Genomic DNA, 288358 nt, shown 5'->3' on the forward strand with positions numbered 1-288358 from the left:
AAGCTCTCCCCATGCTCACACAGGGTCCCACGGGAATGAGTGGAAGGAACATGCGGGGGATGTGGAGAACCCTGCTTCCGTCTTGGGCCTGCTGTTTGGTTTCCTTTAGTCTGGGGCATGTGGACCTCAGCTTATTTTCCTGGCTGTTCTCACACGACTGATTACGGCTTAAGCTGTTGCCTCAACACTGACCAAAGTAAAAAGATGAAGGCTTATGTTACCCATGCTGAAAAGAGATTTTGTGCATAGAGAGCCAAAAATATATTTTCTTTGGGAGCCATGTCTTCATGCAGGGCTCCGGTTCTCTCTGACTGAAGAGAGGGATGAGAAGAAGACCAATAGGAAGTGTTGAAAAGTATAGGGCAGAGGGTGGTGGCTTCCAGAGGGAGAGAGGGTTTGGAGTGTTTGGTTCAGTGCTAGGAAACTTTTATGTGGTCAGTAACAGAACAGCTCTGATAAACTATGCCAGGTCACAGGCAGGCATGGAATATACGTTTGTATAATATCAAATGTAAGCTTTTCAGTATTTATTTGTAATTTATGTGTATGTGTATGTACGCGAGCAGTGCCAAAAGGCCAGAAGAGGGCACTAAACCTTCTAGAACTAGAGTTCTAGACACTGTGAGCTGCCATGTGGGTGCTGGGAATCAACCCAGGTCCTCTGGAAGAGCTGCCAATGCTCTTAACAACTGAGCCATCTCTCCAGCCCCTGATGCAAGGTTTGTACAGGCAAGAAAACTTGCAAATACTTGTTGAATTGCATGAAATATATATGAATATCTTCCTGTGAATAATTAGAAAATTCCATTCCTATGTGTGTGCCTAAACTAGAAGGATGGACCCAGGAATGGGAAGGGGGAGGCTTAGCTAAGAATTGCAGCAGAGCTGGGGGAGGGGAGGAGACAGTCTGTCAAGGTGAGGCATGAGACAAGAAATTCAAGGGGCTTATGAAGACTCAACGGATGGTTGGTTATCCATCAGTCTCAATAATCTCACCTTGGACAAGGATTATCCTTGGGGTCATGAGGAAATGATGGCCCCAACCAGAGACTCTGGGGTAAAGGGCAAGTCGACAATTCATTCCAGAACTGAGGGGAAAGGAGGCCCTGATGCTGCCCTAGACAAATTCACTGGAGAGTAGGGAGGCTGAGTTCTCAAAGAGCCATGGACTGGAGCCGAGGAGCCGAGGAGCCGAGGAGAAGGTGTGCTGTGCGTGAGCCTCCACATGAGAAAAATGTGCCTGTGAGCAAGGAGACCTGCGTTTGGATCTCTAGCCCCTACATAAAAGCCAGGAGCTTGAGAGATAGGGACAGGCAGGTCCCTGAACTTCACTGGTCAGCTAGCCGAGCCAAATTTGTGAGCTCCAGGTTCAGTGAGAGACCCCGTCTCAAGCTAAAGTGGGCAGTGACTGAGGAAGGCCCTCCATACTGATCTCTGACCTTACATACTTGCATATAGATGTGAACATGTACACACACACACACACACACACACGCGCGCGCGCGCGCGCGCGGACAATCTCTGAGGAAGATCAGAGGGCCACATGAGGCACTAGCTCATCTCCCTCCCCACCACAGGAGGGTTAGGGATGCTTTGGAGGCACTTGAAGGGCAGCGGGAGCAAACCTTCAGGCTCAGGCTGCAGCTTCCCTTCCTCACACCCTTGGAAGCGCTGCGAACCACCCACAGCATTCTCTGCCAGGGAAACTAATTACAGCCTTGGCCTTTTTGGCAAGCTCTTTGGGCAGACTCTGCTTTAAAAGTGCTTCCTTCAAGAGGCAGTTTCCAGATTATGAGCCAGTTAAATGACAAGTGGCATTTAATAAGTTTCCCCGTCTGCCTTCATCATCTCTGTGCCTTTTGTTTTGTCATTTCAGGAGGTGGCATGTGGCTCATCCCTGCCATACCCCTGCCTCCCTCTCAGAGCTCTGCTTGCCTCTGAACTCTCCAATCATTGAGAAGACTGAGTAGAAAATGAGGAGTCCTTTCTCTACATTTTCTGCCACCAGGGCGATGGAGGTCACCATAGAAAGTAGTGTCATTTGCCATGACTCTGTTCCCCTGAAAGGGCCATGACTAGCCCAGCTACAATTTAAGGGGTTGCTGGGTGGGTCCAGTGGGTTATGGAATCTGAGGATGAGCGGAGGAAAAAGAAAAAAAAAAAAAAACAACAACAACAAAAAAAAAAACCACTCAGCCACGGCCAAAGTGCCTGCAGATGTCAGGGACACAAAGCAGATCTTCGGCAAGGTCACAGATGATACTCCTTTACTGACTTCCTGCTTTTGACTGATAATTTCTGCACTAGGCCGGTGGCCCACGGCTTGGGAATGGAAGGTCTGCATTTAGCCATGCATTTAACCATTGCTATCACCTGGCTAAAGTTCTCAAATGAGGACCTTCTTGGCGTTTCCTGGGTTGCCACATGAATGATGACAGAGGACAGCCTGCAATTAGAAGATCCTCAGCGCTGGCTTGGACCAGGCCAAAGCACAGTAAGTAGGCTTGGCAAGGGCTCCAGGGAGGAGAGCAAAAGGAAAATGTCAAGTGGAAAGCCACGTAAACCTTAGGAGACCCACCCAATGGTGGCACCACATTTAAATAAATCAAATGGGTTCCCGACTCCTAGTGCCAGAAGTCGCACATGCCATGGGCATTCTCCACGGACCCAGAAGTAGAGTGGACAGGCTGGCTGGGACTGAGGGGGCATCATGCTCAAGGCCAGTTGTATTTTCCTTTTGCCTTAGTAACCGTGTCTGAGTCATCCCCCTGCTCCTGTGGCTCAGTCTCCAACTTTCCCCACAGTGGGCAAAGAAAGCATCGGCATGGTAAGCAAGTGGCCACTGAGCTGCAGCAAGAAGGGAAGCTTCTAGAAGACATCATGAAGACCCCTCAACAGTGATCCTGAAGGCCAACCACAGAAAATACTCATTTTCTCAGCTGAGCCCCTCTAGGGGATTTATGTTAGGAATATTCTCATCCAAGATGGAGTCGACAGTGGACAGATGCGGGCACTGAGCCTGGAAAGCAGTCTGGGTCCTGCTGCCATTTCTGGGTTTTGAAACTAAATTGGCAATCTGGAGGAGGCTGCTGGGGCTTCCACTGCCAGGCTGGGCCTGGAGCTCTCAAGTGCTTCTGGCCACCTCTAGTCCAACCATGCAGAGGATCCAAAAGGGCCAGTGTCTACTTCTCTGTCCAGGATTGGGGTGGCAGGACCTGTGTGCCCCAGCCCTGTAGGTGAAGGGACAGGTAGCTGATAGACCCTCTAAATAGAAAGCCTTCCTTTTCAGCTTCTGTATCACTGAACCCTCGGGACTCTGCCCTGAGTTACGTCCATAGGACAGTGAGCACAGGTAGCTGATAGACCCTCTAAATAGAAAGCCTTCCTTTTCAGCTTCTGTATCACTGAACCCTCGGGACTCTGCCCTGAGTTACGTCCATAGGACAGTGAGCAGGGTCCCAGTGTCACATGGGAAGCAGAGATCTTTCATCACCCTGTTCTAGAGGCAGTGGCCTAGGTATCATAGACATGGCTTGTCAATCTGTTAAACGAGGTCATGTCCCTGTCGCCTAAAACAAAAATGCGTTACATTCTGGTCTTTACGTATGCTTGGAAAGGAAAATGAAAGATTTGTCTTGTCTCAGTAGCAAAAAACAAAACAAAAAAATCAAACCAAACAAACAGACAAACAAAAAACCAATCCTCTTCCCAATGCCATCGCAGCATCCCCTAAATGCATATGGAGTCAATATAAAATTGCTGCCTCCCTAGCTCAGAAGATGTGGTAAACCAATTAAAGTTCACTATGTCTGTTCTCATCATTTAGAGGGAAAGGTGGGGGAATTATTAGTGGTGTGTGTATGTGCGTGCGTGCGTGCGTATTTGCGCGTGCGTGTGTATGTGTGTGCATGCGTGTGCGTGTGCGTATGTGTGTGTGCGTGCGTGCATGTGTGCATGTGTGTGTGCACGTGCGTGCATGTGTGCCCTCTGTGTGACGACTCTGCTGGTGTGAACTAGGCTTTCTACAACACCCTGTATTTTAGAGGCATCACCTCAGCTGTGCCAGTTAATTTTCCCGGTGGCCCTGTTACCCACTGACTATTGGCCCATTTTAGAGGTTAGGTGGTAAAAGTTGAAGGAGATTGAAAGCAAGTCAACTGTGGCCGAGAGGTAAATCTATGTGTGCTCCTGGATCTGGCTCTACAACGCTCCTTCATTTCTTTACAGAAAGGGACGTCACAGGGTACGTACATGGGAGGTGTACAACTTGAGTTGCTGCCCAGGCGTGCTGTGAGATGGCATAATCAGGAGTTCCACAGCACTGTCTGCCTGTGTATGGTAGCACTTTAGTAACTGGCCAGTGTTCCAACGATAGGTGCACAGTGCCGTACATTAGGGGCCCAGGGTTTCACTGTCCTGTGCCCAGCGTCTTCTCATTCCCTGCAGAGCAAATCCGGTCTCTTTGCTCCTGGCTGCCTTCTGGGGGATGCATTTCCACAACCGCTCATCTCCCAGCCTCCCTCAGAGCATAAGCTCCAAGTTCACTGCCTGGAACCCTGTAGACACTGCAGACAAGCTCTGTCGATGGGGACAGGACCCGAGATGGCGCTGCGAAACTGCATGGGCCACTCTCATGCACTTTTTCCCACACACAATTTTTACAATACACCATCGGCTGTGAATCATTTGTTTAAAAGTCTGACAGGCTGGATGGATACATGTGGGAACACTTCAAGAGTGAAAGTATAAGAAAGAGTTATAATTATCATCGTTGGTGACAGCGAGTCATTTGAAAGCTCGCCCGCTGCAAGCTGTTTAGGGTACAGGAGCCATTTTAACGCAGTAGGAGGACTCGGAAGAGAGTCGGAATTGCGGGCTGTATGGGGAGAGGGAGTACTTTTAACACCCAGGCTGGCTCCATAGCCAATGTGTTCTCAGCTTTCATCCCACAGCAGGTACCCTCCTCTACTTTCCCCCACAGCTCCTGCCTGTGGGCTCATACGGATACTCAGCACTCACTCAGGCTTTCCTTTGGGTAACAATGAAACCCATCATTTTATCAAAGGCCAACCCTTCCTTTGCCCAGGCTGTGGTACCTAGGCCTCCTTAGGCCACTTCCTTCCAGTATTCCCCCTCTCTGGCCTAAGGACACCCTCTACTTTTTGGATTGTTCTCATCTACATATTTTAAAAGCCCCTGATGAATGGGTGACATACAGATAGATGCTGATATATATATATACATATATACATATATACATATATACATATATACATATATACATATATACATATATACATATATACATATATACATATATACATATATACATATATACATATATACATATATACATATATACATATATACATATATTTGTAGGTACAAAAGTGGAAGGTTAGAGCATCCTTGTTCATAAGTCTTGACTCCACCACCTAAGTACCTGGAAAGATCGCTATTCACAGTGTGACAGACAGACTGCTCATTGCACACAGTGTGACGGGCAGACTGCTCACTGCACACAGTGTGATGGGCAGACTGCTCACTGCACGGAGGGACTGGCAGAGAGGGGTAATGCTATCTTCAGTTACCATACTTCCCCGATTTCTCTCTTCACACCATTTATCAGCCAGCTCTCTTTCTACTTCTCTGATTCTTTCCACACACCAGAAAAGACTCACATCCACTATCTCAACAGCCTTCCATCTCTTTCTTTCAGTGGAGTTGCAAACTGTCCATGTAATCCACCAAAACTCGCCTTTCCAGATCCATAAGAACCTTACCATGCCAAAGCCAGCGGTCTGCTTTCTGCTCTTATTTCAGCTGAGCTCTGAGTATGCGGTGTACAGTGTGGTCCAGAAGGGTATGGGATGCCCCTCTGTCAGCCATGAATGGTGGTAACAGATGTTACTTCCTGCTTAGGCACTGTGATAGTTAGCTTTTACTTATCAACTTGTGACAGCCTAGAATCTTCTGATAAGACAGCTTTAGTTGGGAAATTGTCTATATCCGGTTGGCCTGTGTGAAGTCTCTGGGGATTGGCTTGAGCTTTAATGAGCCCAGCCCACTGAGGGTGGCACCATTCCCTAGACTGAGCCCTGAACAGTGTAACCCTGTATGAATCTTCGTGTTCTCTTCTCTTCAATGGGATGAAGTAACAGTAGTGATCCGTGTATAGTCTCCAGCTAGCTGTGTGCCTGGAATCATGGCAGTTTTCCTGCCTGCCCATTCCTATACTGTTCGCCCAATGTGAGTGAAGCTACACCTCATGTATCGCATTATTAGTCACTGAGATGTGGTCTTGCCCTACAGTGAGAGAACAATCTAGTTTATCTGGTCTACCAGTTGACCCATGTGACCAGCTCCCGCTCACCTGAAGCACCTCTTTCCCTGATCCATGGTGGCACAACCTTTCTGATGTTCCCTCACCAGCTTCTCTTTCAAATGCCAGTGAGTGTAGGTCTCTGCCATGGACAAACTTCACTGTCAACAGAAGACGATTCCTTTTGGTCACATAGTTTACAACTTTGGTCCTATCCTCCCCTTTGAGGGGCAAACTGGTATGTGTCCCGTGCCCTGGAATATGTACATGGCATCTGTGCCTCCTCAACAGACAGAGGAAGTTACCATGCCTTGCATTCCTTCCAGGTCTTCTGGAAGGTGCATGAGGAGTTGGTCTCACTCCACTAGCCTACAGAGATCAGAAAGGGCTATGGTGCATGCGACATGCAGGAGCTGAGCAGTCAGATCCCAGAGGATTTGGTTTCCTATAGAGATAAAAACATGCCAAAGGCACTGACTAATTTTTTTTGTTAAATATTAAGCTATAGATGGCCTATTGCAGAAAAGTTAGAGAATACAGAATGGCATAAAGAAACTAGGAAAAAAACCCCCAACAAAACCAAAACCACTTAGTTCCTGCATGTTTCCCTCCCTGTTCATGCTGTACTCTGTTTTATTACACAGTTAAGATGATAACAGACACACAACTCCTTAGCTTGTTTATTTTATTTATCATTATCTCATAACCCCTTTTATGGTGAATTAAGGTCTTCAGGAATATTACTTTTTATAGCTACATAATATATCTTCCTTACAGTCTATTCCCTGACGTCAGACATTAGTATTGTTTTATGTACATGGTTTGTAAGTATCTGCAAGGATTATCTTGCAACATGACCACTCTTCCACAGCTAATCAATTGTTTCAACACGTGCTTACGGTGCTACTGTCCAGTACTTCCTGTTTGTGAAGCTGGGAGTATGGCGGTGAGTGAAGGCTCCTCTCCTTCCGAGACTGAACACTCCAGAAGGACAACAGCCTGCAGGAGCGCTTGTCAACAAAGAGGCATCGAAAACGGATAGACCAGGAAGAGAAAAACAGTGAGGGAGGCTGTGTCACTCAGGGCAGGTTTCTCCAAGGTGGCTTCTCTGCAGAGCCATTCTGGGTACTTCAGCAAGCCAGCTTTCTGGAGAGAGTATGGAATTGCATTTCTTGCTTTCTAGGAAGCTAGTTGATCTTGAAGGCACTGATGTAGGAAGAATCCTACGAAAGTGTGTCCTAGAAATCATCTTGGGCTTGATTCCTCTAGTGTTTGACTTTCATATGGGAAGCAGAAGTGAGTGGGCCTGTACTTGTGTCGGTGAGAGACTGTGTGCATGTGTGCGTATACACGCATGTGTGTGATTGTGTAAGTGTGTGCACACGTCTATGGTCTGTGTGCATGTGTGTGGTGTGAACCCTTTCTGTGTCTGACATTTGCCGTAGGCATGGAACAGAACTCAGAGGCTCTGTGTGAATGGTGTGGTGTGAAGACTTTTTGTGTCTGACCTTTACAGGTGGTTGAAAGCAAGCACCTGTGCAGACGGGTAGAGATGGGGGGAGGAGCAAGGGCCTGGGGTGACTGTTCATAGGGGTTCGGGGTCTGTCAACCAGACACCATGGAGAAAGCTCTGCAGTTCTGGATCGGGTAGGCTCCACAGGCTTCTTCACTCACTTGTGTATAAAAATTAACGTCTGAATTAAGGAAGCAAGCCCAAGGCCAAGGAATGAAGGAAGAGAGTGGATTTTTCCAGGCTTAAAGGAAAACAAAGTTGTATCATTTGCAGGAAAATGGACACAACTGGAGATGATCACAGTGAGTTCAGGCAGACTCACATAGGGTTCCTGGAGTTTATACGGGTATATAAACTTATGTTTGTATACGTCATGGACGTCAGAGCAAGGGGATGCAGGTGGCTAAGTGGGAGGAGTTTGGAGAAAGGAGAAGCTTGGTGAATATGCCTGGGCAATGCAGACTTGTTTATCAACGTCCCTATAGGACACAGACCAAGTACCATGAATATACACAGTGAAAATAAACACACAGTCATGCAGAATAAAAAGAAGAGAAGGAAGGGGGGATGGAGGAAGAGAGGGGGGAAGGGGCATTCCTCTTTTCTTCAAGCCAGAAGCAGAACTGGATTGTGGAAGAGAAGATGATGCTGAGCACCCGAGGCCCTCATCTCCCTGGTGTGCCATGTGGCAGGAAGAGGAAGAAAAGATGCTAGCTGTTGCATAGCACAACGAAGACGCATAGCCAGACCGGCGATTTCTGTAGTAGAAAAGGTTCACTGGCTTGTGTCCAGGGATGGAGTAGCTGGTGGCTGGTGTGCCTGGTCCGGAAGCTGCCTCTCACTTCACTGGGCTCTCTAATGAGCTCTGCGGGGACACTGGGCAATAATTGGCTCTCAGGGTATAAAGAACTCAGAGGGAGCAGGCAGAAAGCCCCTCGGCTGGACTTCCTTCTATTAACAACAACTAGTCTTTGAACTTACAATTACGAGTCACGGGGCTCCTAGCCTGGTTGCAAAAGTGACTCATTTTAACTAAATTATTAGTGTTTGCCCTGTTCCAAATGCTGTGATCAACTATTTTGTGTTGGGGGGGGGGGAGGAACATTTTTATTAAAAAGAGCAGGGTGTGTAGAAAGAGCAGTCTGTGCTCTGTTTTCCAGACATGTGGAGCACAGTCAAAGCTTAGCCCTTGGCAGCCAAGCAACAAAATAAACAGAAAAAAAAATGGCCAGGAAGGCACAGGACCAGGAAAAGTCATCTCAGAAAGGAGGGAAGTTCATTCTTTGAGCTAAAGGCTGAAGATCACTGCAATGCTTGATTCCTGGATGCCCTCCCCTCTCCTCCCCTCCTTCCCTTCCTCTCCCCTCCCCTGCCCTCTTCCAGTGCACTTGGAGCCACTGAAATTGAGGGCAAACAAGGGATCATTTTCTTTGGGCTGGTTTGACTCACAGCTTTGTCAAAGAGTCAGTGATAGCAGATGCCCCTGAGTTTGCCCAGGGCTGATTACTCAGACAGATGGAGTGCCAGACACAGCAATTGTGAGAATTAGTGTGATCTGGTGGCAGGGTCTACGCAGGAAGGACAACGAGAAAGCCTGCTCCGGGGGCACATGCTACATCAATAGTCTTTGGGATTAAAGGAAACAATCATGCAATCACTATGCCCTGTCAGTTGTAAATTATCTGAAAAAGAGGATGCTGAGGGCCTGGTGCCTCCCTCTGTATAATTAACCCTGTCCAGGACCATGGGAGGAGAAGCAGTCCCAAGCATTCCAGGCCACACAGTGGATGTCTCATAAAGAATGGTATGAGGTTTCCAACTGTCTATCTGCACCACTGAAGAGGTTCCCCAAGCTACAGGGAACCTTGGCTCTGCGTGAAATGGTCTGATTTCCACACCCGAGATCCTTTCAAATTACTTTCCACTGAAAACCATTAGACATTAGGTACCTCCCTCAATTGAGCTCCAATTTATGTCTTGAGACAAGGTGTCTCACTGAGCCTATAACTGACTAGGGCTGACCACGAGCCCCAGACACCCTCCTGCCTGCCTTCTCAGTACCGGCATCTTAGGCGTGCGCAGTGCCTCGCTGGGATCAGGCGGCTGCTTCTGGTTGCTTCCTAAGTTCCTTCCTGCTCATCAATCTCCTCTGCCTTGCACTGATCCCTATAGTTGATACATAATAAATATAAGCAAGTGATACAAGGCCAGAATACAACAGTCGCTGATGGCCCCAACAGGCAGGCCATCTACAGTTTTGTAGTTCTTGGCTGCTCTGTATGTAGCTTCTGGGTATTCTTTTATTAGAAACATGCTCTTCTCTGGTATTCTGGTATATTTCAGCCTGTATCCTTCTGCATGTCTTTCTCAAATGTGAGCCTCCTACTGACTCCTACCCCACAGGCCCATCTTAAGGGAGTCAATTCACAAATGAGGAGAGTGGGAACAGGAAGAAAGGGTCACATGGCACAGGACAGACAGTACAGACACAGTATGGTGTTCAGCTCCTTGCTGGAGGAGATATGCAAACTCTGTGTGGTTCCAATAATAGAGATTAAACTTTAAGCTCCTGTTAAAAAGGGAATGCATTAGTTCAACTAGTATAACCAAAAAGGACAAAACTATCTGCCTTCAGATGTTCTAAATATAAAGACTCTTACAGAAGAAAGAAGAAGAAGAAGAAGAAGAGGAAGAGGAAGAGGAAGAAGAAGAAAAGAAGAAGAAGAAGAAGAAGAAGAAGAAGAAGAAGAAGAAGAAGAAGAAGAAGGGTGTGTTGGTTCATGCCTTTAATCTTAGCATGTGAGAGAGGCAAAGGTGGAAATATCTCTGTAAATTCAAGACCAGTCAACCAGGGCTACACACACACACACACACACACACACACACACACACACACACACACACCAAAGAAAAAAGAAAGAGAAAAAAGATCGATCTGAAAAAAATTATTCAAAATATGTCTAGACTTCTATAAAGGAAATATAAAGGAAAAATAGACACAAAAGAGAGGAGAAATGGACACAAAAGAGGAGAGGAGAGAGAGAGAGAGAGAGAGAGAGAGAGAGAGAGAGAGCACAACTCAACACATGTGCACATGTGTAATAGAAGTTTGCAAAAACTAAAAATAAATTTAGGGAATGGGGAGAGGAAATACTAGAGGAAATCTCAGCTATGCATCTTCTACAAATAATAGGTATGTGACTCAACATCCAAACACACAATAAATCTTGGTTATGAAACCATAAACTAAGCTCACCCTCTAGACCTTAAGGACACCAGAAAAACAAGATCTTAAAGGAGTCAGGAGACATGCCTGTTGTTCACCAGGGGTGACAGCTATGATGCTGGTATTTGTTCCCAAACAACAATGGAAGGAGGGACTACAGAACAGCAGCATTGGGCATTACAGCAAAGATCAATCAACCTAGGATTCTATACCCAGCTCAGGAGTCACTCAAATGTAGACAGAGACACTTCTCTCCTGCACCTTTAGGAAATGTCTAATTCCTCCGATCAATTTCAAACAATTTTTACTCCAACTACACAAATTTCGTAGGACCCAATGCACCCTGGCTTCCCATGCCTCAGTACACTGCCTTCTGAGCTCTGACAAACCCTTTTCAAGGGCAAGTTCCAATTCGTTCCTACAATGTCATGCCTCATACTGTCTCTGCCGGGAAATGCTTCAGGGCACCTGCTTAAAATTATGAACTTCACTCTTGCATCCTCACACATTTTTTCAAAAATTTCAGACGCTTGCTCTCTGAAAACCAGGGGGCACATATGCATAACCATGTTAAATGTCTCTCATCAGAATTTTAGAAGAGATCAAACTCTAGTTATGATTTGCTTGAAGCCCAGCTAGACCATGTTTGATGTCCAATTTAGTAGCAAGAGAGTCTGCTTAGCAGAAAACCACAGTGGGGGTTTAATGAGCGCCGTTCTACAGCAGCTAATAAGAGAGGAGAGAGGACATGTGTTCCTCACCAGCAGATGACAAAGGCCACAAGGGTGAGACAGAGCAATTGACTGGCGCACCTGCAATTCACTCCCAACTCTCTTCCCGTTGCCTACTGCTCACTCTACACTAGTTTGTGCAATGAAAATATAATTTATGCACAAATCTTAGGTCTCCTAGTACATAGGTGAAGGCTGTTGAGATGGCCCTGCAGTTACAAACATACACTGCTGTTGTGGAAAACACGACTTTGGTTCCCAGCACTCAGCACCCACAGCTCACAGCTGCCTGTAATTCAGTTCCAGGAGATCTAGAACCTTCTTCTGGTCACTACAGGAACCTACACTCACATGCACATACCTCCACTTACATAACAAATAAAATAAAGATAAGGATTAAAAAACCCATAGGGAGATTAGGATTGACAACATACTTTATATAATCCAGTTATATTACATAGTAGCATGCTAATAGGTAATCAATATTGAGAAGATTATTTAGATGTTTTACTGATGTTTACATATTAAGTCTTTGAAGTCCTTTACATCGTTCAAACTTACAGCAGATCTCAGTTTGGAATCCAAACTCATGGGAACATTTGGTATATATTTGTGTTTCATAAAATTTATAGTTATAAAGTATAAATATATGTTCAGGATTTTCAATAACCAAATTAAGAAAAATTTACTGTCCTGTAATATTTGTATCCACATAGACAAAACTGGCTAACCTTATGTTCATGTCAGATGAGAAATGAAAATTGTCTGACAGTAACATGTCATGGCATGCTTAAAGTTATGTTTGTTGTCTTATATAAAATAGCGATGTATTTAGTGGGTCTAGTTTTATGTTTTAAACAATTTAATTAAAATTAGATAACATAAGGAACTTGGAACCTGCCTTAGTCAGGGTTAAGATCGCTGTGGTGAAACACCATGACCAAAAGCCAAGGGGAATAAAGGGTTCACTTGGCTTATACTTCCCATGTTATTGTTCATCATCAAAGGGTCAGGCCAGAGACTCACACAGGGCAGAAATAAGGCAGGAGCTGATGCAGAGGCCACGGAAGGATGCTGCTTACTGGCTTACTCCTCGTGTCTTGCTCAGCCTCTGTCTTATAGAAACCAGGACTACCTGCTGATGATGGCACTGCCCCAATGGAGAGTCCTCCCCTGGCAAACACTAATTAAGAAAATGCCATAAATGGGATCTTATGGCTGCATCTTCTCAATTGAGCTTCCCTCTTTCCAGTTGACTCTAGCTTGTGTCAAGTTGACACAGAGCTAGCCAGCACAGAGCCTCGGTTTCCTTGGCCACACTGTAAGTCCTTAATGGTAAACAGACTGTCATTTGGATGGATGGCTGTAAAGGCTGGAGATGCCCCGTGTACATGTCTTTATCTTTCTCAGACACGTAGATTGCTTTGCACATTTCCAGAAAAAGAAAGTGTGCAAGAAAGGTTAGGTGTGGAGAGCAGTGTGTTTCAAAAAGATTTTTGTTTTGTTAAAAATTATATTTACTAGCCAGGTGTGATGGTGCACATCTTTAATCCTAGCCCTCAGTAGGCAGAGGCAGGTGGATCTCTGTGAGTTCAAGACCAGCCTGGTCTACAGAGTGAGTTCCAGGATAGGCAGATACTAAGAAACCCTGTTGTGAAAAAAATCCAGAAAAAAGATTATATTTATCATCATTATTATCTTGTGTATGTGTGTGTGGGTGTGTAGGTGTTCACGGAGGTCAGAGGACAACCTTCAGGAATTGGTTCTCTCCTTCCACTGTAGAGTCTAGGGGATCAAAGCCGTGTCTTTGACACTTAGTGGCATGTCCCCTACCCACCGAGACCTGTTCTCACCCACACTGTTTTGACAAAAGGGCAAACTCAAGAGGAAGACTTACTAGCAGCGTCCTTTACTCTCCTTGTTTTGACTTGGAACATTAGCTATATATATAAAACAACAGACATATCACCACCAGGAGTCCACTCATAGTGAGGAGAAAGGTCAACATTCCATGACCTGAAATCCCAGTGACAGCTGTTGGACCGGCTCGGATAAGAACGCAATGGCTGTCCTTACCATCTGAGTCAGCAATACCCAGTTATTATTTGTTACTGAAAGTGTTCTTCCATGACACAATGAGCAGGGCGGGGGTGAGATTACAGCCAATGGGCAGCGTAACTGTCATAGACATGTGTAAGTTTAGAGAGAGAGAGAGACGGGGTACAGGCAGGACGTGACGGGGCTACAACTATGCCAGCTGAGATTCCCAGAGCAATGCAATGCCACCCTTGCCGTGTAGGCCTCACACACTGGGGATTTTCTATAGTAGTTGCTAAAGGGATGTTTCTCCCACTAGGGTTTAAGGGCTGACAAATTGTCTAGCCAGTGACTATTTAGTAGTTGGTGATTAATACAGAGCTGGAGGTGTCAAGCCAAGACTGAGTATTTAATGTGGCTCGATTGTTTACCATGAAAGAAAATACAGCCAACTAAATCCTACAAGAGAAAGTCCGCCAGCGGTTCCTCCTTGATCTAACTTTGTACCTGTGGATATCTCAGGGAGAAAGGACCAGTGAGTTAGAGTCTGCCCCACTGCCTTTTTTACAACAAAACTGCAAAGAGCACTTTCATTACCGCTATGATATTTGATTCCCCCTTTCGTGTGATCTCATTGCATCTCTCTTCATGTTAATTCCTCTGAACCATGTCTCCATTTTCTCCGTTTTAAAATCTCGCTTCCACAACACCTTTCACAGCTCCAATCCTTGAAGTCCTCCATGTGCCTGGAGTCTCATCACCGCCACTACTATCTATGTTCTTAGTCAGATGTATGTCTCAGTTGTTAGAGCTTAGTATTTTCTGTAGATTCTGTTTCAACTTAGACGAAGGGAAGGAGGGTTGACAAGATGGCTGAGCAGGTAAAGGCCCCTGCCATGGAGCTTGGTGTCCCGAGTCCCACAGCTGTGAGCCGTATGATGGAATTAGAAAACCAACCAGGAAAACTGTCCTCTCATCGGCACACAGGCACTATGGCGCGTGTGTGCATGCACTGCGGGGTGTATGCGCGCGCGCGTGTGTGTGTGTGTGTGTGTGTGTGTGTACGTGCGTGCGCGTGCACGAATACGCACTGCCAGACAACACACATACAGATATTACAAAATTATGAAAAGAAATGAAAAAAAATCCCATGCATCCACAGAGATACAACTCTCTTCATGTTTTGGCATATTTTCTCCAAGGCATTTAGATCCATGAAAAACAAGTAAAACCACAGACCAAATCTCACACCCACTCTTTCTGCTTTTCATTTTTCATCCCATGAAACACTTTTGTATAACTAAAAATCCTTTAGAATCATTAAAACAATAACAATTTTCTATTAAAGGCTTTTTTTTTTTTTTTTTTTTTTTTTTTTTAAATTGGGCTCCTTCCACATTCCTTACTTTGGTTACAAGTTGTCTATTGTGTTAAACAGAAACTCCCCCCTTGGGCCCCATCAGGCACTACAGCCTGCACCTGCCTCAAGCCTCTGCTGGCGTTTTCTGTTATAGTCAAATAACTGGCTCACTGGTTTCAGAGTAGGACTTTTTCTCAGCCTCCAGTTATCAATCTACTCCACACCCTTTGTTAGGTCATTGCTGCCCTTCAGGTGACTTCTGAACTTTCCACAGCAGCTTTTCTCTGGTGTCTCTTGTCTTGTCTATCTGGTATTTACATTTACGGCCTTGGCAGCAAGCTTCTACCACACATACCGTATGTTAGAGCATGTAAGTGGCCCGTGTGCAGGCACCTAGAGGCAGAGGGACAGCACCCGCAGATGGAATCCCTTCCTCTAATTCCATCTCACTTTAGGAGGTGTGACTCCCTCACACTCTGGAAGTGAGGCAGGGCTGTTCTGCCCAGCAGAGGGTTTGCATTAAAGAGATAGACTTGGAGACCATCAGCATTTTGGCACTAAATGAAAACATGTTTATTTTGGCTGCTGAGGATCTTCATGGCCAGGGAGCCTCATGCACGTGATAGGCTTTCCCTGAAAGCCTTTTGGGAAAAGGGATCTCAAACCAATGGATGCTTTCAATTAGCCAATGCACTAGGAGTAGACATGTGCACTGACTCAAGCGTCCCAGTGAAACACCCTTGCTTCACATCAAATGTTCCTTTATCTCATGCAGCCTGGGAAAGTCACCAGCATCCGCTTAAGTGTGATAGCATGGTCCACAGTACCATGCTCCTCTCCTTGGCCTCTTTGGGTCGGTGCTTGCCCATTCCTCAGCACAGCCTGGATGCTAATGGTGGGGGCAGCCAGTGGGGATGCTGACAAACACAACTAGGTTCATCTGAACAAGATTCCCCAGCAACCATCAGTCACCAGTCTTAGTCAGGGTTTCTACTGCTATGAAAAGACACCATGACCATGGCAACTCTTATAAAGAATAGCACTTAACTGGGGGTAGCTTACAGTTCAGAGGTTTAGTTCACTATCATCATGGTGGGACATGGCAGCTCATAGGCAGACATGATGCTGGAGAAGGAGCTATGTGTCACACTGAGCATAGCTTTAGCGTAGGACACTTCACAGCCCAACCCTTCAATGACACACTTCCTCCAACAAGGGCCACACCTACTCCAACAAGGCCACGCCTACTCCAACAAGGCCATACCACTTAATAGTACCACTCACTCTCTATGGGAACCATTTTATTTCAAACCACACCACCTGATCATTGCAACTTGCTGAATTCTTTTGATGGATCTCAGGTCTTTTAAGTTTAGCTCTTTTGTTTTCAGTTAATGAAAAAGAACCTCATTTGCACATTGCTCCACTGAACACACAATGTTATGCATGCTGGGAAAACGCTCTGCCTCTGTGCTTTGCCCTCAGCCGCCATTTGATCATTTTATCTCTGTGAATATACAACTGGGAGCTACTGTAAGCTATAATAAAGAAGGCTCACGTGTAAGTCAGGCTTTCCTGGTAGCCACTTTTGCAAGTATTTACAGCTGCTCACCGGATGTCAGACCACTTTCAGCACCAGACACCGGTGTGCTTTGCTGGAGGGCATAAGTGCCGTACTGTAGATATGCATAACCCTTAGAAAAGACACCTCCATTTTCTGGTGGCTCTAACCGCTGGTTATGAAGTTATCAGCGGGAGGTCAAGGAAGGACACAGGTGTGTGTCACACTACAGAATATTAGGACTCTTTGGACAACTGTCATCTCAAAAACCTCGAAGCAATGATGCCACCACCTCAGGCAACACAGGTAACAGAGAGGCAGTTGCTGGGTGTGGGACTTTCATGTCACTCCAGAGGTCATCGTCCTTACTTCACACTGAGGCAGCAAGGGCTCATTAAGGGAAAAAATAGTTCCTTCTTGTCAGTAGGAAGAGCTCTTTAATCTGGGGGAAGAAAGAGTGAAAGAGTGTCTCACCCCACCCCCACCCCAACTGTGCTCACAGCCTCAGAACACACAGGACGACCAGACTTCCCGGAACACTGACTCTTGCCAAAATAGCCCAGCATCAAAGCAGCATCCTAACCGTGGCACTAACCCGCAGCCAAACATCCCCCCTCTGAAAACCCTGTATAACCTTACGGCAAACTGCCTAGGCACATAATCTCCATGCTCACAGAGACGGCTGCACCTCACTACGCTAATCAAAAGCGCATCTGCTTCTGCTGAGGTCGGTCTCCTCTTTCTTTTGATCCCAATGTAAGGATGGAAACCTAATCTTCCAAGAATTCAAACATAAAGGAGTTGATTGGTTGAGGAGGGCAGTTATCTGGCCAAGGGACTGCTCCCAGGAAGGCAGGCTCACTTCCGGTGTGCTAAAGAGCTAGGTGGAATAATTATCCCTTCAGTAGATCCTGGACTTTTCCTCTGCCCCATTACACTATCTTATAGAGTGCGGTGACCCTGCCCAACAATCTGGGGTCTGCTCTCTGACATGTGGCTGACCATTACCACGTGGCTTACCTTCATGCTGGCTTGCCTCAAGCTGGGAGCCTTCTCTCCCCCACCCCCCACCCCCGTTCTCTTCCTCCAGGCAGTTCCTAAGATTACAGCTGGCCCACCCTGGGTTTTTTCTTTTAAACTCCAATAAATACCCCTCTCGGAATAAATTTAGGCTTTGCTTGAATTTCAAACGTTTCCCATTTTTTAATTCTTTAAGAGAGAAAATATACTAGCATGTCCAAATCTTATGCCATTAGCCCTTCCCTAAATCTCTACACACCCATGGGCATGTGAACATGCCTACACACACACACACACACACACACACACACACACACACACACACACACACAGAGAGAGAGAGAGAGAGTAAAACGACACAGTTCTCAAAGCAAAAGCAGCCAACATCCTTAAGACAGCTGTGAGTGTAAGAGACCCTCATGATGTGGCTTTCATTATTAAGAGGGGATGATGAGGGTTATTGGATCCTCACCTGACACCCCAGCTACTCCTCCTAGCCATTTGCATGCAATTCTGCCCTAACTGTAAGTGGCTTTGGGATTGGGGTCACACTTGAGTTTATAGGCTAGAGAAGGTTAACAGAGATGGGGCTCCACTTATGAAGCTATGGGGAGGCCATAATCCATACTGGGTCAAGCCATTCCAATTTGGCTGCTCTGAGGGTCACACACTGCTGTCAGTAACTTTGGGGCGGTGCTCTGTAAATAACCCAATAAACTCAATGGTTCCCCATGGTGAACTTTGGTTGTCCTTGGGAATCTTACCAGGAGCGGGATAGGTTTGTTCATGTCTCCCCAGGGAAGGTGTGCACCAAAAATTTACAAGGATGCCAACTGGCAGGAAGTAAAACAATGGAAAAGATACACTAGGCAATTAGTAACTTCAAGAAAGCTAAAAGGAACAATCTAACCTGAAACAAAATAGACTTGAAAACAATAGCAAAAGGGAGAAAAAAAAAAACCCATGGGGGCTGGAGAGCTGACTCAGTAGTTAAGAGGGCTTGTTCTGAGCTCTTTCAGCATCCACATGGGGTGGCTTATAACCACCTTTATTCCAGCTTCAGGGGACCCAATGCTGTCCTCTTTCTTTTGTAGGCACCATGTAGGTGTATACATGTTTATGTATACACACACACACACACACACACACACACACACACACCTATAAATAAAAGCAATAAAAATAAGTATTAAAATGCCACTAGAGATAATGAGGATACTTCATAATGACAAAAGGGTTAATCAGCATAAGGATGTAGTGATTGGACACAAATTAACAGCTGTGAGAAGGATGAAGGAAGCCCTTGGAATCATGTAGGGAAATAGACCATTGAACAATAGTATCTGGGTATTTTCATGTCCATCTTTAGTGGAACTAACAGGGTGAAGACAACAGGAACAGACTTGATGCTACGTATCTACTAGACCACCAGACAGCTGGAGAATATGCTATCCACCTAGCAACAACAGCAGGACACATTTTCCTCAAGTTTACGGGAAACATACTCCAGGATAGACCATATGTTAGACCGTAAAACGGGGCTTAACTCATGTAGAGGATTGAAGTCATACCAAGTGTGGTCTCTGATCACAGATGGAAGCAGGCAAGGTCACAGCAGGCCATGGAGCAGAACTCAGGGGAGGACAAAGTACAGGAAAGGCCCAATGAGGAGCCAGCAGGGCGCAAAGGAGGGATGTCAGGGCAGAGAGCCATGGGGCAGAGATCCAAATGCAGCCCTGTGTGGCTGTAACTCCAATGCACTTTCAGCAGCTCCTGGTCCTGCGCGTGACTGTGCTGAGGATCTGGCTGGTCTCATCTCAACGCCTGGCCAGAGGTTTCTGTCTAAAACACAGGAGGGCAAAGATCCTCTGCAGGCAGGGGCGTGATGGACTGGCCACAGCACATCCTACGCGACAGTTGTTTCTTCATAGTCAACATCATGGGGTTAGGAAACACTTGGGTCATTTGTGATCAGGGACACTGCATGCTCTGCAGGACATGGGGAAGACTAGGAGCACTCAAAGCCCAGGTCTAGAAAACATCATGTTTTAGGGATGGGTCAGAGGTGGAATACGTCATTTGCCTGGCAATTGCCAGGTCTTGCTGATCCCTATAAGACAAACACTGGAGGTGAAACATTAGCACTATCCATTCCCCTGCAAGTGTGAATGTGAACACTACACTAGGTGTAGTGATGCACACATGTGACCCCAGCATTTGGGGAGTTGAGGCTGGGGAGTGTGTGTCTGAGTGTGTGTGTGTGTGTGTGTGTGTGTGTGTGTGTGTGTGTGTGTGTGTGTGTGTGTGAGACAGAGAGAGACAGCAAAGGAACTTTTCCCAGCATGCAAATGTGTGTCTGAGGGAATACAGTGGCCCTCTGTCTCTATTTCCTTTATCTACAGCTCCTCTTAACACTGGCTTCCTTAAGAGCATACTGCTTCAAGATGATGAGATTTCCCTTTAACAGAATGCCACAGATCCTTTTTGGCTCCCCACGACCTTTTTATGCAAGCTGAATAGTAAAACTTAATGCGAAGCTGTGATTCTGTGTTATGAGGCTAGGATGATGAAGTAAAGAGCCCGAGTTTGCCAGAAGTCTGTGATCCCTGGGTCAGGCATAAACGGTCAGGGTGCAATCTGGAAGTGTTTTAAAGGCCAAGTGCCATGTGACACCCTGTGTTTGGCTCTCATTTCCTCCTCTTCTGCTCTTCCCCCGCTGGGGTCTTTATAGCCCCCCCCCCCAGCTGCAGTCACATTTGCTGCCCGCCTGTGCTGGCTCATCACTGACTCCAGACCTTTCTTCCCATCTTCCCATCACCTCTGTGGGCCACTCCCAGCTTTCCTAACGCCCTCTGCTCTGACCTCGCGCTCTCTGAACTCTCCCTATGGATCTGACATATTCCTGTAGGGGTGAGGACATTGGTCACTTGGCTGGGACCAGACCCTCTTCCTCTTGGGCTCTAGTGACCTGTGGTCATCCCCTAGACCCTTTCCTCATGAATCCACACGTACTCAGAAAATGTGTGTCCATGACAGTTGCCGGAGATTCAAAAGGCCCCTCAATGTTATCCGGGGTAAGAAGTAGCTAATTCTCCTAGTGCAGTGCAAGGTAGAGAAGGAAATGACTCAAGCTCTGTGTTACTCCCCATGCAACTACTTTAGCTCTGGGGAAAGGAAGGGAGCTGCTCACTGAGTGTGTGAATTGAGGTGGGGGGGGGGCTCAAGTGGTCCTTGCAGAGGGTGAACAGATGCCAAGGAAAGCACAGGGAAGGAGGTCGGAGGTTCCTCCATGCCATCCATCTGAAAATGAAACAGTATTCCGCCTGGCCCCTGAAATGCTCGTGAGGGTTTCCCTGGAGCCCAGGTTTCCAGCCCTCCGTGATCTTGCCTCTTCATCCTTGTCCCAAACTGTCCCTTGGCACTGCTTCCTCAAGCAGCCCTCAATCCTCATCCACTGAAGCGGTTTCTGACTTCAGCCACTCACTGGCTCACCTTAATCCACACTAGCAGCCAAGCTCTGTTCCTCCTGTCTGTTCCACCCAATCCGGTGCAAGCCTTAGCCTGGGGTGTCACACACAGAAGAGTACGGGGTGAAGATAAGCTACACAATCAGCTTAGGGAGAGAAAGAGGTGTCTGCCAGCTTTGAGGAACGTGCGCACGAAACACAGAGGTCCATATTTTCCTACACATTTATCATTTAATGGATGATCCAAGAAGTCACGGTGGTTTTCATTCGTGTTTGTGACACGTGGGAGCAGAGGAAGAGCAGACGGTTGGTGTGTTCTCTCAGGGTTCTGTTTTTATTGCCTGGGACGACCCAGTTCCTTCACTGGGCTCCGTGCTTGCTGGTTCTGTTAGGCTGACAGACCAGGTAGCCAGCAGGATCCACTTGTCGCCACCTTCCAATGCTGGGGTTCAGGCACCCACAGCCACACCTGGATTTTTTTATAGGAGTGCCAGGGGTTTCAAACTCAGGTCCTTGATTGTGTATAGGAAGCCATCTTTCCTGTGGAGCCATTTCCTCAGACTCCACAATTCCATGCTTGTGCCGTTTCTCAGAATTCTCCCAATTCCCTGCTCCTCATGGCTCATCAGGAAGAGACTATAAACACTGTATAACATTAGCTCTCCTTGCCACGATGGGACAGTATGCAATAGGTTTCCAGAATGATGTTTATCAAAACTTGTTAAAATAGAAAGGGAAGAGCTAAACTCCAGGTGTTTTCTTTCCCAGAAAACGTCCTTTATCTTGAAAAGCTTCATTTCCCACCAGACCAGCATGAATGACTGCACTTATGTATGGGTCAGATGAAATGGGATCTGACACCAGGTATATTCATTTCTAACCCGACTTCTACCTTTATTCCCCTCTCGTGAGGAGCTTCACTGATTAATTTGGTCCTCTGACTATGGTAGAACCTTGGGCCACACACTTTTCAATGAATAATTTTCTTTGTGGAAAATTCATTTGAGTTTTGATCCGAGACCATGATTGTGGCCATGGCAATACCTCCCACTTCTGCTCTTTATTTGGTCTCTGGAAAAACCAATCTTTAGAAATAAAAAAATAGATGTGGAGTCCTTTGGGGGCTTCTGATTATTTCTATGTGACTCTGTAGGAAAGCTATTAGCTGGATGTGGACAAGATGGGGAGTGGGTATTCCACAACAGGCTGTTTAAAGAGCATGTTATCTTTATGGATGTGAAACATGCAAAGATCATTAGTTATAGACCAGGTGTGTAGGCACACGGTCGCGCGCGTGTACACACACACACACACACACACACACACACACACACAATAGAGAAAATAAGTAATTGTAATTGTGTCTGGAGTTAACATGTTTATCCTTAAAGCTATTTTCCTTCTTAGTGAAGGGTCTAACTAATTGAGGCATCTGGTAACCAGGGGAGACAGAACAATAAAATCCCTAAATCCTTCTCTCTCTCTTTCCTCCCTCCCTCGTTTTTCCCTTTCTCTCTCTCTTCAATCTCTCTATCCCCCCCCCCCCCCCGCCCCTGCCCGCTGAACCAGAGCTCTGTACAAGCTAGGAAAACACTCTAAGTAGCAACCCCACTTCCTGATTTTCGTTTTGTTTTGTTTTATTTTTTGCTTTTTGACAGAGTGTCTCACTATGTGGCCCAGGCTGGCCTTGACATCTCTTACAAGTCTAGCAGATCTTGTTAACTTGCAGAGCATCTTAGAAAGCTTGTGTTTCATGCCAGAAAGCTGATCACAAGAACGCACAGGCTGGAGTGTCTGTCAGCTTCTCCTGTGAGGGGCAATGGACTTACATTTCTCTACTAATTTCAGAGAGCACATGGCAGGGCAATCCACTCAGTGAGAACCGTGCGCTGTCATCTGTATATGGTGGCTTAAAGCACCGACCTTCCATAGTAGCCCCAGTCTGGGACAGAATCAGCTGGGTACTCAACCATCCCACTAACAACCTCGCAGATGTCAGGGTTTCTGCTCTTAAGAATGAGGACAAGTTTCTTGCTTCACTCTTGCCAAAATGCATTCAATTCAGCTAATTTCACAGTTGAGAAAGCAAATATTGGGAACTCAGAATGTCTCAGGCAAGGCCCAGGTTCCCTTTTGAGAACCTCATGACCTCAGGCAAGCCACTCAGCCTGCCTAAGCCTTTCTTCCCTGTTCACACAGTGGATGGGTTCTGAATACACATTTCTGCATCTGCATGAGACTCAGAAGCAAAGAGACTCAGGGTTGAGATGCCAACCATGGCCCTCCGACGATTGGATGCCGAGAAGCACAACCCAAAGGAGCCCGACCCCACCTGCCTCCCGAGTCACCATTTCAGGGACTGCTGGGTTCCAGCAGTTCCTGAACGTTCTCAGATGAGGACAGGACCACCGACGAGAGCTTTCTCCACTCCTTGTTTTTCTGGGCAAGACCAACATGTTTCACATAAGCTTTTCCATGTTTCCCAATGAAGGCCAATATTGATTCATGCTTGGAGTGCGGTATGTCCCTGCCCTATGCGCATGTACACACCCGTTTTACAAGGGCTGTGAGCTTCCTGTTTTCATACTCCCTGAGGGAGGGCTCACAGTAAGATTTACAATTCCAATCACATGGGCATTTATTCAGTCATTTATCTACTTACTCACACAAACAGTTACTGGGTTTACGAATCTAAAGTGAAAATCGGCTTTGTAGCGAGGCATTTGGGAAGGTTCTGGGACGGATACAGAGCTGGTGAAGTCAGCTTCCCAAACCAAGGGGACTGAAACTCACCGGGCTCATAAACATATGAAAAAATGTACAACCTCACTTATAATAGGAGAAATGCACATTAAGGCTGCAAAAAGATTTTACCTAATAGACTAGAAAGGCCATCAAACTGATAAGCCAATGTGTCAGCAGGGCTACGGGGAAGCAAGCAGCCCTAGCTACTGCTGTTGGGAAAGCAAATAAACAGCAAAAGAGCCCCAAAGAGGACAATTCCAAATCTCCATAAAATTATAAATGCATCTAGACTGTGAATGAGTGTCTATGAATATACATCAAAATGCAAAATGCTATTCAATATATACAGAATAACATAAAGGCAAGATTATTTTTCCAGCACTAGCAGCACTGTCTATAATAGAAAAAAAAAAAGTTAAAGCCACGTTAGGAGCTGGCTCTCCACATAATAGAATATTTTACATTTGACAATGAACGTTTAGTACCCTGGGCTAGAGAGAGAGCTCTCTGGCTAAGAGGGCTTCCAGATCTTCCATAGGGCCCTGTTCTGGTTCCCAGCACCCATGTTGGTCTGAAGAAAAGTACAAGTAACTCCAGCTCCAGAGGATTGGACGACCCTTCTGGCCCCCAGCAGCACTACAAACATGTGGTTTACTTAAAAACACCCAGGCACACAAAAATATCCATAAAGTAAATACATCTTTAAAAAGAATGCGAGAAATACATAATGCCTATCTGTGAGTGTGTATGTGTGCAGATGTGAGCACATGTGTGTGGATGCCTGTCCAGGGCCGTGTGCAGAGTCTGCAGGAGGAAGTTGGGTGTCTACTGTGCTACTCCTAGCCTTATTTCTGCAACCAGAGCTAGACTAGTGACCAGAAAACCCTACTAACCCTCCTGTGCCCGCTTTCTCCCGCTGCACTGGGGTCACAGGCCTGCCTGGCATTTAACATGGATGCTGGGATCTGAACACAGGTCTTCATTCATGCTTTCACAGCTCTGGCCTCCTGAGCCCCATCTCTCTGACTCCTCCAACACACCCAACCCGCTGTTTTTCTTTTTTTCCTTATAGACAACCAAAATCCTAAGAACTTTAAATCATATACATTAATATTTATTTCAGTTTTGTCATGGTAGGTTTCAATGTCAACTTGTCACACATTAGAATCCCCTGAGCAAAGAGCCACACCTGAAGTGTCCAGTGGCCTTGACGGATATGAGGGGGCCCACAGGGGTGCAGGCAGCACCTTCTGCTGGCAGCCCTGATGGGAGATGCGATTCTGTAAATATGTTTCTCATGCTGGTTTAATGCATAAAGTACTGTTGGCCAATAGGAAAGCAAGATAGGCAGGACTAGGAGACAAGGAGGAAAGAGGAAGTAGTAAGGAGGAGTCAGCATGTAGAGTCTGGAGAGAACAGAATCGCCATTCCTCTGCTCTTGGTAAGACCACGTGGAAATACATAGAAATGGGTTAAGACAGAGCTAGCCGATAAGAAACTAGTACCTGGCCAACAGCATAATATCAAATACAGAGTCTCAGTGTATTATTTGGGACAAAAGATCACCCGCCTTCTGTGCACCTGGCTCCCTCCCGCCCTGGATCATTTGCTCTGTGAGACCCTTTCACTGACCTCAGACCAGAGTTCCCAAACTCCCTGTGGACCAGGGACCAGCGGCTCTCCAGGAAGGCACTGGGCTTCGGGCTTCTGGCTCCATACTGGGATGGCTGAGCCCCCCCTCCCACCAAGAACTGAGAAACTACTTGCTGTTAGCCTCCTGGGTGAGACACCTTGTGGGAATGTTCAGACTGATGAGTTGCTCAGCCTGGAGAACGGAGGAGCACCCAGTTCTCAGATCTCAGGTCCAAGTTTGCTGTTGTTACTATTTTAAAAGTGACTTAAGGAATCCCTTCATGTATACATGTACACACACACACACACACACACACACACACACACACACACACACACACGTTCATTCCACTGCTTCTGTTCCTCTAGAGAACCCGACTAATACGGTCAGACGGCAGTGCTTAGTTGTGGCAGTAGCATTGGTAGGAAAAGCACAGTCCTAAACCGGGGAAAATGGAACAGACCCTTTCTTTCTTGAACACCTTCTGCTATCATATGATTTAAGAACCATGTGGCTGCACCACCTCTTCAGAATATAAGAGAAAACTATTGTTTTAAATGTAGGGAGGAATGTGCGTGACCCATGGTTGGAACAGAGCACACGCTTCCTTGTTCCCTAGTTAAGCTGACACTCCTCAAGGGACAGATGAACGGCGCTGTCCCTTTCCAGTTTCTCTTATAAATCCTGGCCAAATTACTCTTCCCTCAGTCTGCTCTGGACAGATTGCCAGAAATGATTCCTTATGTCGCTGCATCAGATTCAAACAGCTCTGTTTTGGTTTTAAGGCTCTCCGCAGATCCATCTCCCCCACCTGATAGAATTTAACGTCGGCCATCGGAGGTCTGCAACAAGCATGCCTGGCTCCCCTCTGGCTAAGTTCATCATGGCTGCTCTTGTATGAGTTACTTTTGCTTGTTGCTTGGACAAAATAGCTGATAATTTAGTTTAGAGGAGGAGGGACTTTCTTGGGCCCATGGTCTGAAGGAGACTCAGTGATCATGGGACAGTATGCTATGAGTGTAAGGTTCTGATCATGCTGTGTCCACAGGGAGGATGCAGAGGGACAAGAATGTTGGTGCTTTCCTAGGTGTCACCTTTTCATTCAGATGACCCTAGCCCACATAATAGTGTGACCCACATGCAGGGTGGGTCTTCTCACATCAATTAAACATCTCAGGAAAAACGGTCACAGGCAAGCTCAGAGGGCTATGTGATTGTAACTAAAGCCTACAATGAAGATATCCCATCACTGTCCAGCCTTCAAGTCACTGGCTGAGCCCTGTGGAGGACAGGCTGAAGGCTGCTATCACATGACATACTTCCGTGAGGAAGTTCAGGGACCACAACATAGAACTCAGGGTTTGGGAGAGAGCTGGCTGCTCAGCCAGTGTGGAGCACAGCATGGCTACAGGATGGTGAGCAGGGAACACGCAGGGGTAACTAGAAGAGATGTGAGTGTTGTAGCTTTGAGGAGCAGAGAGGCTAAAGTCCTGGGGGGGGGGGGATGAGCAGGACAAAGGGCCTGGGTATTGATGTCTAATAAGGATCAAGAGAAACACATAGGCCGAATAGATGTTTATTCAGGGAGAAATAACTCACAACATAGACAGATGAACACCAGCAGGTTCCTGGTCCCAAGGATGCCTCCGGAAGTGCTCCTGTCCCTGTGTTGCAAGCAAGAGAGCTCTCCGGGCCCCCTCCTCAGCCTTAGTTCCCTCAGGTCACGTCCAGCCCTGTCTCCACCCCCCCCATGGGTGTGGTCTATGCCACAGATGCAGACAAGTTGAATATCTCACTACACCTGTGAAGGGTAGGTGAGTATTAGATTTCAAGAAAAGCTGCTCCTTTCAGGACACCTGCTGGGTGTCAGGCTTTAGGAGGGGTAGAGGGGTGGAAGAGTGTGTAGGTCATGGCTTCAAGAGCCAGGGGACCGTGGCTTCTTCCCCTTGGTGTGAAGTTTTGAGGAACCCTGGCTAGTGATGGTCTCTGGGGCTCCTGATGTCATTGATAACACAGCAGGAGTGATCTAACTGCAAAGGGAGTGTGAGGAATGACCAGGGTTCCCACCTGAGGGCTGACTCCCTCCCATTCATTGGTGGTGTCTGCCTGGAGTCCCATTGAGAAAGAGTATGCAGCTGGGTGCAGCTCGCTCATAGGAGAGAGTGCTGGTCCATCACAGGTGTCCTGTGGCTTAGAGCAGGAGGCTGGCAGTCTGCACTCTGTAAAACAAGCCCTAGGCCAGGGCTGGAAGTGCCTCGTGGTCTCCTTACAAAGGACCAGAACGGGAACCCCTCCTTTCTCCATCCAGGTTTTCCATTCCCTTGTCATGATGTTTGGTTTTATAGATAAACGGGGAAGTAAGAAACTACAGATAGCGAGAGCGAGCCATGCCAAGCTGGGATGGTTAATGCAGACGTCCATTTCCTGGGGTTGAGAATTTCCGTGGAAACAGATCTCTGGGTTTATCTTTAAGGGATTAGGTACCTGTGGTAGAGAAGACACTCTAACCAAGGGGCGGAGCTCCAGAAGAACGGAAAGGGGCGGGGTTCCAGAAGAACCAAAAGGAGGAAGGCAGCTGAGTACCAGCATTCACCTCTCCTGCTTCCTGAAGTGGACACAAGATGACAGCTGCCTTGAGAGAGATCCCACTGCCAGGATGGACCACACCCTCCAAAGATAAGACAAAATAACTGCTTCCCCCTGTAAGCTGCACTGGTCAAATATTCTGTCACAGCCTCGAGATAAGTAAATGGCAGTGTTGACTCCGGTCGGGGCTTTTTGTCTCCCTCCTTTTTGCATAAGAAAATGGGATCTTTATAAAGTGGTGAACAGACTTGAGGTGTTTCCTCCTTTCTCTAACTCTTTCTGGATGCTTTTGTGGAAGGGACTAAGAAAGACCCAATGGATAGCACAAACACGAAGGAGAAAAGATCAAAAAATCATCTGGCTGGTACTTAAAGTCGGTAATCCTGGCTTTGGTTGCCCATACACCTTTTGGTACATCCCTCGCCCCCAACTCTGATGCTCCATCCCCTGCAACCATGTCTTCTGTCTCTGGGAAGAGAGGGTGCCCAACCCCCATACAGCCAAACAGCTCCCCCTCTGCTTTCTGTATACGGCTTTATAAGGCAATGGGGGTTTTAAAGATTTGCCACTTGACACATTAGACGTGAATGCACAGGGTGGACCTTCTCCTGACATGCCAACTTCTTTCCGTGAACGGATGTTGTGAACGGCCTCCCTCACCCCCATGCTGGCATGGGAAATCCACTGGTGGGAGCTCATTGCTCGTATTTGAAAGAGATCTGAAGCTGGACCTTAACCCAGAGGGAGGGAGCAGGCACTAAACATCCTGCTGTTGTTCTCGGCCTCTAGCCAGGATTCAGAGGTGAAAGTGAAGGCCCATCACTGTGAAACCCAGGGTAATATTAGCCCTGAGCAGAAAGGGGAGTGGAGAAAGCCTGCCACTGTTTCAGGATCAGCAAATGAAGTGAGGGACAGGCCCTGGCAAAAGACAAAGTATCTGAAGGTGACATTTCTCAACACCTCTGCTTTGTTCATTCAAAAAACCAGTGACTGAATTCTGAGCACTAGGAGCCAAGGCTGTAAAAGAAACAGAACTAATCGCGTTCCCTGTTCTTCAGTTCACGGAGGATGAGGTGCAGGCTGGGGGGGAATGTGTTGCTGTAGAAGATGACTTCAGCACGGTGATGAAGATGATGGCGGCTGGCTAGAGTGATGCCCAGGGCCTTAACTGCTACTCTCACTAGTGTGTTTAACCTGCACTGCCCGATCCAGTGTACTGGACCTTCCTGCATCAGCTCCCTATTGTGTTTCAGGGACCACATTTTCATCTTGTCTCCTTTATAAAGCTGGTATGACAACAGACGCCCCACAGATAGAAGAGCCACAAATATTTGCTGAGCAGGTTATATGTTGTGTAAGACCAGTAGGAGAGAGGAGGTTTCCCCTGTAAAGAAATCCATCTCCACGTTCTGGGAGGCTTCAGCAAGGCAAAAGCGAACTGGAAATGAATAAAGGACCACAGAAGCAACATGAACCCCAGTGCTGTCAGGTGCAGGGTCACAGACCATGCATCCTGTCTGCACCAATGTAGAAGGCGGGGACGCAGAGAAAAGAGCACACGTAAGGAATGGTAGGACATGGGCTGCCAGAGAAAGGTTGGACATGTAAATGTCAGTACCACATTAGAACCTTGAGTTTCATTGTCCAGAGAAAGAAAACTAAATTGATGGGGATGACTGATGGCTCCCAGGTGAGTGCGAAGCCCACACTGAGCAGTCTGGACTGCAGCTTGGTCCAGCTGCATCCTTTAGCCAGAAGGATGGGTTTGCATGCACAGAGACATCCCCTAGCCCTTCAAATACAGGAGCCAATCAGACAGAGCCTGCACCACGTCTTTCTTCATCTCTGCTTCTCCTCACTCTGGGGCTCTCCTCGTCCACGGATGCCACTCTTGCCAAATCTACCCAGCATGCCCTCCAGGCCTCTTCTCTGCACCTCCCCTACAGGGCATCTTCTAACATCACCTCTGGTCTCCTATGCAAGGCCACCCCTGTATGTTGGCCATTCTTTATCTCCTTGTGCCTTTACAAAAAGATTTGTTTTACTTTTTAGTGTATGTGTGTGTGTGTGTCTTTGTGTCTGTGTTAGTGTATGCACCATGTGCATGCAGATCCTACACAGGCCAGAAGAATATGTTGGATCTCTGAAGCTGGCGTTCTAGTGATCGTGAGCATCAGTGTGACACACTTTTAACCACTGAGACACCTCTCCAGCACACTGTCACTATGCTTTGATTCCTTCTCAGTCCATAAAGTGTCTTTATGTCATGGGTCTTAGATCCATGTGCACCAGATAAACAGAAAATAATGGATTGATTTAAACAGGGTCTGAGGGCTGGGAAGGTAGTTCAGTCCCTAAAATGCTTGCCTTACATGCAAGAAAACCAGAGTTCCATCCCCAGAAACCATTAAAAAAAATGTTGGGTGTGGTAGTTCATGCTTGTGGGGGAGAGTGGCAGGGGCAGGCAATATAGGTAGGCAGAGTCCTAGGGCTTAAAAATAAAAAGGTAGATGGCATCTAAGGTTGTCTTCTGGCTTTCCTATGTGTGTACACACAAGTGCGTTCCCTACTCTATCCTCTGATCTCCCTCACCGACGACCAGTACAGTATACATAGAGGCACAGTCATCCAAGCTGTTTGACATGTTGGAGAGAAACACAGAGGCAAGGCACAGACCCAGCCTGGCAAGGCACAGACCCAGCCTGATGCGGGTTATCAGCACACCTTGGGAAGATGATAGAAGAGAGACTGGATATCCACATAGCATGTCCTGTATGGTCCAAGGGCTGCATATTATTCAAATCTTCCAACCTCCACAATGACCCTGTGAGGAAGGCTGTATATATTATGTCCATCTTGTGGATACAGAAATTGAGGCAACCAGAAATTAAGCAACTTACTAAAGACTGGACAGCTAGGATGTGAGAGTTCAATCTGGATAGACAGGTTCCAGGGTTCACACCAGGTACCTGGAAGCACACCCCTGGAAAACAGTTATGGATTGAGTGCAATCTGAGGGCACAGCACCCACCATCAATGCCGAAAGACTTGGTTCCCAGGGCACTGATGTTGAAATGCGCTGTGAACCTTTAAGAAGTGGGACCTTGTCAGGCTTTAGTTTCAGCACTACAGAGACAGAGGCAGTGAGTTCTAGGGCAGCCAGACTACATAGTAAGATCCTATATCAAAAAATGTTATTACATGATTTATATTTTATTTTTCTTCAAGTCATAATTTTTTTATATATTATATGACCTTGACTTTTCTTTGTTTTATTTTTTTGTACTTTTAGTATTTTTTGGTTGAGGTATATTACCTGTAAGTGTCAACAGCAACACTGTGTGTGTGTGTGTGTGTGTGTGTGTGTGTGTGTGTGTGTGTATGTGCATGAGTACCAGGAGGCCACAGGTCAATCTCGCATGTCTTGGAGACATTCACCTTCTCTCTCATTAAATAATAATAATAATAATAATAATAATAATAATAATTCCGTATGTATGTGTGTGGGTTTGCACATGTGAGTGCATTGATCTTAGAGGCCAGAAGAGGGCATCAGACTTCCCAAAGCTGGAGTTGTAAGTGGTTGTGAGCTTCCTGGTGTGGGTGCTAGGGACTGACACAGGTCCCCTGGAAGAGCAGCAAGGGAAAGTGTAAACAATCCATGGAAGCTACACTGTTCCTGCTTCTGTTCCCTCCTGATGGCATAGGAGTCCCTTAAGGTGTACAGACTAGGAGTCTGGTTAACTTCCATGTGATTTTTTTTTTATTTGAATTTTTATAATAACCTAGCAGCATTGATAAGAAAGCAAATACTTTCACTTGGATTTCTTGTTAATATCTGAATATTTGCTTTGAGATACAGGCAAAGCATTCAAAAGGAATAGGAATTCTGAGAGAAAACATCACATCACATGATTTATGTCTGTATTTATTACCAGGAAGATGAACTACAAATGCCCATTTATTACTGCACGTCCACAGTGGATCATTGGTGATGGTAAAGTGTGAAGCAATGAAAGGGTTAAATAATTTACTTCAAACAGAGTGACTTCTTTAAGAAGAGCATTATAGCATTTCTAAGCCAATGACTTTTATAAGTTTCAAAATCCCAACAAACTATGATAGATATGTGATCACACTGCAATTCTCTTTAAGGACTAACCTTATTTCCTTAGGTCAATTGAGCCTGTCAGTAACGAGCATTCATTTACATCTTACCAGGATGAATTCAAAGCTGAACATCAATTGTGCCATTTCAACATTTCTTGAGAAAGGAGATTCTGAAGTCTGGGTCCACAGTAGAGCACTGTTATGGATGATGCTGTCCTGACATCACCCACCTCCTGCTCCAACCGAAGAGCAAGGCCTTAACCTCTAACAATGCGGCTGGCCACAGGCAGCAGAGGGCGGGTGGTGCGTTCTGGGCACTGACATTTGGACAGCACTCAACAGCAGGCTTCTTCCCTAATGACAGCCAGCACCCAAAGACTAGCCAAGGGACCACAGGACGGTCCTGGAGGCCACCCTGAAGTTTCTCAGCACCCTGTGAGGACCCACTGGGACCTTTCTGACACCACTTTCTCCTTCACAACACAGGGTTGATGCCACAAGCCCTTCCTGCAGCAATCACCTTTGACCCAGGCATGAGGAGGACTAGAAGTCATATTGAGAACAAGAGTTAGAGAAAGTGGCATCCGAAAGCATCTCAAGCCCCTGCTGAGCGCAGGCATGCTTGGAGATGCGCAGTGGGAGCGTAATGGCTGAACATCTGAGCAGTCACCCTACTGACAGTCTGAGATGAACTCGCTTTACCTTATAATGTCAGAGTCTTAAAGCAGAAGCCGTAACTTTTAAGGAAGAAATCATCATAATATTAATTTTCATAAGGTTTCTGATTCATTTCTACATCCCTGGAACTTAGTGCATTGTGGCTTATGTGATCTTGGGTTCAGCTTTTGATTGACTACCAACCTTTAACGATTGGCCTAGCCCTATCTATCTATCTATCTATCTATCTATCTATCTATCTATCTATCTATCCATCTATCTATCTGTCTATAATTTACCTATCTGTCATCAGTCTAATCTCACCTTCAATTACCCACCCACTGGCCTGTCTTTCTATCTATCCTTCCATCTGTCCACACAAGCATTCATCGATTCACCCATGCATTCGTGCATCTACATCTGCGCATCCATCTATCCATCCATCCACCCTTTTCCAACTAAACCTTACAAAATTGCAATTCCCACTGTCCCCAATACATACTAATGATTTTTTTAATTTATTATTCTATTTATTTTAAATTTCCCATGATGAATTAATTTTTTTTTCTTGGTATGCCAGTGAGTCAATACAGCTGAGAAAAGACATCCTCCGAGGAACAGCTTCTCCAGAAATAATGCTGGAACCCAGCCAGCCCTGGAATTCAGCTGAGTTGGCAGAGGCTAGCTTGTTGCCACCAGTATGAAGGTGCCCCCACCCCATGGTCTCATCCACATTCCATTATCAACTAAAATAAAGTAATTATCTGTGTATGTGGCTTTCCCCATTGCCCTATGCCACTGCTGCTATTTGATGCTGTGACTGGCCCTTTAGAATACAGAAATAGCTCTTTCTTCCATACTTTTTCGACTCTACATGACTGGATTAGGCCTCCATCTATGTATTTGGCATGAACCGTATCGCCTTTCTCTATTTCCCAGGTAGCTTAGGGGGGCTGTACCTTGCCTATCTTTGAGTTCCTAGGATGTGGCATATTGGTTTGACTTGGTAGCCACTTGGTAATTGTCTGCTGAATAAGCAAGTATTCATTTAGCCATGTACATATTCCTGTGAGAGAGAGAGGCTTTCATGGCAGAATGTTGGCTTGTTTATCAAACATACAATTTCATCAAATTTTGTGATTTATATCGCCATGGGTTTAGTTTGCATGAGCCAGAGCCAATCAATTTCTGCTGAAGTAGGGAGTGGCCTGCCTCTGCCTCTCAAATGCCTGAATTAAAAGTGTGGCAGGAGTTTCACCAAGTTAAATGTTATCTCCTAAAGCCTTGACGGAAGCCTTCTGATGTCTGATTCTGATGTCCTTACCTTGCTAAGGACAGGGACACTACTTGAACCCTAAGGCTCGTTAGCATATAGCTACCCTCCCCACCAACATCTGAACAAAAGTAACAACAGGTATAGAAATAGTTTTTAAGTAGTTCCTATTTTTATGATATTTGATATAAAAACTCTATTTCCTAAATTGCCTTAGATCGCCTGGATTTCCATTGTGGGGTTTACTGTTCCCTTTTTGAGGCTATTAGTTATGTTCAAGGGTGGTTGTGGGGTCTCCCTTTCCTCTTGGCCTGTTGGCCACCAGGCCACAAGGGCAAAGAGAGCAGAGAGGTGAGTAGGCTGTGAGCAGGAAGGAAAGAACCTGGAGTCGGCTTCAGTGAGACAGCTCAATTTTATTCTAGGGAGAGACAGGGATATGCAGGACGGATGGGGACAGCATCTGGGGCATCACCCAGTAAGTGCTCACAGTATACTTTATTTGCACTTGGCAGCACAGTCCCATCATACAGATGGAGCACAATACCTAATTATCCATGGGCAGCAGGGGGAGAGCATGTGCAGGGGACTGTGTCAAAGGTCACACTTAAAATAAGTCAGACATCCAGGCTCAGGGGCAGCTTCCAAATAAGGTCAGGCAGAGAGTGAGAAGTGCCGCTTGGGGAAGGAAGTCTGCCACTGCTGGTTGGACTTGGTGGACTGCAACCATAAACATAAACAGCAGGGCCTACCAACAGATGGGCGTGGCTGTGGACTTGCGAGCTATCCCTGCTGGGACCGAAGCCTACCTAGACCTCTGTAACTAATGTACTAGTAAATGACCTTGGGCTGCCAATAGACAGCAAGCAATGCTCCAAGCGTCTCACCAGGACAGAAAACAAAGAACCCTGGCACCTGAGCAAAAGCCAGAACAGGAAGGACGTGATGGGACAGCAGCGGTTGCAGACTGGAAGTGTTGCCACATTGCACCTGACTTCAGGACAGACCTCAGCAGCTGCTCTGATCAAACCAAGAGAGAAGCTGCTAGGGAGAGCCATGGGAGACAGGACAGGAGGGTAAGGGTTGACAAATGAGAAAACCCAATCTTACAAAACTGTTTACGGCGAACCTCCAGGCCTGTGACTTTGTTATCAGTTATGTCAAACAGAAGGGTGAAGGTCTTCGGAGCCACACAGATTCGGGATGGGGTGGGGGAGAGCTGGTGGCAGAAAGTGCCTTCAGAGACAAGGAGCTGTTGGTGGGTTTAATATCTTTGCTCTTTTCCTATGGCCATGCTTCACCCTTGGATGCATGTAGTGCTTTGTGAAACTGAATACGAGTTAAGTGTGTGTGCCTAGAGGACAGGTGTGGTCCTTAGTATCCTCCCAAGAACACCAATATTAAATGTATATAAGTCAAGATGATTGCAGGCCAGAAATGCAAAGAGAGCCAGGCAGGGGTGATGACAGGGCAAGAATATAGCCGAGCATCATATTACGTTCACTTTTGCAGAACACCAGGATGTTTTTACTGACACGGGAATGTGTCCACATCAGGGTACCACATTCCCCATGGTGTCCTACGCTTAGGGACAGAAGGCTCCAAGTCAAAGGAAAGCAGAATGGACTGAGAACACTTATGTATTTCTTACTTACCCTACACTTTGGCCATAAAGCAACTTACAGAAGGAAGAGTTCTTTCGGATGTATGGCTCTAGAGGGTCTGATATGATGGCAAATCCATGGGATACAGGCAGCTGATATGATGGCAGAATTGGGAAATTGAGAGACCACATCTTCAACAGCAGACAGGAAGTTGAGAAAGTGAACTGGAAGTAGAGGGAGGTCATGAACTCTCACCCCTCCAGCAAGGCCACACCTCCCACAGCCTTACCAAATAGTGCCATTCACCTGGGACCAAGTGATCGAATACTTCGGCCTATGGGGGACATTCTCACTCAAAGCACAGTGACACCCGCAAGGGCAATGAGAAATCTTTAGACACAAACAAAACCAGTTCTCTTATCCCTGCGGAGGAAAGGAGGGCTTGCTACTGAGAGAGCAGACATGTTGTAAACAAGTGACTTTTGTCTCAGGGCATGCTGCCAACCCAGTATGTGACTTTAAGCATGTGCTATATGACCCTGCTCCACCAAGCCAGCCTTGGATTGGCGGCATACAAAATACAGTGGTTGGTTTAAAGGCTCAGTATGATATTAATGTGCTAGGATTTTATGTGATATAAAATCATGAAAGTGCAATAATAACGATAAGCCATAAAAGAGAAAGAGAGAATAATATTTAATCTAAGAAGACTGACATGCCAAGAAAAAAAATGTAAACAAAACCCCACAGATGGCCAGGAACCAGGACACTGAGGGTAACCATAACAGCGACTGGCTTAGCAGCTACTACACGTGTCAGGGCGGGGCCAGGGACTCACACACTCTTCTATCTTAGGTGTACTTTCCAAAGATGGCCACTACAATATTGTCCGTCCTGTAGATCCCTCTAGAACTCAGTCCCATTACCATAGAGGGGCGGAATGAAATTTCCCTACCGTTGAGACTGGGTGGATCAGTGTGTCACCTGCCATCAACAGAATGTGGCAGAAAGGGTTCCTCAGACTAGGTTCTAAAAGGCAACGACAATTACTGCGGATTCACCTGGGACATCTGCTAGCTGTCTGGTAAGCAACCCCAGTGCTCTGGTGCTGAGGCAGCCGCGCTGGGAGGAAACCACAGAGAAACCATGGAGAGGCAGGAAACAACCTGAGGCAGCGATCAAACCCCAGTCTCTACAGGAAGCCAGAACCACCCAGCTGAGTGTCCCTTAGACTCCCCCTCACAGAAGCCTGAAGAGTGAAAAAGTGAGCCTTGGTGTGGTTACTCTAACACCATTAGATTTGGTGTTATTAAGAACAAATCCACGATGTTTGGAGCCCTGGCTCCCAGCACTCAGGGAACCCCTGTAAATATACCTCTAACATGGTGTCACTGGCTTTAGGAGCAGGCAGTGGCAGGAAGCCAGAAGGACTGGCAGGGTCTGTTAGTCAGACTTGGCGTGCTGAAGTGACTATTGGCAGGGCCAATAGGGAGTTCTTGGGGAAAGGCTTAAGAGAGTGTGAGGGAAACACTATCCGAGCTGAGGAAATGAGAGCTGTTATTTAGTAGGGAGAAGGCCAGCAAGACTGTCCCCAGCAACCCTGAAGAGACTGGGTTAATGGGCTCGAGGGACCCCCAGCTTCCTAGCTAGACAGGCTTATCGAGGCCTCCAGTCACTGCCTGCGTTAGACTGAGTAAGGAGAAAGATGACTTAGTGAACAAATGGCTCAGCCTCCCACGAGAGACTGGAAGAAGCTGGAAGTCTCCAGAACATTCTGTTGAGCCAGCATAAGGTCCCTGAGTCTTAGGCTATGGCTTACCTAAAGATGGCCTCCAGGATAGTCCTGTGAGATCCCCGGTGAGACCTCAGGAAGACTGTCAGTGGTGTGTGATCATTTCAGACAGACAAAAGTTCTCCAAAGGATCAGGGGTGGGGGACACTCGCAAAGATACAGTTACACAACAGAACTTCCGATGGTGTTATGTGTACACCCCAAACAGCTAACAAGAGGCCAAGAAGGGAAGATTAACTTCTTTGAGTTTTGTCTAATGGGGGAGATCACAAATGGATACACAGGCATTCCATATATTATGAGTGTGTGTGTGAGTGTGTGTGTGTGTGTTTGTGTGTGTGAGTGAGTGTGTCTGTGCATGTGTAAGTGTGTTTGTGTGTGTGAGTGTGTGTTTGTGTGTGTCAGTGTGCATGTGTGTGAGTGTGTGTTTGAGGGTGTCTATGCATGTGTAAGTATGAATGTGTGAGTGTGTGTTTGAGTGTGTGTCTTTGAGTGTGTAAGTGTGAGTATGTATGTGCGTGTGTTTGTGTATGTGTGTGAGTGTGTCAGTGTGTGTGCGAGAGTGTTTGTGTGTGTTTTTGAGTGTGTGTTTGTGTGTGTGTGTGTGTGTATTGTATGCCTTAATATGCATATCATGTGTGCGATGTGGATGTGGAGGTTTAGTGTCCATGTTGCCATCTTCTTGAGTTACTTTACAAATTCTCTTGTTTTAGACAGGCTCTCCCTGGGTCTTGGGGTTCCAGATTCACTGGGGTGGCTGGTGAGCTCCCCTCTCCCTCAGCACCCCATTCATGCCCCACTGTGCATGGAGTTTGATGTGGTGCTGAGGAATCGCAACTTTGGTGCTCCTATTTGCAGGGCACGTACTTTATTGAGCAACACATATTTTAAGCCCACCGAAACACATTTGGAACAAACAAAACAAAAAAACCCAGGCTCTCACAATGTAGCCATGGCTTTCCTGGATGGCTTCAAATTCAAGAGTTCTGCCTGCCTCTGCCAATCATGTCCAGAACATACATACATACATACATACATACATACATACATACATACATACATATTAAATTATATTGTATTAGTGTTGGTTGAAGGAACAGAGATAGGGAGGCATGTAACCAGGATTTGGGATCCTAACCTTGTACAGATGTTTATGGGCTGAGACAGATGCTCAGATGCAAATGTGAGCTGTCTCTTATGGAACAAGAAGGATATCCCCCAACACTGGAGCTGAGGATAGAGAGAGAGAGCAGAGCTGAGGACCACAGAAAACACCTCTCAGAAGGCAGAACCAAAGTCTTCTGAAGGACTCAAGAGACAGGGGCCTGGTAGATTGTTCTAAGTGTGCTGACCCAAATGTCCATTGAGTACCTCCCATTGCCCCCTCTGGCATGGGAGGGTCTATTGCAGCCACTAAGCTTGGTACTGGTTGAGAAGACCTACTGAAGAGGGACTGGGGTAGAAACCTGTCCTCACTGATGTCCAGTGAAGTACGGCATTCCAGGTGAAGCACCCATGGAACCCCACCCGGACCAAACTTAGACCCTGGGCCCTGGGACTGATGCTTTCTGCAGGGCCCAGATTCTTACAGAAAAAATGATAGCCCAGAGCAGAGAATCTGTTATATTTAATATGATTTTCTTTTCATTTTGACATCTAGCCCATTAACTCAGGTCTCAATTCCTCTCTGAAGCTGACTGTTTCATGGCTGAAAATTGAGCTCACTCAGAGCAGGGAGAAAGCCTCCATTTGCCCAGCATGTAGCCAGGGTCTTCCGTATACCAGGCCTACATTACATGCTTGATGGAGTCACAGTGGTGTTGAAAGCTCGGGGCCCAGTCTCTTCCTCCTTGCTGTGGAAGTCTTCTAACACTGTCAATCTGGAATGACTCAGAAACTATTTACTCAAAATAAATCATGTCTATGCTGGAATGCGGGACCTGGAAGGGACAGCAGAGGTCCAGTAGTTCAACCTTCTCACTTTTCAGATGAGGACTCTGGGGGTTTATTGGTCAGAGGGATGATGGTAAAGTGGTTATGTGACCTGCCAAGTCTGTATGATTAACAGCAGAGCCAAGAGGAGACATTCCTCCTGACATCCTGCTCCTCCGCTCAACAAACTCTCCTTGGAGCCTGCTGTTTGTAAGGCACACGTTACTCTTTCCTGCTCTGCTTTCCCTGGACGCTCACTATGTCACGTTCGAGGGAATCAGGACTTAAGCATTGGTATTTGTCTGCTGACATCTTGATGGATGGAGATGCTGAAGCTATCGCCTTTGGCAAAGCACTGTCTCTAAGTTTGGAGTCTTTAGGTCAGGTAATTTGTACATCACCTTATCACAGATAGATAATCAAGAACTTAGTCATGCTCCAAGTACAAAGATGTTCTTGCTTACATGGTTTCTTAACCTATTTTCTATTGTTAGTAGTTTTGAATAATTACCACTGACTGGGTAATTTGTGCAGAGTGAAGGCTTATTAAGCTTATGGTTATGGAGGTGGGATGTATTCTCAAGGTCAGAGGTCATATCTGATGCTTGCTTTCTTGCCAGTGGGGTTTTCTGTGAGATCTCAAGGCAGCACATGGTATCACATATTCAGAGGAGCATGTACCAAAGGCATCACTAAACTGGCTTGTATAAAAGACCAACTCTCAATATGAATCCTTCAACCCATTCATCAGTGCCTGGAGTGATTTAGTCACAAGGGCAGAGAACCTCAAGAACTAAGCTCTCCTTGACCTTACCTTTCAACAAAAATGTTGTTTAAAGAAAAAGTTAAAATTCCCAATTACATTTATCTTGTGTGTGTTTGTGGTGTGTGTGTGTGTGTGTGTGTGTGTGTGTGTGTGTGTGTGTGTGAAGCCACTTTGCTGTAGGTAGTTCTCTCCTTCTACCAGGTGGATCGGGGGTGTGTGTGTCAAACTTAGGTTGTTTGTCATACTTGGTGGCAAGTACCTTTTCTTCTGAGTCATCTTGAGAGCATTTGATCTCACCTGCCTTTGATCTCACCTCTAAATATTTGACAGTGGGGATTAGATGGCAACATGAGTTTTGGTGGGGTCATTTCAGTGACAAGACGCGATCACTGTCAAATCTTGCACACTATGTTCATCTGAGGTTTCTTGTCTAATGTCCCTCTGTATATATGCTTCTCTTATTGGGTGATGAATAAAACACTGATTGTCCAGTAGCCAGGCAGGAAGTATAGGCAGGGCTACCAGGGGAGGAGAATTCTGGGAACAGAACAGGAAGTAGCTGCTAGAGAGACACCATGTAGTTATTATGGAAGATAGGATGTCAGGCATTCTCCGGCAGGATAAGGCCATGAAATACATAGAAATACACAGATTAATAGTTATGGGTTAATAAATAAGAGAGAGCTAGCCAGTAAGAAGCCTAAGCCATCAGCCAAACAGTTTATAATTAATATAAGCCTATATGTGTTCATTACAGAAACTACGTCCATACTTGTCTGCTGTTTTGGTCTGTCCAGGACTTTCCATAATCTTCCCCAGTGCTCAGGAAGGCAGAACTCAAGTCTAACCTCTAGCTAGCTTGCAGAGCCATCTTTTGTCTCTCTGCATACAGTGTGGTGAGGGGTTGGCATATTCCTCCACACTTGGCATGATAGCAGGGATCATGGCATCCGGTACAGTACAGGCTATGGCCATCCATGTGGTCTCCTTGTCAACACAGGCCATGGGCATTAACTTGGCTTGTGGCTGCAACTTGGACCGCAGATACCAGCATGACCCGTGCTGCAGCACAGACCATGGACACTGGCATGGTCTCTGGCGGCAGCATGGATGGGGAAGGTCTCAATCCAGGGGCTTATTCCAGAAAATGAACCAGGCTTCATCTTGGATATCTTGTTGCTGCTCAGAGCCAGGGTGATCATGTGAACATGGAGCTGTGGGCAGAGCCTGTGTGAGCTCCAGCCCCACTTCACAATGGCCGGCTCCTCCACCCACTGCAGCCTCGCTGCCACACTTGTCCCTGCCACGCCTCTTCCCACCAGATGCACGCTCTACACCCTGCCGTTTCTCACCTCTCTATTGCACACTCATCCATTAAAGGGGCATTGCAAACTGCCGTGTGTCACACAGTACATTTTATAAGTGTAGTTTTATTTGAACGGCTTTACATGAGTCTTTTGCTATGAAGAGACAGCATAACCACGCCAACTTTCTTTTTTTTTTCAAGACAGGGTTTCTGTGTGTAGTCCTGGCCGTCCTGGAACTCACTGGGTAGACCAGGATAGCCTCAAACTCATGAGGTCCTGCCTGCCTTTGCCTGGTGAGTGCTGGGATTAAAGGCATGCACTATAACCGCCCATCTGACTAGGACCACTCTTATAAGGGAAAACATTTCACTAGTGTTGGCTTATAGTTTCAGAGGTTTAGTCTGCTATCATTGTGTGGGACATGGTGGCCCCCAGGCAGACATGGTGCTGGAGAAGGAGCTGAGAGCTCTACCAGCTCTACATCTCGATCCCCAGGCAACAGGAAGTGAACTGTGTGTCACACTGGGTATAGCTTGAGCACATGAGACCTCAAAGCCCACTCCTACAGTGACACACTTGCTCCAACAATGTCAAACCTAATAGTGCCATTCCCTGTATGCCAAGCATTCAAACACAACAGAATATGGGGGCCGTACCTATTCAAGCCGCCACAAAATGCCTATTGCAATGAGTCATTGGTCTGGTTCAGTATTTCTGGTGTCTGAAGCACCATAAATACTGGACTATTGCGAGTCCCATGTCAGATGGCCTGCTTTTGCCCAGAATTAGGAGACCTTGTGGCTGGGCAGCAGCACATCTGGGGCAGGATCCAAGCGAGCCCCAGGTACCTTCACCTATCCCTGCCCTTGGCACCCGCCGCCCCACTAGTTCAGCATGCACAACCATCCTGCTTGCAGCCCAAGGGCAGCACTCGGGCCTGTGTTCTTCGCACCCACACAGGGCCAGCAGAGAGCTGCAGCAGTGTCTGCCCTCAGGCTGAAGGCAGGGCCCGCTGTCGAGCCTCCCAGGGCCAAGTACCAGGCTCCACCATCTGTCCTTTTCCCAATTCCATGAGACCCCTTTTAAAAAGCATCAGTTGTTTGGGAGGCACTGAGTGCTCTGCAGACTCATTCTCCACCCTGTCTCTCCCTCTGAGACCTGGGGTCTCTCAGGCTCCTTGGAGCCACTCCATGGTCCCGTAAGTGGCAGGGGCTGCAGCCATCCTGAATATCTAAGAATGCCACTTCCTTCCTTCCTTCCTTCCTTCCTTCTTTCCTTCCTTCCTTCCTTCCTTTCTTTCTTTATCTCTTTTTTTTTTTTAAATCTCAAATTTATGGACTTGCTGCATAGCTTAGGATGACTTATATGTAGCAAATGAGTTAGCTCACCCCTGTGAACACAAACTCAATCCCTCAGTCATGTAACTCCCAGGACACCAGCCACTAGACTATTGATATATTAAGAAGATGCAGTGTCCTCCCACAACAAGGAAAGCTTACATAGCCAAGTAAGTGACGAGTTGAGAGGAGTCAATGCTCAGTAAGACAGTACTGTGTTTTGTAAATGTATCAGTCAGCTTTCTGATACTGTAACGAAATCTATGAAATGACTTATAAGGAGAAAAGGCTTACTTTGCCTGATGGGGGAATGGTGGGTTTGGGCATCTGGTGAGGGATCTGCATGGCAGTGCTGGCAAGTGTAGGGTAGAACAAACTGTCACCTTGCAAACAGACAGCAACAGGGTGTGAGGACAAGGTCCTGTGGCCCCACAGCCTCCTGATAGTCATCCTGGGGGCCAATACCCTGGGAAACACTGAACTTCAAACTCCAGCAAAACATCAAGCACTCATGGGCACTTCAGGTACGCCAGAGGAGAAGTAGTACTGTAAATTCTCTATGTTTTACACATAAGCACTGAGAAACACATCCTTTGAGCAAGCTCATGCTAAATCTTACAACAAACAAAAGGATGCTTTAAGAGCACACAGAATTTTTTTTAATAGAAACTGTGATGCTCGGGCATAAAAGAAGAAACGGCCTTATTCTTTTCATGACCAAATAAAAGCACTGTGGTGTTTTTGTATTCTCCATCTCTGATCCTCTTTTAGGAAGTAAAACAAATCGAGATGAATGAATGTGTAGTACTCCCAGTGGGAAACAGTTAATGTTCAAGAAGGTTCTTCTGACCTTGGCGATAAAGAAGCTAAGGTGGGGGATGACAGTGGCATGGGGAACCCTCCGAAAGTTTCCAAGGGGTGATAGGCACTCACCAGGCTCCTACTAAGCCTGAATCCAAACATGCTTTTCACATCAAGGGACTTTCACAGGGAACGGGAAGTGGAGATGGGGATACCAGAGGGTGCAGAATGGCCATGTTTATTTAGGGAAAGGAAATAAAGGTGAAAAAAAAAACCCTGCATCACAAAATGCTGCACTCTGTGTGGGTAATCACCCCAGAATTAACCAGTCATCAACACTTTCCGCAGATGAGATGCTGCATCCCCCAAGGAGCCTCAAAGCACACGGGTGACTTCCGGTGGCAGCGGAGGGACAACAGAGCAGGGCCCGTGTGCTCTGTCCCTGTGTCTGGGGTCTGAAGTAAGTCTGTGATGAGACAGACACACAAGGCTGGTGAGGCGTGACAGCAAGAAAGGGCAGCATCTGGCCGTGCGTCTCATGGGTACCGAGGGGATGCAGGAGTGGCCTCACTGTGTCCTACACACCATCCCTCAGTATTCTGTTCTCCTAGCCCAGCCAGAATCCAACATGGTGGGCTCCAGAGGCAAAGGGGTGGTAGCCATATTTACACCCTGCACGCTTTCCTCAGTGGCCATCTTTCTGTTTTCCTCCAGCCTCCTACCTAGGCTGGGAGGCACGGAGGATTCTCTGGCAGGTTAAAGGCTTCGATAGTAAAGGGGCGGATGATGCTGGGCATCCGATAAGTCTAAGACTCAATGAAGCTAGTGGTTGTCTGTGTGGATTTGAGGTTTCTAGTCAATTAATTGAAGGGAGAAGGGCTATTATTTAACACCTTTCAAATCCCATCGCATGGATTTTCTTTAGCCTTATATTTCATGAAGAGGAAAACAGCCAACCTGTTATCTATGGGTGTGGAGTGGATGGGGCCAGAGAACCCCCAAGGTCATATGCACATGTGGACCACTCTGGAATAATGCTAAAGACTAATGCAGGAGACAGCCACGGGGCCCAGGGACTCCAGAATAAGCAGCAGCTTGGAGATGCAGACAGTGCTGCCCTATTGACCAGGGCTGCTGTGGTCGGGGGTGGGAAACTAAGCTTCACCAGCAAACTGTCTCCCTGTCCTAATGACTTCATCATTCTATCTTTCCTTCAAGCTGTCAGCTCATTTTTCTTCTTTTTCTTAATAGGAAACCCCTAAGCAGTCGACCCTGTCTCCGAAAATCCCACATAATCCATATCCTGTTACAGTTTGGCCCCAGTGGCCACCATTGACGGAAAGGGATCTACCTAAGCTCCTGGGGGCTACGCTGTTACTCTGTGAAGCCTCACTTCATTTGACTGACCGCGGGGCAGATGGGAGTCGGCAGGGGAGAGAGAGCCTACCACATCTCGACCTTGGGCTTCAGGCAGTTGAGCTAGCCCTTCAGGACCAGTGATTCTCAGAGTATTGCTAAAACTTCTTGACTACATTCTCTGCTCAGTCGGTATTTTTAAAATTTACTTTTTACTAGCTTATAAAGAATCAATTTCATCGTGGCATTTCCCTTCCCCCATTACACTTCCCCCACCCAGTGTCCCCCTTTCCACTTAATGTCGCCAGTCTTCTTACCTCCACCCCACCCCCACCCCTGCTTCCTCAACACCTCCTGCTCCTCTCATACTCTCCCATCTACTTTCAGGGTCAATACCCACGCTCACATCCCTTCATTACATGCACACAACCATTAAAAGTTCCGTCTGCATCCCCGTAGAAGATGCAACTTTGAATTTCTGAGTCTGGGCCACCTTGTTTAATACAACACTTCCCAGATCCACGCAGATTTCTGAAAGTCTCCTAGTTTCCCTTCCTTACAGGCTCACCACGATTTTAAAGAACTTCCTGTTAACACACAGGAGAGACCCCAGAAACCCTGAATTCCTTCCTGCTCTTCTTTGGAATGGCAGCTCTAGACCCTGAGGAGTGACGTTAGAAAATGATGGTAGGAGATAATCTTTAGGGAGCAGTTACCCAACTGTGTTCAATGTGTAATGTCACCAGAAGCCACTTAGCAACGACAAGTTGTTAGCACTTTTGTTTTGAACTCAGGATGACAGCTGTACATGGACTGTGTTGATCACACATCTGAAGTGAGTCAAGGCCTGAAGAAACACCGGGTTGGTTTAGTTTTGCTTCAAGAGCTGACCTGTAAAGCGTTGAGATGCCCCAGAAACGTAGAGATTCCTTGTGCTTAGTTGCACTACTTAAAAAAAAGTCCTCCACACTTGTACCAGACTTACTAGACAGTGGCGTGATGGATGGATCGCTGGGGGGGGGGGGGTCACTAAATCAAGATTCTAGCGTTGTGTTTTTACAACTGTAGGTGTCTTGGCTTCTTCTGCAGTGACTACTCCTGGTTCCTCCAGTGGGACTGCACTAAAAATGGAAAGCTTTCCATTTTGTATCACCTCTCTGTTGCAATTTCCGTACGCTTCTCAGTGACAGGCACTGGTCTGCAGGCCCTAGCCCAACATAAACACCTGACACTGCCCACTAGCCCACTGAATTAGAGTTACCCCACTACCCACCCTCCTGCTTAGGCCCTTTACTTCCAAGAAAAGCAGGTCTGTCAGCTACATGATTGGTATAGCTGTCATGCCGAGAAGTCAGTGCTCTGAAAGTCCCTTGTCATTAGCTGAGGCTGAGGACTACCCCAGGAATGGCAGGCTTCTGACAGCCCCTGGCCTGGATTTAAAGATCTCATTTTTACCTTCCCAGCATCCCCAGCAAAAGGTCTGAGTGCCAAGAGGAGAGAGGGCGGGGGCCGGGCTCAGCCTTCAGGGTTCTTAACCACTAATCAAAACCTGCTAGGAACCCAAACTCATCCCAGACTTTAGGAGGGAGAACTGTCTCCCTTAGTGACAGTTGCTTTGGATCAGTCCTCTGCTCTTATGACCTTATCCCTTCTTCCTCCTGCTACCAGGCAGGCTGGCTTCCTCACTTTTCCACAATGTTCTTTTTCTAGACCTCATCTCCCGTTCCCACTTACTCTGCAGCCCACCCCCATCCCATCCCTCCTCACATTTCTGCAAATGACCATCTAAGAAACACTCGATGACATCTGTGACCAGAAAGTCAAGCTAGTTACCTGACAAGCATATTCTTGGCTGTTATCTTTAAAGATTTATCCTATAAACCAAGACTATGGGAAGTCTCACAGGGGAACAAGCCCATATTTTCAAGGGTATGTGAGAGCCTGTGAGGAGTTACTAAGAAGCTCATGTTTACTATGCCTGGCAGAGCTCAGATCAGGGCACTCTGAGACTCGCTTGCCACCATGGATGCTAAGACTCCCTCTCACTTCAAGATTCTGCCTGTCGGTCTCCTTTGCAAAGGCTTCTCTGCAGTGGTTCTGTGACAGCTGTGCCAGGCGTCCCGCTATGAGGGCTAGCCTCCAGTTCCTCCAGGCACCCCGCTATGAGGGCTAGCCTCTAGCTCCTCCAGGCATCCTGCTATGAGGGCTAGCCTCCAGTTCTTCCAGGCGTCCTGCTATGAGGGCTAGCCTCTAGCTCCTCCAGGTGTCCTGCAATGAGGGCTAGCCTCCAGTTCCTCCAGGTGTCCCGCTATGAGGGCTAGCCTCCAGTTCCTCCAGGCATCCTGCTATGAGGGCTAGCCTCCAGTTCCTCCAGGTGTCCTGCAATGTGGGGTAGCCTCTAGCTCCTCCAGGCATCCCGCTATGAGGGCTAGCCTCCAGTTTCTCCAGGCATCCTGCTATGAGGGCTAGCCTCTAGCTTCTCCAGGCATCCTGCTTACGAATACTAGCCTCTAGCTCCTCCAGGTGTCCTGCTATGAGGGCTAGCCTCCAGTTCCTCCAGGCATCCCGCTATGAGGGCTAGCCTCCAGCTCCTCCAGGCATCCTGCTATGAGGGCTAGCCTCCAGCTCCTCCAGGCGTCCTGCTATGAGGGCTAGCCTCCAGTTCTTCCAGGCGTCCTGCTATGAGGGCTAGCCTCTAGCTCCTCCAGGTGTCCTGCAATGAGGGCTAGCCTCCAGTTCCTCTCTGTAGAGCACCTACTGGGTAGGGATTCTTTTCCTTAGTGGCACAGGGGGAGAGATAGGGGGAACTTGCCATTTAGAGGGTAAGGGCAGAGCAGACAAGACACACTCCAACAACAGAGGCTGTAAGAGTAAAGAGGCCACGTGGCCTCGGACAACCTCACACACTTTAAAGTCTCTCCTAGGACCCAGTTTAGAAAACTGTCGCCAAGGACCAGGGAGTGTTTCCTCTTGTCACCAGTCTCTGTGCATCTACCCTCTCTGTTGCTGTAGCTGCGAAAACAGCCGTAGACCATACACAGGCGAATAAGTACGGCTGCATTCGGCCGTACTTACATACATACATATAAAGGGCTGCGGCCCAGGCTGTGGGCTGTAGCTTACCATTGCTGTTGCGTTCACTATAGCAAAAGTATTCAAACAGGAGTATGTAGGAAGAGCTGATGGCAGAGTGTTGGGTGCCAAGGGAACATGAAAAGATTGTTTGGGAATCAAGTTGCCTAAGGGCTAGTGCCTGGCACCGTTTCTGAAGGTGGGACTTCCCCTTTTGGATAAGCAATACAAGCATATTCGAGCCTTGTGGCCTTCTCTATGGGGCTACAGAAGGAGAGACAAAAAGAAAAGAACGAGGAAAGGAAATGTTGATTGAGAACAGCAGCTGCTAAGCACCCTGAAAACTAAGTCCTGACCCATCTCTATCAACAGAGAGAGAGCGTGACACGGCAGACTCTGTGGGGAGACCCAAAGATATGCTTTCTGTAATTCTCCTGCAGTGATCATCACCAGTGATGAGCTGGTACAAGGCTGGAGAGTGCAAATAGAGAGACCTGGGCTCCGAGGCCATGGGCTATAATGGTCCTTGTTGGATGATCAGAACTGCGTGCGTGCGTGTGTGTGTGTGTGTATCTATGTGTATGTGTGTGTGTGTGTGTCTGTGTGTGTGAGTATGTGTGTCTCTGTGTATGTGTGTGTGAGTGTGTGTGTATGTGTCTGTGTGTGTGTGTCTGTGTGTACGTGTATGTGTGTGTGAGTATGTATGTGTGTGTGAGTGTGTATGTGTATGTCAGTGTGTGTGTCTCTGTGTGTGAGTATGTGTCTATGTGTGTATGTGTGTGTGAGTGTGTATGTATGTGTGAGTGTGTGTGTGAGTGTGTGTATGTGTGTGAGTGTGTGTGTATGTGTGTGAGTGTGTATGTGTGTGTGAGTGTGTGTGTGTGTGTTTAAGGAGGTGGAGAAAGAACATTACAAGAAGATGCAACAGCATGAGCAAAGCATGATGGGAAATGGTTAGGTGCAATGAGATGGGGGGATAGGTTCTTGTCAGGAGGGACCAAATGTCTCAATGTGAGAGCATAGCGATCCAGCTACTGCCAAGGAGGATTTGGTACCCAACTGCCACAGCTGGTTCTCTATAAATAGATCATTTTCCCTTAAGACAAAACAGGAAGATTCAAATCCCACTGCGCGTGCCATCTGTCAGTTTTCTCTGATGAAACATCTGAACTGAGACCATGGCCAGTTCTGCCTCTCTGAGTTGGGACACTAATAAGAAAGTTGCAGGTAACATGGAGAACAGAGAAGAATGTCCCTTGGCTTTCTAGACTGGAGGGTTCACGGCTGCGGCCAGAGCAGCAAGCAGAAATGAAAGGTCCTCATGTTTCTATAGCGGGACTGAAACATGGTGGGAGACAGAAGCAGTGTTATTATTTGGAGCAAAATTCTTTTCTTTGTCCTCTGACAACTCCCTTTTGTTGTCTGAATAGGTTCTGCATATGGTTTGTGTGTATGTGATCATGTGTGTGCAGCTACTTATACATAAGTGTGTATGCTGACGTGTACATGGAGGGAAGGGATCGAACTTGGGCATCATTCCCCAGGTGTGATTGTGTGCGTGTGCGTGTGTGTGTGTGTGCGTGTGTGTGTGCGTGTGTGTGCGTGTATGTGTGAGCACGCATGTGTGCACAGGTGCTGACTCTCCCTGGAGCTGGCGTAACTGTGATCTACCAGTCGTGACGGAGGGGAACCAATTTCAGACTTACGAGGCATCGCTCCATCCTCCTGCCTTTTGTGAAACGAGGTGTCCTCCTGGGACCAGGGGTCACCCGGGAAGCCAGGCTCACTGGTCAGTGATCTCTAGGGATCCATCTGCCAATAAAGGGTTACAAATGCCCACCATCTCACATCTGGTTATTCACAGATGCTGGGGCATCAAACTCAGGTCCTTATGCTCTTGATGCTTGTATATTCCTAGTCACCTCCTTAGCCTTACAGGGAATGTTTTTATACATACAGATGATATAGTATGCATTTATGATTAAATATTTATGTATCTTCAAGTAATATCTAATCAGTAGGCATAACCACTGATTACTTACAAATATATTACAATTATAAGTATTAGTTTTTTGTATATGTATATAAATTATATATTCACATAAGACCATATAATTACATGTACACTTATATAAATTAACAAATACATTTAAAATGACTATTTATGTATAATAATGTATGGATTTATACATTTATGTTATGTACCAATTTAAAAGGTACGTTTTAAAAATAGTAATTAAGAGTAAGTGATAAATGGGAAGATTAAGGCAAATTTTCAGGAAAGTGTTAATTGCAATTTTTAATTTTAAAAGGCAAATATTTCCAGTGTCACTTGCATATTTAAAGATGAAACTTCCTGTGACACCCTTTTGCTAAGTTACACAGGCAGTCAGCACATGAACAGCCAACTCCCACAGCCCTGAACAGGTGCCAGGGTCCTTTTCTGGGACATTCGGTCCTTTGGAGTCCTTTGTGGGGGAGGGCGGGGAGACAGTGGACTGTGGCTGCCCTTTCCTTCCCTCTCCAGTCCCGGACTTAATGATGAATGCGGAGGGCGTGTAGAGCACCCTGGCAGTCTCCCCAGGAAGGTAAGGCTAGCTACAATCCAAAGAGAGATTCCTGCTCCTCCCATTCCTCCTCCTTTCCCACAGTGCCGTCCTCTCCCCAGATGTCACTCTGCTTGCCGTGTGACTAGAAAACACCCTGCTATAGAAATCCACCCCACCCACATGTCCTCCCGTGACTTCCACTTGTAGTTGAGAGTGGGCCTGGCCAGAGGAAACACTCTGAGGAATGTGGTGGTTGCTTCCACTAAGTTGTTTGTTTGCTTGTTCTCTTTTTTCTTGGAGACAGGTTCTCAGAATGTAGCCCAGGCTGGTCTGGAACTCACTCTGTAACCCAGGCTGACCTGGTAATATCACTGCCTTAGCTTCCCAAGTGCTGGAATTACAAAAGTGAGACCCAACGCCCAGCTTTTGTTTATTCTTTAAAGGTGTTGACCTCATTTACCCAGAAGGAAACAACACCAGGTCAGTTTCAGATTTAGGGAAGAAGATGCCTGTATGAGGCAAGAGAATCTGTAGCGTTTGCAATGGGGTTTGGCTCGGGGCAGGGGGCTGGGAAAATATGGGAGGGAGAGGGCAATGGTGAGGCTGGTGGGAAGTCTGACATGCCGTGGCAGGGATCCAGTGACTGTTGCAGGGATAGAAACACCATGTGCAAAGCAACTTACAGAAGGAAGAGTCTATTTGGGCTTATGGTTTCAGAGTAATGAGTCCATTCTGGGGAAAAGCCGCGGTAGGCGGGTGGGCAGGCAGGTGGGCACAGTGGCCAGAACAGAAGCTGAGAGTCTGCACTTTCAACTACAAGTGAGAAACAGAGAAGGCACCTAGAAGCAGGGCAGGGCTACGAAATCTCAGACCGCCCCCCCCCCCCAGAAAGACTGCCTCCAGCAGGGATGCATTTCCTAACCCTAATCCCGAAGAGTACCACCAACTGGCGACCGTGTGTTCAAATATGTGAGCCTATGGGGTCGTTTCTCATGTAAACAACAACAGCTATCGGCACTTTAAACTTTTGATGCCTGTGGGGAGCACAGGCTGATGGGAATGTCTCCCCTTGAACAAATCACACAACATGAAGGCAAGATCAGCTGCTTCTGCTTGGTGGAAAACAAGGTCTCAGACCTAGTGTCAATCTTCTGCAAAACAAAGCTATCCCACAGAAATGGCAAATTGAGCATCGATGCCATGAACACAGGGATAATGAGCTCCTGTGGGTTCCATTTGCTAATGGCAAGAATTGATCACTTCATGCTGAATGGGTAATTAAAGTGGGAAGAAGTAATGAACAGTGAAGTTATGAAACAGATTCGATATTTACCTCTGCTTATAAAGATTGAGAAAGAGTCTGTCCACTGTCTATCCAAGCTGATACAACAAGTCTAACAGCACTTGATGAATTCAGAGAGCAATAGACTGCTAAATTACATTTCTTGCTCTGTAGGATGTTATCAGAAAGCTATCCCAAGCCTGGGTGAGGAGAATCACAAAGAATTCACAGTAGATAAGGCGTTACCTTCCCATCATCTCATGCTTTCCAATGGCCATGTTAGTTCTTATGTTGTTGAACCAGTGGCTAAGAGACATCATGGAGACCATGGGAGACAAGAGAAATGTGGGTACAGCCAAGGGCTGCTAACCTTGAAGGAGTTGAAAGACTTGGAACTGAACTTATAAACTAGTAACACATCTTTCATATAGTTCTGTATGTGACACAGCAGGACACAGTTAATTTAGTGCCCAGCAGGAAGGACAGAGCTGGACAGGATGCAGGAGAAAGACACAGCGAATTGGAAGAGCTGCACAGTTAAGTGGCCATGAAGGGTCAGGTAAACTGTTGAGGGCATGTTTCCAAATGGTGCTCTGGGTGGCAGCCACTATCAGCTGGTTGGTTGAATTTGGGGGTGAGGCCACTCTAGTCTCACAAAATATTTCCAACTTTGTTCAAATGGTAAATATTTGGCATTTGTGAAAATGAAACTCCTGGAGCTGGAGAGAGGGCTCAGCACACACAGCTCTGCAGAAGGCATGAGTTTGGTACCCAGCATAGGCATTGGGTAGTCCAGAACTGCCTGTAACTCCAGCTCCAGAGCATCCAACAACCTCCTCAGACATTTGTACTCATATGAATATATCCACACACAGGCATGCACTAACCCACATGATTTTTAAAATTCTTTTAAAAAATATAGGAAACTCCTAAAAAGAGATATGCAAATGTGTGGATGGCAAAAATACAGAAAGGAACCTCATGCCCCAAAGACTCAGGATAGCTTTGTTTTTGATCAGGAGTGAAAAATGGGCAAACCACTGTGTGTGTGAGATATATATATATATATATATATATATGTATGTATGTATGTATGTATGTATATGTATATGTATATGTAGAGAGAGAGATAGATAGAGAGAGAGAGACCTGCTTTTATTGCATCTGTTAACTTTTCTAAGGCATTTGACTTCATGCCCAGAACTTGGCTCTGAGAGCTACTCAGTCTGCCTACCTCAGGAAGTTCTTAAGTACTCCTTGTCTATCCCAATTGCATGCTTGGTTATCAGCACAGAGGGCATTTCATGGAATACAGTATGCAAGTAATACTTACATTTCACTTGTCAGCTTTGGAAACTTGGAGTGTTTCTAGGCACCCGAAAAAGTTCTACTGGAGTGGGATGCATTATCAGTCATAATATCAGCAATAGCCTCAGTTGCTAAATATACTTACAAAAATATTAATAGCAAAAAGGTCAAGCTCTAAAATACCCTCACATGATAGGGGGCCCTCCATGCCTAGATAAAGCCAGTACTAGGGTCAGGTACTGGTTCCTTTGGGTCCAGCAGAGACTGAATGTTGACCCTCAGGTTATGAATTTGCACAAACAGGTGCATAGAGGAAAGTTTTGTATTTAGCAATGACACCCACAGTAAATAGCATATCACATGCTTTCTCCATGTGCCACAGAGCATAGTATCCCGTAGCCCGTGGGAAGTCGACAAATACTTAAAGAGAAAACTTTGAGAAGTGTTTCTTGCTAGAATCTGCCTGGTTTTTGTTTGTTTGTTTGTTTTTTTTCTTTCTGTTTTGGAACATTAAAACTGTGCTTAGCTAAACATGGAGTTAATAAGGAAGATTAGAAGTTGCAGCGTGAGGGTCAATCCCCAAAAGAAACCCACAGAGACCTGCACTCCAATCCCCATTCCTCCTCTGGAACAGGTCCTTTTATTTGGTTCTAGGAGTTGAACCCAGTGCATTGTACATGCTAGGAAACATGGTCATTGGGCCCCAAGCAGTGATCCATGACAGATGGCCTGTGCATTCCTGACATGAGGCAACATCGCAAAGATTGGAGCCAGGAGTAGAAAGGATTCTGGGAAGAAGTTAGGCTGCTTTAGAAATTTAGAACATCAATGATTAGGTATTTTAAGCAGAAGTATAACCCAAATATTGCAATATTGCATGGGGCTCACTAAAAACTGATCAGAAGAAGTTCAAATCTTGTTGAATGTTTTCTATGTCCATTTTATGAACATGTGAGGCATCTCCATTCAGAAAACTATATAAAATAAACACAAGCAAAGAATGTCTCAGACACAGACTATAAATTCCCCAAGTCCCATTGTTGACTATTAGGAACCCCGAAAGTACAAAGGCAGTGTGACAGACAGAAACAGAGGGCTTCCTGGACAGTGACACTCAACACACAGACTGGAGACAGGCCAGTAGCATAACTCTAAGAGTGAAAGCTAGCTGGGCCAGACTGTCATAGGAGCAGGGTGACAAATTTTGGTTGTGCTGTTAGAGCATCGAAGAGATGCGTTTTGTTTTCCTTGTGGTTTTTTGAAACAGTTTCATTAGGTACCCTTGGCTGGCCTAGAACTCACCATGTAGACCAGGCTGGCCTCCACCTCAAAGAGATCCACCTGCCTCTGTTTCCAGGGTGCTTGGATTAAAGGTGTGCACCCATGAATGGCACAGTTGAGAGATGCTTTTATAAACTGCATGCCTCATGCTGGAAACTAAGTTAGGTTCTCTCTCTTGGTTTCCAAAATACAGAGCACACCAACAAAAGCTTTTGCATGTTTGCTGGTGTAAATCCCAGAGAATCCAATTTGATAAAGGGGATGGATTCCTCAAACTCCAGGGCAAGCCAGGTGCTGATGTTTGGTGTAATTATTGTACCTGATCAGGGGATGGGTTTTAGGACCTCAGAAAAAAAGGATGGAGCAAATGTTGGTTAGGAAGTCTAAGGACTCACTAGTTCCATGCCTGAACATGCACTCACTAGTTCCATGCTTTAGTGTCTGTGTGTCACCTCCAGGGGGCCCGGTGGAGGCCTCTCAGCAGGAGACCTTGAAATTTAGGGGACACAATACCAGCTTTGTAAAGTTATAGCTGAGGAATGACACACATCTATGAAGCTACAGAGCTATTGCCATCACTGCAGAAATGAGACCAGGCGAGTAGCCCATCCCTCAGATAGCTGCTGGATCCCAGCTCCTGTCTCTGCTTCCCCAGCCCTGGGATCACAGGTGGGCACTGCAATGCTTGACTTCTTTAAAATGAGGGATCTTGGGATTGAACTCAGGTCCCTGTGTCAAGCAATTTACCAAAAAAGCCATCTCCCCAAACCTGCACTACTCTATGGGGAATGATGCAGAGACTTTTTCTTGAGAAATGACAGCTCTATCCACTCATGTGCATGGATGGATAGGTAGACAGATATATAGACAGACAGAGAAGATAGGCCAATAGAAGTAGGGAGACACAGATGTAGAAAGATAAACAGAGATATAGACAGACAGACAGGCAGGCAGGCAGGCAGACAGACAGATAGGGCTTGTCTTAAGTTGCTTTCTATTGCTTTCTTTGGTAAAGACTGACCAAAAGCAACTCTAAGAGGAAAGATGTTATTTGTCTCATGTGTCCCAATCAGAGTCCATCACTGAGGGCAGTCAGGACAGGAACTCAAACAGGCAGGAACTTGGAGGCATGAGCTGGTATAGAACGCGGAGGTACTGCTTACTGGCTTGTTCCCCATGGCTTGCTCGGCCTGCTTTCTTCCAGAACTCAGCACCACCACGTATCTAGGTGCTGGGCCCACCCACAGTGGCTGAGCCCTCCCCCATCAATCATTAATCAATACAACATCCCACAGGTCAATGTGATGGGTGGCAGGTTCCTCTTCCCAGATGACTCTAGTTCATGTCAAGTTGGCCAGAGCTAACTAGGACATGGTATATTCATGCTGTCCACTGCAGCTATGCAAACATCAGAAATTCATTCCCAACAAAGGTCTGAGTGCTTCTTTCAGAAAAAAACAAAACAAAACAAAACCAAAAAGCCATAAACAAAACTTCTCAGTTCATAAGTCTGGGAACCTCACGGGGATCACAAAGACTACTAGACCAAAGTTTGGGAGCGGACATCTGTGCGCTGGCATATTTCCACATCTTTTCTTTCTCCCCCCGGCTCTCATTTTCAGGTCTCGTTTACTCATCTTCTCTACATGCCTTTCAAATGAGGGTCTGAAAGATGCATTTTCCCCAAGGAAGTGTGCAGAGTAATCCTGGACCAAGCAGCCCTGTGCTCTGCAAAAATGAGTTTTCTATGGTAAGCGGCAAGATAGGTTTCAATCCCACTGGCCTCCTGGATCTTTTCTTCCTCACTTAGTGGGGGACTAGGTGGCACCAGATGATAAAACAGCTTTGATCTCAAGAGAGCAATTCGGTGTGTGTGTGTGTGTGTGTGTGTGTGTGTGTGTGTGTGGTTCCACGGCCAGAAGAGGGTATTGAGTCACTGAAACTGGATTATGAGCCACCTAACATGGGTGCTGTGAACCAAACGTGGGTCCTCTGCAAGAATACTACATGCTCTTAACTACTGAGCCATCCTGCCAGCCCCTCTACTTTATTGTTATTATTGACATTGGTGATTATTACTGTTATGACTTGAGACAGGGTTTTTCACTGAACCTGCAGCTCATTCATTTAGCTAGGCTGCCTATCCAGAGAACTTCTGGGATTCCCTGCCTCTGCCCCACCTGTCTGGGGTCACAGATGCCGGCTGCTGTGACTGGATTTCTGCTGGAGTTACAGGAATGTAAACTGCTATGTGAGTGGTGGGAATCGAACCTGGGTCCTCTGGATGAGCAGTACAAGTTCTTAGCCGCTGAGCCATCTCTTTAGCCCTTGCCCTACGCCATTGATTTTAGGAAGGGCCACACCCCGGCCCCGCAAAGGAACAGCGTGCCTTCCCAGACCCAGTCTGAACAACCCCTCTCCCCTTTCCACAGAAACCACAACAGACATTTAGTCTCCATATCAGCAACTGGAGGCCCCAAGCCTCACTTCCACCTGGCCAGCTGCTTGGACAAGGACTCCAGAGCTTCCAGCGAACCGTAAATTCAGCCCCACTTTCCAATTCAGTGGTGCTCATGTACAGCACAGTCAGAGGGAAGAGGAAGAAAGGGACACGCTTTTACCACGGTCTCAGACGGTCAGTGTGACCTACACTGCATTAGAAACAGTGCTGGCATGGTCAAAAGAAACAAAAACACCTTCCCGAGACAGAAGGGCTTCCAAACAGCAAGTTTATTGACTTTTTTTTTTGAATTTGCTTTAGTTTACATAAGCTTTTCATATATAAGCCGCTGTGGTCGTAAATGTCTAATCGGCTCCCAGGATCTGAAACATAATCAAGGATCCCATTACCTGGCACTCCATGACTGATTTCTCCACAATTTTCATTCCTATTTGTAGTCTCCGCCAGACAATAAAGTCGATTCCCCTCCAAACCCTTACCCCGAATGGTTAGATCATTATCAGTCCATTTGCCGGCTGACTCCCATTTACAATTCTCCTGGAACTCCAGCCAATGGCAGTTAAGACAACTCAAAGCACTTCCAGATGGGAGGGCCTTCTCCAACGCTTTGACTTCGTTCGTTCCTGGACCTTGAAAACAAGCAACGCGCAACGCGAGGGTTTCTTTTTTTTCCTGGCAATTTTCAATCCAAATAAACTTGATTTGTTCCCCAAGCAAGACTGTGGTCCATCTCAGCAACAAGATCAAGGGAGGGAGGGGCCCTGGACAGGATGACTATAATTACAAGGGAAGGGGGAAGCGTCCGTGGATGGTGCAGAAAGAAGAAATAGACATCCAAAGAGTCTGCTTCACAGCTAGGGTTGGATGGTGAGCCTGAGGTCAGTTCTGCAGACATGCGGCAGTTGTAAATCAGAACTCCATCCTCTATGAGCCAAGGTGTACCCCCCCACACACACTGAAAATAACCTCTAGTTTGAGCAGTATAGGATAGGTGGGGGAGGGGGGACATCTTTCCTCAATTGTCATACTATAACAAAAGAGAGATTAGAGCATGCGAGAGAGAAGCATAGCAGATTTATTTAAGCCAACTTTCAGGTGTCAAGAAGTCTCCCTACGGAAGACCTAGGAAATTGGTTACTTTATGGAAATGTGACTGGGCCAAAGAAATGACCTGACATGATTGGCTGACTCCAAGTGTGTGCCTGCATTCATCTTGGCCTCTCTCTGTGGCAATTCTTTCCACCCAGTGAGGCCAGACCCCTCCTGCAGAAAAGGTCTTATGATCTAGGCAGTCAAGGTAAACCAGATAAGTTTTTGTTTTGTTTTGTTTTGTTTTTTGAGTCTTGGTTTCTCTGTAGCTTTGGAGACTGTCTTGGAACTAGCTCTGTAGACCAGGCTGGCCTTGAACTCACAGAGATCTGCCTGCCTCTGCCTTTGCCTCCCAAGTGCTGGGATTAAAGGTGTGTGCCACCTAGACCTGGCTAAACCAGAGAATTCTTTAGGGCCATCTCTTCCATGGGTGACTGGGAGACTACTTCTAAATTTCATGAGTGGTATTTGGAGAGAGGGGTTCTGGATTCTACGGCCTGCCTTGGAGGAGAGAGGGAAATAGGAGAAGGGAAAGAATAGGATAAAGTTAGAAAGAGAAAAAAATTTTTTTTTCTCCTAATGTCCTGTGGCTCAAACTACGCAGCAAGCAAGCAACAGTGGCACGCTTTGGAAATTATTTCTGGGTTCCAGCAGTAGAGGTGCTGAGAGGTATTCACAGTGGTCCAAGCTCCCATCCCTGTGGGCAGGGGAGGCCTTTCTCAATTATCACATCTGGAGAGATCCCCACCAGCCACTCAGAGACCTGGGGTTCAGCTCACCCTGAGAAGCCCTGTGGGCACTACCTCCTTAACACCCAGTTTCCTAGCATCTCTAGACTCAGGAGCCACACAATGGGTCCCCTCTCCCTGGACTGTCCTCCCCACCTACACCCGACCCTTGCAGGCCCTCTGGACCTTTCTGATTCCCTTTGACATAGACTTAGTATGTGTTCCCTCACTGTTCTGTTCTGGCTGTCTGTAATTATTCGAAGGTCAAAGCTGCGTTTGTCTATACATGTCCTCATCTGCAACTTGGTGAAAAACCAAAACCTAAGCCACAGGATAACGATTAGATGCATTATTATTCAAGGTGAGGCTTCAGCCTAGTAACTGGTATAGTCAAGGGTGGCACAAACCTTTTTAATAGCAAATAGTGTTGTGCTTACAACAAAGTGTGTCCTTGGATGACCTAGCTCAATCCCAGGTGCTGAATGGTTCAAGGAGAGGCCCTGGACTCTGACCCCCACAGCAGGCTGTGACACACACACATGCCCATATCTATAATCACACACAATACATTAAAATGCAATAATTTCATAAAGTGTGTGCTACGCAAATACAGGCAGGATGGATTAGTCAACGAAAGACCTCACCAATCCAGGTCCTGCCCCCCTCAATCTCAGCCAGCTGCAGGCTGGAATAGAATGGAGCAGGACTGTGTGGAAATCAGTGCCAGAGAGGAATCAGCAGCCCTTCCTGTTCTCCTGTCCCCGCCATGAACAGAGCTAATGCATCATCTTTGCTTCTGCGGGTTGGGATTCACGCTACTGAGTTGTGGAAGCACTAACTGGGGCAAGGTGATGTGGGGTTAGAAGAGCAGGCTGAGGTGTCACAAAATCTATCTCCACATTACGGTGCTGTCTTTGGTCACTAACGTGCGTGTGCTGCTTAGGAGGCCAGCCTGCTTCCATTTCTGTGGTAACAAAATATCCGGGCCACAGCAAGGCAGGGAAGGGAGAGTTTATTTGTCAGGCAGTCAAGGCAGGAAGGTGGTAAAGCTCCACACCTACTGGCCGGAGCATTGAGAACGAATGCATGGATGCTTGCCCACTCAGGTGGCTTTTGCCACTCTTACACAGTCCAGAACTCGGAGCAAGAACCAATGCTCGCCAGGTTCAGGGCCAGTCCCCTACTTCAAAACCACATCTCTTTATCACTGAGGGGGCACATGCTAGACACCGTGCTGGAGAAATCAAGACAAGTCCTTACAGCCATTTCTATAGGCCCATAGGAATACGGTATGGGCCTACAGTATAGGCCAGCCTAGTGTAGACAATTTCCTAACCGAGGACTTCTTCCCAAGCCGCTCTAGGTTGTAGCAAGCTGACAAATAGCACTAGCTGACATGGCACCAGGCTTGTAAATGATTCCCAGGCTAGGTGCCTTAGAAAGCTTCATATGCCAGGTGGTCCACCCTAGCAGACATGGACACAGGAAATGCTACCTTACATGGCGTTACCCCTTGCCGGGGTCAGTCATGGGAATCCACAACAGGCTGGTCTACAAACGGCCAAGGTGCACAAAGGACTCTGGGCTTTTAATGAGTTCTTTAGAAACCGAACCAACAGCTCCATCAAAAGCTGTGGAAAATGTGCCTGTGATGAGCCCAACCCTGTGGAACCCTATTTGTCATCTTTGATGAAGGCATTTGGCTTTGGACAGCTGACTGTCATCACACTGGTGTAGCAGCATGGCCCTCATTCTTTTATCCCTGTCGTAGGGACGGCTTCTTCCCCTGCTCTGAAGCTGACACCTTTACCCAACTCACCCAACACCCAACGCTGCCACAACACGCTTGACTAATTCTCCCCCCCCCCCCCCGTTCGTGCATGAATTTGGGAAACAAGGATTTCACGTAAATCAAAGCAAAACCAAACCAAACCGAACCTCTCGCAACTACATCGCCAGAAACGTCCTCTAAGCAGTTCAGACAGGATGGGATGCGGGGATCCATCCCAGGTGACAAAGAGCGCTGGGAAGGTAGTCAACCCACCTGTTTTCTTGTGGAGCAGACTGGATCTGTGCCTGCAGATGCTGAGGTCCTGGGCCTGGCTCAGGGCTGAGGAGACTGAGGTGCTCTGACCTGCTGGGCTCCTGGGAGCGAAGGGTGAGCTCTGGGGTGGCCTGGCTTCGCTCTTCTCCATGCTTGACAAGTGCAGGGCACCCTGGGTTTTCTTCTTTTCCTTTTTTAACATGTTCACCAGGATATCTGAAATCTGACTTAAGGATTTAGTGACTCGTGACAGATGACAGTGATCAGACAAAAATTCAAAAAGAAGTAATTATCCCCCAACCAAATAATTGCAGCTAGTGCAGTTTGGGGCAGACTGGCCACAGCTACAGCATCTCCTCAAATTTGCATGTGCAGCTGTGCGCAGCTTAGGAGGGAATCGGCCTTTCATGGCGGCACAATGAAAAGTAAGAAACTGAAAGATCTTTAAAGTGATGGGTAATGTCTGTGTGAAAAAAGAGAAATGGGAGCTGGGGGAGGGGCGCAGGCCTTGGTGTCTGAGGTGCAGGCCAGGGAGCCTGGGGGTGCAGGCATATTGGCGGAGGGTTTGCTCGGCATGCACAAGCCTGAGTTCATCTGAGCACCATATTAAGGCAGGCGGCATACCTAGAACCCCAACACTGGGGCAGAAGGAGGATCAGAAATTCAAGGCCATCTTTGTCAACTTAATGACTTTGGGGGCATCCTGGCTACGTGAGCCCTTGTCTTCGTTTCAGGACCCATGCTAAAGGCTGGGCACAGAGGGTGGAGATGCTTGCCACCAGAGCTGGGGATGGAGATAGGCCTACACCTGGTCACAGTGACAGGGCGAATTGGCGATCTCCAAGTTCAGTAAGAGACTGTGTCTCAAAATCCAAGGCGGGGAGTGACTGAGGAAGGCACCCAGCATCAACCCTTGGCACGCAGGAGAGCATGTGTGCACATGCTCACTCACACACATGAGTCTCAGAAAACACAGGAACAGTACTGGGAGAAGACTGCTACTCAGAGTGGAGGGGGTGAGTCTGGCTTACATGTTTTTGAGAATGTAACATAGAAACAATCTGCTTTCCATATTTCTTCTCAGATTTAACTTCAACTTGCTGATTTCTGGATGGCCAACCAGGTTTCCCCTTAGAATGCCATCCAGTGTGGCTTCTAACCCTTCTTGCCTCATTGCAATGTCCTGCCCGGGGCGGCGACAGCGTCTCACCGCATCTCTGGTCTCCCTTCCCATTTTGTGGGTTCCAGGTGTTGAACTCACGTTGTCAGGCTTGGCAGTAAGTGGTTTTACCCACTGAGTCCTCTCACTAGCCCCGCCCCCTTCATATCGCCATTTTGAATGGGGGCGGGGTGGGCAGGCGCACGCACACACGTCTCTTGTTCGCTCTTACTCTTCTATAAACACATGCGAGCCGGCCTGGACTGGTCCCCGTCTGTCACATCCCATTTCATTCCTCCTCAGTGCGTAGATGTTCACAAGGCATGGCGAGTATTGAGAGGTTGGTAGGAGTATTTATGGGGGAGATCCCAGTCTAGGATCAAGGCCAAGAGAAGAAACAGAACACAGACGGGGGCCAAGGCCAGGCCCGAGGCCATCCCTGGAGATGGATGGGGTAAGAAAGAGGGAAGGAATGCAGGGTGACAACACTGTGGGCGGCACGGGGAGACAAGGGTATGATTCACAGTTGGACTCACCGTTGCTGGCTGGATAATAAAGTAGCTAGAACTGACTGGACTCTGACACGGGATCTGCTAAGACTCAACTAAAATTAGACACTGAAGCTAATGAGGCAGCTCGTCTAGGTCTGCTCTGTTTGAATTGGTTTTCCTCTTTTCTATTGGTTTTCCTTTGTGTGGATTATTTGTGTATATGTAAGCCTCCCGCTCGGTGTGTATGTGTACTATTGTGTGTGTGTGCATGTGTGTGTCGTGTGTGCTGTGTATGTGTTGTGTGTGCATGTGTATGTCATGTGTGCATGTGTGTGTTCTGTGTGGTGTGTGTGTGTGTTTGTGTTATAAGCCTCCCGTTCTGTGTGTATGTGTACTATTGTGTGTGTGTGCATGTGTGTGTTCTGTGGTATGTGTGTGTGTGTGTGTGTGTGTGTGTGTGTGTTATAACCCTCCCTCTTGGTATGTCTGTGTACTATTGTGTGTGTGCGCATGTGTATGTTCTGTGTGCATGTATATGTGTTGTACATGTGTGGTGTGTGCATGCACATGTGTGCACTCATGGTGTCTGCAAAGCCCTCAAGAGGGTGTCAGATCCTCTAGAGTCAGAGCTACAAGTACCACCTGATGTGTGGGAGCTTGGGCATGAGCTGGGAAATAAACTGGGATCCCCCTAGAAGAGCAGCAAGTGCTCATAACTGCTGAGCCTTTTTTCTAGCTCCTCTACACATTTAAAAAAAAATACAAAACATGACCATACAGTATGAAATGTTTGTTCCTGGGTCCCTAACCCCATGTTGGAGACTGAACCCAGGCCTGTGTTTCCAGTGCCTGCAAGATCAGTATGCACCTCTAACTGCTGAGCCATCTCCTCACGACTGGGTAAATAACACATTTTTTTCCTTATGTACTTTGCACAACAGCTGCACTTAAAGTGTCTTAGTAATTTTTTAAATGACTAGAATATGTTTATAAAAATTTGGCAAAAATTATTTCTTGAGTGTTTAAAGGCTATAGGTGTCATGAAAATGTCAAATCATTTACAAGAAGATTGAAAAGTAGAAATAAGGAACAGACTGAAGGACTGTCTCAGAGCCCCGAGGTCTAGTCTCCCCAGTTGGACCTCTTTAGAAGCAATCACTTCTGTCTGCTCCTGGAGGCAGAGCCTGGGCCCACCGCAGCTACTGCCTTGAGCTCACAGAAGACTGCCTCTGGGAGCCAACAAGAATTCTGTCTTGAACACTCAATCTCTGCTCGCTGCCTAATTTGGGAACATCTGTATGTGGGACTCAGGACAAGAGATCTGGCTTTTAAATAAAACGTTACATCTAAGCCAGTTCTCTGCTTTTCATAAACTAAATACCATGCACCATTTTTTCTTTCCAGTCATCTTTGGAGTTTCACCCACACACCGGCCACAAATTCTGGGTCATGATGAGGCTGTGGTCAGCATGGTGTCTGGTCAGCTAGCTAAAGATAACCAGCTAACTTATTGGCTCTGGGCTCAAAACACAAAGCCCACCACAGAGCAACCAAAATATATTTGAAAGGGAGTTAGTGTTAAGAGACGGTAGCAAGAGCTGAAAGGGTCTTTGGGAGAATAACTTCATCAAGGGCTTGAGAGATGGTTTGGTGACCTAAGCTCCATTCCAGATTCCATGTAGTGGAAGGAGAAAACTGACTGTCCTTTGACCTCCACATGTGTGTGTGTGCACGTGCACACATACACACACACACACACACACACACACACACACACACACCAAAAACAAAGAGAAAACAAACCAAGCTAGATGTTGGCTTGAGCCTTGTGGGAGTGACCCTTCTCAGTGTGAAGGAGGCTGGGGCCCGCAGGGACACTGAGGAATTGTGGGATTGCCATGGGGCCAGGACTGGGAAATGTACATGCCACCCCCTTCCAGGCCAGGCCGGTGAGAGCCTCCCACATTCCCCACCCCTGCAGAAAGGATACTAATTTCATTATCCCTCTGCCTGAGGAGGTCTCGGAGCTTTGCGTGTCCTTCATCTTCCAAGGGGTCGTGGTACTCTTGGTGTGTGGTTTCAGAGGAGACGCCACCCTTCATGGTGTTCTTGTCACTCAACAGCTTCTGCGAGTTGGGGTAAGAGCTGACTGAGAATGGCCACATTCTAAGTTCCTTTGCTGCTATGCTCTCCATAGTACTATCCATAGTACACACTGGGCATGCATGTCTACCCTTGTTTCTTCCAGGCTGTTACTGTATTATCTAGGTATGTTTTCCTCCTCCTACCTGCCTTTCCAGTGCCTTCTCCCTTACCTTCTCTCTCTTCTAAACTGGTAAAATCCTCCTTAAATAGTAAAGTGAGGAGGGAGGCTCTATGACTCAGGAGTTAGAGCAAGAACCAAATAAAACTTCCAAGGCACAGGGAGTTCCTGAAACTTACATGGCTCACAGGGACCTTCCCCCAAGATTAGCAAGCCGTACATAATCACTGATGGACTCTTGTAGTGTGGCCTGCAAGTTGCAAGGGAGCTTAGCCTATGCAATTGTTCTGCGTCAATGCCACTGCAGGGGCGAGACTTTTTAATGACGCGTGTGCCCAGGTGTCACCAATGCTCTGTAACCTCAGTAAACTCGTTGGTTCATTCAAATAGACTTAGCAGAATCATTTCTTTGGTCTGTTAGTGCTTTATCCGAGGTAAATAGATGTTTGTTTATATTTCCTCAGAACAGGTACAAAATACTCCCTCATCTCACAGTATCTTCTCAAAGTGTGCAAAATTGTAAGTGAAAACTGTTGGGATTCCCACACCCTTGTCACAAAAGCAAAGCTTTGAAGGCTGAGGAAAATTAGTAAGTTATTCAGATAAACCAAAATACTGGAGAAATAAAACCTGGACACAATCATCTTGAAACTGAATATGTGCGCATGTTTTTATGTTCTTGTGTGTGTGCATGCACATTTGTGTGTTTTGGCATAGACACATTCTGGGCACAAGTCAGAGACACTTCTGGAAAAGGAATTAGAACTCCTTAGCCAAAGTTTATTTGTGGAATAAACAATCCCTGCAGCTGCCCAGCGACAGTCACAGCCTGCTTGGACACCCAGACTGCAGCTGCCCAGCCACAGTCACAGCCTGCTTGGACACCCAGACTGTAGTTACCCAGCGACAGTCACAGCCTGCTTGGACACCCAGACTGCAGCTGCCCAGCCACAATCACAGCCTGCTTGGACACCCAGACTGTAGTTACCCAGCGACAGTCACAGCCTGCTTGGACACCCAGACTGCAGCTGCCCAGCCACAGTCACAGCCTGCTTGGATACCCAGGCTGTTTCTGCATGTGTGAAGCTGAGTCCTGGTGATCCTACAGCTAGCCAACAGGAAGTGTTTTTACTGCAGCTGGAGCATGGCAGGACATGGCTACGACTGGAGGAAGCATTGACATTTACCTTAAAATGATGGAAACAGTGATGGATTTTACGCATATCGGCGCCAACTTCCAGTCTACTCTCTGGATCTTGGTCTTCCAAGAAGGATGCTATTAGTTTTTCCAGCCTAAAAATACATAATGCATGAGAAGCAAGAATGAGCTAGAAACAAAGGCTTCTCTTTCATGCAGAACACTTGAAGCACAGGATATTTTCTTAGAATTTGTGAAGGGAAAAGCACATTGATAAAGTAGAATCTGCAATTATGCATTTACTGATCACATGCAGGTCTCCATGTAAAAGCTATGTGAGGGGCTGGAGAGATGGCTCAGTGGTTAAGATCACGGGCTGCCTTTACAGAGGATCTGGGTTAGGTTCCCAGTACGCATGTTTAGTGGCTCATGCTCACCTATAATTCCAGCTTCAGGGTATCTGAAGCCCTCTTCTGACCTCTGAGGGCACTACATGCATGGGTATGTGTACACACGTATGTGTGCACACATGGATATATATGTATGTATGTATATGTAATATGCATATATGTATACACATATATATTTAAAAATAAAAAATTAAAGTCATTTGACTTCTATAACATACCCATTCTAGCTACACTGAACCTCTTTGGCTCTGTACCAAGCTGCCACATTGTTAAAGACAGCAATAAAAATAAACAAAGCCTATATTAGTTTCATTAAAAATGCATGATACTCAGCCAGCTGCCCCTAGGCAATTTCCTTTGGGGACCTGTGGTCTCCACAGTGGTTCTTCCCAATTGTTCCATGGTCCCCAAGTCTGCCGCTGAACTTGCCCTGTGGACCAGTGAGGGGCCTTCTCTCCAGACTGCACACTCCTCCCTCCTGCTGACAGCAGCCCTGCTCCCCATCCGGGCTCTCTCCATCTTTATCCCTAATTCAATAACACTCTTCCTTCTTCTCCAGTTAGCCTCTCCCTCTAGGCTTTCCTTGGTATCTTCATCACTATTCTGCACAGACGTTCCTTTCTCTACTTTCAATAATGTTCATGTTCTCCCTATTCTTAAAAGCAAAATTGAAAAATCCCTGCCTTTGGGGAGGAACCGTCAACCACTGCACCCTGCTGCTCCCAATCTCCTTTGTAGTGTCCCTGTCACAGTCTAGAATCTGTGAACGTGCCCGATCCACCCCATTCTCCAACTGACAGTACCTCGTAAGAATGGCAACAGGTATGGGAAAGTGTCTCAGCCGGTAGCCAGCTTACTGTGCGACCAGGGAGCCTAAATTCAGAACCCCGGCACCCATATGACAGGTTGGAAGTGTGGGTGTTTGCCTGTAAATCCCCGAGCTGGGGACGTGAGGGGGGGGGGTCCCCGGCCTTGCTGACTATTCATTCGGTCTAGCTGATTGGGCAAGCTCCAGGTTCAGCGAGAGACCCCATCTCAAAATATAAGGTGGAGAGGGAAAGAGGAAGATGACAAACATCGACCTCTGGCCTCCATATGCACGCGCACGCATGTGTGGGCACCCATCCTACATATGTGCATACACACGAACACACACACAATGACAAAGGTGATGAAATAATTCTTGGTGCTTTGGGTCGTCCCACTCCAACTTTAGGTGCTCAATGCAGATAGACGGGTTAGTAAATGGATTCATTTCATGGGATCCATTCGTTTGTGCTGAACTGGGACCTTACAAAGGACGGCAGAAGGCCCTAGGCAACCAGGCCTGCAAGCGGCCTTCCCACACCTTCCTAGCGTGGTGAAGACACGTGCATACTTCTAATGGCTTCGGAACGGCACACACTTCCCTCTCCCTGTTGTTATCAGTGTCCCCGCACAGCATATGAGAATTTCTGCCTTGGCGCACACTTGGGTTTTGTCTGTATTTCTTCCTGAAGCTGTAACACAGGTGTTACACATCCTGAAGCTGTAACACATTGTGACGTATCAGACAATGCACATTGTGATTCTATTCCCTGATTTTATTGCGTTTCCTTGAGAAAGAACCTTTTATCACAACTCAGGATATCATAATATTCACTAGGCAGCCTAAAGTGGCCTCAAACTTACGACTGTCCTCCTGCCTCGGCCTTCTGGGACTATCGGCCTGAGCCGTCCTACCTCCCATTATCATACAATCGCTAAGGATTTTCTTCAGATGTAGGGCCGTTCCCAAGTTCACGCTCCGTTCTTGTTTATATGTGTGACATATGAAGTTGCTGTGACAAAGCAACTTGAGGGAGAAAGGGGTTATTTTTAGAAGCTCAAGGTCAAGAAGGTGGGAACTGGAAGCATCTGGACACCATGTCCACCTTCTGGAGATAGAAAGAGATGCTGTTGCTTGGTTCCATCCCCCCATTCCAGATCATCAGGGAAGAGTGGGTCTTCCCGCGTCTGTGAATGCAGTCAAACTAGCTCCTCAGGCATGCTCAGGGGCCCATCCCTAGGTGGCTGTGGAGTCTGCCAGCTTGACAACCCTAACCATCACCCTATTTATTTGACTTCTGTTGTTGTTGGACAGAGCTTCAAGTGCCAGATACCCAGACAGGTGTATGGCTGACAGTTACTGTTCTGTGTGTGTGTCTGACACAGTTACTCTTCTGGAGCTGTGATAAGATAGTCTGGCAGAATGCAAGCTCACCGTTTCAGAGGGGCACAGTGCATTATGGTAGTGAAGGCGTGGCAACAGGAAGCTCAGGCCTGCTGGCCTGGTGATCAGGAAGCTGGCCAACCGCTGCACATACACACAGGAAGCCCCTGTTCCTGTTCTTTGGTGGAATTCAGGATGAAGGTCTCGGCAAAGCCCATATGTTTGGCCCTCCTTTCCAGGCATCTTTCCTAGTTCCCCCTTGGTCTTCCTTGAGCCCAAACATATGTGACAAATGGTGACAATGAAGAGGGATCTGACACCCCCATGCCCCTCAGGACAGACTGCCCAGCCCTGCTGCCTGCCCCTCCCCCCCCCATGCCCAGCCCATGGAGAGAGGCAGACTAGAATTGGATACAGGCTGGCATTTCTCCAGGCTCCTCCCTGCTCTCCTCCCTGCTCACAGTGCTACAGGTCTCCCTGGAGTCTCATGTACACCCCTTACTGGTCTTTAGCTCTGATCCTTTTAGTAATTTTAAAATAGTCATTTGTTAAATGCATACAGTGTCTAAGTAAATAAAGGCTGCCTATGGCCAGAATAAGAGATAAAGAGAATATAAAATAATTAGTCATTTGTAGTGGTAACTCCTTCTGTGAAGCCTACATGCAGTGTTTGAATTCCTTGTTTGCTACAGGCAAAGACTATGTAAGCACCGGCTCTTATTTACATAATCCGTGATAGCAGGGATTAACTCAGAGGAAAGTTGATGATGGCATTGTGGGTTAGGGAGCAGAGAAGCTAGACAGGAAGGGGACAGGTGGCAGGGGAAGGAAAAGGCAAGTCACAATTGTGCAGGAGCAAGGCAGAATAGGGCGGGATGGTGTGGCAGAGGCCGAAACTGGGCAAACAGCCGGCTTATAGAAGAATTCCACAGAGACAGCCGCCCGACCGGGTAAAGGGCTGGGAACCAGAGAGCCCTTCAGGCCAGAGTCCTAGGGCCAGTGCAGAGGCGGAGGCGGAGCAGGGGAAGAGGGCCAGAGGCCTGAGAAGGCAAGGCCAAGCAACAGGGACAGAGGTGGCGAACAGAATGGCAGGGTAGAGAAAGGCCTTAGGCAGATAGAACCTGAGCACATGTCCAGGAAGAACTTGATTGGAAATTCAAGAGAGTGAAAGGCCAGTTGGAGAGGTCTGACTCTCGCAATATACACACGCCCACAGCTAACGTCCCTCATGGCCCCACACTGGCCAAGCCCTCCTTAGCTACACCTAACTTTGCTCTGCGCCTTACTCTTTTCCATAGCCCTGTCGTGTACAACACTGAATCTGCTGACAACACTAACGTTGTGAATATACAATTCCCAGCACATTTCTTTAGCAAAAACTTTAAATCACAGCCTTGTTTTAGAGTTTTTAAAGGCACTATACAAATGCATCTGTACTCAATTAGACAGAAAAACTTGTAAAAAGTTTTGAAAGACAGACTGAAAGGAATTTATGATGTGAAACATGGAGTAAATCTACAGTGGTTTAAATGGGAATGGGCCCCATGTGTTTAAAAATTTGCTGTTGGAACTGTTCGGGAGGGACTAGGAGGTGTGGCCTTTTGAAATCTTAAATGCGTTCTAACGTTTCTAAAATCCATGCCATTCCCAATTAGTTCTCCCCCCTCTGCTTTGAGGTTGCTCTTAGCTGTCTGGGGTGCAATGCCTGCCTGCTGCCATGACAGATGGACGAGTCATGGATTTACCCTCTTGAACTCTGCAATCCCGAATACACTATTCTACAAGTTGCCTTGGTCACAGTGTCTTATCGCAGCAATAGGAAGGTCACTCAGACAAAATCCTTGTGGTTACCTTTCCATTTGACAATAGTCCATAACTGCTTAATAACATGTTGACACAATATTGAATCCAAAGCAAATTTCTATAACTCAAATTATATTATCATTAAATTCTAGTGATTGGATTAAATCTGGGTTTACGAGGGATCTACACTCGCTGATGCAATATAATAACAACAAAGAATATAACAACTTAATAGTTAGAAGCTAAACAAACAAATAGAATTCTGTCCCTGTGGTCGGAATGCTCACTCCACAGTGCTGCTTTTGCTCACTGATGGCTGGCCCTGCCTTTGCTCAGTCACCATTTGCATAGATTATCGGAAACCATGTTCACAATTGCTCTTTCACAACACAGGCCTGCTTTAAGCTCCAGGAGATCTGCTTTTCTTTTTGGAACTTCATGGGAATTACACTCATGTACACACACACACACACACACACACACACACACACGCACTCAGACACTGAGCTGCTTAATTTTGTCAACTTAACACATGACTAGAGTTCCCTGGGAAGGCAGGACCTTGGCTGAGGAGTCACCTCTATCATGTTGGCCTGTAGGCAAGTCTGTGGGGACATTTTCTTGATCAATGATTGATGACCTAGCTCTCTGTGAGTGGTGCCACCCCTGGGCTGGGGGGGGCATGGAGGATAATATAAGAAAGCAGGCTGAGATGGCCAGGGGAAGCAGCGCCCTCCACAGGTCCCAATTCAGTTCCTGCCTCACTCCCCCAGTAATGAACTGTACCTTGTAAACCTAGTTAACCCTTTCCCCTGGTGGTTTCAGTCACTGTTTCTTTGCAGTTCAGAAAGCAAACTAGATTAGAAATGTATTAAAGACAAACATAAGTCCTTAAACCGGGCAGCAGTGGCACAGACCTTTAAACCCAGCACTCGGGAGGCAGAGGCAGGTGGATCTCTCTCAGTTCAAGGCCAACCTGGTCTACAGAGCAAGAAGTTTCAGGACAGCCAATGCTATACAGAGAAACCCTGTCTTGAAAAACAAACAAGAAACACCTCCTTAAAAAGATAAATATCAAACAAAACCTTAGAGTTCACAAAGCCCAAGGAGCACTGGGCACAGGTTCCGAGACCGTGAAAAACCTGAAGGCAGGAGACTGCCTGCTTCTGCAGACATGCATTGCTTCAGAACCCAGAAGCAAGCATTTAACATCTGATGAAAGAGCTGGCTACACCCAAAGAACCCACCGTGTCAACTGTAATCCGTAAATTAATCCGTAAACGAGATTACTGCCCACGCCTCCTCCTTCTTCCCTTTATTTCCTCCTGTGTTCATCCCTTGGGCTGATTAGAACCCCAAAGAGCTGACTTTAGGAGAATAAAGGAATCACCCATGTGGAGAGACAGAGCCTTGATGGAGGCAGGCCTATTTAATCCTATTAGATAGCGATTTCTTCAGTATCCAAATGCTTCCACAGCTCCCCAACGATAATTAACACAAGCTGTGGGCCACACTTTTCCTTTGGGCTTAATATCTTCAAAATGCGGTGTCAGGGCCCAAATCACTACGTTGGAGTGCGGAGACTTCATCTGTTGTGAATTATGTCCCCTGAACGGCTTCGGAGATCTGATTTCTTAGGATGTGAGAGAGATGCACATTGGCCACTAATGACCTTTGGGAGGAATAGCCCACCGAGTTCAGGGTTACTGCATATAGCCAGCCATTTTATCAGAAGTCAGGAAGAAGGATGCCTGGGAGGCAAGAGACACAAATTCAGGGCCAAGTTAGCAGGTAATCCATTGCCCTCCCCGCATTAATGAATGCCTGATTACTTGTGCTTTTTCTCACCCAAGTGGTGTGAATTAGCTGTTAGATAAAATATTGACATTAGTTAAACAAGATATTTCTCAATCTTCTATCACTGAGACGGCTCCAACAGGAACTAAATTCAGCAAATGGATTAAGTTGGCCACTGCGTTAATGGAATGACAATTAAGGCCATGCTGTGTTTTTCACTGGGCACTTTGGACCGCTCATCATTAGCCAGGTGCTGGGTTCAGAAGACATACAGGTGTGCTTAGAGGTCAGTGTCCATGACCGAAGAAAATTCGGTCAAGTTGACAACCTATCTTAACCATCACAATGATGCGTTAAAAAAAATACCAGGGGCTGGAGAGATGGCTCGGTGGTTAAGATCACTAGCTGCTCTTCTAGAGGGCCGGGCTCAATTCCCAGCACCCACATGGCAGCTCACAACTGTCTGTAACTCAAGTCCAGGGGCTCTGATACCGTCTTCTGACCTCATCGGATACCAGGCATGCTGTGGCACACAGAGATGATTTCAGGAACACCACCCATATACATAATATGATAATGATGACTTTAAAGTTAAAATGATGACTTTTAAGCTAAAGAAAAAAACAAAACAAAACCCCATACAACTACAAATCTTAACATTTTTAAGGTCATATATATAATGCTGAAATAGTCTTGCAAAGGTTGTACTGGACATGCACAAAAACCATTTATGACTTATACAAAATTCAAACTTAACTGGGCATCTCATATTTTTATATGCTCAACCTGGCCACCCTCATCAGAAAGCCTGCAGACCTCCCAGTTCTGAGCTGACCTGTGGTTGCTTGGGTGTGGCTCCCTGCTTCACCCACAGAGTGCCAAGTGTGGATCCCTCCCCCATATATTCCCCTCCCAAAACATACAACTGACAACTGTTGCTCATTAGTGACCTCTGCCCTAGTAATACATTTGCAAGAAGACAGATGCTACTGTCCTTTTCTGAGGGGATAAAAAGTGTAGGGAGCTTTGCCTGTGGCATCAGAATGTCTCCATGTGAAGAATACACTGGTTTTTTTTTTTTTTTTTTTTTTTTTTTTTAATCAACTCTGATGCGAATAACTCAGAGAGCTAGAAAGCCGGCCAGAGCTCTGGGGTTTGTGGAGACTAATTTTCTCAGGCAAGCAACCATCTTGGTAGGAATTTTTGCAAGTTCCCTCACTTCTCTGAGGCTGTTTATGTCCCTTTAAAAGAAGGAAACCGGACATGCAGTCCTTCTGTCTGCAAGGCTCTTCGAGCCAAGTTCACTTCTCTAAATCTTTCTTACTTCTCCTAATCTGCTAAAAGTTGCCCATGTTTCCCCCAGTCAAAAGCAACCTGCCCTTCTAATTGCCGCAGAACTTGAATTTAGGTAGAATCCAATTTTCCTTATGTGCTTACATGTTTCAAAAACCTTTTGTATGTGAGCATATGTTCCTGTGTAGGTTAGAGGCTGATATCTGGTGACTTCCTTAGTGGCTCTCCACATTCTATTTTGACACAAGGTCTCCCGTTTAGTTTGGAGCTCACTGATTTGACTACGGTGACTTTGCTAATGAGCTCCAACAATCTGTCTCCTGTAGTGCTGGGATTACAACTATGTTGAGGACACACTCCTCCTCCCACACCCTGGGCTCTAACCCAGGGCCTCGTGCTTGTGTCAAGTAGAGAGCGGTCTTCCCAGCTCCTAAAGTTAGGCACACTTTTGGCCCCTCTGTGGCCAGAAGCCAACAGAGCTTCCCTCTGTAGCCCAATGCTCCTCACTGCTTAATGGCCATGAAGTAACCCAAGGAAGTAGCCTTGTTAGTATCCTGTTTGCAATGGCATGGGCAGAGCATTTTGCCATTTGGGTCAGGATCAGACACTGCCTTGTGTGGATCTAAGCATCAGCACACAGGGACAGAAGGACAGAAGGACAAAAGCAACGACAGTACCATGGATATGTTTGCCCTGGGTGGCAAATTACAGCCTGAGCTGTGAACCATCACAGTCAAAGCAAAGACCAGCATTCTAACTAGAAAGCACAGCCATCGAGGGACACAGCATCCACCTGAGTTAGAGGGTAAGACAGGAACCAGCTATAAGATAAAAGTCCACCTGTGGGATTGGAGAGTTGGCTCAGCAGTTAAGAATGCCTACTGCTCTGCCAGGGACCCAAGTGTAGTTCCCAGCACCCACGTTGGGTTCTCACAACCATCTGGAACCACAGTCCCAGGGGTTCAGAATCCTCGTCTGGACTCCAAACCCCATTCACATGTGCATGTGTATACCCACATGCTTGTACACATCACACGCATATATTCACATGCATGTACATATCACACATGTACCCACACTCATGTAATTATGACACACATATACCCACGTGCATATACACATCACACACATACACCCACTCTCATGTGCACATCACACACATATATCCATTCATGTACACATCACACACATATACCCACACTCATATGCGCATCACACACATGTACTCACACTCATGTACACACATAAGTGAAAAGAGAAAAAGATTCATAGGCAGCCCCTCCCTAGTCATTCACATGCTTATTACAGGTCAATACACTATTACAAGGAGCTGCTAAGCAAATGGGTGTCAGCCATGCCATGTTATGTAAGAAAGGGGCACTGAGTATGCCAAATATGACCTGCAGAAACCAACCTTATGTCACCTTCTCTTTCCTAATCCAGGGGAGAATCACGATGCTTTGGAGGCTCGAGCTTAGCTGAGGAAGAAATTTCTACTCCACTCCTAGCGAAAGCCTGAGGCGGCCACAGGCAGGGTAGAACAGCCAGGAAGCTGCCCCATGGTAACTTATGTCTTGTATTTACAGGGGACAGCCTGGAGTCATCCAGGGGCTTCTCCCCAGATGTCTGCACATGTGGCTGCAGGACATGTGTGACAGAAGTCACATGAGGACATGACTTCAAGGTAAGTGTGCCTCACTGGTTAAAATCTTTGGTTCTTACAAATCAAAGCTGAGTCAGAGGCAGTGTGTGCGATTTACTTTTTAGTCCCGTTCTCTGTCTTGCTTCAGAAGCCTCTTGCATACGAAGAGTCACCCTTTCCCACCTAGCCTGCTTCAGGAGTCAATCTACTGTGTCTAAGAGGTTTCCTTTCCCACCTGGGGGATAATTCAAGTCCTATCCTGCTCCATCAGACATCTCTGGAAGGACTGTCTTGTAAATGTGCCAGTTAATTAATAAGTCTAGATAAGCCTCTGTGTCTGAATGTATACTGTATAGGGAATGGATGTTTGTGAGCGTGGGTGCACACATGGCAGGCTGCATGTGTGGCGCTCAGAGGACCTTTTCCTTCTACGGCATGGGTTCCAGGGATGAAGCTCAGGTTGTCAGGCTTGGCAGCAAGCACCTTTATCTGCTGAGCCCTCTCACAGGCCCATCATTCTCCAAAAGCACAAAATCAGTCTCCCAGGCTGGGAACTAAGAGAGGAGGGTACCTGGGGAGGGGAGGAACCATGCGACCGAGAATATCAGTAAGGAGTTTCTGATCAGCTGGAAAAGCACATGGAGCCACATCCTGTGCAGCTCATGCCAGGAGACCAATCTGAAAGGACACTAAGAAAAGCAGTGGGCATTTATGACAGTCACAGGGGGACACATGTAAAAGAAGGGAAAATCTGATCGCTCCAGAAATTTGTAGAAATGTGATGCCAAGCAGTAATGGCTACTGTGGATGAGGACAGAGTTTGAGGAAGTGGCAGAAGAATGTTGGTTAATGACAAACACAGAGGGAGCAACTGGGAAATGTGAGGTGGAAGATGAGGAGAATGAGGAACACCCTGGAACAAAGTGCAAGCAACCCAGGCTCCAAGCCTCACGCCTTAGCACGGCATCTCGGCTACCCTGAGATAACAGGGCAGATGACAGGGCTGGCTGAGCACTTACTTTTGGTTTGTCTTGGGACATATTTCTCTCTCCTTAGAAGACGTAGAGTTGGGACAAAAAGAAACCGTACTTTCTACCAAGAGTGCATGGAAGCTGGGTGGGAAGTGCTTGGACTGGGGTTGGTGTGGAGGACAAATCAGAGACACTTCCTCAGGGTGTGATACATCTTTTGGTATGTATACACCTCGTGTTGGTGTATACCATGAACTCAGACTTACACAAAACCTTGATGCATTCATTAATTAACTTTTGCCATTATTTATTTATTTGTATGTATGTGTGCATACTACAACATGCATACGGAGGTCAGAAGACAACTAGCAGGAGTAAGTTTTCTCCTTCCACCCTTTGGGTCATGGGAATCAAACTCAGGTCATCAGTTTTGGCAACAAGCCCCCTTACTTACTGAGCCAACTTGCCTGCTCCTGCTCCAATGTCATTTGGAGACAATTCTCTGCTAGGATGTGCTTAAGTAGAATAGCCCACCCAAATGCATTTGTTTATTTGTTGTAAAGTTAAAAAGAATTTATCCCAGTGGAGATGGTGACAAGGCTCGGGGGAGTCTTCAGGGTACCAAGTCTGTTGATCCCTCTCAACAGCCTCAGGGAGTGGGACTAAAACAAACTGTTCCCTCTAAACTCTAGTTAGCCTGTGGATTTGTAAGCAAATGAGATAAATTAGAAGATACTCTCAAAGGTTAGGTTTAAAATGCACAGAGAGCTAGCACTTCCCACCTTTCAAAACCCAAGCACACAAATAGAATCCTTTGCTGCATGAACAACAAACCTCAACTCAATTCACCTCACTCTGTATAAGATTTCATTATGTCCCCTCACAATTTTTAATATGTCTGAGTACTTTTAGGGCAGCATTACTCAGATGTTGAAACATGAAATTCAGAAAATGGGAAGCAGAAGGCTTTTGTTGATGTGTCCAGGGTTTGGAAGGGAAGAACAGGGAATTCAGAAAAATAACTTGGGGCAGTACCTGAAGAATGTATCACACTGGTAAAACTAAAGCATCCATGCACAATTCCATGGGTGCAGGGAGCTCCAGCTGGCAGGGACCCCACAGGAGGGGGTGAGGAGAGAGGCAGCTTTGGTCTGTCAATGTCTCAGGATTGGACAGAACAGTTACAAGCCCCCTACAAAGACTGACTTCCTTTCAGCGTGGAGCATCTCCTTTTCAAACCCTGTCTTGCTTCTCACTGACTCACATACAGACATGGGCATACACAGGCTTTCTTGTCTAGTTTTAGGTTTCCCACAAGCAGAATACTCTGGGACCGGAGACAAGGCTCACCAGTTAGAAGACTGTACTACTTTTACAGAGGACTCCAGTTCTGGTTCCTAGCATCCATTTCTGATGACTCTTAACCTGCTTGTAAATCCAGCTCTGGGGGATCCAGTGCCCTCTTCTGGCCTCCACAGGCAACTGCGTTCACATGAACACACACACACACACACACACACACACACACACAAACCAGTGTTTTATAAAAACATAAAAGTCAACACATTTATCTACTTATGCATACTATAGCATACATACATGTACATACTTGCAAAGATTCAGACAAATTTCCATGTCAGTTTAAATAATAATATAAAGTGTATGCATCAGTTGGCTTTATGATTCAGGCTACTGCTACATTTTTGATTTTCCAAGTAACTTGCGGGTTTTAGGAAATATTCTTCCTCAGGGAATATTAGAGCCCTGTTATGGTTAAAGAGGCGGACAGTGAGACACAACAAAACTGAATTTGGAAGCATTTTACTGACATTCCATTTTGGCAACTTACAGATTTTGTTTTGTGTCTTTCAGATATGCAGTGTGTGTGTGTGTGTGTGTGTGTGTGTGTGTGTGTGTGTGTGTGTGTGTTGTAGGTGCATGTGTGTCTCACACCCATGAGAGCATGCCAAGGCCAGAGAAGATTAGATGTTCTTCTCTACTGGTCTTTGCCTGCTGCCCTTGAAGCACGGTCTATCAGTAAAACTTGAGCTGGGCTGGTGGCCAGAAAGCTGCAGCAACGCCCCTGTCTCTGCCACATTTAGTGTTAGAGTTACAGGCATGCATAGCCACACACAGCTTTTGATGTGGGTGCTGGGAATTTGCACTCAGCTTGCACAGCAAGTGCTCACAACCACCGAGCCATCCCCCAGTCCCTGAATTTGCTGCCTTATAGCAATTGTAAAAGAAAAGTGCCAGCCTGAAGTCACAGATTAAGAATATGTACTATTATATCCTGCTATAAAACACAGCTATTAGCTATGAGCATAATTTAATGCTAAGACTGCAGAACAAGATGCAATTTCAATCTAGGAATTAACTATGTGTTTTGTGCACAATTTTTCTATGTGCCAAGAAGCAACATTGGGTTTGAATTCAGCTATGAAGTCTAGAGTACAGTTAGTGGGGGGAGGTTATTAATTAAATGTCAGCATGTCACATTAATTCTCTTTATAGATAATCTTTAGTTTTCAATAGAAACTTTAGGAAATATTGCTGGGTAAAGGACTAGGAGAAAAATACTTATATTCCCAGTACTATTTTCTTTTTCTTAAAAAATGAACCGGTATTTCATTTTATATATCCATGCTTGGCCATGGGTATATTCTAAAGAGAATGATAATAGTATGAACAGAGGGAGTGTTGGGGCAAACAGCTTGGGCCATTGCCACCAAGACTGATGACCTGAGCTCAATCTTCAGGACCAAAGAAATGGAAGGAGAGAACCAACTCCTTCAAATTCTCCTTGCCCTCAACACGCATGTACACATGTGAAACAACAACGACAAAAAGATGGAATGGTGAAGGGGTGTGTCCTAGGGCTATCGGGGAAGAGGGGGCCTCAGTTATGAAAATGCCCCCAGAACACAGGTTGGTGGTGCATTTTCTTGATTAATGATTGATGTGGGAGGGTCCAGCTCCCTGTGGGAGATGCTACCCCTGTGCTCATAGTACATGCATGCATGCATGCATGCATACATACATACATACAGGCTGAGCAAGCCTAGAGGAGCAAGTCAGTTAGTAGCAGCCTCCACGGTCTCTGCTTCAGTTCCTGCCGCAAGTTTCTGCCCTGACTTCCTTCAGTGACGGGCTATGATATGTACATATTAAGCAAACTAAACCCTTTCCTCCCCTCACAGTGTTCATTGGTTTGCTATATAGAGGCTTGACAAAACAGCAGTAAATGAAGCCTTTTCCTCAGCAAAAAATTCTATCAAAGAACGACAGGGAGCCGATAATAATAGTAACCGTTCATGGAATTCCTCTGTGATCAGTGTAGACATAACACATCAGGACTTTTCTCCTGTCAGCGCTGTGACGTGGGGGACAGGGCCAGACAATCCATTCTGAAGATATGTGTTGTGTCCAGTTTCAGGTCATGGGGACACTGGGAGAATGACTCAGAAAGTCTTTGAACTGCCCTGCCATTTCTCCAGACACTACACTGATTTTCTTTTCAAGTGCGATTTATTTGGTAGAATGAAATGCACGTTAGAATTAGCACTAGAGAAACAATAAGCTTTATACCCTTTGTCATAACGCATGGCCATTAAGTGCACTCGTTTTTGTTGGTGCATAACCACATAAAAATAAGAGTGAAAGTGTGAAACCTAGCGTGAAGTGTATGAAGTGCCTGTTCTAAATGGTTCTCTGGCAGGAGAGGTCATTGAGCTACGCAGTCTTTAGGTCTGGTTAATTTTGGTGTTTGCTTTTTAATTTGCAACATATTTTATAATGAAGTTTGAAACAGACCCCACTTTCAGTACAGATGAATGCTTGACCGGAAACAGAAGACGTCAGTGGAGTTGTATTGGTGCAGCGGAATTCTTTTAGAGCACACCCTCTCCTTCCCCGTGCTGTCACAGTACACTGCTCTTCAGTTTTGTGAAGCCATTTTTAGGGGCTTGGGACATAGATGAACTGGCAAAAACGTACCAGCTCACCTTGTCACCTGTCACCTTACTGTAGGAACTGAGTTCAGGCTCCAGGACTCAGATTAAAAAAAAAAAAAAAAAAAAAAAAGCCAGATGTGGCAGTTGTGTTTGTCATCCCAGGGGCCAGCCAGCAGTGGGGGTGGGGACCCCTGGGGTTTACCAGGCAGCCTAGCCTCTTGGGTAAGCTCCAGGCCAGTGAGTAATCCTACTCCAGTAAGCAAGGTGGACTTGGAGAAAGACAGCAAAGGTCGCTCTCTGGCTTTTTCACATGCACACGCACGCACGCACAGGCACACACACACACACACGCACAGGCACGCACACGCACGTACGCACACACACAGAGTCACACGCGCACACACACAGGCACACACACACTCACAGGCATGCACGCGCGCACACATGCGCACGCACTCACAGGCACGCACGTGCACGCATGCACACACAGAGGCACACATGCACGCATGCACACACACGAGCGCACGCACGCACAGGCACACATGCACTCACAGGCACACACGCGCGCGCACACACGCACGCACTCACAGGCACGCACGTGCACGCATGCACACACACAGGCACACATGCACGCATGCACACACATGCACACACATGCACGCATGCACGCACAGGCACACATGCACTCACAGGCACGCACACGCGCGTGCGTGCACACACACACAGAGGCACACACACACGCACAGGCACACACACACTCACAGGCACGCACGCGTGCGCACACACGCACGCACTCACAGGCACGCACGTGCACGCATGCACACACAGAGGCACACATGCACGCATGCACACACACACACACGCGTGCACTCACAGGCACACATGCACTCACAGGCACACACGCGCGCGCACCCACCCATCCACCCACACACACACACACACACACACACACTTCCCCAGTGCTCAAAGCACAAGTGCAAGCACCTCAGAATTCAGTTCTACCCATGACCACTCTCTGGCAAGCAATGGTCTCATTTCTATTCCTACACCGCTCACTTTTTCAGAGCATCACGTGGATGGAGTCATGCAGCGGGTAGCTGGTTTCTGGCTGTTGCCAGTTAGCACCATGCTTTTGACATTCGTTCATGTTGTCTCCTGTTTCAGTAGCTCCTTCCTTGTCAACTGATAGGTAGACTCACCGTTATTATACCATCCTCTAAAGAACTCAGCAGCTGAGAGCCATTTCCAGTTTGGGAAAATCATGTCTAAAATTAATTAATAAAAGCATTCACGTAGAGGCCTTTGTGTGGCCTGTTTCCTCACTTTATGGAAGGTTACCTTAGAAAGTGGCTATAACCAGGTCTATAGTGTTTGCATATTTAGTGTTGTATGGGTGTGACGTACAAGAAGGAAACTCGCAGGAATCAGTTCTCTCCTCCTATGTGAGTCCCGGGGACCGAATGCCTGTTGGGTCATCAGGCTTGGCTGTGTACACCTTCATCCATGACAGTGTTGTTTCTCATTGGGGTATCCTAAATTTTAATGTTACTGTCAAGGGTGGCTAATATATACATGCATACATACATACATACATACCTACATACATATATCCTTCTGTTTTGGGACCTTGACAAACTCCTTTTGATATTTCTAGTAACTTTTTCCAGGTTGTTTGATAGTTTCTACATAGAAATAATGTCATGTGTGTAATGACAGTTTTAGTACTTCTTCTCCAAATACTTATTTGTCCTTTATTTATTTTTCTGACCATAATACTCTAGCTACAGCTTTCAGCGTGGTGTTGAACAGAAGTAGTGAGTACTTTTACTTCTAGCTTTAAGAAAGCATGCTTTCTCTTTCTTATTCTTTTTGAGGTAGAAATAGATGACAGATAGAGGGATGGGTGATAACTGGGTGACAGACACATACATACAAAGGTCAGAGACACATGGATGATAGAAGGGTGGATAACAGGCAGATAGATAGACGACAGTTAGCCATACAATGTATACACAGATGATAGAGGGGTGGCTGATAGGTAGATGATAGATAGGCGCACACATATTCATACATACATTCACACACATACTAAGGTGACAGACACATAGACACAAGATAGAGAGGTGTGTAATAGGCAGACAGGTAGATGATAGATGCATAGATATATAGGTGACAGACATAAATAGAAGATATTTGCATACATAGACAATAAATAATGGATAGATGATAGACAGATACATACGCACACAGATGGTAGAGAGATAGCTTTTGTAAAATTTTGGAGGCTTTCTCCTATTCCTGTTTTGCTGAGGTTTGATCATGAATAAATGAGAATCTTAGCAAATTCTTTGCCTCCATCTATTGGAACGACTGAATGTTTTGTCTTAACTAGTTTCTCGTCGAGGGGAATTACACACATTGGCATGTGCATCTCTGCCATGAGATCCACATGCCTGCCTTTTAACCACCTTTCTGGATGTGATTTGGGTGTTAAGGATTTAACTCATGGAGGAGGATGGACTGCAGCTTCCTTTTTTCATGTCTTCACTCTCAACATCAGAGCAGTAAAAGGCACGGGGATTCTTGCAGGCACTGTTGTGCGGGAAGCTTGTGGAAGGCTACTGTTACTTCTGAAGCATCCTAGGGGAGTTTTCAGGGCTGTCTGTGAGCCTGGAGTTTCCCCATTGGAGAGACTTTACTGTGAATTTGGCTTCTTCTATGAACACAGGGCTTCTATTTTTGTCCCGGGAACTTTGGAAATCTGGGTCTTTTATGAATTTGTCAGTTTTACCCAAGCAAGTATATTATACTAAGTTACTAACTTACTTAAGCTTACCACTGCTGTGATGAAACACCACTACCAAAAAAGCAGCTTGGGGAGGCAAGGGCTGATTTCACTCCCAGTTCATCATCAAAAGCCCGAGGGCAGGAATTCACACAAGGCAGAAACTGGATGACAGGAGCTGATGCAGAGGCCATGGGGTGTGTGTGTGTGAGTGCTGCTTACTGCCTTGTTCCTTACGGCTTGCTCAGGCTGCTTCTTATAGAACCCAGGACCACCAGCCACCATGGGCTGGGCCCTCCCACATCAAGCGCTAATTACGAAAATGCCCTACAACCCACTCTTATGGAGGCATTTTCTCCCTCCTCTTTGATGACTGTTAGCGTGTGTCAAGTTGACATAAAACTAGCCAGTATACCTGCTGATATTATTTCATTGTTACCCTTAAAGATATTTATTTTTATGTATGTACATACATCACACATGTATAGGTGCCTGCAGAGGCCAGAAGGGAGCAGTAGATCCCCTAGAGCTTGGGTGTCCGTGTGTGGGTGTTGGGAACTGAACCAGGGCCTCTGGAAGAGCAGCAAGCATGCCTAACCACCAAGCAGCTCTCAACTGCTGTTTACTGTGTCATCTTTTTATAACGCTTACTACACGTACCCTGAAACATAGAGAAGGGTAGGTTATTTGCCAGTGTTAAGAAGCCAACAAATGGAACATTTGATTAAATGTGAAAAAATATCAGAAGAAGGAAAGAACTGTGTAATCAAATAAAGGTGTGCCAATGCACCCGGGGGAGCTTGGATCTAGAATGTGATCTGTGGCTTCTGACTCCTCACTTCCAAGTGAATCTGAGGGTCTGTGTGCTGATCCTTAGTCCTGCCTCAATGTTACATCAGCCTGACATTCATCACTCTTACAAAACTGAACCTTCCATACTCAGCCTACATCTCATTAATAGAGCTCAGCCTGCTCTATACATCTTCATTGTATTGAAAGTTCGTTACCTCTTGTTTTTCCCATATTTCCACTTTGTGTGAGGTGTGTGTGTGTGTGTGTGTGGTATATATGTGTGAGGAATGTGCGTGTATATGTGGTGTGTGTGTGTGTGTGTGTGTGTGTGTGTGTGTGTGTGTGTGTACTTTCTTTCTTGAGACAATTTCACGTAGCCAAGATCGCCTGGAATTTACCACATAACCTTGAATGACCTTGAACTTCTGCTCCTCCTGGCTTCCCTTTCCTGGTTCTGGGATTATCAGAGGGTACCGCCATGCCCGTACGGATAACTGCCCTCCCCATCTTCCTGTGTCTTGGCAGTTTTAGCAGTCACTACTACTGACTCCTCCCCCACAAGGTCTCTCTGGTTTGTCTCTTCTCCATCCTCTCTGCCATCACTCAAGTCTCTCCATCATGACAGCTAAATCTGCTCTTTCCTACTAAGGAGTGGTTCCAAAATAACATAAACCTACTATTAAATTCTTTCCAGGAACCCTGCTAAAATGGCAACTCTTGTTTATATCTTTGCTTCCCATTTCTTTTTTTGGACTTGAAGTTTCTACACGTCAAGTATTTTATGTCTCTTTTCTGAGTTCAGTTCCCAGCACCCAGCTGCAAGTGTCAGATAGAAAGAGGAATGGGGGAAAAGTTATCTGGGTGCGGTCTACCTGCTGATACCCCTGCGCTTGGGAAGGCAGGAGGATCAGAAGGTCAAGGCCTATCCTTGGTACACGGCGAACAAGCTGACCAGACAAGAGCTATTCCAGCTGAGCTGTGGGGCTCGTCTTGTCTCCTGCATCATGATTCCCACCTCCATTTGGAGGAGTGTGGGCGCTAGCAGAGAAATAAAAGGAATTCCCATTTCTGAGTAAATATCTTGGGGCCTGAAAAACAAAAACCAGGTGGACGGTGTTACATAGCAGAGCCACAGTAAGGGCAAATTCTAATGCACTATGATCATATGGTAGAAAAAAGGAGATCAGACTTGCACGCATTGTCCTCTGGCCACCACATGGAAACTGGGATGTGTGCATGCCTCACCCAACAGATACATGGAAAACTAATTTTTATAAGTCTCAGTGCACATTGGCTCTATCCAAGATTACCTTGTTTCATGTTGTATATGCACATTGCTATGTCTATGTGTATATATGCATATGTATGTATACAACCATGTGTAACGTTGCCCCAATAAAATTATTTTCCTCACAATTATCCTCTGTATCATATATTACTAGTCCCTTGATGTGCCCATTAAAATGATTAACATCTAAGATGTTCTCAATAAACTTAGGCAGAACTATTAATTGATTTGCATTTTTTTTCCTGTTAGGGAAAGATCCAGATGTTGGGAGATACCCAAACATTTTAGGCAAACTTGAGCTAGTAAGATCCAATTCTGTTTCATTCCAGGAGTAAATGCTGCTCAAACTCACTTGGATTTAGGCTGGGATGTAACATCCCCAACAGTGCCAAAGATTTCTAGGTCATTCTCCTACTAAAGGTATGTGATCATCAGCTCCATCCCATCTAAATCTTCACCCACAGAGCTGTGTCTAAACATCGACTCAGCTATATAGCCTTCATCCAGCTGTCTCTGTTCAAATTTAGCAAGAACAAAAAAATAAGATGCAAAATAAAAATATCACAATAACTGGAGGCTGATGTTTAAAACCTTCATCAATCAAAGCATCCAAGTCAAATCAACAAATATTTACATTAACCAAGGAATTGTTGGGCAATAATTCAAAAAACATTTGGGAGTGGATGTGAGTGGAGCATCCTATGTGCCCACTGACACTACAGAGAAAAGGAGATCTGGACAGTATCTGAGAATCCCCGAGAGGAAGGCCATGCCGATCTCCATGTGCCTGAAGACCTGAAGGACAGAGACTCTAACTGGACAAGAGCTGGGCTCTCCCAGCAGAGCTGTAGGGCTCATCTGGTCTCCTGCACCAAGACTCCCATCCCCATCCCCATTTGGAGAATGTGGGGGCTAGCGGGAATTGAGAGGATTTCCATTTCTGAGTAAATATCTAGGGTCCTGAAAGACAAAAACCAGGCAGGTGGTGTCAAAAACTAGGGCTGCACTGAGGGCTGATTCTAATCTATTTATCTCCCTTGAATGTGAGCAAGGATTCCTAATTGGTTAAAATTTAATCTGTGCAATATCCACTCTAGTGAATTGTGTCAAACACAAAGAACAAAGCACCCACGGGAGCCATTCTTACAAACGTTTTGGACAAGTACCGTGCACTGGATACACTGGTGCTTCTCGAGCTCTTTGCTTTGGCGTGTAGATGGGGGTTGCAGCCCATGTTGTCCCTAGCTGCCGGCCTGAGATCACCAAGGAGACACTCTGTCTGATGGCACAGCAGCCACCCCTCTGGGAACTGCCCAAGTTTACGCTCAGTAGCACTTGACCGAGTTCCATGGGGTCCCTGAGCTCTTGAACAACTGTTGCTGTCGCCACATTCTCATCCTGTCCTGTTGACACTGTCTCATGGTGCTTAGACACTGTGTGCTCATGTCTGTTCACCACCCCCGAGCTGTGGGCCCCGTGAGAGCCAGTTCCAGGCTTTGTATTTCTGCATTCTTTTCAGAGCCCACGGTAGTGCTTTTGTGATCACAAGATAAATAACAAATGTTAGATGAATGAAAATACTAATTATGCACCAAAAGAGAATGCTAGCCCTGCACACCCTCTATGCTGGATCTGTCTAGACTGACATCTGCATATCTGTTATTGATGGTTTTGTAGAAGCCAGCATGAGATTTTCAGTATTTTAATTTTTTTTTTTTTGTCACAATATCACTTCCCTTCCCTGTCTCCCCTCAACTCCTGGCAATGGACATTTCATTGTGATTTCCAGAACTTAAAAAAATTGTGTGTGTGTGTGTGTGTGTGTGTGTGTGTGTGTGTGTGCACGCGCACATGCATGAATATGCATGTGCGCACATATGCATTTGCAGATACCCATGGAGGCCAGCAGGGGCTTCAGATACCTTGTAGCTGAACCACAGCTAGCCAGTGTGGGTGCTGGGATCTAAACTCATCCTCTAATTGGGCACCACAGCTCATAACCACTGCACCATCTCTCCAGCCCTTTGGTGATTTTTAAACGGACAGATTCATATACGGGAGAATAGGAGAGCTAATAAATGGCAATGATAGAAATATTATAGAGCACTAAGTGCCACAGAGGTGCTGTAAACACATTTGCTCATCTCTTCTGCTCCCTACCCTTCATTATATGTGTCTTTTGCTAGCGTACAGACCATGGCAGTTCTGGGAGGAAGACTCTAGTTTCTGTCTGAAAGTTTGCATGTCTGTAACATCCTTTATTTCATCTTTACTTTTAGTATTAATTTTGCTAGACCTAGGAAATATATGTGAAGTGATTTTGTTTTTATATTTTTTGTAAATCACTACTATTTCTTATAATTTTGGTTGTGATCCCAGACTTTAATGGCTGAGCCATCTCTCCAGCCCAAAATCACTATTTCTTATTTCCAGGGTTGCTAATGAAAAATCTGTTATAAATCAGACCTGGACTTGAGTTTCCTCTGGCAACTTTTAAATCCTTTTCTATACTTTTAAGGCTTCATGAATGTTTTCTACACCAAGACTGTGTGTAGAACCTGTCCTTTTAAAGTGCTTATTTCAACTAATTACAGCTTCTATTATTGCTATTATTATTAGTGGTGTGTGTGTGTGTGTGTGTGTGTGTGTGTGCGCACGCGCACACATGTATGGTGGGGGAGAGCAATGGTAAGCAGATAACAACCCTCCTCCTCCCTTACAGCAGCTCCCGGGTTGAACTCAGGTGGTCAGACTTTGAGGCAAGCCCCTTTACACAGCTACAATGCTGTTGACTGCTCCAAGCCACCTCAGCGTCCCAGCAACCCCACCCCTGGGATTCTCATGGTGCTGTCCTGTGCTCCCCATTCATTCCCTTCCATTCGCCCATCCAAGACTTGAGTCCAACACAGCCAAACCATCACATGGAAATGCTCACCGAGAGCTGAGCCTCCTATGCAACACCCAGGGCACAGAAATTCAGGAGAGCACGGCTATTCGTTTTGTGTGTTGTTCTAAGATCCAGTTTTTCTATTCTTGTCCCCCGGACTCAGAATCAGAGGCAGCCATACTCCCTGACTTGCTGAGGAGCTGGCTTCTGCTGGGTAAGTTGAGCCAACTTGGGCGCTGATGGGAGTCGGGAGCTGGGATGAGAGGGAGCGGGGCTGCCCCCCCCCCCGTGTTCTAGCTACTGCAGGGCAGCACTAGCTCTCGGTTCTTGATGATACCACCACTCTGCTCTGAATATAGTGTTCCTTACCGGCTCCTTCATCCAAGGCTTGGTCTCTAGCTGACAATGCTATTTCCGGAAATGTAAGGCACTTTAGGAAGTAGGGTGACCACCGGGAGAAGGTCCTTGGGGATTTTATCGTGCCCTGCCCTGTGCTCTCTCTCTCTCTCTCTCTCTCTCTCTCTCTCTCTCTCTCTCTCTCTCTCTCCCTCTCCCTCTCCCTCCCTCCCTCTGTCTCTCTCTCTCTCTCTCTCTCTCTCTCTCTCTGGTTGCTAGGCACCATCATGAGTTAAGCAGCCATGCTCTCTTGTGTCTATCTACCATGATGCTCTGCGTCACACCAAGCACAGAAACACAAACACAAGCTAACAATACATTCTCCTCCCCAAAGTTGACTTCTAGGCATTTATTGCAGTAAAGGAGATTCCACTAAATGTCGCTGTCACATTGTCCCCAATCCCTGGCACCTACTGTTACTGATCTCCAGGATACCCTACTAATAGCTGGCATCTTAGATGGCTCCTTTGTGCACTCATTTCCTGTCAGACTCCTTCTGCACAGCCTACAGGGGTTTGTTTTCCTGGCTGGATCAAATGCTGGTGATACTTCACAAGATGTCCTTTCTTTGAGGAGAGGCATACAATGACTGGGTTCCCCTCTGAGTCCCCTTGGATCAAGGACATCTTCAGTCATTTCAAAGGGTAACATTACTAGTTTTTATTTGTTTGTTTTTGCTTTATGTGTGTTTGTGTGCACACATGCATGCCATATGTGTGCAGTGCTCTTGGAGGCCAGAAGAGGGAACCAGAGCCCCTTGATCTGGAGTCACAGTGGTTGTGAGCTGATGTGGGTGCTGGGAACTGAACTAGGAACCTCTTTACTGCTGATCCGGCTCTCCAGTACTGACATGAAATCCTTAATAACTCAATTGGTACAGTGTACTTAACTCTAATCTTATATCTGCTGTGCAGCAATGCTGTCAGGGAGGCTGTGGAGCTATTGCATTGTTAAACTCAAGACTTAGGAAGCAGGATCCCAGAGGAAGGAGCTTCGATTATAGCAATAACCTGGATGAAGACTTTCCAAGCTTCAGTCAGACCTCATTTAAACATGTGTGTGTATGTACATGTATATATGTAGTGTATGTGTATGTGTGTGTGTGTGTGTGTGTGTGTGTAGTAAGTATTGTGGTATGTGGTGTTTGTGTGGTATATGAGTGGATGTGGTATGTGGTATTGTATGTAGTGTGTGTGTGTGTATCTGTGTAGTATGTATTGTGGTATGTGGTGTTTGTGTGGTATATGAGTGTATGTAGTGTGTATGTGTGTCGTATGTATGGTATGTATAGTGTATGTGGCGTGTGTGTATTGTATATGTGTGTTATATGTGTTACGGTGTGTGTGTATGTGTGTGTGTGTAGTATGTATTGTGGTATGTGGTGTGTGTGTGGTATGTGAGTGTATGTGGTGTGTGTTATGGTGTGTGTTACGGTGTGTGTGTGTGTGTGTGTGTGTGTGTAGACGGAAGTCAAGGAACAACTTGCAAGGGTCACTCCCTTCTGCCCTGTGAGTCCAGGGTTAAACTCAGGCCATCGGACTGGGCAGTTTAAAGAGCCACTTTCTCCTGTTTCCCACTTCCCCTCTGAGAAAGAGTTGGTGACTTGGCCATGTCTTTAGAAAAATCTCATAGAACTTTTTTAAAGACATGGGCTCTGAAAAGTAGAAATAAAGCAAAAGCAAACAAACCTGAACAGGAGGCTGTTTGTTTTCTACTGAGGGAGAAAGAAAGGGCACAGACTTGGTGGGTGTGGAGGTCAGGGGCTTGGGAAGAGCTGAGGGCAGGGGAAATTGTCATCGTTTGAAAATAAAATCAATTTTTAATAAAAAGTAAAAAGCACTTGGTTTTATGCATCCCTAGGTTTTATGCATCCCTAGGCTGTCTTTAGTTCCCTGTGTAGCCAAGGGTGGTCTTGTATTTCTCATCTTCCTGTCTCCACTTCCCAGTGTGGATATTACAGGTGTGCAGCTCCGTGCTTGGGTTGTGGAACGCAGGGTTTCATGCATGCTCAACAAGCTCTACGCCTGAGCCCCAGCCCCAGCCCCAGCCCAGCTCCACTTGCTATTGAAAACGGAGCCCACCTCTGCCTGCTAAGCCTTGTCTACCCACCGTCTGCATCACAGAAACAGAGCTCACTTCACAGCTCACAATCAGAGAGTGAATGAGAACGCACCACAGGGCTGCAAATCTCACTGGCTTGAGAACACCGGGCTTGTACGAAGTCCTGAATGCTGGCTTTCATACCAAGTGTGGTTTTGAACTGTAATATGTGGGCCGTGTACTTACAAAGGAAGACTTCACTCCGGCATGGCAGACACTGGTGACCAAGCAAGGGGAGTGTAATACAAGGGATGCTTCTCGAATGCCTTTCAGATCTGAGACCCACAGCTGGGAGCATCAGGTGAGTGGAGTGTGAGATGGCCTGACCCGTCTTCAGCCCCTTCTCAGCTGGCCTGGGACGGGCATTCCCGGCCTTTACTTCCTCAAAGCCCAGTCAGCAGAAATGCTGCCAGCCTCGTCCCACTTCCCGTGGAGAAGGCCTCTCTTTACTGGTACCCTCACGCGGTTCCTGACCGCCCAGGGGAAGCGAGTTTGTGCTTACTGGTAGAGCTCTGCTTCCGTGAGCTCCTCTGTCCTCCACTCCCCGGTGGCCATGGCCAGCTCCGTCTTCAGGTCTGTAATCTCCTTTTGCAAGCGGATAATCATCTGTGCAGGGAAAAGAGGGAGAGCACATGTCCACTTCTGCTCAGCACAATCTTGGTGGCGGCAAATGCATAGTGTGGAAGGTTAGGAGGCATTGGGTGTGCAAGACCGCTCAATGGCTAGGGAACAAGCCTGACACACTCGTTCAACCCCTGGGACCCGGACCCACATGGTGATAGAAGAGAACTGATTCCCACAAATTTTCCTCTGAACATGTCCACCACACATGTGCGTTAAATGTGCACACATGGGTGACTAATTAAAACTATTTTAGGATACAAAACTGGAAAGAGAACCACCTAAAAGGTATTAGTGTTCCCAAACGTTTGATCTAAATAACCCTAGAACTATTTTGTAAACAAAAAAATCATTACACATACATCTTGAGACATCTCTCTGTGCTCCCCGTCTGTCCTTCCTGCAGTGTGCTAGAGAAGTTACCAGTTGTCAAAACACTTCCCTTACACTGTCTCACTTCTAGTCCATATGCATGTTCCAATGCAAGCTCCCTTGGATAATGCAATATCGTCTTGCATGTCTTAAACTACGTGAATATTCTATTACTGCATCTTTTTTTCCCTTTCACACAATTTGAGCTCATTTATATTGGTTTATGCAGCCTTTCACGAATTTTCAAGTGCATATAATGTTCCAATGAAATATGTCAAAATTGATTGCAGTTGCAGAGATGGCTCAGTCAGTAAACTATCTGCCTTTGCAAAGGGCCTGTGTGATCCCCAGAACTCACGAGGAAAACTTAGACAAGCTCGTGCATACATGTAACCTAATGCTGGGGAGGTGGGTCCTTGCAGTTTGGTGGCCAGTCAGCTGGCTGGTGAGCTCCAGGCCAGTAAGAGACTGTGTCCCCCAAAGAAAGGTGTGTGTGTAGGGGGGTATGTGTGGGGAGGTGTGTATGTGTGTGTGTGTGTGTAATGTGTGTGTAGTGCATGTGTGTGTGTTGTGTGGTATATGTGTGTATGTATATGTGGGGTGTGTGTGTATGTGTGTGGTGGCTCAGCATGTTTACTACACAAACATGAGTACCTGAGATCCAGTTTCATCACCCACTTAGAACCCAGGTCATTGAAGTGGATGCCGCTACATCAGAAATGAGTGGAGGGGTAGCTGGTGGGGATTATCCCTGCTTCCAGTCCTTATCAGGGAAGTGGGAGATGCTATCTCAAAGGCATGCAGCAGATCGTGACAGAAAATGACCTCTAGGAATGGATGCACAGGAGTACACACACCACACATACCACACACACACACACACACACATACACACACACCACACATACCACACACACACATACACACACACCACACATATCACACACACACACACACCACATATTACACACACACACCACATACCACATACACACACATACACACCTTTTTCTAAAACTGTATAGTATCAAGAATCCATCAATACATTGTAAAGACAGACAGTCAAGATGAAGATAAGTGAACATATTTAAGTCAGAGAGTATCAACCAAAAAGTTACAGTAATCCTTTATTTTAGCAATGAGTGGTAGAAACAGTAAGATAAGAATGTCTTTAAAATACTACTGGAATTTTTGGCTAGGCTGATGAGACACTGACAAGAAGTATGAGCTTGCAGATCATGTTATTGTCCATACATAACACCCAAGAGTATTTGAAGATAAGTGTAACCAAAAGTTGATAAGAATTTTATTTGGTTCGTAATCCATTTATTAGTTTCTTGCCAATACACCAGAAGCCAAGAATGATAAAATCTAGTTTTTCTAACTTCTATGCTTAGAGCATCCACACATCCTTTGCCCCTCCTGCTATGTGATCTAAAGACACCTGTCCTAGTTAGGGATGCTATTTCTGTGAGGAAACACCATAACCAAAGCAGCTTAGGGAGGAAAGGGTTTCCTTCGCTCCTGGTTCCATATAACAGTTCATCATCAGAAGCAGTGAGGGCAGGAACTCACTCAGGGCAGGCACTGGATGGCAGGCCATGGGGCGTGTGTGTGCTGCTTACTGGCTTGCTCCTCGTGACTCGCTCACACTCTTTTGTTACAGAACCCGGGACCACCAGCCCAGACATGGTACCACCCACGAAGGACTGCACCTCCCTCCGTTAATCACTAACTAAGAAAATGCCCCACAGGCTTGGCTACAGCCCAATCTTAAGATTTGCTTATATAAAACTACCCAGCACAAAGCCCAGTGTTAGTAAAAAGGAGGGGCATCTCTTTGTACCCAAGCTTGAGAATTGGAGTCCCTAACCCAGCTAAGGTGACATCAACTCTTCTCCCCCTTTCTAAGACCGTTTGTTTAGTCTCTCACTTCTTTACTTGGGGGTTGTTTCTCAGGAGGCAGAGGCAGGTAGATGATCTCTGTGAGTTCCAGGCCAGCAAGGGCTACAGAGTGAAAACAAAACCAACCAAACAAACAACCTTTTAGACCAAGGGGGTTTGTGCATGGGAAATTCAAACCTGGATGAAGGATGGATAAGACTTTCAAATTCTCAAGAAAACAGTACTTGTGGTCTGGAGGGCTGGTTCAGTGGAATGAGTACCACTCTTTCAAAGGACCCGAGTTCAGGTCCCTGCACCCAAGTCAGGTGGCTCACAACTGCCTAACATTCTAGCTCCAAGAGATCTGATGTCTTTTTCTGGCTTCCACAGGTACCTGTGCTTATTTGCATGTACCTACTACTTTTGCGCGCGCACACACACACACACACACACACACACACACAAATAAAACAAAAAGTTGAAGAAAGCACCACATGTCCAACTGAAGTGTGGGATATGGCAGATGGCCTCCCTGATGTCTCCATATTGGAAAATAGATCCATTTTCTAGCTCCCTCTTAGCTGCTTTTATGTTAGGGAGAAAGCAGACATCCCATTCTCTGGGGATGCAGGACTGAGACTTCCATCCCTGGGTTAACACTGTTTGTCCACACTCAAGGACACCTCAGCCTTGGGCTCCCGCCCCTCAAGTAACAGGTTCTAAAGATGCTTACAGAACTCTATAGGAGTGAGATTCAGGTTCTGTTGGCCACATCAACAGGACCAACAGTCCCTCCAAATCACACAGCATTTAGACACAGTCTCCAGGGACTTAATTAAAATGCACAGGGTGTCATGTTTTACTTGTCGGTCGCCTTTCAAAACTATCAGAGACCTTGGAGCCGCACAGAACAGATCTCTTTGGACAAGAACTCGTCATTCACTTTAGCGCCTCTCCTAAACTGAGACTGATGCTTTAGTTTCCTGTTACCGCCTGTGGACATGTGTGGGAGCACATGCTGTCCTACCGCTGCCTCCCAGCACTGGGATTACAGGGGTTCGTATCACACCAGCTGTCTTATGTGAGTTGTGGGCATCAAACTCAGAACCTCATGCTTGCATTGTAAGCATTCAGCCAATTGAGCCATCTCCTGGGTCTATATTTTCTAAGGATTGATAACCCCAAATTACCATTACCATGGCCATGCCCCCCCCCACAGATTTCCTTTGGACTTAGAGGCATCAGGGGGATCCTGACCTATGTCCAGTCATCTCAGAATCTGCCCAGCTCATGTCCCTTGCATCACCATGTTGCTTTGAAGTACTGGTGTGTGGTGATTCTGGTCACACAGGGTGGCACCACACTTGGCATTAAAATCTGAGAGTAAAACACAGGAAATCCCAGCCAAGTTATAACTTGGGAGGTTTTTGAACGCTTCTTTAAAACAGATTGGTTTTACTATTTTAGAAATTATGTCTGTGTGTGAGCATGTGCACACGAGTGCAGAGGATGCTTGCCTGGGACATCAGTCTCTGGAGCTGCAGTTACAGGCTTGTGAGTCACCTGACAAGGGTGTGAGGAACTGAACTCGGGTCTTCTGCAACGTCAGTGCACTCTCCTAAGTTCTGAGCCATCCCATCTGCCCCCATGACACAGTTTTTATTGTATTCCAGGCACGTTTCACACTGGAAAATAATAAGCACCAAAGTGTGCTTTTAGGTGCCATTACTGCAGAGACTAGCAAGCCACACTTGGCAGTTACCATGCCAGTCAGCACTAGGAGGAACCACGGCAGTTACTTCAATTATCAGCTATTAGCTTTTTGCTCCTGATCTCTTTATATCTGCCACAGACCAACATCAAACGCATGCTGGTCCTCTGTCTTCAGATCCTTCAAAGAAAAGTCTCTTTGGCCAAATTTATAAAGAAAAGCTTCCAATGTCTTACATGTTTATTTTCCACAAATTATGAACTGATATTTGTCTTCTACATAATAGGACCTTTCTCATTCTGTGCAACAATGCTCTTAGGAGATAGAGGAGAAGGGACAGCCAGAATGATGCTTTTGGGATGCAGGAGGGACAGGGGCAGTCACAGTGATGCTCTTGGGATGCAGGAGGGACAGGGGCAGTCAGTGTGATAAGATACTCTTAAGATGTGGGAGGGACAGGGATAACAGACTACATCCCCTAGGGGTGCAATTCCTCTTTACTCTGCTTTTGCATTCTGTCCCCTTCCCTAGGACTCTGTGTGTTGCTGGGATCTGACCAAGGTGGGTACAGGAAGCTCCTGCCTCGCCCACCGACTCTCCATCAGGGAAAGCAAGACTCCTTGAAGTTGGTGGGACAAGACAGATAGCTCCATTATTCTTTTCCTCCCTTCCCCTTCCTTCAGTGGAGTGATAGCAGTCAGGAGAGGTAGGTGATGAAGTAGGCACAGAGATCAGAGCACAACAGTGATCAGCGATCATATTTTGATTTTGAGAAATTTGAAAATGAAGTTGGTGAGATTTCACATTTTTAAACTCTGCAAGGCTCACATCAGCTTCTTTTCTACAGAAATGAGAAAGGCTAAGTGACTTAAAAATATGCATACACCCTTCATCATGGAATTTGATAAATCTGGGAGATTTAGTTAGAGCTTTAGCTGGTAGCCTGTGTTGATCCAATATAGCCTTTTCCTTTGCAGAGAACTTACAAACACAAAGAAAAAAAAAACATATTCAAAGTGAGTAATTGAATCATGTATCTGTGATTTCCTTGCATAAAAAGTTGCTTTGATGAGGCAGGAGTTATTTTTGAAACCAAGAAAAGTGTTAATTTTCCACAAATCAAACTATGGCTAACCTTTAGGAAACTCTAGAATATGTAACAGTATGCTTGCGCATAATATCTCTACTTAATAGCTCTCTCTCTTCATGAGACATGTGGAAGATGACTTGATACTCTGTCTAAAGAAAGGAAAACTAGTGTTTTGTGAAAGGTTAGGGCCAGTGTATAAATATAATTGTACTTTCCCATTGTAGTTCTGGGGAATCACATCCAGGGCTGAGAAAATGCTGTCCTGCTGAGCCATTGCATGTAAACCTGATGGATGTGTTCAGCCATGCTGGCCCATGAAGCAGATTTCTTAACCCTGACTATTGAGCTCTGCTACCCATTCTCACTAAGACTATGAGCAAGTTATTTCTCACCCTTGTGCTCAACTTCACTATCCATGGAGACAGCCAGAGGAGCTCATCCCAAGGATGCTGAGAATTGCATCAGTAGATGCATGCAGTGTCTTAGACACTGCTTAACAGAGAGCCACTGCCCCTCACCAGGGCCAGATGGTCACACATATCCTTGTTAAGCATATGTATTTCTTGGAGTCTAATATAAAGATTAAGTTTCTTCCTGGGGCAGAGGATGCAACTCAGTGCATACAGCCCTTGTCCAGAATGCACAAAACCCCACGTCTGCCTTAGCATCACAGAAAACAGATGTGGTGGTGATGCCTGTCATGCCAGCACTCAGTTATCTTCACCTGTACATGAAGCTGCATGCCAGCCCGAGTGACATCAAGCATTTGCTTACCAGTCTGGGGTCAATTTCTTCATTGAGGACAGCTTCGTTTTTGATGAGGGCCACTCGCTGAGCAAATCTGCAGGTAGAAATGGACTCCTGAGGAAAACCACAAAACAGCTGCTTAAAATATGATGGCATAGAAAGGCATTTCTCTCTAGATAAAACTTAATTTTCATTAACAGAAAAAGATACCAAAAGGGTAAGATGTCTGGAAACACATACAGTAAATAACTATGCCTCGCAAGGAGGGGTTTTGGCCCTGGGACACTGTATTTTTTAGGATGGGTGTGGCTTGGTAAAATGTCAAAAATATAGGCAAATTGACAAAACTATAGGCAATCCTGGGCCCCAAGATGCAACTGGCATGTACGTGACCAGAATGTATTAAACCAGAATGTCACATGAAAGGCATAAGCATAGCAGGCACTATGATCCACAAGCATGCAATACCACAGAATAAATGTTTGTAATAAACCAAAGGTTTTCACACCATTCGCCGTGAATGACTTGGCGAAGTCCTGGGGTGCACCCAGGAATGTCTACATCCAAAATGTTAATCTGACTCTTACGAGAGCCCAGCTGGCTCCTTGGCTACCCAGGCAAGGCCTTCTGCATATCCCCTGGCTGAGCATCCAGGGGCCACCATCTGAGAGCGTCTAGGATCAAATCTCAGGATGACTCCAAGGTACCCAGACCTCACCAGTCAGAGGAACTGAGCAAGGGCAGGTGAAGATTGCCTTCTCTCATTCTATCATCAGGCCTTCTGAGATTGGCAAACATGGCTTCTTCAAGCCATTCATCTGAGACCAGCTCTCGCAGGGGTTCCTTATAACACTGGTAGAGAGCCCAAAGCTATGAGCCCTGTGGTGTATTTACCTCTGAGGGTGTATATAACCCTGCTCAAAAGACGCAGACTCCCACAGGCCCCTCAACGCCACCTGTCCACCCCGTCAGAACCCAGACTAAGAGTTGCAGGGAGGAGTGTGGCCTACATCAATGTTCCTCTTCTCTAAAGAGAGGGTGGCGATCATAGTGGTCATGCAGTTTCCTCCCAGACTGTCTCTGAGCACGCTGGTCATCATGGAGTTCCTGTAAGGGATGTGTGTGCGGTGCTTTTCCGAAAGCGCAATGATGACCTGTGGGAAGGCACACAGGTGATGGCGTTAGCCCGGCAGGAAAGGCATACCTGACAATGAACTTTCAATAATGCGAGTACAAAATATAGTATTAAAATAAAATATAATAGCCGGGCCCGGGCACTGGTGGCACACGCCTTTAATGCCAGCACTCAGGAGGCAAGCGCAGGCAGATCTCTGTTCAAGGCCAGCCTGGGCTACCGAATGAGTGCCAGGACAGGCTTGAAAAGAATACAGAGAAACCCTGTCTCAAAAAAACCAAAAAATAAAATATAATAATAAGTAAGTAAAATGAATATAATAAACACAGGTGACACCAAAGACTTAGGCACAAAACAGTCATTTCAACAAGAGCTTTCAATGTAAAAATGACAAAAACTTGGGCTGGAGAAGTCTGAGTGGTTAAGAGCACACGTTGCTCTTCCCGGGGACCCGAGTTCCTTTCCTCACATCCACCACAGTGGCTCACAACTCCCTGTGACTCCTGCATCAGGGAATCCAACAGACTCTCCTGGCCTCGAGGGTACCCGCAGGAAGAGTGAGAGCTTCAAAATCCTCAAATAAGCATCTCCCTGTCCTCCCCACTGTGAATGTCTTTCATAAGATATGTTATATCCATTAATGTTCTTGGGAACATTGACGTGGGTAACACACAGAATATGCTTGTAATATTTGTGAAGTCACTTTTGGTGGCAAGTTACAGAACATGTAACCCATGCTGGTCTCGGTCAGGAGGCTGGAAACAGGAAAGCTATAGGTTACAAATAACACCCTGATGTTATATACACTTCTTCATTCATAAGTCAGATGAGAACAGATTTCTTTTACCCTGAGCTTCCCTGCAGAGCAACTTGGTCCCTAGAAGACCCCTGGGTTCTTAACTGCAGCCCGGGGAAGGCTCCGGTTTGCTTTGGCCAATAAGGATCTCTAATCCCTAGATGTGGGATGGGTTGTGGATGCTCCCCACTGGAATGGACACCCCACATCCTTTCTGTGAAGGGATCTAAAATTGCTAGAGAAAATATTAAACATAAGCTGGGAGCGTGGTCCTAAAATGGAGGTAACGAGAAGAAAGAAGCCAGAATGTGGAGGCAGAATCCAGCTTCCCTGCTTGTGTGACCACACCCTCCTTTTTTTTTTTTACATGGACTCAGGATTAAACTTGGATGCCCCAGCAGCACACACCGACTAAGCTATTGCCCCAGTTCTGTAGTATTTTTGATTTTTAATCCTCTGTGTGTGTGTGTGTGAGCGTGTTCTGTGTGTATGTCTGTGTACCTCCATGTGTGTCAGGAAGGGGCACATACACATCGGAGTGCAGATACCCATGGCGGCCAGAGGCATTGGACCCTTCACATAGAGTTAGAGGAGGTTGTGAGTTGCCTGACATGTGTGCTGGGAACTGAACTCAGGTCTTTGGAGGAACAGTGTGTGTTCCTAACTACTGAGCAAACGTTCAGCCCCCTTGGGTCTTTGTTATTGTTGTATGTTTGTTTTGTAATGTTTGCTCCTATTCTGAATTTCACCTATAATTACAATGGCAAAATGTTCCTTACAGCAGTTTGCTTTCTTTTGTTTGAAAGATTTTATTTTACTTTTATGTATTTGTGTGTATGTGTGTGTGTGTGTGAATTCACACAAGCTTGCAGGTACCCATGAAGTCAGAAGAAGGCATCACCCACCCCCTGAGCTGTACTTATAAACAGTTGCCAGCCACCTGATATGGGCTCTGGAAACTGAACTCTACAAGAACAGCAAGCGTTCTTAGCCACTGGGCTGTCTGCATAGCCTCCAAGGGGGATTTCTCTTAAAGAGTGCACAAGAGTACACAAACCGACCAAGAGGAGAAGCAGCTTATGACCTTCACTGCCGGGCATGGTGTGAGTGAAGCTCTCTTGGGAGCCACGTGTGCTGTGGGACTGGCTGATGGCTGGGAGCAACCCCATTTGATTTCTGAAGTGGCGGGGAGGAGGGGGGGAGCAAACACTGGCTCCCAGCATTTCTCACTTGCTGTTTGGGCTGATGGAGACCTCAGGTCACCCCCAGGACATTTGTTGAGGTTCACAGTTAACACAAGTACACACTCTCTTTCCTTCTCCTCATACGAACTTGGGCCCTGGGACTACGAGGTGCCCTGTTATTGTGGCTTGAAGTGTTTTTGAGGAAACGCGTTGGAAAAAAAAGTGCTGCATAAATAAAGAGAATTCCAAAACCAACAATATTCTGGCAAACCGAATATTAATCACTTAAACCTGTAGAGTCAGCAAACTTAGGCTGGCTGAGTTCTAGCAGGCCTTGAAAGTATGACCAGCAGAACAAGTAGAATTCTGTGAGAAATTTCAAAACCAATGCAAGCTAATTAATGCAACACACCCGAGCAGACTAGCCCCTCTTCTACCCGTCTGTTACACTGAAACTAGGAGAGAGAAAGGGGGTGATTAAATATCAGCACTTACATGGAGTCTATGACGTGTTTACCTGACTATATGTCGGTATTAGTTCTGTCCTAGTTAGCTTCAGCTGACAACCTTACGCTGCCTAGAGTCCCCTGAGGAGAGAGTCTCCATTCAGGCTTTCCCCAGAGCCCACTGGCCTGTGCAAATATCTGGGAGCAGGGACTGTCTTGTTTTCTAATTGATGGAGGAGGGCTCCGCCCACTGTGGGCAGCACCATACCCTGGCCAGAGTCCCCTGGGCTGTATGAGAAGCCAGCTGAGTGTGAGTCTGTGAGCGAGCCAGCAAGCACAGATCCTCTGTGGTTTCTGCTTCCTTCCTCAGTGACAAGCGGTCACCTGGAAGCTGAAGCAGACCCTTCCTTCCCTAAGCTGCTTTTGATCATGGCACTTGTCACGGCACCATAACAGGCTCTTATGCTTGGCCGGTTCGCTGGTTCCACGACCATAGCTTGTTCTCAGGCAGGAATCTACCCCACTGTCCAACATCGCCTACAGAGACTCGACCACTGTCTACCTAGTGGGTGGATGAGCTGGTTACACTTCGTTGTTTTACACTCCCAGGCTCTTTGGCCACACAGTAAAATACACATAGAGACGATTTGGCCGTAAGCGCCCGTGAGCCACGCGGTCCTCGCCCACTCTTCATTGCTCCCTGCTGAGTGCTCTGGCTCTCTCTCTTTCTCTCGGGAAGGAGTTCTCTTCTGACCCCCAGCCGCTCGCCAGCAGCTCTCTCAAGGCCATGTCCGCAGCTTCCCATACCTGTTTGTTTCCCTCCCTTCTCCTGCCAGCGTCTTTTCTCCACGTGACCTTAGCAAGCCTGCTCCCCTGCCTGCGAGGACACTTGGGTCTCAGAGAAAATAGCTAACAGCTGTCTGTCGTGATGTGGTGGGTGGAAAGGAAACAGAATTGCTGAGGGCCAATGACACATGAGTGGCATTTAGCCTTGGGAATGGCCCTCTGGGCCGGGGAGCTGTAGAGCTGCTCATAGCTCCCGGGACCTGACCTGCTCTGACCCACCCTTGCCTTGCTCCCGCCCACTCGTTCTTCCTTTCAGAGGCATCACTAATTCGCGCTTCCTCTGCCTCAGTCAATCTTTCTGCACACGTTCCTTGCCTGTCACAGCTCCCACTTGAGCTGCAGCTGATGTTCTTACGGTGGCCGCTGCTTCAGACCTCTCGGGTAAGGCTGTGTCTATGACCCTCAGCACATTATAGATCTACCTTACTCTCATTTCAGCTGCTGTGACAAAATATCCTGAAATAAATCAACTGGGGGAGGGGAAGGGGGTATTATTTTAGTTTGACATTCCAGATTACACCGGGGGAGGTCAAGGCAGAAACTTCAAACAAATGAGTGCTCGGTCACGAGTTTGCTTGTGTTCAGCTTCATTTCTCCATTGGCATACAGTTCAAGACCCTTGCCTAGGGAATGGTGCCACTCATAATGGGCTATGCCATCCCAGATCAATGAAACAAACAAGATAATCCCCCATGACATATTCACAGGACAAGCCCACACAAACAATCCTCCATTGAGCCTTTCTTCCCAGGCGGCTCTAGGCTTTGTCAAGCTGACAGAGGCGGCCTGTATAAGATCACCCTTAATATTTGCTAGATAAGTAATTAAAGAAACAACAGGGGCCACACTGGCATTAGGAATGTTCACAAGGACTGTGAAGTGGAGTGAGGACTGGAGTAATTCTACTGACAGCCAGGAATTTGAGGAGATTGCGTGGACAGAAGGACGACTTGGATGTGGAAGAACTGTTTCTCCTGAGTGATTACAATTGGTAGAAAGTTTGATTCAGCTAAAGAGTGTAATTTTGTATGAACAGATGGACACAATGGGAATTAAAAACCATGGTGCCATCTGAACACATAGACACATTTCTTTGAAATAAGGCAATTTGAATACAGCCTGTTATAGGCATATATCACTGTTTCAGTAAATGTCCTATTAAGCGAAAAGCTCCATCAGTATAACTGCTTGGAATATTTGAGCAAGAAAGAACTTAGAACTGATGATTCTTGTCAAAAGCACCGAAATGGCCGATGCCTGCAGGCCCTCATCTCAGGGGCTGCTTTCCAGGGTTCTCAGGGATGGAGTTAACCATAGCCTCTCATTCAGGCAGGTTCCCCTGGCATGCCTCTTTGGCCACATGAGTGCTCTGAAGCATCAAGACGCTAGTCCCAAAGGTTTCCCTAGGCATTAAAGAAATGACACTTTCAATTGTCATTGTTGCCCTCAAAGCCTTTAGGCTAAACATTCAGAGACAAGAGAGTAACACCAGAAGTTCTCCATCCAACTCATTCATTTTACGGACGGTATAGAAAAGTTATCTACCTAAATTTGGGTGATTTTCCTTTGCTCTTGGAGTCAGATTCAAAAGTTACAAATAGAGCAGCTAGTGGATTGGATGGTAATCAGGAGGGAGTGTGGGAGGCTCAAGACAAGCCAGGGCTAAGAGATCACCATAGCAGGAAAATTACTGATCAGATGAAGTTACCAGAAGCTGTCAAAATATTGTTCATATCTGAGCTACATTCTCAGGGGTAATCTCTGAGCTGGAGAAACAAACAAACCAACAAAACAGGAAGCAGCAGGCCACGTGGATCCTGGATTTATGTCCAGCACTAATTTTACAATGCAGAGAATAAAGCTTTCTTTAAAAGTAATAAAAAAGATTGTGTGCTGGGCCAGGTGAAAGCTCAGATCAAATCTTCACCCTGTTACTAGGTGGATGACCATGGGAGGGTAAACACTTACAATCTGTAAAATAGGGAAGTTACTGCTTCCAGAAGAAGGGTGCTGGTTTAAGTGGAATGGTGTCTACACAGCTCTAAACATGGATGTTCACAGGAGGGTCACTCACGGCAGCCGAGGGACAGATGCAGCCCCAATGGACCAGTGGCTAAGCAAATTGAGGGGCATGTATGTGCTCAAGCCCCAAGAGGGGACAGAAGTGTGATAGATGCTACTGTGTGGAGGGATCATAAATCTTTATGCATCTACCAAGATGCTGTGAAAGGGCACACATGGAGTGACTCCACCTGAAGTAGGCAAAGTCCGAAGGACAGAGAGGACAAGCCACCAGAGGTCAGAGAGAAAAGGTACAAGGGTCCATAACCCATAGGTCCGGAGCTTCTGGCTGGGATTATGAAAAGTCCTAGGACTGGATAATGGCTGATTGCACATTACTTGGGAATATACTTCATACCATTCAACTCTTCACTTTAAAAAACGATTAAAAGTGGGAGCTGGAGAGATGGCCCAGCTGTTCAGAGCATGTACAGCTCTTGCAGAGGACCAGAGTTCGGTTCCAAACACCCATATTGGGCAGTTCACAACCACCTGTAACTCCAGCTTCAGGGGATCCAATTCCCTCTTTTGGACTCTGTGTGCACATGTACACACATGCGTGCGTGCACACACACACACACAGATGCATGCATGCCCATGTACACACACACAGACATGCATGCATACTCATGTACACACACACACACACACAGAGATGCATGCATGCTCATGTACACACACACAGAGACATGCATGAATACTCATGTACACACACACATACACAATCTTTTTTTAACTATGAGAAAGATAAATGCCATTATTCATATTTCACCATGATTATAAAACAAATGAACAAAAGCAGACTAGAATGTCTGTCACAAAGTCCACGCAGTGTACGGAGGTGCAACTGATCTCGCTCCCCCAATTCACCTGCTCCAGGTAGTGTAGTGACAAGTTGATATACTTGGCCTCTGTCAGAAGCAGGCCCCCGACGCCAGTCTTCGCAACACGCTCCGACCCTGCCAGATCAACCAAGTGGAGCTTAGCATGCCGGACGGTGGCAGATCCCGGCTCCTTGTTGGTCAAGTGAACAGTGAAAATACAGTGTGAGCGGGTTGAAGCTTGGTTCATAGGAGTCTAGAAAAAAGAAATTGCAAAATGTATAATAATTTGACAGGAGACCCTTCAGAGAATATCAAAGGCAATTCCCCACGAGGCCAGCGCTCACAAGTGAACCCCCAATGCCTGCTTTTCAGTGTGGTGTTACCTGCTGGGTGACTAGTGACAAATGTGCATGGGTTTTTCAGATGGTGACAACAGCATCCTGCTGGAATGATTATGGAGTATTTGGTAGATAGGGAGGTGGCTCAATTGGTAAAGACCAACAGCGAGAGACCTGAGCTCGGATTGCCAGAACCTTTGTGAAAAAGCCTGGTGAGGTTGTGTATGTCTGTTACTTTAGCACAGGGCGCGGGGGGGGGGGGGGGGGGTGGAACAGAGACAGGTTGATTTCCAGGGACTCACTGGCGATAGAGTTTAACCCATTAGTGAGAGACCCTGTCTCAAAAGATCAGGGGGAGGATTGAGAAAGAGAACCAGTGTCTATCTCTGGCCTCCAAATGCACAAGCACAGGACAGCCTCCCCCCCCAACATACACACACACACACACACACAGAGAGAGAGAGAGAGAGAGAGACTCAGACAGACAGACAGAGAGACAGATACACATAGAGAGACACAAAGAAATACACAGAGAGACTCAGACAGACAGACAGACAGAGACAGATGCACACAGACACACACACACACACACACACATATCACATACATACACACACACAAGAGGAAAAAGATCTTAAAAGTTTATTGGGTTTGCAAGATCAAAATGTGAAAATCAACTAAGTTCTAATAGCCTAACAAGAATTTATCAGGGAACATAATTATTTAGAAGGGTAACAAAGACAATGAAATTATAAGAAATTATTACATAAGAATAAAGACAGAGGAAGACACCTAACAGCGACCTCTGATTCCCACATATGCACACACAGGTGAGCACACTTGCACATATGAATGCATACATACAAACACATTTGCTCACTCAGGTGAGCACACCTGCACATATGAATACATACATACACACATGCATTCACCACATAAATACAGTGCTTGTGCATAGAAACACAAACACACACCAAAATAAAATAAAGAGTATGATTTTCATACTGTGCATACAAATAAATATCATAATGGACAAACAACACAACTTTGACACCAAGACAGGAAAGACAGTACATGAGCAGACCGAAATCCCTCCCAAATGGTAGCTGATACTTTAAAATATCAACAAGAAAACAAAAACTTGGAAGAAACGAGAAAGGGGAATGACTATATAACTCAAAGAAATTGGAAATGTACTTAATGAGCATTAGAAAAACTGGTCTAAGTTACAAAAATGACTGTAGATATTAGAACTATAAAGATAAATTATTCCATGCCCATCAGGCTGCAGCAATTACAAAATGATAGCTAAGAAAATAAGTGCTGGTGGAGACATAAGGATATGGCAATTTTCACAAACTGTTGATGGAAATACAAATTAAGAGCATTTTTAAAGAAATTTAGCAATATGTTGTAATACTGCAAATGCAAAATCTTCATGAATTTGTGTATTTCCCAGAGAGAAGCCATGAGAAGGTATACCAGAAGATACATAAATTAGAACAGCAGGTGTGATGTCTTGGGACAAGAAATTGGGCTGGTTCTGCCTCCACCCACAGGAGGAGCCCACCCTCCAATGCCCAACTCAGAGCCTCCTTGGGAATGCGGTCTGCATCTCGGCAGGCCAGTCCATCCAGAGTCTCCCTGCATCCTAGTCCCACCTCCACCCACTAGAGTAGGAGAGCCATTGAAGTATTGATTGGACCTGCTTGTACCCACCAGAAGAGAACCTTGGCCCCATTCCCACCAGGAGAGGGAGAGATCCCACCACACACATAGTAAGAGATGGGTAGACAACCAGTATAACAGTACAGTCAACAACAGAAAGATCAATATGACGCCACCAGAGTCAAGGGACTCCACACCAGCAAGACCTGATCTTCCCAACACAGATGAAGCAGAAGAGAACGACCCTAAAACAACTTCATGAAGATGATAGAGACCTTCAAAGAGGTAATGGGAAAATCCCTCAAAGATAGATGTTACCTCAGAGTTAAGGGTGGAAAAAAGATTTTCTAATCAAATGGACCCAAGAAACAAGCAGATGTAACAATCATAATATCTGACAAATTAGACTTTAAACTAAAAATCAATCAAAAGAGATAAAGAAGGTCCTTTCTTATTCAAGATGAAGTTCAAATCTGAACATCTATGCCCCAAATACAAAGGCACCCACATTCGTAAAAGAAACATTACTAAAACTCAAATCTCACATAAATCCTCACATATTTGGAGTGGGAGATTTCAACACCTCTCTCTCAACACTAGACAGGACCACCAGATAGAAACTTAACAAAAAACAAAGAAACTAAAAGATAGTGTGACCCAATTGGGTTTAATAGACATATATAGAACATTCTATACAAACACAAAAGAATATATCTTCTTCTCAGCGCCACGTGGAACCATCTCTAAAATCTAACACATACACCCCAATGTAGCAAACCTCAATAGGTACAAAGAAATTGGAATAACCTCCTGTATCTTATCAGAACATCGTTCTTCAACAACAAATGCAAATTTCAGAAAACCTACAAACTCATTAGACTTTAGACACTAGAGAAATACCAGCACAACTGAAAGCTCTAGAACAAAAAGAAGCAAACTCATTCCAGAGTATTAGATGCCAGGAAATAATCATTTGAGGGCTGAAATCAATAAAGTAGAAACTAGGAAAACAATACAAAGAATCAATGTAACAAATAGTTGGTTCTTTGAGAAAATAAACAAGACAGACAAACCTTTATCCAAACTAACCAAAAGGCAAAGAGAACATGCAAATTAACAAAATCAGAAATGAAAAGGGGGACATAACAACAAACACTGAGCAAATCCAGAGAATCTTCAGGTCATACTTTGAAAACCTGAACACCACAAAATTAAAAAAAAAAAAAATAATGGAAATGGACGATTTTCTGGATAGATATCACTTACCAAAATTAAATCAAGAACAGATAAGCAATTTAAGTAGACCTATAGTCCCTAATGAAATAGAAGCAGTCAAAAGTCTCCCAACCAAAAAAAATCATGGGGCCAGATGGTTTCAGTGCAGAATTCTACCAGAAATTCAAAGAACAGCTAATACTAATACTACTCAAAGTGTTCCACACAATAGAAGCAGAAGGAGCATTGCAAACAGGTTTTTTTTTTTTTGAGGCTACAATTACCTTGGTACCCAAGCCACACAAAGACACAACTAAAAAAGAAAACTACAGACCCTCATGAACGTTGATGCAAAAATACTCAATAAAATGCTGGCAAATCGAATTCAAGAACACATCAGAAAAATCATCCACCATGACCAAGTAGACTTCATCCCAAAGATGCAGGGATGATTCAATATACGAAAAACTCATCAACGTAATCCACCATATAAACAAACTGAAAAAGGAAATCCACATGATCATCTCACTAGATGCTGAAAAAACCTTTGACAAAATCCAACACCCCTTCATTATAAAGGTCTTGGAGAGATCAGTGATAACAGGAACGTACTTAAAAATAATAAAAACAAAATACAGCAAACCAACAGCCAACATCAAACTGAATGGAGAAAAACTCATGTGATTCCTCTAAACTCAGGAACAAGACAAGGGTGTCCACTCTCCATATCTCTTCAATATTGTACTTGAAGTTCTAGCTAGAGCAATAAGAAAACAAAAGGAGAGCAAGGGGATACAAATTGGAAAAGAAGAAGTCAAATTGTCTCTATTTGCAGATGATATGATAGTTTACATTAATGACCCAAAAAACTCTACCAGGGAACTCCTACAGCTGATAAACACCATCAGCAAAGTGGTAAGATACAAGATTAACTCAAAAAAACCAGTAGTCCTACTATATACAGATAATAAAGGGGCTGAGAAAGAAATCAGAGAAACATCACGCTTTACAATAGCCACAAACAACATAAAATATCTTGGGGAAATGCCAACTAAACAAGTGAAAGATCTATATAATAAGAACTTTGAGTCTTTAAAAAAAGAAATTAAAGATGATACCAGAAAATGGAAAGAACCTCCCATGCTTTTAGATTGGTAGAATAAACATAGTAAAACCGGCAATCTTACCAAAAGCAATCTACAGATTCAATGCAGTTCCCCATCAAAATCACAGCATAATTCTTTGCAGACCTTCAAAGAACAATACTCAACTTTATATGGAAAAACAAAAGACCCAGGATAGCCAAAACAATCCTGTACAATAAAGGAACTTCTGGAGGCGTCACCATCCTTGATTTCAAGTTCTACTATAGCACTATAGTCTCAACAACAGTGGAATCAAATTGAAAACCCTGACATTAACTCACACACCTACGAATACCTGATTGTTGACAAAGAAGCTAAAATTATACAATTAATAAAGAAAGCATCTTCAACAAATGGTACTGGCATAACGGGATGCTGGTATGTAGAAGACTGCAGATAGATCCATATCTATCTCCATGCACAAAACTTAAATCCAAATGAATCAAAGACCTCAATATAAATCCAGCCACACTGACTCTCTTAGAACAGAAAGTGGGAGGTGCTCTTGAACAAATTGGCACAGGAGAATGCTTACTGAACATAATTCCAATAGCACAGCACTGAGATGGACAATTAATAAATGGGACCTGCTGAAACTGAGAAGCTTCTGTCAGGTAAAGGACACAATCAACAAGACAAAATGGCAGCCCACAGACTGGGAAAAGATCTTCACCTTTCACATCTGACAGGGCTAGTCTCCAAAATATACAAAAAACTCAAGAAGCTAGTCACCAAAACACGAAATAATCCAATTAAAAAGTGGGGCATTGAACTAAATAGAGAATTCTCAATAGAGGAATCTAAAATGGCTGAAAGACACTTAAGAAAGTGCTCAATATCCTTAGTCATCTGGGAAATGCAAATCAAAACAACTCTTACTCCTTTCAGAATGGCTAAAATAAAAAAAAAAAAAAAAAAAAAAAAAAAAAAAAAGCACCAAAGACAGTTTATGCTGAAGAGGACGTGGAGAGAGGGTAACACTGCTCTTTTGCTGGTGGGAGTGCAAACTTGTACAGCCACTTTGGAAATCAGTATGGTGGCTCCTCAGCAAAATTGGAATCAGTCTACCACAAGATCCAGCAATTCTACTCTTAGGCATATACCCAAAAGATGCACTTTCATACAAGGACATCTGTTCAACTAAGTTCACAGCAGTAATAAATAGCCAGAACCCGGAAGCAACCTAAACGCCCCTCAACTGAAGAATGGATGGAGGAAATGTGGTACATTTACACAATGGAGTACTACTCAACAGAAAAACAAAAACAAAAACAAACAAACAGACCAAAAAACAAAACAATGGAATCTTGAAATTCACAGGCAAGTGGATGGCACTAGAAGAAACCATCCTGAATGATGTAATCCAGTCACAAAAAGCGGAACATGGTATGTACTCACTCATGTATAGATTTTAGACATAGAGCAAAGGATCACCAGTCTACAATCTACACTGCCAGAAAAGTCAGGAAACAAGGAGGACCCTTGTTTCTTAAGAGAGACATACATGATCCCCCAGAGAAGGAGAAAGGGACAAAATCTCCTGAGAAAATTTGACCATGCGGGCGAGAGGAGAGGAAGTTAGGAGAAAGAGAAGGGGAGAAGATGAGGGGAGGGGAGAGGAGGACATGAGGGATCAGGAAGATTGAGTCGGGGGAAGAATAGAGGTGAGCAAGAAAAAGAGATGCCATGATAGAAGGAGACATTATAGGTTTAAAGAGATATCTGGCACTAGGGAAATGTCCAGAGACCTACAAGGATGACCCCAACTAACAATCTAAGCAATAGTAGAGAGGCTACCTTATGTGCCCTTCCCCAATAATAAGATTAATGACTACCTTATATGCCATCCTAGAGCCTTCATCCAGTAGCTGATGGAAGTAGAAGCAGACACCCACAGCTAAACACTGAGCCAAACTCCTGGAATCCAATTGTAGAGAGGGAGGAGAGATGAGCAAAGATGTCAAGACCAGACTGGAGAAACCCACAGAAACTGCTCATCTGAACAAGGGGGAGCTCATGGACCCCAGACTGATAGTTGTGAAACCAGCACAGAACCGACCCAGACCCTGAACATGGGTGTCAGTTAGAAGGACTGCTAATGAATCAGTATGTATCCCTAGTATATGAATGGGAGCCCATTCCACATAGAGGGACACTCTCTCAGCCTAGACACATGGGTCCTGCTTCAAATGATACAACAGACATTGAAGATCCCTCGTGGAAGGCCTCACTCTCCCTGCGGAGCAGAAAGGGAATGGGATGGGGGTCGGGAGGTGTGCAGGGGGGTAGGGGAGGGAGAGGCAACTGGGAGTGACATGTAAAGCAAGCTTCTTTCAAATTTAAATAAAAAATATTATATAAAAAAACAACAAGAAATTGGTGCTGATGTACAGCCTAAATGGAGACAATAGAGTAGGAGAAGTTAAAGCCTAGTGGCCTTCAGACAAGATTGTCATCAATGATGATACACTTCTAAAATAAAAGTGAAGGAAAAAACAAAAAGTGAAGAAGGATACGAATGCTGTGATGGGGCTTTCCTTGCCGTAATACTGGCACTCTCAACTCTTTATACAACTATAACTTACGTCATTAAAACAGGGAATCATGGGTCAGGAGGCTTCAGAGAATTAAGGTGGTGGCCTTCTACAAGGATGGAAGAGAAAGGCCAATGAAGGGACTCATGCATTACCTGCAATATACTTGTGATGGCATTGCTTGTCAACTTGACTGAGTCTAGAATCACCTGGACATAGCTGTGGGGAATCATTGTGATGACATTGACAGATGAGAGAAAAGTCATCCTAGCTGTGGGCAGAATCACTTCCTGGGCAGGGGACCCTGGACTGTGTAAGACACTCAGGCACACGCGTGCATTCAACCCGCTCCTGTATTTCCTGACCTAGGGTGCAAAGTGAGCAGCTGCCCCAAGCTCTCACTCCCATGATCCCCTGCCAAGACCTATCAACTAGAGCAAGCTCTTTCTCCTGAGTTGCTTTTGTTGAGTATTTTATCACAGGAACAGATAGAAAATTGGTCCTGAGAAGTGAGGGCATTGGTACATAAATCTGACTGTGGTCCTTTCAACGTGTTTTGTGGCAGGAATGTGGAAGAGTTGCAAACTTTGGACTAGAAATGCCTTGAATGCTGATGCTGTAAGAATAGCTTAAAGGGTCATTACAAGGGGAGCTCAGGAGACAAGAATGGAGACAGATGCAGACAGCAGAGACCTGGCTCTCGGTTTCAGAGGATGCAAGGACTCTATCAGGGACCCAGTTAATGCTGTTACTTTTATTTACAGATCACCAGAAGCAACTTGGGAGTGGTGAGATCATCAGGAGCTGGTCTGTCATTCTCTATTCATTTGGGGGGTTGATATTTTCTCTGAGAAAGGAATTAACAATGTAAGAATACACACAACGAGTCGGCAGCATTGTGATGTCATTAAAATACAGAATGTTCCAGACAGATACTCAGGTGAATGAATTCAGAGCCATTCAGATTGGAATCAAAGAAATTTCAGTATGGATACATGTGCACACAGATGTAGGAACATACATTGACATGTTTCCAATCAGAAATTCTTTCTGTCTATATAAATTCTTGATACACTTCATGGTTGATTTACATGAACTAGCAAAATACACAGATGTCAAAATGCTGGCAATAGTTTGGAGCTTACAATGCAGTGAGCGAGTTAAATAGGCTGAAGAGTTGGCCCATCACTTGTTTCCACAATAACTATATCCAAATCTAGTTGGCCTGTGATCACCCTCCCCCCTTCCTGCTGAGGTGGGTCAGCAAATAACTGTGCATGTAAAACCACAAACTCAAATATAGAACCTGACTTGAGGTGTTCTGGAAGAGGCTGGAAGTTATTTGCAGAACTTAAACACAGTTTTTCCTTTACTATTGTGTTCATGTGACAATAAATTCTATGGACTGAACTGAAAGTCAATTAACAGGTGATGTGTAAAAAATCGCACAAAGGAACCTCAACAGCTGTTTCTGCCACCAGCTGCTGATGCTGACCCAGCATCTGAGCTGAGGCCTTGAATGGACATTGGGAGTGGGTGCCCATTTCGAAGGACTAAGAGAATCACATACACAAAGTGCATTTCTGGAGCCTGCAATTAAGCACAGTAATACGTGGTAAGAATCCATGCCTTGAGTCCTGTAATGTCTCATAAATACTTTCTACATGAAGTAGCTGTTGGTTGCCTCTTAGATAAAATGTCCTTAGACCTCAGATAATGCTCTCCAACGTGCTGTGTCACTGGATGTGCCCATGTCTGCTCATCTTCAGTCAGTGAAGTCTCTATGCCTTGTGGGCATGCCCATTCCCTGGTCCTTTTAAAGGTAAAAACCATATGTGAATGTTTCCGAAATTGCCTGAGAACAGATGGCACTATTTAGGCAGATTCAATTCAAAATTGAGCACATGTTTGAAGCAAATGTGTTCTTGGCACTCTCCTGTGCCTTTGGAAAAATTCTCAGGATGATTAATCATCGGCATGAGGAGAGCTTTTGCATTTTGTTTCGGTCTTTGTAGATTGCTGTGCTAGGTGGTAAAGAGAATAAAGGAAAATAAGACCCGGCCCCAGACCTCTAGGAACTTGGAACCTAATCAGAAATCAGAGCCCAGGGGTGTAAAATGGGCGCACACTTGAGGTAAGGAAGATGCAGGGTCTAGCATAGGAAGTGGTCTGAGCAGGGGTGGCTTAGTAGGGAAAGCATAGGTCATGTGTTCCAGTTTCTTTTCTATTGCTGTGACAAACACGCTGGACAAAAAGCAACAGAACAGAGGGAGGAAAGGGGTTCTTTGGCTAATTCCATATGTGAGAGATGCCACGGCTTTAGAAACTTGGTGCAGCTCATCATGTCCAGTCAAGAACAGAGAGAGATTAAGGCATGCACACTCAATCATTGGCTTGCTTGCTTGCTCTTAGCTAGCTTTCTCCTCTCCTACACTGTTCAGGATCCTAGAAAACGGGCTGGGTCTTCCTATATCAATTAACTATGAGGACACCACACACACACACAGAGAGAGAGAGAGAGAGAGAGAGAGAGAGAGAGAGAGAGGGAGGAAGAGGGGAGAGAGAGAGAGACAGGGAGAGAGAGATGCCCACAGGCCAATCTGATTTAGATAATTCCTCACTAAGATTCTCTTCCCTCATAATTCTAGGTTGTGTCAAATCAACAATTAAATTAAAATTAAATGGTTCACCATGTAAGCAAGAAGACCTGAATGTTATCCCCAGCATCCACATCAAAAGCAAGACATGGTAACACCCTTACAATTCCTGCACTCTGGCGGGAAAGCTAGGGAAATCCTGGGGCTTACTGGCCAGCCAGCCTAAGCACCCCACAAGCTCTAGTTCAATGGGAGACTCTGTCTCCGACAAAACAATAAAACAGAGCCAGATGGATGGTTTCCAAGAAATGGCACCGAGGTTGATCTTTATGTATTGGGGTCAACCTTGAATACTGTTCCTTAATTGCTCTCTGTGGCAGTTTTAATGAGAACAGTACCCATAGGCTCATACACCTGAATATTTGGAGTGCAGTTGGTGCAGCTGCTTGGGAAGGGTTAGGAGGTATGGCCTCGTTCAAGGAGGCATGTCACGGGGGGCAGGTGTCAAGGTTTCAAAAGACTTGAGTCTTCCCCAGTGTCTTCCTTCTGCTTACAGATCGTGATGTGAACTCTCAGCTCCTAACTCCATGCTCTGACATCATGGACCCCAGTCCTCAGGAACTAGAAATCCGTTTGAATGCTTTCGTTCATAAGTTGTCTTGGTCGAGGTGTTTCGTCACCTAGATACTTTCTGCACTATGTTTTGGGGCAGGGTCCCTCACTGAACCTGGAGTTCACTGAGTAGGCAAGACTTGCTGAGCTGTGCATCCCAGGGTCCCTCCCACCGCCTCCCCAGCACTGGGATCACAGTCACATGCCTACCTGCCTTTTTATACAAGTTCTGAGGGTCAACTCAGATCTCTGTAATTGTGCAGCAAGCATGTCACTGCCAAGCCAGATCCTCCGTCCATGCTCACCAGTATTTACAACATAGTGTTTCCCCAAACCATCACATTTCTTTCCCTTCTTCTGTTTCTCATGGATGGGCAGACAATCCACTTTACTTCTCTAGAGCTTAACCTCTTTTCTCCTCTTTCCTGAGGTGTACATTCTCTCCTGGTCTCCTCATACACACTCCCATCTTACCAGATATTGTCCACAGAATAGTATTTTCCTATGTTTGATTGCATCTACCCTACCCACATTCCTGAATTAAAGCAGGACACTTTCTAAGACCAAATCTCCTTCTCCTTCAAGGATCCCTTAAGTAACAACTTATTAAAACCTTTGCAAACGCAGCACTCTGAATCCTTGAGCTGTGGTGGAGCCATGACCCATGTAGGAATCTCCCTGGAGGCCATGAAGGGCCAGCATCTGTGACACCCTGGGGGATGTATAGTCTAGCCTCGGCAGAGGACACTGGGTATTAGGTCCTGAAATCAGGCACACCTAGATCTAGTATTACCAAAGGAATAGCACATGAAGTATTGCTAAGCTACATCCCTTGCCCATGCTTTAGAAACACACAAACATACATGCACATCCACACAATTACACACATATGTACCAATACACATAAGCACACACACACAAATACACACATGCTCAAAAACATACACATACACACAAATACACAAACACACGTGCATTAACACATACAGTTTGTTTGGTGAATGAATAGGACCCAACATTATAATCTACAGGTTCACTTTTTTCTTTCAACTTTGAGCTTTCTACAAATGAAAACATGTGTTTTCATTCAAACAATTAGTAGGATTTGGGATCAGGACAGCCACCATATTTGATAAAGACCTCTGCTCTCTCAGCTCCATTAGCTGTGGATATATTAGGTGTGGATATTTTCCAACTGGCTTTAGATCAAGTGATGCTATCGATATACCTTCCATTCCTCTTTATATCCCTGTGTAAATAAGATAAACAAGACCTGAGTTTTATTTTCGGTGTGTGTGTGTGTGTGTGTGTGTGTGTGTGTGTGTAAAAGAGAGAGAGAGATAGAGACAGAGACACAGACAGACAGAGACAGTGTAACAGAGAGATACAGACACTTGACAAACTAATTTAAATGGAAGAATCATGATCTGTGCTGATGGCTTCAGAAGTTTTAGTTCAGGGTCAGCTGGATCCACCATTTTGGGTCTCTCCCTGTCTGCTACCCAGGCCCTATAAGTTAAACCCCACCATTAACTATATTACCTAATCATGACCCCTCTGATTAAACGATGCCTTGTTTAGTTCTTCACATATGAAGAGGACTGGGCTAGGAGGTTCCTAATGCTCTTTGTTTGTTTGCTTGCTTGTTTGTTTTTCAAGACAGGGTTTCTCAGGGTCCTGGAACTCGATCTGTAGACTAGGCTGGCCTTGAACTCACAGAGCCCCTGCCTCTCCAGTTCTGGGATTGAAGGTGTGTGCCTCCACTGCCTGGCTCCTAATGCATTAAAGTACCAGAGACACCAGGCCAACCAACTTAGCCCCTGACTCTATCAGCACCTACCACGCTGTTTAGTGGGGTTGTTCCAGTGCACAGCTCTATCAGTTACTTTTCTCTTGCTGTGATAACACCCCATGACCAATTCCATGACCGACATCAGTGCAACAGGCACAATGGCAGGGCCAGGAAGCTGAGAGCTCATATTCTGACCCACAAGCATGAAATGCACACACACACACACACACACACACACACACAGAGACACACATATACACACATGCACACACAGACACATACACAAACACACACAGACACACACAGACACATACATACACACACAGACACACATACATACATGGACACACAGACACACACACAGACTCACATACAAACACACACACACACAGACACATACATATATACACATGCACACACAGACACATACACAAACACACACAGACATACATACACACACACACACATACACATACATACACACACAGACACACATACATACATGGACACACAGACACACACACACACATACACACACAAACACACACACAGACACACATACAAACACACACACACACACACACACACAGAACAGACCAGAAGGGTGGCAGGTGGACTTACTTCCTCCAGTAAGGCCCCGCCTCCTAAACTTCCTCAAATGGTTACAACAAACTGGGTGCCCGAGTACTCAAATACCTGAGCCTATGGTGGGGGACGAGGGCAGGCATTTCCACCCCAACCACACTGTAGGAAAACATTTCCAACTGGATAACTCTCTACTGGAACGAAACAGTGTAAACTTTTTATTTTCTGTTCTGACTTTCCTCTTTATAATACACCTGACTTTCAGAAGAAGTAGTAAGAAGTAGTTCTCCAGTTGCAGGACCCTGGGCTTTTTTTCTTATCTAGCATATTTTTCCAAGTAGCTTTGTAAAAAAAAAAAAGAAAAATAGAATAGGCACAGAGTTTTTATTTAAAAGCAAAATAAAAAGCTCCAGCACGATCTTCAGCGTAAGAGGAGGCTTTAGCAATCAGATTCCCCTTGTGGTAAGAATGGCCTGATGCTTTTATTATAGGCTCTCCTGCCAAGTCTGGCATCAGTGTGACATGAATAGGCATTTCACATCCTCCACAATCTACTGGGTGACTTAATAATTTTAAGAAACCTGAATGTTTGAATTGGTGATGGATCTGTGGAAATCTCCCCTGTGGGAGGTCAGAAGACTGGTTACCTCTGGGTCGTTTTTTCTGTATCTGACATGTCAAAGCCAAATGCAGTATGTCAAAATCAAAGTTGAGAAATACAGGTAAAAAGGACTGGGGACGGGGGTGGGTATCAAACAGTACCTTTAAAAACAAAGTGTGTGTGTGTGTGTCTGTGTGTGTGTGTGTGTGTTACACATGCATATTCAAGTTTGCATGCTCAGATGAGTACCTGCCTGTGGAGGCCAGAAGCTGATCCTTGACTAAGCTCCACAGTATCTCTTGAGGCAGAGTCTCTCTCTGATTAGATCATACTAATCTGGCCATCTTTACTAGCTTACTGGCCAGCACCGAGCCCCAGGGTTACTTCCATTTCTGCATCCCCAGAGATGAGAGGACAGGTACAATGAAGCCGGATTTTCTGTGAGTGCTGAGAATTTGAACTTGGATCCTTGTGCTTGCCTAGCAAGCGCTTTCCTGACTGAGCTGTCTCCCCGACTCCAGCACTGTAGTTATAAAAGGAGTCATGGCCAGTTATCAACCCTGCTTATTAACCCGAGTGATCATCATACTGTCTACCAGCAAGGTTTGCCCTCTGTATAATGACAGACATAGACACTCAAAAGTCCCCTTATGCTTTTTTTTTCTTCTTAAATAAATGACCACAGAAGAATCACCGCTAGCCATAGCTTGCAAAGACTGGGAGTAACTTATCTTGGTTTTCTGCTATAACCATTTTTATTGTTTAAATTCAGTTATTTTTTCCTCTTCCCTTTAAAAGTCAGTCTGTCTTAAACAGATCCAAGACTGACTATCTACATATCTGAAATAATAATAATGGTAATAATAACAACAACAATATCAAGCTAAGAGGGTTAATAGATTTCTCAAGAATGTAGAACACTTTATTCAATCCTTTGGCATAAACATTTTCAGACAACCTATCTTCCTAAAGATGGCAGGTAAGCTCGAACCATCTTTTCCTTTTCTGTGTGCAGACAACTAGGACCCAGGTGGCACTAACATACCAAGCAGAATTCTGAGGGATGCTCACATACTCTTGTTCTTGCTAAAGTAAGTCTGTCAAACGTGAATGTGAGTCTGGACATTGAGGCCATAGAAAGTCATGAATTGGAGGACAGTGTCACTCCAGGGGGAAAGCTAAAGCGAGCACCCGGAAAGTGCAGATGGCTGAGTCCCCGGATTCCATTTTGTCACCCAATAATAGTCTCTCCCATTGGAAACACAGTCCACATCTTTCTGACCACAGAGATCTGTTGCTGTTATAAATAACAAAGCACCAAACACCTATCAGAAACACAATCAAATCAGTCTCTGAGATTTATATGTGGTGGCACATAAACCCCCCAAGAAGGCGCTCAGCTCAGACACAGTGTGAGGAACAGACCCAAGTCCATCCTTATGACAATGAATGCACCTGTGTGCTAAGAGCCCACGCTGACCAGTTTTCCTGAATTCCCGATGGCCCATACGCAAGGTATCAAGGCTAAATCTCACGAGGCAAAAGTTAGACTTCTTCCTCTCATTTCTTTCTTTCTCCTCATCACTGAGACCTGAGGCTCAAAAGGCAGCCGTTTGTAAGTGCCCTTAGACCCGGTGTCCAGCAGGGAAGGCGGACGGAGAAATGCCCTGATATTCCCCCTCTCCCAACCAAAATTCTTCTGCCAGTGTCTCCCTCCAGTGCTGGCCCCTGCTGCAGGGGCTTGCAGTGGCTGGCCATTGCTGGGTTGCACCGCTATCCCATCAGACTTCCCAGAGTTCCCATCTTTGCAAACAAACAACCCTCCCTTGAAGGCCCTGTTCTGATCCTCGGAAGGTTGGGTCCTCCTGGCTGATTCACACACAACTTAGGTTAATAAGCTCTCAGACACTACAACAGGAATGACGAGTCGAAATAATGGTTCTGTGTCATTTTCAAAGTTACAGGCACGACATGACCCTTCTTGCCACACACACTTCAAAACAGTCTCCACACATTCTACTTACAATTTACTGCCCTGGTAATCATGTTCTCTGAACAAAAATATATATAACCCCACATGTCCAAATATGCCCCTTGCTTTTGATAGCCTGCCTGAAGAAGCAAATCTTCAATGGCGATATTACTCAGCCCGATGACCTACCAAATCATCTTTCTTCTTCTGAGTTGTGTTTTCTCTCTGAAAAGCACTTTTTATGTGATTATTGTTCAGAAGGATTTGTGTTTTAAAGTTGTAAACTATCTCGAGTGCTCTCAGGAACACTGATGACATTTACAACAGTAATAAGCATTGTTTTCTTACTAAAAGGCTATGCTATGTTTGAATTTTACGAGAAGATAATGAGTTATTATTTTAAGATGATGCATGCTTATTCTGTCTACACACATACACCACATTGTGTTGTTGGGGGCAAGTTAATAAATAATGCCATAATTTCAGACCTTCAAGTCGAAAGGCTTCATCCTCATGCTGACAGACCAATCTCACTGGCTGGGCTGTGTTCCTGGCACTAAAGTACAAAGCTCGGTGGTGTTCAAGCACCTCCCCCCTCCCCCTCCCCCTCCCCCTCCTCTTCTTCTCCCTTCTCCTCTCCCTCCTCCTCTCCCTCCTCCTCTTCTCTACCACATACATCTGTTTAATGTTATTTATTTTCTTTCACTTTCCCAAGTTGCAGTTTTCTTGACTAGGTCTTGCAATTATTTTCTTTCAACTCAATAAATTTGAGCTACTTTTTAAAAATAAAGAATGAAATCAGGGGGTGTCTTTGAGATGACAAAACCCAGCCTGAGCTCCTTCAGGGAACCAGCTTTTCAATGAAGGTACCACCTCTATTCCACAACACAGGCATAGGTCTTAGGTTGTTTCTCTTCTGATTATCCACGGGTGAATAAGGAAATATCCACTCCAGACTGTGTGCTGAATACATTAAACCATGCTGTACTGTTACATCCTTGACCTTTCTAGCATAAACTTGCCAGCAGTCTGCAGTGATGAATCTGGAATAACTCATTCGAAGTCTCTTAAATCACTGTTTTCCTGAACCCCACTCTCCAAAGACTTCTATTTTGGCATGACCTAGACCACTGACCTTCAGATGGCCTGTGTTTAGGTTTTCTGCTTGGCCCCACCTCCCATCAGGCCATGTGGATATCTATATTATATGCCCAAGCTCTCCTTCCCTCTCAGACCTCATCACCCTAACCAGAAGATCATCAGATTTGTGTTTGAGAATTGTGGCCCTTTCTTTAGGAGAAACTCTATCCTGCCTGAGGTTGAAAGATGCATGTGTTGGCACTTAGCACCCACGCTCACCATAATTCAAGTTTCATGGGATTTGGCAGGGTCTCTCAGAGCTTGAGGGTGTAGCTGCTTCCTGGTTCACGGAAAATGGCTTCCCCCCTTTCTCTTTTTCCCTTTCTGTGACTGTTGTTAGCAAGTTTCAATGACATGGGGAGAGGGCAAAAGTGACCTCCTTCTGCTAGGCGTAATCAGCGAGGAGAGTTTTAAAGAGCAGGGCAAACTCTGGGACTTGACCTTTATGTCTCGGGGACTGTGTCCTGCAACAGTGAGTGTGGCTATGTTAGCTCTCTGAGGGTTCCCTGTGCGGGGCCACTCAGCTTATGTAAATGGACACTGCAGACCTCTGTGTATACCTCATGTAATACCACTAGGCCAGGCTAGATGAGAGCAGAAGTCTAATTACACTATCAGTCAAACCATGCTTTTCATGGGGTAGAGACACTGCTCAGCAATGAAGAGCGCTTAATAGCTTTGCAGACAATCACGTGATTCCCAGTGTCCACATGGGGCAGCTCACAACTGCCTGTAACTCCAGCTCAGGGGACCCAACACCTTATGCTGGCCTCCGTGGACACTTGGACTTGCATTCAGAGACTCACACAATACACAATTTTAAAAATACAATAAATATTTGAAAAACACTATTCAATTGCACTGTATATTTTGAATACAGGTCACATATAAAATCTGAGAAGGAAACGTCTGGCATACACTGAGCACACAAAACTGAAGTTTTCTTCGGCTTCTATTTAGTATGTGTACATAGCAGATTAGATAAGCGGAAAATCACTACCACATCTTTTGCTAAGACTTGCAGCTGTCTCCTGGGAACCAAGAGTCACAGGACACTGTTCTGATTGGAGTAAGAGCAGGGTTGGAGTACATCTCTCCTGCTGGGTATTTGCTCTGTCTGGGCTCTCAAACATTGAAGGGAGTTTGTTCATTCCATGCAGCTAGCATGTCTTTCCTGTGGGATCTTGTGAGGCCATGATACTAGCCCTCTAATGGCCCAGTTGTAACTAAAGTCCTCTTATTTGAATCGAATGCCACACTAGGAGTTCTGGGCTTCAGCAGGGTGTTAATGAGCATAGACACACAGTAAATTCACCCTGTTCTTGCTGCAGCAGTGGACGCCAGGTCCAGAGCTGGCCTCCCCCATTGCTTTGGCTTAAGCCCACTCAGCCCACCCCGTACATGCTCTCAACCACCTCTGCACCTCCCTGGGCCACAGAACTCACTCTTAGAGGCCTGGGAGCCTCCAAAGCACAGCCACACACTCGCATAAATCTGGAGTTTTATTTCAAGCAAAGAGTCAGGAATAAAGACTTGAGTGGCTCTTGGGAAAATAATTTACACAGCCCCATAAACTTTGCTGGTAGACTAGATATTTGGAAAGAAGCCTCTTCCAAATGTCTGGAGTGCACCGATTTAAAAAGTGTGGAAATCTACATGTGTCCACCACCAGGCACAGCCGCTTCTGAATCCAGCTCATTTGTTGTCTATGCAACAATGCCAACCCCTAAAGCGTTAAGCGATTGCAAGAGAAGGGGGCTTACTCATGAGGCCAACCAGCATGAAGGTACAGCAGTGAGTCCCAAATGTCCTGAGGACAAGCTGTGGGTAGGATCTTGCCCTGGGGTCACCATACCCTTTATTCCACTTCTTAAACTGTTTATCTCCTTGAACACAGGACTCAGCTCTATTCCATTCCCTAGCGCTCATTTTCTCCTCAAATTTAGTTTTTCTAATTCACCCTGCACACCTTGCTCCTTTTCAATTTAAATCTTCATTAGGGTTAGCACTAACATCCACATGACAGAGTCTATACTGGGCTGTTCTGAGATTTCTTCTGCCAACTGAATTAATCAAAACGTCTTCACATTAGCTTCAGACAGGCAAGGCAAAAGGCAGCCACTTTCTTCATCAAAATACAACAAGGAAGATCCCTAGGCAACGTACTAACATCCTCTCCCGAATCCTCGTGAGTGAGTCCCCAACAGTTCAAAGAACTTTTAGCGCTTCTGTCTTCTACGATCCCACTTGTGTGGCCAATTAAGCAGTGCTTAAAGCAATCCACTGCTTTCCTAACCCAAAGTACCAAAGCCCAAATTCTTCCAAACAAACAAATGGGCAGGCCTATCACAGCAATACCCCAGTCCTGGTACCAACTTCTGCTACCAAAATCTGTACTAGTCAGGATCGATCTCTCTCTCTCTCTCTCTCTCTCTCTCTCTCTCTCTCTCTCTCTCTCTCTCTCTCTCTCTCTCTCTCATTAGAGGAAGGGAGGAGAGAGAGCATATATTCCCATATATATGGGAATTTGTTGAAATGACTTACAGTCTAACAACGGCAATGTCTAGCTGTGAATGAAAAGTCCTATAAGGATCCCATGTGTGCCCTCCATTTCTGGATTATAGTTCATTCCAGATATAGTCAAGTTGACAACCAAGAATTGCCATCCCCTCATCTCACACAAGGCACCTGACCTCTTTAGAATGGCCCACATGCTGCCCACCTTAGTGAAGTTCATTTCAAATCCACAAACCTGAAACTGTCACTCATGAGACGTTTTGGTCCAGGTTGACACTCTACAGTGTGTGTGTGTGTGTGTGTGTGTGTGTGTGTGTGTGTGTGTGTGTAGAGCGTGCTGGAGACCACGCTGGTCCAGGAAAATGGACCGAGAGGGAAGTAGGAGGCCTGACAAGCAGGTGTAGCATGCCTTCTTCAGTTAATTGACTAATTGATGGGCACAGCTCAAGTATGAGACTGGAGATACGTCAAGTCATACCAGCTACTGCTTTTACAGTACTCACACTCTTTGGCCCAGCCACTCAACTGGAAAATCCTCAGGACATAATCAAGTAGTATTCAAAACAGGGGTAAGATTGCAGGAGTTAAGGCTTCTGGATAAACACTAAGTAGTTTTAATAACTTTTCTGTAAGAGGCTGCCTATGAAAGGAAAGCATGCTCCACCTTGTGTCCTACATATTGGGACTTTGTTTTGCAAATGTTTTCTGGTTTCCACAGCAACCCCTAGAGATGTCTGTGTAAAAGGAAACTGGAAACTTTTTTTTTTTTTTTTTAAAGAAATGATTACTGTTTTCTTTTTATCATGGGAAGCTCGTTGTGTGCTGACAAATTACATTCTGACAGCTAGCCTGAGATTCAGACAGGCTTTGCCAGGGCCTGAATAACAAGGAATTTTCAGGAGCCAACAGTCTTCATTTATAGTTTTATGTGTAAGTGGTCCCTTTCATTGAATTCAAGAGATAAACAGAAATGCTAAATATTTGGAATAATTTTCAGATACTTCAGAAATACATCCATACTTGAAATAGCTGACAGATGTTGATATCATGCTTGTGACATGAAGGGATGTAAGTTTCTAAACCAGAGGGATGGGGACAGAGCCTCACCACCATTCACTGAGCTTTGGCAAGACCAAAACCTCAGTTTCCCCAATAAATTAAGATCAGGAAACAATGCATAGAGGGCAAGGCAGACAACTAAGTGGATAAAGGAGGTTGCTGCCAACACCAAAGACCAGGGTTTGATTCCCAGGACCCACATGGGGTCCTCTGGCATGCATGTGTGTTTTGGTGTGTATATGCAAATGTACAAATACACACACAAAATTGAGTAAGTAATAAAATTTTTAAATGTGTGTAAAGTATTTTACACAACAAGTCTACTAAATGGCATGACTATGACCACTTATTTATCAAATGAAAAAAATAAAGGCAAACAGAAAAATTAGCACATTAAACAAATATTAATGTATTAACACTAGAACTGGACCACTTTGGGTTTCAGGCCTCTATAAGGTTATTAGTAGATAAATTTCCCAGCAGGCTACAGGAAAGACTCATGACTCTGTGAGGTAGGAAACCTGGCAGGTATATTTCACAAAGAGCATTTCTTAAAACTTTTCAAAATGGTCTAAAGTTCTATATAGAGTCAACTAAAAAAAATGTGTGTGTGTGTGTGTGTATAGTATGTGTATATGGTGTGTATGTATGTAGTGTGTGTGTATAGTATATGTATATGGTGTGTATATATGAGTGTGTGTGTGTGTGTATAGTATGTGTATATGGTGTATATGTATGTAGTGTGTGTGTGTATAGTACGTGTATATGATGTGTATGTATGTAGTGTGTGTGTAGTATGTGTATATGGTATGTATGTATGTAGTGTGTGTATATAGTATGTGTATATGGTGTGTATGTATGTAGTGTGTGTGTATAGTATGTGTATATGGTATGTATGTATGTAGTGTGTGTATATAGTATGTGTATATGGTGTGTATGTATGAGTGTGTGTGTATAGTATGTGTATATGGTGTGTATGTATGAGTGTGTGTGTATATAGTATGTGTATATGGTGTGTATGTATGAGTGTGTGTGTGTATAGTATGTGTATATGGTGTATATGTATGTAGTGTGTGTGCGTCTGTGTATAATATGTGTATATGGTGTATATGTATGTAGTGTGTGTATAGTATGTGTATATGGTGTATATGTATGTAGTGTGTGTGCGTCTGTGTATAATATGTGTATATGGTGTATATGTATGTAGTGTGTGTATAGTATGTGTATATGGTGTATATGTATGTAGTGTGTGTGTGTATAGTACGTGTATATGATGTGTATGTATGTAGTGTGTGTGTGTATAGTATGTGTATATGGTATGTATGTATGTAGTGTGTGTATATAGTATGTGTATATGGTGTGTATGTATGAGTGTGTGTGTATATAGTATGTGTATATGGTGTGTATGTATGAGTGTGTGTGTATATAGTATGTGTATATGGTGTGTATGTATGTAGTGTGTGTGTATAGTATGTGTATATGGTATATATGTATGTAGTGTGTATATAGTATGTGTATATGGTGTATATGTATGTAGTGTGTGTGTATAGTACGTGTATATGGTGTGTATGTATGTAGTGTGTGTGTGTATAGTATGTGTATATGGTATGTATGTATGAGTGTGTGTGTGTGTGTGTTGAAGCCCAAAGCTGATGCCACTCTCCTCTTTATGTACCATGGCGGTATTTCTTACTAAACCCCTGCTCACAGATTCCCCCAATTCCAGCTACTGAAGCTAGACATCTTGCTCTGGTGATCCTGCCTCCCCTTCTGAGTTCTGGGATTACAGGTGGCCTTCATGCCTGTCTGGCTTTCACCTAGGTTCTAGCGATCTGAATTCTTGTCCTCTTGCTTGCCTGGCATGTCTTTTATTTATGAGCCACCTCCTAGACCAATAGGGAAGATAAATGTAATACATAACTCAGAAGTAACAAATGCCTAAGCTTTCAAGCTCCCAGAAGCTATGGTGAAAGATGGTCAGAGCTCCTCCAAAAGTTGCTGAAGACAGGGCAATGTCACAGGCAGAGTCACCCTTGAGGAAGGCTAGCACTGAGGCTGGGCAGCTTCTCTGCTCGTCTCAACGTTTACAACTGCGTCTCCTTCCCACAGCCTTTGTGCATTCTGCATCTCCCGGCTTGCTGTTACTAAACCCGTGCAGAGAAATGGCCAGGTTCCTCCTAAGCATTTCCTCATTTACATACACCCACTTTTAATCTTCCTTCAGTCCATAATCTTCGATTATTGGAAACAGTAAGACCTCATGGGAAAAACGCTAAAGCGCTGAACACAAACATGAAACAGAGTAAGACACTCTGAGATGAAAACCTATGTGTCCATTCCCATGGCCCATAAGATGCTCAGTGTATTTAAAGAATCCAGTTAGTAAGATAATGACTGGGGTGGGGGGGCTCAGAGTGTGAGGCTGTTTGAAAGAAAACAGCTCCTATATTTGAATACTTCGTCACCTGCTGGTAGAACTGTTTGTGAAGGATTTAGAAGTGTGGACTTATTGGAGGAGATTTGTCCCTGGGGTTGGGCTCTGAGGTTTAAAAAAAAAACCCATGTCATCCCCAATTACCTCCCTCTCTCCCCGCTCTCAGGATGTGAGCTCTCGGCTAACTGCTCCAGAGCCACGCCTACTTGTCTGCTACCATGCTCCCCATCATGAAAGTCATAAACGCCAACCCTCTGAACCCTTGAACCCCAAATGAAATGCTTTCTTCTATAAGTTGCTTTGGTGCTTTGCCATCACAATGGAAGAGTAACTAAGACAACGGGTAGATTGTCTTAGAAGTGTGAAGGGCAGGCATGCTCAAACCCCACAAAAATGTTGGGCCAAGCACTCAGCAGGCAGAACTAGGGACTGCTGAACCAAGCTAGCTATTCAGACTGGTCAAATCAGTGAGCTCTGGCTTCAGTGAGGGCTTCTGCCCCAATCATAAGGTGGAAAAGACCTCCACCTGCATGCATGTGTAGACATACATGGGAACACATACACATGCATTACACACACACACAATTAGTAGGAAAATGTCAACAAAAGGAAATGTTACTAAGGGTAATAAGATGTCAACAGCATGCTTTCAGGGTCTGACCGGGGTCTATCACTTTCATGCCTAAGGAAAGGGTGCCTCAGGGTAGACACCCAGCAAAAAACACATATTCAGAAGAGTCCCATTTGCCATCAGACTTCCATTGTGGAAGTCTGAAAAATGATTTCAAAGAAAGTCCCAGGGCTGGAGAGATGGTTCAGGGATTAAGAGCACTGGCTGCTCCTCCAGATTTCTAGCACCCACGGGGCAGCTCACAGCCATCTGGAACCCCAGTCCCGGGGGGTTGGCTTCCCTAGGCACCAGACATGCACAAGGTGCACAGACATACCAGCAGGCAAAAGAACCATACACATAGAAGAAGTTTTTATAGAAATTAAAAGGGAAGTCACTATGATAGCTGTAAGTATCCGTAAGAGACTGGCTCCCATTGCCACCACCACCAGCACAACCATTCTTCCTGCCAATGTCACCGTGTACACTACATTCACTCCTTCCCGCTAGGTGTGACAGAACAGAGCCTCATGACCCTCCAACTATGGTCAATAACTGGTTAAGACTTGGGTCGCTCCTGGCTGTTGCTTAGGGTCTCAGACAAAACAAAGAAACCCAGTTAGATCTGCACATTAGATAAGCAAAGGATGCTTTTTAGTGTAAAGGTGTTCGAATATGGCCCCGGGACATACCACACACAGCTTCCTGGGTTCCATGGGATTTTCTGCATGTTCTACAAATATTAACTCACCAACTAACTTAAAATACACAGGGACATAAACTCATGCCACTAGACCGACGATCTGAGATCAGAAAGAATAAACCGCTCCTTAAGGCTTTCGATTTCAAACATTATGCATGCTATAATTAAGATGTTTTATGGGTTGTCACTGATTCAGTGCAAACAGAAATGCAGAAAGACAGACAAAGTGGCAAAGTAGAATGCAATGGGAGCACCAAGGTCTAGGTGTCTGTCCTTGCTCACTGAACGTGACCATGAACAGATTGCTGTTCTTGCGCGGAGGAGGGAATGTCCACAATGTGAAGGAGAAACGAGAAATCTTTAAATGAAGCTTCCCATCTTTACAGCAAAATAAAGAGCACGCATTTGAAGAATGGGAGTGGGGTGGGGGTGGGACCATTACAAAAAGCAACTAGGCAGGAGGGGTTTGTTCTAGCTCACAATCACTGGTCACATTCATCACCGTGGCAAAGTCACGGCGGCGGCGGCAGGAACTTGGAGGGCTAGTCACATAACACTCATAGTCACGAGCGAGGAGAAGCAATTGCACATTTGTCCCTGCTTGTGCTCATCCTAGGGAATGGCACCATCCACAGTGGGCTGGGTCTTCCCCTAATGGCGCCATGGGCAAACCCAATGCAGACAAACCCTCGCTAAGACTCTTCCCAGGTGACTCTTGGTTATGTCAAATTAACAATTAAGGATAACCACCACAGTAGATGACCCAGGGCAGACCTCATTTCTACTGGACCAGGTTTCCTAGTTTGCAATAGGAGATATGGACAAGATCCTTTGGGAGGACTTTGCAGCCTCCAGATCCTATTGTGCCTCATAGTCTTGGAAAAGTCACTTGATGAGAGATGCCTGTTACCTCTGCAATCATCCTGTTGGTGTCCCCCAAGAAGAGCAAGTTCAAAGCTTCCTCCTCAGTTGTTGCCTGATGAAGAGACAGGTTTTTCAGGTGAATGTTCTGCTCAGGGTCCTCCAATATCGTCACCTTCCTGGGGGAAAAGGAAGCAAGAACAGGTATTGCAAGGACAACCGGGAAATGTCGCAGTAGTCGTTCTGAAACCATCTAGTAAGAACAGACCACGCCAGATAGCTACTGCTGAATTAGCACTCAACACTGACTCCTAGAAAGTGCCCACCACTGCACTCTCCAGGTCATTAGATCAAACAGCAAGCTGTTAACTTTCTACCTCTGTGTGTGTGGGGGGGGGGGGCAACACACTGATCTTTGCATTCAGTTTCATCATGCCCAATGTGCATGAGATCCTAAAGTACAGTTAGCTTACAGAGGATTGAAGCCAGGGTAACCCTCTTGGAGGGGTTCTCTTGGAGGGTGGTACACTGAGGAAGAGATGGAAGAGCTGGGCTAAAGAAACCCAGGATGTAGTTTTATGTGGTGGTTTCTTGCTTTACAAATAAAGGAGGTGAGGTGTGGCTGTGGCTTGCTCCTTCTCTCTGATCTTCAGACAGGCTTTATTTGTACAGTTTTATTCTGTAGACATATGAAATTTTTAAGGATAAAGAAAAGTTAAAATTTAAATAAGGAAAAACCTTATTTAGGATAATGTTAACTTTCAAATGACGATTTTTCAAATACCATAATTAATTTTTTTCCCTTCTTGCAAGGAAGTTTCTGGCCTTTTCGTGTGTAATTTGTGGACACTTAAAATACTAAGGGTGGTAAGAGAGGGTAACTTGCCCATCACATCTGCAGACAGTGTGTCCCTGAGGGGTCCTTTCCTGCAGACAGGTCCTTGTCACCCACTTCAATAACACCCACAAGATGGAAAACTCCTCTCTCTTAGTGAAAACAAATGCAGTTTATTTTTTAAACAAGACTTATAAGTGAGCTTGTTTAAAATGCTTAGAAGGTCTGAAGGCTCTTATAATTGATATAGATGGTCTGTGTTATAATTGACACAGATGAGCTGTGTTATAATTCACATAGATAAGCTGTGTTCTATTTTGAGCAGACTCCTTGGCCTTGGATTTTGCCTGTGACCAGCTCAATACACTTTGGCTAAATTCAACTTCTTGGGACATAGAAGACAGGATTCTTTCTTAACTCCAGATTTCACCAGGAAGATGAGAGATATTGAGTAAGAATTGAAGATGAAGTCAGATAATAAGGGATGGGATGGTAGAAATTTAAAGTGAAAGGGGAGAGAATCCACGCACTTGGTGTGAGTAAAAGAATTGCCCATCCCCAAGGTGCTTGCCTATAATGAAGGAAGATAAATATGGAGACCGGATTCCACTCCTTCCTGCCAGACCCCAGAAGGAGGGTCTCAGAGAAAGGAAGGCGGTAAAAGCTCTCCTTAACTCCTTACTCCTACCACAGCCCTAACAGTAGCCTTTCCTAACCAAGGCATTCATCCTAATCCTAGCCCTAGACTGAACGCTAATCCTGGCCCTAGCCCTAACCCTAGTACTCACTAAAGCCCTGACCCCGAGTCTAACTCCAGTCCTAAACCTACTCCTGTGCATGGCCACCAGGGGTCCCACCCACTACACCACACTGTCTCACCGACATTTCTCACAAGGCTTTCTTATTTGATTGCTCCTGTGCTATCTGCATATCAGAGATTCTCAAAGCTCTGGGTGACTGGGTAGAACTACTGCTCCCTTAAAGGTGGGTACATACCGAGGCCTATTTTCAGTCTTTACTTTCCAGCCAGTTCCCTCTGCAGAGAGACCTACGGGGACATGGGCAAGGCAAGTGAACTGCTAAGTGTCTGACCATCGGAGGCAGGCAGGATAATTTCTATGGGGCCCCCACTTAGCGCAAGGAAGAAAGCATTAGCTCCTCGTTGTGGTCACTGGTGTTTGATTTGCTCTGTTTTCCTTCTGGATTATTTACAGCCTTTGGTCCTGATGTGGCTGCTCTTAATGGGCTTTTTAATACTACTTTTTAAATTCAGTGGACCAATTAAATACAAGTATGACTGACAGGCGTTAGCCTGGCTTGGCCACTTTGCTCAGAACCCAGTTTGCATGCTCTCAGGGTTTTCCCTCAGGTTGGTTTCAGCTGTGTATTGTGACTTTTTTTTTTTTTTTTGGATGTTCTGATTTCATGTCTATGGAGTTTTTGAAAGGCAGATGCAGATGCTGGCTAATGTCGAAATTCACTGATCGCTCTCAGCCTGCTAAACTCTCATCTGTGGGCACCCCAGAAGAAGATCCACCTCTGACATCCCGGAACGGTCTGTCTGTTTCCGAGAAAGAGCCTTACTGTGTAGCCCTTGCTCAGTGGAATTTGCTGTGCAGACCAGGCTGATCTTGAACTTATGGAGATTAATCTGTGCACTCCTCCCGAGTGCTGGAATTAAAAGATTAGACGTGTGTGCCACTGTAACGAGTACGGTTTTTCTGCCTGCCGCCGCCCGGTCTTGTCCTGCTGCCGCGCCAGCCCCAAATAACACTCAGAGACTCTGTATTTGATACAATGCTGTTGGCCCGGTTACTTGTTTCTTATCGGCTAGCTCTGCCTTAATTATTAACCCATTTCTGCTGATCTATGTATTTTCACATGGCCTTCTCTTACCAGGGAGCCGGCGGCATACTGCTTTCTCCAGACTCTCCATCTTGACTCCTCCTTCCTACTTCCTATTTCCTCCTTGTCTCCTAGTCCCTCCAATCTTCCTTTCCTATTGGCCAACAGTGCTTTATTATTAACCAGTATGAGAAACATATACAAAATGACATCTCCCATCATGCCACCATACCCAGCTTCTTATGCACGTTGAGTCTCTCTCTCTCTCTCCTCTCTTTCTCCCCCTCTTCTCTCTCTCTCTCCTCCTCTCCCCTGTCTCCTTTCCCTTTCACCCCCCCTCTCTCACCCCTCTCCCCTCCTCACTCCAGTTAGGGTCTCTTTTGCCATTTCTTCATGATTTTTCTCCTGGCTTCTGCCCCATGCCTTGGCTGTGTTGCTCACTGCCTGGCCTGCTCTTGCTGGCTCACAGTATCACTGGGGTACTCACTGCCAGCCTGTCAGCCGCCCCCTGCCCCCCCCAGCCTCTGGAAACCCTGCGCTGGCCACTCCCTCTTGCCATGATGCTTACTGGGAAATGAGAATGTCCTCCACTCTTAACTACTGTGGGCATCGTTTTGAAGGGGCAATGAACATCAGTAGTAGACGTTTTCCACCAAGCTGATTCCTTCCCTAACAACCCTCCCACGCCCCCTCCTCACACCGCAGCCATTATTTCCTCAGACTTCCATCCAGTCCTTGCTCCTGACTACAGTTTCTACAGGCTTGCAAGAGGACTGTATTAGTGTTTCTTAAATAAACATTTCCCTTCCAGGATGGAAACCCACCAGACTATTTATTTGGTTGCTTGGAGTGGGCCTGTGAATAGTTTCCCTACAAAATGCTTCTAAAATGTTTAGATTTGAAGCAAAAGTCACTGATCATCCTGAGTTGGACACCTAAGTGGAAAAGTTCTGCTAAGTGTACCCAGCTTGCTTAATGAGGGGGGAGCAACCAGCTTTGTGTTTTCTCTATAAATGGAATCATTTCCATTTGGCGACTCAGTAGGAATTTGTAGGCTCGCCGTGAGTTACTGGAAGGCATATGAAGAGCAATAGCCAAGTTCTTGCTTTCAATAATGGAAGCCATCAATGAGAGAGCTGTCCCCTCTCCACACCCTCCCCGCCTCCATAGCATTCCAGCACTATCCACGTGCCTGACAGGAACTTCCAGAAGTTACTGCCATGAATATAGATCCTCATTTTCATGTTATAGACAAGGGCACGCATGCAATTTCTTCTTCTTTTTAAATGTCAACTTGCAAATGTCCCTCACGGCCATGCAGGCTGTGCATTGCCCAGTGACCTTTGTCCAAGGGACGCATTCCCACATGATTTTGCACATTGTTTTAAGGAAAGTGTCTAGGAGAGAGCTGTGCAGAGTCATTTAGCTAAGATTTCAATAGTGGATGCTGGAGCCTACTGTTTCGTTTTGTTGGTTTTTAAAGGTTTATTTTATGCGCTGTGCTTGTGTCCACAGAGGCCACAAGGGGGCATTGGATCCCCTGGAGCGGAAGGTAGAGACATTTGGGAGTCACCCAACCAACATGGGTGCTTGGATCTGAATTCCGGTCCTCTGGTGGAGCAGTATGAGCTCAGCCACTGAACTATATCTCCAGCCTGCGATTCTTTTACAGTAACAGCCACGGAAATCATCACCGTCTTGAATGGTATGCTTTCTATTTAGGAAGACTAAGATTAACACATGTCTGCACAGCTAAGACCAACACTTAAATTAATGATGCTCCCACTATAGCATGTGACACGAGGTGCTTTCAAAGGCGATCTCCATTTTCATTTTAAATTACTTAATGTAGAAGTAGACTGAAGACATACATGCATATTTGTGTGCATATCTATATATATAAGCATATGGATAATTTAAAATCCAAACCTTTTAAGATAATTGTACATTCATATCAGCTGCAGGGGATAATTTAAAAACCACAATCTGGTGCCCAATTTTTTCTATGAGAGCATCTTTTTTTTTTTTTTTTTAAAGACTTCAACTTTTATTTTTGTGTATGTATGTGTCCCTGCGCATCTATGCTAAGTGTGTGCAGGCACCTGTGAACGCCAGAGGGCAGTGGATTCAGTGGGACTGGAGCGACAGGTGGTTGTGAGTGGCCATGAGCAGTCAGTGCACTGAGCTATCCACTCCAGCCCCTCCAATGAGAATGTCTATGGAACTCTTAACGCATCACAGGCGGGACAACGGTGTAGAGAGTGCCCGTCATGCTGTGCTCAGGTGGGAATATATAGCTTTGTACTGCCTGAGAACCTTGGTGTGCGCCAGCAGAACCGTCTTCCGTCACAGCAGCCATTTGTGCTGTTCTTATACAACCATCCGCACCTTCTAGCTGACAGCTCCTGCTTTCTGCTGGCCTCTTCTATTGTTCTGTCGCCCCAAGAATGGTGTAGAAATGGGATTAGGCAGCGTAAGTGAGGTTTCCTGGGAACTATTCCCACTTGCTGGCTATGTCTCTTCCTGTTGCTGGTGAATGTTTTCTGCCCTGTGCACATCAGGGGTCCCTCTCTGAGTTGTGAATTCTCTGGGTTTTGGGCCTGCATGTATCCCTTGTGACCACATCAGATAATATATAGACGACTCCACATTCATGATTCCTCTGTTGATTTCCCTCAAGCTCTGACAAACATGGTCATGTTATTGCCTACAAGTGTGCCTCTACCAGAATGCCAGCTAGGTGGATGTGCAGGCTTTCTTGGTGACTTTTTTGCTGGCAATATGCGTTAAACTTCTTCAGTGACTTAGTAGTTTCCTTTGTGTCCACACTGTATGGACGCACTACAGTTTACCCCCATCCTGGTGAAGAACATCACGGTGACAGCTTGGGGCAAGGATGAATGAGGCTGCTCTTCATACGTGTGAACGGGTTTTTGTGTGAATCTGAGTTTTCAGCGCACTTGGGTAAATATCTGGGCATGCGATTGCTATGTTGTATAATGGATGTTTGGACGCTTGCAGTTGGTCTCACAGATGTAGCCACATCGTTCTGCATTACCACCAGCGGTGAGCGTTTCCACTGCTCTACCACCTTGCCAGCCGTTGGTTGGTATTGTCAGACGTGGGGATTTCAGCCATTCTCACAGGTACACAGGTCCCTCACTGCTGCTTTCTTTAATTACAGATGGCGCTGAGCTTGTTTGCATCTGCTAACTTGTCATCTGTGCATTCAGTTGTTAAGAGACGTGGCTGGTGAGATCTGTCCCACTTGAAATCATCCGTTGCTTTATCCTTTCTGGCTTTTAAGAGTTATTGTATAGCCTGCACAAAAATCTACTTTATAGCTTACTATTTTATGTGTATCTGTGTTTTGCCTGCACATATGTATTGTAACACATGCATGCCGTACCCGTGGAAGACAGAAGATGCCAAATCCTTTTGGGTTACAGGTGGTGTGAGCAGACACATGGCAGTTGAGAATTGAACTCGGGTCCTCTGGAAGAGCAGCCAGTGCTCTCCAGCTCTGGATGTAAACTGTATAAAAGAGGCTCTTACAGAACAACAAAAAAATTAATTTAATAAAGTTCCACTTCCCAGTATTTTTTTTTTTCATGGATCATGTTTTTGGTGTTATATCTAAATACTCACTGCCTAAACCTGGTTTCCCGATTTTTTTCACATTATCTTCCAGAGTTTTATTTTTGAACTGCATATTTAGGTCTAGGACAGATTTAATTTTTGTAGTGGCAATATGTGCATTTGTTTACATTTTTATTTTATTATTGATCTATATACATGCATGCCTTAGTTTGTCAGTGTGCAACGTGTCCTGAGTTTTCCTCTAACCTCTAACTGAATCAGCAGTATCACACTGAAATGAAAGACAAGTCACTGAAGGACAACTCAAGCCCGTGACATTTCTAGCAACAGCCTGATCAGCACTGACAGTCACTAGTAAATGCTAAGCATGCTCAGGGACGCAGAGTCATAGGGAGAATGGAATAATTGTCCTTGCTCTTTTCCAAATGGGAACATTTAAAAACATCCATTCTTGGGTAAAGTAGGGAGAAATCACCAAGAAAGGCCCACACTGTGAACATCACCAATTCTTGACCGTTAGGCATTGGACAGTAGAAGGCTGATAAACAGTATTTGACCCAATGCCTACACTGTATAAAGAAATCCAGAAAAATGAAATAATCTGTCTAAAGTTTCTAGCTATGACTAGGTTCCAAAGATCCTGGCTTCAAGAACTCTGGATATCCTGTTCTCTTAGAACGGCCATACCTTCACATGTGTACAGGCATGTTTGCCATGTGTGGGCATGCATATGGATGTGTACAAAGTTGATGTTGGGAATCGTCTTCAATTGCTCTTCCTTTGTATTCATGGAGCAGGGTCTTAAAACTCAGAGCTCGTCAATATGGCTGGCTAGTCTCCCTAGGCAGCTGGCTCTTGCTTCATCCACCTCTTTCCTCTCCTTTCTGCAAACATCTGCCTTATCTCCCCTCTCTGTTTCACAGAGAAAAGTCCTTCGTTCCTGGATTATTGCTTAATGTCTGCAAACTATTGGGTACTGACAAGCCTAACTGAAGACAATGTTTTAACCTCCCTGAATTATTGGTCATGAAAATGGGTCCCAGAGGATCCCAAATGGCGCAGTTATTACCATCACTCTTAGCTGCCCAGCAGAACTTGTTAGTAAAATTCTACTGTGGAAGACAGTACACACGCTGGTCAGAGGAGTTGGAGAAATGAAGCTGATTGATCAGGCAGCTTTCTCCCTGCTGGCTAGTTTTCATAGTTCTAGAAGGTGCTATGTGGGCTACTGAGGGAGAAAAGTTATCAGCGGTCTTACGCAGCTGTGACCCTTGTTAGGTACAATAATGCCTGGTCTGAAAAGATAACCTCCTGGGTGTAATAGTAGCATGAATGTCATTGGTGTAACCAATGGCTCTCTAATTGGATTTGAGGCCCCCTGTAAACCTGGCCCAAAACCCAGGGCTGGGGAGTTCATAGGCCCTATAGATGAACCTATTACCATTATGAACATGGTATCAAACAGCCTTCTAAATATGTTGAAAACACTTTTTTGTTTGTTTATTGCATAGGCCCTATAGGTGAACCTATTACCATTACGAACATGGTATCAAACAGCCTTCTAATATGTTGAAAACACTTTTTTGTTTGTTTATTGAGACAGGGTTTCTCTGTGTAGCCTTTGGTGTCCTGGAATTCGCTCTGTAGACCAGGCTAGTCTTGAACTCACAAAGATCTGCCTGCTTCCAGAATAGTGAGATTAAAGGCATGTGTCACCATGCCCAGCTATTGAAAACAATTTAAACAAGATTCCATCTGCAGATATGTCAGTCACCTGGAGACTATAAAACAAAAGTCTGATGAGAACAAAAATGAGCCTCAAGCCAGAGCCCCGATGTTCAAGCCCTTCCTCAAGCTGGTTCCGGGGGCTTCTGTGATATTGGTTGCAGTGCAGCTGGGCTGCTGGGACAGGAAATAAACTGGGCAGACTGCAAACAACAGAAATAGTTCTCACAGTCATAGTGGCTCCCAGTGCCAAGCCAAGAGTCAGCTCGGCTCTCTTCTGGATTATAAGCTACCAACTTCTCTTAAAGCCCTCAGCATTTTAGAATGCACAAGGCAACATCATGGCCCTCTTTTATGAGACCAATAAGGAGCAGGGCTTCTCCTTAATGACCTGTCCACATCAGAGGCGCCATGTCTAAACGCCACCCATTCACAGCACAGGCTTCCTGGCCGTGCCCTCTGCCTGATGCCGCCATTCTCATCCCCACTAAGAAGATATACCCTTTGAAAAGGAAACTTTATTCTCCTAAGTTTGAATTCCTTCCATGGAGCCAGTGATTCCTCTTCTCTCCTTACTGTTACACCAACACTTACAGTACAAATAACTGTTCTGTTTCCCGACTCCATCTTGGGAATTTTGTAAACTTAAAAAAGGTGATATATGAAAATGCCTCAACAAATATTAATGAAAGAATGTATGGATTATGGATTGTATTAATTTCCAATCTTTTTACTAATTTAACTTGTTTACTGAATATGAAACTTGCATTATCAGTAGTCAATTGGTTATCTTTTTTTACAGCGGATTCACACATATTTCTACACTACCTTAGAGTATTTTATAAAAATGTACATTTTGGGGATGGAGCAATGGCTGTGCAATTAATAGCCTTCCAGAGGGCCTGAGTTCAGTTCCCAGCACCCAGTCCAGGCAGCTCATAGCCGCCTAAAACTCAGGCCCAGGGGACTGGGCCCTCTTCTGACTTCCACTGGTTACTTATACTCATTTGCAAGGAGCATGTGCATGCGTGTACTTCCAATACATAAAAACACCTGAAAATAAGCACATGAGTGAATGATTACCAATTACAGCACCAAACTCAGGCGGGTTCCAAACAAATAGCAAATAGCGACCCTGTGATCCCGGCAGGGGAGCATCCTCTGTCAACAGATCTGATGCTGCATTCATTTCACTGAAACAGCCAATGCTGGTCCCATCACAGGGCTGTACAGGCTGGTGCTAGGGACAGCAGAGAAACATTTGAGGAACACTTCCCATTTTACTTTCTCGCTCAGATTGTCTTACTCCTGAATACACTGAATACTGCTTTTGGAAGAAGGGCATATTTAAAGGAGGGCGTGGCTTCATATGGTGGGATAAAGTGCTGTCCTCCATCTTGAAATGCCCCCTGAGACCAGCCACTGCACTCTCGTGCTGAGTGCCACAGAGATTCCCCTGAGAAACGAGTTTCAAGCAATCTTAGTTCCCATCACTCCTGCTCATTACAGAAAGATGATGCGATCCAATATTTGCTAATTATGATCGAGACCAGAAACAGAGCACATTTCAAAGGAAACAACGGAAACACACATCTGAAAACCATTTCCTGCTGCTCTCCGTTACCCTGCTACTCACGGCAGATCTTCCAGTTTGGAGGCTTCATGTCTTGGATCCAACAGGTCATAGCCACATTCATTGTAGATTTCCAAGTAAGAAATGTGTGTTGTGTAGATCTTGCTGCTATCCTGGATGGAGAAGGGAAAGGCATTGTTAAATGACTAAAAACAACTGTTTGGCTAGAGAGAAGCACACCATTTGTCTTGGACTTTTCCATTTACATGGTTTACATTTGCAGTTCGTGACACTTTTGAGCTGCTGTGGCCGTCTGCATGAGGTGTTTTTTTTTTCGCCCATTTTTTCTTTTTCTTTCTTTTCTTTTTTCTTTCTTTTTGTAATAGCCAATATTCATGATTATAAGGAACTTCAGTCTGTTAGTTTTTATTGGTTCCACATTATACATAAAATGCCAATATACACTTACAGTGAGCCAAGTTGGTTGTAGAACTGAATAATACATCATTTCTTACTTTCCAGAGCCCCCCAAAAGGTTACTAAGGAAGCACAAATAAACTTACAATCTGTGACATTCTGTGAACAGTCGATTCATAAACAGCAGAGCTTATTGCTTTGGTTCAAAGACCAGGAGCCAAAGTTTCCATTCATGATCATAATTAACTTTCCTTTACTTTCCTACTACTCAGAATTTTATGTTCTTTTAAAACAAGATTTAATTATTTACTCTGTGCGTATGTGTGGTGTTTGTGTGTGTGCACACACGCGCACGCAAGAGTGCAGGTACCCACAAAGACCAGAAGAGGGCATCAGATCCCCTTGAGCTAGAGTTACAGGCTGTTGTGAGCCACCCAATGCCGGTGCTGGGAGTGAAACTCCACCCTTGGTAGAGCAGGGGTGCTTCTAACATGCTCCCATGTGATAATAAGTTATGAAATGCCCCTGCCCTTGCAAACTGACATAAGAGAAGGATGTCTACAGTATTTCAAGTCCTACCAAAAATACCTGGGCACCAATGAACCACTGTGGCTGTTTGCTACCGTTACTGCCATCGATAACTGTTTTCAAGGATTATGTCTAGAAGCCTCTAAATGGTGAAGTGAGTGTGACAGATTTCCAGAGAAGTGTAACTGGGGAGGAACCCCCCACCAGAATATGGATGGCACCTTCCCATGGACGGGGGTCCTGAGCTGAGTAAGTGGGTAAAGAGAGGAAGGGGCTGAGTACCAGCATTCCTCATGCTTCTTCCTGACTGTGGACACACTGTGACCAGTGAGGTCATGTTCCCACCCCCATGCCCTCCCCACACAGGGAACTTACGTCTTCAAATACTGAGGCAAAACACACCCTAATCTAAACTGCTTTCCTGGGGTATTTTGTTACAGCCAGCCCTGGCCAAAGTAGCTAAAATAATACAAGGGTATAAAAGGAATGGGCATGAGAAAAGGACAGAGAACTTAAGTCATCTGTAATGGGGACGCCTTCTCCTGTAGAATTAGAGTCCGAAGCCAGCAGTGGCTGGCCCACTGCCCCGGGGATGAGGACACCGCCGTGGCCCCTCCAGCTTCCCCTTCTCCTGCAGTTTTTCTGGCATACATGCTCCCATCTCACTGAGTGATGTGGCAAGCTACCTTTCTTGGTCCTTTTCGGCACCTGGGTTGCCAGACTGAAATGTAACACACGTGTTTCCTGCAGACAGATAGTTCTTCTGCCGCAAACAAGTTTGACCTCACAGTGCTCCGATGTAAGGAGACTCAAGCTCTCAAACAAATGGAGCCCTCCCAAGTTCAGTGAAAATGTGTTCTCCCTCCCAGGCGGTTCACAACACACCACACACTGGGCTCTCGGCTGGTCTTGAAGAAGGACTCGGCTTTAGGCTCCTGCTGAGCTCTCAGATCTAGGGCAATCCTGTAGGGGCCTCTGACTTAAGTCTGTGTTTTCCAGTCTCCAGTGTGGACACACTTTGTGGGGCACTGTGAGATGCCCTGCTTGTTTCAGTACAATCCACTGTGATTATAACGAAGGGGTGTGGCCCATGGCAGAAAATGGTCCATTTCAGTTTCCCTGGCTGCAGGGGGGCTTTCTCCAAGTCCAGGAAAGCACTCGGGATGATTCAGAACTGAACAAGGTTTTGAGTGACATCAATGACAAGGATGTCCCAACAACTCTGGCAGATGGTCCATGCCCTGGAGACTTTGAGATGTCCAGAGGTGTTCTTTGGTTAGCACAGAGAATATTTTAGAAGACACAAAACATACTTTCCCCTAGGAGAGTATTTGTTTATTTTATTCAGCCTATCCAAGGAAATTGGCTTCACTGGTTCTAAGAGCATCAAAAGGTTTTCTGAAATGGTCCAGGCATCATTAGGCCACCAGAACGTATATGAATATTAATGAGTATGGGAATAATCATTAAGTCTTTACATATACAAATATTAATGGTATGGTAATAATGATCATGAACTAAGCATATCCAGTGTGCCCAGAACTTTATTTGTTTTTATTACTTTCACTTGCCTGTTTAATCTCTGTGGGTATGTGATGAGAATATAGAGCCTGGAAGAGGGTGGTGGGTCCCCTGGAGCTGGGGTTTACACAGTGAGAGCTGCCTGTACCTTGGAACAAAAGCCAAGTCCTTAACCAACCCTCCAGCCCCAGATCTTAAAATACTGTGCCTGTCACCCACCACAGCTCCATGACATTGAGACATGAAGCCACATGCCATCTGTGGGACACATCCTCAAAACCCAAACAGCCTATGCAAGCCTGCCCATCCTTTAGGATGGCAGCTTTCCACTTTGGTCCATGGCAACAACAGCTATTGGAAATTATAGCCCCTGTTTGTGAAGTACATGAACAAGGAAATGCAGGTAGTGTCAGAAAAACAGGAGATGCGAAGGGTTCTGGGTGTGGCCCACAGGCTCTACTCAGCCCATCGTCCTGCGCTTTTCTGGCGCACACGTTTGGCACTCTTGGGCCCGTGAGAGAAGAGCTGAACTAATGGTAATTGCTGCTTTCTGGCTGGCAATTAGAATTATGCGGATCTCAGCAATTTCTTCTCATCTTTGCAGCTCAAAATGCAAATAACATTCAGTAGGGAATTCCAGAGCGACGATTACAGCAAGCCAGTTAGACATTTAAACAGAATCCAAGGACTTGCTGGAGCTGGAAGGAAGACAGAGAGCTTCCAGAGCAGTTCAACCCCTTGCTTTCAGAAAATGGAAAGCAGAAACCCACAGAAGTTAAATGACTCATCACAGGAAATGGATCCAAACCCGGCCAACAACACAAAGCCAATGGGAGCCACAGAGGAAGTGGAGGCAAAGCGAGGCGGCAGTTTGGCTTAAAGAGCTGTGGGCTGCTGGCTCTTGTGAGATGTGGACCCAGAGAAAACTGTCTCAATGGAGGCTTAGTTTTAGAGTTTCCAACTATAGTATGGGACTAAAGACGCCTAGTCTGCTAGTTACAATATATGTTGTACTAAAAAAGCCACATCTGGGGGCTGGAGAGATGGCTCGGTGGCTTAAAGCACTTGTTCCATTTACGGAGGGCCTGGGGTCAATTCTCAGTGACCAGATGGTTTCTCACAACTATCCACACTCCAGTTCTTCTGGCGTCCCTGGGCACCAGCATGTGTATAGTACACAGACACACATGCAGGAAAAACATTCCTAAGCAGGTGACACATCCAGCAGGGATAGGAATGCCTCTAGAATAGGGCTGCAATGGGCTTTATTTCCTGGCAACCCAGAATATGGTAAGTGATAATCATGCCATATGGCTAATATGGTTATTCTAGGGCTAGAGAAAGAGTTGTTTTAGTACAAGCGTTTCTAACTGCAGAGTGTAAGATACTAGTTACCCAAGCAGGGAGACAGCTCAGGGGATGAAGGGCTTGCCGCGCCAGCAGGCAGATCTGAGTTCAGATCCGCAGCACCCTGTGAAAGGCTGGATACGGTGGTGTGTGTGGCAGTAACCCTAGCGCCATGCTGGGGGAGAGAAGGACATCCCCAGAGTCCACTCACCAGCCAGGCAAATCAGCGAGCCCATGTTCAATTCAGCAAAAGACCCTACCCCAAAAGCCAAAATACAAACAAAACCAGTGGAGAGCAAGAGAGGGCCTTGCACATCCACTTCTGTATCCCCCCCACACACATATGCAGGCCCACACACCCAGACACCCCACTCCACCACAGAAGCGCTATCTCTTTCTCTCTCTCTGTCTGTCTCTTTCTCTCTCTCTAAGCCCTGTAGACATTTCAGATGGAGCCCCAGCCTTTGACAAAGTCCTAACCATGGTATGAGAAGCACCTTCTTAATTTCCACTCCTCCAGCAAGGTCTGAACCTTTCTTTAAATGTGAAGGCCCGAGGTACAATAGCACATTCCCAAGCAGGCTCAGTGTAATAGATGCCTTAGCACATTTCCACGCCAAGGTCTATTTCTGCTGAATATATCAAATTAAATGTGAGCTTTTTTTTTTTCTTTACCTTATGCAACTGCTCAAAAATGTATGACAGAGTCCTGGGGATGATGCCTCTGTCGCTGTAGCGTTCAGCCCCACCTGTGATGGTGAATGTCTTGCCACTGCCTGTCTGCCCATATGCGAAGATGGTACCATTGTAACCTGCCAAGACACTGCAAGAAGAAACGACAGAGTTTTAAAGGCTAAACTGATACCCACATTGGTACTAGGTGCCTCATAGTCGAATAGCAACCTTATGAATACCACTGAAAACATATTTATAAGCTATTTATAGATACATGGCATTCCGGCTAGAATTGTACATGAGTGTATCATATCTACATGCGACTGTGTAGGAGTGCATCCGGTACATATGGAGGCCAAAGATCCACACCGTGCACCTTCCTTCCCAAACCCCTTCCCCTCCTATGATTTTGAGATGGCCCTCTCTTGCTGAATGCAGGGAGCCCCCCCCCTCCCTGTCTCCACTTGCCTATCTCTTGGATTATAGCTTATGCTGCCAGGCTCAGCTCTGACGTGGATGCTATAGACCAACTCAGGTCATCATGTTTGGGAGGGGGTAGTAATTTCCCCAATGAGCCATTTCCCTGGCCTTCAGAATAGCTTTTAATCTAGGAATTTGGGGATATTGGTGCCTTTCTCTAAGGAAGGCCATGCCACTCAAATGTACTCCAGCATCAGAATACTGACTTGGGGTTTTAGTGTACTAGACTTAAAGAATGAGTTGAGAAGATCATCTCAGGGAAGATCATCTCAGGGAAACACTTGTGATTTGACAAGATGTCTGTCTGCTGCTCTATGTAACTCCCTGGTAAATACTCACATCTCTAGCCACCCCTACATTACTAAACACACCCTTTACAACTGTAGATCTTGCAATGTATTTCTCTGTGTAAAACCTAACAGAATGCCCCCCAAGAATGATTTTGTTGTTGTTGGCCTATTTGTGGTATTCAGCCCAGCCAAGCATCCCATGATTTGAGAGGGTTCTTAGGAAGCCTTCGAACTGCCATCTGTAATGCAGGCTTTTGACGGTGTGCGCTGTAGGATGTGGGCTTTGAAGAGTGGCCTTTTCTCTAGGCCACACGGAGCAGGAAACTTGCGGTTTTGCTGTCTTCCTCGCCACAAATGGCTCCTGGATCCCCAAGATGGTACCCTCAAGCCGGCTACCCACGTGGGTTTTAAGTGGACAGCTCCTCTGCAATCCCTTTCACCTTTTGCACTGAGAACCCTGCTCTACCCCAGCTGCTGAGATTCTGTGGACAGCTCACTCTAGAGATATCTCTTTGCTTTTGTGACCTATTGTCTGCCTGCATGGTGTCCCCAGATAACACAGGGCTTGCCCAGACCTCATTGGGAAGACATCAGTTAACCCTCAGCATCTTATGCAGCTAAAACCTCACAAGTGATGTGTTCAGTGCTTTGCTAGTATTCCTTACAAACCTGGAGAACTTAGTGCAGAGAGTGGTGGAAACAAAACTACAGTGTCAATGCTCTGCTTTCAATACAGTGAATCGTGTTGCCACCTGCGTCCCCACATTGAAACTGTCCACTGTTGATGCAGGGAGTTGGATTGTTACTGAATCTTTTCCATCAATGGAATCTGTGGCCAGGGAGACAGAGGTGTCTCGTTAGAGCATCATTGGTATGTTGAGTGTTTCTTGCCACGGATGTCCTGAGTAAATGACCTGGGTATACAATTTGACGTAACCGACCTCACTGTACCAGTTCTTGACAGAATGAACTGCTAAAATACACAAGGCGTTATCAGTTGCAAAAAAGCAAAGAAAATGAGGAAAAATTAGCATTTCCATTTTAACATAGGTACGGCCTATGAAAAGTGTGTGTCCTCACTGACCATCCATCTGATTTTTATGTCAGAATCTTATCTCAGATTGCTAGTCACCTGTCTGTCTGCTTTAATATTCTGTTTTCTTATCTGCTACTGGATGGAAAAATCAGACGCCAACAACACAGGGTTTTGTTTTAACAAAAGAACGTAAGACCCACCTAGTGTCCCTAGGTCCCATGTCTGTGCATCACACTGCATTAGTGAACAATGGAACAATGGTGAAATCTGCCCATCCCCTTTGTCTGGAAACTCCTTATCCAAAATTAACCTGGCGCTCACTCCTCAATGTGTCCCAGGCGTTTTCACATGCTATTCTAGTCTGCCCTGAGAGAAAACACAAGTTTAAAATAAGATGGAGACATGATGACGTCTAAGCTCCATTCATCCACAAGGACAATGGTACCACAGCAAAAGGTGTCCTCCTGACCCTGAAAAGTATCTCAACATGTTAACATGACCCACAGCTCCGGTAATGCTTAAAACCAACACCAACAACAACAAAAACTCAGCAGAAACCTTGAGTTTCGTGGTGCTTCAACTTCAGAATTCCTAGCCCTTTGCCCCAGCTCCAAGGAAGCCTTCAAAAAAATATGTCTGAAATGGACAGAACTAGAAAAAAGACAGCCAGAGCCAGAATGACAAATATAACATGTACTCACTCATAAGTGGATACCAGCCAAAAAGCCAAAGATACCCAGCCTACAATCCACAACCCCAGAGAAGCTGGAGCCCTCTTCCAGAAACAGACGGAAGCAGATGCAGAAATTCACAATTAACCAGTGGACCAAGCTCCTAGAGTACAATCGAAGTGAGGGAGGAGCGATAATATGAACAAAGGAGTCAAGACCATGATGGGGAAACCCACAGCAGCACCTGACCTAAGCTAGTAAGAGAGCACTGACTCAGGTCTGAGAAATGGGGAACCTGCATAAGACTGAACTAGACTCTGAATACAGGCGACAATGGTGTGACTGGGACACTATATGAGGCCACTGGCAGTGGGTCCAAGATCTAACTCTAATGCACAAACTGACTTAGTGGAGCCCATTCTATATGGAGAGATGCCTTGCTCAGCCTCGACACAGGGGCGTGGGGGTGGAGCATTGCCTTGGTCTACAGACTTAGTAGACTTCCTAGGGGAGGTCTTATACTCTCCTAGGAACAAATAAGGGGTAGGGGAGGGGAGTGGGGGAGCAAGAGGAGAGGCCGGAGGGGGAACTGAGATTAGAATGTAAACAATAAATTAATAAAAACCCTAATAACCCTAGAGGTATGCGAGCTATGAACCCTGAACAGCTCAGTCTCTCCGGCTGAGCATCCTCACTCTGGTGAGCCCTGGCTCCAGGCGGAGTTAACATCCGCATCTCCTGAGGAGACAACAGCAGTGATCCAAGCCTGAAGGTAGCCAAACGCTTACAAAAATGACTGCAAGATGCTTTGAACAGACCCTTGACACCTCTGGGTCATACTAGAAGGCCGTACCCAAGGCATATGCATATTGAGAAGGGACTTGGGAAGAGTTTTTTAATCTCCCCTCTGATTGGCCTTGAGTCTCTGTCACAAGGGGTGAATGGCAGAAGGATAGAGCTACAAAACTCTAGCTATTGAAGGTGTATCTTTACACATGGGCAGAAATGCCCCTGTGGCAGCCGGGAAAGATGTGCAAAGACATTTAAGAAACACTTTACCCACAGGGCTGACCTCTCTGTTAATTGGGCAGAGGCTACATGCATTAGTTACATTTCTGTTTCGGGGGGGGGGGGAGGTTGCTGTCCAAGATAACTACACAGATGCACAGACTCAGGCCAACAGCTCGAGGGATAAGGTGCATGATGGCAGCAGACATGTCGACCAGAGAGAGCAGGAAGCCAAGGCTTCGACTTCTGAACAGAAAGCAGGAAGCAGAGAGAGCAAACAGGAAGCAGGGTGAGGCTTCAAACTCTCAAATCCTGCCCTCTCCACAAAGCACCACCTCCCTGCAGACCAAGTGTTCAATTACTGCAAGTCAAGGTGGCATCCATATTTAAACCTCCTGAGGGCACAGAGATGAACGATAACTAAGGGATCATGGGAGGTTCTCTGGTGGGGGGGGGGGGCAAAAGGACTTTCTGCTGTGGCTGTGAGGACTTGAGTTTGAATCCCCAGCACTCACACAAAAAGCCGGTGTGGTCATGTGCGCCTCTGTGACCCCAGCACTGTGGGAGGGAAGTGTCCGGGTTGGAGCTGGCTGGCCACCAGCCTAGCTCTAGGTTCAGTGAGAGATTCTGTCCCTGGAAGCAATGATGCACACAATGATAGGATGGGACGCCAGCCATCCTCCTCAGGCATAGGCTTCACAACCAAAGAATAGGGAAAATGGTGCTGAAGATTTGATCTATCACTGCCCCTCTGCTTCTTTGCCAGAATGGACACAACTTTGGTAAAATCTCTGTGGAAACTCAAGGGTGTGTATAGACGAAACAGTCTTGGCAACAAGGACAAAGGTGAGCCCTCGTACTTTCCACTCTTGACTAATCAGAGGGCTAAAGTAATTAGGGCAGTGAAATGCTGGCAAAGGGCAGGGATATGAATCACCGGAATTCCACTGCGAGCCCAGAATCAGCTCCCACACACAGACTGGGGTACAGTGCGGTTGGCTAGCATTGCTTCAATGCTGTCTCTCAATTTATAGTCGGTTCTTTTCCAAAAGTGGTGAAGAGATTATTCAACAGAAGCAAGGGTAAGGAAAAAATATGAAAATGAACAAAGTGGGACCAAGCTGCTAAAATTGTGTACATGCACACGGATGTGTGGGCACATGGATGCAATCGTCCACAGATATCTGACGAGGACATCCGAGCCTGTGGAGATGTGTGCACATGGATGCAATCGTCCACAGATATCTGACGAGGATATCTGAGCCTGTGGAGATGCCCGATACTGGGAACTGAACTCGGGTCTTCTGCAAAAGTAGTATATACTCTTAGCAGCTGAGTCATTTCTCAAGCCCACTTTTGGTGCAAATCACATTTCTTGCAAGGGAATTCACATTAAACCTGCAAGCCACAGCACATCAGATAATATATCACAGCATATCAAAAGTCAGTTGAAAAGGAGAAAATGGGGCTGGTAATATGACTTAGAGAGTTAAGGTGCTTGCTGCCATATCTGAGGAACTTGAGTTCAATCCCTGGAACCCACATGGTAGAGAGAACTGACTCCTCTGACTCCACCCCACACCTCCCACATACAGATACCCGCACCACACACACACACACACACACACACACACACACACACACACACATACACACACACATACACTCTCCACACACATCCCACACATATACTCATCCTGATGGGGGATGTCCTTCTGTATGCTCTGAATATATATTTATTTTATTGGTTGATGACTAAATGCTGATTGACCAGTAGCCAGGCAGGGAATATGAGCGGAGCTACCAGACCAGAAAGAGGCTGGGAAGAGGAAACACAAAGAGTCACTGAAGAGACACCATGTAGCCACTGAAGGAGTAACATGCCTGAGCATTATGGGTAAGCCACAGCCTCTTGGCGATACATAGTTTAATAGAAATTATGAGGGAGCTAGCCAATAAATAGCCTGAGCCATCTACCATTTTATAATTAATATAAGCCTCTGTATATTTGGCACTAAACAGCTTCAGAACCAGGTGGAACATAAACTCTGTCTATAATGTTCCCCACATAACCATACCCCCCACATACATACACACACACATACACACACACACACACATGCACACACACCTTACACATATACACATACTCAATCCTCTACACACATTCATACATACTCATACACACACACACACTCTCTCTCTCCACACACATCCGACACATACACACATATCCCACATACATACACATTCACACACACACCACACATGCACACATACTTCTCTGTGCATACATACATCCCCCACACATATATACATCCATCCTCATGCACACACACACACACGCATACACACACACAGAGAGGGGGGTAATGGACTAAATAGATTTAAATTTTTATTTCTGATGAATAAACACATGTCATCTCCATACCTACCATATATCCATATATTTAAAAGAATAAACTGTTGATAAGTTCAACTCTAAAGCCTATGTTAGATGAAAGAAGCCAGCCACAAAAGGTCATTACAAGAACTTGTCTATGCAAAATATTTAGATAAGCAAATTCCATCCAGATAGAAAGTAGACTAGTGTTTGATGCCAGCTGAAAATGGGAAGCAAACGTTACACACAGTCAAGGATTCTTCGGGTAACAAAGCCACCCAGTTAGGCTAAAAACTACTAAATCACATTCATCAACAAATTCTACTACCTTTATTTATTTACCGTGTGTGTGTGTGTGTGTGTGTGTGTGTGTGTGCTTGTGTGCGTGCGTGTGTGTGTGTGTGCATGCATGTGTGTGTGCACATGTGTGTGCATATGTGCATGTGTGTGTGTGTGTGTGCGCGCGCGTGCATGCCTGAACATCCATGTGTTCACCGGGATGCATGGTAGAAGTACATGGACAGCTTACCAGAGTGGGTTTTCTCTACCATGTGTGTTCTGGAGCCCAAACTCAGATCCGCAGGCTCAGCAGCAAGAGCTTTTACCCAGTGAGCTACCCCATAGCTCCGTAAATGATGGACTTGAAGTGGTATATTTGGGCAGGTGAGTTATCACAAAGAAGCTGCCGTCCCAACACATTGATGAAGAAGAATCAGTAGGAAGTCCCCAGTAACAGGACGTACTTGCCATCTGCCTCCCCTATGCACTTGGACTAGATGGAGAGACAAGAGAGGCAAAGATTAAACTCCAGTAACTAAGCAAGCAGGATGGATATTTGTGGTGGGAGCTACCTCTCAGCAGCTTTAAGACCAGCACTGCAGACTCCTGCTGATCCCTCACAGCCAAGTTCAAGGACACAAAACCACCCTTTCGAGAGTGGTCTTTGATGATCTGTTGTAGAAATCAACTCCCTCTAGGAGTCTAAGTTATAAAGACAAGGTAGTTTGTCAGCATTTATCATTCAGGATTTTCACAAATAACCCCAAAAGAAAGCCCACACCCTCTGGGAGAGTCTAGACTTAAATATGAATTGAACATATAATATGTTCCACACTAGAAAAATGCAAACGTTTTTTCTGTTTAGCTTTTTCATTTGTATTAGTCATGATCGGTTTAACTAGACCTTGTGTATAAGATCATGTAAGTGCGAAGAAATGAAATTTTATGTTGTTTATGCATGATGAAAAAGTCTTAGTTTCCTCCTATACAATGACTACATCAAAGTAACCAATAAAAATTATTATTATGTTGGACATAGGGGTGCACACCTTCAATCCCAGTATTGGGAGGTAGAGGCAGGCTGATTTCTGAGACTTAAGGCCAGATACATAATGAAACTATCTTTAAAAAATATTGTAAGATAATTTAAGACACTAAACAAAAGATTAATTCTAATCTGTCAAGTTTGAATAGATAGCATAGTTGGAAAACAAAGAGAGAAAGGAAGGAAAAGAGGGAGGGAGAGGAAGGGGGAAAGATGAAGAGAGGAAGGGAGGGAGGGAGGGAGGAGGAAGAGAGAAAGACAGGAAGGAAGGGAGGGAGAGAGGAAGGAGGAAAGGGTGTTGGAGAGATGGCTCAGGGTCAGTTCCCAGCACCTGTGGTGGCTCACAAGCCTGTAACTCCAGGTCAGGGGACTCTGGTGCTTCTTCTGACAACCCAGGGCTCCTGAACAAACATGGTGGATATACACACAGTCAGATACACATGTGCACATTAAATATAATATATAATTAAAAGAATGTTTCATTAGAGGCCCACTAAGGACTTTCAGCCATCAGAGTAATCCCTCTAAAGTATTTCTGAGAAATACACAGACTATGTTTATTGAGCTTTTAGATCAGGAAGGACCAACTCCCTCTTTGGGGAGAGGGGTAGCTGAAGTGGTACCCTAAAAAGGTTAGCCATCTGCTATCTGTTGGAATAATAAACCATGTAGCCCAGGCTGGCTTTAAACTTGATATGTGGTCAAGGTTGACCTTGAACTCCTGGTCCCCCTGCTTCCATTACCCAAGTGCTAATGTTACAGGTGTCTACATTATGGCCAGCTTTAAAAGTCTGATGGCATTCTAACAAGTTAGCTGTAGAAAAACTAAGAATGAAGGAAAGCCTATGTTTACATTTTGTACACTGTACATTACGTCATTTGAAAACATAGACCAATTAATGCGAGAACACAAACTTAACTGAAATCATGCTATACTTATGCCAGCTTAGTCAAAAGGACTAACCTGGAGGAGGGTGAAGCCTGTTTGGACCCCTGGCTCCTTCTTAGTGCTGCTCACCCTTCACCCGCCACAGCAGCTGAAAGTCGCTTCTTGTGACATCATAGAGCAGTTGGTTTCTGTCCTCTTCCTAAAATTAAGTCCCAAATCCCTCACAAGCGGACCAAGGCAGTAATTTGCCACTTTCCAGAGTGATGTGCTAAGTGACTGAATGACTCACCCTCAGAATATCTGAATGCAGAAGTTTAACAGCACAAAGCCTTTCTTCCATTGCTGTTGCTTATCTGTGTGTGTGTGTGTATGTGTGCACCTTTCAGTGTGTGTGTGTGGACATGTGTTTATGTGTGTTCACATGTATTTATGTGTGTGTGTGGACACCCAAGGCTGATGCCAAGCATCATGCTCAATTACTCCTCTACCTTGGATATTGAGGCAGGGTTCTCAATCAAACCCAGAGGTCACAGATGCTTAGGCTTCCAAGTTGCTCTGCTTGGAGAGTCTGTCTCTGCCTTTGAAACTGGAATGGCATAGACCAGGCATTTTATGTGGGTTGTGAGGATCAGAACTCTGGTCCTCAAGTCATCTTCCCAGTGTAACATGATCTTTTAAGAGGTATTAGAATAACTCAGTTTGGACATATGTAAAAATAATGTCCACATGAATTTAGCCAAAAGAGCATGCAGCTTGCTAAATATACATTAGGATTCTAGTCACAGAACACTTTCTGGTCTGTGGGAGAGAACTAGGGATCCAAAGGAGGGAGGCCCAGCCTTCAAGGAATCTGAAAGGTCTGAAGAGGTGAATCCTCCATCCTCTTATCAAAAGACCCCCCATCCCATTTACAAACCAAATGTGGGTACACGTGACTCAGGGCCAGACAATCACATACCCATTCCATGACAGGCCTCCCCCACCCACAATCTATAACAGCTACTACTCCAAGAGGCCACGGGCATGCAAATCAGACAAACCAGAAACACTTTCATATGGAGTTCCAGAAAGAGGAGAAGGGAAGAAGGAAGAAAATGAGGAGGAGGAAGAGACCCTTATGTGCTGAGATCAGTGGGCCATAGCTGCCTTATGTTGTATCCTGCCATTTTGCATAAGGGAGCAGAGGTCAGAGGGGCAGAGACGGAATAGCAGCTATGTCCTGGGCCAACTGGAGTAACCAAGTCCCTGCCTTTCACGGGGCTTTTTCCTGTGGTTTGCTCTAACCCAGTTATATGAGCCAAGAAGTCCTCTGCTCCTCAGCTGGGATTTATTATTATACTACCCAGAGTGCAATCAGCACAGTTCCTTCAGTGGCCCTGTTTGGAGCATAGATAGCATAAAGGTCTCAGATCTCCCGAGAAACCAGAAATGTTAAACACACAGGATTGTCTTCCCAATGGGAAAGGATGTAAAACCTGTTCTTCCATCCAGAAAGCTGGGGATTGGAGGTGATTGACAGCCTGGTGATCTTCCCCATCTGTTGGGTCACTCCTTATCAAACTCTCACAGCCAGGACCAGAGGTGGCTACCCATCTAAATGACCATCACAGCCAGGAGCTCCCCAAGCTCCCACAGCCAGCACCAGAGGTGTCTAGTAGCTCAGATGACCTCAACAAGATCTGTGTAACTGAGACCAGGCCAGACCCTTCCCTAGGCCCCCAAGCTAGTACAGGTAGCCTATCTCTAGAACCCATCTTCTTGGAAGAAATGGCATGTACCCTGAGTAGAGTTTCAATGCAATTACACCTCCTTATATACCAGGGATTGCATTACACCAGGAAACTTTTTTTCCCAAATTCTACTGTGTTTAAGAGTGCTGGGAATAAAGCACCTGTCATCAGACATCCCAGATCCAGGTTGATGAACAATCTGAGCTGAGTTTTCTTTCTTACCTCTTCAGGATTTGCTTCCCTGCCTGCTGTGGCCACCTGCAGGGTTGGGAGATGTAGTAGTCTCCAGCTGATCTTCTCAACCATAGTTGCAATCCCTTTATGTGGGAATTGTGCTCTCTGGTCTGCCATGGCCTCCAGAACTCCCTAATGGCCTCAGACTCAGGTGTGTCCCAAACATACTGTATCTGCACACAGTGACAGAGTGCCATAGCACCACAGTAGGTAGAATGCAGGGCTGTGACAGTTATTCACACAGACTGCTGCTGGTCCCACAAGGTCAGAGACTGCCCTGTCTAAAAGTACGCTCTGGCAAAATCATTGTTAGCTCACCTATAGTATCACCACTGTGAAGTGAGTCCATTGTCAACCTTAATTGACCCAGGGCAAATTATCTACTTTTTGGAAAGGAACAGCCAAGATTAGAATATCTAGGTTAGAAATAGTTGATGAGGGGTTGGATGGTGGCTCTGCCATTAGCAGCAGTGGCTGCTCTTCTAGAGAACCCTGGTTGGGTCCCCAGCACCCACACAGCAGCTCACAAGTGTCTGTAACTCCAGTTCTAGGGGATCTGATGCTCTTTTGGCTCTTTTGTGTGTCTTCATGTACTGTGTGCACATGGTACACAGACACACATGTAGGTAACACGCTCATACATATAATATTTTAAAAAGAAAATAATAAACATTAAAACATTTTGTGAGAAAGTGAAAATTATAAGTATATCTTAGGTGGCACTTCATGCTTCTGTGATCACTACTCAAAATCTTCCATAACTTCCTGCGTACATATGAGCTATTGGCCAAATGTAGCCAGTGGAGCACTTTGTTTAGTCAGTACTGTCTTTGTTTAGCTAAGTCTGAGTGCTCTCAAACCAAGGCCCCCAACTGCCCTTACACCATCATTGCTTGTTTAAGGTTAGCTGCTTGCCCCTGCCAGGCCTATGTTGAGATTTTTAATGTCTGAGTGACTCGTTTTAAAAATAGTTTAAAATAAACCAAACTAAACTCCAGCACCTTTCAGGTTTTGAAATGTCACAAATGACTGCCTCATCCCATCAGCTGCCCAGGAAGGAGGGAAACTTTCTTAGCATGGCTCGTGTACTAGAACCCTTAAACAAGACTATTAGATGTGCCCTTTCTCCCTGGCACAGGCAGGGCCTCCGCTCTTGGCTGTATCACGGAAAAAGGATGAACAGCTGTCTTGAATGGTCTGTGGATCCTGCTCCTCCAATGCCGGGCTCCTCCGATGCCCGGCCTGAGAAGGGAAAGCAGGGGGGAGTCTTCCCCTAGGCTGGGATCCCCAGGCTTTGTTGACATTCCTATCCCAGCTACTTCAGACTGGACTTTGTAAGAGTCGAACATTATCACAGGACACAATCCAAACGACCTCTCCTAAAGAACCTTCCAGGTCTTAAGCTCAGCAAACAGCTTCATGGCCATGAGCTGGTGCAGCAAATCTCCAGCAGAGTGCTCTGTAAGCACCAGCTGTTTACATCACTAAGTAAATACCAGCTGTTTACGTAGCTAGTGCCTGGAGAATGCACATTGCTCCAGTACTAATGGCAAGCATCTGAAACCTGGAAACAACGATAGAAATGCACACAGCTTCAAGAAGCGACCTCTTCAGAACACGATCCAGTCCCAGGACCTGCTTTGGTTCAAAGGCAACATGCAAGATTAAGAAGAGGCGGGTATGTGTTTATCCTACTGGTATGAGGCAATCGCACTGACTGTAGCATTTCTGAAGGAGAGTTTTTCTGTGACCCTTGAGAATAAACACTTGGACTCGTTACACACCTAACAGTTTTCAGATGCTCAGAGGAGGCGGCTAAATGAAGCAAGTTGTATAAAGTAATGCGGGAATTCTGTGCTCTTGAGAGACTGCTTTTATAGGGACACAAAGGACATGAGAGAAGACGCCTGAGTCTGAGGCCATTAGGGAGTTCTGGAGGCCATGGCAGACCAGAGAGCACAAGTCCCACATAAAAGGATGGCAACTATGCCCATGTACATTCCTGTATATGAAGTCAGAGGGTGATGTGTGGTCTCACTGAACCCGGAACTCACCGATTTGAGCACACTGGCAGTTGTCCACCACTATTCACGGTGGCCTTCAGCTACATCATGGATATACTTCAAGATAGCCAGCTGAATTTAGGAGTTGAGAGTCAGAATCAGAAAGCCATCACTTGGTTGGAGAAACACACAAAAGAGTGAGAGAAATGGAGTGGAAAGAAGGCAAAAAGCATAGGCTGGGCCTTTGCTGAGCTGACTGTCCCGCTGAACAAGGTCAGAATCATCTCCAGGGATGAAGACATGCTGACAAGTGTCTGTGTCTGCAGGGGCATGGCAGCCGAGATGGGTTGTCACACGAATATCCGAGCAGCACACTGTAAAAGGCGGGACTGGAAGAATGGGAGAGGTAGTGTTCACAGGACTTCACACAGATGTTTTCCACTGTCAGTGCACACGTACAAGAGGTAAACTACAATTTACTGTAATTAATAACATGTTATCAAGGGGCTGGATAGATGGCTGGGCTGTTAAAAATGCTGGTTGTTCTTCCCGAGGACTCTGGTTTTGTTCCCAGGCCCTACATGATGACTTTTAACTATCATTAACTCCTGTTCTAGGGGATCTGGTGCCTCCACAGGCACCCTGACATGCATAGGATGCACAGATACAGAACACCCATAAAATAATAATTAAAAGAAACAGTATGGCATCAGGAATCTAAAGCTGTACTCTTAAAAAGCAATCAAATTTTATAAAGATCTCGATGTGCAGCATTTCCCACCCATACCCATCAAAATCAAATTTGTTACTTTTCCTCCTATATATAGTCTTCTTCTCTCAAAAAGTCATCCCAAGGTCTCTCTCCCCAAAACACTTGCAGGGCAAATCAATGTGAATGCCTTGAAAATGAAACTTCACGTGAAGGGTTTGAGGGGTAATTAGTGTAGGCATATGTAGTTGGTTAGATTACACAGAGTTAAGTGATACATGCCATGCTTTTCATTAGTTCTCAGACACACACATTGGCTGCTGGCGCCAATTCACAGTGAGGGTCCTGTGTGTCTTACAGATAGAACACCTGAAGATCTTCCAAACTGCCATCTGGAGTACTTGATTTTCTTCAGCTCCACAATAAAATCCTGCCAAGTGCTGTTTTATGACACCACTGGCCAGGATAGTTAACATTAGGACTGAAAATTAACTGCAATGATGACAAGATGTCACCTTTCAGCACCCTTCAGATGGATGTTAAGGATGCTTCCTCCTCATCAACAGCCCAGAAAACACCCAAGCCTGGCTAATCTTTCTAGGTATATCCCCCTGAATGAGGACATTAAAAGGGGGCTTAGGGGACAGTCTCTAGCAAGGTCAGAGGCTTTAGAGAAGAGGGTGACTGAATGCAGATATGTTCCTTTGGTAAGTGACATTTAAAAACCCTTTCCAATTCCCTGTTTGGGACTCAAGGGCCATAAAGGGATTGCAACTTACAAGGTACTAAATATATTTTACATAAAAGGTAAGACTGGTTGCTGGAAGGATTGTACACTTGGAAGGGGGGGTCTACACACTCCACTTTACTCTCAATTTACAGTTAGCTGGCTGTTAAAGACGAACAACAGAGGGCTTTGTATGGTTGCAAAATAAGAAATTCCATAGAATGCTGGGGGGGGCAGCGGTTCATAGGCTTTTCAGTGCAGAAGGCTAGTAATGGGGTCCTTTGACTACACAGGAAACAGAACAACTCTTGAGCACAGATTGGAATATACCAGAACCAACATTGGCCATTTGAAACTCTTTCCCTGGTCCCTGGAAACAACAGGAATTAGATTTTTGGTGCAGTCCATCCTCACAACGATGGTATTTTGGAAGCATCCTTGAAAAGCCCATGGAAGTATATGCATGGCCGGCTCTAGGAAGCTGTACTCTACAAAGATAATGGAAGGGAAGGGCCGGAATCCCAAGATAAGACTCACACGCCATGGGCTCGGGTGAATGGCTGGAGAAGCCAATAATTTATTGTCACCTCCAGTAAGGAGAGACACAGTGGTGCTGGGGAACAGAGATGAAACAGAGGAAGGAAGAATAGAAGCAATTGCATAGCAAACTCCTGAGCTCCTCTCACTCCATCTTCCACAGAAGTCAGTCTCTACTGGTCTTATTTATCCCTCCTGCCTCTGGTCACATAGATCAACCCTCCTATATATCAAGTCCCAGGGCTTCTACACTGTTTCCCCACCACCTCCCAAAGACCTGTCTCTATTAACCAACCAACTAACCAACCAGCTAACCAACTAACCAACCAACCAGCTAACCAACCAACTAACCAACCAACTAACCAGCTAACCAACTAATCAACCAACCAACTAACCAACCAGCTAACCAACTAACCAACCAGCTAACCAACCAGCTAACCAACTAACCAACCAACCAACTAACCAGCTAACCAACTAACTAACCAGCCAACTAACCAACCAGCTAACCAACTAACCAACCAACTAACCAACCAGCTAACCAACTAACCAACCAACTAGCCAACCAACCAGCTAACCAACTAACCAACCAACCAACCAACCAACCAGCTAACCAACTAACCAACCAACCAACCAGCCAGCCAGCTAACCAACTAACCAACCCACAAACCAACTAATCAATAAAAGGATACATCCCCTATTGATTGCTTCTGCCTTAGAAAAAAAAGTATGTTTATTTCTTATGTTAATGAAAATACTTCATTTTTGGTCATATAATTATATTAATTTCTTTTCTAGTTGCTGTGATCAAACATCTTGACAAAAGCAACATAAGGAAAGAAAGGGTATTTTCCTTTACTGTCCAAGGGTACAGTCCTTCAGGGTGGGGAGGGCCTGGCGGCCAGGGCAGGAGAAGCTGGGCACGTTGCATATACAGTCAGAAAGCAGAAAGAGATATACACTGGTGTTCAGGTCGTGTTTCTCTCTTTATGGGGCCTAGAAAACAGCCCGTGGAACAGTGCAACTCAGGTTCAAGGCGGGTCTCTCCATCCCTCCTCATCAATTAAGCTAATCAAGTTAGTCTTGATTAAGCAAGTCTCTTAACAGAGTCCAGAGCCTATTGACAGTCAATACTAATTATTGCAGTGATTGATTCATAAATGCATGAATGTTTGTTTTAAAACATTGTTACATGTTGGAACACCCCACAAACATGGCCTCAGACCTTCACTATTTTAGAATGCACCTTGCGGGTGTTTTTATTTGTTTATTACCTATAGTATAGTTTCTCGTCTCTTTCCCTTTGGGACAATTGCTTCCATACCCTATGTGCTGTTGGTTGCTTTGCTTTATTCATGCCAGTGTTTTTTCACAGCATTTGGTGAGCATCATTCTGTCTGTCTGTCTGTCTGTCTGTCTCTCTCTCTCTCTCTCTCTCTTTTGCACACAAAAATTTTCCTGCCTTTTAATTCTTTAACTTGTAGAGAGAATGAACCTGATCAAGACCCCTATACTGTATTACTTTATTTTATTTTATTTTATATGTCGATCCCAGTTCCCTCTCCTTCCCTCCCTCTTACCGTCTCTCCCCCCTCACATGCACCCTGACCACCCTCCCCTCCCATCCCCCCACCCCAATTCCATATGTAGGGCAATGCCATCCACGTGGGGTCATGTAAATCTGTCAAGTGAGCATCATTCTCTTACACACTGAGTTTGTATAATATCTCACAGTATGAAAGTGTTACCATGAGGGGCTGGAGAGATGGCTCAGTAGTTAAGAGCACTCATTGCTCTTCCAAAGGTCTCGAGTTCAATTCTCTGCCCCCACATGGCAACTCACAACTGTCTGATGTCCTTTTCTGTGAACAAAGTACACACATATATAAAATAAATATATATATATTTTTTTACATCTTACCATGGCCATGCCAGGGAAGGGCAATGACCCTTGCCACCTCTCTTCTTGGCTCTGCTGGCACTGCCAATGTCCTCTGTACTGGTTCTACCAATGCACAAGGGAAGAGTCCAGTTTCTTTTTGCCTTCCTTTACACTAGATACCTTCCAGGCCTTGTTCAGTCAGTTACATGGAGATGGAGTTTCTCATCCTTTAAAATTTCGTTGTTTGGAGGCTAGGGAGACGACCCAGTTGTTAAGAGCAGGTACTGCTCTTTCAGAGGACCAGAGTTCAATTCTCACCACCCACATCCAGCAACTCTCAGCTGCTTTTGACTCCAGGGGATCAAATGCCCTCTACTGACCTCTGCATGTATCCTTACACAGACACACTTTTCTAATTTTAGAGTGCATGTAGGTTCTTTCTTTCATATTAATTGTGAAGTTATATTTGCAGTATTATTAAAATGGTCCTCCCAATAATAAGTTACCCTGGTTTAAAAGTTTTAAAGTTTTATTACATTGATTGCTTTTGGGTGGGGGTGTGCAGGTTACCCCAGTGCCTGTGTGGGGGGTCAGAGGACAAATTTCAGGGGTTATTTCTCTCCTTCCATCATGTGGGTGCCAGCAGGGATTGAACTTGGGTCATGGCATGATGGCAAGTGCCTCTACCCACTGAACCATTCCTCCAGCCATTCCAACAGTCTTTTATCGTCGACTAGGGTGGCGTTTCCACCCTGACTTCTGTTTAAGTAACTTTCACACTTTCCTGTTCCCAAGCGCCAGTGTGTCTCCCTTCCCCTTCCCGCTTGCTTTTCCAACCATTCACTGTACACAGAAGTTCTGATACTCAGCACATGCATAGTTATCTAAGTTTTCTTTTGTTCAGCTGACAGCATGGTTTTCCCAGTAGCATTTACATGGTCTATTGTTCCCTGGATCACAAACTACATTTCTATATGCTCCAGTTGGTTGCCGGGTTATCCATTCTGCCTTGCTGATTCACTGACCAATACCACACCGTTTTAATAATCACTGGCCTTTGCTGTCGTTGGGTGTCTCATGGGGAAAAGCCCACTATCTTTGCTGTAGAAAGTTATCATCTTGTGTATTCTTGTATACCCCTGCCCAGGAGAGTTCAAATCAGTTTTATCATGGTCCAGCTGCCTCTAACCACAGAGCTTTTTGTTTTATACAGATTAATGTTCAAGAGAACACACCCGGGAGACACGCGGGCTGGGGTTGTATCTGGCATATGGATTTATTTTGTTTGGCCGCTATCTTGTTGTTCTATTCATGTTTTTAAAAACATCTGACACTATGTGAGAGCCAAGAGTCAGTAATGAATGCACAACAGGGTGCGCGCGCCTGTGTGGCAGGGTGTTCTTGCCTTCCTAAGTGGCTGGAGACAAGAGGGAACTGTTCTCTGTATCCTCAGGGGCCTTCCGTCCCGCCCTCCTGGGTCTGAACATGGCTCTTTTCCACCATTCATGTGGCCTACTTAGACCCTTTGTCTAGGAGACCCAGGTCACTCTAACACCATCCTCAACAGCCTGGAATATCTCTGACCCACCTACTTTCGGTTGCCACCAGAATGCTTTTTCTCTATAGCTAGGACTGAATGCTCTGTTCTGGCTTCAATGATTTGTCGACTTGAGGTTGTCTTTGGGATGACATCCAGCTTTCTTCATGGGCAGTGCAAGGGCTCTCACAACCTAGAATACCTTCACACATCACTCTCCACCATTTCCACAGTAACCCCTCTATAGCTACTTGGCTCTTCTGTAGTTCCTAATAGGTTTCCCACATATTCACCCACACTTGAATTGGGAAGACTCAGTCATGGCTCCACTGCAAAAGCCACTGCCCAGCCCCCTGGCCTAACTTCCCCTTCATCTCCTACTTGTGTGCCTGAATGATATCTCCAAGTCTCAGATTTAACCCCAGGGCTGTCTGCTTATTAACTCTTCCCCTGCCAGCCTCACCTTCCACCATGTCAAGAAGAGCTGAATACCTCTGTCCATCTCTTCCTCCATGATGTTTTCTACTAAATCAAAGGACAACTCTTTTTTTTTTTTTTTGTCTATGTGGTTCTATTTTCCTTGTTTTATCTTAATCAGGTCAGTCTATCCTAAGCCTAAGTAGGGAACTAGAAATCAGCAGGCATTTGGTAAGACCCCTGCCAGGAAGACAACCATGGAGAGGGGGTAAAAAAAGAGGCAAAGAAATGGTTCAGCTGCTACCTCCACTCTTTGAGAGCCTAGCACCGTGGAACACTCTAATTATTCAAGACAACAAAGCCAGCAGGACCCAAACTAAATCCCCAGAAAGAGAACGGAGTGGGCTTCATCCCCCGCCTTAACCAACAGCAGCAGCACAATTATAGGATTGCTTCTCTGACAGACCCAGAAGGCCTGTGTAAATACATAAATAAAAGCAAAGTACACTTTTCTCTAAATTCAAAGTTAGTATTTTGCTTCACAGCCAATGTGTCTGTCATCGTTGTTATTAAGATAATGAAGGCATTTGATGGGAAAGTGATAGTCTATGCAAGGATTTGCTTTGCATGCCGTTATTTGGCAACTGGTAAAGTTCAGATAATGTGTTCTCTGCTCAGTTCACTCACTGAAGCCCGGTCAGTTATGCCAGCTTTGTCCCCAGCTGAAAGGTGTACCCCAACAAGATACCTCAGCCCCAAAGTCACTCACACAAAGCAAACGCAGACTCTGACTGGATCCGTCCTGGCAACCTTAGGATCCATCTCACACAAGTATGCATGTGCACATAAAAGCACAGGGAGCTTCAAGTGTGAGCACACAGGAGAGTGATAAGTCAGTCTTCCTAAGAAGCCTCGCTGATGCAGTTTATATGTGGTGTGTGTGTTCAATGTACGCACTAAAGTAAGTATATATCGAACTAGTATACTGAGTGAGAACACAGAAAGAATGTATTGAAACAGGCCAAATTCTGACCTGCCTTTGGATGTCAGTTTACACAACATGATGATGTGTTATCCCTATGCAGAATAAATACAGAAGGGGAGGTGGAATCGAGTCTGTGTTGCTTAAACATGCAGGCTGTTTAAAGTGAGGTATTCGGGGATGGAAGAGATGGCTTGGCAGTTAAGAGACTGACTGTTCTTGTAGAACTGAATTTGGTTCTCAGCACCTAAATGGGATGGCTCACAATTGCCTGTGATTCCAGCTTCAGGGGATCCAATGCCCTCTTCTGGCCTCCGCAGGTACTACACCCAAGTGCACAAACGCACAAATAAATCAGTGAAAATACAGTAAAATATTCATATTGCATAAAAACCTCCCTGCGCTGAGTTCAACGCTGCTGTACAAGCTGGGTGTACTGCTACATGGTTGCAGTCTCGGCATTCAGGAAGCTGGGGAAGGAGGACTGTCAGCTTGGGCTACAAGAGACTGGCTTCAAAACATAGCCATGCAAACAATGTTATGTACATAGAGGATATCCCAAGTTCATGAAAGTGCAAGCAAAATTAACCCATTTCCAAATTAAGTAAAAATGCATGTTATTTGTAGGTACCTTGAAAACTCTATTGTGATAAAATAGAAAAAAAATTATACCAAGTGGACTTTCAACACCTTTTAATTCTAGTTAATATTGTGTTTTCTCTTCTGGTCCATGTAGTCTACAAGAAATATCAGAAATCAGTACATCTGCTCTCTTGAAAAGCACAATTTGCTACAAAATTATGGGGAAATGCTTATTTTATTCCAGTGCCACTTAACTGAACATACTAAGTTTGTAGCTATACATTAAACAGTTTTCCTGTGAGCCAAGACCAAGCTCAAGTATTTCCCCCCGGGGGAAAAAGTTCAGAGGGAATGAAAACAAAATTCAATAATGAAGGTGTTCTGTAGGGGCAGGTGGCCAGGCAGGAGTGTGAAGGTCCAACTTTGTGTGGCTCATATAAAGGGACACACACATGACCACATACACACACCCCTGCTACATCATTTAAGAATAGCAGTTTTCTTCTAAGTTACAATGAATTACACAAACTCCGGGTCTTGAGGGCCAGCCTCTCTTTAGGTGAGCCCACCCAAACTGGCCTAGACAGAGGAGAAATTGAACTGTATTTAGAGTCTGCCAAGAGAATTCGCAAATGTTCCTCATAACTCATAGTATTAAATAGCCCTGTCAAGAAATCTCCTAATATCTCCTGTAAATCCATTGCACTGAAATGCAACCCAGAAGACTGGCCCCTATGTGACTTGAATAATCTACCAACCTGGAGGTTATGGTCTGAATAAAGGTGTATACAATAAGACCAATTCTATATGTGTTTTATGGGAACTTCCCAACAGTTATTTAGGGGTACTTGGGCCAAGAAAATGCTGCATGTAGAGAATATATGTCCTGGTTTACATATAGACATATGGGAATATCATATAGATATATGGGAATATCACACCATTAATCTGCTACCTTTTCCCCTTTAAACATGGCAAGTCTAAGGTCAACATCACAGTACAATACAGCAAAAGACCAATTCTGCACAAGTGACAAGCTGGTCAGTGGACAGTTAAATTTGTTTGTTGCCATGGTGATTTGAATGAGAAACATCCCCATTGGCTCACGTGCTTGGACACCTGGTCATCAGCTGTTTGGGGAGGGAATGGAAAAGCCTTGCTAGAGGAAGTACGTCAATGGGGGCCAGGCCTTGAGGTTTCACGGCCTAGCCACTCCCTGTTCTCCTCTGCCTCCTCTGTGTGCATGAAATGTAGCCTCCCAGCTTTGTGACTGCCCGGCTCCTGTCAGGTGACCAGTGCCATTCATCCCCCACCGAGACAGAGCATATCCCCTCTGGACTGGTGAGCCAACAACCCCTTTGTCTCTTAAATCACTTTTTCTCATCGTATTGTATTGCAGCAACAGAAAAGTAACTGATCTTCTCATTATACTGATGGATAGTCTCATCATGGCTGATTAGCTCGGCCACATAATGATTTGGATTGGTAAAATTGTGTTTTCCAGAGTTTACTTTGACTAAAATAAATGGCTGACCTTTGACTGTGCTTTGAACTGGCTTATCTCATATTTTCCCATAAGTTCATGTATGCAATATTAAGTATTTCATTAACATCTCTAATAAAAGATGTATTGGAGGCCTTGTATTTCTTCCATCCATTGCCTTATGCATTTATTCAGCCAGACATTTATAGGGCCCCTTCTGAAGCACTGTTCTAAGTACAGGGTAATTCAGAGAAGGAAAACTCAACAGCTAGGGCAATATCTAGGGCACAGCCTAGTCTACAACCTGGATGGCAGCCTACATAGGGTTTCTAATGCCATGACCAAAGCAACTTGGAGAGGAAAGGGTTAAGTCAGGACAGGAACCTGGAGGCAAGAGCTGATGCACAGGCCATGGAGGATGCTGCTTACTGGCTTGCTCCTCATGGCCTTCTCAGCCTGCTTTCTTATAGAACCTAGGACCACCAGCCCAGAAGTGACCCCACCCAGAATGGGATGGGCCCTCCCACATCAATCACCAATTAAGAAAAGGCTTCCCTGCAGCCTGATCTTATGGATGCATTTCCTCAAGTGAGGCTCCCTTCTTTCAGTTGACTCCAACTTGTGTCTGGTTGATAAAAAGCACACAGATAGGGACCACCCTGCCTTGGCATCCACTTGAGTGTCATCAAATCAGATCATCCATTCACAACTGAAAGTATGGATATGTGATGCCATTCTCTGAGGGGTCCAGATAGTTTGAAGTTCAATCACCTTTGGAAATGAGAGTCAGAGGACCGGGACCCTAGGAAAGGAATTACAGGGGCTCACAGTAAGCGAGTAGGAGAGAAGGGTATAAGAGAAGTGTTGTAGCTAACAAGGAGTAACCTAGGAGAGCTACAGAGAAGGATCCCAGAAGTTGATTAGTTACACAGAACAAAGGGGTCCACAACAAACTGACATTCTCCAATGTCCCCATTTTCTCCACCCGGCAGCCCAAAGCTATCTTTGAGAAACAAATCAACCCAGGAATCTATGACGGTGAAATTTTGAGCTTTCAACCTGGGAACTTCAGCCATCCTAAGACAACACATCGGTTTATTTCACTGGTGTGGCTCAGGCAAGTTTATAGAATAAGAATGCAAATAAATAAAGACACACTAAGATCCTTAGTGCTTTTTCTGAGCTATGTAGAAGAGAGTTTTCTACATCCTTGGACTGTTCTAGCTTGTTTTAACAGTTTGAAATATTTAAAGAGATTATGACTTCAATTTAAAATGTGTAATTGATTCCAGACTTCTGATATTAAGTTGAAGGGTTTCTGTATATTTGATTTACTATTGGAAGTAATATTGAAATGTTAAGATAGCCGCTTTGCTACACGCGTATGTCTGACCGCTAGTATTTCTGCTCACTTACTTGCTTAGAATAATCATTTGTTAGGCTTGAAAGTTGGCTTTGCCAGGCATGCTTGCAGAACTCAGCTATAGTAAATGGGCAAATGGGGATTTAAGATGCTTGTGGGAATTGAATTACCTTAATTGAGATGAGAACTAATTGCTCAGGGAAATTTCAACTGTTAGACTTGAATTAGCCAAACGCCAGTAAGATAATAATATATGACAGAGGCAGTTCTTACATAATAATAACTTGTTCTACAATAGAAGGATAAGCCATTTAGGATGGGGTAGATTTGAAAATGAACAGCTTAATAAATTCTCTAGTAGTTTTAAACCTAATTAAATGGAAGGACTTAATGAAATTTCCTTCGACAAGAATATCTTAGAAAGTATGGGTTTTGTCCTGGTTAGTTTATTGTCAGCTTGATAATCGAGAGTCACCTGGGAAGTGGAGGTCTCAACTGAGGAACTGCCTTGATTGTGGCCTGATTGTCTTGATTGAACATTGATGTTGGGGGCCCTGCCCACTGTGGGCAGTGCCCTTCCTAGGCGGTGGACCTGGGCTGTGTAAGAAAGCAGGCTTGCGCATGAGCCAGTGTGTAAACCGAAGAGTAAGGTATGGGTCAGCCGCCCCCACCTCCTCCGTGAGCCTGCCTTTTAGTTCCTGCCCTGCTTACCTCCATGATGGACTGGGACCTAGAAGTGTGAGCTTGATAAACTTTGCCTTCCCAATGTTGCTTTGCCTTGGTGTTTCCTTACAGCAACAGGAAGCAAACTAGAAGAGACTTTCCTGCCTACTTGGCCTCAGTGTCCTCAAAAGAAAAATAAAAACAGTAGCTTCGTGCAGCTTCAACTCAGCTTTGTAATTTTCTCAGGATATCAGCATGCATGTTCACCAGCACCAGCTGAAGAATCTGTTCTGTTCTAGGGTATTTGTAGATGGGGTGGGGACCACAAAAACAAAACAAAAAGAAGAAAAACAAGCCATCCAGGGCAGACTGGACACCAAGAACTGTGAGTTCCCTGGCCGATGCTCACAGATGGGCTGCCGGAGGAGATGTCAGGAGTTGGGCCATGAACTGTAGAATCAGAAATAAAACTAAGAGGCCCTGAGCATGGCCCAGGGGGAAGCTTTCCTCACCACTAAGACCCGAGCTGTCAGTGTGGCCCCTCCCATGGTGGACAGCACAGGGTAAGAGCAGGCCACCGTGACAGGCCACCGAGGTCTGCCTGTGAAGCCGAGGGGAGCTCAGGCAGGGCTAGGTAGCCACTTGCTGACCCACTTGCTAAACCTGAGGGAGGCAATGACAACTAGGGGCAGAGGCAAAATAATCTCAAGGGGTAATTGCTTTAAAGGACGCTCATGGGCCGGGCAGGTGGCTCGGTTGGTGAAGTGTTCGTCCGGCAGGCATGGGGACCTGCGTTCAGTCCCCAGAACAGACATCAAAAGTTTGGAGTCATAGCATGGGATTGCAATCCCAGAGCTGGTGAGATGGAGGCAAGGAGAGCCTGGCATTCACCAACCACTCAGTTAAGGCCCATGAGAGAGCCTGCCTCAAAGGAAACTCAAGGCCATGTTCTGGCCTCCATGCACACATGAGCACACACACACACACACACACACACACACACACACACACACACACCAGTTCCGGGGCTGGAGAGAAGGTCCAGAGGTTAAAATCCAGGACTGCTCTTACACAAGGCAGAAGTTCAAGCCCTAGCCTTGATGCAGGGAGGCTCAGCGCCTGCCTGTAACTCCAGCCCCGGGGACCCAACGCCCTCTCTGGCCTTAGGGGCCCACTCAGGTGCACACACTCACACAGACACGTGAGCATACACATAAATAAAAACTATAAATCTTAAAAGTGAGTGAAATTCAACTCTCCTTAAAGGTGTGTATTGAAGACACTATTCTATGAAGTGGTTAAACATAGGACAGGGAACACATCAGACAACAAAATCCTGTTTCAGGGGAGAATCTAAAGCAATTGAGGCAACACCACGTTAGCCTAAGTGCTGGGCTTGCAGGCTGAAAGGGTTTGCTCGGGTACTGTGTGGGCTACACAGTACTCCAGGAGCTAGGACGCAGCAGTGCCCAGGGCAGACTGGACCCCAGTCCTCCTGGGGCCCAGGTTCTAATGCCAGGGACAGCTGTCCCCAGCTGTTCTGAGCAAGCACTCTGCATGTTATGTGATTTCACGTGGTATAACTGCCATGGGGACTAAGAGAGCTGGAAAGGGGGATTGGCAGGTATCACCCGGCCACCAGCTCCAGGCCGAGCAGAGCAGAGCTCAAGCCCGAATTGCGAGCGTCTTAAGGGCCACAGAAGAAATAGCAGGTAATGGAGGCTGAGATCCTCGCTTCTAGAAATGCCACGCAGCCTCAGGCGGTGGCGCCACAGCTACCTTTGATTTCCCCACATGATGGCGGCCTTGATTCTGAGACCTGGAGCCTTCTCACCCTTCCTGCCCTGGTACAGGCTGCCTGTGCGAACGGAGAGCTGTGGCTGTTGGTCTTCTCGGGGCATTTACACGTAAGCCAGGGCCCACAGGACTCGAAATACGCAGTGCTTTCTCCGAGGAGTGACTTCACGTAAAAAAGTACGCAAAGCGTGTTTGACTTAGATGTGTAAGGAGTGATGGGGACTGAGAAACGGATCACGGGTTCATTGTGGTTTATGCTCTCTCCCCAAGTTCAAGTCCTGAGCGTGAAAGATGAAGCCACTTTGGCGGGTTCTCCAGGATTGGAACAGATCCCCTTTCCTATGTAAAAACTAGAAAGAAGTCAGGAGCGTGTTCAACTGTGCATTAAATAGTCACGAGTGGTCTATGACGTTATGTGGACTTGGGTGGTGTACATGGAATTTTTCGTGTGGGTGTGTATCCATGCAGAGGGCAGAGGTCAGCATGTGGTGTCTGCCACTGTGCGCCCCCCTTATTTACAGGGTTACTTGTTTTTGAGGCAACGTCTCTCAGTAACCCTGAAGCTCACCCAGTCAGCTTGACTGGCTGGCATGAGTCCCGCTATTCTCCCAGCATTGGGAATGCAAGCTCGCACAGATGCCTTCATTTTGTGTAGGTTTCCAGAGTCCCCCCTCAGGTCCCCCTGCTTGTGTGACAGGAACTACACCACCTGAACGTCTCCTCAGCCCCAGTGGCTTCCTTTACTGGTTCCATTTTCACTAGCAGATGTACAAGGGGAGGTCAGGTGGGCGCTTGATACAATGAAGAGTGTATGTTGACAACATAAAACACACCCAGCCTTGGCTGCAAATCCTTAGAGCCCCAGCAAGTCTCCCATCCTGAACACCTGAACATGGGCCACAGAGGCCTGCACTCCCCGGCAGTTTCCTGGCTGCATCTCTGCAGTCTTCCCAAGGAAATAATTTCCTTCTGAAGCCCTCCCATAAAACACAGAGGAGAAGGCTCCGAAGCCCTCACATGAGGAGAAAGGGCCCTCTCCCTGAGACTCTGACGCTCCCTTCAAGCTCTGCTTGAAGCAGAAGGGCCGCTCTGCAATGTGGACCATCTGAGCCTCTTTTCAGTCATGAAGAAATGAAATCTACGAAATCTAAGCTGAGCCGGAAAAAAAGCCTGCATCATAAACGTTGCTGAGACCTTTACTGTGAGACTAACCACTGAGCAATTTCATACTATAAAATGTTTTGTTTTCTTTAATGGCTAGAATGTCTTCCCTGGTGGTCTAGTGGTTAGAATTCTTTGGTGCTCTCTTTAATGGCTAGAACGTTAACTTGAATTAATTCACTTTTTTAAAAAAAGTTATTTTCCCATTTATTTTGACTTAACACTTATACAAACATTGGTGAAATAGAGGCAAAATGTAGTCTCTTAATATTCTCTCAGCAAGCATGCTCAGACATCAAGAGAAGGTGCAGAAACAGACTCCAGGACAAATGCAGAAAAGGAGAAGCTTAACAAAGCAAGCCAAGCTGCTTCCAAGGTCGCTTTTTAATTACTCCACAAAGCATCCTTTATGCACAGCAAATTCTGCTTCTCCTCTCCCCTCTCCGGCACCCACCTCCTCCCTGATCTTCAGCAGGCAAACGCCATTCTCAAGGCTTCCTTCTCTTTGGATGCAGATGTCAGGCAGAGCATGCACACATGCGATGTATGAAGCCAGGATGAAGACGGCTGACCTCCCCCATGCCTCTGCATCACACACCTTTACCTGCCTCTCAGACTGGTCTGGCCTGTTCTGTTTACCCTCCACGTTGTCCCTTCCTTTGTGCCTGGCTTCTTAGAAACAATAGGCTAATCCTTGACTCCAGGGTCCTTTTTATTTTTTCCTTCCTCAAACAAGATGTTAGGAGGCAGAGTTCCCAGGGCAGAGTGTGTACCCACTCTGTGTGAGGTAGCAGGACACAGCCTGACACCTGCTTGTGCTGGTGTAACTGGGTCAAGTTCAAGGTCAGCAGGCACAGCAGGCACGGGCCAGGCTGGCTCTTGGTACCTGGACCTTCAGCATGCTCAGACTCAGCATGCTCAGACTTGTGGATATGTGCTAGGGATGCGAACACACATTGTTTACCTCTCTGAGCAGGCCAGGCAGGGTGGGAGCGCTTGTTCTTTGGGGGTGGGGGTGTCTCTGGGAGAGGTTCCTTTAATGGAAAACCTACCGGCAACCTCTACTGAAATAGGCTAGCAGGCTGTCATTCATGAAGACTGAAGACCTCTGAGGAGGCCACAGGGCTCTGCCTCACTCCAAGTTCATGCGACACAATCTCACAAAACTTCTGAGAAAGAGAAAGCAGAAGCCCCGGCCCAAGAGAGAGCTTGTCCGAGAAGAGCGGCTTCATCTCTATAGTAATCATTTGTTTATCCCCTCTCGGAACATCATTTGGGACTGCAGCACTTAAAACAAGTACCTGGGAAATGGCTCCCTCATAGTCCCCATCTGTTCTGTCTTTGGGGAGATCTCCTCCCTGGGAATAGAACATCCATATTTAGCCTCTGGCAGTCCCCAAACTGACCACATGAGGGTGCTGTGGCTATCATGGAGCCCAAACCTCAAGTTCACAACTTGTCAGGCAATTTGGGGAAAGTGCCAACTGCAATTACGAGAGTGTTTTAATCTACGAAGTTGCTAATTTGATTTTTTATTCCATGTGGGTTGTGTGTCTGTCACACACATAGCATCGTGCTAATTGCTGCAGGACATCAATGCATAAAGACTAAAGAATAAGGCACAGGTTAAGCATGGAGAAAGCAGGAAGGGAAGAAGACCCATTTTAAGATCCCTGGACGTTTTCGCTTAGAAAATGTGCTCGAAGCAGGAAATAGAAGGAAGGGCTTACATGCTAAAAACACAATGGACACCACTTTCAACTGTGCCCTACACACCTGAAAAGATAACTCTGGCATATGCAGTATAGTAACAGAAAATAAGAGAGATCCTGCCTCAAAGCAAAACAGGAGGGAAGCAGTGTCTCCTGACCTGTGCACATACTCCACAGCACACAGGCCAATAAACACACACACTCAAATGTGTGTGTGTTTAAAAGTCATGAGCACAAAGAAGATAACTGATTTAAAAGTTTACTCAAGTTTTAAATCATAATTTGGAAAGAACAGAACTAATGTTAACGCTGGGGTAATGGAAAACATGCAGGAGTGTACCCAATTGCCAGATGGGAAAGGTAAGGGCAAGAACTGGGCATGGAAGAGGCAGTGAGCATGGAAACACATGGGAACTGGGGAATGTGTCACATGGAAACGACGAGACTTCCAGTTGATGGAATGTTAGTTAGCATTCCGAAAGCAAACAGCAGAAGCCAAGTAAATCTGTAGCTTGGACATGGTGCCCAACCAAGTTAAGCTCTTCTATTAAACCTGCTACATCATTAGTCTGCGACACACTCAAATACTCATCTAAAGGAAAATGAGATGGCCTCTTGGAGCAGGCTGGAAACCCTGGCGAGTCTGGCCAGAAAGACCCAGAGACTAACACCAGACTTTCACACTGCACTGCCTTGAGGGGAACAGAGAGTTCAGAGTAGAAAGATGGAATTCCGAGGAGCATTTACATCGTGCGAGAAACGGGAAGAAGAAGATCTGAAGTCCAATGTCCCCATTTCTGTTGCACACTCTGAAGGTGAGAAATGAACAATACCAAGAACTCACTTAGGATCAATGAACAACACAGGAAAGCAGTCTGGACGCTAGCCCTGTATGAACTCTACACACTGCCGAGCTACAGCAAGTCAAGTGTGTCTGTAACTCAAGACCAGCATGAAAGCTGAACTACAGATCAAGGAGAAGCCCCACCCACCCACCCACCCAGGCTAATGCAGGAAAGGATGCTACATGGCTGCCGTGTAGCTAACCTGAGTAGCTCCATTGCTCAGATGCAAGAAGCACAAAGGAGAGTCACGATGGCTCCTGTCCCTCTCTTCTCTCTGCTGTGGCTCACACCGAATGCAGGACACGTAGTTTCTTCTGAAGAAACACTGGCTGGACCAAATTGGACTGAACCTAGCAAGTGCACTAAGACTAAACACTGGGTACAGAATGTTGAGATGCACAGAAACCAGCAGCAACGCTGAACCCTGGGATGCTTTCAGAGACTTCTGACCAATGTCATAGCCAGGCCTGCAGTGGCAGACCCCGGCACTGAAGGCACAGACAGTTCCTCTTCACTATTTTTACCAAGCAATTACACAGAGAATGTGTACATCATGTCCACAGACAACCCCAAGCTGGGAGATAAAACTAATATGTCAGGTAACTGAGTTGGAATGCTTCTAAAGCTTTAAGAAGAGATCCAACAACAAGATGAAATGAGGATCAAAACAAAGACTACAGCTCCACAACAACAGACTTAATTGCATTTGTTCAAAACAGGTGAAAGATTTAAACTAGCAAAGAAATGCAATGGAGCCCAAATAATTGAAATGAAGGGCAGTCTGACCCAGAAAGCTGACCAAGGCCACTGTGACTTAGCTCCTGGAATTTGCTAACCACCAGCCCTGAGATAGCAGGATACCAAGAATTCACACTGCAGCAGGTGGAAAATAGGGTCCTTAAGAAACAAAGAGATAGCTGCAACTCCAGTTTGCCCAGACAAGATTAATTAGCACACCCTGAGGCCCTAAGGTCTGTTGACCCTAATAGCGAGACCATCCAGCCTCAAAGGGTCATATACTCAATGGACTGAGGGTCCCACCCCCTCCCTAAGCTTGTGGGTTTTGTCTTTAAAAATGTTGGTGCCTGGAGAATGATGGCTCTCTCTAGCCTGCATGATGAGGGGGCCGTTTGTGCAAATGTTCCCTGTTCATTAAAGCCTTTTGAGTGTTGTATCAACTGGACTGGACATTGAGTTCTTGGGGGTACCGACCGAAACTGGGAGACTCCTCATTCTGAGGGTCTTACACAGGAAAATACACAGAGCCCAGGCATCTAGTTCTTCCACTATGGCAGCTCAGAAAGCCTGTGAGTGCTCGCCTCATATCTACTTACGGATTCTACAGAAAGTTAAATTGAGGTTTCTTTACCTGCATAATTAAATTTGCAGGAAGGTAAGGAAACAACCCAAAATGAAGAGGCAAAAGAAAAGCAAAGTAAGGGCGCCAAAGCACAAGGTGGGACGAAAAAAATCAGTTCACCCTGAGCGACTTCGAGTCAGTCGGCAGCTCAAGAAAATCCTTCAAAGCAATGTCAGAAGGCTCACTGCCTGTGAAGGACCAGTTAGAGCAAAGCAGACTTCCGAAAAGCAAGGCAGAGGTCACGAGATGAAGTAAGTCTTCAAGAGGCCTAGAAGCAGAATGTCAAATACAGCTTCCATGCCCAGCTAACACTGACAGCAGGGAGACTTCTCCAAAGACCTGCATGGAAGGTGCAGAGGCAGATGAGTCCAAACCTGGAGGAGCCCTAAGAGGAGGTACTGGTATAAAAGCAGGAAAGCCCAAATCTTAGAGCACACTTCTTATTGTATGTAGTTTTGTATCAAGTCTAAATCTTTTCTTTAGACTAAAAGGGGAACTGTAGTAAGATATTCACTTTGTCTGCTTCTATGGCACTAACCACGCCCATTGGGGTGGAGCCAGGGGCAGAAGTGACCCTTGGAACTAGGTCTCAGGAGGAGCCTGGGAGCGCTCTCTTGCTGGCAGGATCAGAGAGGAGAGCATCCGGTGGAACCTGCTGGTGTTCATCTGTCTAGGTTGTAAGTTATTTCTCCCTGAATTAACATCTGTTCAGCCTATTTGTTTATCCTGATCCTTATTAAACCATGATACCCAAACATACTTTTCCCCCCTAATTTTGTATTTTGAGACAGGATCTTGCTAAGTAGCACAGGTTGGCCTGGAAGATTCAGTCTTCTTGCCTTGGTACCCTCAAGGGCTGGGATGCAGGTGAGCATCACCACACCCAGGAACTGGCAATTACTAATCTGAATAATATAAAATGATGGATTTAAAATGGTTAACAATATGATAAAATGAAGATTAACCACTGGTCAGAAAATTCTATTATTTTCAGACTCTACAAAGTCAAATGTGCGTATAAACTTTATATCATCTTACTATGCCATTCCCCTTTTTGATTTATTTAGTGGCAGGGTCTCACTGTGCATCTCCAGGTGGCTGGCTTGCTATGTAGCCCAGGCTAGACCTCAACCTTGAGACTCACCTGCTTCAGCATACTGCATGTTGGGATTGTGGGTATGCAACCCAATGCCCAGCTTATGTTTTAAAAATTAGTCACTAAGATAAAAGTTAAATAAAAATAAATAAAATATAAAATTTCTAAATAATAAGGAAAATAGGGCCAGCAAAACAGATGGTAAACAAAGGAACAGGAAACAGAGTAGAGTAGATGTAAACATGATAGATAAGATTGAAAATGATGGTCAGCACTGAATGGACTAACGCTTGGATTCAAAGGTGAAGACTACCCACACATCACTTGCTAGAGGCCCAACTAAAGCCTACGACTATGAGAGCTGAACTGTAAATAAAATAAAAAGATGAAAACAAGTTTTATATTTCCCACTGTGAGTATATCAATGAATTTGGTCTCTTGATGCTGGCTTGGCTCTTTTAGTACTGTTCTAGAATATTCTGTATTATATTCTTTAGATGTGAGCTCTATATAAGAAACAGAAGTCCTGCATTTGTTTTTAAGATAGAATTTAAGAAATGGGATTGTTAGCAATAAATTGGTCACTGTATAGGCTAAAAGGAAAAATTCTCAGGAAGATGAGATGATTCCAAACTAATAGCAGAGTCTCCAAATTCACAAAGCATAAGCTGACAGACTCACAAGGGGGGGGGGGGGCGGCAGTGGCAAAGATCTGAGTGGATCTCCATTGGTCCTAGATGGACCAAACAGAAGGTAATTTGTACTAATGGACATGGGAAACTTGGGCCATGGGACCAACAATCTCAAGACTAAGGACAAATACAAAAGCCTGCTGGGGTGCCACTCAGCTATCAAAAACCTTAAATACCTTCAAATTGATCTTTTGGATAGTACATTTGGGGTGGTGTAGTCAGATGACCTTAGAGATCTCAGCTGAGACTAATGATTATTTTTCAAAACTGGGTAAAGCTCTAAGATTAGTGCCAGCTTGAGGAGTAAACTCCAACACTTCCCCGGTTCTGCTTTGAGTTTGGTGTGGTGTGGGGATCATTAAGCTACTCCTGAAAAGAAGTATGTGGATGGGGTCCAAGGGGCACCTAAGAAAACCAACCAAAAATACTGTACTAACTCTCCTGAGCCAAAACCACAGAATTTTACTCAGCAACAAAGATCCATCTTAGAACCCCACACAGCAACTAGCCTAACCCTGAGATGCTAACTATCCCCAACCCCCCCCAGATGCAAACTGTCCCCAATCCTCAGATTCCAACTGTTCTAACCCATAAATGCCAACCTTCTCCAACCCTCAGATGCCAACTGTTCCAACCCTCAGATACCAACTGTCCCAATCCTCAGATGCCAACTGTTCCCAAGCCCCAGATACCAACTGTCCCAACTCCCAGATGCCAACTGTCCCAACCCCCTGATGCCAACTGTTCCAGTCCTCAGATGCCAACCTTCTCCAACTCTCAGATGTCAACTGTCCCCAACACCCAGATGTCAACTCTTCCAGCCCTCAGATGCCAACTGTTCCAGCCCTCAGATGCCAACCTTCTCCAACTCTCAGATGTCAACTGTCCCCAACACCCAGATGTCAACTCTTCCAGCCTTCAAATGCCAACTGTTCCAGCCCTCAGATGCCAACTGTCCCCAACCACAGATGTGTCTGAGCACTGCTAGGCTTGAAAGACAAGCAAAAAGACAGCTCTGAAGAAAGTTAACGTGAAACTCTTCTGGAGATTTTACAATAGAACACTGTGGCGTCGACTGACTACTGAAAAAATAAATCATATGAGGTCTCAGTTCCTTCTGCCATCATGGGGGACAAAAAGGGAATTTGTATGTGTGCTTATGTTCCACAAACAAATGACAGCAGCCTCCTAAATGGAAAAGTAAACAAGCAAATGTGTACTGAAGTAATATAATGGGCTAAATTTACAGCTAGCATCTTTGTGAAGACACACTTGGCTCGAATATTAGCTTGCATATCCAATTGCATGTCCACACACAAACAGAAACACAAAGGAGCCATCTTTTAATACGGTACGCATAGTACTTACTTGTGTGGAAAGCCGTGCTGTGTGTGTGTGACGATGCCTAATCTCACTGTGCCTTCTAGAGAATTCTGTTTACTGCTCAGCACTTATTCTAGCCCCAGGGGCAGGACACCTTGCAATGGCAATGGTGGAGAGACAGCAAGTTCACAGCAGAGACAACCATCCAAAGGACTTTTAGAGCCAGGCACCAGGTGCCGGCACACAAGGATGCCCGTGTTTGTGGATCTGAGCAGACAGTCAGATACCACAGGGCAGCACTTTTCTTCTGTGGAAGCTATATGGTGACTTTTCTTCTTGCTGTGGCCAAATCAGTGGTGATAAGTAATGTAAGGGGGAAGAGCTTCCTTTGGCTCACCATTTGAGGGGATGCAATCAATCCCACCTTCACAGCAAGAGAACAATGTAACCCCACATCCAGGAGGCAGACCCCTGGGAATGCTGACGCCCAACCTGCACACTTCTTTTTCCAAATTTTATTCATCCTAGACCCCCCAGTGGGGTGGTGCTGCCTACATTCTGGGCGGGTCTTCCCTCTCAATTGAACCTCCTAGGAAGCACAGTAGAGGGTTGGAGAGATGACTGGGAGAGAATGCATGCAGATCTTCCAGAGGAAGGTGGCTCACAATTGCCTGTAATTTCAGCTCCAGGGAATCTGGCACATCTAAGCTCTGCAGGCACCTGCACTTGCAAGCTTGCACACACACACACACACACACACACACACACACACACACACACACACACTGTTGCATGCATGCACATGCATATACACACGCAACATGATAGAACCAAATCTTGGTTTGTTTTTTTTTTTTTTTTTTTTTTTTTTTTTTTTTTTGGCACAATCAGCAGTGTGCTCCCAGGTGGTTCTAGATATCTAGTCAAGTTGACAAGATTAACCGATTAACCTGGTACCAAACATGTCTCTTTGACATCGCATCATTTGAACTCTGGTCCTCAAAGCCTCAAGACTTTGAGTCTGATGCTGTGGAAAGAAGAAAACAAATGTGCTATAGCTTAGAAGGCAAGCCAAGGCCTCAGAAAACCAACACTGGGCACTGTGACTCAGGCTACTGTGGTGGATAGGAAGTCGTGATGTGGTGGTGGCAGGAGGCAGGACTGAACTGACCAGGTATATTTACTCAAGGAAACTGTGTGAAAGAGAAGAGGGTGTCGCAGGCTCTAGACTAATTTCTAGAATAATTTCTAGAGAAATTATTGGGAAGCAATCAACAATGAGAAAGTAAGCAAGCTGCAGAGATGTGGGAGCCCATTTGAGGCCACCATTGAGCAGGACATCCTCCTCCAGCCATACTCAGCAGGCCAGATGCTCACATGCAGAGATTGATGACCTGGCTTACCCAGGGTGCTCGGCATGGGTGGAAGCAGAGGGATGGTTGACCATGGCTCAAACCCCACCTTGGACACAGCAGGTGCCGCAGATGGAGCTGGTGGTAGCTATGGGGGGGGGGTTGATGGAACTGGTGGTAGCTATGGGGGGTTGATGGAACTGGTGGTAGCTATGGGGGGTTGATGGAACTGGTGGTAGCTATGGGGGGTTGATGGAACTGGTGGTAGCTATGGGGGTTGATGGAGCTGGTGGTAGCTATGGGGGGTTGATGGAGCTGGTGGTAGCTATGGGGGTTGATGGAGCTGGTGGTAGCTATGGGGGTTGATGGAGCTGGTGGTAGCTATGGAAGTTGATGGAGCTGGTGGTAGCTATGGGGGGTTGATGGAGCTGGTGGTAGCTATGGGGGTTGATGGAGCTGGTGGTAGCTATGGGGGTTGATGGAGCTGGTGGTAGCTATGGGGGTTGATGGAGCTGGTGGTAGCTATGGGGTTGAAGGATTATGGCTCTGTCAGCTTTCCAGGCATATAGAGGAATGTATACTTTCCCCCTCCTGTTTGAGCAATCACTGTGCTGACTTCAACTCCAAGACACTGAAGTTTTTAATGAACATAATGCAGCCATCTACTACATAAATCAATTTTTATCTTAACTCATTTTTAAGAACTACCTCTTTTTTAAAAAAAATGTGTTCTTTTATAATGAGGGTTGAATTGTAAAACATCTCTGGACTTAAACATCCTTTCTTATTTGGATGGAAGATGAAAGAGATTTTTCATGAAAGTAAACAAATGGCTCAGCATGATATCTTAGTCTTAAATCTTTCCCAGGACAATGGAATAAACCATATTTTGTAAGGGGCTTAGCTTGATAGATCTGTCTGGATCTCAAATTACACAGAATGGTAATGTTTCTTAAACAAAAGATACCAAACATTAAATTTTTAAAAATCTTTCCAGGAACAGTACCCGTGAAGTAGACATAACCCAGAATATGCCCTTTGGTTTGAGCAACCCTTTAAAATGAACGTAACAATATTTTCTCTTCAATGTTAATTATGCAGACCATGTGATAAAGCCAAGAGCTTTAAGTAGGGTGCTTCTCCTGTGGTCCTCAGACAGCTTCTTCAGAAGAAATCCTAAGCACAAGAGCCAGGCAGCTGGCTTAAAGAGAAAGAGGTGTTTTTTTGAACTCCCAGATTTGAGTTTCTGGTCTAATGATCTCTCTGCTTTAGCCGTTTTAGCTACAGCTAAATCAATATCAAACAGGATTCCAGACAGCAAGTGCAGATGGCAGAGAAACTTCAACCTTCTCCCATGATCCAACTGCTATGGTAGGAAAAATGATGAGGAATCAAATTTGTTATAAACAGAACCTTGTTCCAGAATAGCCACACAAACGATAGACAGCTTTAGTCACAAGGGCTATGGTTTGTTTTGGCTTTTGTTTTGTTTTCTTTTTCCAGACAGGGTTTCTCTGTGTAGCCATGACTGTTGTGGCATTCACACTGTAGACCAGGCTGACCACCAACTCACTCCCAGAGACACTTCTGTTTCTGCCTCCTGAGTGTGAGGATTAAAGGTGTGTGCCACCACTGCCCTGCTTAAGTGTGCTCTTTTTAACAAGGCACCAAGTCATGGACCTCCTTTGGGATTCTGGAATGCAACTGCATGTTAAAGGTAGTGTATAGTAAAGGTCCATATGGTTTTCAGTCTTAGTCTACAGCATTATAATGATCCATTGGTCCCAAAGGGGCCCGAATGGAGTTCCATCTTTACTGGCAGCAAAAAATCAGGGAGACATGAAGGCAGGCTTCTGAAAAATGCTGCCTGGGAAAAGGTGTCACCTGCCATCAAGCCAGCCCACACAGCACAGTGTGGCAGCCATGGTGCACGGAGTCCGGGATCAACAAGACACTGCAGACGTGGTCAAGTGTGGTGCCACAGTGAAAGACCACAAGGGCAGGAAATGTGACAGGCTGTGCCCCAAACAAACATGCTGGACAGCTGCAGCTGTAGCAGGGCAGAGAGACACAGAGCCAGCCAGGAGCGCTTGACAGAGTGTGGGGACCACTGCAGGGACTCAACAGATAGGACCCAAAACATGCCACACTAAGCTGCCAGGAAAAGTGAACCCTGACTGCTAAGGCTGAACTCTTCAGAGCAGACGGAGCTAACGGAAGGCTCGGAGGTTCAGAGAAGCACAGGACTATTCTCTAGGATGGCTGCGAGTAGGGAGGATTTGAACTCCTGCTTCCTGGACAAGAAAAAAGAATGGATGTCCTTTGAAGTATGTAGCGAAAAGCACGGGGTGGAGAAGACGTGGGCTGATCAGTTCGTACCTGTCATCAGCAGGGATCATTTTGATATATCCTTTCAAGTGACTGGTTTCCCAAACAGCAGTGCGCGGCTTTCCTGTTCATCATAGGGTGGTACAGCCTGGTGGGTCCAAATGTGCAGCTGAAGTCAGCCTTGCTGAGCTGGGATCCTGGCTCTGTCACATTTTAACTCTGTGACCTTTGCAGGTCCCTTAGCATTGCTCCATTTTACTTTCTTCTTCTACGGAATGAAAATACCATTTCCAGCTGAAGGGCAGTTGACTGCTCCCTGTAAAGCATTTATTAGCAAGGATCCCAGAAGGGAATGGGCAGTGTATTCTATTCCCAGAAAACTTTCTTACAAAGACAAGATGTACAGGGCAGCCACAGGAATTGTGCTGAAACCCAGGGCTGGCCGTGACGGTTCTGTTACGACCTGTGGGTCAGGACTTACATGGGGAGGTGACTAGGATCCGGGAGTGCTGGCTGATCTGGAATATAAAGCAAACAGGCAGCCAGGGGAACCACACAGGGAGAGGGACACCACCCACTCCCCTCCCACCTCCGAGTACAAGCATATAGGGAATGCACAGGAGTGTGGGGCCTGGGGCGCCGGAGGACAGGATCCGGACTCTGGAGTTGGAGACATGCATGGTTGTTAGCTGCCTGACTTTGGTCCTGGGGATAGGAAGAGCAGTGTGGCCTCTTTCCCCTGAACCACTGTCCCAGCCAGCCTGTGAGGACTTCACTGACTGCATCTGGGGATTCAGAGGGCAGGGGGAGTTGAGGAGCCACACAAAGCAGCCTGCTGGGAGAGAAAACAGGGCCTGGGATGTAGGAAATCTAGCGACACAAAAGAACAGACCCATCTTCGCTTAAACTCACTCAAATCATGGCTTTAAGCCAATATGTGCAGGCATGTATCATCTTAGCTATGGCCATTCTTACATTTGCTAAGAAGCTGCTGGGGCACCCTGCCTCCAAGCCAAGCGCATGGGAGCACTGTGCTCAGGTAAGCTCTGAGATGCATACCCACATCAGAGTTTCCCTCATAGAATCAGAGGTCTGAGGAGGAAGGGGAGGGAGACTGTAGAGCCTGGCTTTGCAGGCATTGTGAATAAGTGCATCTAATTCTCAAACATACTACTGTGGGGGGTTTGCATAGTTAGGACAACTCTAATTTCTTATTAGGATACACCTTATAAGGTAGCATCTCTAACACACTGATAAGAACAAAGGGAGTGCCATGTAGCCTGTGCCGAATGAATACATGGCTTAGAATAGCTTTTCAAACATATTTATTTTTAAATTCTCATGTATTCATGACTTGAAATGTCATGTCTACCCAGACTTACCCCCCCCAAAAAAAAAAACCTGGAAGAAATAACCAAGATTGGGTTTGAAATTAGTGTAGTAAAAACCATGAGCTTCACAAAACCCTACACAAGACAAAAAACAAAGAATTGATAAAATGGTTGGTTCTTTGACTGACAGATTCTAAGCCAAATTAACCAAGAGAAAGAGAAGACCCAGATTTTTAAAGTTAAAACTAAAAAGGGAGATATTGCAGCAAACATCAGTGAAACAGAAAAATCCTTAAGGACATAACCCAGAGTCTACCAAGAGGAATGTGTGGTAGGATTTCATACTGAAGGTGTGCGTGCTACAAAAACAAGGTAAACCCTCACGTAAAGTGATGGTGAAAGCTTCAGAGAAACAAGCAAAGCTCAGCCCTCAGTGACGGCTGCCACTGCACTCTGTGCAGGGAAAATGGATGCAACCAGTACAAAACACAGAATGCTCAAACATCGTGACCACGTGGGAGAGCCTGGCCCAGGACAGCAGGGCAGAAGAGAAAATGGCAAGGCCAGAGAAACTGCATGGCAAGGGGAGAGCCACCAGGACGCATGATGGACCTGATCCCGTCTCATTATTCATTTATTTACAAGACTGACCAGATCTTATCTCTCTCTCTCTCTCTCTCTCTCTCTCTATATATATATATATATATATATATATATATATATATATACACACACACATACCTACCTACCTACCTACCTACCTACCTACCTACCTACGGAACTAGCTCTTATTGACCAGGCTGGCCTCGAACTCACAGAGATCCGCCTGCCTCTGCCTCCCGAGTGCTGGGATTAAAGCTGTGCTCCCCCACCACCCGGCTCCCAGATATGGACTTCTTAAATATTTTCACTTGTGAAGTTTGTGCAACCTCAGGTTATACAGGTAACACAACATTGGGTTTTTACGAAAAGAAGAGGATTTGACGTTGGGTAGGATGGAGTTAAGGGTAGAGAGGGTGGCTGCAGAAGGGATTGGGGGAGAAGGAGCAAATATGAACAAAATAGACTGCATAAAATTCTCCAAGAATTGACAAAGTCCTGTGGGGAGAAGAAACTGTATCAGGATATATTGTGTGACAAATTCTATTTTCACAAAAAAGAAAACAAATCTAAGAATTAACAAAATACTATGTTTAGTTAATAAGTATAAAAATGAAGTATTTCCTGACAACTCATTTTATTACTATTGTTATTATGCTCATGATTTGTGTGTGTGTGTGTGTGTGTGTGTGTGTGTGTGTGGTGTGTGGTATGTATGTATATATGTGTGGTGTGTGTGTATGTGTGCGTGTGGTATGTATGTGTATGGTATGTGTGTGCTCTATATGTGTATGTGTGTGCATGTGTGTGTGGTATATATGTGTGTGAGTGTGGTATGTATGTATGTATGTGTGTGTGGTGTGTGTGTGTGTGTGTGTGTGTGTGGTATATATGTGTGTGTGTATGTGTGTGTGTGTGTGGTATGTATATGTGTGTGTGTGCATGTGTGTGTGTGTGTGTTCATGTGTGGCCTGAGTGTGAAAGTCAGAAGGCAACTTCATGGAGTGAACTCTCTCCACAGATGGATCCACGGACTGCTGCTGACCACCAGGTTGGCTTGGAAAGCACCTGCTGAGCCACCTCAACAGCCTCCAGAAACTAAGTTAAGAACAATTATTCCACACAATACAATTTTGTTATTTATTAAAGGCAAAAGTCATATTTGCATACAAATGCAAGGAATGTGCTTGTGGAACTTTACATAACGATTAGATCTTGGCTGGGTGTCTGGGACTTCAGGATAGCGATCTTCGGTGGCTTTCAGGGATTTCCATATATCGATTGACTGGATAATCATCAATGGTGAGGATACCGTGGCATAAATACGCTGTTCAAAATGGTCTAAGTACGGTTAGAGGCATTCTAGACTTTGTGGGAAATTTGTTCCTAATCCCTAGCTAAAATTCACCTAATGACTTATTTTTTATGAAACTCAAGTCTAATTCAATAGCACACAAACGCTCACTGCCATGCTGAAGAATGGCAACAGGGAAAGGTTTAAAGGCTTTATTTCCAGTAATGAAAACCTGTTTTTTTCTAAGAGCAGAAGGCTTTGATTGATGCTTAGTTAAAGTCTTACAGTATATAACCTACTACAGTCTCCACTCAAGCGTTTGTTCACTGAATGGCCTGAGGGCACACATGGCGTAGAGGGCCCATGCTTTGAGATCAGACCAAAGGCTGTACAGGGGCCACATGCTGCAATGCAAGCCGCTGCACTGGCGTGCTGGGACACAGCACACATGGCTGCAGTTTACTCGTGAGCTGTAACACAGGCCAACACTGCCAGAGACATGTCAGAGTCACTAAACATTTGATTTTGAATTTGGTTGTGGTGTACTCAGCAATATTTTACCGTTGCCAATTTTCCCATAATTCTCCCAGTCAGTCACATGACCTTGCATGAGGTCTGCACCCAAATTTAAGAAATTCTGGGCTGGATGTTGAGGACGAGGGTAAAGACTCGAATTAGCCTCAGAGTGACAAGCATAAACCCTGTCTGCTTGGGACAGGGACGAATGGAGAGGGAGATGGATACTCAGTTGGGCTGGGAAACCAAGAGGAGGACAGACGGAAGAGGCTGCAAAGGGAAATAGAGCCTTGGAGCGAGGACATTATCTGCATAGCTTGGCCCATTGATGAAGATTGGCATGTTAACAACACAATGCATAGAGACAAGATCACAGGGCAAGGGTGGAGGAAAATGCAGGGCCACCATTTAAATGCGCAGCTGAGATAAGCTGAGTAGCTTAGGAGTTTTCAGTATACTGTGCACCTAGAATTATGTGACCTAAGTTTAGATGCACAACATCCATGTAAACCTCCAGGCATGGAGGTGTGCCTAGTACTGGGAAGAGCTGAGGCAGGAGGATACCTGGGCCATTTTGGCCAACTAGTCTAGCCAGCAGGTTAGTTATGGGTTCAGTGGGAGATTCCATCTCAAAAAGTAATGTGGAGAGCAAGAGGAAGATACCAGATGTCATTCTCTAACCCCATATTCATGTGTACCCACACATACAAATGTACACACAGCAACACATACAAATGCATCAGGTACCCGGAAATCACAGGGAGCAGAACGGAAGAGGTGGCAGACCATGAGTAACAGACTGTACAAGGGGAAGGCAGTCCTGGTGACGAGTGCTGTGGACACAATGGACATCAGGCAGTGGGGAGGGCATCAGGAATGACGTGGTGGTGAGGGAGGGCATGCAGCCTTTACAAGGAGGTCAGGGCGTGCCTCCTTAGGAAGGTGACATGAACAGAGGGTTGTTAGGGGTTTTGTAAGTCGTTTCGGGTTTCTTTTTAATTATCTATATATGTGTATGTCTCTGCCCCATAGATCACATTGGCCTTCGATTAGTGAACTCCTGCCTCAGCCTCCAGGAGCTAGAATTACAGTCTGCGTCTGACACATCATTAGCATTTTGCTAACAGTTACTGAATGGTGCCAAGTGTACCATTTATCCCGGAACTCAGGAGGCAGAGGCAGGTGGATCTCTGAGTTTGAGGCCAGCCCGGCCTACAAAGAGTTCCAGGACAGCCAGGGCTATATAGTGAGACTCCTCTCAAAATGAATTATTAGCTAATCAATCAATTAATTAATTTCACCAAATGAATGATGGCTAAAGCTTAATTTATGTGGCATAATTATTTTCTTTTGAGAGCATTTACACTTTTTAAGGGCAAATGGCATTTGAGTACACAGAACTGTGGTTGATAGGGCCATCAGAGACTACAGACACTTGTGTCACAGGAAGGAAAGTCCAGAAAATGGGAAGTTACAGGGAAATTTGTTCCCCCGCCCCCAAACCGACTGCCCAGATATATGCTTATCTTAGCCTGCCCTTTCTCAAGGGCACGGAGTTGAGTGACGTGGCTGACTGATGCTGAGAGGGAGGTGGAATGAGTTTGGACAAAATGACCTTTCCTGTAACATGAATGGCATCCATAAGGTTAGCAAGGGTGCCGGATGATTAGTGCGATTAAAGCAACACAAATGTCAAGTCACAGGAAGAAGTAGACTCTCATCTTATATCCACAGCTTCATAACTGTGTGGTCAGGCAAAAGTCCATCAGATGCCCAGCGTCCTGGCTTCCCACCCAAAGCACCATCTGAGATTCCTTCATTAGCAGCGTGAGACTCTCCACAGGACAGCGCTCTGAAGTTGTCAAAGCACTCCGGTGCACACATAAGTGTATTCTTACTGCTATCTGACAATCCTAAATCGTAAATCTGCTTGCTATTTAGAGAAGAATACGCTGTAAATTCTGACCCAGAACTCAAGGGTGGGGATAAAAGGGGAGCCCCGAATTCACAGAGGACAGAAATCCTATCAAGCAAGCTCATGCTCCAGGTGGAGATATTTGGATCTGTAGGCGACAACGAACTGAACAAAGTCATTGGTGTACCCAGCCTCACTCCAGCCATTTAATGTGTGTCGTAAGTATGGCTGTGCTGTTGACAGTGGGTTACAAGGCCCAGCACTAGAGTCAAAGTCTTTCCAGCTGCTGTCCATCGCTATCCACCTGTGTAGGAAAGCGTTCCTAGAAGGCCTTGCTTCTGTTGGCCTTTCCTATCTACCATTCTTTGGAAGGATAGTAAGACAAACTGGAATGGCTAGAGAGACCTTGGAATTATCTGTGAATGCATTATCTTCAGACACAGATTTAAGATAAAGAAAAGCTAAGGAAAAGAGCAGAGGCTCCAAGTGGGGAGTGGAGATATTTCCTGCCATGGATGAGTGAAGAAGCCTCCAAATGAAACACAAAGCTAGAGGCTGGAGAGATGGCTCAATGGTCAGGAGCATTCCCTGCTCTTGCAGAGGACCTGGGTTTGGGTCCCAGCACCTACACTGCAGCCCATAACCATCTGGACCTCCAGTTTCAGGGAACCCAATGCCCACTCTGTCTTCTGTGGGTATCTACACACTGTACCCACATGCAAGCACATACATGTAACGTCTTACAATTAAATGCAAGACTACTGCTCTGAAAAATAAGATTTAATCCATGGCTGTGGGTATAGAAGAAATCCTTAAAGCCTTTGTGCTTGTAATTTAGCAATGGAGGAAGACTGTATGAGATGGGAAGAGCTTGCTTTAGGCGAGATCCATAATGGAGAAGTGAGGGACAAGGAGCAACAATGGGTTTCCCCCACTGTCCGCAGAAAGTGACATGAACTAGTAAACTCGAAAACTGGCTCACTTAGCAGACATAGTTTTTCATCTTAGCTGTAACAATGGATGGTTACGGACCATTCTAATAGCTTCAGGATCAGAGAGCAACCTCACTGGCAGTCGCTCCCAGTGAGATTCCTCAAACGGGACAAGGTGTTTGCCACACAAGGTGTCTAGAGCAGTGGTTCCCAACCTTCCTAAAGCTGCAATCCTTTAATACAGTTCCTCATGGTGTGGTGACCCCAACCATAAAACTGTTTCCATGCTACTTCCTAACTGTAGCTTTGTTAGCATTATGAATCATGATGCAAACACTTTGGAGACAGAGGTTTGCCGAAGGGGGTGCCACCCACGGGTTGAGATCCACCGACCAAGACCCCAGGAAACTTTGTCAAGACACATCAGTGTGTTTGCGTCTCACTTCCCAGCACCATCATGCAAATGTCATCCTTTGCTGTCCCGGCCTGGAGCCGTGGGGATGTGTGGTGACATCTCTCCTGCACAAATGAAGCCTCTCTGGGGGTCAGAGAATGGAGCTTGCCACTAGCTAACCATAGAGGTTTGGAGGTCTGTCCAGACAGACAGGAAGTGGCGTAGCTGGACAGAAACAGGATATAAGCAGGGACAAACAGGAAATTGCTATCTTCTCTGCTGAGACGCTTAGGAGGTAAGGTGAGCTGTGGCTTGCTCCTTCTCTCTGATCTCTCAGCATTTTCCTCTACATCTGACTCTGGCTTTTTAATATCTAGACCAGTTAAGAACTCTGTTTACAGGTATACTGTAACATATGGCTCTACACAGTAAGGACCAAACTTTGACAGATCCAACCATCATTAGGCTCCTGAGTGTCACCCTTTAACCTTATTCTTTGTCCATTTGTCATTTGTTTGAAATACTGAGAGGCGGAGGAAATGACTCAGAGGGTAAAGTGCTTGTTTGCCGCATGAGAAGGACTGAAGTCAAATTCCCAGCACTCGTGGGAAAAGCTTGGCATGGCAGTGTATGCTTTCACCCAATCCCTGTGAATGCATTCACTCCACCACTGTGAGTGAAGCAGGCAGCTCCTGGGTGCTCACTGGCCAGCCATTCCTACTGACATTGTGAACTTTATGTTCAGTGAGAGACTCTATGTTAAAAAAAAATAAGGCAGAGATTGATGACTACCTTATATGCCATCCTAGAGCTTTCATCCAGTAGCTGATGGAAGCAGAAGCAGACACCCACAGCTAAACACTGAGCTAAATTCCTGGAATCCAGTTGTAGAGAGGGAGAAGTGATGAGCAAAGGGGTCGAGACCAGGCTGGGGAAACCCACATAAGGTAGCCATCAATCTCTACCTTCCATACTCTCAAGCACTGATAAGCACACACACACACACACACACACACACACACACACACACACACACACACGAACACACACATACATATACCACATAGACACATATGAAAATTAAATAACAATAGTAATAATAAAAGAAATACTGAACCAAGGAAAGTACACTGAAATAACAGTCAGAAAACCATCTTGACTCCCACCACCTTGAACAGTACCAGTCTACATAATCCTTGGTTTATGGAACCTTTTAAAGGATTTCTTTATGTGTTTGTGTGTATGTGTCTGCATGTCAGATGTACACAGGTGTGCAGGTGACCTTGGAGGCTGGAAGAGGGAGTTAGGACCCCAGAGCTAGAGTTATAGGAGGTTGTGAGCTGCCGTGTGGGAGCTGGGGAATGAACCCTGGTCTCTGCAAATGCAGTGTGTTCTCTTAACCACCGAGTCATTGCTCCTGCCCACAAGGGACCTTTTAAATTGGGACTAAGAAAAGCTATCCCATCTGCATCTCTTGTTTGCTTGGAGGCTCACAAGCAGCTACTGATATGAATGATTAATGCCATCACCGTTGTTTCATGCCCTGAAGCCAGAGTGTGTGATTGATACACGGAAACAAATGACCACAGTTCCCTGAGGAGAAGACTGGAGATAAGATGAAAAGCCACAAACCCACCGAACAGAGTCTGGGATGTCCTACCTCTCAGCGACTGGCTTGGCAATGATTTCGAAAATGATCTCTTGCTTTGCATCTTGGTCAAATATCCTTTGAAATCTGCAATGTGAAAATGGTAATTATCCCCAAGCTATAACTTCAAATACTATTGGATTGATGGATCTTGCTCTCATAAACACCTTTGTAAACGACCCCACGCTGACATCACTGGGCTTAGCTAACCTAACACAATGTTTACCCTGTCACCCCCACACTGTGTCATTGTGCTCTGGCTCACAAATGGCGAGTAAACAATATGGCTTTGACAAGATCTGAACAATTGTCCCCCTCTGAAAAAAAAATCTCACCAGCTTTGAACTACATAATAAACTGTGTGTTTTTGGCTCTCAAGAGGGACGGTGTGGCAGGCTTTCTCGGACTGCCAGCCCCTTCATCATGACACGGAGGCTTCTTATTAGATAGGAATTCTAGGCTTTAGTCTATGCTAATTTCTAGCTAGCTCTTCTACCTTGATTAAGCCTGTTTCTCTTCATCTGTTTTGCCTTGAGGAACTTTTACCTTTCCTTCTGTGCATCTTACTCTGCTGCTTCATCCACGTCTGCTGGGCTGGGGGCTCCCGGGCTAGCTGGCCCCAGGCATCTCCTTCTCTTTCTTCCTCCTTTTCTCTCCAGCCTAGACCCCTCCTCCTTACTGACTCTGTTTGCCTGCCACTCCCTTTGTCCCTCTACTGCCTAGCTATTGGCTGTTCAGCTTTTTATTAGACCAATCAGGTGCCTTAGGCAAGGTAAAACAGCATCACATCTTTACACAGTTAAACAAATGCAGCATAAACAAATGTAACACATCTTTGCCTTGTTGAACAAATATTCCACAACAGGACAGTGTCTGTGGCTAGTGTCAGAGTCAAAGCTCTAGAAATACATGAGTTGGGAACCCAAGAGCAGGATGTAAAGGCCCTTGGGCTTGAGGGAAGACTGCAAGCATGAACTGTGCAATCCATTGGAACTGCAGTTATTGCCCAGGCATCGGGTACCTCCTTCCACAACACTGATTCCGGCTTTGGGTGTTGTCGTCTCATTCCCTTGCCCAGGATTCAAGAGTCAGAAAAGACTGCTCTGTCCAGCGAAGCCAGGTCTTCACCAGAGCAGCAGGGAAGGGCGTTCTGGGAGGTGCCAGAGCGCCAGCTCCATCCTTGCAGAATCACTCTTAAGTTTGGTATAGGATTGCCAGCACAGCAGGACACTGGGTGACATAAACTCTTCTTCTGCAGCAAGTTCAGCACCCACTGAAACATCCCAAAGGCGGACCTTCGGCAGAGCACTGACTGGCCTGTTTCTGTTTTCCATGTATGTAACTCCTCTCCCTCCGCCCCCCTCCCGGCCCCTCTCTCTGCATATATGCATGTGCAGAGGTCAGAAGACAACCTTGGTGTCTTTCCTTGGGTTTCATCCACTTTTGTTTTAAAGACAGTGTCTCCCAGTGGCCTGGAGCTCGCAGAGCCAGCTAAGCTGTCTGGCCACCAAGCCCTAGTGCCTCTATCTCCCTGGTCCTGGCTTATAGGCATATCTTCCCATCTGACTTTTAAAATGAAGGTTCTGGGGATCGAACACGGGTTATCAAGCTTGCCAAGTAAGCACTCTGCCAACTGAGATCTCTTCCCAGTGCCTTACCTGTTTCAAAATAAAGGTGGAGCACATACAGACTTTAAGGTAAAAACTCAAGCAAAACTTTTGAGGGCATCTTAAGCAGCTTGTGTAGTGGCTTTGAACCTCTGGTCAGCATGCCTGCCCACTGCACAAGTCAGCTGGCCACGTTAACTGAAGTGGCAGGACTACAGGGACATATAAGACAGTTTTCCTACTGGGGAGTACAGATAGCTGCCCAGAGTTAGATTAGAAATAAAAATAGAAAGAAATTTATCATCGCAGACCAATACCAACTTCCAAGGACCCCTAGGGCTTGCCAACCTTCATTTGAGATGAGCAAATGCTGAGAGAGTCTAAAGAAGAGTTCTCAACCTTCCGAATGCAGTGGTGACCCCCAACGCTAAAACAATTTTATGTCATAACTGTAATTTTGCTACTGTTATGAATTATAATATAAATATATGTATTTTCTGATGGTCCTAGCAACCTCTGTGAAAGGGCCATTCAGCCCCATGGGGGGGGGGTCACAGTCCACAGGCTGAGAACCAGTAGTCTAAGGATATGAGCAAGCGGGTAGCATTGCTGTTGGTGTGCCCGGACCACTCCTTCAGAACAATCAGAGAACCGCAGCCTTGGGTCTGAACACCAGCATAGCACAGAAGTCCACAGAGCACACAGCCACCATGCGTGAGTGTGCTCTAAGAAGCGTGGAGCTACCCTGGTGGTGATGATTACAGACGTCCATCAGGGCCTCTGGGAAGCTGCCTATGAACAGGGCCTGCTGGCTTCTCTCACCTGGTTGTTGGTGACCTTGAGGCAATGTGACATTCCCCACCCCATTTCCCTGAGCACTAGGAACTACATCTATTACTGTAACATCAACAGGTGCCAGGTACCTTCAAGTCACCCAGAGAACATATTCTGAAATGTTCCTTGTAAAAAGTTAATTATGGTCAGGCCATCTACTTACCTACCTATTTCCAAAATGCAGGTCAAGTGCTTCCCACATGCTAGACACACCACCAAGGTTGTAATCAGATTGAAATATACTTTGAGAACAATACTTGTAAAACATATTGAAGTCCTTGGGGGAGGGGTATGATACCCTCTGGCTAGAGAGATGGCTCCGCCATTAAGGTTAAGAGGCTAAAAGTACCTGCTGCTCTTACAGAGGACCCAAGTTCAGTTTTCAGCACCACACAGGGAACCTTGAAACCACTTGTAAGTCCAACTCTAGGGGACACAATGCCCTTTTCTAACCTCCGTGGGCACCTGCACACAGATTTCTCACAACACCTAATATAGTGCACATACACATAATTTTAAAAACTTAAAGGACATTTACATCCATTAAATCATTTTAAAATTATATCTTCTGATCGTTCAAAACATAGTGGAACAAGAGATAATTGAGATAGTTTTATTATCTCCATACTTCAGGATGGAAACTTCAAGATCAAAGTTCATGGTTAATTGGTAATTGTGTATTAAGCATCAAATATCTCCAAACTTCTCACTTTCACGACAGAGTTATGTTACAATCTGGACAGGAACTTTGACCAGCTGTCTTCTGAAGAACAAAAGAGAATCCTAGAATTCAGAACAGCTGCAACAAGTTCAGTCCAAACTCTGGTGAAGATTAAGCTGAGGCCATGGAGATAAGACATAGCCCGGGGGCCTCATGTCTATCAACAACACACAGAGACAGAAAGTAGGGTTCCCGAGGACCAAGATGTCCCTTCATTCATTAGGATGTTGTGTGGCCTTTGCCTGAAGCCCATTTCAACTGCACAGGGCTAATCTCCTAGTCTCAAGCCTTTATTTTGAAACCTTCTTCTTCACCCCACAAGATGACAACTCCATCCTTTTAAGTGTTCAATCCCAAACTCCCCAGCACCCTTGATCATTCTCTTTGTTTTACTCTGTAATGAGTTCATTGGCAAACTCTGTCAACTCTGGCCTCCAAATGCCCAGAATCCAATTAGAGTAGAGCCAGGCATCCTCAGACCCACGTCTGCAGGTGTGCAGACATCTTACATCATGCTCCTCTCTCCATATATTATGCAGATTTCTCATAACACCTAACAGGGCAAATGTCATTGGAATAGCTTTACACTACGCTGTTTATGGAAAGATGATAAAAGACCCTGTGTGTGTTCAGCACAGATTTTTTTAATTCTGTTTAGTCCCTGGGTTGGTAAGAACCATGGATGTAGAACAGGATACAATGGACATTTCTCAGCACTCTATTTCCCACCAATTATTTTACCTGTCTTCCTTACCCCCTTACAGTATGTGTTGCCATGACAGCAAGTGCCATCCTACTGCAAGGTCAGCAAGGGCCATGCTATGGCAACAGAGATGTGATGCCTTCATCCTCCTCAGCATCACCCCTTTCCTACCCATGGCACTTGAGATGACAGCTCCACTCATAAGTTCCTATATAAGCTGGCCTCTCGGTGCCTTCTACCTGTCTTCTTCCTGTCTGTACCTTGCTTACTCTGTAAGCCTCATGGTCCCCTTTCTGTCCTCAACAGACAAGCACTTTTTTGTCTTGAGGACTTTGTTTTCCTGTCCTTGTGGCCTGGACCTCGCATCTCTCAGGATGGCAGTGAAGAATACACCGCCCAAGAGAAATACAAAACTATTCATATATGTTATTTAAAGTGCTCCAGCTCCAGTTCAAAATAAAAGAAAAAAATAGGAGCTGGAAAATTAATTAGAATTGCTGATATATTCAAATTTTTGTCACTATAATATGGGATCAATATGAAAAAAAAGTTCCTGAGATATTTTATATTCTCTTCGTTTTTTTCATACTGAATGTTCAGAATGAATGGATGCATTATAGAGTACCTCATTTCAGGACAGATGTGATCCAAGTGGATGGTCCATAGGACATCCCAGGTACTGTGCACCTGAGACCCATGTATCATTTATATCACAAAAAAAAAAAAAAGCCCACCTAAGTAACACAGAGACCGGGCCATGACATCAACCTTTAATAACATCTATACATTCGTGGACTTCTTGAGGGACTAACCCACAAGGAGCAGAGTAAGATAATCATAACACTAAAGCTGGAATCTGACACTATAGGGTGTTGCTTCTTTATTATCCATGTGTGGTATGTATGAGTTCATATGCATGCACACTTGTGTGTGGGGTGCACATGTTCACAGTGTATTTGTGGAATCAAAGGACAGCTTCACATGCCCATAATCAGGGTTCGTTCCAACTTGTTTGAGGACGGAGCTCTAATTGGCCTGCAACTTTGCCAGGTTGGCTAGCTCATGGCCTTCCAGGGTTCCACCTCTCTCTGGCTCCCATCTTACTCTTACTGGGATCTCATGGGTGTGTTACTATGTCCAGCTTTCTCATGGGTTCTAGGGGTCTGAACCCAGGTCCCCAGGCTTGGAAGGCAAGTACTTTATGGACAGGGCTGTAATATAATCTCCAGCCCTGGAATATAATCTCAAACACAGAAACCTACCTTTTAACCTTGGCCACAATAATGACCTCTATATACCAGCTGAGCTTGCCACAGAAATGGGGCTGATGATTTTGGCAACAGAAGCTGACACAGGACAAGCACTTGCTTAGTAAACAAAGCAGAGGGACGCAAACCTTACTTAAACTTGTAGCTTTCTCTCTTATTGTTCACAAATCCATCTGCCAGATCTCGGGGTAAGAGAATTTCCAAGCTATGTGTTAATTTTTCATCTTCATCTATAGAATAAATCTGCAAATATAAGAACAGGTGGGTATAAATGGTAAAATTCCAGCATGACCTCTTACCTGAATTGATTAGCATTGTATTGGTACAAAAACTGTGCTTTTATGACAAAATATCATAGCACAGTATACTATGTAAAATCCTCTTTGAACTGTTAGTAGGCTCATACAAATACATAGGACAAAACAAGAGTTAAAACCTAAATGATGCTTGTATTGGTGACTTGTTGTTAATGTGATAAAAGGCCATAACCAAAAACAATTTATGCAAGAAAGAGTGTTTTGGCTCGTGGTTCCTGTGGGAGAGTCCACGAGGGCAGGGAGAAGGCATGGCAGCCGGAGGAGGAAGCCTGGGGGTCATATCTTCACACACGAGCATGAGACAAAGAGACTGAACTGGGAGTGTGGTGAGGCTATAGACCCACAAAGCCAAACCTAGTGACACACTTCCTCCAGCAAGACTCCAGCTCCAACTAATAGTGCCAGCAGCTGGAGACCCAGCATTGACGTGTCTGAGCCTAAGGGAGACACTCGCATTCAAATACACCAGGCTGCATCAAGGTTCTGATGATCTAATATCCAGCTTTGATTGGGTAAATACATCCTTGTCATTGAGAAGACCCTCAAAGGCATTATTCTAGGCACTGCTTCCCCATCTAGAGAAGAAGTTCACATTCTTGCTACAACCCATAAGCTCTTCTGAGCATGTGTGAACTACAGACAAGAGTCTCAACAATGCCATCTGAACCTTCTCAGGGAGCTAAGAGGGGTGTCCAAGTTTCAGTTACATCCCCCCCAAATCCCACATTTCAGGAATCTGGTATGTCACATGCTTTGAAAAGGTACGTGCGCATGTCTTTGATATCTTGTGCTTTCATCGAAGCTCAGCCACTACTTAATAAGTGACCTGGGAGAAATCACTTCCACTTTCCAAGCTGATGTGGACGCAGAGAGCCCTAAAACCGTGACAGTGGAAACATTTTCTGATTCCCGTCTCTGTTACTCACTCTTTATTTCTTGGCCAGGAAAATCAACACTCTAGGCAACAAAACTAAACAAAACAAAACAAAAAGCCCTACTATTTAATGTCTATATGCTGAACCAGACTACCAGGTGTGTGACCAGCCACTGCTCTCAGCATCAAAGGTTCGATACACAAAGTGTGGGAAACAAAATCCCCAGACTCTCGGAGAGCAAGGCTGGGGGTCGGATGATGTAATGCAAATGGAAGTATTCTGTAATCCACCATAAAAAGAAGATTGAAAAAGGCTTCTTGTCTTTCACCAGGAAATAAAATACTTTCTTACAGGCACTACTTCCTGTCTAAGTGAGACTCGTTTGACGTATGATTAGAGGGTAAGAGTCATATTCCTACCCACGGAAAACCCAAGTTTATAGAAAGCATGAATAAGTGCCAAGGCAGATTCTTGTTTTGTTTGTTTGTTTTGTTTTTTGAATTTGAGACAGGGTCTCACTGTATAACCCAGGCTGGCTTGGAACTCACTCTGTTGACCCAGCTGGCAGAGATCCATCTATTACTGCCACCAAATCCAAGTGCTGAAATTAAAGGCATGTGCCACCATGCCTGGCCTAGGCTGATTCTTATTGAAACAACTTACTTAAAAAACATGAAAAGTTCAGGTGAAAAAGCTATTTTGTAAAATAAAATTTCTGAAAGCAGAAGGGGGCATTTGAGGCTTTCTGACTACAGTTGTTTTTTGTTTGTTTGTTTGTTTGTTTGTTTTGTTTTGTTTTTTTCTCCCAAAAGACATTTAAAAACTCTATGCTGCTAGGATAGAACCTAACACAACCAGCAATAAATAAGTGAACAAACACACAAAACAACAAAACCAAAAGCCAATGAAATAATGCCTAATGACACTCTATCGTACTCGCAGACCAGAACCGAGCATACTCGTCATTAGTCTTTGTCCAGTAACGGATGGGAGCAGATGCAGACACCCACAGCCAAACAGTAGGCAGAGCTCAGGAAATCCTGTAGGGCAGGGAGAGGAAGGATTGTAGGAGCCAGAGGGGTCAAGGACACAAGAACACAGCCCACAGAACAAACTGTGGGCTCATAGGAGCTCACAAAGAGTGAAGCGACTATCCGGGAGCCTGCGTGGGTCTGCCTAGACACTTTGCATCATGCCATGGTGTGTAACTTAGTGTTCTTATGGGACTCCTAACTTGTTTGCCTGCTTTTGGGACTCTTTTCCTCCTACTGGATTGCCTTTCCCGGCCTTAATATGAGGGGATGTGCCTAGTCTTATTGTAACTTGTTATGTCATGTTTGGTTGGTATCCTTGGGAGGCCTGCTCCTTTCTGAAGGGCAACAGAGAAGTGGATCTGGGGGAGAAGAAGGCTGGGAGGAGGGAGGGGAAACTGTGGTCTGGATGTAATATAGGAGAGAAGAATACAAAACAATTTATCCGGTAGGGTAGGGCATTGCTAGTTTAATAGACGTGAGTAAGAGAAGTGTATAACACGAAATACACAAAACCGAGGGTGACACATACATTTTAAAAAATCTGTATCTTGGGTGGAGATCTCAGTGGTTAAGAATGCCTGCTATTCTTTCAAAGGACATGGGTTTGGTGTGTGGAATTTCTGCCCCCTTCTGGCCTCTGAGAGTATCTGCACTCACTTGGGGACACACACACGGACACACACACACACACACACACACACACACACACAATTTTAAGAAGGAATCTTTACAGACAATTAGTATCTCTCTATGCTCAGTAATCAGAAAGGGAGGGACTGAGGTAGCAGATGAATTCCCACCACTGTGCTTAAGCCATCCTTCAAGGGACTGGGAAGTCCCTGAGAGCTAGGAAGTGGCCCAGTATAGCTGCTTCCTGACGTCCACATGGCCCTGAGTTGAAGCCCTCACACTGCCACCACCAAAGAGAAGAAAAAAGTCCCTCGCTCTTATGTGTAGTGCTCTCCCCCCCTCCCCCGTGTGTGTGTGTGTGTGTGTGTGTGTGTGTGTGTGTGTGTGTGTGTGTGTAATGCTGAGACAGGGTCTCAGTGTAAAGTCCAGACTATCCTAGAACTCACTATATAGACCTGGCTGGACTTGAACTCACAGAGATGCATGCACCTACCTCTGCCTCCCTACTACTGGAATTAAAGATGTGTGCCATCTGACTCAGATGTTTGCCTGTTTGTTTTTCAAAAAGAGGCAAAATCAAAACAAGAAGAAACCAGGGTCTCAGACAGTAGTAGCCAATACTATTAGAGTTGCTGGAGCTCACTATGGGGCCCAAGTTGACCTCAAACTCACAAAAGTCCCCCTGGTTCCCACCCCCTCACCCTACCACCACCACCACTGAGAGCCAGGACTGATAGGCATGTGCCTCCAGGTCTGGCCTAATCTGTAAGACGGAATGATTGATATTTTTATGATTCAAGGAGTTAGATAGATGAAGCCTTGGAACTGCTCTTGGTTTTGTATTATAAACAGCCACGACATTTATAGGGACAAGAAGAACCCTGCTCCAGTGGGGCTTCTGGAGGACAGAGGGGACACACTGGCTAGGTATGTGTCAACTCTATGCTTGTAGCAGCATAATGAGCTGCTATGACAGAAGCTGAAATCGTGAAGATGTGATATGACATCTGAGCTTATTTCCTGGAGGACCACAACCCACTCTGTGCTCATGGCTAAGCTTCAAGACTCCTCAAGAGCTTCCCAGTTCTACCCCTGCCACCTCCTAACCATGGCTCGGCTTCTCTTCGACTGCTAACTAAGTCCAAAGACTAAGAATTGGGAGGTCAGTGTTACATGTACTTTGAAAGATCTCTGTGCAGTATCTGCTAGGAGGTAGGAGCAAAGATGCCCAAAGTTCTCTACCTACTATGTTATTCCTTAACAAACATGAATAGTATTGGGACTGGAGAGATGGCTCAATGGTGAAGAGCACTTTCTCCTCTTACAAGAGGACCTGGGTTTGATACCCAGCACCCACATGGGGGCTCACAACCATTTATAGCTCCAGTTCCAGGGGATCTGATGCCCTCTTCTGGGTCTGCAGGCACTGAATGCATGTTGTATACATGGTTCTGATGGAAGCTCCACCTCAATACCCATTCCCCATCTCTCCCCACACCCCACCTCACCCCAGAAAGCCTGCCAAACAGGGCTCCTCCCACAGAGATGCTCAAGGCCATTCCCACAGGGTATTTAAATTGCCCTCTGCCAGAAAACAGACACATGGTCTGGAAAATCATCTGGGAGTGTTTTATCCACTAACCCTGTGCCTTTTCTAATTCGGTTTGATTTGGTCTGATTTAGATTGCTGTGTTGGTGGAGAGGCTTATCAGGGTACAGAAACTTTTAATACATATGTACCTGTAGATAAAACACTTGTACAAATAAAATAATTTTTTTTAAATGGCTAATATTTTTCTCTGGGGTCTTTTCTTACAGTTTTCCTGAATGTTTTTCATGGGATAAAGGCCATAGATCACAATGGCAGGGGCATTATAATCTCCTGATTTGTTTTAAGGACATAAATTACCAGAGGCCAATGCTAAATTATAGGATGCCATAATGTTACAAATTTGCATACATACAACACTGCAAAGAAATAGAGAGAAGACAATATTAAGTATACACTTATTCTAGGCATTCATAAACATGAATAAAGTTGCCTGAATACTCACTTTGGAAGCCAGGGGAAAGCTTTTGGGGGTTTTGTTGTGTTTCCTCTGTAGCAGAAATATAAGTTTCAAAAGCCTTAATTAAAATTAAACTTGGTGCCTCAGGCCCAGAAAAAACAAACAAACAAACAAAAACCACCTGGAGTGGGGGAGGGACTTGTTGGGAAGCAGGCTTGGGTGGTAAAGGTGGGAAGAGGAGGAGATGGTGAAAGAAACAATTAAAATTCCTGATACAAATGTAAAGTTAAAAATAAATAAACAAACAAAGGCATGGCGACCCATGCCTTTAATTCCATCATTTAGGAAGCAGAGGCAGGTGAGTTCAAGGCCAACCCGCTCTGCATACTGAAGCCTACTGAGTTCCAGCCAGCCACTACTACAAATGAAACCCTGCCTCAAGACAAACAACTAATTAAGCTAACATTAAACAAAGGTGAGTTCCTGTGACTCGCCATCTGGGCTCGCTGGCCGCTTTACTTAACCCACCACACAGGAGTCCTGTGTAAAATGAGGACAATAACAGCCCTAGCAGAGGACCAGTGCTAAACCAGAGAAGGGACCTGGCAGGTGATGCTTTCTCGGGACGCTGCCATAGCCATGCTCATCACCCAGAAGGCAGAAGCAGACGTCCCTCTTCACAACCTCGGCAGACTTCTGGATTTAACACACACCTCGGTTAATGGGTTAATGCTTTCTGGGGGCGGGGTGTGTGTCGGGACACAGCACATCTACTAAGAATGCATCACACACACACACACACACACACACACACACAAACACAAGCCTGTGAACATCGCAGAACAGCAAAGCAGTTAGATAAGAAATCCCGCAGGCTGTAGCCTGTGCACGCTTGCCTACAATTGTGTGATTCTGCCCACGAGAGTGCATTACAACACTTGCTCACAGGTTTTCCCATTGCGGACCCTTCAGCCCCAGCTCAGGTTGTGTGTGCAGGACTGGGGATTGGGAGCAGTGGCCCAGAAGAGTGCAAGGAGCACCTGTTTGTGGATTGGGCACCGCACAGGTGTCCGTGCAAACAGGCTCACGTGCACGGGTTGTGCACACCTGCTCCAGCTCTGGGCTGAGGGCCGCGCCCCGCCCCCCACCCCCCGCGCTGCCTCCCCTCCCCCCCACGCGCCCCACGCAGGACCCCGCGGCCCGTACCCCTTGCTGCTGCTTCCGCATCGAGGGCTTCACCCTAGCGAAAATCTGGATCGTCTGCTTCACCATCACCAGCGGAGACTCCACACTCACCCCTTGACCTTTTCGACTAAAGCCTCCCCAAAACTTCCTACTCACACCTGCTGAGACCCACTGCCCTAGCAACAGTAACCAAGGATGCTACCCAAGCAGCACCGCGGCCAGCGGGATCCCGCCTCCTCTACTCTAATTGGTCATGAACTGAGAGGAGGGGCTGAAGGCGGGACTGACCCGGGAGGGGTCGGTGCTGCGCATGTGTGTGGAAGATGCTCTAGGGACCTGGGTGGGAGGGTTTGCTATCCCCAGCCTGGCCCCTTTAGTAACAACTCCTTGCTCATTCTTTACCTCCTTTAAGTCTGTGTGGTCAGTCTGCCTTGATCACGCATTGAAGAAAAGGCCTTTTTTGGTTGCGGCTCTCAAGCTGCTCTGAGTTCTCTTGGAAATCGTTGAATGACGAAGCGGTTCTCAACAGAAATCACAACCCAAGGGCAAGGGCTGTGCTGAGTTCCCTGTGAAGAGACTGCTTCCCATGGGAAATGTCTGGAGACAGCTCCTGGGAGACAGCCTCTGAAAACGCGTCCAAACCTCCACTCACCAGGAAAAAGCAAATTAAAACCAAACCGCAATGTGGCTCAAATTGATAGTGACTGAGAACACATATATGAATGCACATATACATATGCATATACACATACACATACATATGCATGTATCTCCATCCTATCATCCTATCATGGCGTCCACCTCACCATCGTTTTTTCCTCAGAAGCCCAAGTTCTGAATGCATTTCCATTCCCACCTTTGTGTGGCTTTTGGTTTTTGTTTTTGTTTTCTCAGAAAATGGAAGGTACAGCTACTTTGCGATACACCTGCTGCAATTTGGGGACATTTATCTCAGGGAAGTGAAAACTTGTGTTCATGTGTTCACAAGAAAATCTGCGTGTGTTTGCTTAGTGGGGCATAGATCCTAACTGTGGGCAAGGCAGGCAGTTATGCAAACTTAGAATACCATTTTGAAAGGAATGAACCTTTGAAAATATGTAACAACCTGAATGAACTCCCTGAATTAAAAACAAACAGAGGTTAAATACTGTTTATGAGTCCCCTTATGTAACACTCCTGAAGTGACAAAATTCCAGAGATGGGGCCTTTAGAGGTCATCAGGGAGATAGAGAGAGCAAGAGAATAGAACAATCGTACAGAAAGGGTGCCAGTCGAGTGGGAATGAAGAAGATTGGTGATGCCCTCACAGTGAATGTCTTCTTGTTGAGCTATGTGGTTCTACAAGAGGTTCCTGCTGTGGGAAGGGCACACAGTTATCTCTATTATGTTTATCAGTGTGCATCTACAATTAGTTCAAAAAGTGGCCTTGTATAAAATGGTTTTTCCAGACAGGGTTTCTCTGTATTGCTTTGGAGTCTGTCCTGGAACGAGCTGTGTAGACCAGAATGGCCTCGAACTCACAGAGACCTGCCTGCCTCTGTCTCCCTAGTGCTGGGATTAAAAGCATGCGCCACCAACGCCCAGCCCAAGAAATAGCTTTTTAAATGGCATTCTTGAGCAAATGAATAAACAGGTCAACCACAGACTGAGAGCTTTCTATTTTTCAAAACATATAGCTAATAAAGGATGTCTAAATACAGTTTTAAAACTAGTTTAAAATCTAGTCATAGACAAGAAAATAACTCAGACTGGGGACGTAGCTTAGTGACAAAGGACTTGCACAGCATGTGGAAGGCCAGTTCGAGTCCCCAGCATCCTAAGGAAAGAATAAATCCAATTTGGGGTTCTGGAGAGAAGGTCCAGTGGTTAAGATCTATGTTGCTAGCTCCCAAGGCCTGGAGTTTGATTCCCTACACCCATGTGTAGTAGCTCACAACCACCTGTAACTCCATCTCCCTGGAGTCTGACGCCCTCTTCTGGTCTCTGAGGGCACCTCCACACAATGCACACACATAAATAAATACATCTTTTTCAATTTGAATTTTAAAAAGATAGCACAAATATTTGAGGAAACACTTCATTCTTGAAAGGATTATGTGGCTGGCAATAAATACATTTTTAGAAAAGATGCTGGATGTATTAAAGCCACAATGGGACACCATTGCGCACCTCTTACAAAAGTCAAAATGAGGAAGGTATATGTGTTGGCACAGATCCAAAGTATCTAGAACTTTCAAAGGATCATGGGAGGGCTTGAGGTGCAGTGATGGAATACTCTATGAGGGGTTCTGGGAGGTTCAGATGAAGATGTCTCTGATGCAGACAGCACAATCTGTTGGACAGTAATGAGATCCTGGACTGAAAGGACACAGTAAAGAAAGCTAGCTCAAAGCTCCCATTCATCTTTGTCTTCTTCCCAATCTTCCGAGATGTGAATGATGAGCCTCACCTCTTCTGTGGCCACAGCCAGGAGCTGTTCCCATAGCTGTGCCTTCACCACCATGATGGACTCCAGCTATGTTCTGCCAAGTATTTGGTCACAGCAACAAGAAAATTAATGAATAAAATGTTGTGTGTGTGTGTGTGTGTGTGTGTGTGCATATGTGCATATGTGCTTGTATGTATGTTTGTGTGCATTCCTATGAAAAGAACTTAACAAGTAGCCTAGGATGGCTCCTACATACCTCTACCTTGCCTGCTCTTGGATTATATGCACATGCCACCACCCCAATCCTTCCCTCCCCCCATAACATGCCACCACCCCAATCCTTCCCTCCCCCCATAAGTTCTGGGGCTAGAACTTAGGACCTCATGCATATGCAGCAACCACTTTACCAACTAAACTATGTCCCCAACCCCATGAATACAGCCTTCTATAGAGCCATTTAAGTGCGTATAGGGCATCCTGAGACTGCAAGCTCTGCATCTCCTGGGGCCATACTTGTGATGTACATACTTTAAGTAGACAGATAAAGACAGCAGGCATTGTGCTGGAGCCCAGAAACTAGAGCATCTAACTAAAAGCATTCACAGTCCAAATGGTTGCTGCACAATGTTGCCTGAAGACACCCTATGCATGGCCAGTAGTTCAAACCTGTTCCCATTTACGGGATAAGTGGCTCCCAGGCTGTGCCCCGGACCGCTTTCCTTTAATCCCCAGCAGATGGTTGTAATGGGTACACACTGAGCTTCGTGATTAAATCTCCTAGCTTCCTGGTCTTTCCCCCAACTGGAGTTCTACTTGGTATTCTTATTTGTACCTTGCCTTATTTAGATGTAATCGAGATGCTATTGAATTGTTAAAGGTCCCTTGAGCTCTGCAGTCGCCCAAAGTCACAGATGGCTTTACCAAGCCCATGAACTGGAGCTCCTCTGTCCCCAAGTGTGTAAGACTTAAGCCAAGCCTGCAGCAAATTAGTCTGTAGGCAAGTTGGTTGGGCTCCATCTGCCTGCTTGTTTTGTCTTTTAGAAAAAGCTGCAGCTCTTGGGCTAGTTTCAACTACCTCTTGGAGCTGTTGGTACCCCAATCATAAAATGCTTCATTTTACTTTACACGTCTCAAGATAAACCAGTAAAAAAAAAAAAAAAAAAAAAACAAAACAAAAGTAAGTTAGTAATGTTGACATAGACTATGTACATACAGTTATTGCAGCAAACTTCCTTCTCTTTTATTTTTTGTTTTATGGCTTGAGAATTCCCTACAGGCGTATGTTGTTGCATTTTGATCAAATCTACTCCCGCTTTATCCCCTCCACTCTTCCCATTGCCTCTCCCCTTTTCTCTCCCAACTTCGTGTGATCTTTTGGTTTGGTTTTAAACTCGCTGGGTTCTCTTAGTGGATGCAATATGTGCTTGTCTGTAGGACCATGGGGCAAGCTGTCAGGGGCCAAGTCCCTAAGGAAGGAGGACTGTCCTGTCCCCAGCAGCTACAGTTGTCATTAGTTCCTCTGCTCGCCAAGGGCCTTCTTAAGCCCCTCCCCACTGCATGTTGGAATTTGGCTGGTTTGATCTTGTGGAGGAGGGACAACCCAGTATTTTCTGGGCACGGCAGGGTCATTGTACATGTGCACTCACAGATGTTATGATTCTTCCCTTGTCTAGAACTCAATGGCTTCATGACTACCCAACTGTGCATTCCGTATCAGGTGGACAGCATGCTAAGACCCAACGTCATGCTTTTACTCACCCAGTCCCAGGCCTGGTATGCACAAAGCAAGGCCACAATAAGAATTCCCGGCTTATTAGTAAACAACAGTACTAATAAGACAGCAGTCATTTGATGCGGACTGCCATCCTAGCTGTGACTGTGCATTCACGGTCCACAAGTGTGGGGACTAAAGGTGTCGGGGAAAGGAATAGAACGATGCAGAAGTCACAGCAGGTCAGTGGAGGGCATTTTCATTAGGCATCTCCTTAAGCTCAGCTTCACCCATCTATCTATCCTGTGGGTGGCCAGGACCAGAGGGACCCTTCAGCCCCCCCCCTCCATCTCAACAGGGCATTTGCCCATTGTTTGTGAATGAATGGAGAATTCACACAGCAATTTCTGGTACTCATTAAATGTTGAATAATAAACATGCTTTGATACTGCTGAGCAGTGGCACCACAAAATCTGTAATATATAATTTCAGCAAAGGCATTTCTTTTGAGAATATGTTTGGCTAATTTAAAGCATGATTTCATTAGCATAACCATATTTCCAAACACGGCAGATTGAAATTCATAAAACTTCACCCACACTCTGGATTTATAGGGTGCTGTGGGGATCTTGGTGTTGGTACATATGTATTGACTTCCTTTGCCTATTGGTGGTGCAATGAGATTTTCAGTGGCACTGGATTCTCCCTCCTGCTGGTCCATCACACGCTGAGCTGACTGACAAACAGAGGCCCTCTTTTCCCTCAGTTTCCTGCAGGCCTCTTGGGGCTCCCCTGAGCGCCAACATCAAAGTCAGCATAGAGCTGGAATCTGGTGGCCAGCCATATGGAATTACAGCCCAGGCTGTCACCGGATTACAGAGTGTAGCACACGAACCAAAGGACAGTGCTGTGGCACAGAGGGAAGCCTCCAGTTTTGAATGGAAAATGTGACTGTGTGTGTGTGTTTATACCCAGGCTTCTCATAAACATCCCGGCTTCTCCACCAGCAACCCATCTCAGCATGGGATGGGCTGAGCTGAAAATAACTCTAGGACTCCTTTCTTCTAAGAAAATGACCCACTCTGGCCTACCTCCTCCTGGCTTTTATGTGCATGCTCGTCTGTGTAGCTCAGTTAGGGGAGGAATTGGAACATGAAAGAAAATGGTATCTAGTGGAGACTACCTAACATTTCATTATGGACACCACGTCCAGCCAGTTTTAGCAAGCCAAAAATACTGACTTTCGAGAAGGCACTGAACAGCTTCATGTATCTGCTTTCTGTTGGGGATGTCATACTTTAAAATGGTACTTTTCACTTACTGGCTCTTTCTTCTTCAAATGCCTTTCTCTACCATACAAACCAAAGGACTAGGGATCAGTCTTCCAGGATCCATGCTGGGGTCACTTCACATGACTTGTCTAGCTGTAATTGTACATTTCTTTTGCAAGTATGCATGCATCATTGTGAGGTGTGTGTGTGTGTGTGTGTGTGTGTGTGTGTGTGTGTGTGTATGTGTGTGTGTTCCCATATGTATGTGGTGGCACTTATCTGTGCTTGCATGTGGAGGACAGGAGTTAACTTAGGCTATCTACTATTGTTATTCATCTTAGTTTTTAAAGGTTCATTTATTCATTTTATTGCATTCATGCATGTGTGCATTTGTGTGCGTGTGTGTGTGTGTGTGTGTGTGTGTACATGCATGGATAGACCATGTATGTTCTGGCTCCCATGGAGGCCCATGGTGTTGGAACTGAAGTTACAGATGGGTTTGCATTGCCTCAATCTCCAGCTTTCTGCAAGAGCCTTAATGGCTCTTGACCACTGAGCCATCTCTCCAGTCCCTCCACCTTCCTGATTCAGGGTTTCTCGGTGAATTTGGAGCTTGGCATCTTGTGTAGTCTGGCTACCCAGTGTCCCCTCTGAGCCTCTTGTCTCCACCTGGGTTACAGGCTTGCACCCCCAGCCCTGGGTTACAGGCTTGCAGCACCAAGCTGGACTCGGACTCAGATCCTATGTTTGTAAAGAAAGTATTTCACCCACCCACCCATCTCCCCAGCCACTCTATACATCTGCCTACATTAAATTAATTCATCTAGAAAACTAAGAGTGCTGACCAAGTGTCTTCTGAGACACAGACAGTGACCATGCTAATGGGCTCACCACTCTGCAATTCCTCCCTCAGAGGAGAGGACCCAGGAAAGGTGAGTGCATTGTCTGCCCCTTAACCAGGCCCTGCCAGAAAGGACAATCAGACACATGGGAAGCCTGGTCAGGGCAGGAACTTGTTTTATTGATCCCAGCAGATGTTTCAGTAGACTTCAGGGTAGGGGCAGGGCTTTAGCAGGAGAAGTTTGATGATAGTGGGTAGAGAGACTAGGGAGGGCCAATAGCATTGTTTTTAATCACCAGTTACCAGGCAGAGGTTGCTTTCTTTCGCACCCTGCTGAATCATCACTGTATGGAAGTGCCACCAGAGACAGGTCTCCAAACTCCGAGGCAGTCTTGGGTTGTATCTTTAGGCCAGGCCTGAGCACAGGCCTAGCAACCATCCCCAGGCCTGATGTCCCTGCACACACTGATGGGTCCAACTAAGGATTCCTGAGACACAAACACTGTCTACACAGATTAGAACAAGAGGCAAAGACACTGCCTGCACTGAGTAGAGGAAGAGATGGGTGGACACCAATGTAAGAATGCACTCAACAACCTACAGAGCAATATGGCAACACCCAGACCTAGTGGCCCTACAACAGGAAAAAGTGAACATCCCAACACAGACGAAACAGAAGAAAAAGACCTTAAAAGTAACTTTATGAAGATGATAGAGGCCCTTAAAGAAGAAATGAAAAATTCCCTTAAAGAAATGGAGGAAAAGACAAACAAAAATTGGAAGAAATCAATAAATACCTGAAAGAAAGCCAAGAAGAAGGAGGAGGAGAAGAAGAAGAAGAGACATTTAAACAAGTCCAAGAGCTTGAGCATTGAAATAGAGGAAATAAAAAACAAAAACAAGGAAATTCTGGAAATGGGAAATCTGGGTAAACAAACATGACCAACAAAATGCAAGAGATGGAAGAGAGAATCTCAGGCATTGAAGATACAATAGAGGGAATAGATTCACCAGTCAAAGAAAACATTAAAGCAAACAAAGACATATTACAAAATGTCCAGAAAATCTGGGACACCATGAAAAGACCAAACCTAAGAATAATAGGGATAGAAGAAGAATACAAGCTCAAAGGTACAGAAAATATATTTAACAAAATTATAAAAGAAGCTTTCCACACCTAAAGCTTTCCACACCTTCATATGCCTATGAAGATACAGTGAAATTATAGAACACCAGATAGAATTGACCCACCCCCCAAAAAAGTCCTCTCACCACATAATAATCAAAACACAAAATATACAGACTAAGGAAAGAATATTAAGAGCTGCAAAGGAAAAAGATCAAGTAATCTATAAAGGCAGACTTATCAGAATAACACCTGACTTCTCAATGAAGACTGAACAGAATTTATGCAGATTCTAAGAGGCCATGAATGCCAACCCAGCCTATTATACCCAGCAAAACTTTCATTTACCATAGAAGGAGAAAACAAGATATTGCATGATGAAACCAGACTTAAACAATACCCATCCACAAATACAGTCCTACAGAAAGCACTAGAAGGAAAACTCCAACCCAAGGAGGTTAGAGGTACAGAGGAAAGCACCGGCAATAGATAAAATCCATACCAGCAAATCCTAAAAAAAGGGAAACACACACCACCACCAAAAATTAACAATCACCAATCACTGGTCATTGCTATCCCTTAAGATCAATGGACTCATTTTGTCTATAAAAAGACACAGGCTAAATAGAATGGATATGAAAACAGAGTCCATCCTTCTGCATACAAGAAATCCAACCCACTTCAACTTCAAAGACAGATATTACTTCAGAGTAAAGGGTTGGGAAAAGACTTTCCAATCAAATGGACCTAAGGAGCAAGCTGATGTAGCTATCATAAATAAATAAATAAATAAATAAATAAATAAATAAATAAACTAGACTTCAAACTAAAGGTAATCAAAAGAGATGATGTAGGACATTTCACATTCATCATAGAAAAATACATCAAGATGCCCAAATCCAAGGGCACCCACATCATAAAAGAAACATCATTAAAGCTTAAATTGAGCATCAAACCCCACACACTAATAGTGGGAGACTTCAACAACTTCATTCTCTCTAGTGGTCTGCCAGACAGAAGATTAACAGATAAATAACAAAACATATATAAGAGACATTATGACTTAAATGGGCTTAACAAATATCTATAGAACATTCCATCCAAATACAAAAGGATGTAACTTCTTCTCAGTCCCCATGGAACTTTTTCTAAAATTGACCACACCCTCAGTTACAAAGCAAATCTTAACACATTAAAAAATAAAAGAGTAATATCAACAACACAAATTCTAGAAAGCCTACAAACTTATGGAAACTGAACAATGCCCAACTGAATCATCTCTGTGTCAAGGAAGAATAAAAGAAATTAAAGACTTCCTAGAATCCAGTGAAAATGAATGTACAACATACTCAAACTTATGGAACACAATGAAAGCAGTGCTAAGAGGAAATTTCATAGCACTGAATGCCTATATGAAGAAGTTGGAGTCATCCCACACCAATGAATTAACAAAACATCCGAAAGCTCTAGAACAGAATGAAGCAAACTTACCCAGGAAATAATTAAATTGAGGACTGAAATCAACAAAATAGAAACAAAGAGAACAGTAGAAAGAATCAATGAAACAGAGTTGGTTCTTTGAGAAAATCAAGAGCATAGAAAAATCCCTATCCAAACTAGCCAAAATGCAGAGAGAGAATATCCAAATTAACAAAATCAGAAATTAAAAGGGGGACATAACAACAGACAGGGAAGAAGTCCAAAGAATCATCAGGTCATACTTCAAAAACCAGAAATTGTAAAATTTAAAAGAAATGAACAATTTTCTGGATAGGTACCACATACCAAAATTAAATCAAGACCAGATAAACAATTTAAATAGACTTACAAACCCCTAAGGAAATAGAAGCAGTCCTTTAAAGTCTCCTAACAACAACAACAAAATGACCAGGACCAGATGGCTTTAGCACAGAATTCTACCAGAATTTCAAAGAAGAGCTATACCAATGCTCCTCAAATTGTTCCACATAATAGAAACAAAAGGAACATTGCCAAACTACTTTTACAAGGCTACAATAACCCTGATACCTAAATCACACAAAGATGCAACAAAGTAAGAGAACTACAGACCAATCTTTTTCATGAACATTGATGCAAAAATACTTAATAAAATACTGGCAAACCAAATCCAGGAACACATCAAAAATTATCATCCACCATGACCAAGTAGGCTTCATTCCAGAGATGCAGAGTTGGTTCAACATACAACAATCTGTCAATGTAATCCACCATATAAACATTAGATGCTGAAAAACCTTTGACAAAATCCAACACTCCTTCATGATAAAGGTCTTAGAGAGAGCAGAGATAAAAGGAACATATCTAAATAATAAAAGCAACGATCAGCAAGCTCACAGCCAATACCAAATTAAACAAAGAGAATCTCAAAGGGATTCTACTAAAATGAGGAAGAATACAAGGCTATCCTCTCTCTCCATATCGATTCAATATAGTACTTAAAGCTGTAATTAGAGCAATAAGACCAAAAAAACAAAAAACAAAAACAAAAACAAAAAAAAAAAAAAAAAAAAAAAAAAAGGAGATCAAGGGGATACAAATTGGTGGTAAGGAAGAAGTCAAACTTTCACTACTCTATACGATATGATGATATGATAGTATACATAAGTGATCTTCAAAACTCTGCCCAGGAACTCTTACAGCTGATAAATACCTTCAGTAATGTGGCAGGATAATCAATAGATAAATGGGCTGAAAAAAGAAATTTAAAAATCATTGTCTTTCACAATAGCCACAAATATAAAATATCTTGGGGTAATTCTAACCAAAAAAGTGAAAGACCTGTATGACAATAACTTTAAGTCCCTCAAGAAAGAAATTGAAGAAGATATCAGAAAATGGGAAGACCTCCCACGCTCTTGGATAGATAGGATCAACATAATAAAAATGGCAATCCTACAGGTTCAATGCAATTCCCATCAAAATCCTAGCACAATTCTTCACAGACCTTGAAAGAACAACACTCAACTTCATATGGAAAACCAAAACAAAACCAGGATAGCCTAAACAATTCTGTACAATAGAGGAACTTCTAGAGGCATCACCATCCCTGACTTTAAACTCTATTATAGAGCTACAGTAATGAAAACAGTTTGGTATTGGCATAAAAACAGACAGGTGGACCAATGGAATTGAATCAAAGACCCTGATACAACCCAAGCACCTATGAACACCTAATTTTTGACAAAGAAGCTAAAAATATAAAATGGAAAAAAAGAAAATATATTCAACAAATGGTACTGGTATAACTGACTGTCAACATGTAGAAGAATGCAAATAGATCCATATCTATCACCATGCACAAAACTCAAGTCCAAATGGATCAAAGACCTCAACATAAAACCATCCACATTGAACCTCATAGAAGATAAAGTGGGAAATACATTTGAACACATAGGCACAGGAGACCACTTCCTAAATAGTACACCAGTAGCACAGTCTGATGGCAACAATTAATAAATGGGACATCCTGAAACTGAGAAGCTTCTGTAAAGCAAATAACAAGGTCAACAATACAAAACAGCTTCCTACAGAATGGGAAAAGATCTTTACCAACCCCACATCTGACTGAGGGCTGATCTGCAAAATATACAGAGAACTCAAGAAACTAGAATTCAAACTGCCAAATAATATACTTAAAAAATGGGGTACAGATCTAAATAGAGAATTCTTAAAAGAACAATCTCAAATGGCAGAAAGAGATATCTTACTAGAGAAAGCCACTATGGGGTTAGGGTGGAACCTGGTGCTAGGGAAATTCCCAAGAATCCACAAAGATGACCCTTCGAAGACTAAAAGCAGCAGTGGAGAGAATGCCTGAACTGACCTTCCCCTGTAATCAGATTGGTGACTACTCCAGTTATCACCATGGAGCCTTCATCCAATAATTGATGGAACCAGATGCAGAGGTCCACAACCAAGCACCAGGCTAAGCTCTGGGAATCCAATCAAAGAGAAGGAGGACGGAATATATTGGCAAGGGAGGTCAAGACCATAATGGAGCAATCTACAGGAACAGCTGAAGCAAGCTCGTGAAAACTCATGAACTCTGGACAGACAGCTGTGGAGACTCTAGGGGATGGACCAGACCCTCCATATGTGGGAGATAGTTGTGAATCCTGGGCTATCTGAGAGGCTCCTGACAGTAGGACCAGGATACATGGTACATGAGCTAGCTTATTGGAGCCCTTTCCCTGTGGTGGGATGCCATGCTCAAAGTCGGTAGGACCCTTATATAATCCTGGTATATGAATTAGCTTGTTGGAGCCCATTCCCTATGTGGGTACAATATCATGTCCAACCTTAATGCATGGGAGAGGGGCCTGGCCGGGCCCTAACCTATTATACCAGACTTTGTTGAGTCCTCGTGAGCACCATTATGGGTGAGGAGGAGTTGACAGGGAGTGGGCTAGAGGGGAGGTGATGGAGGGAAGGAGGAGGCAAGGGGAGTGGGAGGGGCCTGGGAGGGAGAACTGTGGTTGGAATGTAAACTTAACAGTATTAATTTTAATTTTAACCTTAATGGATGCTGCAGACGTGGCCTAAAGCATGAGAAGAACTTGTGAGCATCTAAATAGATTGCCATAAATTATCACCCATAGCAAATGACCCTACTTCATAGAGGAGTCACCGGAGGGAAAGAGGGGCCCTGGGCTTCACGGGAGCATCACTTCCCCAAGTCTGAACCAATCTGAACCTGTATGTAGCAGCTTTACATCCTTCCACTTTTCTTGTTCCCATTCACTTCTCAGTGGCCTCCAGGGTGGTTTCTGCTGCTCACAATGCCTAAGGTGATTTAAACTGCACCTCCTCAGCAATGGGGACACAGGGCAGTGCGTCAGAGCACTCTCTCAAAGACCAGAATTCCCATTTCCAGCACTCAGAACAACTGCCTGTAGCTGCAGCTGTGACACTCACTTCTGGCCTCTTAGGGCACTGCACACACACACACACACACACACACACACACACACTCACACTCACACACACACGGATCTCCACACCTAAATAAAAAATAACTGGGGAGATCTTTGCCGCATCTCGGAATATCTTCATGACAGACGTATTTGCCAAGCCTTGCCCTCCAGGCTGACCTTACTTTCTGTTCACATGACTCTATCCAAACTGTTTCCAAGCCTGGATGACCCTGCCTTCGTAATGCCTCTCCTCCCCCTCCCTCTTTCTCTCTCCTCCTCCCTCCCCCCCCTCTCCTGTGTGTGTGTGTGTGTGTGTGTGTGTGTGTGTGTGTTCAGCTCTACTTGCTCTACTCATCAGTTCCCTCTAGCTCCAGTACAAAATCCAGCCAGCCAACTCCTGCCTCATCCTCTCTCCCTTTTTCCTGCACTCTACTGCTGGTCCCTGTTGTTTGAGGCCAATAAGTTCACAGCACTCCCTGTTTGAAAACCTCCATCCTGCCCTGTAACAAGTCCAAAGGCCATTCCCAGCCAGTCCGCCCCAAGCTGCCTTTGTATTACTTTCATAGCCTTTGTCACATCCCTTAGGGCCACTCACTCCCCTGCAGCAGAGTCCAAACAGGCCAAGCCTGTTGCTACACCTCTGTTTGTGTATGAGCGCTGTCTTCCACATTTACCCATAGAGATGCCCACCCCATCCTCCAAGACCGAGCTCATTCACTCTTTCATGCAGCTACATCTTATACATCCTCTAGTTGGCGTCTACTGTCCCCTTAACGCTGCCTGCACGCGTGTAGCCTTCTGTCAGCCTGGGACCATTGAAGAGCTGTCACGATGGCCTGCTGATGAGTTTCTAGTGACCAAGGTCTTAGCTAGATATCAGATGTTTCTATGTGTCAGAATGAATGAGGGCCTAACTAATGGTGAGAAGCAAGGCAGGCCCTGCACATTCAAGACTTTTTATTTGAGGCTCGTGTTTCCACGGTGAAATTATTACGTTCCTTCCACCTCTCCCACCCAAGAGACAATCAGATGGACCAGATTCTCAACAGAGGAGTGAGAAGCCAGGGCAAGGTCCCTATTTGGGTTTCTGAACCCCCTTTTCTTCAGGTGGAAAAAAAAAAGATAGTTACAAGTTTCCCAGGGTAATAAAGAAGTAAATTAGCATTTGAATCGAAAGCAACAGAAGAGGAGCCTGACAGCTCAGCTGGGAAGACAGGAGTGTACTGTTAAATGGGTGAGTCTTTTCTTTTCTCACTGTCTGGGGAGCAGTTGATGAATCCAGGAGCCAACTTCTTAATTTTGAAAGAATGAACCTTTATAAATGATCAATTAAATAGCCATCCACCTTCTTTTGTCCCATGTTAGAACGGCTTTTCAGAGGTTTGAAAGTCAATCTGTAGCACTTGAGCCAGTTTCAGGCAGCATCTCGTCCCCTCCCACGCGTTCATTCCCTCCCCCTTAGAGCCAAAGGCTTCTACACAGCGGGTAGCACCCTCCCCAGGCCCCGCCCCTTTCCTAACCCTTGCTCATTTACATACAGACCAGGGGGCTAGGTTAGTGAGCCTTCAAAACACATCCTGGGTCTTACAAAGAGAAAATCAATCTGGTCTCCCTCCGCATCACATTCCCCTCTGATGTATACTGTCAGCGCTTAATAAATACTAGTGGAAATTGTGTATTTTGACTTTGAGGGACGATGTCCGGGGCGGGAGGATAACATCATCTTAGGCTGCAGCCCCAAAGAGACACTGGGACCGGGATTCCAAAAGTATAGGAATGGGAAGAAAAATAATGCTGGAAGCATGCTGGGTGGGCTAATCTGGTGGGAAAGGAGTCCCATCGAACAGCCTCTCCAAGGTGGAGCAAAGCATGCATTCCTTTCCGGGGGGGGGGGAGGGCAAGAAGCACCTGGAGGGGTGCTCCCAGGTCGCAAGTGCTCCTGCTTCCTTCATTCCTGTCCTTTCTAGGGCGAAGGGATATGGGGGCATGCCACTGTCATGCATACACATACATACATGTGTATACTTCAAAGTATTTCTGGGTTACAGCTCCCACCTGAGTCTAAGCCATTGCTGTGTTATTTAGAAATCCCAGTTACTCCTTTCCAAAGGCTGGAGATTTTGTTAGTGGGTTTAGAGTTTGTCACAAATTGTCACATAATTCAAAGGCCCTGGAGTTGAGTAGACCAGATCTGGGATTTTCGTGACAGCAGCTGGGGATGTTTAGCAATTTCTGTAAACACTGGATTTTCTGGCCTTTAAGGTGGATTTGTACTCTTTAGTTCTGTGCATGTGTCATGAGGCAGTGTGTTCCTGTGTCAGTGAGTGCACACAAAGGCCAGAAGAGGGCTTTTATCCCTTGGATCTGGAGTCCCCCATGGTTGTGAGGGGCCCAGTGGTACCTCGAACCAAACCTCTGTCTCCTGCAAGAGCAGGATATGTCCTTAACTGCTGAGTCTCCTCTCCAGTGCCAATGCTGCTATTTTATAATGGCACTCTTACTGGTAGCCAGCACAGTGTTTGCTCCTACTGGCCGTACATCATGGATCTCAAGGGGACTGTCTTGCCATGGGGTCAGCCAGAGGCCAGCATGACTCCTCCACAGGGTCAACTGTATCAGATGCCCAAGGCTGCCTTTACCACTGGACTCTATGAGGCATTTACACCGAGCTAAGATATCTGTCCATTCTGTGGATTTCACACTAATGGCTTCTCACTACTGCTGCTGTTTAAGGATTCACTAAAAGTTGCTTTCAGATGATATTCTAAATTATTGAGCCTGAACAAAGCATGGCACACCTTTCTGAATGGAGATGGGGGAGGAGACTAACGGGAGGGGGGAATGGGGGAGAAACTGTTGTCAGTATGTAAAATAAATGAAAAAAAGTTATTTAAATAAAAATTTTTAAAATGTTGTGCCTGAGGAGGAGTCTGAGGGTCCTGGGGTCCTGATGGATGGCTCTCTCTGAGGGTCCTGGGGATTCTGAGGGTCCTGGGGGGCCTGAGGGATGGCTCTCTCTGAGGGTCCTGGGGATTCTGAGGGTCCTGGGGTTCTGAGGGATGGCTCTCTCTGAGGGTCCTGGGGATTCTGAGGGTCCTGGGGGGCCTGAGGGATGGCTCTCTCTGAGGGTCCTGGGGATTCTGAGGGGTCCTGGGGGGCCTGATGGATGGCTCTCTCTGAGGGTCCTGGGGATTCTGAGGGTCCTGGGGGGCCTGAGGGATGGCTGTCTCTGAGAGTCCTGGGGATTCTGAGGGTCCTGGGGTTCTGATGGATGGCTCTCTCTGAGGGTCCTGGGGATTCTGAGGGTCCTGGGGGGCCTGATGGATGGCTCTCTCTGAGGGTTCTGGGGATTCTGAGGATCCTGGGGGGCCTGATGGATGGCTCTCTCTGAGGGTCCTGGGGATTCTGAGGGGTCCTGGGGGGCCTGAGGGATGGCTCTCTCTGAGGGTCCTGGGGATTCTGAGGGGTCTTGGGAGCTTGAGGGATAGATCTCTCTGAGGGTCCTGGGGGTCCTGGGAGGTCTGGGGGGGGGATCAGGGGAATGGCTCTGAAGTTAAGAGTACAAGGTGCTTTGCACAGGACTCAAGCTCAGCTGCCAGCACCCATGTGAGGCGGCTCACAATCACCTGTAATGCCAGCTCCAGGGTATCTGATGACCCCTGTAGGACTCTTCAGGTATCTCTACTCACATGCTCACGTTCAGACACACACATGCATACACATACATTAGATAAATAAATAATCATACTAGAAGTTTGAAGACACAATCATTATGCTAGTCTTTACAAAAAAATAAAATCTAGATTACTTATTCTAGAAGCTGTGGTGGCATGTGTTTGTGATCCCAGCTCTGGGGAGGTAAAGACAGGTAGATCTCTACTGCTAGCCAGCCTCATCTACATGGCGAGTTCCAGACTATTGTCCTGAGGATTGACACCCACAGCTGATCTCTGGCCTTTGCATGCACATACACATATACTGTTGCAAACACATGAACATATGAACACACACACACACACACACACACACACACACACACGACACCTGGGCTACACTTGGACTATACAATACACCTCAGCAGAAATATATGAGTTCACTTCTGCACTGCACAGAAACCAATCTACTGAGAACCAGTGTTTGAGGCATGCTGTAAAACATGGATGCCTGTGGTGATATTTTGTTTATGATCTAACAAAGTTTTCCTGAAGATCAGAGATAGCCACACTAGTTAGCCATAGAGGCCAGGTAGTGGTGACACACATCTGCAATCCCAGCACTCCACAGACAGAGGCAGATGGATCTCTGTTAGTTCAAGGTCACCCTGGGATACACGAAATCGGTCCAGTCTAAAAGAGAAACAGCTCACACAAAGGTGACCCCAGAAGTTGGAGTGACACACCTTTAATCCCAGGAGGTGGTCACAGGAAGGGCTATAGCTGGAATATAAGGCAGGAGGAGCCAGGAGCCCATGGCAGTCTACGCAGTCTGAGGATCCAGTCTGAGATGCAATCTGAGGATAGCATCACCCTCTTTGGTCTAAGCATTGGTAGAGGTAAGAATTCTAGTGGCTGGCCACTTTGCTTCTCTGCTCTTGCAGCTTTCACCCCCAGAGAGCTGACTCTGAGTTTTTATTAGTAATACCAATTAGAATTCATGCTACGGATGCCATTAGTCATTAACTTAAAAATATAGCTAACAAAAAGTATGCATATTTACCCACAGCAGCAGAAAACAGATCCCTCAGTCAAGATGAATAATTTATAAGTTGCACCTTCTATTTTACAGTAGAATGATTACTCTTTCCAAAGGAAAAAGAATCTGATTTGATACACCACGGCCAACCTTCACAATAAGGAACAAGCTAAGACAGGGACTGTGTGGCATGTGTTCCACGGGAGCAGAAAGGCGTTCTGGCAGTGAGGGTTTATGTGGAATGGCAATTTTTATCTTTAGCAAAGATAAATGCTGACCAAAAAAATGCTTTGGAGAACAAAGAAAAAGAAAATGTCACCGAAAAGCAAGGCAGAAAGGGGTGAATTTATGGGGAGGCATGTAGTGTGTGCGTGTGCATGTGTGCGTGCATGCGTGCGTGCGTGCGTGCGTGTGCGTGTGTGTGTGTGTGTGTGTGTGTGTGTGTGTGTGTAGAGGGCAGAGATCAATATCACCTCCCTTTCCCGTTTCTGGATGCTCTATTTTTGGGGGACAAGGTCTCTCAAAAACTCGAAGTCTACAGATTTGGATAGACTTGCTGGCCCAGGAGCTATGGGGACCCTCCTTGTCTCTGCCTCCCCAGCACTGGGGTCACAGGTATGTATTCAGCATTCAGCCATGCTCTGTCTTTTATGTGGGTGCTGGGCTTCAAACTCAGATCTTGACACTTGCATGGAAAACACTTCCCTGCTGATGCCATCTCCTCAGCCCCAGTGTAAACATTTTGGCAGTTTGGGGTGGATTGGGGATGGATTCTGGCACTCTGGAGCCAAAGAATACTGAGTGTTACAGCTCAGATGGAAAGGCATTCTGGCAATCAGGAGCCAAGGAATACCACAGGTCACACCTTGAATTTCCGGTGAAATCGGCTCCTTTTGATGGCTAAAAGGAAAAGAAATTTCCAGAGTGATTGTAAATGTTGCTTTCTGGTGACATTTGCACATCAGAGACAATCCTCAAAGGGTGTCTCTGGAGATCTGCTTAGCCTCATGGGCTTTGGTGCAGGCACAGTACACTGTGATTGTGGCTCTTTCCTCCAGGTCACCTCAGGCTCTGGCCAGCATTCTACCCGAGGGCATTAGAAGTTGTTTTTCCTTGGGAGCAAGGCTTCAGGATGATATTTGATTTAAAGCTTAGCCAGAACCCACACAAATCAGCTACACAAAACACACTGTGAGCTCTTTCTCTTGTCTGATTTTTCCAGCCCCCTCTCACCAGGCCACTATGGGTCAGAGGGGCAAGTCTTTGTAGCTTCATAGTCTCTTTTAATGTGTGAGCATGGGAGGTTGTTCACACATCACTGGAACACACTGTCTTGGGGCTAGGGAGACAGGTCAGTTGGTAAAGAGATTACTGTGCAAATATGAAGACCTGAATTCAGATCTCAACATGTGTACGGAAGCAGCAAAAGCCTGGGATTCTAGCATTGAGGGGATGGATATAGATAGATTCCCTATGGCTAGCTGGCCGGCCAGCCTAGCCAAAGCAGTGAATTCCATGTCCAGCAAGAGACCGAGTAAAGACAACACCAGACATTGGCCTCTGACCTCTGCACATGCATCCACACATTTGTGCATGGATTTGTACACACACAAGAATGGATACACACAGGCATGTGCACATTCACTAATACACATGCATGAACACGCACACAAGAATGTTGTCTCTCTTTATACTTCAAGGGCTGCCCTTTACCCTCCCCATTTGTTTCCCCCAAAGCCTCGTGAGCCAGCGGTCCCTGTCAGCCAGTGAGATTCTTCCCTCCCTCTGACCATGACGCATGCCTTTCTTCTGCTGCTTTCCTGTTCAGACCCAGCTCAGGTTCTGTGCTTTCACATGGCATGGAGGGTAATGAACGGGTCCGAGGACCTGCCTACTTCTGTTATCATCTGGAACCCATTGCTCTTTGCAAGGCATTGCACAATACATTAATGGCATCTAAAAAGGCTTGCCATACCTCTTGGGAGACCAGGATGAAAGTGACTTGAAATAAACGACCAATGCAAACTTTAAAAAGAAACCCACAGGAACCAATGCCTCTTGAGACCAAAAGTTCTTTTGGCCTGAACAATTTCCCCAAATTTCTTCCCAGCTGAGGGCCTATTTACAGAGGCAAGCCAAAAGCACTATTCAGGCTTTCCATAATCTAGCAGGCCCATGAATTTTCTGGGTTTTAAAAACAATACACTTAACTAATTTTTCACTGGGTGTATGTGTGTGCACCTGAGTGTAAGTGCTTACAGAGGCCAGAAGAGGGCGGCAGATCTCCTTGGAGCTAGAATTACTGGCAGTTGAGACACCTGATTTGGGTCTGGAAACTCAACTTGGGTCTTCTATGAAAACAGCAAGAGATTTTAACTGGATCATCTCTCTGCTCCAGGTCAATGAATTTTCTAGTTCCTCTACCTCAGGGTCTATGTGCTGAAAGCTATGGGGGACCCAGGACAGCACACAGAGCTCTTCCAAGAGTTCAGAGTTCCTGGAGTCAGCCTTTGAGCATTTTCAGGACTTCTTTGAAGTTCAGCACATCATCCACAGACATTCACTAGGCTGAAGAGAAGGGCTCCAGGCTTCATTAAGCGACCCCTCCTGATTAAGACTGAGATTCTGAAGCCAACTTCAAAGACCCCGAGTTACAAGAAAGAAGAAATAGAAAACTGTGATGTCTCTCCTATTACCACACAGATACTGAAATGCCTCGCAGCGGGATCATGTACGGGGTTTCTCAGTGTGGTGGCCAGGGAGCATCCAGCTGTGGATTGTCCAAAGCCCTGCCCTGCTGATCCACTTCAATCAGCCAGGCCCCGCCCACTCAAGGCTCCATAATCTCCCCAAACAGCGCCACCATCTGGGGAACAACATTCAAAATATGATATGGTGTGTGTGTGTGTGTGTGTGTGTGTGTGTGTGTGTGTGTGTGTGTGTGTGAAGATGAACATACCCATACATGCACGTTCCACTGCCAGAGAAGGCAATGCACCTCATTTCTCTGAGACAAGGTCTCTCCCTGAAGCCAGGGCTTGGCTGGCAGCCAACAAGTCCCATGCATCCTCCCGTCTCTACCCCCCGACATTGCTAGTGTTACAGGTGCACATGCAGCCATGACTATTGTTTACACGGCTGCTGGAGATTTGAACTCAGATCCTCATGCTTGCTCAGGAGGCTCTATTACACACTGGGCCATCTATCCAGCACAGTGGGGACATTTCTGATTTACACTATAGTGAAAGTCCAGGGAAGCCTGCTATCAGCAAATGCCTTTCAAGTGCAGCAAGCTCCCTCCACTGGGCTATCAGACACTGATATCCTCCAATGTGGATATAAGGTACTCTCAGCCCTTAGGCTCACTCTGATAGGTGGAAAAATCCCAAACCTCCTTCCCATTCTTGTCCCTTCGATGACTTCTGAGCAGTTCCCTTCAACTGTACTGGAAATCTCCACTTAAACATTCAACAGCTTGCTGAAAATTAATATAATGAAGGCTAACCTCCAGCTCTTCTTTTCCAAGTATTATTTTATAGCAGTGTGCTCCTACATGCTGGCCTGGCTAGGGACTTTGGCATCATTCCTGACGTGTCCCACTACCTTACATCCATATTCAATGGATTGCCACAGCCCACCTCAGTTGCCTTCTTAGGACCTTTTAATTTTCCAACAGGTTTTTAGTTTAATTTTAAATTCATAAAGTTTGCCCCCTTTACCTACAAAGGATGACCCAACTCACAATCAGAGCAACAGTGGAGAGGCTACCTTAAACTCCCTTCCTTGATAATGAGATTGATGACTACCTTATATGCCATCATAGAGCCCTCATCCAGTAGCTGACACCCACAGCTAAACACTGAGCCGAACTGGAATCCAGATGTAGAGAGGGAGGAGTGATAAGAAAATGGGGTAAAGACCAGGCTACAGAAACCCATAGAGACACCTGACCTGAACAAGGGGAGCTAATGGACCCTCCTACTGATAGCTGGGAAACACCAGCATTGGACCGACTCAGACCCCCTGAATGTGGGAAGGCCTGGGCAGTCTAAGGGACCTCTGACAGTGGAACCAGGATGTATCCCTGGTGCACGAAAGGACTTTGGGAGCACATTCCCCATGGAGGGATGCTCCCTTAACCTAGAGGCAGGAGGAAGGACCTAGTCCCTACTCCAAATGACTTGACAGATTTTGATGATCCCTCCTGAGAGGCATCACCTTCCCTGTGAAGTAGGGGGGTAGGGTGGCAGGGGGGTCAGGGAGCATGGGAGGGAGGGAGAGGGAACTGGGATCGATATGTAAATTAAGAAAAAATATATATACATATATGTGTATACACACACACACACACACATATATATATATACATATATGTGTATACACACACACACACACACACACACACACATATATATACCCACTTTAAATAGAATCTCCAATCTCTTAGTAATTAAATCTAGTCATATGCCCACTAATCAGTTTTGAATGTTTTATTCTACCAGTCAATTAGTTAGTTAATTAATTAATGTGTGTACGTGTGTGTGTGTGTGTGTGTGTGTGCGCATGCATGCTGGAGCACGCACACATGCATATGAGTGAAAGGGAGCTCACATGTACCTTGGAACTTGTGCAGAAGTCAGAGGTCAAACCAAAAGAGTTTTCTTTCCTCCGTGTGGGTCCTGGGGATCAAACTCAGGCTTGACAGCCAAGTGCCTTTACCTACTCAGCCATCTCACAGGTCTTGGTTCCATTTTAGATTGTGACATCTGTTAGCTGTGTAAGTCACTTATTGCATTCCTGCCTAGTTTTGGTGGCTTCTCATGTGCAATATGGGAAGTACCTGCCACTTGGGTTGCTTTGAATTTGCAAAGAGTTTAATAGTTAAAAGGTGTATATGAATCTCTCATTGCATACAAAAGTTTATGACTGCCATCATCATTACCATTTCCAGGTCAACAAAGACTTCAACTTGTCAGATATTATGTGAGGATGGAATGCATGTGCCCAAAGTGGCTAAGGGTATAACGTACTTATCTCCTGCCCATTGTAAGGTGAGTTTCTCCTTCCTGGTTCACATTCTCCTACCCAACTACTTGAGAATGCGTGGGTTAGCTGTCTGCACGTTTTAAGATTGGGGCCTGGGACTGATGGAGAGCACATTGTCTTGTCCTTGCCTTCAGAGATGCTCTATGTGTGTGGCTAAGATTCCCCATCAGCAGATGAGAATTTACATCCAAGGTTATCTCTCCCATATCAAACGACTCATAGACCATGCACCAGTATTTAAACTCTCTGAACTTTGGTTTCCTGGATTTCTGAATGTTTCCGGCAGCCATGGGTATGGTCAAGCTCAGATGAGAGGCTTGGTTTATTTCATAGCTCATGGTGCAGTAAAGCAGTGGGCATGGACATGTCACCTAATTGCCATTGTGTGGCATTAGTTACTTTTCTGTCGCTGTGGTAAAAGCCACAACTTAAAGCTACTCGGGGAAGAAAGTTTATTTGGGCTTGTGGTTGCAGAAGGACAGAGGCAGGGGTGTCACAGAGACTTGGCAGGAGCAAGCGAGAAAGAGACAGAGACAGAGAGACAGAGACACACACACAGAGAACTGAAAGTGTGGCCACACTACACATTCTCAAAGCCTTCCTCTGTGATGTACCTCCTAAGGGTTCCCCATCCTCCCCCACAGGGTCACCATCCCAGGACCAAATGTTCAAATGTGAATCTATGGGGGACATTCCTCAGCCAAACCACCGCACTAACTGACCCACCCACACATCCTGAATAAGCCCTACCGAATCCCTGCCAGACCACTAGCACTGTAATTCAGACATTCCATCTTGACTTTGGGAGCCTCTGGGGGAGCTATTAGTTTGTGATATCCAAGGGCTTTCCACACCTTAATTTTCCATTGCCTTGTTGCCTCCCACAGTTTGGGGTAGATGGTCCAACCCTGCAGTCATTCTAGGACATTGAGAGAAATAGATTGCAGGAGCTAGAGACATGGCCTAGCTGTTAAGAGCACTGACTGATCTTCCATAAGACCCTAGTTCGATTCCAAGCACCCACATGGTGTGTTATACCTGTTTGTGACCCCTGTTCCAGGGGATATAATGCACTCTTTTGGGCACCGCTGGCACCGTGTTCACGTGGTGAATCTGCATATATGCAGGTAATACATCCATACACATGTACTGAAGTTAAAGTAAAATGAAGTTTTAGGAGAAAGAGGTTTCAGCTCAACGAACCCACTCTTGACCTGGACTCTGACTCTGTCTTCATTCATCAAGATGACATGGAATCCCTGCCCTTTGCCTTGATGCTGTGCCCACGTGGCCCCAAGAAACACAACATCAAAGCGTTTTCAGAATGAACTTTGCTACAAGGCAGTAAGTCACACCACCAAAGCAGCTGTCGTCGGCCTAATACTTTTGGACTTGGATGTGTCCATCTTTCAAAAGAATGTATAAACTAATTGTTATTAATTTTATCCTTTAAAAAATTAGAACTTGTTTTAAAATGATTGCCAAAGTTGTCCCTAATTTAGACTTGTTCTCCCCATCTTGCTTTGCAAGGAGTTTGGTGTGGGCTGAGCTTGTTTGACAGAGATTGCAAATCAAAGAGGACTCCTCACAGGTCTACAAAAATGGAGGAGGAGGTCCTTGAATACTTCATGGAGGCCAATGGCAGGATTATACAAAGATAGCAACAGGCAGTTTATAACCTTTCTGAGATTTTTTAAGTGTGAGGGTTAACTCCTCCAAGTTAATAAAACACAGAAATGGAGACATAACAAAACTCTTTTTTTGGCAACAAGAATGATAACACTGGGATAGTCTAAAAATTTGCTAGATAAGCAACCCACGATCAAAGGTGAAATAAATCAGAGAAATTGCAGGGTTGATTTATTTAAATGTGAGCATCTACCTCGGGGGGGGGGGTGGGGGGTGGGGATGGCGCCTTCACGAGAAGATGAAACTCTGAATATGGTTGCCAAGACAACCCTTGAAGATAGATAGCAACTGCCAGATAAAACCAGGTCCAGAAACGGCCACAGGAGAAGGTCAGTTCCCAGGATGCCTTGTCATAAGTGATCCTTTATAGCCTATACATAAGGGAGACTTTATTCCTGAGATGACTGGAAGAACCGACTTCACTCTGACAAACCATACCAAGCAGAAATCTACTAAACAGAGGTTTTGAGGTGACAGTGGCTGACATGGCTATCAGCGCAGTTGAGACAGGTGTAGATGGTGTGCGTCATGGACAAATGCAGAGACGTAAAGCACGGCCTCAAATATAGCCTGGGAAAGAGAAGTTATTATTTATGTATTTATGGATTTAGTAAACCCATGGTCCTTGGGGTGAGTTCCAGTCTTCTAGCACTGCATAACAAATTTCCCCAAAACTTGGTGCCTCATTCTCCCCATTCAAGGATGGAAAGAGTGTGTGAGCTGGTGGTGGGGAGAGCTACAGGGCGCCATCTTTTGGACATGGTGTGGCTGTTGCACTCAGGCGCTCACAGTAGCTGTGGCCATTCAAAACCAGCAGGTATGGGGAAGAGGCCCCAAAGACCCCGCCCTTGGTAGAGAAGCTTCTGGCAATTGATGGTTGTTGGTGGAGGAAGACTCACATCCCAGTGGCTACCGGCATGTTATCCAGGTCTCATACCTGTGAGAATAATGGGAGGACCAACTGGACACCATATTATTCATAACAACAACAGCAAAGAGGACACCAAGTTGCAAGATAAGACTGGGGGCATTAGGGGAAGGGGAGATAGCAGTAGATAGATACGATGAAAGCTCATTGCATAAATGTATGAAAATTTCAAAGAATGAATAAAATATTATTTCAGAATCTTAGTGGCCTAAAACAATATTGTATTGTTTCTCCAGTAATAATAATAATAATAATAATAATAATAATAGTAATATAAAAATAAATAAGTCTTGCTCTCTTGGTGTCATTCTCTTTTTGCTACTCTCTTTTTTCATCCATCGCTTCCCATGAAGCATTCCATGCAAAGATTACCGTGTGAAGATTATCCTTGCTCATCTTGAGGCCTGCGAATGTCTGCAGAGCGTGGTGTGTGGTCCGAAGATGGGAATCATTGCACAGAAGGCATCAGATGAAAGGGCTGTGTCAACCACTCTCATAAATGCTCAGATTCACTTGGTATGTGTGTACAGGCAGTTGTGTGTGCATGTTGACATGTGTGTAGGCCAGAGGATAACCTCAGGTGCCACCCACCTTGTTTGTTGATACGGATCTGTCAGTGAGACCTGGAATTCACATGTTCTGCTAAGCAGGGTGGCCAGTGAGTCTTGAGAGTCCCTGTCTCATGCTCAGGGCTAGAACTGCAAGGGCCCAGCACCAGGATTTGTGAAGGTGGCTGGATCCAGACCGTCGAGCATGTGTGGCAAACACATTTCCTCAAGCCCTGAGTTCAGATTTTTGGAAGCTTTGGAACAATTGCCATGGACATGTAAAATTTCATATAAACAGAAGCAATAGAACAGGATGTCACATGTTTGCTTTCACTTTGGTGTGTTTTCAGAAGCTATGGACGTGAGTGTGATCCACGTGGCCGGGAAGAAGCATACTGAGGCGGGGAGAGGATGCAGCTGAAGTGGGTGGATATTCAATGCCCACAGTGAATTGCCTGTGGCAAATCTGTGATACCGCTTTAGATCCCCTTCTACCAATCCTTTCTCAGGACTCCTTCCCGCCATGGTCGGCTGATATGTGCTCGGGGAATCCAAGCCCGTGCTAGCATGTTCTCTTTGATGGTTCAGACAGCATCTGAGACCACGCACAGCCCCGGGGTCATGATTATGAACAACAATGATTGTACTTGAGGGTTACAGATGTGCTGGATACTAGAGGGTTGCGGTTAATAGAATGTTCGACAACAAAGACTTTATTGTACAGCTCAAGGGAGGAAAATCTCCCAACAGCAAAATTCATACCCTTGGAAAGTCAGCGTCTGGAGCTAAGCACACCAACTTAGGCTTTTCTTTTATATATAAAAAAATTCTTTTTGTTCACCAAAATTAAATGGTCAGTTTTTTCTTCTTCTTCTTTTTTTAAAGTTCCCTGTGGGAAACATTTTGCATCAAAGGAGAAAGAGATCAAATAGAAATGCAACAAGCCAGGGACTCCCATATGCAAACCCTTTTTCCACAGTGTGGTTAAGCTGTTAGCGAAATCTGATTAACTCGGGTCACCAGGGGACCATTTAGTGGCTTTGAAAACATTTCATTGTACTGATTTAGGTCCCTGGGATCTCCTGCTATATGTGGAACATTGGATCTGAGGATTTGGTGGCAAATTTAAAGGCAGCTGAGCAACTCCCTCAACCCTTGGCTGAGTGCATCGGGGACACCAAACGCTTAGAGTTTAGAAACCAGATCCGAAGTTACGATATGCTCAACATGCTCATCAAAACCCCCGGAGAATCCCATGATGATAGTGCTAACTATCCCAGGGCAGCTGAGGCCGCTGTGCTGTATATGTTATATATTGTAGGTTGTTGTTGTGTTTGAAAAGCTGGCAGGAGGACTTAGTGTGTTAAGACACTCGCTGCTAAGCCTGACAGCCTGAGTTCAATTTTTAGGACTCCCATGGTGGAAAGAGACATGAGCCCTTCAGGTGCTCTTCTGACTTCCATACATGTGCCACAGCATGCACATGCCCGCACACACACATACACACACACACAGGCACAAACACACACCACAATGAATAATAAATACATTTAATTTAATATGACTGCAATATAAAAATAAGTTAATAAAAAGAATACAGAAAAATATTTTTCAAAAGAAAATTTGCCTTTAAATATATTTTAATTAGCACATTAATTATGCTTTTGATGTAACATGTCATTTCAATGCATTCATATACAGCATAATGATAAGGTCAGGTCAGGGTGTGTATATATATGTATATATATATGCATGTATCCAAATCACCTCAACCATATATCGTTCCTTTGTGCTGAGAATATTAAAAATCATCTCTGCTCACTACTGAGGACCCAGGCTCAGTGGAGAGGGCTGTATTCCCAGACCCAGGCTCAGGAATGTAATTCATCATAAGGTCGATTGATCGGACCCTAAGCATTTACAGAAGGTTCTCAATTGTATGTCTGGCCCCTGGTTGCTGTTTCTGTGTTTCACTTTGCCTCCGGGTTGCTCCTTTGAGCCCTTCTGTCCTTGAGCAGCATGGCAAGTGTCACTATGGCTCCCACTGCTGTCACCACCACTCCCGAGGTTCTTCCAGAACTGGGCAGGAGGACTTAGAAGGGCATGAGAGTGCACACCGGGAAAAGCTTCCAGGATCTCATCTGCTCAGAGGTGAGTCGGCTGTGCGTGTGGTGGCACTGATGGGCGGGGTCTTCTACCACTTATTTGTTCCCCTTTGCTAGTGACCATGAGGGATGTCCATCCCTGCGAGCCCTGCCCAGAGGAAATGGATTAAGTGGGCTGACATTCCTATGGAAAGGTGTGAGGGTGATGCCCTTTCCGTGTGTGTGTGTGTGTGTGTGTGTGTGTGTGTGTGGGTGTGCATGTGTATACATGGTGCATGTATCTGTGTGTACATAACACATGTGGAAAGCCAGGCAGTGATGGTGCACACCTTTAATACCAGTACTTGGGAGACAGAGGCAGGAAGATCTCTGTGAATTTGAGGCTAGCCTGGTCTACAAAGCTACACAGTGAAACCCTGTCTCAAAACTCAAACAAACAAACAGAAAACCACATGTGGGTGCAGAGGTCAAGCTCAGGTATCATTCCTCAGGAACTGATCACCTTGTTTTTCAGAGCAAGGGTGTGACCCTGGGACCTGGAGCTCACTAATTTGGTCCTTATGCTTACATGACAAGCGGTTTGCTATTTCCCCAGCCCCAAAGGTCCTTTGAATAATCTGCTCAGAAAGTTAAAACCCATATCTGGCACAATTATCAGGGCCAAGAACTTGTGGCTGGACAGGTCAAAGGGTCTAGGGGAGAACCTACCTCTATTATTCTGCTAAATGAACATAGTATTAAACTGCCTTCCAAGGGTTTATCTCTATACCCATAGATTAATGCATTTCTCAACCTTTATCAGAGAAGTTTCTTTTTATCACCGATAGCAAGTAACACCGAAAATCACAGCTAGTCACAGTGCAGAGAATAAATGACTATGTAGTGGCCAGCCCTACAAGGGACATCTATAACACACCTTTCTGCCTCCCAGGTTCACTATAGACCATTATAGACGATGGGAAAGAAAGACTGTAAAAGCCAGGGGCAGAAGCTAGCTCTAAGGAAACTGCTTTCCTGACACAACAAGGCAGCTGAACATACGAACTCACAGCGACTGGGAAAGCACGCACAAGGCCTGTTCAAGACATGCCAGAAGAAATCCTGGCACAGTGCCCCCATCCATGTGAGTGAAGTCCCACCCTAGTGAGCAGTTATAGGTGACTGATGCCTGCAGTGACAGACAGTTACCTTTCTTTAAAGGTGCAGTTCAGGGGATGGCCACACACCTAAGGCACGTAGATAATAATTGGATATGATGGTTTTTGTTTGGTTTTTAACGAGAACACAAAGCTGGGCAGCTATGGAGTTGGGGATAGACCTGGGAGGGGCTTGGGAGTGGTGGGGTGGACATGAATTTCTAAAACTAGTGAAATATATTAAAACAACAGCACAATGCAGTAGCAATGCCATTGTCTCATCTCCTGGGAAGCTTCCAGTATTATATGTCTTTCAAATCTGTTTCTGGTCCAAGAGAAACAGCATAAGAGACACACAGTAAGGGACACATTGGAGACACATGAAAAGATGAAGGGCTGGCTTTGGCTGCACTTTGAAGTGACCCCACCCCACCCCCATTCACTAGGGCTCATTTGGGTGCTGGGCTTTTCCCTGGAACCTGGACTGTTTTCATTCCACAGAATCATAGACATTGGTGTCCTAAAGAAACTACGGCTTAAGCCAGAGCACACAGGAGTCCCTATTGGGGCCTCTGGAAAAGAGCCACGGCTTTGTCCCTCTGGGCAGTCACAGCCAGTCCTAGACATAATGGGTTATATGTCACTGATTATAAACAAGCAGACAATGGAGTTTGTTTTCTGCCCTGAGAATTGGAGCTTCGCTCCCCATCACTGCTGAATGCATTTTTAGCTGTAATAGAAACCAGTGCTAAGCGCCCTGGGCTTTGTCGTGTGCTCAGAAGAGCAGAAGGAAATGAAAAGGCCAGCCCGAGCTTTCAAAAGTGGAGTACCTACTATGTGTAGATCACCTGACACACATTTTCTCCTGGTGGCAGAATGCTCTGCCTAGCTCACCGCGATTCCCTTTAACTTACCTCAACCCTGCCAATCAATACCTGGCAAGAAGCCAGTTAAAGAGGGAAGGGCACATACGTGCTGACTGATGGTGCCGGGCTACAGTCAGTATTACTATGCACATATCTCTAGTATGATGGAACAGGCATGGCGAGGGCGCAGCTCATGGCTGCAGCAGTTCAAACATCTGGCTGCTTGCTCACATCCCAGCAGACCAGGAGGAGAACTCTCTGACTGCTGAGCCCTCAGACCCACTGCTCAGAGCTCTCCTTCACGTGGATAGAGGGTACTTCCCAAGGACCCACAGCCTCTAGAAACAGCACCATCGCTGGCAAAACACATGTCCCAACACACGAGACTGACTGGGACATTTCATATTTGAACCTGAACCATAGCACTTTTGTTAAAGACCAGAACAACAAAGAAGACGCATGAGCAGAGCCTCCCAGTGAACGAGGGATGGTGCTGGGACATTCCATGCGCATCCCTTCGCCTCCAAAGCATAAGAAGCATCGATTACTTCACTATGCATCCACACAGGCTAAATTTTCTTCTTGGGTAGTCATTAGAGGAAGGGAGGTAGCTCTTACCCCACACGCCTTTTACTTCCTGGTGTAATTCCATCGGAACTGCCCCAAGATAAAGCCATTTCTATGACCATCAGCATTTCCCATCGGTGAGTCCTTTCTTGTGTCTTGCTCCAATATTTCTTGCTGTGCTGTGAAGTCCTCTCTCTTCCTAGGCACTTGGGGGGGGCAGTCTTACATAAAAATCACCACAGACCTTATAGGCTGTGAGTTTTAAACCTCATTAACCTTCCTGGGGGAGAGGGGCCCTCATTAGTCCTGACAACTGAGAAGCTAGGAATAAAATACAGCTCACCTGTTTGGTGTTTGTGTAGGTTTTTATTTGATTGTGTCTTTCTGACTTTTTTCCAGGCAGGGTCTCATGTCATATAGACCAGCCTTGACCTTGCTATACATGTCAGGTACATATTGCTATATAGCCAAGATAACTTTGAACTTATAATCTTCCTGCTTCTGTCTTCAACTTTTAATGTTTTTCTGGATTCTCTCAACTAAAATTCAACTTGAACTGTGTCTTCAGTATTAAAGAATCCCCCCTACCCTCCTATTCCATCCATGCCCAAAATCCTCATAATCTTTGAATTAAAAATAGGTAAAGAAGCAGACATTGTAAAAGAGAGAACTTAGATTTGACATGAAAATACAAACATCAAGGTGTGGGCATTGACTTATGTCCATCATCTCAGCCTTTGGGAGGACAACCTGAGCTACATAGTAAGTTTTAGCCTGAGCTATAAGATGCCTCAAAAAAGAAATCTCCACAAAATAGCCAACCACTTCATAAAATTTCTTTGCTAAACAACAACAAAAAAAATGTGTTTGAGTCCAGGAGTGCTGCAGAGGCCTTTGCTTCTACATGACACCTGGTTTACTAAGCCACATCTGGCTGGGCCTGTGTGTGAGCAGTTGAGACCTCCTCGGTAGATGAAAGAACAAAGCAGAGCCTCTCTTCATCTGGACCAGCTAATCCAGGAATAAGAAAAGACCCCAGGGAGGCTGTGCACGATGGACAGGGATCAGAGGGAGAGCTAGGTGGTGTGATGGGTGGCTGGTCACAAAATGCAGAGGCTATGAAGGCTTTGAAAGGAAGCCAAGGCAATTATTGCATGTCCTAGGCTTAGCATTGAGGAAGCCACAGAGGATAGCAGGGCACAGGAAGATGCAAGAGTAGGTAAGCTATCCCATGTTGGCAGCTGGTTCTTTACATACAATGGGAGAGGGGTACAGAAACCCTTGGGAGTTAGATTTGCCTACTCTGGGACATGTCTCTGAGCCACCACATCCTAGGGATTTAGCCTTTCCTGCTGACGAGGCACTTGGTTTGATTTTTGTATCCTGTTCGGACTGCTCTGACTGTCACTGAGTGTCTCATTTAGTCCAATTAGGGTGTGATGGTTTAATAGGAACAACCCCCATAGACTCTCGTGTTTGAGTGCTTGGGCCATAGGAAGTGGCACTATTAGGAGGTGTGGCCTTGTTGGAGGAAGAGTGCCACTGTGGAGGCAAGCTTAAAGGTCTTACATGCTCAAGCTACACCCAGTGTGGCATACAGTTTCCTTCTATTGTCGTGGGTCAAGATATATCATCTCAGCTCCTTCTCCAGCACCATGCCTGCCTGCATACCACCATGCTTCTTGCAATGACAATGATAGACTAAATGTCTGAACTGTAAGACATACCCCATTAAATATTTTTCTTTATAAGACTTGCCAGGGTCATGGTGTCTCTTCACGGCAATAGAAACCATGACATTGGGCTTTCTGCTTTCTCATCTTCAGAAAAGGCATCTGCTTTGCTCTGCACCTTTGCCACAGATACCACTGTTACCATTTCTCCAAAGTCGGAGAGTGTGAAATCCTCTGAGTCATCCATGCCCTTACTCCACCCTTGTCTGGATCCACACACTCACTCCGTGGAATTCCAGTCTCTGGTTTCACTTAACTCACCTTCAGCTTTCCCAGCACCATGGTGTGGTGTGCATCCTCTCCCAGTCCTGAGGGCTACCCTGTATTGTCCATACTTAGCCTCACCTCAGCTTTAAATCTCCCAGAGTCTCCTTAGTGGCTTCTAGACTTGGGCTCCCCCACCTCGCCTGCTCTACCTCAGCCTCCTCCTTCCCCTGCAGCTCAGGCATCTTTAAACCAGTGTGGTGTGCCCCAAGGGTTCTGAGCAGCACCTAAGCCACACTCAGCGTTGACTTCTCATCGCCCTTGACGTGATACATGTGTGTGTATAGAAACGTGCTCCCCAAGAACTGGACTGTGGGCACATGCATTGACTCCTCCCTTGGGCCTTCCATGGTAGTGGCTGTTATCAATTCTAACTTACAAATAAGAAAATAAAAGAGAAAGACATTATGAACAGGGACACAATGGAAAGAAGTCATGGGTATGCACCTTCTAGTGCTCCCTCAAATTACACAGCAGGAGTGTAATCTTTGGAGAGCCTTGGTGCCTGCGCCCGCTTTGGAAGTGCTGTGGGCACAAGGAGGGAACCCCTAGCTGTGACTTGACTGGAGTGAGTTTCTTAGCATGACACCAAGGTAAGTCTGCTACAGCTGGCTCTCCATCTTACACATGAGAACACCAAGTCACAGGGCTAGTGAGATGGGCCAGGAGATAAAGGACTTGTCATGCAAGTGTGAAGACTAGAGTTCGATCCCCAGCACACATACAAACTATACATGCTGCAGTGTAATACAGCCCATAATACCCGCCCCCTGGAGGAGCAGCCTCCACTAGGGCAAGCTAGAATCAGGAAACTCTGGTTCAGTGAGAAAGCTTACTTCAACAGATTAAATGGAAATTGGTTGCAGAAGACACCAAGTGTCAACATCCGGCCTCCACACACATCCCTGCACTCCTACACATGTGAGCACACAAAACAAAAGAAAACGCTTCAAATCAGAAAAGAACTTTGACAATGTCCTGACTCCTAATGGTAAGGCCAGAATCAACGAGGAAGTGTTTCTTTCTGACTCTGTGTACATCCGCCCCACTGAAACCCTGGAAGCTGACACAGGCTTTAGACATGTTGGAGGAGGTATCCGGTCCTTCCCACCACCCTCACTGGAGCCCATATTTTGACAGGGGAAAGTCCAGGCCAATCAGCACACCAAGTCTGCCCCTTTGGACCCATGCCCCAGCCCTGTGCTAGGGACACCACACAGACAGTAATTTCCCTGGAAACCCTGCCTCTGCAGAAGGCTCCAGGCTCCAGGGGTCTATCCAAAGCAATGAATTGTTTTCAGTATTTCAAAAGAGCTTTTTAAAAAGCCTGCCTCTTCTGTAATAAGACTGTACATGTTCAAGGGACAGGGCTCTTTTCTCGAAGCCAGAGTTATTATTTCATTATTCAGAATTATTAATTTAGTATTTTATGGGGGCTATGAATCCCTGCTTGAAGTGCTGATTGGCTGTTTCTAACAACTTGGGACTTGCTGGGACTTTTAAAGTGTTGAATTGACTGGGCCACTGCTAAGTTTTCCTCTTGTCTCACAGTTTGTATCCTCTCCCATTTTTCTCTGTTCACTTAGGTCCTGAGGACTCCAATCCATCTTCACTCGTAAGCAGGAGCTTCGGAATTCTCTTCCTCTCCCAGGCTTGGCTCCCAGTTTCCCACTGTGGATTAGGGATCCCATGGGTAAGAAGTTCCAAGTCTCTTGGCTCGCTCATCTTCTAAACATGCAAGGGTGGAGAACTAGAGAGACCAACTGGCCGGTGCAGTCTTGTGTAGGACGAAGGGACATGTTGTGGGGACAATGAGGAGCCCTCATGCCCAGATGGCTTTCACTCACGACTGACCAGTCTACCATGGGTGCAGTGACAGACAAGCCACCAAAGGAACATCCATGGTGAGAGTAGGGTCACTGTCTCGGCACACAAACCTCACTCACTGCTCTGGGGTCAGTTTTGCCACTTAGGAGATGGACTCTTCATCCCCAGGACCTGGTGAAGTCACTCAGGACAGACCATAGAAATGTGGGTTCTGTGTGCAGCCAAAGCAAGGCTCTCACTTCGAATCTAGCAGAGAAAGGGTTCTCCTGCTTCTAACAGGCTGCTGCATTGGGGTGGTCACAGTGCAGGACAAAGAGCTGAACTTTCTATGCTCAGCTTGGGGCACACTTGGGAAGAGTCACTTGGGGTCCAGTCTCTCTGTGTGGCTCTGATGTGGTTTCATTGTGTGTTTGATGGTGCTTACCTGTCTTCACAAACGTGGTCCTCCCTGAACAACTGGCGACAATTCCACAAGAGTTAGTGCAGTACAAACATCACTCTGCATTCTTGCTTAATTTTTGCCCAGATTTGTCCAACATGGCTTCGTCTTCCTTACCTTCAAAGGGAACCTTGAAGCAGGCAGAACTAAGGGTTACGAAGATCAGAAGGCAACTCCTGCACCGAGGCCCAGAAATCATTGTGGAGAAGAAGAAATATTGTAAGACACAGATGATCAGGGGATTTGCCACGAGACTGTGTCTCCTAGTGATGTCAGAAACCACACCCATAAAGTTTCAACAAACATGATCTGAACAAGGATGACACAGGTAGACATGCCAAATGGAGAGGGGAAGCCCACCGGGTCACAACGGACTACAGGTAACTAAGGAATACCAACAAAAGGAGAAATGGTCTTTCCTGGGGAGATGCACACCAATTGATAATCCCATATCAAATGGTCAACCCTAAAAACATAAAAATACAAGTAACAGCAGACTAAGCAGATTGTGTGTATGCATTTAAAAATATATATTATATGTAATATAATATATATAATCTAATAGAAACATAAACACGTGTGCATATGTCACTAAAAAGAGGCCATGAATTTGAGAGAGCAAGAACAGTGCATGGGAGGGTATAGAGGGAGAAAAGGGAATGGGAAGTGGTGTATTATGCTAAAATCTCAAAAAATTTAAGAAAAAAGTCTGTGGAATGTGACACATAACATTTTTTTTTTTTAAATCTTGACCACAGAGAGATATACTGTGACTTATTGGACGCATTTAATCTTTTAGAAACGACAACTTTCTACTAAACAGGGAGAGGCCTGGAAGACACTGAGTGGAATAGCTTTCTAACAGTGATTTACAAAGCAAGCCACTTCTAGGGCTTAGGACTGTCTACCTTGGTTTGAGTTATTTCATTATTTGAAAACTTGAATGAGCAAAGGCAGTTAATTTGTCAGCTTTCTGGTTGACCTCAGTGTCACCATGTCCTGTCCAGATGGTTTTGGTGAGATTTATCTGGGGTGACCCCTGTGTTGAGCTCATGCCTGCAATAGCACTTAGCAAGTCCTCGGGGCTGCCCACAATGCTTGCCTTTGAGCCCAGAGATCCACACCACACAGGCCTGCCTAATGTCTTCGAGGAAAATGCTGGAATCGCTCAGAACAGATCGGAACTGGAAGGGGAGACGTCATTATCCCAGAACTGACTGTAAATTGTGCTGTTTAGTCTGTGAGGCAATTAGGTCTGGGGCATGTAACGTGATCCTTGACAGCCTTGGTCCTTGCGGGTCTGCTGCGTCTCTGTCGGGCACCAGCACAGAGATTTCAGGCCAGCCTCCTTCAGTGCACCCAACGAAGTCAGCTTTCTCATCATCTGCTCAGTGGATGTGTGCACAAAGGACAAGGGCTGGATCTTCAGGGACCCGAGTTCAAATCCCATCTTCACTTCAGCACCCATAAGTTGTGTTAAGCCCCGCTCATCCTCTTTGTCATGCAGGTTTATGAAAGAATTATTCAGGGCCTGATAATGAGTACATGATAAGTCTTCTGAAACACATCAAGGTCTCCATTTGGTTGACAGTAGCCATGTTCATTTTTGGGGGATGCTGGTCTTACAACAGTACCTTGATTGTTTCATAGATAACACTGAGCTACAGTTATTGTTTCGGTTGTATATTTCTATGTGTGTGTATATTCGTGTGTGTGTGCATGTTCATGAGAATGTGCATGGTGTGTGTGTGTGTGCTCATATTTGAGTTTTCATATTTGTGTGTGTGTGTGTGTGTATGTTTGAGTTTTCACATTCCTGTGGGTATGCATGCATGTATGTGTGTGTTTACTATTGAGTTTTCACATTCGTGTGTGTGTGTGTGTGTGTGTGTGTGAGTGTGCTTATTTGAGTTTTCACATTCGTGTGTGTGTGTGTGTGCGTGCATATTTGAGTTTTCATATTCGTGTGTGTGTGTGTGCATGTTCATGAGAATGTGTGTGTGTGTATGTTTGAGTTTTCACATTCATGTGGGTATGCATGCATATATGTGTGTGTTTACGATTGAGTTTTCACATTCGTGTGTGTGTGTGAGTGTGCTTATTTGAGTTTTCACATTCGTGTGTGTGTGTGTGCGTGTGTGTGTGTGTGTGTGTGTATGTAGAACACAGGTCAATTTCCAGTCTCTTCCTCAATCACTCTCTACCTTATTTTCTGAGTCTCACTGATCCCAAAGCTCACCAATTCAGCTACAGAGACCGGACTGGGGATCCTTCTGTTTCTCTGCCCCCCCCTCATTGGGATTGTAAGTGCATGGCTGCTGCATCTGGCTTTTATGCGGGTGCTGGGACAGAACTCGGACACTCATGCTTGCATGGTGTCCTCTTCCCATTTATGCAAAAGCAGCATAGAAGGGGAAAGAATTCATCTGACTTGCCATTCCTAGTTACAGTCCATTATTTTAGGAAAGTCAAGGCAGGAACCCGAATAGCTAGCCATATTACATCTAGTCGAGAGCAGAGAAAGGATAAAAACATCCAGCTCACTTGCTTTACATTTATACAGTTCAGGGCCCAGCCTAGGGGGTGGTTCCACCTGCAGTGAGCTGGGTTACCCTACATCAATTAAACACAAAGGCAATCCCTCACAGACATGCACCCAGGCCAACCTGTCCAGATGATCCCTCACTAAGAGTCTATTCCCAGGGGAGAAGTAGACAGTTGAAACAAACCAGCTTGTATAACAAGAATTTTGCCAGCCAAACCAGCTCCCCAGTTCCTTATTGTCTCTATGTATCATCCTCTGAATCTGTGAGGTTTCCAATCAAGTGATCATAGAGGCTTTGCTGCCTCCATACCTAATGTCCAGCGTAGTGCCTGGCACCAAGTGTCCACTCAGAGTATTTTCAAAAGACAACAAATGAAAAGCAAAGCACGCATAGTAGCTTGCGGTAGTTCTCTCCTCTTTGCTCACCCGATAAAAGCTCAAGGTGATTGCTGTCTTCCTGGGAATTCCAACAGAGTGGTTTCCTGTTCGGTGCCTTTTGACTGCATTCCCACACCGTCAATCACCACAGCCTTGGACTCCCGGACTATGGACTTCTTGTACATGAATGAGGTGTGACCTTTCCAGGCTGTACTGGAGCTCAGTGGTAGAGAACTTGCCTAGCTTGCAGGAGGCTCCCAGAGCTGCAGAAACAAGCAAGCAAAACCTGATACTGCTGGTGAGGATCTTTTGATGCGGCAGGATTTGGTGTTCAAGGGACATTGTCAACAGTCTTATGTAAAAGAGCAAATAAAAATCAAGGATGTGCTATGGTTGTGGTGGTGGTTGTGGTGGTGGTAGGCCTAAGATCCCTGGGGATCCCGGGTGTGTTCAAACAGGAAAGGGTCTCTTTCCAATGAAAGACACAGTGGGAGGGATATTCTCCATGCAATGTGCATTGAGCCGAGTCTTGTTGCATGTGGACCCCAGCACACATTTGTTTTAAATTATTCCCTAATTTGCCTAAGTGTCTGTGGTGTCTTTGCTCTTAGTTAAGGGCCTGGAGAATGGAAAGAGAGGATCTCATTGTCTCCACCCCTAGCTCCGGGGCAGAGACCCTCCCAAGGCTCCCTCTCCTAGGCTCAGTAGGGTGGGGACCCAAGACCCCACGGTGTGAGAAATGGAAGGATCACTATGCTTCCCTTCCACTCTGCTGAGTTCTGTCACCACACTTGGTGTTGAGTTCAATTGAGTTGTTTTGCTTTTGCGGCCATGCTAACATATACCTAATTAGTCTGTTTGTCTTAAAATCTACCCACTCTTCCAAAGAAGAAGAAAATAGCCAGGGCTTAACACAGTTCGTTCATCCATGAGAGAGACTCTGCCAGTGTTTTAGAGAATACGAGCTTACATGTGAGGGTGTGTGCATCCTGTGTGTCCCTGCACATGGAGGTGAAAGGTCACCACCCACAGGTGTCTTTCCTCGGGAGACATCATCTACTTTTTTTTTTGTTTTGCTCATTTTTAATTGATTCTTTGGGAATTTCACATCATGCAACCCCACCCCACCGGCTTCCCAGCCTTTCCATAGCTGCCCTCCACCCTTGTAGCCACCACCCCCAGCCCCAAACACTTTGGCCCTCCATCTTTCTTGTCTCTCCATCACATTCATTTGTCACAGTGGCCTCGGGAGCTGCAGTGTGTTCCCTTTTCCCCAAACAACTTTACCTGCAAACTTTCCTCGCCACGAATTGTTGGTCAGGTTCAAGGCTCTGGCTTCTGATAGATCATTCATCCGGGACCCTCACTGAAACTTCTCTCAGACATGGTGCTGTTGCCCTGAGTCATGGAGATGCTATATCTCTGGTTCCACAGGACCAGTCCTTTCTCATACCACAGCAGGTCACAGATGAGACAGATGTTGGAATGTAGGCCTGGGCGGTGGCTGAGTTGGTCAGTCAAGACCTCTACTGGGAAACCCCCGCGCCAACCCCAGGCAGCGATCAGGGCCAACTCTCCCTTTGCAGTGGCCAGAGAGGATGGGGGCAAGTCTCTGAGGGCCATCGAACGTCAAGACCAACTTTCTGGTGCCCACACCACTGGGGCCAACTCTCCCAGGGAAGGGGCCAGTGCTCCTGCTAAGGTGGCTGGCAAGAGGCAGGAGCAGTTTTCCAGTGCCCAGGACACCAGGTGGAGCTCTCTCATGGCCTCAGGTGGAAAGACAACACATGCATGTCAACACAGACCCCAGCTGCAACAAGAATACAGACCGGGACCTGGTCCTCAGCTGCAACTCAAGTCCGGATGTCACCATGGCCCTGGGTGGCGGTAGCACAGATTCGTATGGCCCTGGCAGCAGCAGGGCCATTGGCCCTGGTGGTGACCCAGACCCTGGTCATCCTCATACTTTCAGTGGTAACATGGGACAGAAATCAAACAGACCCCAACTGCGGTAAGTCACCATGACATCAGGTAATGGTTCAGACCATGTCATTCACGTGACCGTCTCTGGTAACAAGAGCCTCCTACATCAACACAGATGTCAGCTGTGGTAGGGCCACAGATCCAACAGGCCTGAACATTCGTTGGTCCCAGGTGGCAGCGTAGGCCACCCATAGCAGCCTGCTCCTCACCAGCTGGGCATCTGCAGCTCTGCTTTCCTCCACGGTGCTCAAACCACCCCACTCTCTCCCATTTGTCCACCATACACCTGTTCACCATGGTCTTGTGACCACCCGGGGGGCCCGGGTCACCTGGTGGCACTGTTTTGTTTCTTGAGATGGGTTCTCTCACTAGCCTAGAGCTTACAGGATAGGCTAGACTAGCTGGTCACCAAGTGAGTATCTCCGCCTCTCCAGTGATAGGATTATAAGCATGTGTTGCCATACTTGGTTTTGTTTTTGATTTTCAGACACTTGGGTTCAAGGGATTGAACTCAGGTCCTTGCGCTTGCACAATAAACACTTTATTCACTGGTCTACCTACCAAGTCTTGTTAGTCTTTGCTGGACCCCCTTCTGGAGCCAACACTCCCTCTACTAGGGCATAAAGAGGCAGAATGCGATCTCATGACATAACTCAACACCAAGATGTAAGCTTCCAGACATTATGTCCTTGGGAGTCGTGGGACTGAACTGGACTCTGTTAGAGACAGCATGGGTCCCAGGGTGGCTATGTGACTTGCACAAGCCCTCTCAGCTAGGAGTAACTGGAGCCCATCCTACAAATTTCATTCCCATACCTGAAGAGCCAACCTTCGTAAGAAATTGAGTGGCTCTGTCACTCAGGATCTCTTCCTACACCATTGAATGCCTTTCATGGATCATCTGCCTGTAAGCACTGTGTGTCTTAGTAGATCCCTTACACTGTGCTGTGACAGGCCTCTGCTTCTCACACGCAGCTCCTCTGAGCTTTGCAGCAACCTTAGGAAGCTATAGCTCTTGGGTTACCATTATAGCTATTAGTAGATATGGTTCATTGGTATCTATTATCCCCTCTGAGCTCAAGAGGTGCAGGGCTGAGGTATTCTTAGACTGACTGTGTGCAGTTCCCAGTCCTCAGCGCAGTGTTGGGTCACCTTCCAGGCTTAACATGGTAGCCTTCCTAGTCAAGGAACTGGGGCTTCTGACCAAATATCTACAGACCAAGCCCCTGCAGTGATGCTTCTCTGGGCACAACGCAGTCGCATGACTGGCCTGTGTGGAAAGGTCTAATTTATCAATTCCCTGCATGTGCAGTTTTGAATGGGACTGAGAGATAGATAAAGTGCTGGGTGAATCTGCTTTCTCAGAAACTGTATCCAGTGGTACTATGCATTTTGGATTCCTGGTGGGGCCTTTGTTGAACCTCAATAAGAGAACCACAGCATAGACCCTAGGATGTCAAGCGAAGATTTGCACTCTATAGGGATAACAACTGTCTCTGAACTGCATCTATGTTATTTCCCAAGGCTGATTGATTGGTTAGAACTTCACTGTTGGAGAGATTTGAGATGTTGCAGATCCAGAGTCAAACACTCCTGGGCCGTCTTTAGACCTTTTACTTGTCATTTATTGCTCATCACTATGTTTGACTTCATGTCCTTGTGACTAACAAGGACTCCTTTTGGAATATGTGAACTTATCAGACCCTGGCTTCCACAACTCCAAGAGTAAAAATGTCATCAGATAGCATGAGAAAACCACAGCAGAGCTTCCCCACCTTGCTATAACCTACTGTGGTGTGTTAAGTGAGAAATGCCCCTGTCTTAGTCAGGGTTTCTATAGCTGGGATCAATCACCACAACCCAATGTAACCGGGGGAAGAAAGGGTTAGTTCAGTTTACATGTCTTGATTATGGTCCATTACTGAAGTGTAGGATCCCGGAGGCAGGAGCTGATGCAGAGGCCACGGAAGAATGCTGCTTACTGGCTTGCTCCTCCTGACTTGCTCAGCCCGCTTTATTATTGCACCCAGGACCACCATCTCAGGGACAACTCCACCCACAAAGGCCTGGGTCCTTCCACATCAGTCACCTCTTAAGAAAATACCCTACAAGCTTGACTAACTGAGCATCTTCCTAACTGAGGAGTTCGTCCCAAATGAGTAGCTTGTGTCAAGTTGATGTAAAATTAGCCTGCTCAATCCACCATAGCCTTAGGCATTTGAACGCTTGGCCCCCGGTTGATGGTGCTATTTGCTGGAGGCTTAGGAAATGCAGTCTTGCAGGAGGAAGGCACATCACTGGCAGCAGGCTTTGAGAGTCCACAGCTTATTGCTGTTTCTAGTTTGTTTCCTGTCTGTAGCTCTCAGCTTCCTGCTCCTGTCACTGTCTGCCTGCTTGCTGCTGTGTGTACCAGACACGATGAACTACATCCTTCTGGAACCACAAGTCGAAATAAACCCTTTCTCCCATAAGTTGCTTTCGGTCATGATGTTTTATCATAGCAACAGAAAAGTAATAAATGCCCTTACCTACCTAATACTCCAACCAATGGATCAGAGAAGGGCCTTGATTATGACTTTCTTTTACACAGCAACTATAAAAACTTCAAAAAAGTTTCTATATTAAAACATCCTACTCTGGGCAACTTACATCTGTATCTGTGTCCCTGGGCCATGGTCCATCACATTTAGCTCACAGATGAACTTTTATTCCCTTTGAGCTGAGACTGTCTTTGTGTCTGAATCTACTTTGAGAAGTGGGGATGGCTTGCTGCTGGGCCCTAGCGGATCTGGACGTTTGACATGATGCTCAAGGTTACTATGACAATTAAGGGCTTATCGTGAACTTTAAATCATAAAGCTAAACACATGTGCCACCACTTTGATCAAATTGAAGAGCCACACATGCAGTTCGGTTCCAGAAAGTTCCAAGGCACAAGTAAGTCGCCTGACCAGGAGATCCAGTTATCAAGGCCCATATACAGTACAAAGCTGGGCAGTCTCACAGGCCTGTGTCCCAGAGGCTTTGTGTTTACTTAGGGCTTGTTGCCACTGTCTGAAAACTCTCGATAACTATTCAAACAAGATATCCTTTATTTTCATTCTCCTCTTGGTGTGTCTGTGAGGATGTTTCTGGAAGAGATTATCATTTGAAACAGGAGACTGAGTGAAGAGCATCCACTCACATCACTGTGGTCAGATATCATTCAATCCACTTAGAACATTAATAACATCTTTTTAAAGCGGAGGGAAGAAGAATTTACCCTTTTCTTTCTTGAACCAGGGTACCCATTTTCTCCCGCCCTTCTGTGTTGACTTTGGAGACTCTGGACTTTGGACTATTAAACTCATTGCTTCAGCACCTCTGGCTCTATCAGTCAGCCTCAGACTGAGTCAGAGCATCCACTTGCCTGGAGCCCAAGGTTGCCGAGGGCAGACTGGGGGACATCTCAGGAGACAAGTCCCATCACAAACCTCTTCCTGTCTGTACCCGCCCTGGAGCTCTGCTTCTCTGGAGGATCTCAGTGAGCACCCGAGCCCTGTCTCTCAGAGTCATGATTCAGAGATCACAGTGTCTCTCACTGTTGTGAGAGAATACCTAACAAAATCAACTCAGGGGAGGAAGCATATGGCCACATGACATCCAACCAGGATGCAGAGACATGGCTACTGGTTCTAGGCTCACTTTCTCTTTTTACTCGGACTGGGGCTTCCCATTGTGTGATATTGAGGGTGGTTTTTCCTCATCTGTTAACCCAAGCTAGAACCCCTCAGTCATACCCAGACATTTGTCTCCTAGTTGACGCTAGACAAATTACATTAATGAGCACATCATCCACCACCATGCTGATTCCCTTAAGGTCAAACTGTGCTCCTCATACTCTCAATTTCCAAGAACCAAAAGGGCAAAGAAAGGGTCTTTCTGCCAGTGCAGGTGACAGATATTGTGGAAAGGTGGTTTCTACTTCCTGTTCAATGGGGTAAAGATGGATGTGCTAGAGCATGTGGAAGGCAGGGGCTCTTTAAGGCACGTCTTGGTAGTGCAAGGTCTTGTGAGAAAGTCAGCAGTAAAGCTGAGCCTGGTGGTGCAGGCCTGTCTTTGGAGCCACCTGAGACACCGAAACAGAACGATTGCAAGTTCAAGGCTTGCTGGGGCTACGGAGTAAATTCTGGAACAGCCTGGGTGGCTCAGTAAGATCGTGTCTCAAGGTAAAAGACAAAAAAGGCAGGGTTCAGTTGCAAATGTGAGGCTCCAGGTTCATTCCCTAGTAACATACATAATAGACTGTAACAGCCCACATAGGCTAGACGGCTGGTGGCCCACATCTTGTAGGAATAAAAGTTAGGTCATTTCATCAGATGAAGAACCTGGTCACCTGGCAAAGGAAACATTGGGTATTTACAATTTAGTCATAAAATTATAAACATTGTCATTGTTTGATTTCTGTGACTGTGACAAAGTGCTGCTCAGAAGCAACTTGGGCAGGGAAGGCTTTATTTGGCTCAGAGTTTACAATCCAACATTAAGGGAACTCATGGAAGAAGTCTGGAGGCAGGAATTGAAGCAAAAAAAAAAAAAAAAAAAAAAAAAAAAAAAACCCGTGGAAGAACATGGTTACAGGCCTGCTTTCCAGACTTGCTCAGCCTGCTTTCCTATACAACCCAATGTTGCGGAGAGGTTTTCTGCCTCCCCAGCCGCTTCAGCCAGAAATGAACACACAGAGATCGATATTATTAAACTGTTGGCCGATGGCTAGTGCTTCTTATTGGCTAGCTCTGTCCACCAGACCAGAGATGACACTGCTTAGACTGGGTTGGGCTCTTCCACAGCAATCACTAATTTAGAAAATACTTGTAGACTGGTTTACAGGCCGATATGATGGGGATCGTTCCTCAACTGAGGACCTGTCTTCCCAGGTGACTCAAGTTTGTGTGAAGCTGAAAAAACTAACCAGCACCCTCACCATCATGTTTGTGTGGTCCAGGTGGAAGAAGATGGATTTTAAAAATATCTTTGTGTCTTCTTTTATGGAGAAGGTTGTTATTCTGATCACTATATGGGATTATTGAATCAAACTCAGGTCCTCTCACTCTTGAGGCAAACGTTTTACCCATTGTTTACCCACTCTGTCATTGCCCCAACCAGGCTCTATTAGAACATTTTCTGTTTTCAAATTGGGTTGAACTCTTCCTACCAAGTTGTAGTTATCTCTCCTATCTCTACGATCTCTCCTACCTCTATCACATACACAATCGGCACATAGTTTTCTCTGTATATGCCTTGTCTATCCACTTTATTTTCAAGAACATAGCATTTTAAACTTCTTTGATGTACAACATCGTACAGTAACACTGGGTCAACTTTTGATATTAATGTATAGTATTTAAATCGGGGTAACTATATCTGTCTTTTCACTTACTCATCATCTTGTAGCAAATCATTCAATATACATTCTTCAAGTTGTTTGTAAAGTGCATGGTCCTAATAGCCTAGCTAACTGTCACAATTTCCACCCTTTCATATTATCACACCGATGATACCTAAGTCTTGGAAGAGATACATTCAGGTCACTGCACTCATATTAGCAACAACTAAGTCTTCTGGATCCTTGACACTTTACTGTCTAGTAACTTGATCAATTATTGAGAATGGAACACTAGAATAGCTATCATTGTGGAATTTGCAATTTCTCCTTCCAGTTTTACCCTAGGAGTTTGGGGGTTCTCTTATTATTGTTATAATTTCTTTTTGTCTTCATAGTGTATATTTGTCTCTCATAGGAGTTCTAATTCTAAAGCCTATTTTGCTTCATCAGAGTCACCACTTTTTAAATATAGACTGTGTAGTGTCTCCTTCTCCATCCTTTGGCTCTCAACTTACCTTGTTTTTGAGGCTAAGAAGCATTTCTTGACAGGCATCATATAATTAAGTCTTGCTTTTTGAACCTAGCTTGATAATCTTTGTCCTTTTACCTTGTTTCTTAGACTGTTTATACACATACACTATTTTTGTAGTTGTATTTGTGATTGCCATCTTGCTATTTTTCGTTCCTCTTTAAATTCTTTCTTTGTATGTTAAATAAGCTTTTATGGGAACCAGACTGACTTTTTTAATTCCTTTGAGAACAGCATTTGGGGCCTTTGCCTAAATATTTGAAGAATGTCCTGTCAATGTAAAATTACTAGCTCACTGGTTGGTTTCTCTCTATCTTATTAGCCATGTTATTTTACTGTGTCTTGTTTTCCATTGGGCGTGAAGTTAACTGCTAATTTTACGGACATGTTTTCTTTGTGGTGAGTTACTTCTCTTTTGCTTCTTTTGACATTGTCTCTGTTTAGTTGTGAAATTCTTCCTCATCCTTCTCCTCTTCCTCTTCATCCTCCTCCTCTTCTTGGACAACATCTCATTGGAGCCCTGGCCCTGGGAACTCACTATGTGGCCTCAAACTCTCAGAGATCCATGTCTCCAGAGTGCTGGGATTAAAAGTGAGTGCTACCTTGACCAGCCTTAAGTATGAATTTCTTTCATGTTTATCCCATTTAGAGCCTATTGAGCTTCTTAGGTCAGTGGATTAGGTTGGGTTATTACAAATGTCAATTTGGGAAAATTTATACTACTGTATCTTCGGGCCCCCCTGCCCATCTCCATTTTGTCTCTCTGGGATTCCTACTGGATAAATTTTGGTATAGTTTATGCTATGGCATAGGTGTCTGAGAGTTTGTCTTTCTCTCTGACCTTCATAGTAATTTCTACTGGTTGGATTTAAATTTCAGTTTTTCTTCTGCAATCTTGATGATTCTGATTGAGCCTCTTAAATTATTTGCCCTTTTATTTCAAACTTTTGAACTAAAGAGTTTTCACTTGGAATTTTTGCATTTTAATAGACAATTTCCATTTAAGTTGTTGTCATCTTTCTCTTTTTCTTTGAACATAATTTTATTAAAACATTTTTAGAATGATTAATTTTAATTTACTCTGCTAAAATTCAGCATTTTATGAGAGTCAAGATAATTTCTGTTGGTTGAATTTTCCTCTCACATATGGGGAATATTTTGCCATCTTTATGTTCCCCCTCTGTCTCTTTGTGTGTGTGTGCATGCCTGAGTTTGTGTGTGTGCGCACATATGTTTGTGTGTGTACGTGTGTGTGCATGTGTGTGTGCAAATGCTTGTGTGTGTATGTGCATGTATACATGTATATGTGTGTGTGCGTGTGTTTGTGTATGTACGTGTGTGTGCATGTGTTTGTGTGTGTGCATGCACATGCACGTGTGTGTGCACATGTGTGTACATGCCTTGTGTGTGCGTGTGCCATGAGCATGCCCATGTTCCCAAGTCAAGGCCAGAGGTCAGTGCTGAGGTCTTCCTCAATTTTTCTTCACCTTTTAGAGACACATTCTCCCACTGGACCTGGAGTTCACTGGTATGCTAGACCGTCAGCCAGCAAGCCCAGAGACTGTCATCTTGTGTCCTCATCTCCAGGGTTCCAGTGAGCACCACCACATGAATTGTTTGTATGCTGCAGATTAAACTCACAGCCAGGGGTCCTCACTTCAATAACCAGACCATCTCTCTGTCCCCTTTAATCTTCACTAGGGTGCCTCTGTTTCCACCTCTCCTCCACTCAATTTGCTCTTCCAATAGCCCCCAGCTCAGCATCTCTCGAGATGGTGGTCTCATAATTCTCCCATGCAGTCCTCTTGGGTAAGATCGGAAAGTGGTACTCAGTTTTTTTTCCTTGTAAGGCTCTGTATGGATGATCTTCAGAAAAAGAGTGGATCCTGATCCACTAAATTCATGGACAAGCAGCTACCTTCCTTCAACTCAATAAAGGTCAACTCATCATCTGTGTCTCTTGGCTTCTAGGTTTCTAGGCAGATGGTGTCTTCCAGGTTCTGGGACCACTAAGTGAGGTAATGGGCCACCTGCAGCTTTCCTATTGTAGGGGTGGGGTAATTTTGGCCTACTATTCTTTCTCCACTCCACATTTTAAAGACTTCCCCACACTTCCTGTAGGACAGGACTTGAAAGGGTCTCCTGGAAGGCCCCTTCTCCTTCTGCAGTGTTCTTTTGGAACATCTTATCTGGTGGATCGGATGCCTCATTAGAGATTCCAGTTGCATATCCTGTTACACTTGTGTTTATTTTTGGAGACTTTTTCTGGTCTCCATCAGACTAAACAATGTTTGTAACGTTAGGGTTGTTGGTGTATGTTATGTGGGAAATGGATCTTGTGGGGGATACTGTGCTAAGCACGCCCGGGCAGATCCCTCCATGTATTTGTGTACTAATGTGTACTGTGAGGTTCAGTGGTGGGTGGGGACGTTTGAAGCATATGTAAGGTTATGCCAACTTATTTGATGCACCCTTCCCCTTCCCTTTTGGTAAGCCAAATCAGCGAATTCCCATTCAGTAGAGATATTTTAGAAATATTGGCCTGATTAGCACCAGTAGACCAGGAAATGTTTTCACCATCTTCATCACGGCTACGGTATCACCCTTTACTTCCCGAGCACAGTGATTGTGAAAGTTTTATTTTATGTGTGTGGGTGTTTTGCCTGTACATGTGCTTGTGCAACACGTGCATGCCGTGCCCACAGAGGCCAGAAGAGGGCATCAGATACCCTTGGAACTGGAGTTAGAGATGGTTGTGTGCTGCCTTGCAGGGGCTGGGGATTGAACCAGGGTCTGCTGGAAGTGTTTCACTGAACCATTTCTTCAACGCCTGTTTGGTGTGTGTGCATGTGTGCGTGTGTGTATGTGTGTATTTTTCTGAGGCATGTGGCCCAGGCAGGCTTGGAACTTGGTATGTAGCTGAGGATGGCCTTAAATTCCAGGTCTTCCTGCTTCTACCTCCCAAGTGCTGTGATTCAGGACTGTGCCATCCTGCCTAATTTTACCTTTTTCATTTTTGCCTGAATATGGTAGAGCTGGGTTGCGTGGCCCATGCAGCCATGAATTCCTTAAGAGCGGGAACTCTACTTTACTCACACCCCTCTGCAGGCTTTGCTCAGGTGGCTGACCCTGTACAAAGTTGAAAGTAAAAAGCATTAGAAAAGGGCTTTCCCAGTATCCCTCTTTCCTTCCTTCAATGTGTCAGTGAAACAAACCCATTTGGATGTTTGCGAATCCCGCCCCTCCCCCCCCCCCCACTGTACAAAACGAAGTCTGCTTTTGTGGGTTAGTTAGCATAGAGAAGGATGAGGTTAGCATGCTCCTCCTGAGGACTGTGGGGAATGCTTTCTCTTCCCCCGGTGTCTGTGTGACTGTGTACACCCAGCCAGAGAGACAAGATTGCTGAGAACCTTCCAAAAGAAACCAACAGGAGGAAACAGACAGCTGCCTTCTCAGGGTGACAGACAATAGCACCTCAGCATCAGAAGGGCAAGCCTTCTGCAGGAAAGGAGTGTTTGTAGTCACAGAGCTACCTCTCCAGTCTCTGCCATTGGGAAGAGACGTCACCTCAAGCATATGGCCAAGGAAAGATGAAGCATATGACACTTCTGAAGTCCCCTGGTTATCTCAGTTCCGTTGCACACACACATTCTATGCCGGCCCAAACCACAGGTACTTGAGCATTGTCATTCACTCCAAGTTGTTTTTCAAGGGAAAAAAGTGTGTGTGTGTGTGTGCGCGCGCGAGCGCGTGCATGTGTGCATGCATGCGTGTGTGGTGTGTGTGTGTGTGTTCTCTCTATCCATTTTTTCTTCAAATGCAGGTCAGCTGAGAAGATTTATTTCTTGTGTGTATGTATACATGTTTGTATGTGCATGAATGTATGCATGTGTGTGCATGAACATGGCATTTGCAAGCCAGAAGCCAAATTGTCATTACTCAGTTCCTCTCCATCTTGTGTTTTGAGACAGAGTCTCTCAATGAACTTGGAACTTGCCAATTGGTTTTCTAGGCTGGCTAGTGAGACCCCCGGATCCTCCTGGCTCCACTCTCCAGGTCTGGGATTATGAGTGCATCCAAAATTGTGCCTGACTTTTTTTTTTTTTTTTTTTTTTTAAGCATGGGGTCTAGGGCTCAAACTCAGGCTTTGCTGGGAAAACATTTCACCCATGGAGCCATCTCCCCAGCCTTACATTTTTGCTTTTAAATTTTATAAAATCCAGTTTTATCCTGAGATGGACTAAGCATTATTTTTCCAAAGGCTTTGAGCTACTGAAAATGGGGATCTCTTGAAAATTTGCACATGACTATGTGGGTGTAGACTCCTGTTCCGGGAATAACATAAACACCTCCAGCTACAAGTGGGTTTGGCCTTCCCCAGCCTGGAGACCTTGGATTCTGCTCATGGATTGTTCAGGGGATGTCAAGAAAGAATTCCAGTGTGTTCCTGTCCATTCTGGTGTTCTGCTCACTGCATGATATTCCATCCCACAACTGGCCAGGTGTGATACACTGGGCCAGAGTTTTCCTGACTGGCCTCCGAGAGAGAGAACACATACCAGATCTCTCTCTCTCTCTCTCTCTCTCTCTCTCTCTCTCACACACACACACACACACACACACACACACACGGCCTGCCTGAGTGTGGGGGAGGAGGTGGAGGGCCGCCGCCACAATGTCCCAGGATTGTGTGTCTTGTGGTTAAACACTTGGGGCTTTGACGTAGGCAAGGCAATAGAGCTGCCCCTCCAAACTGCTGCAAACAACCTGAGAAGCAGCCTTAGAGAGTAAGTTCTTCGCTCAGAGGGAGCCCGCTTTTCACGGAACAGTTTTCCAATCTCTGCCTATTTGGTGTGGTCATGGCTGGCCGGTGGTGGTGGTGGGGTTCTAAACTCTGGGCGAAGAGTTTTGCAAGGAACAGGAGTTGGGAAGCTTGATGATTAAATGTTCATATTGAGTGCACTCTCTGCACCAGGTAACAAACTAATCACGTTCCCCGGGGTGAGAGGGAGATGGAGACAAGGAAGAAGGCAGAGAGAGAAAAGGGCACGAAAGAATTATGACTGTCTGTCATGTGGACATATTCCGTTATTTAATCCACTCCTGGCTCTAGGGAACTGTCCCCCCAGTAGTTAGTGTGTACTATGGAGAGGGGTCAATAGTGCTCTCAGCTTCAAAAACCAGGACGGGGCTGGCGAGATGGCTTAGTAGGTAAAGACAATTGCAGCCATGCCTTACTGCCTGAGTTCAGTCTCCAAGTCCTACAAATTGTCCTTGATCGCCATAGGTGGTGTTGTGACACATGATTGCCATGCATAGAGATAAATAAATAAATGTAATACTTTTTAAGGAAAAGAAACAGAGCTGGGGTTAATATCCAGTTTATTCTAATACTTTTTAAGGAAAAGAAACAGGGCTGGGGTTAAAATCCAGCTTATTCTAATTCTAAATTCTGAGCCCTTCGGGCTGAATCTCATCCAGTAAAGGGCTTCAGCTGGTGCGATGTCCTTCCTGTTTGTGCTGCACACACTGAGGAGTGCTTTGCGGGAAGAAGTTGGGCTGGCTGTGGCCGTTTCCTCTCTAGTTGTACCATTGGAATAAGACCTGATTGAGGTGCAGGTTTGTCCTGTCCAGTGGAGATTATAGTCCTGAGTGTCACTGGGAGAAAGACAGTGGGTGGGCCCAGAATCAGAGCACTGGAATGATGGGTGCTTGCTAAACTTAGGTCAAAATGCTGCTTCTGCTTTCTACATGCTTTAAAAATAATGTCCCCTACCTTTAGTTGACTCTCTCTCTCTCTCTCTCTCTCTCTCTCTCTCTCTCTCTCTCTCTGTGTGTGTGTGTGTGTGTGTGTGTGTGTGTCTTGGTCAGGACTTGGCACTCTTCCCCATATGTAGGTTCTGTGGATCATAGTTTTGTCACAGGGTGGTGACAAGTGCCTTTATTCATCTTGCCCTTCTTTTTGTCTTCTTAAGACAGAGTCCCATGCACTTGTGTTGACCTCAGACTCACAGTGTAGCTGAAGATGGCCTTGGGCTTGGACTGCTGTCCTCCTGCCTCTATCTCCAGCGTGCTGAGATTACAAGCATATGTCTCTGTGCCACTTGTGGGTACCGGGGACTGAACCCCTGGCTTCATATGTGCTAGGTAAACACTGTACAGGCTCAGCTATGTGCTAGGTCATTAGGAACATGACTGGTAACAGAGTTCAGTGCCTCCTTCAGCAGAGCATGGGGCCCAGCAGATGTGTTCTGACTGGAATGACCAAGTTCTGGAAAGTTTATGATTCACCATCTCAGTCTCAGGAGAACTGCCTGAGTAGTGCTTGGAAGTCTGCAGCACGGATGAAGGGTTCTGGCCCCGGAGGGAGCAAAGAGATGGGTGTGAGGAGCCTGCTTCCCACCATGGTAGATGCTTTGAAAGTTCATGGTTTCTAAGCTGCCTGCTCTGATGGGAGCCCTTCAGGACGGCCTGCCTCCATCAGGACTGTTGGTGTGCTAGGATTGGTGTGGGCTCTAGAGATATCTTGGCCATTCCACTTCATAGGCCTCTCAGGAACTCACTATCCTCAAAAATATTTGCATAGCACCAAAACGCACCTGATATGAGCGAGTTTTCTTGCTCTTCCCCTATTCCAAGGGAATCAGAGTAAGATTTCCTGGGGTGGGATGACCACACACCCCACTCCTCACCACTGCCCATCTGGAACATGCTGTTTCTCCTCAGCCTTACCACCCTGTCCCCACCCTTGCCCAGCTGGATACACTACCCTAAAGACTCTGGCACCATCTCACAACTTTATTTGTTTGTTTGTTTTGTTTTCTGAGACAGGGTTTCTCCTTGTAACAGCCCAGGCTGCCCTGGAACTCACTCTATAGACCAGGCTGGCCTCAAACTCACAGAGATCCTCCTGCCTCTGCCTCCCTCCCAAGGGCTGGGATTGAAGGTGTGTGTCACCACCACCACCAGGCCTCACATCTATTATTTTTTCTTGTTTTTAAAATTTGTTTAAATAAATTAAAATTTCTTATTTTGTTTATTTATCTTGTGTCTAAGAATTTAAATTTTATTTATTGGTTTGTTTGTTTATTGTGTATGTGCATAGGTAGAATGCACCCTGTGCCTGCAGAGGTCAGAAGACAACCGTGCAGGTCCTGGGGATTGAACTCAGGTCTTCAGGCTTGTGTGTGCCTTGGCCTGCTGGACCATCTTGCTAGTCAGCTGAGCAACTCTTCTTTCCATCCATCACTTCCTACGCTTTGTCTGCAGAGACGCTTCCAAGTGCTGTCAGTCTTGCAGACTCAGGCTCATGAGATGCAGGGTCTAGGTGCATTTCCCCGCCAGGCTCCGCCCAGTCCTTTCCACACTTCCGTCTGATGGCACAGTTAGGTTGGCCTGTGGGGTGACTCCAAAGGGAGATGGTTCACTGAAGCTGGTCAGGCATAAATCTCTTATGCCTAATTTTCCTGTACCCCTTTCTTTACAATAATAGCAAGATTGCATTTATCTACTATTTGTTACGTTGCTTGCTGGCCAATATTGACAATAAATAATTAGAAAAGAGGGATGAGGGGTCATCCAGGTGGCTCAGCAGATAAAGTGCTTTCTGCCATGCCCAAGGGCCTTTGTCAGTCCTGAATACCAGCACACGCTTACACACACACACACACACACACACAAATATACACACATGCACACACACACCCACACACATAAACACACACAAAGACACCCACACATACATACACACATATATACAAACATAGATACACACACACATAAACACACACATAGACACCCACTCATGCATACACACATACAAACATACACACACACTCGCACACACACATTTAAACACACACATATAGATACCCACACACCCACACACACATACATACAAACACACATACATATAAACACACATATAAACACACACATACATACAAACATACACACATACATGCAAACATACACACACACATACAAACACCACACAAACATACATACAGTGACACTCTCCTGCAAAAATAAAACTAACCCAAAGAGGAATGGAAGTTGAGAGGATACTGGTAGTTAGAACATGGACAATGTGTCCCGGTGAGCTGGAGACACCATTTGCTTGCTGAGGGACATATAGGGGTGGACAACACACGCAACAATAAATAGGCACCCGAAGGTATTGTGGGTTATAGAGAGAGCTGCTCTTAACCGAGGTCATTTCCGGTCCAGTCAAGGAGAAGGCCCGGAATCCCACTTTATAGAACAAATATATAAACAAATGCAAGTTTTAAAGGTATGAATAAGGTAGTGTACAGGGCTCGAACTCTGCATCTAAGCAGTGGGGGATGAACTGGTTAGCTCTGAGATGTAAAAGGCGTGCCGAGAGGCAAGGAGTGTGGAACATAGTGGCATAAAAATAAAGTTTTATAAACGCACTCCCAAAGAAGAAGCGGTCCAGTTGTTAGGGTAGGCTGCAGCAGGCTTTCTAATTAGCGCCTGCTCTGTGTGGCTGGCTAGTCTCTCTTGCCAGCACCTTCCAGGCACACAAGGCCCTTTGCCCGATGGCTACTGGGAGCGCTGCTGCTCAGGTGACCACTTTTGCCTCTTTGACCATGATACACTTCCAAAACTGAGGGAGTCCCTAAGAAGGGCTGGATGCCAAAGTGGGGGACACGACCCTCAATTGTGCCTTGCCCTGCTGTCTCCCTCCTGCCCCCCAGTTCCCAGTGTGAAAATTGCAAATCAAATCCCAAGTTGCTGCCTTCGGATCAGCACCTAGAGTCTCTCTCTCCTAGCCATAAATATCCCTCGCTCCAAGACGCCTGACGTCAGAGCGGGGCGGGCGGCGGCGCGAGGCCGGCCGGGAGGGAACAGCCTGCTTTCTCCGGAGTCCGGAGTAGCCAAGGACCGAGCTGAGCAAGAGGAGCGCGGTGCCTGCGGGAAGCCTGGAAGCCGGGGCAGTAGCAGCTTGGTCGCGCCATGCATGCGGGCCTCAGGGTAGGTGCAGCGCTGTGCAGCGCGGGGCGACATCACCACACTTTCTTGTCCCTGCACTTTTCGCTATTGCGTCGGCGGCGTCGGAAAGGCAGCCCCACCAAGTTGCCTGTTTTGTTCTGGAAAGTGTTTGCAGAGGTTTCGCCCCCCGGAGTGGGCTGCCTGGAGGCTGTGTGTGCGCGCAGGGGGAGGACACATTCAGTGTCCATGGCTTTGGAAAACTTTGGAAAACTTTTTATAGCGGCTTTGGAATCAGACTCCTGTGGGCTTGAGTGAGCAAATACAGATCGCACTTCCTCCCCCAAAGCTGACAACTTCTTTGGAGCCCACTTTCCCCATTTCGGTGAGTGCATTCTCTTAGGTGAACTGAAGATTTTCCAAGCCTTCAAGCAGGCAGGGCCTTGGCAAGCAAGATGGGCAGCCCAGTGGAGTGGCTCTTGTTCTCCAAATAGCGGGACCTTAGGCAGCCAAGAAGCATCTGGGAGAGGTGTTCCCCAGGCTGTGGCCCTTGGCACCTGTGGGACAGCCCAAACTCTTTCTATGCCAAGGTCGAGCCTTCACAGTGGTGGGATTCTGACTTAACCCATGAGAGGTCTAGTGTGACCACATGTAATAGGGTGGGAGAAAGGAGGAGGAGGGAGAGGAGGAGGAAGAGGAGGAGGGAGAGGAGGAGGAGGAAGGAGAGAATGGTCGTGCTGCTGCTGGCGGGCCACTGTAGTCCTGTGTCCAGCCCAGCCTCAGGAGCTGCTGGATGTTTCTGCCCCGTGTGCCCATAGTGGGCTAGCTCCAGGTTTTCTGTGAGGAACACAGGCTGCAGAGCCCAAAACAAAATGTATACTGGTAACATAAAGAGACTTGTCTGAGCTGTGGGCAGAGGGAGGGGGTGGGGGGGGAGAGCAAGAGAGATTTTTATCAAAATTGAACACAGATTGCTGAAGTCTGGTCCTGGTTTAACTCTTCTCTCTCTGCCTCGCTGCTTCTCGGCAGTCCTGGGGACTATGCGGCCAGTTCCAGGGAGCGTGGGAGGGAAACCATACTTCTGCAGGGCAGAGTCCCTGGAGAGAGGTTTGTGTGAAAGCCCCTGACTTTAGAGAGGTTTCCCAGTGTTGTGTTGTCCTTCTGAGTGGCATCTCTTTCTGGAGTTTGAGGTTTTCTGGAGGAGGACGGGAACAGTGCTGTATTTTGGTGGCCACAGTGTCTATCAGCCAGAGAATGCACAGGGCACAGGCCTGTGTGTGTCCATAGCAGGGTTCTCAAAGGTGACCACAAGAGAGAGAACCTTCATTGGCAGCCACAGGTCCTGCAGAGCTTCTGGTTTTACACCTTTCAAAGATGGCCAACAACAATGTTCGGTGGGAGGGGGAGGGAGCCCTACCTACCCTGTTGGGGGGGTGGAGACAGAGACAGAGACAGGGAGACAGACAGAGAGAGAGAGAGAGAGAGAGAGAGAGAGAGAGAGAGAGAGAGAGAATGAAGGGACTAGGGGAAGGAAATCTGGAAATAAAAACAGAACCACAGGAAGTTGAGATTTGGGGAGGATTTTAAAAATTATACAAATTGACCCCCTGGGAAGAGCCGGAAAAGGCTGAGCAAGGCAGCAATGTCTTGAAGAAAGGGTCATGTGAGCCTGGGGACAGTGTGTGTAAAGGGGTAGCTGGGTCCTTGTGAATGCACATGAGGTGCCTGTTTATGTATACACAAACATGAGTGTGTGGTCAATTCTTGCCTCGGGCATGGAAGATTTCTACTATTTCTTCATGGACACTGTGAACCTCACCCCCCACCCCGTTTTTCTTTTAAAACAACACAAAAATTGCCCAATGGTGCTATTATTGTCTTGTTCCCGAGGAGCTGTGCATTCTAGTGTCTGACTCTTTGCTGGGTTCTCAGAACTTCTCCAGACCCTGGAAGACTCGGGGAATACTTGCGCCCCCATCAGGACAAAAAGAGGAGAGACAAACTTCTGACTCTAGCACTGGGGAAGGTAGAGGCTGAGCACACAGGGTCCCAGCTCAGCCAGCCAGAGTGGGTGCTTTTGTGTCTGGAGAGCTAGGGGCTTCACTGAGAACATCCTTTCTCTCCCTGGTCTTGTGTCCCATATCCTGGCCTCCATGTTGTTTGACTCAGCATGGGAATGGTCCCTATCACCGGGCAGCCTTGGATTCAGAGTCAAGAATGAAAAGAAATTTGAGTGTTAAATAGAAGGGAATAGACAGAAACAAGGCTTGGGGCTTTCCTCCTCTGGTTTTCCCGAGGCCAGTGGAAGTATTGAGTTCCCTTACTCCAATTACTTAAAGTAGAAGATAATAGGAAATGCTAATAAAAGTCAAAAGCATGGGGAACCCTGAGGGGAATGTCTACCAACATGTTCTTGCCCCAGGGCAGGGCTCCTCAGAGAGCCCATGGCAAGAGGGAGGTGATCAGCTTTTACAGTACATAGGTTTCTCCAGATCATCTGTAGAGTCTCTCTCTGGTCCTCGATCTCTAAGGACACCACACTGAGCAGACTGGAGATGAATGTCCATGCCTTCTGCACTAGGCTTCAGCCTCTGGCTAGCTTTTGTCTTCTCTGCAATCCCAGCCATCTCTGCACCTGAGCCATCCCTGAAGGCCCCCGGGGCAAACACACTTAGAGAAGGAACAGCTCCCGGTGTTAGGCTATCATTGGTTTGCTAGCCAACAATTCTCTATATCTTGATAGCCAGAGACTGTGTTTGAGGGTCCTGTCACTCAGCCCTGGGGTACAGAGGCAGCCTGCACACCCAAGCTGCCTCCTTCTGGGCTGGCAGAGACTTGTGTGAGGAAGAGTATCCTGGCAGGGCTAGTACAGAGTTTACATCATGATAAAAGACTCAGAACAGAACCAGGATAACAATGACTCTTAATAAAGGTAATATTATTCAGTTTTTCCATCTTCAAGAGATTGAATGATATGGGTAGAAACATCCCACCCTGATGTGATCTTATATTTTCCGTGATGCGGAAGTGCCTAAGCCTCAGTTTATCCCTGTTTCCTTTAGAAAAGGTAACTAGTGAGAATTGCTCCTGAGTGTGTCCAAGGCTGCTGTTATCTTAATGACTGAGGCATGATGGGAATCTCTCTGTGACTGAGCTGTTTAGAGAGGCAGAAAGCAACTGGGTGGGCTATGCCCTTGTGTTGTGGTATGTATGTGTGTAATGTGTTTTGTGTGTGTGTGTGCATGTGTTTATGTGTGTGTGTGTGTGATACTTTATCCAGGGTGTGTGTATGTGTGATACTTTATCCAGGGTGTGTGTATGTGTGATACTTTATCCAGGGTGTGTGTGTGTGTGTGAGAGAGAGATACTTTATCCAGGGTGTGTGTGTGTGTGATACTTTATGCAGTGTGTGTGTGTGTATAATACTTTATCCAGGGTGTGTGTGTGTGTGTGTGTGTGTGTGTATAATACTTTATCCAGGGTGTGTGTGTGTGTGTATAATACTTTTTCCAGGGTGTGTGTGTGTGTGTGTGTAATACTTTATCTAGGGTATGTGTGTGTGTGTGTGATACTTTATCCAGGGTGTGTGTGTGTGTGTGTGTGATACATTATCTAGTGTGTGTGTGTGTGTGTGTGTGTGTGTGATACTTTATCCAGGGCAGTGACCACTCCCAAGGGCTTCTATGCTGGAGGGAGCAGCTGCAGGGCCTCTTGTCCCATCCCAGAGCTTCTAAGTCATCCTTCAAGTTGACATTTAAGACTTTGAAGATCACATTTGTTTTTATTTTGTTTGAGCTTTCTCTTTAACTGTGGCCTGGGATGACTTTTAAGCTTTTTAAGAGGCCCAGTCAGTGGCCAACTTCTCTTGAGATGGCCCAGATTGGGGGTCAGTGAATTCCTTCCTCCTGGCCACATTGATTGCTTCCAACTCTCTCCTCACATATTTTTGGTTTGTTTGTTTTTCGTTTCTTTCCGAGGCCCTCAGACATTGCAGCCGAGATGCTGCTGAGGGACGATGTGCCTGGCTTTGAACCTGTGTATCATTTGGTAGAACTTCCCAGGCTCACAGACACTGGGCACTTAGAGGAGCTACGAGTTCCTTCCTGGGTTCTCTGGAAAAAGAGGACACTCCGTAAACACTGGCTAAAGAAATGAACAGGGCAGGCGATTTCAGCAGCCACACAGCGCTTGCAGCCTATTTTATGAGCAGCGGAAGGGAGGGAGGGGGTGCAGATGAGCAACCTCTAGAGACCAGGGAGTGAGTTCTGTCACCACCAGGACACAAACTGCTCAGCCACCCCCATCTTCTTAGACTGTTAATGAGAAAGATAAGCATGCTTGCACCTCAGAGTTGTGCTAATGGACAGTCACCATATTCTATAGCCCAAACTTGGAAGGTTTAAAAGATGTACCTGGTCTCACATAGTAAACAAATGGTAAGAAGTGGAAGGCAGGTGACAGAGTGGGATGTCTCCACCATAGGGGGAGCGTGTAAAAGCATCCGAGGTGGAACAGGTACCAACCAGATTGACCCCCACTGCTGCGCATACATGCATGTGCGTGCGTGCGTGCGTGTGTGTGTGTGTGTGTGTGTGTGTGTTCGTGTGTGTGCATATATTTGGAGGGCAGGGGTAGATGTCGAATGTATACCTCAGTAACTCTCCATCCTGATTTTTTTGAGCCAGGGTCTCTTCCTGGTCCTCGGTGATTTGGCTAAGATTGCTGGCTAGTGAGCCTCAGGATCTCTGTCTTCACTTTCCAGGTTCACTGGAATCCTATTTTAAAATGTGGGCCATTGGGGGGGTCTAACTCAGGTCCTCATGCTTGTATGGCAAAAACTCTCATGACTGACCCATCATCCTAGCTCAGCACCGGAAGTTTTATAAGTTCCCCAGGTGACCTGAGGTCCCAGCTAAGAAGCTCCACTTAAGAGGAGAGAGCAAAGCACGTGTCAGACCCAGGTCACAGGTGAAGCAAACAGGACGGACCCAGCTGCATGACGGTGGTCAGGATACTGTGGGTTTCACCTGCATTCCCAGAACCTAGAGTAATGCAGGGACCAAGGAAGGCAGGCAATAAACTTGTCTAAATAAACCAAACACTGTAGATGAGGCACTGGCAAATGCAGCAGCCAGATCTAGCCTGTCACCTGTGTTTGTTTGTTTGTTTTTGTGGTTTCCAAGACAGGGTTTCTCTGTGTTGTTTTGGAGGCTGTCTTGGAACTCGCTCTATAGACCAGGCTGTCCTCGAACTCACAGAGATCCGCCTGCCTCTGCCTCCGGAGTGCTGGGGTTAAAGGTGTGCGCCCCCAACACCCTGCCTGTCACCTGTTTTATAAAGTTGTATCGGAGCATCGTTTATTGCTGTTAACTTTGAATGCTATACGGTTTGTTGTTCTGCCATGGTTTATACCTGCTTCTTCTTGACTGTCTATGGCGGTTTTCATGCCACAGAAGCATGGGTGACAGGGACTGGACAGCCTTCAAAACAAGTGCAGCAGCATAGGGAAGATCATTATAGCATGGCCTGAAGAACGGCCTTCTAGAATAGGACTAACGAGTAGGAATAAGAGATGGCTCAGTTGGGAAGGTGCTTCCTTCAGAAGCATAAGAAGCTTCTGTGAAACCATGTTTACAAACCACCACGTTAGCGCCCACCTGTAATCCCCTTGCTGGGGGAGAGAGAGAGAGAGAGAGAGAGAGAGAGAGAGAGAGAGAGAGAGAGAGAGAGAATGAGAGAGACAGACAGACAGACAGAGAGGGGAGTGACCTGTGGGGCTCACTGAGCAGCAGCCTAATCCATGCTGTCAAGGTCAGTGAGAGACCCTGTCTCAAAAACAAGGTGGACGGTGGCTGAGGAACGACACCCCAGGTTGACATCTAACTTCCATACACACACACACACACACACACACGTACACACATGCACACACACAAACACACATGTATAACACACCAAACAGAACAGAGAAGAATAGGATTTTGGAGTCAGTAAAATCCAGGTTTTTTGATTTCGTATCTGGAAGGTTAATGCTGGCACTTAGTGGGGAGTTAGGACGGTTAGAGCCTGCGTGTGAACCCCTCTTCACCAGAGGAGCTGAAGAAGAAGGGCAGAGAGCTGTCTGCCATGGTGGGGGTGGTGTGAGGTTTCTGAGGTACCGTGACCCTGCAAAGCAGCACCAGGTGTACTCAGAGGGAACCCCCCCCCCCCCGCCTCTATTCCCGTGTTTACAGTTCCATTTACCCGGAAGTCCCTCCTACTTCTGTCTTCCTTACCTGAGAGCTCACTCAAACAGCCTGTCTCTTGGGGTCCCCCCTTGAACTTGCTACAGTGCTCGGTGATGACATTTACCATCTCACTACCTTCAGGCCCTCTGTAAACCCCGGACTCTAAAGAGCCAGGACATACTGCAGAAGTCACCCCTCTTAGCCCAGTAGTGCATTCGTGTCTGAGTTAACCCTGGGGCGATGCCTGAGCCTCATCCGCGTGCTGATGGACAGGGCAGAGCAAGCCGCCACTGTGCCCTGGGCAATGACTTCCCAGCTCGTGGGTACTGTAGTTGCTTGTGCCCTGTCCCTCCGTCCCTGTGGGGACCCCTACTGCCTGGAGTGCTTCTCTTAGTGGGTAGCCAGGGAGACGGAATGGCGGACTGAATGGGATAAATGGAGTCCTTGTCTGCAGATGTGAAGAGAAGGATTTTTGGCTTTTCTGGCTTTTCATGTCTGTGTGTCAACACCATTGGGTAATTGGGTATTGGCTTGGCACAGTCAGCTTTCAATAGTGTTCACTGATGTAAGAGCTGAAAGAAGTGTGGTCACAGATGACAAAAGAGTAGAGGAGCCCCGGGGACACTGCTTTATAGATATTTTATTAATTTAAAGTTTTAATATATTTTACTTTCTAATTCATTTTATGTGGATGGGAGTTTTGTCTGCATGTATGTCCGTGCACCATGTATGTGCATGAGGGTCTTCTGCATGGTCAGCCGGTGCTGTAAAGTGCAGAGCTGTCTCTCCAGCCCCTGCCCTATAGATTTTAGCAGCAGACCTATTTTAGTGGCGGGCACAGACCGTGTAGTAATGCGTGAATGAAATTCATTTGGAATACCTGTAGGAAGATGACTTAAAACTCTTCCCCTTGAAGTAAATATTTCTTTTGGTAATCCCCAAGTGAACCATGAGGAACTATCTTTTCAAAGTCCCGGGACTGCGGCGATGTTCATACAGCTCCCCAGCACACATATGTTGTTATGTGGGTAATTCTGAAAGATCAGCAGGGAAGGGCAGATGGGTCCATCAGTGAAGTGCTGGCTGTGCAAGCATGAGGACCTGTGTTCAACCCCTAGCACCCATGTAATAACATCGGTGCAGAGGCAGGGGGCAGGAAACACAGCATCGGGGCCCAGAGACAGGTAGATCCCTGAAGCCTGCTGGCCCATCCGTGTATCTGGAATGAGCTTCAGATTCAGGGAGAAACAGTGCATTAAAAAAGGGGGAAGGTATACAGTGTGATAGAGGAGGGCACCCAACATCAATCCATGGCCTCAATATATCACCCTTGAGAAAGCACACTCATTCACCTATGCATAACCCTCAACCAACAACCACCACCACCACCATCACCACCACCACAAACAACCACCACCACCATTATCACCAATAACACCACCACCACCATCACCACCACCACCACCACTACCATCACCACCACCACCATCACCACCACCACCATCACCATCACCACCACCACCATCACCATCACCACCACCACCATCACCACCACCACCATCACCATCACCATCACCACCATCACCATCACCACCATCAACACCACTACCACCATCCTCACCACCACCAACACCACCATCACCATCAACCACCACCACTACCAATATACCAATAACAACCACCACCAATAACAACCACCTACCACCACCATCATCACCATCACCATCAACTGCCACTACCACCAATAACAACCACCACCACCACATAATAATAATACTCACCTGGCGCTGTCTGTGGTTCAGACTGACTCCTGTGAGTTAGAAATACCCTTTCTCACAGAGTTGTCAGGATAGCTGATGACAAGGTGGTGTGTGACGTGACTCAGCTCAGAGCCTGTACAACTCCACACGCTTTAACAACAGGTAGGAACTTGTTTTCAAGGAATTTGTGCTTAGGCTAGAAACGATGAAAAAGAACATTTTCTCCTCTGGGAGATCTGTCCTGAGCCTCCTCTAGGAGACAGAAGCTGGTGTTTCTCTGAAGGATTCTATCATAAAAAGGCAGGATAAGCTAATGCTTTGACAGGTAATGCCAGATTCCCCTTTGCCTCTGACCCCAAGCTCATCTGAGGGGAATGGGTCTATATAGAAGCATGACCAGACAGATAGCCATGCCGCTGTCCTGTCTGCACATGGGATAGGGCTGGGTCAGCTGGCCTTTGGGAACCCTCTCTACCTTTCTAGGGCTTTTGCAAGGTGAAGAGTGGTCTTGGTGGGGATCAAGCTACCTGCCTGGCTGTGTAAGCTTTCACCACACACCTGTGTGGATCTCCCTGCCAGACCCAAGTCCTTGTGGATGTTTATTTCTTGCTTTTCTGTCCCCAGCATCCAGGCTGATGGTCTGGCAGGGTGCCTTGAGCATTCCACCCCTCGGGTTATGTACACTGATCACCCAGCCTGTGTGCCAAAGCAAAGCTTCTTGTGTGAAATGAACTTCATATGCCAAGCTTGGGGACATGGACTCACAGCCCACCCTCAAACCTCTGCCCCCCAGGGACACAATTTTGTTTCTCCCGAGGCGCCACAGCCCTAGCTTGATGTCCTCTTGACCAGGGCAGGGTGGGAAGAGAATACCAACAGGTAAGAGAGGTAATCTGAGGGAGCTACGTCAACACTCCCCCAGCCAGAAATAGCTTCAAAGTCCGCTGGAAACGAATTCGGTTTCTGTGGACTTTGGCAGTAGAAGAACTAACCCTTTGAATCTCATTTTTGATTATTTTTTATTTTTTGAGGCAGGGTCTCATGTGTCTCAGGCTGGCCTTGAAGTTTTGAGCCTCTTGCTTCTGCCTCCCAGGAGCTGGGATTACGGGTGTGCATCACTGAACTGAACTGACTTTAACCAGTGCTGGGGATTAAACCCTGGGCTTCTAGGCAAGCACTCGACTGAGTCACACCTCTAGTTTCTGTTGCTCTCCACTTCCAGTGTGTTGAGACATTGCAGCTGGATAGAGACAGAACTATGAACTGTTCTGTCCTTCAGAGACCAAGCTGATGCTTCCTCACTGCTTGGAAGGAGGTAAAGATGTTAGGACCCACCCACTCCATGGGTGCAGTGTCTGGTAGAGCTGACAAGACTCCTTTGCTGTGAGAGATGGTGCCAAGCCGCTTTCCAGAGCATGGTGTGTGCTCACTGGCTCACTCCACTTCTGACGAATTGTGTGACCTTGCTCAGCTGCTCCAGCTCTGTCACCATCTTTTTGTTTGTAGAGGGAATTCTTAAGTAAATGAAGCTAATGCATTTATGCTGTTTAAAAAGAAAGAAGGAACCATACTAGGTATGCAGTGAGGAGCATCAGGAAGCCTTGGCGTTGGTGCTGATGTAGGGAATGATGAAGAAGATGATGATGGTAATGGCAAAGATGATGGAGAGTGGTAAGGAGCATCAGGAAGCCTTGGCATTGGTGTTGATGTAGGGAATGATGATGAAGAAGATGATGATAATAGCAAAGATGATGGAGAGTGTAAGGAGCATCAGGAAGCTTTGGTGTTGGTACTGTAATGTAGATGATGATGAAAAAGATGTTGATGAAGGTAAAGAAGATGATGGAGACTAGCTACCCAGTCTCATTTGTTGTCTAACCAGCAGTCTGTATTGTTTTCTAGCACAGAGCTCAGCAAATATTTATTAGATAAAGTAATCCACTGACTTTTACTAAGTGTCTGCTGCCTATTTAGTCAGTTCGACTCGCACATTTGGGGCTAGAGAGATTGCTTGGTGGGTAAAGCACTTGCTGTGCAAACCTGAGGACCTGAGCTTGGATCCCCAACATGCACATAACATCAGAGTGTGGTGGCTTGCACTTGTAACTCTGGTAATGGTGGATGGAGTTAGAGGCCAGAGGACACCTAGTGTTGACCTCTGACCTCTATATGAGCATGTGTGGGTGAGCACACCAGCCTGTGCGCACACACACACACACACACACACACACAAATAAATGAAAATTTATACTGACTTCCTATTAAAGTTTTGTGTGATTTACAAAATAGAGCTTATGTCCTAAACAAAATAGAGTTGAAACTCCTATAGCTCAACAGAATTTTAGAAACTGGACAAGCCTGTGTAGTCAGTGCTCAGACTAAGCAGCAAACATTCCAGACCCTTCTTCCCAAGAAGATGCCAGTGCCCCAATTCTGGCTACTGTCCTTTACACAACTTCTCACACTGTGGAATATGTTTGGTCATGAACTTTTTAGAACCAGGCATATGACAGACACTTACTGCTCTGGTTTCTTCAACTTGCCATAATGTTGAAGAGCTAGTACGTTCTCCCTGGTATGAAATATCTCACTCGGAGTGTAGAAATCCCTCTGTTTATCCATTCTTTGCTTCCTGGGCACTTGGGGGCTTCCTGGTTTGAGGCTGCTGTGAGCTGAGTATGTACACCTGTCATCGTTGGGTGACCATTCAGATGAGTTCTGTATGAGCGTTCCTGGGAGTGAACTTGCTGTCTCATTGGGGTGTGTGTGTGTGGTGTGTGCATGTGTGCATGTGTGTGTCAGTTTGTATCACAATGCACACATAGAGGTCAGAGAATACCCTTCAGGAGTCAGCTCTCTCCTACTGTGTGCTCTGGGGATCAGCTGTTAGGCTAGTACAGCAAGACCTGAACCATTCTGCCGGGCCCTTTGGTGACTTCACTTAGATGATATAGGAAGAGACCTGTCAGAGCCAGAGTGGGAATCTGAGATGCCTGAATTGAAAGCTGCACACTGTATGATCCCTGGGGTGAGGGCTTCTTTTAGCTTGGGAGCTCCTTGGGGACTGTCTCCTTAGGACTTGTGTAGGTGGCCAAAGGAGATGCAGTGGAAAGAGCCAACATAAGGCAACTTGATGGCCCAGGGAGGCCAGACTGCTTTTCTACCCAGGGACTGTTGGAGAACGCCGTGAGTTCCTGGAAGGCAAAGGCAAGCATATAATTTGCTGTCTACAGCAGGACTCTCTTGAAAGTAAAAAGGGTGCTTGCTGTATGGGTCCGTCGTGAAACAGGCACGGGCTGAAACGGTTGCCTGTGGGCTGGGGTGAGGGTTCATGCCTGGGCGTACCCACAGCATCGTTACGGCTACACAGTAACCTTGAACTCCTGATCCTCCTGCCTCCATTCCCCAGGTGTTGGGATTATAGGTGTGCCCCATCATGGCAGTTTCTGCAGTGCTGGGAATTGAACCCAGTGTTTCCTGCATGCTGGGCAAGCACTCGACCGATTTCGCCACTTCCCCGGTCCTCCGTGGCTTATTTTTCACCCACACCATCTGTCTGGAGTCATGGGCAATGCTTTTTGTTCCCGTTAGGACCGGGTCTGATTTTCTTCCGCTTTTCATACCTTTTCCTGCCAGATGAAACTGTGGCAAGCTGTTTCCCCTCACCCCCACCCCCACCTCCCCCACCCCCATGCTCTGGTCACAAGTCACTCTGCTGGCCCATCTTCCCAAGAAGCTTTTAGAAGGCTAGGGTTCACTTTAGCCACGGTGGCACTGATGACTTCTCAGGGGCACCTGCTAAGTTCACTTTTATCAGTGTTTCAGTCTCTCCTCCAGCTGGTCTGTCCACGTGCAAAGCATGAGGGCTTAGCCATCATTCTTTCCTTTTTCTGAGATAACTTGTATCTATTGGCCTCGGGGTGTGTGTGTGTGTGTGTGAGTGTGTGTGAGAGTTTGAGTGTGTGTGAGTGTGTGAGTATGCAAGTGTGAGTGTGTGTGTGAGTGCGTGGTGTGAGTGTGTGTGTGTGTGACAAAGAATACAGGGCTGATTATATTTGTAGTGCAAGGTGTATGTAGGCACTCAGGACAAGGAGGTAGATGAACTTCTGCCTTCCCCTAAAACTCATCCATCTTCTACAAACCACTGGGCTTTCCTCGGTTTTTGTCATGTGTGAAGGGAAATGATGACCATCTCAGGGGACAGAACTAAAATATGTCAGGCTGGGGAGCAGTGTGCAGTAATAACACAGCTTGGTTAATTCTTAGCTGTTAAGAATTGTGGTCCAGCGCTGAGGGGAGCTGGGTGCTGGGGCTCATGTGCTGAGTTGAGGGGGCAGTATCTGTGGTAATCCTGAGGCCTGGAAGCTGTTCCTAATAAATAGAGATGAAATCAGCAAAATTTTCAAGGCCTCAGGCATTTGACATGAGTGTCAAAGATAAGGATGAAAAGGGTAATTAATGTCTTATTGAGTCCACAGCAGCATTCCACTAGATTCTGGAATAACAGCGAGAGGCATGGAAGGGCATGGCTGTGTTCTGCAGGAACTTCCGTATAGCTAAGGACCTCTATCCACTGCAGATTCTGTGACCCTGAAGAGTGGAATGCAGTGCCACTCATTAGGAGGACAGCCTTAGAACCAGAACCCCAGCTCCCTCATCTGGGCTGGGTGAAGGAACGGCTCAGCAAACACTTGCTATGCTAGAGTGAGCACCGAGTTCAGATCCCCAGAACCCAGGTGAAAAGCTAAATGCTGTTTGGCACATCCGTAATCCCATTCCTCCCCCTCAGCTTGGGAAGTGGGGCCTGTGGACCTGAGTGATGTGAGGAATGTCCCCAGAAGCTCACGGGCCAGCTATCCCGGCAAACAGGACAATAAAGACACTGTCTTAAACAGGTAGGTAGGTGAGGACCAATACCCACGGTGGTCCTTTGACCTCCACGTGTGTTCTGTGGCATGAGCATGCCGACACTTACAGGTGAGCGTGTAGGTGCTCACACGATCACACATACCGTACAAACAAGCACAAGCCCAAAGTTGTAGACTTCCAAAATTAAAATTTACTTGGTTGTGTGTGTGAAGGGGTGGGTGTGTGGGATCACGGCACAACTTGTAGGGGTTGATCATCTCCTTTGTGGGCTCCGGGGATCAGACACACGTCACCAGGCTAGGCAGAAAGTCCCTTTATCAACGGAGCCTACTTGCTAGCTGCAAAAGACTTTAAAAAATGTATCCGGAATGGTTCCCAGTTGAAGGGTGCTCCGCCTGCATACTATTACTCTTCCAGGTGTGTTCTTCCACCCAGATTCTAGGTTCTAGAAAGAGTCACCCCAAGGTATATATACATATTTTTACATACCATCTACATCTCAAGCAAATGAGGCTTTTTATTTCCTTTAGTGTTAACTTAGAGGATGGTATGCAGTGTGGAGGAGCAGCATAAATCGAGTGCCCCCCCCCCCGACTGTGGACATTAGTGATGCGAGGCTCTACTCGGGTGTAGATCCAGACTAGTCCAGACACCCACCAACATCCTTGGACCAGGGTCTCGGAAACAGTTGAATCTTCAAAGTATTCTAAAGTATTCCAGGAGAAGGATCCAGGGGTGGGGGAGGGGAGCAACCTCAAGTTGAAGGCATTTCGATTCTCTTTTGGGGTGTTTGTAAATGAAAAGACATTATTTCCAGGTAGCCACTGTGGGAGGAGCATCTTCACCCCCTGCAATGGCAGACATAGTTGCTTCCTACAGCAGGAAGATGGACAGGCAGCTCTTGTGGCTGCAACATCCTGAGGAGCTCCATGAGCGCATCCTGAACTCTTTGTAGACAAGGCTAATGAGGTCTACAAAAAAGAGGTTCCTCACATTGCCTGGGGCCAGCTGGGACTTCTGTCCCCAGGTCTTCATGCTGCTGTATGGTCACTGACAAACTTCCTGTCTCCCAGTGTTTCCTCTGCTTCTACTGACTCTGTCTGGATTTTCCAATGAAGACACGAGTTCAAATTTTTATAAAATAGAGAAAAAATTCTGCCTTTTCAGATTGTGGGAGCTTGGAGTAGCTGTGACATTAACATGATGCTATACATTGCTAATTGCATGAGACGTTACCCAATCTTCCGTGGAGTCAGAAAAGTACGTGGATTAAAATCATACCACAGCAGACTGGAGGAATGGCTCAGTGGTTAAGAATACTCGCTGCTCTTGCAGTGGACCCCAGTTCAGCTCCCAGTACCCACATGGCAGCCCAGACTCATGTGTAACTCCAGTTCAGGAGATCTGTTACATACATATGAGGAAAACACCCATAAAATAAAAGAAATACACGAAAAATTAAAAATCACCAGGCACAGGGAACTCATTCCATATGCTGATTTATGCAAAACTTTGTGTATGTGTATGTTGGAGATAGAGCCAAAGAGAACTTCTTCCCAGGGAGGATGCTATTAAATGGATACGAACATTTTATTTGAAAGGCAATTTGATTAGATCTATAAAACTGAGGTTGAACTGAGCCTCTGACCCTGGCAATTTCATGTCTCTTTAAGCTTAGAGAAATTTTAATGCATGTGAAAAATGAGACGTGTTCGGAATTATTTTCTACAGCGTGGTTTTAAGAGCACAAAAGCAGTCCAAGTGTCTGCTTGTCCACCTGAAGATGGACTACATCATTTGATACTAATAGATAAAAGAGGATGTCAGGGTGCAGTTTTTTTCTGAGACCTTTGAGAGACATGCTATGAACTCTGATCAATGCAATATTCAGTGTAAAAAAAGAAGACCCCAAAAAACAAAAGCCCAAGTTGCAGAAGCATGTCATCGGCAGTCCTTTTAACGGTAGTCAAAATGATAGTCTCTCATTGTCAGATGTTTACGTGGTTATTGAAGTGTAAAATCATGTTGGGGCATGTATTATTTGCTTTCATAATGCTGTGACCAAATAGGTATCAGAAGTGACTCAAGCAGGGAGAGAAGGCTCATCTGGGCTCGAGATTTCGGGAGACACGATGTCCTGGTGGGGAAGGTGTGACCAGGGGAGTGGTCCCACTCAGAGTGCTGGGACGATGAGGCAGTGGCTTTTCATATCTTAGCAGGTCAGGAGGCAGAGGGCTTGGGCTCGTGACAGAAGTAGACAGAGCCCATAAGGCCCTTCCGCCACCTCACGGATGCATTTCTGCCACACAGATCGCCTCCCAAACAGCACTGTCAGCTGGGGATCAAGTGTCCAAACACTTGAGTCTGGGGGAGGGGGCCCATGCGAACAATGTCAGAGAGGTGACTGGGACCCCTTCTAGAGGAGAAGGTGAGGAGAATCAGGCAAAGGCTGCTTACACCAGCAACGCTTTATTTCTAATGCTGAAGGGTAGGCCACAAATGTTTATTCAGGGTTTTTATGTTTGTGGTAGCAGTGTGTGTGTGTGTGTGTGTGTGTGTGTGTGTGTGTGTGTGTAGGCAAGTGTCCAGCTTCAGATGCCTTTCCTGATTCATGACCCTCCACCTTGTTTCTTTGAGACAGGGTCTCTCACTGAACCCAGGGCTCATCAGCTTGGTTTGGGTGACAAGCCAATTCACTCTATAGCTCCACCAGCCCCTGTCCCACCCCAGCCCCAGCTCCGGGTTACAGAGACACATGTCTGCACCCCACTTCCACAAGGGTGTTGGAGATTACAACTCTTATGGGCCGAGCCAGCTGTCCAGCACCTGGAGTCCCTCTGCTCAGCACAGGGCATCAACAGACAGCTGTCACTGCTCGAGGTACAGAAGCCTCCTCCTTTCCCTTGTCTGGTCGCCAGGAAGCTCTCTCCATACCTTGGGACTTTCCTTTGTGTACAGCCTGGGCTCTGTGCCTAAAATGGCACATCACCCTCCTTTGGGAATGGTTTGGTTTCTTTTCCTTGCCCATGGAGCCAGGATGGCTTTTTATCTGACAGAAACAAAGCAGGTACAAACTCCGGGATGCACCTCACTCCTGATGACATCGGGTTATAGACTGAGCCCAATCCAAGCACCACCCTGTGTTAGCCTGGGGTGCCCTCAGCCTCTACCGTCCAGCCTCCGCCTTTGCCCACCTATGACCCTCAGCTCGAAGCCCCACAGCAGCAACCTCCAGCCAATGGGCTGGTGCTTGTCCTGGGGACTAGAGATGTGGGTGGCTTTCTTGTCTGTGTCCTGCTTATTTCTACAACATGTAATTCACCTTAATTAAAAAGATGAAAGGCCCATGAAATTGGATCTCGGTTGAGCTGATCTTGGGAGCAAGACTCTTCTAAGAATGGGTATTGTCTCTGAGACTCTAGGACTTGGTATCATATCAGGCAGAACACAGTGGACACTCCCCAAAGCACATCACTGATAAGAATATAATGAGCAGACTGTCTGCAAAGAGATGGGGAGGAGAGAGATGTCAAGGTAAGGAAGGAGGAGCCGTAACAGTCCCACTCCTATGCAAGATATGTTGAGAAAGCATTTTCAGAGCCTAGCGCCAGCTGGAGCCAAGAGGGGTGGCATTTCTGTGGCCCCAAGGACCAGCGAACATGGTCATTGCCAAGCTCATCAACTTGTGGGAATACCAATGGGAAAAACCTCTCTGGGGGGAGGGGGTCTTTCTCCCTAGGCCCTATAGCCAGCATGCATACTCCCTGTGGGTCAGGACCCTCTGTGCAGGGCCAGGCTCCTGGAATGTATATCCCATAGAGTCTGTGTCTTAGAGAGAGGTAGGGGTAGATGGAGAGCACAAGCAAGTGTCTGTTTCTAAATACACTGCAGCTCAGAAGAGGAGGCATAATATGAATGAGGTCTTGTGTGTGGTGTGTGTGTGTGCGTACACTCATGGGTGTGCATGCATGTGTCTTTGTGAGAATGTATATGTGAGCACAGGGACATGTGTGAGGCGACCCCAGCTGTTTCTCCTCAAGGGCCTTCCACCTTATTTTGTGAGGCAGGATCCCTTGCTTGTCTGGAGCCCACTGACTAGACTGGGCGGGCTGGCCACCAGCCCCAGAGATCTGCCCATTCATAGCCCTGAAGTTACGTGCATACACCACTGAGTACAGCTTCTCTCTTAATGATGGTGGGAGGGCTGCTCTTGGGTCTGCCCGCCTGCAAGCCAAACATTTCCTTCATTAGCCATCAACCCAGCCTGAAGATGTCTGTTTTGGTTCACATTGGATAGCCCTGGGGTATTTTGCACTAAGGGCTTTGAACCTTAGATGAGTAAATCAGCAGTTGGCAAGAGGGTAAGGGCCCACCCTGTGCTTATAGTCTGCGCCTTGTTCTGAGGTTAACTGGAGGTGTTTTGAAAAGAGCCTGGTGGGCTCCTGGGACAGGCTTGAGTCCTGCTCTGAGAGACACCTATCACGTTGACCTTCGTTGTCCTGAAGAATGCGTACGTGGCTTGGAAGATGCCCGTGCCCAGACTCAGCTTCCTGGGCGTTTCTTCCTTCCTCCCCACTCTTCATCCCCCTCCTGGGAACACTATGAAGGCCCAGGCTAGGCGACACATGCTTGTCATCTCAGCAGTTGGGGGTGGGATGCCGAAGCAGGGTATCCTGAGTTCAGGGTCAGTCTAGGCTATAATTGCCAGCCTGGGCTACCCAAGAAGCTTTCCCAAACACAACATAACATAACATAGCATAGCATAGCATAACATAGCATAGCATAGCATAACACAACACAACACAACATAACACAGCACAGCACAGCACAGCACAGCATAGCCTAGCATAGCATAGCATAACATAACATAACATAGCATAACATAGCATAACAAAACACTGGAATGACTGAGATGAATTTCAGAGAAGTGGCTGGGCTGAGTGTCCCTGCAGGGTACGGACATGCTGTCTAAGGGGCAGAGAAAGGAGGCAACAGTTCAGAACACCTGGGCTAAAGTCCACCCTTTACCTCTGATCCATTAAGTCAGTTTTAAGCTGTGCAGACACCTGAGAAGCAAGGGGAGATGAGATTGTGCAAACAGAATGCGGACCCTCGTTGCAGAATGGAGCCATCAAAAGGGGGTGGCTTTGGGGAAAAAGAGCCCTTGTCCACCATGGTGGCTCACTGCATCTCCCGGTAGACCCCGTGGTTTTCCCTGTAAACAGGGGAGAGTGAGAACACCGTCCTCATGGAGTGGCAGGTAGCTTGCACAGGGTTACTCCCATGAGGCCTAGTGTGTAGCACAGAGTCACAAGTATCGAAAGACTCTTTTGGTCCTTAACACTATTTGTTTCATCTCATTGGAAGAGGGTGCTGCAGAATCCCAGAAAGGTACCCGCCCCCATTGCCTTCCTTGCCTTTGCAACACCCAAAGACTTGCCAAAGGCCAATAGCAAAGTGTGCCTGGGAGTGTGCCCTCTAGCGGGAGGCTCAGGAAAGGTCCACAGAGGAATCTGAAGGGGTCATTTATTTGGTGGCTCCTGAATGTGGGTTTTCAGAATGGCTGACAAGATTTTAAGCATGGTCCTCCCGTGCACCCTCCTCTTAGTCCTACACAGCCCCGTGCTCAGAGACAGCCGGCGGAACCGCTGTTCTCGGGATGTACTTACCCAGGGGTACCCCTTCCTGAGATGTGCCCATGGAACTAATTCTTGAGGTTTGTAGCAGAGTTCATGTTTAGCTGCGCAGAATAGGAAGCTGATCAGGCTTGCTCTGTCAACTGGGCTTTAGATTTCTTTTGCTTATACAGAAATCCAGTATCATCAAAGGCCTAGGCTCCTCCCCCTTTTAGAAAGATTTAAGTGTATATGTTTTTGGAGGTGCACAGTGTAATGGTTTAATGACAGGTGGATTGGAGCCATGGGACGCCACAAAGTCACACCGTCCAACAGAGCTCATATGAGAGGTTTATTGGGACCAGGAAGGGGTGTAGAGGTGGTTTCTGAATGAGCTCAAAAGGAAAAGAAGTCAGGGAATAAGGACGTGCTTTTTAATAAGGGGAGTAGCGTGTTGGCTGCTGCTTGGTCCCAGAGGGCAGGAAGGTGTAATTGCCTGAACCCTGACACACAGGGGCAGGAAAAAGACATCAGGTCCTCTGCAGCTGTGACGCTAGGTGACCATGAGCCATTCAGTGTGGGTGCTGGGAACCAGATGTGAGTCCCCGGCAAGAACAGCAAGTGGTTTTGGGAAGGGGACGGAGTGTCAGTGTGTAGCTCTGGCGTCTGAGAGCCCAATGGAGACCAGGCTGTCCCCAGACTCACAGAGATCTGCCTGCCTCTCCCTGAGAATTGGGACCAAAAGTGTATGTTTCCATCTCCTCCTAGCAAGTGCTCTTAACAGCTGATCTTTCTCTCTTCAGCTGCCATTAGAATGACCCTTGCCTTTGCTTATTGCTTCAGGGTTGCAAAATAGCTGCATGCCCGTGCTCGTATTTGCGTTCCAGAGGAAGAAAGAGTACAATGAATCAGGAAAGAGATCTTCATGGTTGGGGGACACCATGGCTGGTGGCATCTACCTGCTTGACTCTTTGGCTGACAGAGGAACCTGGGGGACACCATACATCTCCTATCCGCCTCTGGCTGACACCTTCAGGCTGCTTACCACACAGGAAGGGTTAGGAAACTCGAGCTTCCATCTTCAGGTTGCTTCCTGGGGACCAATGTCCTATCCCCCAAGGCTGCCCAAGAACCTGGCTACAATCAGCCCTCATTTATTGGTGAAGTTGCCTTCCCAGCCTTCACCCTGGCCCATTTGCAATCCTTCTAGATTCTCTCAAGGGCAGCCTTGCCATGAATTACTCACGTACAAACTTCTTGGGCTATGTTCATACCTACCCTGGACCACGTGTGGCCTGCAGGCTAAGGTTGGGCACCCCTTAAATCTTTTTCCCACTCATAGGCACTGGTGTGTCCCTGTCACATGGGGCAGGGCCATCTTTTAGTCTAGTGATCCCTGTGGGAGTCTCCTTCCTCAGGCTCTGTCTATGCGTGCCTGTGTAGTCATCATAGCCTGCATGTGGAGGGCAGAGGCCCCCTCACCCTCGGGTCCCTCGCCTGGGACTGCACACACTAGGCTAGCTTAGCTTGTACACTTCCCAGGAATCTCCTGCCTTCTTCCATCTCTCCCCTGGAGTACCAGGAATGCAGCTGAGTTGGCCTTTAAGTGGGTTCTAGGGATCTGAACTCAGCTTCCTCCTCTCACACAGCAAGCATTTTACCCGCAGAACCATCTCTCCAGCTTTGGAGGAGCCGAGGCCATCAACATAGAGCACCATTCTTTAGGATCTTGGTCTGCATTTTTAGTGTAGGGACTTTAAGAGGAGGTGTGCGTGCTCACGGTGTGTGTGTGTGTGTGTGTGTGTGTGTGTGTGTGTGTGTGTGTGTGTTTCCATCCTGTGGCAGTGGCAGCTGGGGGTATTTATAGCTGGATCCACAGGGCCATTCTCACGTGGCTACAGAAAATGAGAACCTCATGTGGAGTTTGTTTTTCCTCTCGGCCTGCGCCATCCAGCCATCCATCCTCCCTTAAAGCCTCTGCTGTAACCAGAGCCTCCAGCATGGCTACCATGCAGAGGTTATGTAAATTCCCATCCCATGGAAAAGTGCCTGTTCTCTTCAGTCAGGCCACAGGCAGAGGAGGATGGACTGCTGGGGAGCACTTGTGGGTGACACTGGAGGACAGCTCCACCCAGCCCCAAACTCCCTGCAGTCTCCCTGGATGAACTTCATGGGATGTGTGTGGGTCCTGGGATCACCTCTTGTCCCCAGCTTAGAAAGGAAAAGACCTCTTTGTCTTCAAGCTCAAACTCACTGAGTGGCCAAGGATGGCCCTGGACTTCTAACCTCTAAGCTCTTACCTCCACCTCCTAAGTGCTGGCATTATAGACAGGTGCCTCCATGCCTACTTTCTGTGATGCTAGGCATTGAACCCAGGGCTCCATGTGCTAGGGGAGCACCGAGCCCCAGCCCTATTTGCTTTAATTTTGCTGTGTTCTTAGGTCTCTTCCATTCATATTTTGCCATTTCCATCAGACGAAAGCTCCTCCCCAAAGGCTATGTATGCCCTGTCTTCCTGGGTGGGGGCAGGGCTTCTGGGGTGGGGGCAGAAATCACTTAGGGTCCCCTTTCTGCAGGACAGTTTCAGAACTCCCAGAACCCTCCAATGCCCGTGACGTGCTATATCTGTCTACTAGGAAGCCAGATGCTTTAGGGAGAGCATCTTTACACGGAAGACCCCAGGGACCCGGCAGCTCCGTACAATTTCACTCCGGGGCGTCACCCTACACACCCGTGCTGTGTATCTAAGGAGGCACGTGAGGTGGTAGGAGCGGGGACATGGGTGGAGTGGCCGAGCACAGGTGGAAGGCCTAGACGGCTTGAGAAGAAGAAAGCATCAATTTGGCCGTCCTCCCCGTTTGTTCCATGTCAGTGCTCAGCGCTCCTACGTCAAGGGCCCTAAAGACGAGCCCAGAGTTCCCCCAGCAGCCCCCCGCCACTCTTCAGAAGCCACTTTGTGCATATCCTGGGCTGGGCCCTTGCTCATCTGGGCACACCTCCTGCTACAGCACTGTGGTGAGGGAGACCGTGAGCCCCCTTCACAGAAGATAAACCCGAGGTCCTGCAAATGCCTGGCCTGAAATCAAGAAACCTATAGCCCAGCAGGAACTTTAGACAAGATGGGCCTGACTCCAGGACCTCCATAGGTCCCAACCATCTCCATTTGTAATAAATTTGACCTTCTGCCACCTGGCTCCAGCTGTATGTAGCACTCCAAGGCTCTAGCCTGATCATTGAGTCAGGCCACTTCTGAGTGAGGGGTCAGGATCGGATCGGCCGGTAACTTGAACTATCTGAGTCTCACCCTGCTACCCTCAGCTCTGGCTCCAACACCCTTCTCATTCTCCTGGCACCCCTCCCCCGCACTGCTGTGAGCCCCAAGGCTTTCTAGAACATGAGCAGAGCCAGTCATTCATTAATCTTTGTCCTGCTTCCAAGAATCTCAACTACACAAGAATTCCTCATTGAACAGCCAGGCATTCTTGGGGAGTGTGTGTGTCACCAAGACAGCGAGAGGCTCAACTCTGGGAAGCAGCCGTGGGCCTGGCCAGGAAACTAGTGTGGACCTCATAGCCAGAAGGAAGTGGATTGGCTCTCCCTGAAGCCCCCTCTCCAACTGCCCACCCCCTCTGTAACCACAACCGGGAACTAGCCTTCCCAGGTCATCTGAGGGCACTAACCCACCCAGTGGCAGATTCCTCTGGAGCGGAGAAGCATCTCTGCATGCATATGCATGCATGTGTCGGTGCACTGTGTATACACAGTTCTGTTTACATCTGCGTCCCCTTCTGTGCAGTCCCGCTTGGTGTGGACGACTCGCTGCGTGCAGAAGTCTCTGTGAATGACTTGGGGTGGCTGTGAAACCGAGTAGTGAACCCAGGGAAACCTCTCCTCTCACATCCCTGCAGCTCAGAGTAGGATGCTGCACGGTAAACTGGGACCAAGGGCTCCTGGGCCAGGGCAGCCTCCTATTTGCATCCAGTAGTCAGGAAAAAAGGGCGGGGGCTAAGTGGGAGCGGAGTGGGGGAAAGCCTTAGGAGAGCTTGAGGGTTTCATCAAAGGCGCCATCCCCTCTGAATTATAAAAAGCAAAACTCGGGCCTGTGAGATGGCTCAGTGAGTACAGGTGCTTGCTGCTGACAGCCTGAGGACCGGAGTTCAATCCCTGGGACCCATACGGTGGAAGGCTAGTATGGACTCTTGCCTCTCCCCCGACCCCTGAACTGTTATGAGGAATACCTAGAAGCTGATGAACGCAGGAAGAGCCTGCACGCCTATCATCCCGGGACTGGAAGGGGCCAGGACTTGTCATCTCCACACCTGTTTGTTTGTTTCTCATCACTTGGCCGTGTGGCCCCTACAGCCTCTGCTCTCTCACATCGACAGACAATCAGGGAAATGCTTCACAGACATTCCCCAGGCAGGTCTGAAGGAGGCGGTCCCTCAGCTGAGGTCCCCTCTTCCCAGGTGACTAGTTTGTATCAAGTTGAGGAAACTAAGCAGATGCTCATCCATTAGTGTGGAAATGTGCGTTTGTCTTTAATGAATGTCCAAATTGTGTGCCTATGAACAGAATTGTTTTTTTTTAACTACCATTTCTTTATCTATTTGTTTAGTGTGTGTATGAGATATGGGGGTTGGGGCACATATGTGGAGGTCACGGCACAAGTTTGTAGGGTCATTCTCTCTTCCTCTTTTGCATGAGTTCTGAGGACCCAACTCAGCTGGTCAGGCTTCCATCATTGCATGGCCAAGAGTATTTACTCTCTGAGCCATCGCTCAGCAACCCCTCAAGAATTGTTTTAAAGTAAAAATTTCCACATCACTAATTATCCATAAATGTTTTGCTGGTGTACTTGTTTCAAATACTTATAAACAGGATCGTGTAAAAATTTCTCAGTGTGTATAGTTTACAAAGCCCAGCACTAAGAAGCCGATTCACCCCAGTGCGCTGTGGTCCCGCAAGCGAGGGAGCTGCCAGCTGAGCCCTGCCAGCTGGGCACGCTGGAGGATGCAGTAATGCCACTGTAACTTCTTACCATGTGGCTTTCCTCCTAGGAAGTCTTCCTGGATGGACCCTGGGTGTTAACCTCCTCTCCTCTTTATCCTTTTCACGTTACTTGGTTGATGCTAGTTGAAGCCACTCAATAGCTCATAGGGTGACTTGATGTCTCTCAAGGAGACCTGTCTTAGAATTAGTCACTTGAATCCTGTCCTCCTACTTCAAGCAGGGGACAGCAGTTCCCCAGATATTTTAGGGCCAGTATCTCTAGAGAACTTAGTAAATTTGCCAGCTCTGGGGTCTGCTGCCAATTCCTGCATGCAGCTGGAGGCAGCCTAGCAACTTGAGTACCAACAGGCTCGTGGAGAGCAGGGTACTCGTGGAAGTCTGAGAGTCACTGTGCTCTTGGGATTCCAAGGTACAAGAGGGTAGTTGACACTTCTCACCATATCCAGCTGAGCTCCCACTGCCATCAAGGTAAAGTCCTAAGTAGGGCTGGGGAGATGGCTCAGGAGTCAGAGGTCTTGGATTTTAATTCTGCCTCTATGTGCCGCCCATTGTGCAGGCATCTCCATTGCAGGCCCCTAATACAGCTGCCAGTATGTTCAAGGAGAGGTACATGCTAATTAGCTTAATGGTGCTTGACACACAGTCAACCCACAGTAAATGTCAGATACTGTTAATTGTTCCACGCAAAACATCTCTCTCTGCAATACAGTGGAATTTAAGCTCCAGTCCCTGCCTGACTCTCTCTCTCTCTCTCTCTCTCTCTCTCTCTCTCTCTCTCTCTCTCTCTCTCACACACACACACACACACACACACACACACAGTATGCCCAAGAGTTTTGAACATGGCTAACTTCACAGTGGTTTGGGAGAGAGACTGACAGTGTTTATCTTATAGCAGTGCAAACGATTTGAAAGGGAATACTAGACATCTTTATTCTAAAAGAGAGGGCTTTGGCCAAAAGGCATGGCATTCAGCCTGCCCCTCCCTTCCTTTGGTGCTTGCCAGCAACTCCACAAACACGCCCCTCTGTTTATCACACTGAGAGTGAGGGTCTCTTTGTTCCCTAGCTCAACTCCTAAGGCCTGCTTCTCTTCACTCTGGAAACCTAAAGACAGCTTCTAAGTAATGGACCCACAGCTCTGCTCTGGTTGTCCCTAGAGAAGACAGCAACGGTGGCATTTCGTTTTTCCTGTTTGGACCTCACTGTCTGCCCAATGCTCTCCAGTATGGTCAGTTTTGGTGTGTCTGTGCCTTTATGTGTATACATATTTTCCCAGGGAAGGATATCATTTTCTAAGCGTTCTTCTAACCTTTGTGCCCTCATAAGCAAGGGTTAGGACTGGGGGAGGGGGGTGGCTAGCTCAGTTGCTGAAGAGCTTGCTCTGCAAACGCGAGGCCTGAATTTGATCCTTAGCTCTCCCATATTCCCCTCCCCCTCAATGTGGAGGCACATGCTTGTGATCTAGCTTTGGGAAGGCAGAAACAGGCAGATCCCTCAGGCTCACTGGTCAACCAATCCAGCCAAGTCAGAAAGCCCAAAGAGAGAATCCCAGTGAGAGACCCTGCCTCAAGAATAAGGCAAATGGACACGGGAGAGCAACACCAGAAGCCTGATCTCACACACACACACACACACACACACACACACACACACACACACACACACACACACCAAGGTATAGACTGGGATTTACTTTCAGAGTTTTTATGTTGGGCCAGATCATTTTTATAGTATGTTCAAAAATACATACTATGCATGGTAGGGTGGGGGGTTGTCATTGTAAGATAGCTAGTCGCGTTCCTATCTTGTATGGCAGAGATTATGGAACATTCTGTGGCCGTGACAGCTTCAAATATCTCCAGACATTGAGCAGTGTCCACTGGGAGTGTGTGCATAGGGATGGGGAGGGGAATGCATCGAGGAAGTGCTCCCAGCTGGACGCCGTGGCAAGCTAAATTCTTCCTGTAATAAATGGGCCCCACTGCATCTTATGCTGCCCCAGAGTTTATCTCTACAGTGTGTTTAAGATTAGGGGACAGGATGTATCCACTGATAAGAAAGATATAGGGTGCCTGCTGTCTCTGGGTCACCACTGACTTCTAAGAAGCAGCCTTCATGTTGGGTGGATGTACTCCCCGCCCAGCTCTTCACTCGAGCCCCCTGAAGACAGTCTGCCCCATGGCCAGATCCCCTTCTGGTCCTCTTGACCCTCCTCATGCAGCAAGAAATCTCTCAGGGGATGGCCTTTGGTTTGGATTTATAAATATTCATTGAACCATTTCTAGTACCAAGTATTTTTTTAAACCGTGTTTAACATTCTTGTCCGAGTGGAAAGTTTTGTTTTTGTTTTTGGAAAGCTTCTCATTCCAGACCCAGGTCAGAGTCCCCAGTAGAACTCAGAGAATGTCCTAGGGACATTTCACCATTGAGATTATCGTTGGTGGCCTTGACACAACTGTGGTTGGATTCTGGGCCAAGACTCCCAGGCCCACAAGACAGAGAGGGAAGCTGTGCAGCCAGAGCAAGAGCTGAGGATTGATGGAGATCAGTGGTTAAGAGTACCTGCTGGTTTTTCAGAGGACCTGAGTTCATTTCTCAGCACCCACAATGCATGGCTCACAATGGCCCACAACTCCAGCTCATCTGACAGCCTCTTTCATGCCCCATGGATTCCTGTGAACACATGACACAGATGACAGACACACACTGCAGTTACATACGATCTTGGGTGTTTCTTTACACACCGCCACATCTCAATGAGACAACCAGCCTGCCAGTCAGTATAAGGTTGGTTGTGCTTGGTAACACACGATCTCCGCATCCCAGTGACTTTAAACAACAGACATCCATTTCACCCATGCTCCCTGTCTTCTGTGGTTCAGCAGCAGGGCTCTGCTCAAGATACCCACTCGGGAACCACGGCTGCTCAATCAGGTACCACTGTAAAAGTGGATGATGGATGTGCCCAGGCCATGACAGCCTGGCCTGAGCGGGGGAGCCCGGCCATGGAGGAGACTGTTTACAGAGGGCTCGAGTGTGGAGCCTGGGGGTGGAGTGCCCCCATGCAGCACGGAGACTGCACCCATGCAGCACGGAGACTGCACCCATGCAGCATGGAGACGACTGCACCCATGCAGCACGGAGACTGCACCCATGCAGCATGGAGACAACTGCACCCATGCAGCATGGAGACGACTGCACCCATGCAGCATGGACACTGCTTCTTGGAAGTCAAGGGTGATCCAGAGACAGCAGGCGCCCTGTATCTCCTGCCACTTCGGATCCCTTTATGAAGGGGATCCCGTTGTTACGAAGATGAACTGAGACAATGCTTGACCGGGTGCTGTGAGATCACAGGTGCCCTCGTGGAATAATAACAAGTATCACAGGGGCCCCAGTCTGCAAGCAATGTTTGGTGCTAAGTGCCGGTTAAAATCTCTATGCCTCTGAGGAGTCCATGTTGGCCAGGCTTCTCCAGAAGAGCGGCAACAATAGAATCTGTTTACACATCTGCCTAGATTTATTTAATGGAATCAGCCTACATAATGGTGGCACACTGGAGATTCATAGATGGCCCGTGTTGAAGTTCACGTCTGAAGACAGCGTTCCCTCTTCATGGGGTGACCTTAGCCTTTTCCCTTTAAAAGCCTTCTAAAACTTTGTATTTTGTTTTAAAGTGTGTGAGTGTGTGTGTGTGTGTGAGTATGTGTGTGTGTGTGTGTGTGTGTGTGTGTGTGTGTGTGTGTGTGTGTGTATGTCTGGACCTGGAATAGTTGTGAGCTGCCTGACCTGGGTTCTGGGAACCAAACTCAGGCCCTCTGAGAGAGCAGCGCCCAAACCACTGAGCCATCCCTCCAGCTGCTCCTGGCCTGCCTTTTAGCTTCTCAGAAAGGATCTATGTGAGCCATGGAGAGGACCCTGCTTTATTCCATGTCTGCAGATTTGAATGCTGAGCCTATGTAAGAGTCCTCTCATAGCAATATCTGGACTGGTGTTTGACCCATATCTGGGCCCATGCATAGCCAAACTGACACACAAAATTAACCATCACAACTTCCAATTTCTACTCAGTTTATGGGGCAGAATTAGTGATGTGGCTGGACCCAGATACAAATAGTCAGGAAGTTCCATCAGCGACGTGCCTGGACCAAGGCGATCTGACTCAGCACCAATAACCAGCACAAACAACTGTGAATAATTTTATCTGGGGATGAAAGGAAGTGTCCATCTGCGGCCTCTGTGGTGTTCCCAGTTCAGCATTTTCCGCTAAGCCAACGTAGAAATCAGTGTGGACTAGACCCACGTGCCCACGTCTTAGGGAGAGTCATGGAAAGGAATGTGTGAGCATGTGGCCTGGTCTCCTGAGAGACTAAACACAAATACTGTTGTTGAAACCTTCCTCTGCTCTCTGTTATGTGTGTGTGTGCATGTGTGTACGTGCATGTGTTATGAGCATGTGTGTATGTACATTTGTATATGTCCATGTGTGTGTACACATGTATATGTGCACATGTGTGTATGTGCATGTGTGTGCATGTGATATGTGCATGTGTGTATGTACATGTATGTACATGCATGTGTTTTTGCACACATTTCACATGCCAGTAGAGGCCACAGATTGTCAGGTGTCTTCTCAATTGCAACAGAGAATTTGAGTGAGCTTGGAGCTCAGCTAGACTAACTGGATAGAGATCTCTGGGCAGCCTCCTGTCTCTGCCTCCTCAGTGCCAGGATTACAGCACAGCTGCCTTGTGTGGCTTAAATGTGGGACCTGGGGATTTGAACTCAGGTCCTCATGCTTGTGGGGCCAGCTCTTTCTTACTAATGTGCCTCCGCAGCCCTGTCTTGTTCTTTGCTTTGTTCCACATTTTCTCCATTTGGTGCTGCATTTGGGAATCAATCATCTGCACCATTTCTGCCACTGAAGAATGTTCTGCAAAGGCACGGAGTTCTGTGACTGCCTTATGGTGTCGTCCCATCCACTTGTGTCTTTCCTTCTTGGATTCAGGGGCAGCTGTCGCTTTGCCACTATCTCACTCTGAGTTTCTGACAAGTCTCTTCTTAGTCCTCAGTCGGGGCTGTTTTCCCCAGATCACTGGAGTGCAGCTCATGCAGTGCATCTTGGGAATTTCTTTTGGCGCTGGCATTTTGATTCCAGGGTGATGGGGGAATGTCCTTCTGTATATATGTTTATCTTATTGGTTGATGACTAAAACACTGTTTGGCCAGTAGAGGTAGGAAGATAGGTGGGACTAGGAGACGAGGAAAATTCTGGGAAAGTTGGCAGAGAGAGACCTTGAGGTAAAGCCACGTAGAGACCTGGAAGGAAGGATGTGCCAAGTGGAAGTACATAGATTATTAGTTGTGGGTTAATAATTAAGACAAAGCTAGCCAATAAGAAGCCCTAGTCATCGGCCAACAGTTTATTAATTAATATAAGTCTTTGTGTGCTTATTTGGGGCAAATCAGCAGTGGGGCCAGGCTGGAAAGAGAAACTCCAGCCACACCAGGGAGCCCCAGCCATTCAGCCCACAGAACAGGGCCAAGCCTGGAGACCAGACAAGGGAGCAGCTAAGTAGGCAGGAGACTCTACCCCAGCAGGTATGATTCAGCCTGGTTTTGAAGTTACCCGGGTTCTTTAAGGAAGATGAGTGGGCAACCCTGGCATGCTCATGGTATTCTCTGCTCCTGTGATCTAGTTGCTAAGCAGGGGTGTGAAGGACAAACGGAGAGCAGGGGCAGCTGCAGATGAGGTGTTGGTCAAATTGTGAAGGGTCTCAAAAAATATAGAGAAATGAGTAAGTTTAATTTTTTTTTTAATAAAAGCTTTTTATTTATTTATTTATTTGTCTGAAAATCTTATTTAAAACCTCTCTAGGGGTTGAGAGATGCCTCCATGGTTAAGAGTGCTTGCTGAGCTTGCAGAGGATCTAATTTTGGGTTACAGCTGGGTGGCTCACAGCCGCCTATAACTTTAGTTCCGAGGGATCAGGTGCCCTCTTCTGGTCTTTGTGGGAACTACACCCAGGTATACACACACACACACACACACACACACACACACACACACACACACACACACACACTTTTTTAAATCTGAAAACCTTTCCTTAGAGCCATAAGAGGGGGGATTGAAGGCAACGAGACAGAGTGACAGAGCAGGGACCTGTCCTGTCCTGATGATTTGTCACTTTCCTTTCTCTTTGGGGTTTACACTCTGGCTGCTTCATCTTCTGTGTCTAATCTCTGGATTGTTTGAGATGTTTGTATGGGAGATATAAAGTGAAAGCTTAATATTTTTTTTATCTTTATAAAGAATAACTTCCCCTAATCAAATGCAGATAATGCAGAATATTATAAAGAAGGGGGAAATTAAAAATAAAACCACTTCTACCTCCCACACAAGGCGGATGTGAGTATTGGAGGTTGGGGTGTTTCCTCCCAGTGGACACTGGAAAGCAGGCCCTTCCTGTTGGAGGTCAGCTGTTTTGAGGCTTGAACCAATCCTGGTGTCTAAAGATGACATGAGAGGTTGCTTTGGGCTCTTCCAAGAGGCTGAGAGGCTGATCCCATGCAATCTAATCTGGACGCTGCCACTCATTTCTCCTGGTCCCAGCTTCCTAACCTGTCAAGTGGAAGTCACAGCAACACTGCCTTCCTGGCTCCCTTAGGAAGCTGCAGCCACACTGTGAGCTGCCCACCTTTGCTCTGGGGGTATCTCGCTGCCCTCCGGGTGGCTCCAGCCCTGCAGTAAAGCTGCCCCCTGGCAGAGGGACCTTCTGCCTCCAGGCCTTACAGGACAGGAGGGTGCAGCAGCTGTGTCCACTCTTCCTCCCTCCCTCCCTCCCTCCCTCCCTCCCTCCCTCCCTCCTTTCGCTCCATCCATCTCTCATTTATTTTCCTTTCCTCATTCACCCCCCCTTCCCTTATTTCCTTTCCTCCTTCCCTCCCTCCCTTCCTCTTCCCTTCTGTCCGTCCTTCCTCATGTCTGCCCACCCAGGCTGTCCCAGGAAGACTGTCTCTTTAAGAAAGGCAGCTGTATACTTTGCACTCTGGGACCCTGATAATCAGCACCTGCTTCTCCTGCTGGTGTGAAACTGGCATCCTCCAGGCCCCAGCTGAGCCCAGAACCTCTAGAGGAAAGGGTCACGTCCAAGGATGCACACATCCCCGTGGGTCTGCGCCCACAGGGGCTCCCTGCCTGAAGCCCCTCAGTAGCTGGGCCCTGGCTTTGGGCCCAAAGTGGCTCATTGTTGGAGACCGAGATCAGGGGCTGGAAAAGGAAAGTTGGAAATGTGTTTGTTGAGTGTGAATCAAGTTGTTGCCTCCCGTCCCTCAGACTGCGGATTTTAGAGTGCTGGTCTGGGGCTAAGTTGTAGTGATCCTTGACAGCAGGGCGGGCGGATGTGAAAGGGGTTCCCTTGCTTGCATGTAGGTGGCCCTCAACATAACTCACAGTTGTCACCGTTCTTGAGGCAGGAAGCTGAAGGCTGCCTCTGGATGAAGCTCCAACAGGCTGTGAGGACTGGTGTTCACGAGGGACAGACGACAGCTCCCTCCTTCGAAACAAAGTGTGGCCAGTGAGAGCCTGGGACTGTTAGTGGCAATGTCCCTGAGGGAAGGGCTTAACCTGCTGCCTCTGTCCCAGCAGGGGATCCAGACCATGTCCTCTCCTTCCTGGGCAAGGGGACAGGCCGGGCTTTCTTCCTGAGTCCATGTTGTTCCCTTGGAGCAGGGAAAGCCGCCCATGAACTGCAGCAAAGGGCTGCGGTGGGAGGTGCCAGGGGTAGGGAAGAATGGGGAGCCTGTTACTGCTGCAGCCTGGGAACATGGCCTTGGGGAGCGGCCCAGGTCTCCAGAGCTGGCATGAGAACACATGGACAAAAGGTCCAGGTCCTCGCTGGGAGAATGGGGCTGAGCCAGCATCCCACAGTGCAGGGCAAATGGCCCTCCAGCCACATGTCACAGCACAGGTGCAGTGACCTCAAATGCCTAGGCACACCTCTGCAGGCATGCGTGGAGAAGGCGGAGTCCCGGCCTTCCGTGGGCAAGGCTGCACACAGCAGCAACTTTCGTTCAGGGAAGCCCTCCGGTGAATGCTAAGCTCTTCTTAGGGCCAGGGTCTGAGCAGGCGATTTGCTAAAACAGAAGATGCCAGGAAACAACCTGGAGGCTGTGTAGATCTGGGGAGCTGTGCCTGTGGTGGTGGTGATAAGGGCACCCCCACAGAGTCCTTTCCTGCAGAGTCATAATGATCAGTACCATTCACTGTGGACCTCGAAGGCATCGGTCATTGTGGCAAGGGCTGTCTGCTCATTGAATGCTGTAGGAATGTGTGTGTGTGTGTGTGTGTGTGTGTGTGTGTGTGTGTGTGTGTGTGTTCAGTTGCATATGCGCATGCATGGATGTGGAGGCCAGAGGATGACCCCAGATGTTTCTCAGGTGCCACCAACCTTGTTTATTGAGATATAGCATCTTTGTGGCCTGGGGCTTGATAATGCAAGACTGGCTGGTTCCCAAGTCTCAGGGATCCTGTTTGCCCTTCTCTGGAACTGGTGTTGTAAGAGTATTCTACTGCACTAGCCTTTTTGGCATGGGTTCTGGAGATCACCTAACCTGATGACAAGCGAGTACTTTACCAACCAGATTATAGTCCAACCCCCCCAAAGAAATGATTTGAGTCATGGGTAGTTTTATAAATTTTACAAGAACTAAAGCTCGGGTTGAAGATTGTGCACACTTGAAGCTGGAGACTCACAAATGAGTCTCCATTCCCTTGTCCATCCATTCCTTCATCCATCCATTCCCTCATCCATCCATTCCTCGTCCATCTATTCCCTCATCCATCCATTCCCTTGTCCATCCATTCCCTCATCCATCCATTCCCTCATCCACCCATTCCCTCATCCATGCATTCACTCATCCATTCCCTCATCCACCCATTCCCTCATCCATGCATTCACTCATCCATGCATTCCCTCGTCCATCTATTCCCTCATCCACCCATTCACTCATCCATCCATTCCCTCATCCATCCATTCCCTCATCCATCCATTCCCTCATCCACCCATTCACTCATCCATCCATTCCCTTGTCCATCCATTCCTTCATCCATCCATTCCCTCATCCATCCATTCCTCGTCCATCTATTCCCTCATCCATCCATTCCCTTGTCCATCCATTCCCTCATCCATGCATTCCCTCATCCATCCATTCCCCCGTCCATCCATTCCCTCATCCATCCATTCCCTCATCCACCCATTCCCTCATCCATGCATTCACTCATCCATCCATTCCCTCATCCATCCATTCCCTCATCCATCCATTCCCTCATCCATCCATTCCCTCATCCACCCATTCCCTCATCCATGCATTCCCTCATCCATCCATTCCCTCATCCATCCATTCCCTCATCCATCCATTCCCTCATCCATCCATTCCCTCATCCATGCATTCCCTCATCCATCCATTCCCTCATCCATGCATTCACTCATCCATGCATTCCCTCGTCCATCCATTCCCTCGTCCATCCATTCCCTCATCCATGCATTCCTTCATCCACCCATTTTCTCCTCCACCTATTCCATTCATTTATTTCACTAAGTTAAACTAACGGCTTCCGTGTGGTAGTCACCGAAGGTGCATCTGGGACAAAGGCTGGCAAGAGCTCAGGGCAGCTTCACTGCATAGTCTGTCTATCGACTCGTACCCAGAGTCTTCTGTGTAGACTCAGCCTTCTGGGAGTGTGAGAATGTTCTCAAGGTCTGAGAAGACTGAGGGAGACTGTTTTCTTTCTTGACAAATTGCTACAATGTGTTTTCATTTTAATAATTATCTAAAGTTCTGTATGGCTGCCTAGCCACCATAGAGCCTACTGCTGGCATCAGAATTATTTTTGTCCCAGGGTTCAGGTTGGTAATGTGTGGCCTTTAAAAAGGATGGTATTTAATGTCTGCAAGCTTTGTATCTTAAACTGGATTCTGGATGGGAGCGCAGAGGACCAAAGATGACTCTGAAAGGCTGCGGGGCAAACTGCGAGGGATGTTGTACAGTATTCCCTCTCCTCTGAGCAGACTGGACTAGGCAGAGAAGAGCAGGCAGAAGCCTGTACCCTCCTGCTGTCAGGGTTGGGATGGGCTGAGGCCAGACTCAGATATAAGCAGGTCAGGACAGACCTTGAATTTGGAGCAAGGTGTCAGACTTTGAATACTGTACCTCTTTGCATCTTCCTGGGTGGGTGTTTGCAGAAGGGACAGTGTGCTGACATTGGGGATGGGGGTGGGGTGACACTGTGGCATCTTCTCAGAGAGCAGCATCCTCCCAGCTTTCACAAATTCTAGCCTCCTTGAGGACCTATCTGTTGGGTGACAAGGCTGTGGTGCCAGCCTCATTGTCGGAAGTCATGGCTGTGACAAATGTGCAACCATCCAGAGTGCATCGAGGGCTGGCCTGATTCCTGGACCTTTAGCTTGGGCTGGACACACGGAACCATCTTTGGATGGGAGACTTGGCCGGTCCAGGAGGCAGGAAACTCAGAATTCCCTGCCTGTCTTCCCCATGGATTCCTCAGCCATGGAATGAGGTGGCTTGTGGTCATTCCCCCTTCTTCATGTCCTCCACTGTGTCTGAACGTGCCGGTTTTCATGTTCAGCTGAGCTGGATTCTCTTGTCCACCCAGCACTGGGGATCCGTCGCTGTCTCCTGCAAAGATCCCGAGAATAAACGGCTTGGCTTTGAGGGCCACAAGCGTCATGCCTCACCCCTCAGCTCTGCTCTGCTCTTGGCACTAAAACAGCCACAGACAGTCTGTAAATAGATCTGTGTGGCTAAGCTCTAGTGAAGCTGGCCCTGCAAAGGCAGCCAGGGTCACATTTGGCTTATGGGCCATAGTAGGCTAGTTCCTGACCTGCGTGGGATTGGTCCCCAGAAGCCCATGGTTAGCTCCCCATGCCACAGCTCCTTGGACATCCGTGAGCTGGGATCCCCAGCCACAGGCTCCCATTTGTCTTTCCTCTCTTCTGCTTCTCCCTTCCCTTCCTTTCCCTTCCCTTCCCTTCCCTTCCCTTCCCTTCCCTTCCCTTCCCTTCCCTTCCCTGCCCTGCCCTGCCCTGCCCTGCCCTGCCCTGCCCTGCCCTTCCCTTCCCTTCCCTTCCCTTCCCTTCCCTTCCCTTCCCTTCCCTTCCCTTCCCTTCCCTTCCCTTCCCTTCCCTTCCCTGCCCTGCCCTTCCCTTCCTTTCCCTTCCCTTTGCTTCCCTGGCTCTGCCCTGCCCTGCCCTGCCTTTCCATGCCTTTCCCTGCCCTTCTCTGCCCTACCCTGCCTTTCCCTACCCTTCCCATCCCTTTCTTTTTCTCCTCTCCTCTCCCTTCCCTTCCCTTCTCCTCTACCCTCGCTTACCTTCCCCCTTCCCCTCTCCCTCCCCTCCCCTCTCCCTCTTCTTTTTCCTCTGCTATCCAGGATCTCATGTAGTCCAGGCTGGCCCCAGACTTTCTATGTAGCCAAGGATGACCCTGAACTCCAGATCATCTTGCCTCTGCTCCCAAGTAGTGGCATTGCAGGCTGCTGCCACCACACCTTGCTGTTGTCAGTGCTGGGGACCAAAGAGCAGCCTTGTCTCCTGCTAGGCAAGCCATCTCCCGGCTAGAACATTCCCAAACCCTCGCTCCCCAAACCCCTGTCTTGCAGGCTCTCTTCTTTCTTACCTTCTAGCCTTTGCCTATGCAGTCTCCATCACCGGGACCCCCCACCTCTGTCCTACCCCCCATCCACTTTGAGTTTGATCCCTTCTTCAGGACAAACGTTTCTTCCTCACATCGCGCCGTGACCTCCTCTTAGCCCTCCCCTTTCCTGTAACAGTTAATTCTGTGCTGACGCTCCAGCAGCCCCTTTATGCTGCACCCTAACTGTGTTTCAAGGGTGGGAAGCAATGACCTGTCTTGTCTGCTGCCGCCTCTCCTCCCAGCTCCACAGCCACCTGAAGATGGTGTCAGAATAACCTGGGGACCTCTCCCCATCCCCAGGAGCCCATGCTGCGGCAGGAGGCTTTTGTGGGGTCCAGCTGTGCCCAGGCTCTCATCACCTGTTTGCATTGTGGGC

At 46.1% G+C, this 288358-nt stretch overlaps 1 protein-coding gene across 1 annotated transcript; it reads right to left on the reverse strand.

Moving 5' to 3' along the window:
• Positions 1-64441: 64441 nt before the first annotated feature.
• LOC127236515 (kinesin-like protein KIF6) lies at positions 64442-199079 on the reverse strand. Its single transcript, XM_051204202.1, has 12 exons — positions 198900-199079; positions 192962-193071; positions 187708-187782; positions 142473-142620; positions 138048-138157; positions 128456-128585; positions 104070-104276; positions 97742-97885; positions 96759-96845; positions 90809-90912; positions 66048-66153; positions 64442-64723 (listed from the first exon to the last, which is right to left on the reverse strand). Exons 1-12 carry the CDS (start codon positions 198963-198965, stop codon positions 64442-64444), a joined length of 1569 nt encoding a protein of 522 aa, XP_051060159.1. The 5' UTR covers positions 198966-199079.
• Between the last annotated feature and the right edge of the window lie 89279 nt (positions 199080-288358).

This window comes from Phodopus roborovskii, unplaced genomic scaffold, assembly GCF_943737965.1.
Source record: "Phodopus roborovskii unplaced genomic scaffold, PHOROB, whole genome shotgun sequence".
Taxonomy (NCBI): Eukaryota; Metazoa; Chordata; class Mammalia; order Rodentia; family Cricetidae; genus Phodopus; species Phodopus roborovskii.

Excerpts from the sequence above, each read along its gene's own strand:
- LOC127236515 (XM_051204202.1), bottom strand. The coding sequence starts at position 198,965 with ATGGTGAAGCAGACGATCCAGATTTTCGCTAGGGTGAAGCCCTCGATG. Across the intron at positions 187,783-192,961 it reads AGAGAAAGCTACAAGTTTAA|ATTTCAAAGGATATTTGACC; the intron begins GTAAGGTTTGCG and ends TTCACATTGCAG. Across the intron at positions 128,586-138,047 it reads TCCAAACTGGAAGATCTGCC|GAAGGTGACGATATTGGAGG; the intron begins GTGAGTAGCAGG and ends CTTTTCCCCCAG.